General features: G+C 40.8%; 5 protein-coding genes and 2 pseudogenes across 12 annotated transcripts; 1 reads left to right on the top strand and 6 right to left on the bottom strand.

The window, feature by feature from the left end:
- Positions 1-3,561: 3,561 nt before the first annotated feature.
- On the bottom strand, positions 3,562-32,818 carry TMEM248 (transmembrane protein 248). Of its 5 annotated transcripts, none has more exons than XM_068565947.1 (7): positions 32,745-32,818; positions 15,385-15,561; positions 11,457-11,742; positions 9,610-9,760; positions 8,361-8,544; positions 6,843-6,986; positions 3,562-6,289 (listed from the first exon to the last, which is right to left on the bottom strand). In XM_068565947.1, exons 2-7 carry the CDS (start codon positions 15,541-15,543, stop codon positions 6,269-6,271), a joined length of 945 nt encoding a protein of 314 aa, XP_068422048.1. In that variant the 5' UTR covers positions 15,544-15,561; positions 32,745-32,818; the 3' UTR covers positions 3,562-6,268. The 5 variants fall into 5 exon arrangements, with proteins under 5 accessions (XP_068422048.1, XP_068422047.1, XP_068422049.1 ...); XM_068565946.1 differs by having other exon boundaries at positions 32,551-32,767; XM_068565948.1 differs by having other exon boundaries at positions 32,730-32,751.
- Positions 32,819-53,460: 20,642 nt separating this feature from the next.
- Positions 53,461-117,301, bottom strand: RABGEF1 (RAB guanine nucleotide exchange factor 1). Of its 3 annotated transcripts, none has more exons than XM_068565681.1 (9): positions 117,218-117,301; positions 89,840-90,025; positions 87,344-87,510; positions 74,470-74,639; positions 66,035-66,116; positions 65,010-65,142; positions 63,649-63,740; positions 58,657-58,913; positions 53,461-55,776 (listed from the first exon to the last, which is right to left on the bottom strand). In XM_068565681.1, the coding sequence occupies exons 2-9, from the start codon at positions 90,016-90,018 to the stop codon at positions 55,378-55,380; spliced, it is 1,479 nt and encodes a 492-aa protein (XP_068421782.1). In that variant the 5' UTR covers positions 90,019-90,025; positions 117,218-117,301; the 3' UTR covers positions 53,461-55,377. The 3 variants fall into 3 exon arrangements, with proteins under 3 accessions (XP_068421782.1, XP_068421783.1, XP_068421784.1); XM_068565682.1 differs by having other exon boundaries at positions 74,470-74,636; XM_068565683.1 differs by lacking the exon at positions 53,461-55,776 and adding an exon at positions 55,841-56,206.
- LOC137778603 (grpE protein homolog 1, mitochondrial pseudogene) lies at positions 71,420-72,013 on the bottom strand (annotated as a pseudogene).
- A 3,724-nt stretch (positions 117,302-121,025) lies between the features above and the next one.
- LOC137749825 (large ribosomal subunit protein eL31-like) lies at positions 121,026-121,403 on the bottom strand. The gene has a single exon (XM_068524082.1). The coding sequence runs from the start codon at positions 121,401-121,403 to the stop codon at positions 121,026-121,028; it is 378 nt and encodes a 125-aa protein (XP_068380183.1).
- Positions 121,404-131,460: 10,057 nt separating this feature from the next.
- On the bottom strand, positions 131,461-142,626 carry KCTD7 (potassium channel tetramerization domain containing 7). The gene is made up of 4 exons (XM_068565684.1): positions 142,261-142,626; positions 139,648-139,817; positions 136,051-136,229; positions 131,461-135,609 (listed from the first exon to the last, which is right to left on the bottom strand). The coding sequence occupies exons 1-4, from the start codon at positions 142,402-142,404 to the stop codon at positions 135,233-135,235; spliced, it is 870 nt and encodes a 289-aa protein (XP_068421785.1). The 5' UTR covers positions 142,405-142,626; the 3' UTR covers positions 131,461-135,232.
- An 8,884-nt stretch (positions 142,627-151,510) lies between these two features.
- Positions 151,511-273,406, bottom strand: TPST1 (tyrosylprotein sulfotransferase 1). 2 transcript variants are annotated; one of them, XM_068524444.1, is made up of 6 exons: positions 273,175-273,406; positions 235,837-236,782; positions 207,540-207,738; positions 158,104-158,154; positions 154,607-154,653; positions 151,511-152,032 (listed from the first exon to the last, which is right to left on the bottom strand). In XM_068524444.1, exons 2-5 carry the CDS (start codon positions 236,679-236,681, stop codon positions 154,636-154,638), a joined length of 1,113 nt encoding a protein of 370 aa, XP_068380545.1. In that variant the 5' UTR covers positions 236,682-236,782; positions 273,175-273,406; the 3' UTR covers positions 151,511-152,032; positions 154,607-154,635. The 2 variants fall into 2 exon arrangements, with proteins under 2 accessions (XP_068380545.1, XP_068380546.1); XM_068524445.1 differs by lacking the exon at positions 151,511-152,032 and adding an exon at positions 153,591-154,292.
- Positions 165,068-165,182, top strand: LOC137750848 (small nucleolar RNA SNORA70; annotated as a pseudogene).
- Positions 273,407-288,358: the final 14,952 nt, after the last annotated feature.

Below are 288,358 nucleotides of genomic sequence, written 5' to 3'. Positions count from 1 at the left end.
CAAGTGGGACTGCAGCCTCAGGCTAACAAAGTTGTGGGCTTTCCCCGTTCATTTCCTATTGAGTTTGCTATTTTTACAGACAATGCCACTGCACACGGGTCTTTCACCTTTCCCTCCAGATCAAGCCCAACAATGAAGCTGCTAGTTTTTAGAGACACCTTCACCCCGGTAGCACTACAAGCTGGGGATGAGGGGGGAAATGGAAGCAGCTCCAGGCAAAATACTCAGTGTTCTTTCCTGAAGTTCAGCAGTTTTTCCATAAATAGATGCTTCTCAATTTTTTTTATTTACTTGCCTTTGGTCAACTTCCAGCGCCCTGAAATGGCTGGTTTAGACAATTTTGTCCTGTTTTATAGTTGCCCGACACTTTGCCAGAAATATCCAGGCATGACTGAACCTTTCAGCCTTGGACACAGCTTGGGATCCAGCTGGGATCCAGACTCTACCCTACCAGCTACAGCCCCAGTGGGTGAATCAGCCTTCTGTAAGTGAAGCTCTCCATTCAAAGCAGACCTCGCTCTGCTGGGGAGGGAAGGCTCAGTGTCATGCAGCTTTGGGGCTGAGCTTGCAGGACCAGAACTCAGTACGTAACCAGCAGACTGATCCCTGCATCCTCCGACATCACTCCCCTGCCTCATCCCAAGGTACCCACTTTATCAATTGGGTGCTCACGACTGCAGATGGGCTATGTCCTAGTCTCTACATCTTCCATCAGACAGGTCATGAGAAATGTCATCTTTCACATAGTTCAATCTGTACAATGGATCAGATCACTGGTGGAATTGCACCATTAACCTTTAACTTTTCCAGGGACCAAAGTAGGGAGGGTGTGAATAGAACAGCAGACTGGGCTTGTGGGCTCAGCTCTGGTCCTGTTTCTGCCAACTGACCCCCAAGTGCTGGCCCCTACACCCCCACCAGATCCCCTGCATGGAGGGGATCTAGGTAAACAGGCTGACTCTGGGCCTCCACAACTACAACCAGCATTTATCCTCTATAGGCTCCACACATTTTGATTCACTGAATCCTCACAAGAACCCTAGGAAGTAAACGCTATTATTAATCCTTATTTTTACGCAAGAAAAAAAATGGTGGCAGAGGTATAAATGAAACTTGCCCAAGGATCCCCAAGAGAAAAGTTGGCAGTGACAGAATTTGAACCCAGACAATCTGGTTCCTAATCCTAAACCCAAGCTCCTAAACACTGTATTCTCTTGCCTCCCCATATGCTACCATCTGTCGATGACCTGGTCACTATTATTGCTGGCACTAGGACAGTGCTTTTGAAATTGCAGGCTGCCTGCCTTTAAGTTGGCCATGCAATCAATTCCATGGTTAAGCCCGGTTTTTCAATTAAATAGAAGAAACTAAAAATTTTAAATATCAATGTGTGTTATGTGTGGCGAGGGTGGTTTTTAATTCATGAAATCTGTTTCAGTTATAAACGCATCCTTTTCAGGCAACAGTTCTCAAATACTTCAGCAAATGACAGGAACCCATTGCAAAGGCAACACCGCTGTTGATGGAAGACTAGAGCTTAGAGGAGATCTCTTTGCTTTGTTAGTTCTCATCTACCGAAGGTAACCAGAGGTGACCCACTAGCCTCGCTCCTGGACACCCTCCACAACACACTGTTAAAATAAATGTTTCCAGAGCGCCAGGCACTGTTCGAAGCGCTTTGTTAACCTGCTCCTGGGAATTCCCTGGCGGTCCAGTGGTTAGGACTCCGTGCTTTCACTGTCGAGGGCCCGGGTTCAATCTCCAGTCAGGGAACTAAGATCCCACAAGCCACACGGTGTGGCCAAAAAATGACCCAAACAAAACAAAAAAACCTGCTCAATCCTCACTGCATTCAAGTGGGTACTGTTGTTATCCTTATTTTACAGACGAGCAAACAGGCTCAGAGAGGTTAAGCCACTCAGCCAAAGTTACGTGGCCCGTCGGAGTTGGAGCCGGGGTTTGGACCTGCCACGCCTGTGTGGCCCCCCCGTCAGCAGCCTGGAGGAATCTGGTCCTCAGGTGGGAAGACAAAGCCCTGTAGGACTCCCATCCTCCACCCCGCAATAAGACAGGGCCCCAGGAGTACAGTCTCTGCCCTCTGCATGGAAGGCTCCAGACCAGAATTCCCCCCTTTGTGTGTGCCTTCAAAGCACACCTCTTTCAAGATGGCTGCTGTGACCACCGCAGCTGAGGTGTCACAGCCATCCTCCTCATCCAGGTAACCCTCTTTATCTCATCACTGGCTGCCATGAGATTGTAAACATTGTGTATATGGACTGTCTCCCCCACCAGAAGGAAGTACCCAGAGGGCAGGCATTTTGTCCATGTGCTGCTGTGCCTCTAGCTCCTAGGTGGATGACGGCACATACGAAGAACCCCAGAAAATTTCGTTATTGAGTGAGCAAGAGTTTGGAGTAAAGAGGGTGAATAACCTTAAAAGCAGAAGTTAACCCCCTTCACCCCCGGACAAAGCACTATCAATCAATCAATCAACCTGCCATCTGTTCCTGCAATGGTCAAACCACTCTAGTTCATCCATCATCAACAACTAGCACGCTATAAGGAGTTTGGGGTCTTCAGAGACAAAAAAAAAGATGGGCTCTCACAGACGGCCAGAGAGAGAGTTTGTTCAAGACGGCAATATGAGTTCACAATGAGCTGGACTGGACTCCACAGCGCACCTCGGGTCTGTGCATTCACTCCGCTTCTCTTGAAATCTGAAAGGACAGTGGGCGTGTCCGAGGACCTTCAGGCACGGGGCGCCCACCAGGACCAAGAGGTGCTTACAAAGCACCATCTCCAGTTGGACTTGTGGGCTGGGTCCATGTCAGATTTTACACACGGTAGGGAAGGAAGATGCCAGCTCTTATTCTCCAAGGGCTTCTGCATCGTGACGGAAACACCACACACAAACCTCCGAGTCTGAGGAGGGAGCAGCGTTCCACGCACTAGAGAAGGCAGGACGAGGCGAAGGAGGTAGAAGCAAAAGCCCGTTGAGGTGTCCCGTCCTCTGCACTGTCCTGTCCCACAGAGCACCCAGAGGCTGGCCCCCACCGCCCGGCCCCTGCTGGAGAGCGTGGGAGGGAAGAGCCACAGAGCCCCTGCCCACTGGGAGAGGGAAGAATTCACATTAGTGAACATGACTGACTGCCCTTTACAAATGCGGAGGATGCATTTCCTGGGGGCAAAAGGGGCCTGGCCCATGCAGGAGCTCTGTAGCGGGAAGTCAGAGCCGGCTTCTGGAGACTCGGGCTGAGTGCACACGGAGGGCGTGTGTATAAGCAAGAAGGGTGTCTTTAAACTCCCGTCCCCATGCAAATGCTCCTCCCGCTCCGCATTACGTCCTCCTTCCGGGCAAGAGTTGAGTCAGCTCTGCGAGCTTGTACTCTCAGGGAGAAGACCCGTGTGCCTGGTGAGACCTAGAAGGACACCACTGCCTGCCCCTCATCCTGACGACGCGTGACACTTGGAAAGAACAGCTTACAAAACACCCCCAATTACTTACCACACGTGCTCTTCCCTTAGAAAACACCCATCAGCCAGAAGGAAATGGAGACACAGCAAATTCAGATTTTTTATTCTGGAAAGCACATATGCACATATTTCAAACACAGAAAATTAATCTGGGAGTGAATGCCGTAACAGATCAGCTACTGACCATCATGCAGCAAGGTAAGTGAAATGGATCCGCTGGCCCTCGAAACCCCACAGTGCCTGCAGGAGGGTTGAAAAACTAGGATGCTGAATCCCTACCTACTGCCAAAGAAAACGCAACCGAAGTGGCAGGTTCCTAATGACGAGAAAAACTTACAGATAGAATCAAAACTGATTCAAGTCATACAGTGAAAGGACAAAAGGAAAAAGGAAAGAGATCAATATGATCTGAAACAACCATTTTAATAGTAAGTTGCTGACCTTTCATTGGACTCTGGTCCAAGATGCCTGAGGATGAGCCAGTGTCCCTGCACGGGGTCACCCTGAACGGCAGGCAGGCCCTGTCTGTGACACTGAGGCCCCCCAGCAAGAGACAGCAAAGGACGAGGCCTTGTCTGCTAGTGCCCAGATAGCAACAGGTCCTCTGGACTTGCTGAGGGTCAGTGGACCCAGGCCCCACGGGCTCCCCTCCTCCCTTTGTACACCTGGCTGACGCTGGGTTTCCGGAAGATCTCTGAGAATCACCTGCGAGGGAGAATGCTGGATTTTTAAAGTGAGTGACCTGGCCTCATGACAAGTCATACCATCCAGGCGTTTTTGGCACTTCCTTTCCTCATGCCTAACAGTGTCCCTGCTCCCCTGGCTACAGATGCCAGCCAGTCCCTGTGACTAAAACAAGGGCCATTAATGTTAGCAACAAGCTGGACTGAACAAACCAGTGAAACTGACTTTTTTCACCTGTCTTCCTTTTATATTACTCTGCCAGTTCTAAATCTCTTCCTGTAACTCTACTTCATTGGGATTTTATTAATTCAGTAGCAGCTTCCTCTAAAATCTGTTGGTCTTAGTGATACCGATGTTTCTAAAGGCCAAGCCAAATGGCTCGCTCTCAATCTTGTCTCAAAGTTTCTAAAGAGAAAACTAAATTAACCGGTTAGCCATGCATCATGTAAGCAACTCATATCATAAAAAAACTGGATAGACAAGTATGATTATTGCGCTTGAAACATACTAAAAGGAAAAAAAGGAATATTAACATATCAAGTTACTATGATGATTATTTTAATAACAACCTTCAGGAAAAGCCCACAAATGTTTTCCATTTAAGAATGCCTGGATATTAAAAAAAAAAAAAAAAAGCCTGGGATAAAATGTTCTAGGCCAATATATTACAGACTGCAGGGCTGGTTCTAATTTAGAACAGAATACAGACCTGGAGTTAAGAGAAAGAAGTGCTGACAGTCGTCCCCAAGGTTTTAACTGCCCTTCTGCTATAACATGGCTTGGGAGAACACAGAAATCATTAATGACTATGAGTTATTAAGGCAAAAAGCTATTAAGAAAAAGAAAAATGGTTAAGAATACAAGTAACAAGAAAGGGCTGGAAATGATGCACAACTGTTTTAAAATGAAGATGGTTTGGAAGGAAAACAGGGATAAAGGAATTAGATCATCAAAATGTTATAGGAAAGAAAAATGCTTTTGGTTTTCCCAATAAATGGGAAATCAGAATTGCTTTCCTTCCAATTTCACAGGCATCGTTTTCTTAATGTTACTGATCTACTACTAGTTGCCATTTCCTTCTGAGAATGTTAACTGCATATAAATAAATGCAAAAAAACCAAAAAACACCCAGGAAAGAAAACCCACTCCCTCTTCAAAGAAAACAAGAAACCCCACCATAACTATCAGACCGACTCACCACCCTCTCCTTCCATGCCGTCAGCTGCATTCCGGAAGAGAACAGCTTGTTTTCACTCTAGAGCCACGTGCACCTCATTTTTAAGCCCTTCTGAGCGAGGAAGCTGTTTTAACTTTTACAATGGAGGGAAGGGACCACAGAGAGGAAAAAGACAGCGGAACATTCTGTGCCAACTCAACTTGAACAAGACCAAATTCCTCGCTGTCCACGTGGAAAATGAAACTTAGATCTCTACCATGTAGGTGACTTTTAAATATTTAACTTTTTACTCAAGATAAAAGCACAAATCTGTCCTAATCAGAGTAGTATTGAAATGTGACTATTTTTTCTTCAAAGGAAAAAAAAAAAAACTTAGAAAGATAGGTATGTGTCCTTGCAAGCAAAACGGAGAAAAAGGTATTATTGTTGTTACTATAATTATTAAGCCACAGACACATAAAATCCACAAAATGGATTGGGGTGGCTTTGGAAACGCAATATCATATCAAAGGTGCAGACCATTTCGAACATTCTGTACAGATCGGGCTGAAACAAGAACCAAAGCAAACCTCAACCCCACCAGCAGTGAAGCGCCTCTGGGACCCTGGGAAAGACGGCATGGCCTGCTCCGACGGCGAGGTCACGAAGCCTCGAAGCCTCTCCGGCGCTACTCAGGATCATCCCGCCAAGCCCGCAGGTGAGGCTGAAGGGTTCTGGCCGCGCCCAGTGCGAAGCACGTGCATCATTGGACCAATTTCTGAACAGATTTTTTATAAATATATACAAATCAGTTACAGGCACTTGAAATGTCTTTGGCTGGAATAACCCAACATTGCAAGATAATGTATTCACAGAGTGTCCAGGCCCAGGCTGGGTTCAGCAGGCAATGATTACGGTTCTCTCAGTCTCTCTCAGAGAACGGCAGCTGTGGGATTAGGCATCAGCCAAAGCCACCTAGGAGAGAGCAAGACGGCAACCCAGTCACGCAGCAAAGCCTGGATAACTCGGCCCCACCAGCACTCTTACCAGGTTCTGGTCCCTATCCCAAACCCAGGGAGCCACACCGCACACACCTATCGGTCAGGGGAACTATTAAACCCCTAAGAAAACAGACCTCATTTTCTATGGAGGGAATGAACAGAAATCTGAGTCTCCTGCAAGACGCAGCTGATCCTGCAGAACCACTGTGCTGCGACACAGCGTTAAGTGCCTGGAAACCCGGAGGAGCATTCTGGGAGGTGACTTCTCAAGCTCGCGGAACTGGAGGGGAGGCAGCCCTCAGGGTCAGCCGCTCGCCAGTGGGGATTTGAGAACACTTTTTTCCCAGCTGAGGCCTGGGTATATGGTTGAAGATGTAACACCATAATTGAGGCTGAGGGGAGACGACTGCTGATAAAAAGACAGGAACTAATTTCTCCGGAGGAAAGGAATCACCCACAATAAATGGAATAAGGACTAATTGGGACTTTCTGGCGCAATGCTGGGTCAGACCCCACCCACTGCTCACCTTCTCAGGACAAAATTCAGGATTGCTCTGACGCAGTTTGCTGGGTCTGCCTTTGATAACCGCATAGCAAAACATCGTTATCACCATCACGAAGAGGAAGTAACTGGTGTGCATGAGGTGCAAGTTTATTAATGAGCGGTCATCCTAAACAAAGAGAATAAACCAGAAACATCTGCACTGAGTTACTGAGAGATTTTAATGCTGGGTTCCTGGAATCAGGGTGCACAACCTCCAGACTTGCCTCAACTATCAATTCTCACATGGGAATTGAGAGTTAAACTATTAAAGCTGGAGCTTGTTAAGTGAAGACAGGGTGTTCCCGACACCACCCGTACCCTCCCTTCCTAAGGCGGTCCTCTGCCCGAATCCCCCCGCCCCTGACAAGGCCCCAGAGTCTTTAACCCCTGCTCTTCTCTTTACGTCCTCTTGCTCTGACAGCCCTCAGGTTTCATGGCTGACAGCCCAAGCCTGTGTTCCTAACTCCTCCCCTGAGAGGCTGCATCCTTCCTGGGCCTTTCCCCACGTGGACAAGCCCCTGGCTGGAAACGCCGAGGCCGGCCTTGACTCACTCCTCCTTGATGTCCCACAGGCAATCAGCCACCAGGCCCGGCCAGTTGTTGAGATCCCAGCCAGGCCCCCACTCCTGTTCCTTCTCACAGCTCCAGGCCTCAGGCGCCATCCCATTTACACGCATCAGGTGGGCAGACCAGTCTTCCTGACACACTGCTCTACAAATTCCCTGGAGCCCAAACTCAGGCAGTGATGGCCTCGTCCGAGGAGAAAGTCTAAACACCTCAGCGAGGCACAAAGGGCCTTCTGGAGCCTGGCCCCTGCCCACCATACAGCCTGATCCCCACTGCTCGCTCCCGCAGGCCCCTGGCACACCACTGTCCACAACTTGATAAAAACGAGGCATAAGAAAAGAGAAGGACCAGGCAAAAAGAAAGATCCACCTGGCACATACGGACAGAAGAAAAGAGGATTTATAAAAATTCAGTGCAGTCTGTTAAAAGTGGGCTCAAGTCTGAGCAGCAAACTAAACTAGCGAATCACCCACGAGTCCGGAGTACAGTGCCTTCCACCCATTTCCTCCTTGTAAAGTAAAATCCTGCACAGGCATCAATATCTAGCCAGAGTCATCTCCTCCTATTGACTTCTGCCTTTCTGAATTCTGAACTATTTATTGCTCAGACTGACACTAACCAAATACGCTTCAGTGAGTGGCTGCGTGGATGAGTAAGACTGAACCAGCCTCTGCTGTAGCCCCAGGTTAGGCACACAGCAGTGCTCAATAAATAACTGCTGTTGAACAAAGTGGAAAACAAAGAACAGAAGCAATTTTCTTAACCCAATGGGCGGCATGTTCTTCCAAGTCTCCAGCACTCCACCTGGTCTCCCAACCCAGCTGGACAGCTAGAATGGCAGGGGCTAAGCTAACCCAAGGAGGTACACAGGGCCTGCTCTAACAGTTCCTGGACACACACACACACACACACACACACGACTGTTCTCACTTACATCTGGAACAATAACTGTAAGCTTGGGATTTAAAGCATGATAGACTTTTCCAATGGCCCCCTTGTAACACCAGAAAGGATTGTAGTCTTGAGCATATTTTGTGTTGGCGTCTCTGGCAGTTGTGAAGATCTTGTACCAGAGCGTGGCGTTGCTGTAGGTGTCAGGAGCACAGTGCGGCGGCTGTCTGCAGAAGATGGGGCAAGACACATGCTCAGTGGCCTTGAGACATTTACTTGTGTCTCAGCTACCGGCGCTGGCATAGCACCAAGCAGAGCCACACGTGCAGAAGGGAGAAATAAGAAACATATTTTCTTGAGCTAAATACCATTATATTTTTAGTTCAGTGATTTTTTTAAAAAAAATTAATAAACACGTAAAGAATAAGAAATAGGCATCCAGCACTTAGGAGTCTGGGTGTTAGACTTCTGCCTTCAGAATTCAACCCATGTCCTCTCACATATGATGTGGCCAGAGAAGGACTCGCTCCTTTTAAGCCCATTTTCTCAAATTATCTAAACTCTTAGTCACAACTGGAAGTTTTACATACAAAGTTCTCTATCAGATATTACAACCAACAGCAAATAATGCTTAACTTGTCCTACAAACCTCCAAATGTCTAAAATAGATAAATCCCAGGATAATTATTTTAAAAGGATTCACCCTAAGATTCTTTTAAACAGGCTACATCTTGTATATTTCATGTAATTATAGATCATTATCTCCTTTCCAGAGAAAGGAGAGGCAAGAAAAGCCTTAAAGGCAAAGCGGTTACACTGAGAGCTGCTCAAAAAAAATATGAAGCAAAAGTTTCAGAAACAGTAACTATATCACAGAAAATAAGGCTCAATTTATACTATCAATTTAAAAAATAACTCTTCCTGGATAATGGAGATGAACAAAACCTTTATCTTTCAGGAGCCTTAATTGTCATTATGGTCACAGGATCAGCTCTTATTCATCTTTCCTGTGGCTTCTTCTACCAACAGGAAAGGCCACCTAAAACTTACACACAGCAACCAGATGCTTACACAACTTTGTCAAAACACTAACTCTCTGATACTTCTATGCAGAAGTTCTACCTTTAGAAAACCAAATTAAACTGAAACAATCCTACAGACAGGTCCCAGTGATGACCACTGTACAAAGTAACACGATGCAGCTGTCCTGAGAACTTGCTCAGGCATCCCAGTCACGCTTACGGTAAATGGAGCTTCTTATGCACACCCACCGGGGTCAGGAAAGTACTTACACGGTGACGGGGAACACGCCAGGGTGGGCTGTGAGGGTCGTGCAGGCTGTGAACACCACCTGCTCACAGCGGCCGTGAAGGGCACAGTCGTCCGAGTTCCAGGCTGTGGGCAGGGTAAAGGTAATGTTTATCTCCTCGTGGGCTTCTCTGCCTGGAAAGAGAAATTGGTTTTTTGGTAAGTAAAGCGAGAATTCATACACTTATTATTCTCTGGAATCTGAATGAATCCTGACATCAAACCCACCCAGGAATCACCTATCAGCCCACTGAAGTGGGACCCCTGCTTTTGTGGGGTTTCAGGAATAACAGCAGTTCCGAGCCAGACTCTGAGGCCTGCTCACCTGGCAGAACCACAAAATGGCAAACGGAGAAGGGTCACTTTCAGCCAAGGCCTGGAGTTGCCACGCAAGGGCCCAGGCCATGCCTGAGTGGGAAGGCTGGGGCTGGGTGAGTCACCACCACTGTTACAGCTTTCATACAGCACTCCTACCATTTTCAAACTGCTTTTATATGTACTACTTCACTTAAAATGCACCACTATCCTGCGAACATGACCAAAGAAGTGTTACTGTTCCCCTTTTACATACGACTAGACTGAGGATCAGAGGGTTGAACAGACTTAAGAAAGGTCATGAGACGGGTGAGTGATGAAGCGTAAATGAATAAGGTATTCGAACGCCACAGCGGAAGAAAAAGGTCCACTTGCTACGTGGAAAACCCAGGTGTCGCCCTTACCTCCTTACATGGGAACAGGTCTCACCTGGTACAGCCAACAGGAGGCTGGCAGGCACTCCCAAGTTCCTTCAAGGACTTTAAAAGGTTCTTGGTAACCAAACCAAAGATGATTCTTCCAAGGCCCAAGCCTCTGGCACAAAGCCTTTCCTGATTATTCCAGCTTCTACTACTTTCTCAACCTTCTCCTGAATCACCTACAATCACCTACAATCAGTCTGTCATGGGTTTAGTACTAGGTCCAAGGGCAGTGCTCAATGTTCCATAGGTGTTTATTTTTAATATTATTTAACAAGCATTTATATAGCATTTCCTTTGTGCCAGGAACTATTTCAAGTGCTTGATGAATATTAACTCACGTTATGCTCGTCTCTTCCATATCCCAAAATTCCAAAGGGAAGAAGAGACCAGGCTTTTTCTAGTTTTTAGTACTTAGCCCAGTGCATTCACAAAATTTTAAGACTAGTAGCAATATCTGTAGTATGTACTGAAAACTCCAAAATGATGAGCCAGAATAAAAAACTGGTGTTTTTAACAGACTCACAGATATAGAGAACAGACTTGTGGTTGCCGAGGGGTGGGCTGGTGGGGGAGGGATGGATTGGGAATTGGGATTAGCAGAGGCAAACTATTATATACAGGATGGATAAACAACAAGGTCCTGCACGGGGAACCATATTCAATATCCTGTGACAAACCATAATGGAAAAGAATATGAAGAATATATATAACTGAGTCACTTTGCTGTACAGCAGAAATTAACACAACACTGTAAATCAACTATACTTCAATAAAATTTAAAAAAATAAAAACTCAAGAATTTTAAAATGTGTTTTTAAATATTAAGACCAGAAATAGGCCTTATAATTTTTTTCCCAGTCTCCTACTCTTATGGGCTTTTATTGAGAGCCTACTGCATACCAAACACTTTAATAAGTGAAGATGTAGTAGAAATGGTGCCTTCTTGGCTTTGTTTAGTTCAAACTCAACAAAAGGGAAGACATATACAAAAAATAAAAAACAGTCTGATGAGTAAAACCGTACACTCTAATGCTCTGTGTTGTAACAGCTGTTACCTGAGAAAGCCCGGAGGGAAGCGGCTAACACTCACATACCTGAGAGTCCAATCTGATGCCCGAGAACGGTCGAGTACAGATGGGTGACGTTGCGAGAGAACCCGCCAAAGGGTTTGAGTGGGTCCAGGGTTAGGGTGATTGCAACTGAGATGTTCACTGGGCCTGGATCCTCCAGGGACTGCGGAGACTGGGTGGACATCCTGGCCTGGCCGCTGGCCACTGTGCTTTCCAGAGCTGTGGTGTCGTTTGTGAGATGCTTTAGTGTTTCATTCTCTGATACGCACAAGTCCAAATCATTAAACCGCAGCAGAAAAGTATTCCAATCCTTCAGTAAAACAAGAGAGAGGAAAATAAGCCTGAGCCGACTGAAAGTGCTGCCAGCGCAATGACAATCACAACCCCCGGTGTGGCGTCACACAACAGGGGAACCATGCCTCAGAGTCAGTCCTTCAAAATACAACAACACAGCCTTCAGCCTCTTGTGCTGGCGTAATAGTGTGGTTTTCCAACCACTCTCACGTTCAAAATCTAAAATATAAACTCTTCATTGGCATGAGCTATTACACTGTGAGATTAAGCCAACTTACTCAGGAAAATATGTAAAGAAAAAAAGGGTATTAAACTTACAGGAAATGATCTAGCCTCAGAATCAAGCTTGAAAAGCAAGCTTGAACAAAAGTAGTAAAACATTAAAAGTATTAATCCAAACTCATTTAGCAGTTACAATTAGTTATTTTTAAAAAATTAAGGCCGTCTTAAAATATTTTCTCATAAGGTCAATTTTCTACACCTTGCTTTCTGTCTTGGGACCGCAAAACTGCAGTAAATACCAACACTCGTGTGGTACTTTTCCCCCTCGTCATGGACTTTGGATGCCACTTTAGAACAGGAACAATTTCAAAAGGGAGGAGAAAAGATGTTTTCAGGCTTTTTTTTTTTTTTTTTAAAGTTTAATTTTTGTTTATTTATTTTTATTTATGGGTGTGTTGGGTCTTCGTTTCTGTGCGAGGGCTTTCTCTAGTTGTGGCAAGTGGGGGCCACTCTTCATCGCGGTGCACGGGCCTCTCATCATCGCGGCCTCTCTTGTTGCGGAGCACAGGCTCCAGGCGCGCAGGCTCAGTAATTGTGGCTCACGGGCCTAGTTGCTCCGCGGCATGTGGGATCTTCCCAGACCAGGGCTCGAACCCGTGTCCCCTGCATTGGCAGGCAGATTCTCAACCACTGCGCCACCAGGGAAGCCCCAGGCTTCTCTTAATATCTGTACTGATGGTTTAATTTATAAGCAGTTTTAAAACGGGCACCAACAAATTACCCACCAGGGTGTGTTTTTAGTTTTAGCAGACACCCAAAGATGAACTCAGGCTAAAATAGCAACAACAAATCAACCGAGGCTGTTACATACAACTTCTTTCTCCCAAGCAACATTATCTACAAAAAGGTGCCAAAGGTGAAGACAAAGCAAGTTACTTTTTTTTAAAAATAAATTTATTTATTTCATTTATTTTATTTTTGGCTGCGCTGGGTCTTCATTGCTGCATGCGGGCTTTCTCTAGTTGCGGTGAGTGGGGGCTACTCTTTGTTGAAGTGTGCAGGCTTCTCACTGCGGTGGCTTCTCTTGTTGCGGAGCATGGGTTCTAGGCATGTGGGCTTCAGTAGTTGTGGCTCATGGGCTCTAGAGCACAGGCTCAGTAGTTGTGGCGCAATGGGCTTAGCTGCTCCGCGGCATGTGGGATCTTCCCAGACCAGGGCTCGAACCCGTGTCCCCTGCATTGGCAGGCAGATTCTTAACCACTGCGCCACCAGGGAAGCACCAAGTTACATTTTGAATAACTCTAACATTGATTAAAAATGCCATTCGGAGTAATCCCTAACGAGTCAGGTCTACCTTTATAGCCTCAGTTTATCAGTATCTGGCATTTAGTAAGAAGGCAACCAGATATTTCACATTACATTTTCCCTGACACCTACAAACTCAGCAGACCATTAAAGAACATCAGGCTGAAAATGAACATCCTAGTCTCACCCCTTCCCATTCCAGACATGAGGAAACAGAGGCCCAGAGCAAATTAGGGACTCTCCAATGCCAGCTGAATTGAAGACAGACTCAGAATTGTTTTCTGATTCACAGCGCCAAACTTTCCCCATACACCTAGGATCCTCATTTGAAAATAAAATCACTAAATTAATCATGATCAAAGTTCTGCAGCATCTTGCAGCTCTGCTTTCCTGCAGAGTTCGAGTCCATTTTGAACAGCTGGCCAAGGCCAATGTCAGGCCCCATTTCGATTAAGGGTTAATTATCCAGGCTACATCTTAACCATTGGCCTTGGCCATGTGTTCAACATGGACTTGAGCTTTGAGGGAGAGCAATGCCAGGATGCTGAAGAACTTTGGTTGTGACTAGAATGTTCATTTTCAGCCCTAATGTAGGTACAGCCTGTTTGGATAACCTTTAAAGATTCAGGCAGGGTCAGAAAAGGGGGAGAATTAAGCCAGCCAGTAGGTTTCTTGGTAAGAAACTCTTTGGAAGGGTTTCACAGGAGAAATAGCTAAAACTTGTTACTTTGTATTACAGAGTTAATGTGGGAAGGTGGTCCCTCTTGCTAACATCACCTATGATCTAGAATGCCACAGAGCACAAGAGGAAGCATAATCCCCATAACACTGAGCAAAACTCTCCTCTCGGTCACAAGGCACACACGATGCAACAATAATGCAACCCCTATCCCCGCCCCCATGCCCACTCTCACCAGCGAACACACCCAAGAAGAAAAAGTGTAAGAGAAGACACTCACAGAATCTAAGATGGGAACTAATTTGTCCTAAAAGACACTTATCCACCAGTAACTTCACCATATCATTGATTCAGCATAATTTCTAACACATAAATTTATTAATAGGTATATTGTTATTCACCTCTATTAAACAAGATTATCAACTTTGTATTCTTTTCTGATATGCAGAAACACTTTTTAAATTTATTTTATGATATTTTTGATCTTTGGCTGCATTGGGTCCTCGTTGCTGCATGCAGGCTTTCTCTAGTTGTGGTGAGCGGGGGCTACTCTTTGTTGTGGTGTGTGGACTTCTCCCTGCGGTGGCTTCTCTTGTTGCGGAGCACAGGCTCTAAGCATGCGGGCTTCAGTAGTTGTGGCATGCAGGCTCCACAGTTGTGGCTCACGAACTCTAGAGCGCAGGCTCAGTAGTTGTGGCACACGGGCTTAGTTGCTCCGCAGCATGTGGGATCTTCCCGGACCAGGGCTCGAACCTGTGTCCCCTGCACTGGCAGGCAGAGTCTTAACCACTGTGCCACTAGGGAAGTCCCACACACATCTTTTAAAATCTGTATTATGACTGTGCAAAAACTATTATATGCCTAAACTAATGATTAAAGAGCAATGCCCAAATAATTCATTTAAATTGACCAAAAAATAAAATCTAGAAGGCAAGTCTGTAGATTACTGAAGCTTCCCTTGATAAGAAAAAGACAAATATATTTGGAAATAAGGTTCTGCTTTCTAATTTCTTTAGAATTTCTTCTTCTCCAATGAAAAAGCTATCAGTACAGCCGATAAAACTCCATGACAATATATGGCTTTAAAATAACAAATGTTTACAGTTTTTAAAAATTGTAGTTGGCTAATTTAATATGAATAGCAAAGAAGTTAGTTCTTGATCTTCTTGACACAAACATTTTACAAACATACTTTCCAAAATACATGTTTCATTGCTGAAACAGTCTAACTAAAGCTGGTAGCATTACTTAAATCAATAACTATCTGACTAGGTTATTTCCTAACAAAGTGAGTCACAGCAAGATGGAAGACCAAAAATTCTGAATAAATATTACTCTTTCTCACTGGGATAAAAGTCACAACCAAAGAAAGGTATGTGGAGAGCCAAAAGGTGTTTTCCCACTCTATAAAGGTCCAGCCAGTCTGAGAGGAGAACTTAGAATTTACTATACCTCTGCCATTTCTGGTGACTTGATCTCCTTGATTTTGAAGAAATAGCCCAAGGTCAGGAAAGCTATTGCCATGGCGCTTACACTGATCATAAAGACCACCAAGGGGGGCCGGCTGCTGATGTACACCTTCAGGTTCTCCAGGGGGTTGATGTTGAACATTATTCTGATCAGCTCCACCTGAAAGGAATGAATCAGAAGACTCACCCACTGACTCGCCAAAAGAAAACCTGTGACTCTCACTTCTGTTTCCTTTGACGGTTTCGGGGGGTGAGGAGGTCACACATTATTGAACTTGAGAACTATCTGATCATAAATCCATTCAAAAGACTAGAAGGAAATAAAAGACCACTAAATGCTAATTGTCATTATTTCCAAGTGGTAGGATCTTGAAAGATAGGCATTCTTTCGGTTTGAATTTTCTAATTATTCTTTAATGAACATTTGCTACTTCCATATTACTTAAGAAAATGTTTAAGTAAGTCAGTAATACGACACAAATGCATGCCAACATGTACAAAAATAAACTGAGGATGCTCTCATTTCCTACCACTGAAGAGCTGAATCCTATTTATTCAACATTCTGTCCTGTTCACCACCATACCATGCCCATCCCAGCACCTGGCAGAGAGTAGGCACTCAACAAATACTGAATTTTATCACTCCCCTGCTTAAAGCCCTCCTAAGGCTTCCCACTGGACCTGGCATGAGATTCCTGTGAAGGCCCACAAGGTGTCATTATCCAGAAGCCCCGCCAACCTCCATGACTACATCTCCACCAACATTCCCTCCTCATTCACCGGCCGCTGGCCACACTGGCCTTGCTATTTTTCAGGATCAGCTTGTTAATTTCTGCAAAAAGTCAGCTGTGACTGTGACAGGGATTACACTGAACCCACAAGCAGTCTGGGGAGTACCACCACTTCAACAATGTTATCTTCCAGTCCACGAACCTGGGGGATGCCTTTCCACTTATTTCTGCTCTCTTTCATTTATTTCAATATTTGTAGTTATCAAAGCATATGTTTGCACTTCTTTTGCTAAACTTATTCCTAAGTATTTTATTCTTGGAATTGTGAACACGTCCTGTCTGCAGGCTTTTTACCTCTGCCTGGAATGCTTTAGCCCCAAATTTCCGCATGCTTGCTCTTCTTACAGTGCAGGTCCATGCTCAGCAGCCAGCTCCTCAGAGAGGCCTTCCCTGAGCACCCTCAGCCCCCCACCTCCCAGGACCCTGCTTGACTTCCTTCACACTGTTTAGTTAAACTTCTACTTGTTTACAGTCTATCATCCCTCATTTGTGAGCTCCGAGAGCAGACATTTTGCCAGTCTTGCTCACTGCTATGGCCCTGGCTCCTGGTCCCTAAAACAGTAGCTGGCATGCAATGAGCTCTTATATACATGATCAGACTACAACACTAAAACTACTTAAAAAATCTGTGCCAGCTTTTAAATTTTAGAGAGAAAAAGATGCATCAACAGCCCCTAAGAACCAATAGCAACCACGTGCAACAAGCCAGGCTGTGTACCTGTTTGTTTTCACAAGAGTCTTTGACTCAACATTCTGTTTCTGAGAGTTATCTCTATGGATTCAGTCTATTGGGTTTACCTGCTGTATAGGATGCAACTGTATCACAGTTGAGTTATCACAGGCATAGAAGCCCAGCTGGGTTCTTCCCACTGTTTCACTCACAAAGGGCACCACAGCAGGCACAAGAGTGGTTCTAACACAACGAGGTCACCAGTAGGCCCGTCTGCAACTTGACTTTGTATTGTCAGACTCTCCAAGGAAGTCATACCAGTTTACACTTCCCCCAACAAGGAAAAGGCTTGCTCCATTTCCCAACATTCATGCCAACACTTGATATTCTAAGGCAATCTTGTGGATCTGGACCAACGAGATCATGTGAAATTGTATCTCACCATTATTTTAAATTACATCTCCCTGAAACAGAGTATCTTTTTACTTCTTTACCGGCCATTTAGATTCTTCCTAGGTGAACTGCCTGAATCTTTGGCCATTTACCAGTAGGATGTTTGTCTATGTCTTATTAATGTTTAAAATAATTTTTTGATATTTTAGACACTGAGCCTTTTCCAATTTTTTTAAAATGACATATATAACTACTCCAAGCTTTACAACAAATGTGAATCATCACAACAAACCAGCTTTACAACAAATGCTAAAGGAACTTCTCTAAGTGGGAAACACAAGAGAAGAAAAGGACCTACAAAAACAAACTCAAAACAATTAAGAAAATGGTAACAGGAACATACATATCAATAATAACCTTGAATGTAAATGGATTAAGTGCCCCAACCAAAAGACACAGATTGGCTGAATGGCTACAAAAATAAGACCCATATATATGCTGTCTACAACACCTACTTCAGACCTAGGCACACATACAGACTGAAGGTGTGAAGGGATGAGAAAAGATATTCCATGCAAATGCACATCAAAAGAAAGCTGGAGTAGCAATACTCATATCTGATAAAATAGACTTTAAAGTAAAGACTGTTACAAGAGATAAGGAGGGACACTACATAATGATCAAAGGATCAATCCAAGGAAAAGATATAACAATTATAAATGTTTATGCACCCAACATAGGAGCACCTCAATACATAAGGCAAATGCTAACAACCAAGAAAGAAAAAATCGACAGTAACACAGTAATAGTAGGGGACTTCAACACCCCACTTACACCAATGGATAGATCATCCAAACAGAAAATAAATAAGGAAACACAAGCTTTAAGTGACACAACAGACCAGATAGATTTAATTGATATTTATAGAACATTCCACCCAAAAGTGGCAGAATACACTTTCTTCTCAAGTGCACATGGAACATTCTCCAGGACACATCACCTCTTGGGTCACAAATCAAGCCTCGGAAAATTTAAGAAAATTGAAATTGTATCAAGCATCTTTTCTGACCACAATGCTATGAGATTGGAAATCAATTACAGGAAAAAAAGTGTAAAAAACACAAATACATGGAGGCTAAACAGTGCTGTACTAAATAAACAAGAGATCATTGAAGAAATCAAAGAAGAAATAAAAAAATACATAGAAACAAATGACAATGAAAACACTACGACCCAAAACGTATGGGATGCAGCAAAAGCAGTTCTAAGAGGGAAGTTTAAAGCAATTCAATCTCACCTCAAGAAACAAGAAAATTCTCAAATAAACAATATAACCCTACACTTAAAACAACTAGAGACAATAAATGCTGGAGAGGGTGTGGAGAAAAGGGAACACTCTTGCACTGTTGGTGGGAATGTAAATTGATACAGCCACTATGGAGAACAGTATGGAGGTTCCTTAAAAAACTAAAAATAGAACTACCATACGACCCAGCAATCCCACTACTGGGCATATACCCTGAGAAAACCATAATTCAAAGAGTCATGTACCAAAATGTTCACTGCAGCTCTATTTACAATAGCCAGGACATGGAAGCAACCTAAGTGTCCATCATCGGATGAATGGATAAAGAAGATGTGGCACATATATACAATGGAATATTACTCAGCCATAAAAAGAAATGAAATTGAGTTATTTGTTGTGAGGTGGATGGACCTAGAGTCTGTCATACAGAGTGAAATGAGTCAGAAAGAGAAAAACAAATACCGTATGCTAACGCATATATATGGAATCTAAAAAAAAAAAAAAAAAAAGGCACTGATGAACCCAGTTGCAGGGCAGGAATAAAGACGTAGACGTAGAGAATGGACGACATGGGGTGGGAGGGGGAAGCTGGGACAAAGTGAGAGAGTGGCATGGATATATATACACTACCAAATGTAAAACAGTTAGCTAGCGGGAAGCAGCAGCATAGCACAGCGAGATCAGCTCGGTGCTTTGCAATGACCTAGAGGGGTGGGATAGGGAGGATGGGAGGGAGGCTCAAGAGGGAGGGGATATGGGGACATATGTATGCATATGGCTGATTCACTGTGGTGTACAACAGAAACTAACACAGTATTGTGAAGCAATTATACTCCAATAAAGATTAAAAAAAAAAAACCCACTGTAGTATAGCAGAAACTAATGCAACATTGTAAATCAACTGTACACTAATAAAAATTAAAAAAATAAAATATTGCAAGCAATAAGTGTTTCTTTCCAACACTTATTTCATTTTTTTTTCTTTTTCTTTCTACTTTGCCTAGAATCTTCAGTGAAATGATGACTAGAAGTGGCAACAATAGGAATCCTTGCCTCATTCCTGGCTTTAAAGCAAATGCTTCTAATGCTTCACTATTAAATATGGCATATGTTAAAGGTTTCTGAAATTCCTCACCAGGTTAAAGTACCCTCTACTTCAAGTCTGCAAAGATAATTTCATTATAAATAAGTGTTACACTTTAATGAATGCTTTATCTGCAACCTCCGAATAATCAAGCTTTCTCCTTTGTTAATATGAACTATGTTAGCTGATTTTTTTCATGATGACTCACATTTGCATTCTTTGGATAAACTTAATATAATCATGATCTTTTAAAACTATATTGCTGACTTATGTTTGCTAAATTTTATCCTGAATTTCCACACCTATTCGCAAGTGAGATAAAAAAAAATTATAAGCCATTATCATTCTCTCTTTGACTGTATATACTCCTTTACTTGTATGACTAAGTCATTCTAGTATCATAAGATTAATTGAATGTATTCACTCATCTATTTTCTAGAACAATGTGTATAAGATATTTGCTTCTATTTCTGGGAAGCTTGATAGACCTTGACCAAAAAACCATCTGGACTAAAGTTTTTCTCTAGTTTTGTATTTTGGTGGGCTGTCTTAACTCTTTATTCATGTTCTAAAAATAAGTCTATGTTTTCTATTTCTAGTAAGTCAATTTTGTTAAGATGTATTATTCTAGGAAATTGCCCGTTTTATATATTTTTTTAAGATTTCTGGCACAGTATTATCTTGTGATTTGTTTAATTTTTACTTGTAGTCATGTTCTTTTTCATTACAGATGTTTTTGTGTTTGTTTTCTCCTCTCTCCTTGTAATCAGTTTTACCAGAGCTGTATTGTATTTGTGTTTTCAAAGAGCCAGTATTTGGTTTTATAGATTATATATAGATAATTTCTTTTTTTTCTTTTTCAGTAATTTCTACATTTTAAAAAAATTATTTTTCTCCATCTGCCTTCTTTGGGTTAACTCAGTTTGGTTTTTCTAACCTCTTCAGTTGGAATCTTATCTCGGATTTTTCTGTTTTTAATGGAGGCATTTCAAAATACAAACTTCCCTCAACATACTCCTTCTTTAGCTGCATTACTTTCCCTCACGATTAGCATCAATCTAATCCATCAGCAAATCTTGTTGATTTTCTTTCCAAAATGCATCTCAGATCTACCCACTGTGCCCTATCTTCTTGTTAAGATGACAGAGACTATCACTGTATCAGTCCTCTACATGTCTCTACAGCCCTACGACCTCTATATCCAAGTGCCCACTTAACATCCTTATATATTCTACAACATGTTCAAAACTGAACTAATCTGCATTCCTGCCTAATCTGACTCTTCCTCCCGTATTCCCCATCTCAATCTAGAACTTTGGAAAACATCCTAGACTGCTTCTGCCCCATATCCAAGCAACTACTAAGTGCTAAAGATTCTATTTTTTAAAAAAATAAATTTAATTTATATTTTTTATTTTTGTCTGCGTTGGGTCTTCATTGCTGCGCGTGGGTTTTCTCTAGTTGCAGCGAGCAGGGGCTACTCTTTGTCGTGGTGCGTGGGCTTCTCATTGCGGTGGCTTCTCTTGTTGCTGAGCATGGGCTCTAGGCGCGTGGGCTTCAGTAGTTGTGGCTCACAGGCTCTAGAGCACAGGCTCAGTAGTTGTGGCACACGGGCTTAGTTGCTCCGTGGCATGCGGGATCTCCCCAGGGCTTGAACCCGTGTCCCCTGCATTGGCAGGCGGATTCTTAACCACTGTGCCACCAGGGTAGTCCAAGATTCTGTTTCTTTAACATAGCTTACTTCTGACTCTTCCCTTCCACACTCCTCTGCTACTCCCCTTAGTTCAGGCCCTCGTCATCTTCTTTTGCAACTATTTGCTAAGTCTCAATTGGATCTTCCTGCTATCAGTCAAATAATCCATCTTCACATGCTGTCAAGAGTGATTTTTCCAAATGCAAATCTAATCACGTTACTGCTTAATTATCTCAGAGCTCCAAATGACCTAGGGATAAAGTCCCGCTTAATTATCTCAGAGCTCCAAATGACCTAGGGATAAAGTCCAAGCTCCTTGTAATGGCAATCCACCATAAACTAGGTCTTGTCTACTTCTCAATGGTTTGACTGTTTGCAATTCCCAGAACATATTAGACAATATTACAGCTTCAGGCCTTTGAGTCCACTGGTCCTCCTGACCATCACGAACCACATCTTACTACTTCAACTCCCCTCTTTCAAGGCTCAGAGGAAGGGTTACCTACTCTATGAAACTTTTCCCTCCCCCACCAGCCCCTCAGGGAGAAGTGACCACTTTCACTTTTATGCCCCCACTATACTCCAAAAATTTCTCACACAGAATGAAACACCTTACTGCAGTTGCCTGTGTATACATCTATCTTCCCAACCAAGCTGTAAGCCTCTCAAGGGCAGGTACAACATCTTATCGTCTCTATATTATCAATATCTAGACACAAAATAGGTGATTTAAAAATGCAAGTTCATTAAATGAATGAATCAATGAATCCAGACTTAAACTAAAAAATAATCTAGAAAGTGATTTCCGCAAGGATTGCAGGATACAAGGTTACAGACTTAAACTAAAAAATAATCTAGAAAGTGATTTCAGCAAGGATTGCAGGATACAAGGCTAATATACAAAAGCCAATTGCTTTCCTATATACTAGCAAGGAACAAGTTGAGTTTGAAATTAAAAACACTATATCATTTATATTAGCACTCCTCCATAAAATACTTAAGTATAAATCTAACAAATGTGTACAAGATCTACATGAGGAAAACTACAAAACTCTCATGAACAAAATCAAAGAACTAAATAAATGGAGAGATATTTCATGTTCATGGATACAACAACTCAGTATGTCAAGATGTTAGTTCCTCCCAACTTGACCTACAGGTTCAACACAATCCCAATCAAAATCCCAGCACGTTATTTTGTGGATATCAACAAACTTCTTCTTAAGTTTATATGGAGAGAGAAAAGAACCAGAATAGTCAATACTGAAGGAGAAGAACAAAGTGGGAGGACTGACTGTATTTGACTTCAAGACTTACTATAAAGCTACAATAATCAAGACAGTGAGGTTTTGACTGGCAAAAGAACAGACAGATACATCAAAGAAACAGAATAGAGAGCCCAGAAATAGACCAACATAAATATAGTCAGGTGGTCTTTGACAAAGAAGCAAAAGACAAGTCTTTCAACAAATGGTGCTGGAACAACTGGACATCCACATGCAAAAAAATAAATCTAGACACACACCTTACACTCTCAACAAAAAAGAACGCAAAATGGATCACAGACCTGACTGTAATATGCAAAACTATAAAACTCCTAGAAAGTAACATTGGGGAAAACCTTGAGTTTGGTGATGACTTTTTAGATAAGGACACCAAAGGCACCATCCACGAAAGAAGGAAGTGGTAAGCTGGACTTCATTAAAATTAAGAATTTCTGCTCTACAAAAGACACTGTTAAGAGAATGAGAAAATAAGCACAGACTGGGAGCAAATATTTGCAAAAGACATCTGATAAAGGACTGTTCTCCAAAACACACAAAGAACTATTAAAACTCAACAATAAGAAAATAAACAACACATTTTAAAAATTAGCCAAAGAGCTTAACAGACACTTAAACAAAGAAGATTTTCAGATGGCAAATAAGCATACGAAAAGATGCTCCCAAATCACATGTCATCAGGAAATGCACATTAAAACAAGATACCATGACACACTGACAATACCAAATACTGGCAAGGCCAAAACCCAGCACACTGACAATACCAAATACTGGCAAGGATGTTGAGCAACAGGAACTCTCTATTCATTAAATAGGATTCAAATAACAAATGCTGGCAAGGATGGGAACTTCCCTGGTAGTCCAGTGGTTAAGAATCCGCCTTCCAATGCAGGGGATGTGGGTCTGATCCCTAGACAGGGAAGTAAGATCCCACATGTCGCGGGGCAACCAAGCTTGCGCGCTCTAGAGCCGGCACGCCACGACTAGAGAGCCTGCATGCCACAACTACTGAGCCCACGTGCTCTGGAGCCTGTGCGCCACCAACTAGAGAGAAGCCCACGCACCGCAACAAAGGGCCAACACGCCACAGTGAAAGATCCCACGTGCCACAACTAAGACCCGATGTAGCCAAATAAATAAGAATAAAAAAAAATGCTGACAAGGATGTGGAAAAAACGGAACCCTAGTACACTGTTGGTGGGAATGTAAATTGGTGTAGTCACTATGGAAAACAGTATGGAAGTTCCTCAAAAAAACTAAAAATAGAACTACCAATATGATCCAGTAATTCCACTTCTGGTATATATCTGAAGAAAATGAAAACAATAATTCAAAAAGATACATGCACCCCAATGTTCATATTAGCACTATTTACAACAGCCAGGACATGGAAGCAACATGTGTCCTAAGTGTCCATCAACAGATGAACGAATAAAGAAGATATTCCATATATACAATGTAATATTACTCAGCCATAAAAAAGAATGAATCTTGCCATTTGCAACAACATGGATGGACCTGGAGGGTATTATGCTTAGTGAAATAAGTCAGACAGAGAAAGACAAATACTGTATGTTATCACTTATATGTGGAACCTGAAAAATGGAGCAAACAAATATAACAAAACAGAAACAGACTCACAGATATAGCGAACAAACTAGTGGTTACCAGTGGGGAGAGGGAAGGGGGGGTGGGGCAAGATAGCAGTAGGGGGTTAAGAGGTACAAACCACTATGTATAAATAAGCTACAAAGATGTAATGTACAGCACAGGGGATACAGCCAATATTTTATAAGAACTTTAAATGGAGTATAATCTATAAAGTATTGAATCACTGTGTTGTACACCAGAAACTAATACTGTATATCGACTATACTTCAATTAAAAAATAAAATTAAAAAGATTAATAGGCTTCAGAAACAAAAACATCAACAGTAAATTACAGTTCCATTTATTAAGAAAGACAACAAAATCTGAATCATATATAAATAGGAACTATTCTCCACGTGGAACTACAATTATGAAACATTTAGAAAAGCAAAAAAATCTGAATTCCCTTCTAGATAAAACTAACGGTCGTTAAAACCATGTCACACTAGAATTTAAACATATATATATATATATATATATCAACATAAATACCCACAAATTAGCAAGCAATGTCAACATAAGCCAATTTAATTAGAGAAAGTTCTAGAGGAGGCCAATTGTATTCACTTAAAAAGTAAAAGCAGGGCTTCCCTGGTGGCGCAGTGGTTGAGAATCTGCCTGCCAACGCAGGGGACACGGCTTCGAGCCCTGGTCTGGGAAGATCCCACATGCCGCGGAGCAACTAGGCCCGTGAGCCACAATTTACTGAGCCTGCGCGTCTGGAGCCTGTGCTCCGCAACAAGAGAGGTCACGACAGTGAGAGGCCCGCGCACCGCGATGAAGAGTGGCCCCCACTTGCCACAACTAGAGAAAGCCCTTGCACAGAAACGAAGACCCAACACAGCCATAAATAAATAAATAAACCCAAAAGTTAAAAAAACAAAAAACTAGCACAGCACATATTTCTACAAAAAAAAAATTAAAAGCATTTTCGTTTTTTTTAGTAAAACTATTAAAAGTCCAAATATTTCATAAACATAAAATTCCTTTCCACCATTTACAAGTGTTTTCAAATATGAAATTAACAAGAGCTAAACAAATGTATTTTCCCTGCAAAGAATTACAAGAAAATTTCTGTAATCTTCTCAACAGTAAATGTCACTTTTAATTAAAAAATAAGTTAAGCTCTATGGGGAGAAGAAAAGTGGATGGAGAGAAGGCACAATATCCGACCTCCCTCCCCTATATTCATTCATCCCAACTCCAACTGGAGACTTTCACCAGGATAAAGGTAAGAAATGACCAGGGCTGTGAAGCCGCCTCTCTGGAAAGTCTAGGGATTTAAGGTACACAGAACACGGCCGAAAGCCGATTTCACAAGTGTGTGAGAGCACACGACTGAAGTCCATCAACTCAGTACCTAGAGCTCTGAGACTAGTTCAATGACAACATTAAACATCAGGTTGCAATTCAAGTAAGCAAAAGGCAATACTAAGATTATTCGAGAGTTAACTCAAGCAACCCACAAGTTAGGAGATCCTAAAAGGGGGAGGGGAGACTATTACAAACTTTCTAGAGACCAACCTGGCCACACACACCAAGAGCACTAACACTTAGCGCACTCTTACTTCTGTGATTCTGCCTCTAAAAGTTCACCTGAGAAGACACCCACGGCTGAAAACAAAGACTTAACTACTAAGATGGGTATCTCAGGAGTGTATAAAATAGTAAAAACTGGAAAACTAGATATCCAACAATAGTAGGGAAATGGTTCAAGTATAATATATCACCAGTAGGAAAACTATGTAGCTGTTAAAAAAACACAGGATCTAAAATACACAAAATGAGGGTGTTTCAGGTTTTTAATGTGTGAGAGCTACACAAGCACTTACATGGGAAAAAAAGACATAACGTACCCTCAAATGTAAACAGGGATGGTTATCTCTAGCTGGTGAGATTACATATGTCTTTTCTTGTTTTAACGTTTCCATCATGAATATGTATTTCCTCTGCAGTAATTTCTAACAATAAAATTTATAAATAATCTTCCATTGATCCTGCTGGTCTTGTGGTCCAAATAAAACTTCATTAAATCTTAATTCCATTCATTTTCTTCATTAATAAAGGCAATATACAGGGGAAAAAAGAAACAAGTGATTTCTTAAACCCACCTAGAAAAAAAAATAAATAGAAAACAGGACAATCCTTTAATACGTCCTGGTGCTAAAGAAAGGCAAAGCTTAACTTGCAGTGATTGGTACTTGGATCTGTGAGAAACCAAAAATAAAATGAGAAAGAACACTGGCTAGACTCCTCCAGATAATCCAGTGCTGCACGCTCCCGGGGCAGGTGGTGCACACAGCTTCTCCAGACAAGCGTAGGTGCCCCCATTAGGGCAGAGGTTGCGAGGGCATGGGTATGGGGGTAACCACGAGCCAAAAGGGTGCCCAGGACGGGGAGGGGTCCTGCAAGGCAGGGGAGAAGAGTTTCAAGAAGGAAGAGGTATCAGCCAAATATTGCTGGGAAGTGACCAAGCGTGAGGAGTACGAAGAAAGGGTCTCTAGGCCCCTCTGTGCTATAAAAAGTACTCAGGCGAACCTGCGCTTGCCTAATCACAATTCTCCACCTGGCAAGATCACTGGTGACCTCCGAAACCTCACTCTGGCAGGGGGCGGAAGTCAGACAGTAAGGAGATGATAACAGGGAAGGGGAAACAGAGGCAACTGCGGAACATCACTGGTTCAAATGGGAGGCAGGAGGGACAGTGGGGTCACGAGAAGTGAGGAAACAAACATATCTGTAAGCAGAGAAGGAGCCAGTAAAAGAGGAAGGCCTCCCAAGGGACCAGTGAAGGCAGAAATGTATAATTTTGGAACTTGATTATAATATTTTATTAGAAAGGAAGTAAATTAACATTCATTATGCGAGACACGTGAGTCCTTCGTGTGTCTCTCTCCCTCTCTCCAGAGCCCATGAACTTTAAAGTGTACCACATGCTGACTTGTCCAAGTTTAAAACTAGAATCTCTGGACAGGATGGGGATTCCACACTCCCAGATGACATTTCCTAAATAGTTCCTAACTTATTCTAAGATACACTAAACCACTACTTGTGACCCAAATGAAAAAGTTCACTTCACATGAACAACAAAACCACCATTCATCTTATTAAACTGGATTTTCCACCTTAGGCTAAATGAGAAATTCCTTAAAGCTCTCCTATAAAGTCATGCCCTTTTCAAAGTTCTGAAGAGACTAGGAGTCAGGGAAGTGGTGGAAGAACGCCACAGGGGGACCGAGAGGGGAGGATGAGAGAGGCAAGCTTGCTCTAATACCCACTGCAGGAAATACACTGGTCTTGTGCTAAGAGAGAATAGCAGGAACTCGCCTTGATGTGGGAGAGGCCCATTTTGAATGTAAAAATTAAAGTAGCATTTCTCAAATATCCTGTGATGTTTGAGATATTCAAAGGGCTTTAAGGCTGGGGATTGTAAACCCTGAGCCTAATAAAGAACATTAATGGATGCGATGCCGGATTATCCAAGACTCAGCAGAGATGAGGACACGGGATGGTATCAGAGACCCTGGGCGATCTCAACACCCAGCTATCCAGCACTGAGGAGAAACCACCCTCCCTCCCCCACCACACAGCAAGTGTAGATGGAGAAGACCTGCAAAGAGGCAAACGCGGAGTAACAAAATCGAAGGAGAACTTCAAGGTCTCCACTAAGGTCTCAATGCTAAAGCCAAAGTCTGGGTTTCGGTCCTTTCTTACCCCTCTGCGGCACTGCACACCGAGGGCCACACCACCTTCCGGCTTCCGGGACATCACTCTCCCGGCCACCCTTTCACTCGTCTGGCCACCATTCCTTCTCACTCTTCTTCAAAAGTTGGGGCTCCCCGTGGGCTCCAGCTGGGCCTCTGCTCAAGGTGGACACGCTCATTCTCGGCTTCCTATCGATTTCACCTACCCCCTCATTCCAGATGGAAACATCTACCTACCCAACACTCCATGCAGATGACCCACAGGCACCTGAACCACCAAGGCCAAAAGTCATCCAAAATCCCCAAATCAGCTCCTCCTTATAAAGACAGACAGAGCTTTCTACCCAGGGACCCCTGGCACCCATTCTGGACTCTCTCTCCTACAACCGAACGGTTACCCGTCACCAGCCCTGTCGCGCCCATCGCTGCAGTGTCTCTCAATAGCAGCTTTTGCTCCAGCCCCACGGCCTCCTTCAGCCAAACTGAACCCCAAATGTGTCCTGCCCCTGTGCTCTCTCATCTCCGTGACGCCGTTTCTGCACCCTCCTACCTCGGGCAGGGCCTGGCACTGGGAAGGTGCTTACCAGTAATGTCTTACACTACCGCCCACTTTTGTGAACGAGGCACGCTGTTCTAAGAGTTCTGCACATGTTTCATATGGTCCTCACAACATCTGCATTTCACAGATGAGCAAATTCAGGCGTAAGGAAGTTACCTAAGCTACCCAAGGTCCTAAGCGAACCTGGATTCAAACCCAGTCGGCCTCCAGAGCCCGTGCATTAACCACTAAAAAGAGCAGTAACGTGCCTCCCAGTAAACGTTATGAGTCTGAATAGAGTCAACCCCATCAAATGAGATGAACACTGAAAAGTATCCATACAATTTTGTAATTAAGACATCAATAGTGATGTAAGCAGAAACCTCAGAAACCTCTCATTAGGGGCTAAGGAAAGAGTATCATTTTTAACAGCCACCGTTTAAAATGTGCTGTGGGCCAGGCCCCATGCCAAGTGCTTTACATACGTCATATGTTCTAATCTTCACAACACTGCTAAGTAGGTATTACTATCCTCATTTTACCGAAGAGGAAACTGAGTCAAAAGAGGTTAAGTAATTTATACAAGGTTATACTACAAAAAAGTGGCAGTAAGTAATTAAGACTCTGACTTACACCCCAAGCTGTGCCATCAATCACAATACCAGGATTGATAAGTAGGTTTCAAGTCCAATGCCAGATAGGAAAAAAAAAAAAAAAATTCACATGCCATGTATAGTGTATTTTAGTCACCGACTTCAATACAAGCACAATTAAAATGGATTTTTCTGAGGTTACCTTATTTCCCATCTCTTCAGTAAGGCAACTCCCACCTCAGCACCCTCATCAGGGTATAAAGCAAAGACAAGTGGAATCTCCTGCCAATGGTTTCTTGTTTGTTAATCTAATACAACTCACAGTGCAGAGAGACTTTCAAACACTTGTTTCACTCAACAAGTTTAAATGATCAAAAGAGAAATTATAACAGAAAGCATAAAGTTTTAGTCGCTAAACGTGCATTTTAGGCAACATCGGTACTCAAAGACAAAAGGAAAAGGAACAACATGGGCTGATAATAATTTCATGGACTTATTTCCATGAAATTTGGACTTATTTCCAAAATTCAGACTTTGGCTGTATTTCTACTCACTTACAACTAATTAATACATTGCTCCATTTTCAAAATCATGATATAAAATCATGGGAACTTCCAACATGTTCCCTCTCTCCTTTTAACAAATAAGTTCATCTTAGTCCCGAAATTGAAAATAATTTCTTTTTTCTTCGTTTTTTTTAATTGCTGACCTACTTAAAAACCAAATTAAAAGTATCCCCATATTAAGATGTAATGATCTGGGGTTTAATTAACAGATACTTAAGAAAACAAATATGAGTGATGACAAGATTAAACGAACACTAAAAGCTCAATATGAAACTATAACATCCAAACTCAGTGTAAAGACTGGGAGATGTTCTGAAAACAGCATTTTTAAACAAACAGCACAAAAGTCCAAATGACAAATGACAGCGCTTTGCAAACTATCATCACCAAACATTGTTCTATAGTCCCCAGGACTACACTTAGGTATACAATTATACACAGAACGAGCTGTAGATCCCTGGTCAAATTTATTTTCTGTATGGAAAAGATAATTTAAGGATTTCTATGTTTATCAGAACAAATCCTACACGGAAATTCCATTTGCTAAAAACCGTATCTTTCCTCCATTTCCTTTTTTTCATTTTAATTGGAATGTTGTAGTGAAAAAAAAATTTTTTTTAATTCTAAAGCCCTCTTACATGGCAATATTATTTGACAAAAACATCCCATAGGTCTGCCATGCCTATTAGGACCACCCTTTTTTAGACACTTGTCTATAATAAGGAGGAGACAGAGCAGTGGGTAGAGAGGGAAGAAGAGTCAAAAAGAAGCATGAAAAAGTTAACATGGTCCTGAGCACGTTCAGAGAAAAGCTAGAGTTGAAGCCGGTGAGGTCCTAGGACTAATCATAATGTTCCAGGGCAATTACATGGCGTCCCGTTTAAACAGCTTCAAAGGTTCTTCAACAACTGGGTAATAGAAACAAACAGCATCTCTGTGAAGTGAACTAGATGTCATTAAAAACCCTCAGGAGACGGCTAAGAGCCTGCCATTTAACACTTGGCTGCAGCCAGAGTAGCAGAGATGGTACTAGAGCTGTGCTCCTGCACACTAAACACAGGCACTGAAACAACTTGCAGACAGCAAATTTAATTTCCTGATTGTTAACACCAGACAGGAATTACAATCAGCCTCTTTTTCATTGTCTTTAAAGTAAGTTAAGCACTGCTTTGTGTCACTGGCTGTTTAACAGAACAAGACAAACTCACCAAATGAAAACAATTCTCTAGAACCCAGAAATCCACCAGAAGCCAGATTGGGTAGCATGTGTTTTCTGTCTTAGAAAAGCACTTAACCCTTAAGCAGCTGCCTCTGTCAGTACTTCCAGGCATCTACTGCCCAGTTCCTAGACTAGGTGCCCTTCCACCAACTGACCCGAGCTTTTTCACTTCCCAGCTAATTCTGAATGACCCAAATCCTCCCAATCCTTCGAGGTCCACCTCAAAAGTTACTTTCTTTATGAAGCCTTTTCTGATCCTAATCAGAAGAAAATCCTTAATAGCTGGTATCTCCATACGACACTTTAGTCCTGCCACATCTTACAGCCTATTGCATTCTCTAAGTTCCTTGCGGGCAGAAACTGTATTTGCACTTAGGTGTGTCTCGCTTCCCTGCAGTAGCTGCAGCTACGGCCCCAACAAAACAGGTGCGCTCAATCAGCATCTGTGACCTTAGTACCCAGAGGCCAGTGGCAGCCCTGATTCCAGTCCATCTCAATTAGGTCACAGAAATTCTTCCCGGACCTTTACTAGGAAGTCAACCCACTGCCTCCTTACTCCTAGAGAGTAAATAGGCTTGGAGTCATGAAGTATGACTGCACAACAGGTCCATTTCCTTTGAGAATCCTGAAATGAAATGAGGGAGCAGGAAGGTACTCACACCAGCAAGCAATGATGGAGCATTCATCTACAGATGGGATACAAATGCTCAGACGCCAAGCTGACCAAAAAGAGGGCTATAGGGACAAACCAACAGTCATCACCAACCCTGGAGTTCTGCCTCCTGCCACCTCCCAGAGCGGGCTCACCTGAGTCAGGAAACTAGCAATTCAGGAGCTTTCCTGCTTTCAAGCAGACCGCAAAGAAGCTCATCATTCAACACTCAGCCAAGGCTGTCATCTGCTAGTTGAAAACTAAACTACAGACGTCGGATTTTTCAACAAAGGCCCCCTCACCAGCTGTCCACCGGTTATGGTGTTTGCACAATTCAAAACAGCACAACAGGCGTAGATTTATTCCGGGTGGTGCCTATCAAGGGAAGTACAACTACGTGCCGCTAGATTATCTTGACGCCACACAATTTAGTTTATTAAAATATGAGTGAAGATGATAATCCACCCCACCTCTGGAAACTTAGCAAGCTTGACACAAAAATTACCACTATTTCATTTTAAGTGTCTGTACATACGCAAGTCTCTCCCTCCCATCTCCTTTCTGAGATGTGTATCCTTTGCAAACGGAGAGTAACGCAAACCCAACCCAAACTCAAAAATGTCAGACTACCAACACGTTCCCCGTGCCAAACCCAAATTATCCAGGCCTCTGCTCCAGACGTGGGAAGCCCCGCCATCTCGAGGGCGGCCAGGGAACTCCGGCTCCGGGGACGCGAGTGGACAAACCCCGGTGGCGGGGGACCAGGCCGAGGCCACAGCGCAGGCCAGACCCGGGCAACCCCCACCGGTGGCTGGGGCAGGGACTGCAGCCCGAGATGCGAGGGAGAAACCCGGCCAGCTCGTCCCCTCCCGGCCACGGGTCAGCCGCGGCCGAGCCCCGACCCCGGGCCGCCCGCCCCGGCTCACCCCGCCCCGGCGGGCAGCGGCGCGCCCCGGGCCCGGCCGGGCCAGCTGCTCGCCGGACGCCCGCGGCCGCTCGGAGCTCACTCGCGGCGGCGCACGGCGGGCCCGGGGCCGCTCGGCACCATCCTCCCCGCCGCGCCGGCTCCGCGGGGCCGACGCGAGGACCAGAAGCCAGTCAGTCTCGCGCCGCCGCGACACGGATTGGTGTCCGAGTCCGGCAGTCGTAGTTTCCGGGTAGAAAAAAACGCCACCGCCAACACCACCTTAACCCCCGACACCTGGCGTCCGACGGCGGCGCGGCCGGGACAAGACTCCTCAGTCGCGGGTGGCGGAGACCACGCCTCCTGGCTGGGTCACGTGAGGGGGCTTGCGCGTGAGTACGTGGGCTGCGTGCGTGCGGGCGTTGAGAGCGGGGGCGTCGTTTTGTGTGTCTGTGAGTGGGGTGTTGTGAGAGTGATTGTGCAGAGTGTGCGTGCGTGGTGCACGTTTGTGGATCTGTGTGTGTCAGTGTGCATTATGTACAAGGCCGTGGCTGGTGCACATACGTGGATCTCTGTGTGAATCTGTGCGCGTGTTTAGTGTCTGGTGTGAGTGCAAGATGTGTGCGTGTGTGTCTGTGTGTTTCTCTGCTCCTGTATTAATCACTGCTGATGAAAGTATCGCTTGGTACAATCAAAATTATGAAATAATTTTGTAAAATGATTTAAAATAATTTTGTAAAATAAATTTGGCATTGTCCGGTAAACTTGAAGATACACATCATCTCTGGAGAATATGTGTGACCCTGGAGAAACACTTGCGCATCTGCACAAGTAAACCAAATAATGTTTATAGTGTCACTGTTTGTACACACGAAGAACTGAGGGAAAAAAACAAACGCCCATACAGTCAAATGTAAACCTAGACTTAGGTATATTCATAAATAATCAAATACAAAAGAGCTGTGAAAATAATTGGAAACAGCTGACACAACAAGGGGGCTCAACCTCAGGGAGCAAATCACAAAATGATTCATTGCAGCATAATTCCATTATATAAAATTCCAAAACATGCTAATCTCATGGACATATTGTTTAGAGGTGCATACATAATTGGTAGAACTCTGACAAGAACCGAGAGACAACATGCACAAACTTCACGTTAAGTGTTAAAATGATGGAATTGGGGAGGGACACACAGGGCACTTCAAAGGTAATGGAAATGTTCTCTATCTTAAAAAGGCTCATGGGTACACAGCTATTTAATGAATTTAAGTTACTGTTTATATTTTACGTGTAACTTAAAATTTTAATTTTGTATCTACTAGACAGCTAATAAAAACGAAAAACGCGGAGGAGGGATAAATTGGGAGATTGGGATTGACATATACACACTACTATATATAAAATAGATAACTAATAAGGACCTGCTGTATAGCACAGGGAATGCTTCTCAATACTCTGTAATGACGTACATGGGAAAAGAATTTTAAAAAGAGTGGATAAACGTAAATGTATAACTGATTCACTTTGCTGTACAGCAGAAACTAACACAACATTGTAAATCAACTATACTCCAATAAAAATTAATTAAAAATAAAAATAATTAAAAAAAAGAAAAACATTGATTCACCATTGAACTAGAAATTTGTTGAGTGTCCAGAAGATGGCCTGTCACGTGACAAAGGCAGAAGAAGTTGCTAAGTATCCTAAAATAAGTCAAACTGAGGAGATGTCGATGTGAAGTCATTCAAGAGTCTTGAAAGAGAATGACTGTACCCCAAAACATATGTTTTTGACAAAGGTATTAATAGCTTTCAGCTGGCTTTCAAAAGAAGCTGCTTAACTTGCAATAGAAAGTAATTAAACCAAAGATAAAATTTCTATCCTCAAGATTATACCCTCAACCTTAAAGTTGTCGAAGCAAATTATGTGGAGGCTTTGACAAGCATGCCAATACAAGTAGTGAACAACTGCAAGTGGCCAAGGGTCATTTAAATCAGTTGGTGAATATGGATTAAACTTAAACTTGGATTGTGAAGGTGAAGAGCAGTGTGGTGGGTCATTGTGTCAGGATAAATATATGCTGCCATAAATTAAAAATAAGTCTTCTCAATTCTGTGCATCAAAGTCCAAATAGAAATAAAAAGTTTTTGGAATTCCCTGGTGGTCCAGTGGTTAGGCCTTCACCCTTCCACTGCAGGGGGCACAGGTTCGATCCCTGGTCAGGGAACTAAGATCCTACAAGGCATGTGGAGCGGCAAAAAAAAAAAAAAAGCTAGAAAAGAAATAAAAAATTTTAACTCCGCTATTTTCATGCACACTTATGTAATTTTTTTCTGAAAAGCTGTTATTGAATCAATGAATGTCTTACACTCAATGAAATAAATCAATAAATACTTGTTGAATAAGTGAAAGAACAGTAAACATTTCATAAAAGAAGAAATATGGATTCCAACAGATAGAAAAAGATGTCATTGGTAATAGCGATGAGGGACTCACTGACGATAAGCAGATAGCTTGCTGGGAGGGAGGTATTCCGCACCTGAAAGGAGAACAGGAGGCTCTGGTCAGAGGTGGGATTTGGGGTCAGTCCTGGCTTTGCTGCTCACTGTCTGGATGCCCTCGAGCAAGTCACAAACACACTGAACCTCACGCTCTTCATTCCTAAGGTGGAGATGATAATATCAGCTTATTCAGGTTGGTAAAAATCCTCCAAACGCTCTGTACGCTGTAAAGCGCCATCCAAAGATAAGTTACGTGCTGTGAGAGTAGATTGTAGTGGGACCAGAGCTAAGCTGAGCTGTTTTGGAAAGTTCAGGCAGGGTCCCAACCCCTGGTCGTCATACTGATTATAATAGTGTTGCTTTGTAACCCTTGGGTTCAAGGAGCTTCAGAATTGTTTATGTCAGATTTTCAGCATTATTTATTGGTAATAATCAGACTGATGATTTACACCTGGTCTCAGTGAGACCCCCACAAAGGGCTCTGCAATTGAGGAATGTAGCAGGGTTATGCCTATGTGACCAGCAAGATTTTTTTTTAAAGCACTCCACTTTGGGCTCCCTGTTCCAAGGTGTTCCATGCACATGTTGATGGTTCGGGATCTAAGAGAGAAAGTGAGTTCTGCCTTGGCTCTTACAAAAAACGTATAATAGGACCTGGCCTTTCCAGACCTCTTGCTATGAAACAGCCTTTGGCTATGATGCATGTCTTTACTTTAATACTGTTGCTGTGGGTTTTTCCCTGTAATAAATTGTAGCATTGTCATTTAGGGTCCTGTGAGTTTTTTGAGCAACCCAACCCTGTTAAACCCTTCTTAATTGCCACCATTCCTGCAGCTGGTGTCAGAAGTAGGATTTACTGAAAACCCCCTGACTCATTCTTTACTCAAAATATGGCTAAGGCATTATTTAAAAAGAAAAAGGATGACTCTGATAAAGCGGATGAGAATGAACAAGCTACCCTTGGTTTGAAGTAGCACAGACTGAAATGAGATACTTATTAATAATAAAACTTTCTAGTGAAATCTGGAAATGAAAGAATCTGAACTTCAGGGGCTAGAAAGATGGATCAGAAGGGAAATGCAAACCGACGTCAGGGTGGCTAAAAATTCAGTTCCGTGGCTGCTGCTTCGAGCAGTAGCAAAATGTGAGCAAGTTCAGAATCTCCATGGGTTGAGCTATGCCCTCTCTGGCTGGCACTATAATTTTTGATAATAAGCGAAGCTTGTGACACTCATGACAACTAAGAAGATAATTCAAGTGGGGCAAGATGACGACGGAGGGCAGGAAACCATGGAAATAAGGGATTATTCAGGGAAGGAATGGAGTCATTTTGTAGATCATTACAGACATCATCCTGATAAACCTTTGTTGAAACGACTCCTGAGAAATTTAGAACAAGGGGCAGTGTCTCTGCTTTGAACACTGCTGACCAGAGGGGGAATATCTGGGCCACCCCCCATTCTCTGTTGGCTAAAACCTTTGTGAGGATGGTTCATGGGGAAGCCCCATAGATTAGCAGAATAGCATAAGAGAAGGGTCCATCATACATATCCAAAGACGGACAATTTTACTGCCCCTCCTTTTGTCCACACATACTGAAGCTGCAGAAGCACTGCAGGTGCAGGCAGGATTGGGCTATCTATATAATTGTAGACCAAGTCACCCGGGCTAAGACCAAAACCATAATGGAAGGAATCCCACTGGCATTGGCACCATGTATGACTTTGCTACTGAGACCACAAGAGAAGGTAAAAGAGGCAACCTCAAATCCTTTATCCCAATGACCACATAGGGAATTTCAAAATTAAAAAAAAAAAAAAGTTAGATGGTGTAGGCACTTTGGAAAACAGACTGGCAGTTCCTCAAAATGTTAAACATAGAGTTCATATCTGACCCTGCAATTCCACTCCTAGAGACTCAGCAGAACGGAAAACGTGTCGACACAAAAATGTGACACAAAAATGAGTACACAAATGTTCACAACAGCATCATCATAGCCCAAAAGTGGAAACAGCCCAATGTTCACCAGCTGATGAATGGATAAACAAAATGTGCTATCTCCATGTAATGGAACATTATTCACCCATAAAGGGTTAGGAAGTATAGATACATGCCATAATACAGATGAATCTTGAAAACATATTAAGTGAAAGAAGCCAGTAACAAAAGACCACATATTATATGATTCCATTGACATGAAATGTCCAGAACAAGCAAATCTATGGAGACAGAAACTAGATTAAAAGTTACCTAAGGTGGGAGGCGACTGGAGGGTGATAACTAAAGGGGAGTTCCTTTAGGGGCAATGAAAATGTTCAAAAATTAACTGTGGGGCTTCCCTGGTGGTGCAGTGGTTGAGAATCTGCCTGCTAATGCAGGGGACACGGGTTCGAGCCCTGGTCTGGGAGGATCCCACATGTCGCGGAGCGGCTGGCCCCGTGAGCCACAACTACTGAGCCTGCGCGTCTGGAGCCTGTGCTCCGCAACAAGAGAGGCCACGATAGTGAGAGGCCCGCGCACCGCAATGAAGAGTGGCCCCCGCTTGCCGCAACTGGAGGAAGCCCTCGCACAGAAACGAAGACCCAACACAGCCAAAATAAAATAAAATAAAATAAATAATAATTAAAGGTGCTAATAATTAAAAAAAAAAAACCTTTAAAAAAAATAAAAAAAAAAAATAAAAAAAATAAAAAAAAAAAAATTAACTGTGGTAATGGTTGCACAACTCTGTGAATATACTGAAAACCACTGAACTGTACACTTTAATTGGATGATTGTATGGTATATGAACTATATCTCCCTAAAACTGTTTTTAAAAAGATTAGCACTGGACTTCCCTGGTGGTGCAGTGGTTAAGAATCTGCTTGCCAACGCAGGGGATACGGGTTCGAGCCCTGGTCCGGGAAGATCCCACATGCTGCGGAGCAATTAAGCCCATGTGCCACAACTACTGAACCTGCGCTCTAGAGCCCACATGCCACAACTATTGAGCCCACGTGCCACAACTACTGAAGCCCGCGCGCCTAGAGCCCGTGCTCCACAACAAGAGAAGCCACGAAAATGAGAAGCCCATGCACCGCAACGAAGACTAGCCCCTGCTCACCGCAACTAGAGAAAGCCCGCGCGCAGCAACGAAGACCCAACGCAGCCAAAAATAATAAATAAATAAATTAATTAAAAACAAACAAATAAATAAATAATAAAAAGATTAGGACTTTACAAAAGAAAGAAAATCAAAACAAGAAAGGGAGTAACTTTTCAGGCTCTAATCATGTGAAAATCTTTAGACAGTTAATGTTTAAATGAAAATAAAATAGGAGGAGATTGACAGAGTGCCATCGAAACCTGGAGAGAAATTTTATGGGAATCTGAGGTTCCCACAACTGGCTCCTCAAAGCCCCTAGGATGTAAAATCCCAAGGTTTAGAGAAATTTCAGAAAGAAAAAGTTTCCAATGAGCCTACAGCATCGAGTTCCAAAATACCCACTTTTAATATAAAGGCAGTAGTTCTTTGTCCCGTACTTGCAAATTTTCCTTAAGATCAAGATTATTTCAAATTTTAAAATAGTTGACATTTCTTATTTAAAAAAAAAAAAAAATCAAGGCCATGATGGAGGAGGAAGATTGACATAAAGGTTGGGGTCTCTTAACTCCCTGTGGGGTTCCTAAGGCCTTTACCCATGTGTGGGTGAAATGACCAGGGGTGGAAGAATAAGTCTTCTAGTTCTATGGGGCACAGGAGCAGCTCCAGTACTGCCTAGGCCTGCTCATGAGCCCCTTAGGGGCAACAGAATTAATCTAGGGGGCTACGGGGATGCTACTGAGAGGGATCAAAATTGAAGTCTGGGGGCTTCCCTGGTGGCGCAGTGGTTGAGAGTCTGCCTGCCAATGCAGGGGACACGGGTTCGAGCCCTGGTTTGGGAGGATCCCACATGCTGCAGAGCGGCTGGGCCTGTGAGCCACAATTGCTGAGCTTGCGTGTCTGGAGCCTGTGCTCCACAACAAAAGAGGCTGCGATAGTGAGAGGCCCGCGCACCGTGATGAGGAGTGGCCCCCGCTTGCCACAACTGGAGAAAGCCCTCGCACAGAAACGAAGACCCAACACAGCCATAAATAAATAAATAAATAAATAAATAAATAAATAAACAAACAAACAAACAAATAATTAAAAAAAAAAATTGAAGTCTGGTTAAAAGTAGAATATGTGATTTTTTTTTTTAAATGTACACTGTGGCGGTGTCTCTCTTACCCGCTATGCTCTTATAGTGGAAGTGGGGTGGGGGGAGCCATGATAGAGAAATCGTCATAGGAGTCTTCCCTGCTGTACCCAGTTTTCTTTATCAATATTAGACCTGGTAGTCTTTGCACTAGAACTACAGTTAAGGGCTCCAGAGGCTGGAATATTTCCTGACAAGATACCACATCTATTAATTTGGACCTAACTGCAGGAATTCCAAGGGGATTGATGGGACTGATGGTCCGTTCCCCACACCCTGCCACGTTGGAGATGACTGTCGAAAATGTTTTGTTGCCTAGTGGATGGGATAGTTGTATTTCTCTGCACTTATCCAATCAGAACCTCAAGATGACAAGAAGCGGAGGCCCTTCCGTGTCTCGTCCTGTTGCTACCACCCAAACAACTTGCCCAGTGGGAAACCAGAGGGTCCTGCTTCAGGGGGGGAAAAAAAATGGATTGAAATTAATGATATATGGAAGACGATGAGATTGCTGCTGAGGGAGAGGGAGAGAATAAATTGTTGTTAATCTGATGACTTGTGAGAAGCTGAGAGCAAGAGAATAAATATGGTCTCTTAGTTCTCACTCACAAGATCCTTGGGGCAAAGTACCTGTTTACCAAAACCTCTTCCAACAAGCGATCTGACCGCTGTGGAAAACAGTTTGGCCTCAGAAAGTTAAACATAGAATTATCGTATGATCCAGTAATTCTCCTCCTAGGTACACATCCAGAAGAATTAAAAGCAGGAATTAAACAGATACTTGTATATCAATGTTCATCACACCATTATCTGCAAGAGCCAAAATGCAGGAACAACCTAAATGTCTACCAACAGATGAATAAAGAAAATGATATATACATACAATGGAATATAATCTTAAAAAGGAATGAAGCGCTGGTACATGCTACAACACGATGAGCCGTGAAAACATTATGATCAATGAAATAAGCCAGACACGCAAGAATACATATTGTATGATTTCACTTACACGAAGCCACTAGAATAGGCAAATTCGTTAAGACAGAAAGTAGGATAGAGGTCACTGGGGGCTCCCGCGGGGGTGGGGAGTGAGGAGTTACTGTTTGATGGGTACAGAGTTTCTGCTCGAGATGATGAACAAGTTCTAGAAATGGGTAGTGGTGACGGCTGCACACCATTGTGAATGTACTTTAATGCCACTGAATTATACACTTGAAAATGGTCAATTTTATGTTATGTATACATCCCACCAAATTAAAAAAACAAGTGAGCTGACAGCATGGTACCTCGCGAACTTCTGGGGTGGCCTGTGTCCTCACAACGGATGCACAGGTGGGAGGCCTGACTGTGTGACCGTCTGGACCAGGACAAGTGTGGCTATGCCTGTGAGTTCCCATTTCCTCTATATGTATTAGTATACTGGATCTGTGCTGGGAAGCAACCTGTGGGAACATTTCCCTGGTTAAACTCAGAGTATACCAATCAATCATGATCTGAACGAACACTACATGGTCACTCTGTAAACCTAAACCTGTCCTTTAAAAAAAGTTTATTTAAAAAATTGTGTGGGTATTGGGACTTCCCTGGTGGTCCAGTGGCTAAGACTCCGTGCTCCCAATGCAGGGGGCATGGGTTCAATCCCTGGTCAGGGAACTGGATCCCGCATGCCGCAACTAAGAGTTCGCATGCCACAACTAAAGATCCTGCGTGCTGCAACTAAGACCTGGCGCAGCCAAATAAATAGATAAATATTTCAAAATAAAAATAAAAATTTGTGTTGGTATTAATTGTGTTGATGAAGGTTTAAGAAAAGTACCAAAATATAAAGGTAGAAGGTTATCCGCTACAGGACCCATCTGTCATTGTGTGTAAAAATAGCTCTCTCGTTGTGGGTGGAAAAAACATAAGGAGGTGGAGGGGCAATTGGGACATCTGAATCATTGACAAAAGGAAAAGAATTACGTATAATTTGGTGGGCCTACCTTCCTGAGAATGAAAAGCCAGAAATGCACACGGATGGTTATGAGGAACACTGCGCCATATGCAAACCAAAGTGTATTTAGGAATATAGTCAATAACTATGTAATATCTTTGTATGGTGACAGAGGACAGCTAGACTTACCATGGTGATCATTTTGAAATGTATAGAAACATCGAATCACTATGTTGTGTACCAGGCACTAACATAGTGTCGTAGGTCAATTATACTTCAAAAACAAACTCATAGAAAAAAGGATCAGATTTGTGGCTACCAGAGGCGAGGGTTGGGGGAGGGGCATTAAGATGAAGGTGGTCAAAATGTACAAACTTCCAGGTATAAGATAAATAAGTACTAGGGATATAATGCACAATATGATAAATATAATTAACACAGCTGGATGTTATATATGAATATTGAGAGTAAATCCTAAGAGTTCTCATCACAAGGAAAAGAAATCACTTTTTTCTATTTCTTTAATGTTGTATCTATACCAGATGATGGCTGTTTGCTAAACTTATTGTGGTATCATTTCATGATGTGTGTACGTCAAATCAGTATGCTGTACACCTTGAACTTATACAGCACCATATGTCAATTATAATTCAATAAAACTGGAAGAAGAAAACAAAGTCTGTTTAGGAGGGACTACTCCGTTGATCTTACCCTGGGGGGACTCCACATTTTCGAGTTTCATGTTTATTTCCTAAATGTACTAAAGCGATTAGTGCTCAATGGCTACCACATGTCTGAGGGTTGAAAGAGCACTGGCCCGAGTATAAGCAGCTGGGCCAGGCGTAGCTGGCCAGGTGGAAATCGCTTTGAATGAGGATTCAAACACACGGATGAAAAAGGCCTCGGAGCACACGTTGCCTCCAAGGCATCCTATTCCAGGAGGAAGGACAGGGGTGTGCGAGCTTCCCACAGTGGGAACAGCTGGCACATCAACACAGCTGGGTCGGTGTCAGGGCAACCCAGGCACAATGGCCAGGAATTCTTGTAGCAGCAGCCCAGGCTCTGCACTTACAGGAGAGGCATCTCAGCGGATGGAATTTTTACTGGCAAATGCAACCTATCAGAGTGCCACGACTTTGGTCCCACAGCTGAGCGCTAACCATTTTTTCCCTAAAATCCAAGTCACAGGTATTGGATAGATTTTAACCAGACCAGAGTGCTCCCCACTGCAAACACCTGGGCCCTGTCGAGGGATTCCTCCTACTGGGAACCAATATCTGTCAAAGCACATGACCCAAGGAAAGGAGTTTGGTTACATCCTCAAAATGCTTGGAACCTGAAATAACAGAGGCAAAGCCTCTAACCTATACTCCCATGAGAAATAATATACGGTACATGAGAAAAGGTAGATTTTGTTGGGAGGGGCAAAAAAAACCAATGATAGATCGTCACGGATCAGGGAGGAAAAGAACAGTCAAGTATAAAAAAGTTTGTGCTGGTATTACTGGATGGAGCAGCTGTCTAAGTGAATACCAACCCCTCAAATGATTGCAAACATTGGGAATCTGTGTGCACATTTGGACTCTCTACATGAACAGGGTCCCTGTTCCCAGGTGTTCTGTGCTCATAGGGTGACAGCCTTTGGCTGTGATACCTTTCCTTACATTAATAGCTGTTGCTATCTTGTACCCTTTTCCTGAGATAAACTCTAGATTTGTAAGCATTGCCATTTTGGGTCTTTAGCAATTCAAACCTGTTTAACTACCACCGTTGGGGCAGTTTTTCTGCACTAAAAATCACAGCCTCCTGATGGGTGCGTATCCCCTCTCTGGTATTCCCAAATGCTAAAACCCGAATCTAGTCACCAGGAAATGATCAAACAAATCCAGGATGAGGGACGTTCTGTAAAACATTGAGCCCACACTCTTCAAATATATCAATGTCATGAAAAACAAAAAACAATCCTTTCACAATGTTTATGTACGTCGAATCATCCTGATGTACACGTTAAACATCTTACAATTTTATGTGTCAGTTACACCTCAATAAAGCTGGAAAAACAAACCCAAACAAATAAGGCTGCGCAATTGTTTAAAGGAGACTAGAGACATGACTGCTAAATGAGTGATTAATCCTGCACAGGAAACTGGATTTAAAAAAAAAAACTATTAAAGACATTATTTGGAGAATTTGGAGTTGGTCTGTTTATTGCCTCAAGGTTAAATTTCTGTTGTTATGTAAAAGACTGTCCTTATTCTTAGGAGATATGTATCTAACGTATTTAGGGATATTAAATTATTATACCTGCACCTAACTCTCAAATACTGTAGCCAGAGAGTGATTACATGTGCATGGTGGGGGGATGGGCATCAGGGGAGAAAGAGAAAGAGGAAAAGAGAGAGGGAGATGGGGAGAGAGGGAGGGAGGGAGGGAGAGAGAGAGGAGCGCGCGCAAATGCGGCAAAATGTTAAGGACTGAATCAAGGAGGGCACGTAGGTTGTTTATTATAGTATTCTTGCAATATTTCTGTAGATTTGACACTTTTCAAAATAAAAAATTTAGGAGGAAAAATAACAATTACTGTACTACATTAGGCCAGAGGTCAACAAACTTTTTAGCAAAAAATATTTTAGGCTTTACGGGCCATGGGGTCTCTCTTGTAACTCTTCATCTCTGCCATGCAGCATGAAAGCAACAGAATGAATGGGAGCAGCTGTGTTCTAATAAAACTTTATTTACAAAAGCAGGTGGTGGGCCAGATTTGGCTGCCGGCCATATTTTCTGACCCCTGCTTTAGGCTGTGAGAAACTCAAGGCTGCATCCCATGGTCGACTGGAAATTCACGGCTGAAAGTGACAAATTCTCTTAAAACATGAATCAAATATTACAGCTTGAAATGCTGTAATCCTAATTGCCTAATAACTAAGAACCTCTCAGCCATGTCTCACTTAAAAAATTCTCTCCTCTTCTTCAACTCTTCTCTAACAAAAACTCTTCAAATCTCATTATCTTCCTGAAGTCCAAGGTCTAAAGCACCAATGCCTACCATCCTCTCCCTTCTCAGTTCTCTGGGGAGAGTTGGTATAAAACGGTGCTTTGAAGTGGGAACTCTGTGCGGGTGTAAAACGGGGTGGCTGCTATGAAAAACAGTACGGTGGTTGCAAAGAATTAAAAAGAGACCCACCATATGATCCAGCCCTTCTGGGTATACATATTAAAAAAATAGAATCAGGATATTGAAGAGATATCTGCACTGCCGTGCTCACTGCAGCACTATTCACAATCGCTGAGACGTGGAAACAACCTAAATGTCCACCGACGAATGAATAAAGAAAATGTGTATACAAATGATGGAATGCTACTCAGCCTTAAAAAAATAAGGAAATTCTGTGCAAGCTATTATATATAAAACAGATAAACTGCAAGGTCCTACTATATAGCCCGGGCAACTATATTCAATATCCTGTGATAAACCATAATGGAAAAGAATATGAAAAAGAATGTATATATATGTATAACTGAATCGCTTTGCTGTATAGTAGAAATTAACACAACATTGTAAATCAACTATACTTCAATAAAATAAATTAAAAATAAAAAAGATTTTTTTAAAAAAAGGGAAGTTCTGCAATATGGGACACGGATGGACCTTAAGGACATTATGCTAAATGAAATAAGCCAGACACAGAAAGATATGTACTGCCTGATTCTACCTCCATGTGGTACCTAAAAGAGCCAAATTCATAAAATCAAAGATGGGAAGCGGAGGTTACCAGGGGCTGGGGAAATGGGAGATAGGGAGTTATTCATCAATAGGCGTAAAGTTTCAGTTAAGCAAGATGAAGAATAAGCTCCAGAGATCTGCTGTGCAACACTACCTAGAGTCAACAATCACGTACAAAATTTAACAAAAAATTGTTCGGAGGATAAATCTCACGTTAAAAGGATAGATCTCACGTTAAGTGTTGTTAAAGTTAAAAAAAAAAAAAAAAACTAAAAAGAGTGGGGCTCTGGAGCTAGAGGCCTGGATTTGAATGCTGGCTTCCCACTTCAGCTCTGTGATCTCGGGCAAGACACTCACATCTCTGTGCGTCAGCTTCCTTTCCGTGCCTCAGGGTAATAGTAATACTTCCCCGAAGGGTACCTGAGAAGATTAAATGTATTGCTCTAGGTGAAGCACTTAGCACAGTGCCTAGCACGTATTAAGCACTAATTAAGGCTACCTATTATTATTCCCGCTAGACTAGGTTTATTAGACACATTCAAGAAGTAATACATTTTACAGCCTTGCTTAAGGGTACCTTGTACATAACAGCTGAATACATGGGAGATGCTATAATTACTCCACTGGGCAGTTAAATCCACATTTGGTGCTTTTGTCACTTCCGTTGTATCTTACACTCATTTAAGTCTTGAGCTATTTGACTTTTCATATTTTTCCAGCTTCCTATTTCTACTGGATTGTAAATAGGCTGAAGGCACTGTCCAGGACATGTGCCTTTTTACAGTCCCACCAGCACTGCTCTATATATGTAGCCTGGACTCCACCTATATTTAGGGCAGAGAATTCATATGGTTTAAAGGAAGACCCTTCCACAGACCACCTCGTCCAGCCCCCTGCTGACTGGTTCACTTAAACACACAGAAAGGGCTCATTTCGGAATGAGTCACTCTTATTTACAAAGTACTAAGAGAAAGTTTCCACTTGAAATGGTGACCGTGTGCATCACCCCCTCACTTTCCAAATCAGGAGAAAATGACCAGACTCCTCCCGCACCCCGCCTGTCCACCACCCAGAGCAGATGCCACCAGAATTTCAGGTTATTTCTGACGACAGACTCTTCTTAGTGCTTAGAGGAGATTCCTCTATATTTAAGAATGCTTACCAGTCTTCTGGCTGCCACTCCAAATCCAAGAAACTAGGTTTCTTTCAGCTTCAGTGACTTTTTATTAAGGGAACAAGCAATTTTCTTCTGGCAGGGAAACCATGGAGCAGGTGTGTACTTCTGTAGAAGAAATTTAAACCAGATACCTATCCCTGCAGACAACTCATTATTCTTTTAAAGAGGGGCAGGCCTCAAAACCTTCCAAGAGGGTGATGCCATCCCTAGAGGTGGCATTCTGTATTGGCAACCACCGAGAGGTTGCCTGGGAAACCCTGTTCAGAGACAGTTGTGTCACTTTTAAAACAAACTTCTCCCTTTAAGAGCTAATGTGTATTATTACAGTTCTGTGTCATGCAGTGGTTTGGAGCTTTTGTTTTTATACTCTGAGAATAATTTTTTCCTGTTTTCTGATGACTAAACAACGATGGTATTGTATAAAGTTAGGAAAACTTAGAAAACATTAAAAAGGAAAATTAAAACCATCTGTAATCCCCTAACCCAATGGTAACTACTGATGAGATTTTGCTGTATTTCTTTTTTTTCCTCTAGCATTGCTTGGGATTTTAAAACAAATTTGGAACTATGCTTAATATTATGCAAGGATAGCTATCTTCATAATTACTCTTTAATTAAAACATTCCCCTCTACACACTTTAAACACTGAATTTTTTAACTTCTGTACTTAATATTTTTATATAAATTTTTGTTTTTTTATTATTTTCTTAGCATAGCTTTATAGAAATAGGATTATTGCGCCAAAAGAGTAAAAAGATTTTTAAGGCTCTTGACATGCAGCCCTGATCTGCTCTCGGCAAATGTTATAATTTGTGCTTTCATCAATGAGGTACATTTCTCTGGACATTCATAGTCATAAAATGCTGTATTTGCCATAAGATGTTCACCTTTGCCGATTTGACAAGAAAAACATTAATTTTGTTATTGAATTATTTTCTATTTCTTTGATTATTAATGAGGTTGAATATTTTTCATCTGTTGTCCGTTTTTAAGTCTAAATGGTGAATTTTTCATGTCCTTTGTTGTATTTTTAAATGTTTGAATTTTCTTACATTTTCTTATTTGAAAAGGTACTAAATTTTTTTTTCATATTTGTATTGGTAATTTGTCTTTCTTTTTCTCCCCCAGCTTCATGGTGATATAATTGACATATCATATTGTGTAAGTTTAAGGTGTACAACATGATGATTTGATACAATATGAATATTGTGAAGTGATTACCACAATACAGTTAGTTAACACATCCATCACTTCACATAATGACCCTGTTTTTTTTGGTGAGAATATTTAAGATCTACTCTCTCGGCAACTTTCAAGTATACAATACAGCATTGTTAACTATAATCACTAAGCTGTACGTTAGATCCTCAGAACTTATTCATCTTATAACTGGGAGTTTGTACCCTTTGACTGACATCTCCCCATTTCCCCCAGCTCTCAGCCTCTGGCAGCCACTGACTCTTTCTATGAATTCAGCTGTTTTAGATTCAAATATAAGTGAGATCATACAGTATCTGTCTTTCTGTCTGACTTATTTCACTTAGTATAATACTCTCAAGTTTCGTCCATGTTGTTGCAAATGACAGGATTTCCTTTTTTTAAAAAAAAAAAATTTATTTATGTGGCTGTGCCGGTCTTAGTTGCGGCCCGCAGGATCTAGTTCCCTGACCAGGGATCGAACCTGGGCCCCTTGCACTGGGAACGCGAGTCTAAACCACTGCACGGCCAGGGAAGTCCCAGGATTTCCTTTTTATGGCCAAATAATATTCCATTGTGTATATGTGCCACATTTTCTTTATCCATTGATCCTTTGTTGGCCACTTACCTTGTTTACATGTATTGGCTATTGTGAATAATGCTGCAATGAACACAGGAGTACAGGTATCTCTTCAAGATGCTAATTTCATTTCCTTCACATCTATACCCAGAAGTGGAATTGCTGGATCATAAAGTAGTTGTATTTTTAATTCTTTGAGGAACCCCATACTATTTTCCATGGTGACTGAACCAATTTACATTCCCTCCAGCAGTGCACAGGGTTCCCTTTTCTGCACATACTTGCCAACACTTATTTGTCTTTTTAATAACAGTCATTCTAACAGGTATGAGGTGAAAGCTCACTGTGGTTTTGACTTGCATTTCCCCAATGATTAATGATGTTGAGTACCTTTATGTATCTTTTGGCCATTTGTATGTCCGCTTTTGAAAAATGTCTATTCAGGTTCTCTGCCCATTTTTGTTGTTGTTGTTGAATTGTTTGGTTCTTCTTCTTTTTTTTTTTTTTTTTTTTTGCAATTGAGCTGTATGAACTTTTTATGTATTTTGGATATTAACTCTTTATCAAATATATGATTTACAAATATTTTCTCCTATTCCATAGGTTGCTTTTAATTTTCTTGATGGTTTCCTTTGCTGTGTACACGCTTCTTCATTTGAGGTAGTCCCTCTTGTTCATTTTTGCTTTAGTTGCCTTTGCTTTTGGTGCCAAATTCAAAAAATCATCACCAAGACCAATGTCAAAAAGCTTACCCCTATGTTTTCTTCTGGGAGTTTTATGGTTTCAGCGCTATGTTCTTTCCCCATTGAATGGCCTTGTATATATCTTCTTTGGTTAAGTTTCTTTTCAAGACTTTTGCCCATTTTCTAACTGAATTCTTTTTAAAACTGTTGAGTTCAGAGTGTTCTTTATATATTTACCATGGATATTAGTTATTTGTTGAATATGTAATTTGCAAATATTTTTCTTTCAGTCTCTAGCTAGTCCTTTAATTCTATTAACAGGGTCTTTCATACAGCCAAAGTTTTAAATTTTGATTAAGTTTTATCGATTTTTTTTCTTTTATGGATTATGATTCTCTTGGCCTCGCCCTAAGGTTCCAAAGGTTTTCTTCTAAAAGTATTATAGAAATTATAACGTATATTCAGGTGGAAGTTCTTTTTTTTTTTGCCGATGGATGTCCAATTGCTACAGCACCATTTGTTGAAAGTCTATCCTTCTTCCATTTAATTGCTCTTACACCTCTGTCAAATATCAGTTGGAAAAAATCAACTGGTCATACTTGTATGTGTCCATTTTGTGTTCTTTATTCTTTTCCATTGATCTATGTGTCTATCCACTAATATTGTACTGTCTAGATTACTATAAATATATAGCAAATCTTAAAATTGGATAGAGTGATTCCTCCCACTTTATTCTTCTTTTTCAAATTTCTTTTAGCTGTTCCAGTTCATTTGCCATTTCATTTGAATTTTAGAATAAGCTCATCTATATCTATAAAAAATTTTTGCTAGAATTTGATAGGAATTACATTAAACCTATAGAAGTTTGGGGAGAATTGCTATCTTTACTATGTTGAGTATTCCAATCTATGAACACAGTATGTCTCTCCATTTATTTAGCTCTTTTTTGATTTCTTCATCAGCATTTTGCAGTTTTTGGCATTGATGTCCAGAACATGTATTATTATATTTATACCTTAATAAATTGTTTTTTGAACATTTATAAATAGTAGTGTATTTTATACTTGATTCTACCTGTTCACTGCTGGCATATATACATATATTTTTTGTATCTGCATAACTTAATTTTTATTTAAGCAAAAGAAATCAACTTTTAGCATCCACTTTCACTGCAAAGCGCCTATTTACCTTCTATTTATGTTTGTATTCTTTGCTAACATATTTCTTTTTTCAGCAAATATTTATTCCTATAAATATCTTAGCAAAATCACCAGGGGAACTTTAAGAAAACAAAAGGAAAGCTGCTAAAATTATGCTCAGTGTATTTTCCTTAAAGCACATCAACTTTTAGTATCCCGAAGTCAAGACAGAAATCTTAAAGTAAACGCCACAATTCAGCCTGGAGGATTTGTCAGAAAAAAATTTTAGATGCTAACAATGAGCTCCACAGCTGCCATTCTGATATTTTAAAGCTTTGAGAAAACACAACTCACCATAAAATTCATCCTTTTAAAGTGTACAATTCAATATTTTGAGTATATTCACAAAGTTGTGGGAAACCCTTATCACTATCTAATTCCAGATCATTTTCATCACCCCCAAAAGAAACCTTGTACCTCTTAGCAGTCAGTCCCATTCTCCCCTCCACCCAGCCCCCGACAACCTAATCTCTTTTCTGTCTCTATGAATTTGCCTATTCTGGACATTTCATATAAATGGAATCATACAATATGTGGTATTTTATGTCTGGCTTCTTTCCCTCACCATAATGTTTTCAAAGTTTATCAATGCTGTAGAATGTATCAGTATTTCATTCCTTTTTTATGGCCGAATAGTATTCCATTGAATGGATATACCATTTTTGTTTGTCCATGCATCACCTGATGGGCATTTAGCTTTTTTCTACGTGATTTTAGATTTTAAAAATTAAACTTTTTATTTTGAGATCATCATTGATTCACATGTAGGAGTAAGAAATAATAGATCCCTCCAATGGTAACGTCTTGCATAACTATGGTACAATACCACAACCAGGAAATTTACACTGCAACAATACACTGGTTTTTTACAGATTTCACCAGTTTTGCCTAACATTGTGGTTTAGCTCTAGGCAATTTTATCACATGTGTACATTTGTGTAATCACCCCCGCAGACACGGCACGGATCGATTCCACACCAAAGAATCCATTGTGCTGCTCTCTTATGACATTCAGCTCCCTTCTCACCCTATTCTGAATCCCTGTAAACCACTAATCTGTTCCCCATCTCTATAACTGTCATTTTAAGTTATATATTTTAAAAATTATGTGTATAAATGGACTCATACAATATGTAACCCTCTGAGATTGTTTTTTTTCCACTCAGTATATATCCTTTGAGATCCATCCAAGCAGTTTTATCGGTAGTTCATTCTTTTTATTACTGAATACTGTTCCATTGTATGAATGTACCACACTTTGTTTAATCATTCATCTGTTGAAGGATATTTGGATTGTTTCCAGTTTGGAGTTAACATGAATAAAGGCGCGATGAGCATTTGTGTATATGCCTTCGTGTGAATGTAAGTTTTCACTTCTCTGGGATAAAAGTCCAACAATGCAGTTGGTGGGTTGTATGATAATTACATGTTTGGTTTACAAGAAGTTAACTATTTTCCAGAGTGGTTTTACCATATTAGATTTCCATCACGACTGTATGAGTGATTCACTTTCTCCACATCATTGTCAGCATTTTCTTCTAGGCACCATGGTTTCTGATGAGAAATCCAATGTCATGCAAGTCATTGCTCCATTATAGGTAATGTGTCCTTGCTAACTACTTTTAAGTTTTGCCTTTAATTTGGAGAAGTTTGTGATGTGTCTTTGCATGGATTTCTTTGGGTTATCTTGTTTGCGGTTCACTCAGCTTCTTGAATCTATAGGTTTATGCCTTTGGCCAAATTTGGTAAACTTTCAGACACTATTTATTTTAACATTTTTTTAGCCATAGACTTTTTCTTCTCTCCTTCTGGGACTCCGATGACAAGAATGCTAGATTTCTCATTATTGTCCCAGAGGCCCCCGAGGCTATCACTTTTTAATTTCAGTCTATTTTGTGTTTAGCAGATTGGGTAATTTCTATTGATCTATCTTCAGTTCGCAAATTCATTTCACTGTCATCTCCCCTCTGATATGTAGCCCATCAGTGAGGTTTTTTTTTTTTTTTTTTAAATTTCAGTTGTTGTAGTTTTCAGTTCTAACATTTCCATTTGTTTTTTTTTTTTCAAGATTTTATTTATTTATTTATTTATTTGCGCCGGGTCTTAGTTGAGGCAGGTAGGCTCCTTAGTTGCAGCTCCAGGGCTCTTAGTTGTGGCTTGCTGGCTCTTTAGTTGCGGCACGTGGGCTCCTTAGTTGTGGCATGTGAACTTTTAGTTGCGGCATGCATGTGGGATCTAGCTCCCTGACCAGGGATCGAACCCAGGCCCCCTGTATTGGCAGCGCGGAGTCTTATCCACTGTGCCACCAGGGAAGTCCCCTTGTTTCTTCCTTGTATCTTTGTTTTGCTGGGACTTTCTCATTTGTTTCTTTCCTTCCCCAGTCCTGGATTCAGGCTTTTCTCCAAGGAGCATGCTGAATCAGGGTGGCCGAGAGGTTTGTCCTCACCACCAACCCCCTCCCAAATGGCCAGCTAGCTAACAGCCAGATGCACCTTCATGCCCTGGCCCAAGACACCACAGGCATGCACACCCAGCCCCAACCTTTCCTGAGTGCCCAGGCCTTGGCTAGAGTGTCCACAGGGTGGGAGCAGGGAGACCGAGAGCCTAGCCTGGGGTTTGAGGAGGGGGAGACAGGACTGTGCATGAGTTGGACTCCAAGCCCCCGTCAGGCTCCACTGTCCCATCAGGCTTCACTTGAAAACACAAATCCAAAGATAAAATTAAGAATTCCAAAATGGCAAAGATAGAGCATTAAAGTCCAAGTGCAGGGAACTTCTGGGCACAAGCCCTGTGTATGTTTATTCTTTTGTTTCTCACTCAATTTTGTAATTTTGTTTCATATAAATGCTAAAAGCTCTTGTTACTTACAGGTGATTTATATTTGTTTCTATTGTGAATAAAATTCCCATTATAATTTGCTAACTGGCCAGTAATGAGAATATAGAAAAGTCATTTTTTAGTTATTTTTGATGGCTATTTTAGTATTTCTTATCTCACCATTTTAGTAAAATTTAATAAAAGTTTTAGTATCAGTTCTTAGGTCTTCTACATATAAAAGTCATGTACAAGTAACAGCTATCACTTGAGCACTTAGCATTGCTAGGTACTGTTCTAAGTCATTTAATCCTCACAACCCTTTGAAGCAGGTACCATTATTACCCCCATTTCACAGATGAGGAATGCGAAACATGAGAGGCTTGCCCACGGCCAAAGAGCTAATAAGTAAGTGGCAGAGTCTAAATTCAAAACCAAATCCAAGCTTTTTAGTTGGAGTCCATGTCCTCAAACACCATGCTACAATAACTGTATATTGATTAGATTAACCCCCTTTATTTCTGTCTGAAGACTGAGTGCCTTGGGTAAAACTGTCAGAAAAAGGCTAATTGAAGTGACAGCTTCTCTTGTTCTTAATTTTAATTAATTTAATGTCTGTTTCATTTTTAAGTATGATAATGATGGCTGTGGCTTAAAAGGGAAACCTTTATAACATGAGAATATTAATAATGTATATTTTCCTAAGATGAAGAACCAAGAATTAACCTATTTGGAAGAGGAATGGATCAGGAAACTTTATTGATAAGGACTTCTGTTCCAAAAGTTTATTCTAATCACATTTATAGTACATAAAATATCAATACTTTCTTGTTGAGAAAACAGAAACTCTGGCCATAGTACTGATGCTAACTTAAGAGAAATATAAGAGTCCAAATATGAAGAACTCAACCAATATGAGATATATACAAAAAAACCAATTCAACAATTTACTTTAAACATAGGCAAGAAGTCAAAAGAAGACAGCTTTTTGGGGAGGCTGATATGCATTTTATTTAACAAACATAATGTACAACGACTAAAAGAACGGTATATTCCCAGGAGAATTAAAAGTGTGTATACCTGGATTAGCACCTAGAAAGTACATAGAAAAGAAAAAAGAGGAAAGCTTTCTATGACGACCATCTGGGCCCAGGTTTCTATGAGCAGATTCTCCCCTTATTTGATGGTAACTCATTACATTCCAAGTCAGCTTGGCAATCAGCTGACTCAGTTAACTGCTTCATGTCTTCAGTGCTTTAGGACAATAGATGTGTCAACGTGATGGATTTTATACGTTAATTTAAGTAAAGGGTAAAAAGTTTTATACCCACCCCCAGTTTTATTCCAAAAACTACTGCACTACAGATTTGTGGTACACCATTAGAAAGATATTGGAAAAGCAAAGGAAGCTTTCTTAACTGCTTGTGTGATGTGATCTTGTTCAAAAATGGTGCCCTGGGAATTACAATTTCACAGGTACACTGACAATCTGTAGAAATCACTGAATGCAAGGAGGATCATAATGGTGTATTTAGGTTATGAAAGGTTCCATTAGGATTAGAAAAGGTTCCACGCTGCCAGGGGCTGTAGAGCCTCACTGAATGAGCTATCAGTTCACGTTATACTGTGCATTTGGTGCAATATTCTTTGGTTACATCATATTACCCACCAGGAGGAAAACTCCTTTACTTACAAAGTAGATCAGTAGTTCCTAACTGAGTGCAATTCTGTCCCCCAGGAGACATTTGGCAATGTCTGGAGACGATTTTTCACAACTGGGGGGGTTGCTACTAGCATCTAATGGGTGTAGAGGCCAGGGACACCGCTAAACACAATGCATGGGGCGGCACTCAAACAAAAAAGTCCTCAGGCTCCAAATAGTACTGAGGTTGAGAAATCCTGAAAGAGGCTTATATGAAGTGTGTCTGGGTTGTCCATAAAATCAAAATTACACCATGGAGGCAGAAAGGCCCCCCTGCACTGTAAAGCTCAGAGGGATTCCCCATCAGCTCGCATCTGCAGAGACCTATTCAGTCCTGTCTTCTGACCCAGACCCGGGGCCACCTCCCTTACCAAGAGCTCAGTAAATATTTGCTGAATGAAAGGAGGAAAGAGGTGCCGAAAGCACGGTTCAACCTTCAATTGACAAGTTACTTCAGTAACTTTATATGACCTAAAAAGTGTCCTCAACCTCAACAGTGTCACATTCTCTGTACAGGACCTCAAAGTTAGGGCTAACGCATTGCAACGATGGAGTTAACATTTTAGGGGAGTATGTCTAAATACTTCTAGATTCATTTTAGTGGGGCAAATCAAATAAAATGGTGTTAAAGGCAAACATTCAATATACTTCATTTTAAACTAAAAAAAAAAAAAAATTAACACATGACATGCCATGCACAGCAGACACCATTCCTTTTTTTTTTACATATTTACAATTTTACATATTTACTTAGCAATATATCTTCTATCTTTACAATTATAAAATTATTTCAAACTGTAGAACAGTGGTACCGTTGTATTTTCTTAAACATACATTTTTGTAGCATTCATTTGTTTTATCCTTTAAAAGGCAATTATTTAACCAAATCCAAAACACACTGAATGCCACAGAGAAAGCACGTAGGAAAATCATGGAGAAAAAACAGATTTACAGACAAAACTTTCAAACAAGTCTTAAATGAATCTATTCAGTGACTCAAATAAATAGTACTTTTTTACTAAGTCTCCCCAGACAGGAAAAACAAAACAAAATGAACAAAACAATCCCTACAAACTGTACCTTTAAAAATGCTCTGATATTTATAAGCAATTAAGTTATACTCTAGACCCCAATCAGTGGACTGTAGTAAGGGCTGGCTATAATTTAGGCTCAAATAAATACTATCCATGTAAATTTTCATCATCCTGCATAAACCTGAGGTTGCAACGGTGGAGGAAGTTTATCATTTTCAACATTTTCAGAGTCAATAGATGCTAAAGACTGATTTGGGGGCCTAATTTCAAGCGGGTATTTCTCAACAATGTCTTGAACCTCTTTTGCGATTCCATCCGTCCAATCTATTAGGTCTTTCTCAAGCTTCTTGGCTTCATTCATAATCCTTTCCTGCCGTTCATTCAATTGAGACAGGAGATCCAAATTCTTATACATCTGCTTAACACCTAAACAAGCATCAGGAGACCAATTCTCAGATTCCTGCTTCCTGGGAGAAGTCTGGCCAGACATGTATCGATCAAAATCTTCCTGACTTAAATTCAAAGATTGAGCGTCTAATTTCTCAATGAAAGCCACGGCACAACACTATAAATATAAAGAAGAGAATGTTATTTATTATGGTTGTATGAGGAAAGCTACAAATATTCAAATAGAATGTTAAAAATCCTTTTATTATGGAGAATTTAAAACAGAATCAAAAGTCGACAAAATAATCTCATGAGCCTCCATGGACTTGAGCTTCAAAAATTACCAACTCATAGCCACTCATGTTGTTTCCTTTATACTCCCATCTGCAATAATACATTTCTTCCTTAAAAAAAAAAATTAAATCTAATTGTCATCTTCATCGAGTCTGTCAGAAACTCCATCCTCTCCTTGGGTTGTTCGCAGGTCCTGGGGTCTTGTACAGAGTGAAATATTTGAAGAGGCACCTTCAGTATTTGTTCTGCAATGGTTATCACGGAGTTTCCTGTGTGGTTCCTTGAGGTCAGAGGCTCTCTGTTTCCTTGCCGTGCTGCAGGGCAGAGGAATCCCTGTTGTGGCCAGGAGCTCCAGGGCCAAGGATCTGGGGGCCATGCCCCGTAAGGCCCTTCGCTGGCCGTGCCAGCTCCACAAGGCCCACCCAGTGCACGGCCAGCCACTGAGCATGCCCTCAGGTACTGGCGTGGCACACAGATCTCTGGTCCTCAGAGATATTTTAACAACAAACGGTTAAAAGAATAAGCTCAGAAATCAGACAGCCTGAGTGAATTGCCACCTCTGTCACTTTGACAGCCCAGAGTTGTGTGACCCTAGAAAAGTTACCTTAGCTCTCTGTGGTTTCTGCATCTGTAAAATGGGGGAAATACCACCCAGATTTATTGTGAGAATTAAACAACATAACACATGTAACATGCTTAGCTCATAGGTCTGTAGTAAGCAATGAATAAATGGTAGCTATTGTTAGTACAACAAATGCAAATGTTGAGTGACACAGACATGGTAGTTATACTTTCTTTTCTTTTTTTTTTTTTTTTAAATTTTTATTTATTTATTTATTTATTTTTGGGTGTGTTGGGTCTTCGTTTCTGTGCGAGGGCTTTCTCTAGTTGCGGCAAGTGGGGGCCACTCTTCATCACAGTGCGCGGGCCTCTCACCGTCGCGGCCTCTCTTGTTGCAGAGCACGGGCTCCAGACGCGCAGGCTCAGTAGTTGTGGCTCACGGGCCCAGTTGCTCCGCGGCATGTGGGATCTTCCCAGACCAGGGCTCGAACCCGTGTCCCCTGCGTTGGCAGGCGGATTCTCAACCACTGTGCCACCAGGGAAGCCCCTATACTTTCTTATATTAATTAAATTTTTCTACAAGGAGCACATACCATTTACACACTTCTTTAAAAAAAGCTATTTTCATAAGAAAAACATGCACTATAAACAGGAGAAAATAGGCAGCTCTCAGAACTTCTTCTGAGAAACTCATTCATGGGATCTTACCTTATTATTCATAAAAAAGCGAATCACCTCCTTAAAGAATACTTAGCAAATCTATTTCAACAGACCCATCTGATGAGAATGTGCCCGTGTGACCCTGCCCCATGGGCTCACACTATGTGTGTGGAATCGCTGCAGCCCGTTATCTGGAAAGAGGAGGCATCGAAGACGGTTCTAACATTCCTGGCTTAGGGGAGTAGATGTGCGGCACTGCCACTAATGGAGATAGTGTATATTGGAAAAGAAAGAAACATTTGATGGGAAAGCAGTTTCAGTTTTGAACAAATTAAATCTGAGGCACGATAAACAGCTGGGAGTGGAGCTCAGTGTGAGGTCAAAACAGGTGACCTGCGGGTCCTCACTGTACAGGTGACCGGCAGAATTACGACCAGAGGAGACAGTCTAGGGAGAGAGATGCACAGAGGACAGAACCCCAGGGAATAACACATTCAAGGGGAAGTGGAGGACACGAGGCCTAAGAAGAGCCCAGGAAAATGGAGCGGAATTGTGGAAGCCAAGGCACATGAGAAGTTCCAGAAGGAAGGAATCATAAAGAGTGTTAAAGAAGTGAAGTGAAACTGAGAGTTCCCATGGGATTTGGCAACTGGCAGATTTTTTTACTTTTGCCACAGCAGTTTCACTGGGGCAGTGGGAGTAGAAGCCAGACTCTGAGTCAGGCAAGAAAAGGATGAAGAAAGAAGATGCAAACACAGTTAAGGCTGTAGGTCAGGGGGCTGGGAAGCTGCAGAGTGTAGGTGATTCAAGTACCCATCTTTTTTAGACAATTCACCAGAAATGCTTCCTTATGTAACCTGGCCTCCCCTGCCTACCTATCACCCTGTACAACTTCCAGCACAGGAAACAGAGAACATAGGGTGTCTCGAGGCTCAAATTCACTGGCTTGACAATAAATCTAGTCTAAAGCAAACAGGCAGTAATCCAGCGGTCAGTAAAAGGAAGTATTCTGCCTTATGACTTAGATGTGCATACTTTACTACTGTTCTGCCTAGAGTTAATTAGCACTGTAAAAAAACAATAGCTGAAAATCATTTCACATCCTCTAACCTGATGCTTTCTTAAAATATCTCAGTATTCAGTTTTAAGATGTCACTTGTAAAAATAAAACAAAAAATAAATATTAAGTCTTTTAATAAAGGAATCAGTCCAAGATCTGACTTATTCACGGCTGAAACAACCAACTAAGTGAATGGCTCTGACACCCAGGAGCCCAGAGAGCAAATGCCCAGCAGCAGCAGAGACTCCTCAGTGTGGCCGTCATGTGTCCTGTAGGGGAACCACAATGGCCAAGTCCCCGGAGGTGGCATGTGTGCATGGCCTGGTCACATGTGCTCTGTGACACCAAGCAAGCATCCTCAGCTATGCTGACCCCTCAACTCAGGAGCACTAATGTGTCACAGGCCTGTGAGTGACCTGTCACATCCTTAAAATAAATACCTTCTTGGTTCTTCTCTGCAACACCAAGAAACCAAATACTCACCAGGTTGGTGAAATAGTAGCCATCCTCTCCGGTCATCAATCGGCTTGGGTTGCAGAAGCGGGTGATATACTGGATATTGGACTGAAGGCGTGGGGGGTTGCCCTTCAAAACAATGTAGATGAGAGTGGGTAAGAAGTCATCAGCTGAAGCTGGCTCGTTCTTGGTGATCTTGATGGCATTGAAGATGTGCTTGCTGCACCTGGTGATGCAGGCCAACTTATCCCGGGGCACACGCTTCGAATCCATTTCAATGATATCTGTAGAGGAGAAAAGATGCTGCTTCCAGTGAGAAAGTCATTACATCAAAGAGGCATCAGGATAATCATATTTTATCTATTAAGTTACAGAGGTACCCTCGCTAACCCCTTCTCCACCAGTTAACTTAGTGTATGAAACACTTAGACTGTAACAACAGTAGACACTAGCTCACACTTAGGGAATACATGACGATGAGCCAGGCCCTACTCACTGTGCTCTGCAAGCATATTTCTCTCCATCCCCAGATTATGCATGTGCACTATTATTATTAAGGGAACTGAGGTTCAGAAAGGTTCAGTGATTTGCCCAAGATCATACAATGAAAAGGGACATAGGGGGGATTTGAAGCCAAGTCTATCTGACTCTAAAGCCCATTCTTTTAATCATGATGGTAAAGTGTTTATGAGCTCCACAGAGAAATAAGCAGAGTCTCTTTACTGTTTTTTTTCCTCTTAATACATTGTAAAACTCAGTTTAGAAGGCCTCATTTGCATAATGCTTTTTAGAAATGTGGCTATTATATTGATACAAGGCATCTCTGTACTGGATATCAAAGTGCAAGTGGCTGAACTCCATCACGTGGAGGTCCATGGTGGCCAGTCCTCGCGGCATGTAAATCTCCACTAGCAACAAATATCTACAACACCTTTATGACACTTATAACCTGCTGGTTAGCAGAGAGGATGAGCATGGGTATACATTTAACCTCATAAACAATATTTTATTTCTCTCAGAAAAAAATTATTTCACTGCCCTTAACTACCACTAAGTCCAACTGGTGGGCTCTTATAAGTCCACTCTTTGTCACAAAGACTAGGAGGCCATGAGGAATGATCAAGTACAACCTCAGCACCGTCAGCACAACACAAGAGGAGGGCAGGCGCATGCCTCTGAGACGGACATGTCTGTCGCAGTCCAGAACATCATGAAAGAAAAGAGCTGAGGCAGCTTAATTTGACACCAATTGCTTGCCATTAGCAGGAATATAAGTCGCAGATTTACGTGGGATGGTGGTGCACGCCAGAGTTCTTTCTGCTCTTAGCTCTCATCCCCGAGGTCAGCTACCTGGTGAAACCCTCACAGGACCACCAGCCATGGAAGACTAATGTGTGTGGGACAGTGCAGAGGCCTTATTGTAACTTATTAATATTTTTATTCCCCCACTTACCTGTCTATTGTATGAATGATATAATTTTTGTTTGTTTTATTGTTTAGTTCCTTTAATCTTTTAATTCTGGGTCGTAATTATTGTTACTATGTCTCAGTCTATTTCTTTTTCTTTTTCTATTTAAATAGGACTTATTACCAAAAAGATCTGGGGAAATGTATATTTTTTATACCATCTTCACCCTATTTAGCCTTCTGCCTTTTACTGTTGGTTTTCATTCTCTATTTCAAACATTTCACCATTTTCTCATTAATCTTTATTCTTTAAGTTTTAAAATGAATGAAATGTGAATTACAGGCATACATCATGTTACTGTGCTTCACAGATATTGTGTTTTTTTACAGATTGAAGGTTTGTGGCAACCTGCGTCAAGCAAGTCTCTCAGCACCATTTTTCCAACAGCATTTGCTCATTTCATGTCTCTGTGTCACATTTTGGTAATTCTTGCATATTTCGAACCTTTTCATTACTATTATATTTGCTATCATGATCTATGATCTTTGATGTTATCACAGTAACTGCTTTGGCATTTTTAGCAATAAAGTATTTTTTAATTAAGGTATGTATATTGTTTTTTAAGACATAATGCTACCGCACACTGAACAGACTACAGTATAGTGTAAACCTAACTTTTATTTTATGCACTGGGAAACCAAAAAATTCGTGTGACTCACTTTATTGCGATATTTGCTTTATTGCAGTGGTCGGGAACCGAACCCGCAGTATCTCCAAGGCCTATCTGTACTTTTTATCTGGATGCATGTATAGCTGCCACTGCCAAGGAGCAGGGCCAGTAGTGTAAAAAGGAAGAGAACAGAAGGAAAAGGAAGGAGAATAAAGGGGAAAACCCAAGGGATTTCTCCCACACTCTTCATCTTGTAGTGAACACCACCCTTCCTAAGTATCCTTTAGTCTGAGAGAAGTTTCTTTTTGTTTTTGGATTGCCCACCCCAATGAGCAGTTCCATGATTTGCACTGCGCTGAAGTCTAAACTAGGAGACATGGAAAGAAAAGTAAACAAAACAGGAAACTCACCACTGTATTAGTTGTTCCTCTAGTAATGACCTTCCCTTCCCAATCTACCTGCTATTATTTACTTTTCAGAGTCCTCAGATACTGCTTTGCACCTTCTGTTCAGGGCTTTTAATTAGTAGGAAAGACAGGGTTGAGTGTGGGTACTCTATCTTAGCAGATGTCCAGGCTTATCTTTAATGGGGCTTTGAAAACGAAGTAGGCTGTACTTCTAGGTCAGTCAGCCTGGGCACTACTGACATCTGGGCTGGATAATTCTGTCGTAGTGGACTGTCCTGTGCACTGCAGGATATTTAGTAGCATCTGGGGGTTCTACCCACTAGAAGACAGAGGTCAACAGAAATGGCAAAGGCCTCAGCTCAGTGTATTTATAAACAAAACTGACAGTCCTGATTAGTAGCACACAGGACAATTTGGAGAAATTTCACTGATTATCTCCATATTTACGACCGTTGTTACAGACTGTCCTTTCTAAGGCTGACAAGTTTAGAGTAGGAGGAAAGTGATCATATAAACTTTGGTCCTCAGAGACAGAATGTGTCTGCACTTGGACTGGCAAGAAGAGGGGGCTAAGATGAGAGAGTAAGAAGGCTTTTAAAATTTTGTGGCTGTATTTTTACTATCAAAAGATCTCTTGAAACACCATCTTAGATGCCTCAAGAGAAAAGTTCCACCTCTCAAATTCTTTTTTTTAACATCTTTATTGGAGTATAGTTGCTTTACAATGGTGTGCTAGTTTCTGCTGTACAACAAAGTGAATCAGCTATATGTGTACATATATCCCCATATCTCCTTCCTCTTGCATCTCCCACCCCCCCTCCCTATCTCCCTCCCACCCTCCATGCTTTGTGACCACCTAGAGGGGTCACAAAGCACGGAGCTGATCTCCCTGTGCTATGCAGCTGCTTCCCACTAACTATCTATTTTACATTTGGTAGTGTATACATGTCAGTGCTACTCTCTCACTTCATCCCAGCTTACCCTTCCCCCTCCCCATGTCCTCAAGTCCATTCTTTACGTCTGTGTCTTTATTCCTGTCCTGCCCCTAGGTTCTTCAGAACCATTTTTGGGGGAAAACTTAAGTACAAGTTTCAGGCTTCATCTCTGATCTCTTATGGATGTTCCCTGAGCAAAAGGTGGGGTTGGAGGTGGGTCTTGACCCAAAGTAGTCATTCATGGGACCCATGAGTAGCCTAGAAGAAAAGCTCTGAACAACAAAGTGGACAGTATTTAGTGAGGCCAATTAAACCCTACACAGGGAAATACAGAAAATAATTCATTTCTTAATGAGAGCTGAAATGCAAAGACGTACAAAGAGAAGCAGAACCTGAGAAAGTGGAAGAATCATGTTAACCAGAGATAATTCAGTCCCTAAAGGGGCCTTGAAGCTAAGTTTCTGTGACAGCCTCACCTCCCTTCCAACCCTGAGAGTATGTTAAGCAAACCCCCATTTCTTCCCGTAACTTGAGTCTGGTTCTGAAAACCAGCGGAGCCTACTTAATGGCGCGCCTCCAGCACGGCTAACATCAGCTGGCCCGCTCTCCTTCCCAGCAGGATTTCATTAACAGTCTCTAAAGCAGCAAGTCTTTCCAACTCTTCTCCTTAATTAAGAAGTTGGGCAAGTTGGATGTCTTCTCCATTAGGAGGTTTTTTTTTTGTTTTTTTGTTTTCTTTTTTTTAAACTTTTGTATTGCACTTCTGCTGGATTATTCTTATGAATAAGAAACAGAAGACTTATTAGATGCCTGGACCTGTCCAGAATGTCAGAGCCACGTCGATTTAGGGCACTTCATTTACTTCTTGAACAAACCAGAAAAGTAATTCAAAGCACATCTCTGATGAACCAATTAGAGGCATCATTTTTTTTTTAAACTTTATGATCTTGTCATAGACAAAGATTTCTTAGATTTCTTTAAAATATATATATATATATATATATTTTATCTTATTTTATTTATTTAGTTGTGCCGGGTCTTAGTTGCGGCACATGGGCTCCTTAGTGGCGGCTTGAGGGCTCCTTAGTTGTGGCATGCGAACTCTTAGCTGCAGCATGCATGTGGCATCTAGTTCCCCGACCAGGGATCGAACCTGGGCCCCCTGCATTGGGAGGGCAGAGTCTTAGCCACTGCGCCACCAGGGAAGTCCCTAGAGGCATCATTTTAATATATAGTTCTAGCTTGGGGATGACCCTACCTCACCAATTCCACCTCTCAAAATTATTTTGAATATATAAATGCAACTGAGTTTTAAGAAATTTACCCTAGCTGTATTTGACTTTAGTTCAATGCTCAAGAAATAAGTCATGGAAAATGAAGGGGGAAAGTGGTTTACCTGCCAATCTGCATGTTTCAAATTCATAAAACTAACACTCTTAAATCACTTTTACCACATTCCAACATAGCTTTGGCAGTTTGTATTTTAAAAGTACTTTAGGAACACTGTCTTTTTACTCACTGAAATAAGTATAGATTTATAAAGCCAAATGCTAACTTCAAGGGAAAAGCATCCAAATATAAAAGCTCTGTTTCACTGACCTGTAATTGCTTTCACCACCATATCAGACACTTCTGGAATTTCTTCATTAACAGGGACACAAAGCATCTGAGGTGTAACCCAGTGCAGGGCTCTACCAAGAGAGAGAGAGAGAGGGAGACAGTGAAAACAAGTTCCAAGGACGGACTGTAAGCAATTATCTTGCCATTTCCTCAGTTAAGGGAATGGGGATGGGGCACCGCTGACTAACCAGGCAATCCTAGGCGCACGCACATACTAGGAGCTCAGCTGATGGGCCGAAGTAACTGGAATCCTAAAACGAGGCTTCTCTTCTGCACTTATCACAAGGAAGCAGAAGACAATTTTACCAGTTGAAATGAGATTACCCTATGACTGCAAAGCACCTGATACTGGAGAATGAGGGTCTAAGAAGACTCTGCTGCTCCCTGTCCTAACTGCTGCCTTTTCGGCTCTGCCCTCGACTTCTGAGGCACACCAGAGCCTGAGCAAGAGGTCAACAAGCATGTGTCACTTCTGCCTGAATCACTGAGGTTCCTGGCCACATGGTACCTTTGCTCCAGAGATTCTGCTGCTGACCCTCACCACTTGCTTGACTAACACTCTCACCCTGCACCTCAGTCCAAAGCCCACCTAGTTACTTCTGGCTCTGCCTTCCATCTTCCCAAGATCAACTCCTCACTTCTGGTGAGACACCATCAAGTCCAAAGCTACCAACTACCAGCCCCGCTGTCTGGGAACCCCATTTGCGATTGCTAGGCCCCTCTCCTCCAGAAGCACCGCATCATGCTCAGGCTTGGCCCTGTTCCCACATGTAGACGGCCTCTTTCCTCAGTGTTTTGCTGCCATTGGAATGCAGAGCACTGGGGCTCACTCTTCTGGCCATGGAAGAGTGGGTGCTTTGCAAAGTGTTAGCAACCCAGTCGTAGAGGAAAGATGCGACTGGAGGAATGGCTGAATCAAATCACGAGCACCCGTGGTAGGAATGAGGAAAAACGACACACACTGCCTTGATACGGGTACTCACAGCTTCCTTGCCTGACAAGGTAGTTAGTGCAGTGAAATGAGAAAACAATGAAATTTCCTCCTGTTCCTTGGAGATTTTGGAGATTTAAACAGTCTCACATATCAAACATGATTCTTATCTAAAGCTGCCTGGATTCAAATGAATAAGCAAGATGGTGACTTGAGCCTTTTCATCCTGTCAATTTACCACATTCCTTTTCTTTCTGACGCCACAAAGGAGTTTATATGCTAAGGATGGCAGGTACCTAAGCTGTTACTTGCTCTGAAGGTTTGAAACTCAAGTGTCCTGTTTTCCTGCAATGTGTTCTTCCAACAGGAGGTAGTAAATATAACAAGAAAAAGCAGAAAAATCAGCTACCTGATCCTTTTTTGAATAGCGAGATCTTTCTTCTCATCATCAGTAGTTTCTGGACAGAACACATATTTATAGAGACGAGTCATGATGTACTTTTCAATCTGATCCATTATCTTCTCAACTCTTTCCGGAGGCACTGAAATACCCAAATGGATATTCGAATGAAGGATGAACATTTAAAATTTAGAGTGTGTTTTCACAGTACTTTCAATGTAGCAGAAAACTAATTTACCAGAAGTACATTAAATATACTCAGAAACAAAAGTATAAGATGTTACATTAAAAAGTACCCTTTAAAAAATTACCTCAACTTTTGGGGCTGCCTTTTATAGAATCCCTACTTCTAACTTAAGCTGTTTGGCAGGACCTAACAGCTGTACACCCTGCCAAGTGGGAAGACCTCAGCATGGGTCATTCCCTACTGCTACATCAGAAAAGCACATGAAATTCCCAAGACTGATGAATGCTGGCAAGACTCACCCTTTCATTTTTCTGAGGTTTCCTATGAAACCTTAGGGGTTGCTCTGAGGTATACATACAGGGCAGATTTCTCAGATATACATGTACGCTAAGTACACCCTAAAATCTACATCAATGCAAGTCAAATTCAAGAAGAATCCCTAAAAACCTAAAGCACGGCCAGTGGTTCTCAATTTCTTTCCTGCCCCAACTCACATGAGGAATACATGGTCATGAATAATGACTCACCAAGATGGCAATTCCAAGATGGGGGTTTCATTTAGAAGCCTCCCAAGGGGTTTTAATCTGTCCCTACCCCTAATGAAATTATTAAACATTGCTCAAGAAATTATCCAATTGCTTAATTATCTTGGAATGATATACATGGTGGTATTCAAAGACACTGCTAAGTATAACACCAGCTACCTGAATGTCAGTGGAGTAATTTACAGAACAGAGCAGGCAAACCAACCAAGCCTTCTGAGCAAGAGGGAAACTGCTAAGAGACTCAGCAGCAGGCCCTATGCGACTACCAGCAATCCCTCAAAGGCAGGCCAACAAGGTATCACCTTTCCCACGAGTCTGCATTCTCTCAGCCACATTCTGGTAAAAATCCTGAGTACACTCTGACTGCTCCTCAATGCTGAAATCCTGAAACAAAGGCACAAAGAGTCTGCTTAGTAGCTGAAGAAAGATCACGAGGAAAGCTCTAAATTTTACAAAACCCACTCCTTGAACTAATCTCAAAAGTACTTACAAATTAAATTAATGCTGCAGGGAAGAAAAGCCTGTCCATTATTATTATTTACAACATTCCATGACCTCTCACTTCTTTTTGCTGTATATACACATTCTTATATGGGTACAATGCATATTTTGATAATTTGCATGTTTATGTACATTTTTTTTTTTACAATTATTTATTTATTTATTTATTTTTGGCTGTGTTGGGTCTTCGTTTCTGTGCCAGGGCTTTCTCCAGTTGCGGCAAGTGGGGGCCACTCTTCATCGCGGTGCGTGGGCCTCTCACCATCGCGGCCTCTCTTGTTGCGGAGCACAGGCTCCAGACGCGCAGGCTCAGTAATTGTGGCTCACGGGCCTAGTCGCTCCGCGGCATGTGGGATCCTCCCAGACCAGGGCTCGAACCCGTGTCCCCTGTATTGGCAGGCAGATTCTCAACCACTGCGCCACCAGGGAAGCCCCTGTACATTTTGATTTATCTAATCTACTTAACTATCTGATGGCTTTATAATATTCCATTATATTAACCGATTTATTTAACCACTTCTACCACTGTGTATTTGGGTTCTTTCCCTTTTTTCACTAATTACATATTGCAGCTATAAACAACTATGCAAAGACTGTTTCTTTTAGGTTATTTCTTTGTGATTCATTTTCAAAAGCGGCATTAACAGCTTAATAAGTCTGAACAACTTTACAGCTCTAAATATCCATTGCTAGATATATAACCCTCAGAAACTCCAAGTACAGTCATTAGCTACATAGGTGTGCTTGTTTCTCCACAGCCCCTCTAACACTGGGCTTTATCATTTTTATTTGGTTTTACTGATTTTATAGGTGTAACACAAATATATATATTCACATATACTTTCTTCCAAAGAATATCTGAAGTCTATATAAAAGATAAACACAGTTCAGCGCAATAACCTAGAAAATGATAAACAAAACAAAACACGGAGAGAAACAGAAACAGAAAGTAGAGCCAGGAAAGATAACACAAAAATGTATTCCTTGAAGATACAGAAGTTAGCAAAAAGTCAGCCCATAAATTTGTCTCTAACTAACTTTCTAGCAATCATCACTAAGATGAGAAGAGTCACATAACTGAGTGTCCAAAATGTAAAAGCAAACTAATTCTTCAGGTGAAATTCTGACACCAAAATCAGGAATTTCTCCAAGGGTTCTCATAAAGATTTCATCACAGATGGGCATGAATACGGCCCAAGACAAATTCCACAGGACTGCTCCTCACAGACCACCTCTGCACAGGCCAATGGCACGGGCCAATAAAGCCCTGATGAAGCACGCAGACCCTGATGCTTTGGCTACCTTAGAAAAGATGCCTTGGAGTGAGGGACAGTGACCAAACCTTGCCTATCTGCCTTCACAGTGTCTCTCCCGTCGATCCTTCCCTGGTTTGGGTCCTCATTACCTCTCACCTGGAGTTCAGCTGCTCTCCCCACGTTTGATCTTTCTCTTCTCAACTGATCGTCTTATCATATGATCTGGTCCCCACTTACCCTGCCAGGTTACCTATTGTTGAGAATCTGCATTTAGTTTTCCCGCCTCTCTAACACTGTGAAATTATTCTCTGTCCAGATGACTTTTACTCCTCTCCAATCCTCCAACAGCTGCCCAAGGAAGTTCCACAGTATCTCCTTGAAGGCTCAGTCCACATCTTGCCTCCTCTAAGAAGGTGTCCTCCATTTCCTCGGTCAAAATAACTTTGCAGGCCTCACGGCACTCAGAGCGCTGTGACCACCTTGACTGCACACTTGTTACTGCCTGAATGTTTTTTTAATACCGTTAAACCTTTATCTGGTCATTAAGAACAATTCTTCAACAGCTGAATTTAGCTCCTCTCTGTAGGTGAAACAAATCTGCTTTCTTCTAAGTTTTTTCCTGCTTAGCTCTTTTATTTGGCTGGCATGTAAGGTTCATAGTATGAAAAACAGACCTTAAATAATCTGCATACAAACTTCCCTTTTTCAGCGGCAATTAGTAAAAAGCAATCCTGTTCCCCTTTGTTTTCCAATTCTCATAAAATTTGCTCCTGAGAAACTGAATTTATTTCTGGAATCCCTAGTTTATTTCACTGCTCTCTTTCTCTTCTCTCTCTACATATTGAATATATATATATATATATATATATATATATATATATATATATATATATATATATATATATGAAAATCATATCTAGTTGTGGTAACTTTCATTTTAGTATATTTTGAAGTCTGCTACATTTAGAAACCTTCCCTCACAAACCCCTGCTTCCTTCTTTTTCTAGAATAAACAGAGCAACATTGTAATTTAATATTTTAAGTGTTCATATTGACCTGCAAAGTATTTGTAAATGTATCTTTTTGTTTTCCTCAGCTAGATCCAGGATATTATACTTCCTCAGCTAAATCCAAGATAAAATCCAGAAACAGTCTTTTAATTCTTTGAATGAGCCTCTTTCTATATTAGATTAAGTTATTATTTAATATTTAATCTTTTTATTGCTATTGTCTTTAAAAATTGCTATTTTTTAAAAAATGTGCTAGGCTCTTTAGCTTTTTATCTTTGGCATCTTGTACTATAACTAAATTTTGTGGATTTATCTCACCCATGTTGCTAAATTTATACCTCTATTAGTATTCTGTTTTCCCTCGGATTTTCTGGTAAGATTATTTTTCCCCAATTTCCGGAAAATGATATTTCTATCATTCTAAAAACATTTACTACATGGTTAATAGACTTGCCAGCCACTGTACAAGACAATAATATAAAAAATATTAAAATTCTCAGAGGGCATTCAGGTTAAACAGGAAGACTGAATGCACATAATTCAGTACTTTCTGCAATGGATTATCTACTTAGGTAGCTTACACATGGCTACCTTTCATTTGCACCAAATCGTAACACTAAGAACACACTTCATTCTTGTGATTATTACTAGTACTTACTTCTAACCTGAAACCGTGACCTCCTTTTAAAGGCCTAAATGGCCTGTTTTACAGGTGGCAATGGATCACCTATTCCTACACCAGTTCCACACAATCACTAATTTTGTTACAATTCAGAAAACTCCTTTTTATATTTCTATTTCTCTTGCACAGATTTACACTTCAGTACAGTGTTTAATTCGTAATGTGAACTAACTCCCTTGCCACTCTGTCCTCTTTTCCTGCTTTAGATTATTTGGAGGACTTACCACTGTTATATATCATAAATTAGTTTATTGTCTATCTCCTCCACCAAAATGCCAGCTCCACGAGGGCACTGTTCACTACCGCATCCTTGGGGCCTACAACAGAGCCAGGCACAGTGCTCAACACTAGCTGAATGAAAGACAGAATGAAAGTGGCCATGTACTATTGTTCCACCCTTTATAATATTGTAAAGATGTGGGGAGACAATTCTTCATAGACCTCTCCTATTTCTACACATCTTGTGAGGAGAGACACTGACTGCCTTTGTTCTGCACCCTTTTCAAGGATAGCTGTATAGCAGACAGGCCTGGAAGACAGACGTAGAGCCTCCCTTAAGTGAAAAGGGTAGATTGTTTACTGTCTGGTATAATAATGTTTCCCTCTGGGGCAAAGGTCAGGCAAGCTCATGGCCCTATAAAAGATCCTCTTCTCTATCATAACTTACTGCATGTGCAGGCATTACCTGGTCTTCTTTGCACTGCCCTGTGGGAAATGATACGTAGGGAATTGGTACAAACGCTGATATACTCTGGTTACTGCTAGTGCTGTAATAAGCTGGCCTCTTTTTTTTCTGACCCAGGAGGCTTGTGTCTTCTGCCAATATCCATGAAGCTATGGCAGGCTAACTTTTAACTTGCAAGGAAAGTACCTCTCAGATCCTTCAAAGTTCTTGCCAAAGGAGCTAAGTGATATGATTGCAGGTTTGTGCTGGTAAATTCTTTTAAAGGTTTTTTCATACTTTTCTAAGAAAAAACGCAGTCTAGCAGCGTAAATGAACCCTTTTAAGTATTCTCTAGCCAATGCCTGGGATCATCTTTTCTATAATGTCTGTGTAAAGCCATTTTATTTTTTTTCCTAAAAAACTTTTTCTTTGTAGTGTAAAAGTTTGACAAGTGGGTATATTCCTTTCAATATTCCGAGAGGTTCTCTGTATTCTTTCTTAACTGTCTGGCTGAAATCTTTTTTCTTTTTTTCCACCCCCATTTTGAAAATCTTTGACTATTTCCTTAATTATGTTTTCTGTGTATTTCATCTTTAAAAACTGGATCTCCATGATCTGTTTTCTGGATTAATTTTCTTTTGTACTACAGTTAGCTGTTTGATTTATTTAGGTTTTAACTTTAATGTTCATTTTTTTTTTTTGTATTGCTACTTTCTGCTGCCTTCAATAATTCTTTTTAGGAAACTAAACATATTAGGGCTTTACTCCTCCTAAGTAAAACTTAAAATTAAACATTAACATTTAAAGTAGGACAAGCATGCAGTCCTCAGATTTTAAGATAGTCCACCTTATCAGGGAATATACCTTGAGGTCATGTAGCTAGCTGAATACAGATTGAAACATTTCTACCTTTAGATGAACAAAACAGAGCAAAAGTAATTGATTTTTGTCAAATTCAATTACTGGCAAAATGAAGGTGGTAAGAAGTGTTAAGGTATATATGTTCATTTCATATCTCTAAGGAAAAGCCACTAGTCGATCACTTTCAGGAGCTAGATAGTTACAAATTACAAACGAACTCAAATATGCTCTGTACAAACATCATCATATCATCTTTCAGCAAAAGAAATGTTTAAACTTGTCCCTTTCCTTCAATGAATGAAATGTGTAGGGGGCGAAGTGTTCCAGTAACTCTCATTTTACAGTGAGATGCAGAAGAATCAGTGCAGTTGGTGCAGTCAGGTAGCCAAACCGCAGAATTCCCAAAGACGCTGCATTCATTTAAAACACTCTGATGTCACCAGAGTTTGAGCAGATACAGCGTTATTCATGACACTCTAGAGGCCCAGTAGTGTCCTGTTGGCCTCTTCTGCAAGTACGTGACATTACTAAACATGTAGTCCTAAAAATCAATGAACAGACTCCTGAATTAGAGTTCCTTAATGCAATTGTGTGTTTAGCCATTGGTTACTTGAGTTTTCCAACAAGGTTCAGGAAAAGATCAAAAGTACTCATAGATGAGTAAAGTGAACCAGGCTTCCAAGGAGTATAGCAGCTAGTTTTAAAAAATCTCTTCAAGAGGCTGCTACATTTCTTTCACCACCCACAGCAGGGTGGGCCTTTGGGTGTGCCCGTGCAGTTGTACCCCACACTAGCACCACTGTGCCCGGTTCCTTCCCCTCAACCAGCACGTGGAACAAGGTCTCACGCCTGTAAGAGTCAAAACTTGGCTAGATCTGAACCATAACTGGTTCAAGTTAAGTAAGCCATGCTTCATGAACACCTTCTGAATGTGGACTTTAGTCCTTATGAGGCCCTCATAGAGGCTCTTCAGGTGAGGGTTATCGTCTTTTACTTCTTCATTGTGTTGCCTTCTCCAAAATGTCTGCAGCCTCTCACAAGCCCTTGCAGAAGCTCTGAAAACCATTTCCCATGGTCTCTTCCAGCTGCTCTTCTAGCTTGACCTTCCTATCCATGAGGATCTTCTCTGCAGAAGGACTATCTCTCTTCTGGTCCACTTTGACCCACATCCTCTTCCATCCTGGCCACTGTTCTTTTGTTTTGCAGCTGTGCACAATAGGAAAGGGCCTGAGAAACAATGTCAAAGCTGAGAGACTATATCGCACCAGCCTCACCCACTGAGCCATCAAGGCTGCCTTGTATGACATGTTCTTGATTATTTTTCTTCATTCATTACTTTTAACATAGTTATCAACTCAATCTTTTACCTAGTTTTCTTTCTTATGATGTACACATTCCATCACCTCAGATGTTTTCCCATTGTCCCGTTGCCTCACTTCTCATCCTTAATGTCTCTAATTTTAAAATTAACCCAGAACCATTAGGTCCTGGGTTACTTCCCCCAACCCCCTGATTTTCTTACCACAATTAAAGCCTACTTTGTTGATTAAAGTTTCTTTGTTTTGAATACATGCTTCTGCTCTCCTAACAGTAATTACATAGCAGGGCAAACTACTCCTTGCACACACATATGGTTTAGAATTGTAAAGCTATTTTAAAATATAGGAGAACACCTATCTTTTTACTTATTTTGGGGAAGAGAAGATATAGCCATATTTTAAATTATTGTATTTTCTTTCTCCTCATTCAGGTTTAGAAAACAGTTTTTCAGGAGAATTAATATCAGAAAAACTTTAAGTATATAATATAATCAATACCAGACTTTTACAGAATGAATGGCTGGGAAAAGAACACTGAAATCAGCAAAAGGTCTTAATATTGTGCTTGACCGCTTCCTTTGCAAGGAAAAAGAGCATATTTGAACTACTACTAATAAAGAAATCGTGTTTTAAAAACAGCATTGAAAAACCCAGAAAGTTCATTTATTAAAAAGCTTTAATGCAATATCCAATAAATTAAAGGGTCTAAATTTTGAGGTAGCAGAGGGTTACAAAGGTTATACTTTTAAAAATGGGGCAAGCTACACTTTCAGAACAGGGGAAAATGTATGTGAGGGATTTATCAACAATTAGCAAGGGCAGGATTTAAACAGTTTGGGCAGCAAAAGAGTTTCTCTAGGAGTCTTATTTACTTTAACTGTGGTCTGTGTGTTTTGAAAATATTTTCGTATGAATAAATTTGTGGAAAAAAATTTTTTACCAAGTCAGGGAGCTCATTAAGTTAGAAAATATGGTTTTCAAGTTATGATGGGAAAGGTGAACATCTAGCTGGGTCTATATAATGCTTTAAAATTACCCTGGGCACATACAGTTTTTCATCCAAATGACAAAGAAATCTAGACATTCTTCATTTCACTGGTGACCATATACATCCCTGAGTCCATGGCCACTCTTAAACCTATTTGAAGCTTGGTTCTCACAGTGAGATTCTTAAATTCTAGTTATGTAAACTAAATATGTAACAATAATAAGTTTAAAAAACTAAACCTTGTAAATCTTCTTTAGCTTCTTCTTAGCACCCCACTCCCTCCCCTACCTTCCCATTTTCTCAATAAAATTTAAATTCTTGCTGTGGTGACTTCGAAGAAGAAAAAAGTAGCTGATGACAACTGTATGTTCAACATAAATGAATTCTGTGTTAATGATGTCACTGCCTGTCTCGTGTGTAATAGAAATATCTCTTAAAGAATGTGAAAAGGGACTATTAAGTAGCTAATGAGATTAATCAAGACGAAAAAAGGGTAAAAACATAAACCCTTCAGCTTCCGAAGAGTCTCAGCAAACAACATTTGTTGAAAAGTCAAGCGTTACATTGCAATACTGCAATGTGTGTGGATTATGTAGGTGCTGAATGAAATTTCAGCCAAAAGAGATACCTTCTGGGAATGAGGAAATTAAAAAAAAAAAAAAACTCAGTAGAGATATTAAATGCTTCCTGATAAAGATAAAATGGCTGAAAAAAATTTAATGTAATTCTGAAAATACTTAATTTTCTAGACTTGACCCATATGTGGTAAAAAGGTTGCTCACCACTGGGCATACACTAGGACTGGAGAAAATAGGAATGAAGAGGAAAAAGATGTGGGCAAGAGTGGTTCATTGTTGAAATTATGGGTTAGAAAGTACAGGTCAAAGACACATGTGTGGAAGACACAAGGTGTTATCCAAGTGACCTTGGACAAGTCACTTATCCTCTCTGGCTCTCAACTTCCCCACCTGTAAAATAAAGGGACGGTAACTATATGGTTGCTAAGGTCCCTTTCAATGTTTAAATTTTAGCTTTCCCTTCTCTACCTGAGCAAGGAGAGGAAAATTAAAAATCAATACAAAACTAAAAAAACCTAAAATGATTACTATTGGTCTAATGATTGTTACTTAGAGTTCAAGGTCTACTATGGCTCTCTTGGCAGTTTACACTATTTACAAGGTGACAAGTTAGGAAGGCTTATTACTAAAGTACACAACACAAGTAGCTCTGATGCCAGATGTTCCATGCGAAGATGATCCAAACACCATTACGTTGCAGAGGAAAAGTATTAGCCTGGGAGGCGTGTTTAACTTGGCTCAGTGACATTTCTCAGGTAAGTCACTTAACATTTCTGGGTCTTTATTTTCTCATTGTAAAATGACAAAGTTGCACTACATTATCTCTGAGACCTTTCCTAAAACCAAAACTCTATGTTTCTAAGTGGTTCTCAACCTACCCTTTTGTAATGCATTGCTTCCAAAAACAGCTTGGTCTGCTTATAGATTTCTTGGCCTGTCTTGTGGAAGGTCTTGAGAAATTCTATGAACTCTTTAGACACTCTATCCGTTTCAATGCTGGTTTGCCGGTTTATAGAAGGACTGGGAGCTTTTGGTTCCTGAATTTCTGCTGGGAAAATTAAACATAGTAAGTTTCATTACACAGAAGAGCCATGCATGGAATTACTTTCAGTATCTAATTTAAGATTATTTAAATTATGCTAAATCAAAGTTAAACTTGAATTTAAATTATTTTATGTTTAAATATTTGGATTTTCCTTAAAGTAAGCTAAATCTATTTTATGAGTAGGAAGTACAATTAGATAAAACTACATATCTACAAGATACTCTTATTCAAATAAAGGTGCTCTATCAGTATCTTCTTAGCCAAAATATATCATGCTTTGATCTATATATTTAATTGTTAACACTGAAATGGCACTGCTATCTTGAACAACTCTCTCAAAGGCTGCATGAATTTACAAAACCAGTCAGCATGTAAAATAACAATCAACAGAAGCACAAAAATTATAGATGACTTATGCTAGACAACCTTCCCAAATCCACTTGATTTGCCAAAAAGGCAAAGGCTAATTTATTTATGTGGAGATGAACAATTATTTACCCACCATTCAAACTTCAAGTCATACTGCTCAAAGTGAAAGTATGCATCCAAAGTAGCACAGTGACCATGACAGAGCAGAGGCAAGAGAAGCAAAAAAAAAAAAACACTGTCCAATCAGTTGGCCACACAACTCTTTGCCCTCTTCAAATAAATACACTGAAAGGAAAATAAGACCTTTACACACAGAGATAAGGGTGTTGTAATAGGGTAAGTGCTCTCAGAAAACATGAAATATCTCTTGGTCTCTGATCACCTTCTAAGCCTCCTGATTTTGAATTGTGCTCTCTAATGCAATACCTGAAAGGAATTAAAGTATCTCATATACCCATGATCCTTTTCTATACACACACAAAAAAAGATAATTAGGAAGAAAAAGTACCTTTTGTAGGTATTAAAATCAACCTATTACATGCTTTCTCAGAGCAATTTCTTTTTTTTTAACTGAAGTATAGTTGATTTACAATGCTGTGTTAGTTTCTTGTGTACAGCAAAGTGATTCAGTTATATATACATATAAATATATTCTTTTTCATATTCTTTTCCATTATGGTTTATTACAGGATATTGAATATAGTTCCCTGTGCTATACAGTAGGACCTTGTTGTTTATTTTATATACAATAGTTTGTATCTGCTAATCCCAAACTCCTAATTTATTCCTCCCTTACCCCCCTTCTCCTTGGGTAACCGTAAGTTTGTTTCTATGTCTGTGAATCTGTTTCAGAGTAATTTCTTACAATCGTATTTTTTGAACTTTAGTATCTGAAATATATTTTAATGATGTAGCGGCAAGAAAGTTTTAAGATAATAAAAGCATTACCCCTATTAGAGTGACTGGTTTATTCAAGTGAGACAAACACACACAGATCATGTAAAAATATACCTTAACTACATAGGTCAAACTAAAGACTCCACCTCTCACTTCAAAAAAAACCCTTTTCCAACGTACACGAATCAATGTGATACACCACATCAACAAAAGAATAGACAAAACCACATGATCATCTCAACAGATGCAGAAAAAGCATTTGATAAAATTCAACATCTATTCACAATAAAAACTCTTACCAAAATGGCTATAGAGGCAACATATCTCAACATAATAAAGCTATTTATGACAAACCCACAACCAACATAATACTCAACGGTGAAATGCTGAAAGCCTTCCTGCTAAAATCTGAAACAAGACAAGGATGCCCATTCTTACCACTTCTGTTCAACATAGTATTGGAGGTCCTAGCCACAGAAATCAGACAAGAAAAAGAAATAAAAGGTACCCAAACTGGAAGAGGTAAAATTGTCATTATATGCAGACGACATGATACTATACACAGAAAACCCTGAAGACTCCACACAAAAACTACTAGAACTGATAAACAAATTCAGCATCGTAGCAGGATACAGGATTAACATAAAGGAACCTGTTGCATTTCTTTACACTAACAATGAAATATCAGAAAAGTAAAAACAAACAAAAACCTTTAAAATCACATTAAAAAAAAAAAAAAAAAAAAAACTTAGGCATAAACCTGACCAAGGAAGTAAAAGACTTACATGCTGAGAACTATAAAACACTGACAAAGAAAACTGAAGATAATTCAAATAAATGGAAAGACATCCCATGCTCTTGGATTGGAAGAATTAATATTGTTAAAATGGCCATACTACCCAAAGCAATCTACAGAGTTAATGTGATCCCTATCAAATTATCCAAGACATTTTTCACAGAACTAGAACAAAAATCCTAAAATTTATATGGAACTATAAAAGACCCAGAATTGCCAAAGCAATCCTAAGTAAAAAGAACAAAGCTGAGGGCATAACCCTCTGAGACTTCAGACAATACTACAAAGCTACAGTAATCGAAACAGTGTGGTACTGGCACAAAAACAGGCATATGGATCAATGGCACAGAATAGAGAGCCCAGAAATAAACCCACACACCTACAGTCAATTAATCTTTGACAAAGGAGGCAAGAGGGACTTCCCTGGCGGTTCAGTGGTTAAGACTTCACGCTTCCACTGCAGGGGGTGAGGGTTCAATCCCTGGTTAGGGAACTAAGATCCCACATGCCAAGCAGTGCAGCCACAAAACAAACAAAACAAAACAAACACACACACACACACACACACACACACACAAAACAAAACAAAGACAAAGGAGGCAAGAATATACAATGGAGAAAAGAAAGTCTCTTCAGCAAGTGGTGTTGGGAAAGCTGGACAGCTTACATGCAAATCAACGAAGTTAGAACACATTCTCACACCATACACAAAAATAAACTCAAAATGGCTTTAAGACTTAAGTGTAAGACATGACACCATAAAACTCCTAGAAGAGAACATAGGGAAAACATTCTCTGACATAAATCGCACCGATGTTTTCCTGGGTCAGTCTCCCAAGGCAATAGAAATAAAAGCAAAAATAAACAAATGGAACCTAATCAAACCCATAATATTTTGCACAGCAAAGGAAACCAAAAGGCACAAAATGACAACTTACGGACTGGGAGAAAATATTTGCAAACAAAGCAACTGACAAAGAGCTTAATTTCCAAAATATACAAACAGCTCATACAACTCAGTAACAAAAAAAAACAAACAACCCAATCAAAAAATGGGGAAAAGACCTAAACAGACATTTCTCCAAAGAAGACAAACAGATGGCCAAAAGGCACATGAAAAGATGCTCACCATTGCTAATTATTAGAGAAATGCAAATCAAAACTACAATGAGGTACCACCTCACACTGGTCAGAATGGCCATCATTAAAAAGTCTACAGGAATTCCCTGGCAGTCCTGTGGTTAGGATTCCATGCTTCCACTGCAGGGAGCACAGATTCAATCCCTGGTCAGGAAACTAAGATCCTGCATGTAGCACTGTGCAGCCAAAAAAAAAAAAAAAAATCAATTAAAAAGTCTACAAATAACAAATGCTGGAGAGGGTGTGGAGAAAAGGGAACCCTCCTACACTGTTGGTGGAAATGTAAATTCGTGCAGCCACTATCGAAAACAGTATGGAGGTTCCTCCAGAAACTAAAAATAGAGCTGCCATATGATCTAGCAATCCCACTCCTGGGCATATATCCAGACAAAATTGTAATTCAAAAAGATACATGCACCACAATGTTCACAGGAGCACTATGTACAATAGCCAAGACATGGAAGCAACCTAAATGTCCATCAACAGATGAGTGGATAAAGAAGTGGTGTATATACACAATGGAATACTATTCAGCCATAAAAAAGAAAGAAAGAATGCCATTTGCAGCAACATGGATGGACCTAGAGATTATTATACTAAGTGAAGTAAGTCAGAAAGAGTAAGACAAATACCATATGATATCACTTATATGTGGAACGTAAAATATGACACAAGTAAGCTTATTTACCAAACAGAAACAGACTCACAGGCATGGAAAACAAACTTATGGTTACCAAAGGGGGGAGAGGGTGAGGGAGGGATGACGTGGGAGTTTGGAATTAGCAGATACAAACTACCATATATAAAAATAAACAACAAGGATATAATGTATAGCACAGGGAACGAAATTCAATATCCTGTAATAAACCGTAATGGACAAGAATATGAAAAAATAAACAAACAAAAAAACCCCTTTTCCCCTCTAAACTGCATATTGATATTAAGTAGTTAGCAGATCAAAATTGCACTTTATAGTTATCTTTCCAAATCACGTATTTGCCTATCTTCTAAAGTATCAGGTGCTTCCTAACTATGATTCAAAATGGAGAAGCCCTGGGACTTCCCTGGTGGTCCAGTGGTTAAAACTCCACGCTCCCAATGCAGGGGGCTCAGGTTCGATCCCTGATCAGGGAACTAGATCCCACATGCCGCAATTAAGAGCCCGCATGCCACAAATGAAGATTCTGCATGCTGCAACTAAAAGATCCCGAGTGCCGCAACTAAAAGATCCCGAGTGCCACAACTAAGACCTGGTGCAGCCGAATGAATGAATAAATTAATTAATTAAATAAAATTAAAGAAAAAAATTTTTTTAAGTTATGAAAAAAAATGTAGACGCCCTACAAGAATTCAGTCATATTAAAAGAAAACATAAAGAAGAGAAGAAGGGCACATAAAAACACACTACATGTATGGCTAAAAATACTGTCAAAAGTCAGACAACAAACTGGAAAAAATGTCTGTAAGCTACACCACAAAGGGCTGTTCTCCCTAATATACAAAGACTCCTATAAATATAGAGAAAGAAAAATCCAACGGTTCAATAGAAAAATGCGTGAAGAATACTAACACTGCACAGAAGGGAAACATAGATGGATCTTAAGCATAGGATATACTCAATCTCACACACGATAACAAATGTGCAAATTAAACCTACTAGTATTGTTGTACAGCAGAAACTAACACATTGTAATTATACTCCAATAAGATAAAAAAAAAAGGACAAAGAAAAAAAACTATTATTAGATGCCATTTTAAAAATTAACAAGTCGACAAAAATCTGAAGTTTGATGTTGATGAGGATATAGGGGAAAAGGCACTTATACTATGGAGGTGGGAATGTAAAATGACATACCTGCAATGGAATGCAATTTGGCAATAATCATCAAAATTAAAAATACATTTATCCTATGACCCAACAATTCCATTTCTGAGAAATTTTCCTCTGACATAATTGCACATGTACAAAATGAAATATGTACAAGGCTACTCATTTTAGTACTTGTAAAAGCAGAGGTCTGAAGATGGCATAAATGGCCACTACTAAGGGACTAAATAAACTTTGGCTTAATCCATAAAGTGGAATATTATGTAGCTTAAAATTTTAAAAGTATCCCTTTTATGTACGGATAAGGAAAGAGTTCTTAAATATATTGCTAAGCTAAAAAAGCAGGGTATGCGTAGTGTGCTTTTATGTAAAATAGGAGGATTGGGATAAGAACAAATGTGTTTATAAATGAAAACAAAAGCAAAGAATGATACACAAACTAGCAACAAAAGTTGTCTGAATATGGGGGAAGGATGGTGGTAGTGGCTGGGAACTAGATGGGTGAGGGACCATATATACCTTTTATTTTTGAGCCATTTGGATGTACTACCTTTTTTTTTTTAAGCAAATAAGGCACAATTTAACTCAAAACAAAAACTGGCACATCTTTTCTGAAACATTTTTTTACCAATACGGAAAATCTAAAATTATATTTGACACCCTGTACAATTAGAAAAAATTCTTTAATACTTGGAATTTAATCTTTCACTCAATCTGATATATTCCACTCCTAGTCGTGATGGAACAACAGGGATTAGGTTTACCCTACTGCCTTAACAACTAGAAAAATCAGACAAAACATATGAAAAAATGGTTTTCAGACACTGGCCAACAGGCAACGGGAAGAGTAACCCCTGAGAGAAGGGGACAAACATGGTAAATCCTACAAGTGCCCCAGCTCACTGCAGGTAGAGTTTTTAGGCCTTGGCACAGGGAGAGGCAACTCAAACAGAGCCTAGCAGACTTGCTGAATTGGGGAAACAATATTTAGAGCTCAAGAAGGCCAAAGTTGCTAGAATTTGCGTGGCAAAACACACAGAGGATGGGCTGTAAAGAAAAAACTCCAGATAACTGCAGAGGGGTTCCCTTGAATCTCTGAGTACTGCACATGCACGTGAGAAAACAACCCACAACTGGGTAAAGGAGTGGGCAGAACAATCTCCTGAGCACACATGACAGGAAATAATTCATTTTTCCTACTAGCCAGGAACAAAGAGTATCAGCAATGGCAAATATGTGGGCAACTGTAAAAGACATTTTCTCATTCAAAAATTTACTTAAGGGCTTCCCTGGTGGCGCAGTGGTTACGAATCTGCCTGCCAATGCAGGGGACACGGGTTCAAGCCCTGGTCCGGGAAGATCCCACATGCCGCGGAACAACTAAGACCATGCACCACAACTACTGAGCCTGTGCCCTAGAGCCTGTGAGCCACAACTACTGAGCCCGCGCGCCTAGAGCCTGTGCTCCACAACAAAAGAAGCCACCGCAATGAGAAGCCCGCACACCGCAACGAAGAGTAGCCCCTGCTCTCCGCAACTACAGAAAGCCTGCACGCAGCAACGAAGACCCAACACAGCCAAAAATAAATAAATAAATTTATAAAAAAAAAACAAAACACAAAACGAAGGCAAGAAAAGAGGAGAGAAAGAATTATATCCAGATGGGATAAATAGAAAACAGAGCAAAATGGTAGGTTTAAGCTCCATCTTATCAAAAATTTCATTAAATATAAGTAGTCTAAATAGCCCTGTGTTTTTAATATAGAAGCAAAGCTTGTATTTCAAGTATAGCCAGTCTGTTATGATTATCAAGCTTTCCATTTCCCAATCCAAACACTCAGTTTTAAAAAGTCTTGCCAGCAGAACAAAATGTGCTCTTGAATTATAATGATAATGTTTAAGCTATCATTCAATGACAATTTTCTACATGGCAGACACTGTGCTTTACTCCACATTCTCATCAACCCTTAACAATTTTGTTATATTCCTGGAACCATATGAAATAATAAATGTACACATCAATAAAAATGTTTTGTTAGGTAGGTGGAATTATCATTTTACACATGAATATAATGAGGTTAGAGGTTAAGTCATTTACGTGAGACATGTTACACAGGTTAAGAAGAAAAGCGGGGATTTAAATCCAGATCTGTTTGACTCCCAAGCCCAAGTTCTTCACAGTCACACCATAATTCCCTCCTATCATTACAGCATATTTATTCCTGTTTAAATTAAGCAACGAGTATCAACTGAGCACCTACTACGTAAGGCTGTCTGCGAGCCAGATGACATATTAAATCGAATTAAATCTTCAATAAAGTAAACCTATAAAAGCAAAATCTTCAAGGGGCTTCCCTGGTGGCGCAGTGGTTAAGAATCCGCCTGCCAATGCAGGGGACAGGGGTTCGAGCCCTGGTCCGGGAAGATCCCACATGCCGCAGAGCAACTAAGCCTGTGCACCACAACTACTGAGCCTGCGCTCTAGAGCCCGCGAGCCATAACTACTGAGTCCGCATGCCACAACCACTGAAGCCCACGCGCCTAGAGAAGCCACTGCAATGAGAAGCCCGTGCACCGCTCAGGGTTGTGCAAAGAGTAGCCCCCTCTCGCCGCAACTAGAGAAAGCCCGCGTGCAGCAACAAAGACCCAACACAGCCAAAAATAAATAAATAAATTTATAAAAGCAAAATCTTCAACAAAAAGGCTATTTGAAGGATAGCTGTGAAAGAGTAAACACAACCCAAAAATGTCAATATCAAAATAGAGCGTGATCCTGTAGTAAAGATGACTAACACCATTTTAGTACTAAAAACATATTTTGTATCTCAATGTTAAAAAAATTTACTGAAAATCCCCCGTTTCTCAGATTATCCAAATAGAATGAGGACAGCTCAGTAGAATATTATAGTTCTTCTGACTTTTCCAGCTGTTTTGATGTATAATATGGACTAAAAGGCAGATAGTCTGTAGTATAATAAAAAAATATATATTTGGTTTTTGGCCCAGGGATGGATATTTTTGATCACCAATGGCCAATGATTTGATCAGCCATGCCTACAAAATGAAACCTCCATAAAAACCCTTATATGACAAGGTTTGGGGAGCTTCCACATTGATGAACGCATCGAGGTGCTGGGAGCAAATGCCCAGAGGGCATAGAAGCTTGGTGCCCCCCTCCCCTACCTTGCCCTATGCATCTCTCTTCCATTTGGCTGTTCCTGAGTTGTATTCTTTAATAAACCCATAAGCATAAACAAACTGTCTTCCTGAGTTCTGTGAGTCGTTCTAACAAATTATCAAACCTAAGGAGAAGGTTGTGGGAACCCCCGATTTACAGCTGGTTGGTCAGAAGTACGGGTGTCCCCACTCCTGGGGATTGCAACTGGCATCTGAGGTGGGGGCAGTCTTGTGGGGTCCACCCCTTAACCTATGGAGTCTGTGCTGACTCTGCGTAGTTAGGGTCAGAACAGGACTGACTTGCTGGATATCCAGTTGGTATTGTAAAATAAAAGAAACCACATACTTGGTTCAGGGAAAAAATTTCTCATTGTCCTTATCAATGAAAGTCAGAAGCTGATCATGTTCCAAATACATTGTATTCAAAACATTATAAAAGATGATTTTACAAGATAAAAAAATTTTTGGAGTAGACAAGAAAAGGCCATCGAGCTGAGTGTACCTGAGAAATGACTGTAAAAGCAGGCACAATTATAAAACCGGTTCCAAATTCAACCTGGGGAATCGTTACTTCAGTTTCATCTAAGTACCAAAGAGGCCCACATGATTAAAGTAGCAATTCATTAGTAATTCTTCAAATGATGTAATTAACACTATGCTTCAACTTAATTAACATCTGAAATTCGGGTCTTGGGATAGCACTGAATGTAAGAGGATTATAGTTTTGTTTTTTAAATCTTATTTTGAAATAACTTCAAATTTACAGAAAATCTGCAAGATTGTTACAAAGAATTCCTTTATACCCTTTCTCCAGATTTACAAAATTTTAACATTTTGTTCCATGTCTGTGTGTATCATTTTTCTAAATTTTTTCAGAGTAGATTGTATGTTTCATGCGCTTTACCCCTTAGTATGAGTATTTCTCAGCAACAAGGATATTCTGTTGCTAACTGTAGTTATTGAAAAAAAGTATTTGTTTTCTACACAGGATCAAATTGAGGGTCACAGGTTCATTTAGTGGTCATGTATACTTAGTCTCCTCTCATTTGGAAATGTTCCCCAGACTTCCTTTGTTTTTTTATGACACTGACAATTTTGAAGAATACAGGCTAGTTTATTTTATTCAATGCACTTCAATTTGGGCTTCTCTACCATTTCCTCATGACTGGATTTCAGGTTATAAATTTTCAGCTTAAATATTACACAATTCATGTTGTGTTCTTCTCAAAGTATCATATCTAGAGGCACAGGATGTCCATTTCCCCCCATCGTTATGTAGCTGCCATTTCTCTACTTGGAATTAATAAATAAGTTGTGGGAGTTAATTTGAAATCATGTTCATAACTTGTTCCTCGGGAAACTCCCTCCTCTCATCCCAGACTTAGCATCCACACTGATGAAACTTGTCTGAACCAATTCTTATTAGGATGACTACAAAATGGTGATTTTCTATCCCCATCACTCCTATATTTATTAGTCAAGATTCTATGGTAAGGTTCTCCTCTTCTTTATTTAATTATTTATCTGTTTTATTAGTTGGACGGACTAATGGATTATTGTTTTATTCATTTACACTCCATTTATTGTCTTTATTTATTTTAATACCCAAATTTGGCCAGTGGGAACCCATTCAAGCTGACTTCTGGGCCTTTGACCTGTCCCCAACATTTCTGAGGGGCCCTTCTTTCCCAGCTCAAGTTCCAGAATCAGTCATTTCTCCAAGGAACCTTAATTCACTTCAGTGAAGAATAGTATTTAGACTCTAAGGTCTGAGTAGAAAGATTGGTATTTTAATTCTAAAAAAAAGAAAAGATATTCCTCCTTAGAGCACTGCTTTTAGATTAGTTTGTAAAAGATGTACAAAAGAGTCTACTCTGGGTGACAACATCTATTTGAGCTCCAAAAGAAAAGGGCATTTTGGAACACATGAGCAAGTATTTTGACCTGGCTGACCCCCTATTATTTACTCTGAACTATAGCTCACTCAACCTTACTTTGGAGAGTAAAGAACTAAAAGTAAATTCTCTGAGTCTTTACAGTCAAGCTGTTCCATTTACCTCCTCTGGAGGGACAGCCAATTCTAACAGGAAGTTAAAATAGTTTTCAAATCCCTTAGAAGGTTATTTGTCTTCTATATACTACCAACCTGCCCTGGCTTAAGAGCTTTCTTTCATGCTATCAATAGAAGCAAGTAAAATATTAAGAGCAAGGACATCTTGGATTAACAAAGTGAAATAAAGAATACAGAATACAAAAGGTTTATTGTAGTCTAGAGTCAATAAATTAAGACTGCATTTAGTATAGGCTAACTTTATCCACATGCAAAGACCAAACAAATAATCAGCCTGAAATGCAAAGTTCGCCTGGCAGAGTTACATAAGCAATCTGTGAAACAAAGATCCAACAGCATCCTCTTTTCTAATGCACACACATCAATTTTTTCCCTAACACTTTGAGGTCTTTCTCACCATATGCTTTCTATAGACAAAAAAAAACAGCTAAAGATCAAAAAAATATAAAGTAAAAACCTATCATTCTAAAGAGAAGAAAAAAGGTAAGAACTATTCCACATAAAAGCTTTTAAGATAAAAATCACTTGAAATTTTTCTTTTAAAGTACAAATCTTCTCTCCGTAATATAATGCATACTGTACAGAAGGTCTTAGGACATGATCTTTTTAAATTGCCAAGTACAGTCAATGAATGTATGTGACTATTAAGCACTTCAGTAATAGAAACTTCATTATCTATCTATCTATGTAGATACAGACACAGATACAGTTATAGATAAACACACATATTTCAAGGTCAAGGGATATAATGGAAAAAAGCTTAACCAGGAGTTAGGAGACCTGAGGTCTAACACATCAACTCATTATATGACCCTGGGTAAATTAGTTAACCTTTATGGGCTTTCATACTGTCATCTGTAAAATGTGGCAGTTAGACTGATGGTTTTACAATTTCTTTACTATTTCATCTGTTGTCATAAACCATTTCACCATACATCTATAAATTCATAAGGTTAATGAGACTTTCTCAAAGCAGGAAACAGAATTTAAGCTAAATAGGAATCAACGGCTTTGATCAATACCTTTGAGCCCCTTACCAGCAGAGATTATTTTGTCAGAAAAACAACAGGTATTTTAAAATAGCTAACACTTACTGGAGATTAACTATGTGTGCCAGGTACTACTGCACTGAACTCTGTACACACATTGGCTCATTTAATCCTCAAGACATGCCTATGATAGGTATTACTGTCCCTCAGAATAGACAGGGCTTAAAGAGATTAGCTTGTTTAAGGTCACACAGCCAGCAAACTGCAAAGCTGAGACTCAAACCAGGGTGACTCCAAAGCTTACAGTTTTAATCACCCTACTACATTATCTTCTAATGAATAAATCATGAGCCAAATACATTCTTATCAAATACAGTTAATCTCTAGCAGGTACTGATTATTTCCCTTCTTACTACTGTAGAGAAAACTGCTGAGTGACAGCCAACCAAGAACAACTCCAAATTAATCACGTGAACAAAAAGATTGTTTAAAGGTTTGTCTCTATTAAAGAGAAGTGCTGTGTTTTTAGATAAGCAATTGTTCCTTTTAATAAAACAAAAAACAATAGTCATTAAATCTGAAAGACCAGAAAAGATCTTAAGGTGTGATATTATTATTATTAATTTTTTTTAAGGTGTGATATTATGCCCCTTCCTTTAAGCAGACCAAAAATCTCATGACAATTACCCCAGGTTGGGGGGCAGGGGGTGAGGGGGTGCAAGGGAGTGTCTAAGAGAACAGCTCCACTGACAGCATCAGTGTTGGTTCCCAGTATCCCTCACCATTTCAAATTTACTGCATAGCTCTGATTACCAACATAAAGGTTCAGAGACTAAGCCCTAACAACAGACATTCTTTCTTGCTTCCTGCTAGGCTACTTCAACTAGCCTATCTGCTCACTAGTGAGAATCTTCCTGCTTGTTTAATATGGAATCTTAAGAAGTAGGATGAGTAAGGTCAAGTACATACAAAAGTGAGCCTTTTCCTACATGTTCTCTACATAGTATTTCCTCAACACACAGGTGGTCTCTCTAATAAGCTCTCAGAAAACTTTTTTAGACAACTTTAAGCCTAGAAACAGTCATTTCTGATAAGGTATGGATAGTGAGGATATTAAACAAAGGAGAATAAACCAATATCCAAAAATTAAAGGCACAAAAAATAAGACATCCAAACAGATGGGATGGGAATGAATTTTATAAACAAAACTACATATTTTAATTATCTTTATTCCTCCTATAGAGTAAATAAGTTCTCTAAAACACAATGTCCTCCAACCAAAGAGATTTCATACGTCATCTGCACCTCAAACCCAACATCTCAAGTCTGCGTTGATATTCTCTGAACGCTTACAGAAGTTAAAAAGCTGAGCCCACGTACACCGTGGATCTACTCTATATCTCTTTGGGCACAAAAGAAAAAAGAGAATCAGAAAATTACCCTTCTTTGATCCAACCCTGGATGAAGCACTGAAGAATTTCTTCACTGTGGTAACCTTGCGGGTCTTCTCATTGGTTTTCTTTTCTTCAAACTTGGAAAATGTGAGGGATTGGGCCCCTTGGCTGCTCTGACTGCTGGCAAAGGCCTCTTCTTCCTCCCGCTGTAGTCTGTAATTCAAGAAGAGGTTAAGTTTAACCCTGATATTCTCCAAGTTCTCCTTGTATCTAAAGGTAATAACGCAATGAATTGGGGATCTAAAATTTGTAGAACTAGAGGCTAAATACACCAAACAGGTCTGAGGTCTCTGATAGGAAGCTCTCCTATGTGCTACTACAAACTTCAAAAGGGACCTTCTCCGTGGATCATGTTCATTCAGCAATTGTACCAGTGTTACATAAAGCAAATAAAGTCTAGTCCTTTTCCCTGACAACCTCAAGGTTGGAAGAGAGAAAAAGACAAGTAAATAATTACCACGCAATGTAACAGTGCCTATAGTAGAGAGCAAAACCCAAGTGCTATGAGAACATAGGAAAAAATAAACTAAATCTGGTTGTATAACGGTGGTTTTATAAAGGTTTTATAATGGTGACATTTAGGCCAGTCTTAGAAGGATCAAGAGGATTCCACCAAATAAAAGGGCATTCCAGGAAGAAGGTACTACAAATGTGAAGGACGTGGCTTTTGTTGTGGACCAAGTTCGTTCAGCGTAGTCAGATCACTGGCGGTGGGATGGACTATGATGCTGGATGTACAGTTAGGCACCAGGTGGTAAGAAACCTTGACTGCCAAGCCTGCTATAATCCTGGATTTCATCACGTGGTGGGGAACCAAGAAAGACTACAATCCAGTAAGTTACCATTATCTGATGTGTGTTTTAAAGGTAATGCAGGTCGCTGTGTGACAACTTGAGGGACAGAGAGACTAGGGACAGAGACAATAATTAAGAATATATTACAAAGATTTAAGTGAGAGAAATAAGAACCTGGAAAATAGGAGAGGATGAAATTCAAAACACTTCTCTTAGCTAGAATAAGCAGAACTTGCTTAATTAGTTGTAAACAGTGTGGGAGGTGAAGGAGAAATTAAGAATGACTAATGTTTTTTAGCCAACTGAATAAATAGTGATGTCGTTAATTGATACAGGAGGAGGTTCAGGAGGAACTGCTGGGAGTGGGGATTAGAGTAAATAAAAGCAAGAAATCTGGCCTTGGACCAGCTGAATTTGAGGTATTTATAGTAAATCTCAAAGGCTATCTATAGAACTATGGTTCTCAAAGTGGATTCCCCAGACAGCAGCATCAACATCGCCTGGGAACTTGTTAAAAATGCAAATTCTCAGGCCTCACTCCCAACCTATGAGAGTCAGAGATTCTGAGGGTGAGGTTCAGTGACCATCGTTTTTACAAGCTTTCCAGGTGATTCTCATGCCTGTTCAAATATGAGAAAGTGCTGTAGGAAATCTCAAGCAAGGTCGCAATTGGAAGCAGTAAGAAACAGCAACAAAATCACAGGTAGAGGTGTTGGTATGAGAATGGAATAGGGACACATCTTTCTCTGAGACAAAACAGAAGTTAATATAAAGACACTAGTACAGTTTGATAACAGGGGAGAAAGCTAAGGGAATTCATGCCTAGTGGCCTCTACTTTCTTTCTAAAATAGGATCAGCTACAGAGAATATCAGGAATGCAATGGGAAACCCGAGGAAATAGTTAATGTTCTATGTCTATATTTTCTCTCTTTGACTGACTATGGAGTCACTGAAAGCAGCAAGTGTACTTTATAATACTGAGTTCATCACAGATGGTAGCAAAGTAATCACTCAACAAATATACCTGATTAAATATAAAAAAAACTAGCAAAAGCTGTCAGAGATCAGTCTTTCTTTTACTGAGAAGCTTCACAGTTTCTAGGATGCTTTGGTAAAGGATTAACATTATTCATGGTATTTTATTAGTTCCTATGCTCACCAGACATTCTATGTTTTAATTTTTATCATAATCATATTTCTGCATAATACTAACAAATGCCATTTTTTTAAAGAAAAGTTAAATTTCCATAATGTAAGGATTATATATACAAATCAACAGGTTTCTGTTATTACGTGCTTATCACTGTGCCAGATGCCATGCTGGATATATTAAAAGAACGAGGAAAATAATGCTTGATGAAAATCATGTGCAATAACCTCATTTAATCTTCACCACGAAATATGTTTATCTCCATTCTTCCACTCCAAGGAGCTTACTGTCTTTATTAGAGAACTAAGACTAATGCATCCCAAACACAGAACAATTAAAAGTTAAGACAAAGACAAAATAAAGAAATCACTGAAAGCTACTCATTAAACGCTGAATGAGGGGAAAAAATTCATTTCTCTTAATATTAAACTGACTTGCTGACAGATCAAAACAGAAGAAAAAATTGTATTCTGACAATGACAGAGCTATGTATCCAGTTATATCACTGTTAAACCACCCCTAGTTAAGTCCTTTTACCGCTCTGCTAGTTCCCAATCCTCCTGAATCTGCTTCTGCCTGGCTTTGTGGTACTCCTCCCTCCAGCACTTGGAGCAGAAACCCTGCCAAGCAGGGTTGCCGTAATAACCACATCCTTTCTTGCATAGGAGCTCTGATTGATCCACATGAATTCCTCGGCGTTCAGACTTAAGGCTCATCTTCTTCCTGTTAATCAAAGAGCAAACAAGAAAGTTTTGTTGAAAATGAATTCACTATCATTCTACTCACAGCAAAGCAATTAAGAAAAAAAAATGAATGAGTCTATCATCTTCAAGCTATAATGGAACAAAGGAGAGAGGGAGGGAAGGAGGGAAAAAGAAAGTTTAAATATTGCAAATTACTGTCATACTAAAGAACAAACTTCTTATTCCTGCCCAATAATATAAAGAACACTTTAAGAAGGACTAATATTGGATTAAAGACCTAAACAGAAGACATGAAACTATAAAACTCCTAGAAGAAAACATAGGGAAAAACTTTACAACATTAGATTTGGAGACAATTTCTTGGATGTGACACCAAAAGTACAAGCATCAAGAGCAAAAATAGACAAATGGGACTACATCAAACTTAAAAACTCCTACACAGGAAAGGAATCAACATAGTGAAAAGGCAACCTATAGAATGGGATAAAATATCTGCAAACCATATATCTGATGAGAGGTTAATATCCAGAATATGTAAAGAACTCCTAAGACTCAACAACAACAAAAATCCAATTAAAAATTAGCAAAGGCCATGAATAGACAATTCTCCAAAGATGTACAAATAGCCAACATGTGAAAAGATGCTTAATGTCACTAATCATCAGGTAAATGCAAATCAAAACCACATGGAGATATCACCACACACCTGATAGAATGACTATCATCAAAAAGAACACAAATAACAAGTGTTGGCAAGGATGTGGAAAAATTGGAACACTTGTGTACAGTTGGTGGGAATGTAAAATGGCACAGCCACTGGGGAAAACAGTATGGTGGTTCCTCAAAAAATTAGAAATAGAATTATCATATGATCCAGCAATCTCACTTCTGGGTATACACCCAAAAGAACTGAAAACAGGATCTTGAAGAGATACCTGCACACTCATGTTCACTGAGCATTATTCACAACAGCCAAGAGTTGTTATTCACAACATTCAAGCATTATTCACAACATTCACAGCATTATTCACAACAGCCAAGCAATCTAAATATCCATGAAAGGATGAATGTATAAATACAGGATGAATGGATGAAGAAAACATGGTATATACAATGGAATATTATATAGCCTTTGAAAAGAAGGAAATTCTATCACATGCTACAACATGGACGCACCTTGAGAACATTATGTCAAGTAGCCAATCACGAAAAGGCAAATCAAAGACATTATTCCACCTACATGAGGTATCTAAATTAGTCAAACTCTCAGAACCAGAAAGTAGAATGATGGTTGCCAGGGGCTGGGGGAAGGGAGGCAAAGAGGAGTTGCTGTTCAATGGGTATAGGGTTTCAGTTTTGCCAGACAAAAAAGTTCTAGAGACCTGTTGTACAAGGTGCACATAGTTAACACTACTGTACACTTTATTTTTTATTTTTTAATTTATTTATTTATTTATTTATTTATGGCTGCATTGGGTCTTCATTGCTGCGCGCAGGCTTTCTCTAGTTGTGGCGAGCGGGGGCTACTCTTCGTTGCGGTGCGCGGGCTTCTCACTGCGGTGGCTTCTCTTGTTGTGGAGCACGGGCTCTAGGGCGCACAGGCTTCAGTAGTTGTGGCACGTGGGCTCAGTAGCTGTGGCTCGTGAGCTCTCGAGTGCAGGCTCAGTAGTTGTGGCACACGGGCTTAGTTGTTCCGTGTCATGTGGGATCTTCCCGGACCAAGGCTCGAACCTGTGTCCCCTGCATTGGCAGGCAGATTCTCAACCACTGCGCCACCAGGGAAGCCCCTGTACACTTTAAAAATGGTTAAGATGGTAAATTTTATGTTATGCGTTTTCTACCACAATAAAAAAAAGATTTTAATATTAAAAAAAGGGGGACTAATAGATCCTTCTTATTTGCTACCATTTTAAACCTGAGGGACAAAGTACAATCTTCTTGAAATACTCTGTGTTCTTACTACATTATGTCATTTGGCTCAAAAAGACAACTTCATTTCAACGATATAAAAGTGAATACTTTGTCCCAAATGAGATAATTTAACATTCACCAAGAAAACAAGTGTAATTAAAGCATCAGAATAGAATCTGAACTCCTTGAGATGGCATTCAAGGCCCTACTGTTTGCCACCACTCACTACATGCCTAATACTGTGACAGGTACTCAGTATAATTATTTCTCACAAAAGCCAAGGTAGATATTATCTCCATTTTATTAGACGTGACAATTCATAAACAAAAACACAGGCAACATGAACAATGAAGAAAAAGAGAAAAGTGCTATGAAACCGAGGGGTGGCGGGAGAAGGTGAGGTCATTCTGACTTAGGGAGCATGGAGAGACCACCTGGGCCAGGGAGTGAAGGGTGGGGGATGTAGACCTTCAAGAGCCTTGAGTTGAGGCTTAGAGGGTCTTCGAGCGATGACACAAAAGAGGGAAGACATTCCGGACAGGAAGAACATCTTTGGCAAAACACTCAGAGACAGGACAGCAAACGCAGAACATGAATGATGTGGTATAAGTAGGAGGTAAACAGAAGCAATTACGTGTGAAGTTCAATTATGATGGCTTTTTAAAACTTCAGGCAAGAGCTGGGTTACAGCACTGTTGTTTCAGTGAAAAGGGGAAATCAGGATAGGTGTCTATTTTAAGACATAAAACTTGAGAGGTAGAGTTCTGTCTTCCAGTATGATGAAGTGAAGAGGACAATAAATCCTCTCCACCAAAATCAACTACAAAGACAGACAAAACTTCCTCTCTGCTGATGGATCAAAGTGTGAACCAAGGAATGCATTCAAACTTCAAGCCACCGACCGGCTCTCTCGCATCTCCTGTGTGTATGCACAGTCTTTGTTGGCCAGACAATGGAAGCCTTGCTGGCTAGAGATGTTTGTGCACAAATTCAGTCTTTGAACAAACAACGATCTTTGGCTGAACATTAAGGTATGCAGGCAGACGGGTGACCCGAGAAGGAAATCAAGGATAAAAATAAATATAAGAAAAAAAAATGAAGACAGACATGAGCAGCCGCAGGGTGTGGGGAAGAGAGACTTCACAGGTGTAGTCCAGCTATAAAGCCTAGATGGCATGAGCTAAGCACTATTTTTGAGGGTTCTCAAAGGCGAAAGGGAGGAGAAGAATTAAGGAAGAAGACCAGAATTCAGTGTATCACCGAACCCTCGGTGAGTTTACCCTTTTTTCCCCTCCAGTATCACCAAGCCAACCCAGAAATGGACACCAGGGTCAGAGAGAGCTCCTCTAGCTCTGGCTCAAAGAATGAGAAAGGGAACTCCTAACACTGAGAGGAAATATGAAAATCCCTCCATTTTCTTGTCTTTTTTTCCCCTCCTTCTCTTGAGCCATGAGCAATTACATGGTGTCCACAGAAGCGGCTGGAATGAGAGACTGCAGGAGCTAAACTCGGAGGAAGGGGAACTATCCATTCTTCCCACTCTCTTGTCTCCTAGACAGTGATGGGAGTACAAGACAGAGTGGGGTAACTAATTCCACAGCTTTCCACGCAGAGGAGAGAAGATGAGCCCCGAGAGAACTTTAAAAATACAGGAGGAATCAATGAGGAGAACTCAAGAAAGCAAGCTGAAAATGTGTGCATGGGTCTCATGCTATACAGGATCAGAGACTAAAATTCACACTAATAGAGACCACTGCACAGGTTTCAGACTGACACACGCAGGAAACAGATCAAAATAGCACTGCGAAGCCTCTGAAAAATGAACCAACGGGGGAACCACAGCTCACAGAAGTAGGGTTGGAACCTGCGGCCCAAACTTGGCAGCAAAACTAAAAACTTTTGCTTCTCCAATGACACTGCACGGAAAATGAAAAGACAAACTACAGACTGGGAGAAAATACTCGCAAATCATATATCTGACAAAGGACTTGCATCCAGAACATATAAAGAATTCTGAAAACTCAACAGAAAGAAAAACCACCCAATTAAAAAAATGGGCAAAAGACTTGAACAGACTTATCCAAAGAAGATATACACATTGGGAGACAATTCTCCACGGGTGTCTCACATTTCTGTACAAGAGGCCTTCGTAACAGAGTACATCTTCAAGGATGTTTGCATATCTAACATTCTCAGGAGGAACAGATCACTGTCTCCCTCCAGAGAAAGGGCAAGTTTGTTTACTGTCAAGTAAAATAGATATAATGTTTCCCTCCAGGTCAAAAGTCAGGTGGGTTTGTTAGCTGCCCATTATAAAGGATTTGGGTTCCTTAAGCTTAGGTTCCTCAGCTGTGACACCAGCCCCATGGGACTTGGGGACAAGGGTAGCCCACGTGAGATGAAGCTTGTTTTACTGATGTCCTATGAATAATAAAGTCCTTTGTCTCCGACTCCAGAGTCTCATGACTTCTTCCAGCATCCATGAAACTGGCAGGCTAACTTGTTACGTTTAAGAGGGTAAAAACCCGTGTCAGTCACAGTTCTTGACAACATGGCAAATAAGCACATGAAAAGTTGTTCAACATCATCATCCATTAGAGAAATGTAAATTAAATCACCATGAGATTTCACTACACACCTATTAGAATAATTAAATTAAGAACAATACCAAGTGGTAGCAAGGAGGCAGAGCAACTAGAACCCTCCTAGTGGGATGCAAATGGTACAACCACCATGGAAAACAATTTGGTAGTTTCATAAAAAGTTAAATACACTTACCATACAACCCAGCAATCCTATTCCCAGTTATTTCCTCCAGAGAAATAAAACTGATGTTCACTCAAAAATCTATACAAGGGCTTCCCTGGTGGTGCAGTGGTTGAGGATCTGCCTGCCAATGCAGGGGACACGGGTTCGAGCCCTGGTCTGGGAGGATCGCACATGCCGCGGAGCAATTAGGCCCGTGAGCCACAACTACTGAGCCTGTGCGTCTGGAGCTTGTGCTCCGCAACAAGAGAGGCCGCGACAGTGAGAGGCCCGCGCACCGCGATGAAGAGTGGCCCCCGCTCGCCGCAACTAGAGAAAGCCCTGGCACAGAAACGAAGACCCAACACAGCCAAAATAAATAAATAAATAAATAGCGTTCCCTTTAAAAAAAAAAAAATCTATACAAAAATGTTTCTAGTAACATTATTTATGATCATCAAAAAATGGAAACAACCAAAATATCCTTCAATAGATGAATGAATAAACAAACTGTGTGGTACATCCATGCAATGGAATGCTACTCAGCAAAAACAACAACAAAAAAACATACCCAACAACTTGGATGAAATCTCAAAGGCTTTATGATGAGTGAATGAAGCCAGTTTTAACAGTTTACATACTGTAGGGACTTCCCTGGTGGTCCAGTGGGTAATACTCCACACTCCCAACGCAGGGGGCTCGGGTTCAATCCCTGGTTGGGGAACTAGATCCCGCGTGCATGCTGCAACTAAGAAGCCCGCGTGCTGCAACTTAAGATCCCGCACGCTGCAACGAAGATCCCACATACTGCAACTAAGACCCAGCGCAGCCAAAATAAATAAATAAATAAATAAAGTAAATAAAATAAATATTTTTGAAAAAAGTTTACATACTGTATAATCAGGGTTTGTTAGGAATTAGGGTTGGAGAGAGGATGTCTATAAAGGAATAGCACAAGAACTTTTTTAGAGGTGATAGAACTGTTCTGTATTCTGATTATGGAGGTGTTTACATAAATCTATACATGTTTTTATATTCATAGAACTGTATACTCCCCCAAAATTCAACTTTACTGTATGTTTTTTTTTTTTTTTTTTAATTTGAGAGGCAATTTCTAGTTTGGATTGGGGAAAAGTGCAGAACAGGAGACAGGGATAATGATCAAGAGACAAATACAGTAAGAGGTTATAATAATAGAGGTAATACAGTGGGAATGGAAAGGGGAGGGATGGCAACACACTCTGGCAGTAGGGTCTGTAAGAGTTAACTAATGAGACATGGCAGGGACACCTGCACGTTTACAAATACTCTTCATTGCCTCTATGAGATTAAAGCCCTCCAAGGACAGGATTTAGATCTATCGCACTTATCATTTAGTAAATGAGGCTGAGGTAGAAAGGAAGAATAACAAAATATAGCCAGAGTCTAGAATGATAAGTTAAGAAACTTTAAGACCGTCTACTTTCTCCTATTATAATACAGATAAAGACACTGAGACTGAGAAATTATGATTTGTTCAATCAAAAAGGTAGTAAGTGGCAGGGACATCACAAGAGCCTACACTTGTACTAAGTCCTGAGTGCCATCAAACTATTTTGAGAGTCTGAGCTAATCTCACCATCAACATCCTGTGGTCCCTTTCTTCAATTCCAAGAGGAGTAGGCAAAAAGAAATATCTGTTTTTTCCTTATACCAATTCAGTAAATTTAAAGTTTTTTACACTACAAAGACTATAGCACAGGTCTGTTACTAAAATGAACACATTTTAGGGAGTCTACGTAACAAATGTGTCAGCAACTTCCCTTTCCTCAGGGAACTGTTCCCCAAGTCTACAAAGGTCAGCTGCCCTGTTTGTATATGGTGCAGTCCCCCCTCCCCCACCACTGCAGGGCCACAGCTGATTGGTCCAGAGGTGGACACTTGACCCAAAATGAAGTTTTGGAAATGGGACTAAGTCTGGGCTGTTCTCTTGAATGATAGAGAAGCTGTGGCATGACCACCTTCCAACAAGTGGTCTGAGTAACCAGTCTGCAGATACAACAGACTGGTATACAACAAGATATACAACAAGAAGCAGAGAAAAGTGGCAGAAGAAAAATACTCTCTAGGTCCTGAGGGGTTTCCATTTCTCAGTTCCAATCCTTTGCTAAGGTTTAGCCGCTTGCCTACCCTCAGATTCTGAAACACACCCCTTGATCCCTGACTGTTTTTTTCTTATGCCAGCTCCAGTAGAGCCTATTACCTGCACTCAGAGACTTGCCCAGGTACTATGTGAGAGCTAGAAAAACATAGTAGAATTGCTGTGAGGACTTAGCATATACTAAGAACTCAACAGGTTGAGATGAAAACTTAAAAATAATAGCTATGCATCTATGAAGACCAATTTGATGTGCACATGAGAACATGGAGATCGGTCAAATCTGCATTCAAATCCCAGCTCTGAAATGTAACTTCGGACAAATTAATATTTCTGAAACTTCCATTCATACCCCTCTATCCAACTTCTGCTCCTACCTTTTCACAAATCTAAGCCTCATAGGCTTTGTGCCCCCATGACCTTCACTCTGTTTTACACCTGTGATTATCTCACATGGCCAAAAAAAGACTTTCCAGACAAGATTACTAATCAGTTGACCTTAAAATAGAGAGATTATCCTGATTTTCCAGGTGGGACCAATATAAGCACATGAACCCTAAATGCAGAAGAGGACAGGAACCCAGAATAGTCAAAACAATCTTGAAAAAGAATGTAGGAGCACTTACAGTTACCAATTTCAAAACTTACTACGAACCTATGATAATCAAAACAGTGTGGAACTGGCACAAGGACAGACATGTGGAGCAATGGAATAGAACTATGAGTCCAGAAATAAACCCACACATCTATGGTCACAACTATCAAGTGGAAGAGTCTTTTCAACAAATCGTGCTGGGACAATGGGATCACTACATGCAGAAGAATAAGGTCAGACCCTTGTCTCACACCACGTATAAAAGTTAACTAAAAATGGATTAAAGACCTAAATGTAAAAGCTAAAACTATAAAAACTCTTGGCCAAAAACACAGGTAAAACGTCATGATCTTGGATTTCGTAAAGGATTCTTAGATATGACACCAAAAGCATAAACAACAAAAGAAAAGATAGATAAATTGTACTTCATCAGAATTAAAAACTTTTGTGCTTCCAAGGATCCCATCAAGAAAGTGAAAAGACAACCCACAGAATGGGAGAAAATATTTGCAAATCATGTATCTAATAAAGAACTCGTATACAGAATGTGTAATGAACTGTTATAACTCAATATTTTTAAAGATAAACGACCCAATTTCTAAAATGGGTAAAAGATCTGAATAGACACTTCTCCAGGGAAGATATGCCAATGGTCAATAAGCACGTTAAATGACTTTTGACATCATTAGTCATTAGGGAAATAAAAATCAAAACCACAATGAGATACCACTTCACATTCAGTTGGATGGCTAGTATTAAAAAGTCAGATAGGACTTCCCTGGTGGCGCAGTGGTTAAGAATCCGCCTGCCAATGCAGGGGACACAGGTTCGAGCCCTGGTCCGGGAAGATCCCACATGCCACGGAGCAACTAAGCCTGTGTGCCACAACTACTGAGCTTGCGCTCTAGAGCCCGCGAGCCACAACTACTGAGCCCACACGCCGCAACTACTGAAGCCCACGCACCTAGAGCCCGTACTCTGCAACAAGACAAGCCACCACAGTGAGAAGCCCGTGCGCTGCAACAAAGTGTAGCTCCCGCTCGCCACTAGAGAAAGCCCACGTGCAGCAACGAAGACCCAACACAGCCAAAAAAAAAAAAAAGTCAGATAATAACAAGTGTTGACAAAGATGTAGAGAAACTGAAACACTCATACATTGCTGATGGGAATGTAAAATGGTGCAGATGCTTTTGGAAACCATCTGACGGTTCCTCAAATGATTTTTTTTTTTAATATTTTTGGCTGTGTTGGGTCTTCGTTGCTGTGCATGGACTTTCTCTAGTTGCAGCGAGCGGGGGCTACTCTTCAATGCAGTGCGCAGGCTTCTCATTGCGGTGGCTTCTCTTGTTGCGGAGCACAGGCTCTAGGCACGCGGGCTTCAGTAGTTGTGGCACGTGGGCTCAGTAGTTGCGGCTCGCAGGCTCTAGAGCGCAGGCTCAGTAGTTGTGGCTCACGGGCTCTAGAGTGCAGGCTCAGTAGTTGCGGCGCACGGGCTTAGTTGCTCTGCGGCATGTGAGATCTTCCAGGACCAGGGCTCAAACCCGTGTCCCCTGCACTGGCAGGTGGATTCTTAACCACTGCGCCACCAGGGAAGTCCTGAATTGTGCCCTTTAAATAGGTGAATTCTGTGGTATGTGAATTATACCTCAATAAAATTGTTTTTAAAATATAAAGCAGAAGAGGAGGGCAGAATGGGAAGTCAAAGAGATTCAAAGAATCATTGCTGGCTTTGAAGGTGGAGAAATGTAAGTGGCTTCTAGAAGCTGAGAATGACCCCTGGCTGACAGCCAGCAAAGAAATGAAGACCTCAGTTGCATAACTTCATTAAACTCAATTCCGCCAACATTTAAGTATGTCTGGAAGCAGATTCTCCCCATAGCCTCCAGATAAGAGCCCAGATTGGATGACATCTTAATTTGGACCTCTTGAGAGCCTTAACAGAGTACCTGGCTGAGCTGGCCAGGAGTGCTGACTTAAAATACTTACAATACTCTGGGTGTTGTTTTAAGCTGATAGGTTTGTGGTAACTTGCTACGGCAACAACAGAAAACTAACATAGGCCTCCTTTCAATTTCTCTCTTTTGGGAGACTTTGCACAAGTGTTCTAATGCCTAAATGCTGTGACCCTTGCTGTTTATATGCTGATTTCCCTCTCATTTAGGTCTCAGCTTTCATGTCATACTTTCAGAAAGGCCTTCCCTGGCCACTCTATCTAAAGTAGTACCTACCCCAACCTGCCCAATCCTCACCTCCACTGTGGGCCCAGAATTGTTTCTCCATATCCAGGAAGAGTTAACCAAGCAGGCCTGAGTTGCTCAAATCGTGCACATTCTCGACTTCAGAAGGGCCTGCTTCTGTGGCTGACTCCTGGCCAGCTCCTGGGAACTGAGGTCTTAAGAGTATCTTTATGTACTAACTGATAAGGGTGTTTTGTATGCTTGGAGTCTTGATCCACACTGTACCATCTTGTCTAGACAGTTTGTGCAGACTGTGTGATGTATGGTGAATACTGCTTTCCTTCTTCGGGGGGGGGGGGGGTCAATCATGAGGGTGCTTGTGCCTATGTGACCAGCCTCCAATAAAAACCCTGGAATCTTAGGCTTAAGTGAACTTCCCCAACAGAAAACACTTCACACATGTTGCTAGAGTTTGTTGCTGAGGGATTAAATGCACCCTGTCAACTCCACTGGGAGAAGACTCTTGGAAACTCATGCTTGGTATCCTCCAAATTCTGCTCAATGCACTGTTTTCCTTCACTGATCCTGTTTAATATCCTTTCACTGTAATAAAACACAGCCAGGAGTACATGAGTTCTGCAAGTCCCTCTAGTGAATTACCAGACCTGGGGGCAGTCTTGGGGTCTGCCCACAGGACGTGATTATAAAGGGGTGGTATAAGGGAGATCTTAGTGGCAATAGTTCTGTATCTTGACTATGTTGGTGGTTACAGGAATCTACATATGTGATAAAATGGCACAGAACTATAATACACATCGTAGAGATGTCAACTTATTGGTTTTAACATTATACTATAGTTAACATAAGACATAGCCATTGGGCAAACTAGGTGAAGAGTACACAGGACCTTTCTGTATTATCTTTGCAACTTCCTGTTAATCTGTAATTTCAAATTAAAAGTGTTTTTAAAAAATTCCACTTAAAATTTATTAAATAACAACACCTATGACTGAATTAACGTGTATCAGACAGTTGTACATACCACTCAGATAATTTCTGTTCCTAAGTATGGAAAACAAAGTGACCAAGTGAGCAACCAAAAAAAAAGTACACGCCCTGATCTGAAAGGCTATGCAGTGGCGATGAAGCTGTTTTGGTGAGGCAAAGCAGGTACAGTCAGCACATCCAGATTAGACATCAGAGTATATAGACACCATACCCTCCTCAGTTAAGGAGAAACATGGGGGAATCAATTCTGAGACTCAATTCTGTCTTTCCGGGCAGAAAGACCTATCCCTAGCCACAATCTAGAGGCAACTACCATCACTATTGCACCCAGGGTGGACATCAGAAGGGCCACACCCAGCTCCTATTTGAGCTCTGCACTCCAGTAAGTAGGCTTTTACTGAGCAACCTGGGCACAAAGATTGCATAATTCAATTGGCCCACTCACATTAGGGAGGACAGAGTAAAAATGATCTCTATTGCTGAGATAGCTGAGATTCCTGTGAATTCTGCCTCAGGGCTAGGTACCCTAAAAAGGGCCAGAGGAGCACAAAGCCCACAGAGTTGTGTATGTTCTTCCTTAAAGCTCTGCATGCAAACCACGTTCATTTCATAAAACAAAAAACAAAAAATACTTTTTAGATTTGAGTAGCTTCCCACTATCTTCCTTGTAAGAGTCCTGCTTCCTATTCTTAGGTTTGATGTCACGTCCTCATAGATCATTCCTCTGGGCAACGCACCTGGGATTTATAGAAAACATCCAATCAACTCTACTAAAATGATAAACTATCCTTGAACCTCAGTTAAGAAACAGAATTTAAAGTTAAGCTTTTTCCCTTACATTTGTTTTTTTTCCAGTTATAGAAGTAAAAGATGGTTACTCTAAAAAACCTGAGACATAAGTAGAAGATAAAGAAAACATCACCCAGAGGCAGTCATTATATTCTCATAGTGCTTTCTCTACTCATCATGATCTCATTCATTTATTCAACAAATATTTATATACTGATTTACACTACATGACAGGCACTTAGGATACAAATTTAAGTAATAATAAAGTTTCAGTCCTCATAGAGCTTACTGTCAAGTATGGAAGATGTGACTATATATCTAGAAGGCCTGAAAGAAGAAATTAAAGCACTATGAACACTGAGGAATTAATTTTAAAATTACTGAATTTCATAAAAGAATTTATGTTTATATGAAACAAGCTAAATATGTGTACATGAAATCTATGAAACTCTTATAATAGCCTGACAATAAGAAGTTAGGAAATATAAATAGAGATCTCATTCCCAATAGTATCGAAATGTAAAAACATCTAGGTACTATTTCAATAAGAAAATTATGTCATCTACATAAAAATACTGAGATATAAAGACGGCTTAAATAGTTGGCAACACATACCAGGACACAGTATGAGAAAGTTAAATATTTTATAAATGGCAAATGTTTCAAAATTTTTAAGTTTACTATAAATGACAAAAAAATTCCAAAAGACTTTTTTGGAACTTGACAAAATTATTCCATATTTTATCAGCAATAATAAACGGGCAAGAATTTTAAAAAATACTCTAAATTAATTTATTGAACTTTAATTTTCTGCAAACTAGTTAAAACAGTGTGAACTTAGCAAAAGAAGTGGCAAATCACTTCAGAATGGATTAACCCCAAAATGAATTGCTAATACATAAAATAATTTATTATTAGAGGAAGGAGGAGAAGGGAAGAATTTTCAATAAACAATGCAGGGATAACTGGTCAGCAATCTGGTACCCCCAAATTAATTACAGGAATCTTAAACAGGAATCTTAAAGAGTTAAAGTTTTTAAAAGACTAATGAAAAAATAGAAAGGACTAAAAATTAAGTATTTATGAAACTTCTAAAGAGGTGAGGGCTATCTAAGCTCACAGGCTGCAGGAGAAATCAGAAAGGAAACCGATTTGAATAAGTACATTGAAACTTCTACCTAGTTTTTAAAAGGCCTCACTTAGAACCAAAATAGAAAGGCAAATAAGAGACTAGGCAGAATATTTTAAGTAAACAGGACGAGAGTGTTTTACCATATTTAGAAATTACACTAATAAGATTTGTAAAACTCTGGTATGCAGTACAAGGATATGAGCAGACCATTCGCAAAATGGAAATAGCTTCCTAGGAACAGACATAGAATGTCAGAGGGTTTGTGCCTTGTGAACTCTGATTTATATCACCAAATTGGCCTCACAAAAAGGTTATACCTATTTACATTCCCACCTACAGTGATCTACTTTCCCACAAACTCGTAAAAACTGCATTGTTAGTCTTTAATCTTTGCCAATCTGCAAGGCAAAAAAAGAAGCATTTCTTGTTTTAATACCCATGTCCTTAAATTAACCATCTTTATAGATATTTATTGGCCATTAGCATATTTTCTTTGAAGAATTAAACTGTTCCTGTTCTTTGCTCACTTTTCTATGACGTCTTTTTTCTTTTTATAGGTGCTCTTTTTATGTTATCTTTTAGCCTTTGGCTGTGTATGTTAAGATACTATAGTTTTAATCAAAGACTGTATCCAGGTTTCACTGACTTTCATAGCGTTAAATACATTGCCTCCAAAATGAATGTGAATGTCACACAGATAATCAGTGGCAGAGTTCCAATGTTAAATATAACAATACAAAGTATCCAAACACTAGCCTGCCCAAATAATTCCAAATGATAATCAAACCCATGGAATATAATGTAGAGTTTATGCTGCTGGAATGAGCAGAGCCAGCAGAGCAGCATTCTTAAGGAATGAATTCTAGACAACAATCTTCTATTGTATTATGTCACACCCTCTTCAGCAAAGTGAAATTATGGCTCCAATCGGAGCATGCCATTCCCCAGGCAAATAACTCAAAATTACATGCAAAACAACCTGGCTGCTCGAGTCTACTTCTACCATGCTCTATCCTCTCTCTTCCACAGAAGCAGCCAATTCCTCAACTGGTCTATTTATTCAATAAGTAACTGACCAGAAATTATGTCTCTTAACTTAGAGTAACAGCAAACTGCAATATATAAGGTGATTTCAATGATCAAAGGTTTTTGGTTTTGTTTCTGCAAACTTACAGCTTAGTTTTAGCTTTGCTGCAGCCATTTCAACCTTAGCCAGTTGCTGTGGCTGGGCTAGACATGCACATATCTATGAGATAAGAGAAATACAAAAAGCAATTGCCTGGATAGAAATGTATTTATTCTGACTTGTTAGAGGGCTCAATCAAATAAATATTTGTATTATATTCTAAGTTTTTGAGAAGTGCCTTGTATATAACAAAAAAATTAAATTAAACTGCAGAAACTTTCAAAAGCTACTAAAAACATCCCATCTGCAGAAACTTTCAAAAGCTACTAAAACCATCCCATCTGTTGTAGGTTGAATTGTGTCCCCCCAAAAGATAGGTTGGACCCCAATATTGTAAATGTGACCTGATGTGGAAATAAGGTCTTTGCAGATGTAATTAGTTAAAATGAAGTCATACTGGATTAGGGTGGGCCCTAAATTGAATGACTGGTGTCCTCATAAGAAGGCCCTGAGAGACCCAGAGACACACATAGAGGTCGTGTGGCCACAGAAGCAGAGATTGGAAGGATGAAGCTACAAGCCAAGAACTCCAAGGACTGCCAGCAATCATCTTCCCTACAGCCTTCAGAGAGCATGGCCCTGCTGACACCTTGATTTCAGACTTCTAGCCTCCAGAACTCCAAAAAAATTAATTTCTGTTGTTTTAAGAACCTAGTTTGTGGTAATTTGTTACAGGAGCCCTAGGAAACTAGTAAACCATCCAATAAGAATTGTTGTAAATTCTAGAAATAATTTAAAGAAATGAGTTTTCCACCAGTTGACAGAACTGTGGATTCACAGCATTACTTGCTCTTTACAAATAGGATGATCATATATCTCAGTTAATGAGAACAGTCCTGGCTTATGCCTGTTGTCCTGGTATAAAAGCATCCCTTTGGTTCTCAAAAGTGACCTGTTTTCGATAATAAATTACATGGTCATCTTATGTATGAACAAGCCTAGAATACACTTCTGCTTGTCTGCCTTCAAACCCCACCTATTCAAATAACGTCAAATGCCCCTTCCCCACCCTCAGAATAATTCCATCTCTCTGGTTTCTATAGTATTTTATAAATACAGCTATTATAATACTCATGTTTTATTACAATTACTTGCTTACTTGTCTACTCCATGTTCGTAGACAACACAGTGCCAGGAACAGAATGCGTACTCAATAGGTATCTTCTAAATGTATTAAATGATTTATTCAGAAGACTAACAAAGTACCTGCAGAGACAGTTTTCTTTCACTTTTGTCCCTTGTGAAAACTAAAAAAAGAAAATCTCAACTAGAACTGGTGACGGGAAGGCCTGTAAAGGGAGCTCTCACGCCCTTCCACTACACTCATCATCCTCAGCGTCAGTTACCCCAAACAGGAAGCCATCAATTACCCCAAGAGAAAAAGGTCAGTTACTGACTCCAATGGGAAAACATGTACCTTGCACTCCCAAACAGGAAGTACACTACTTTACTACGTCAGCAAGAGAAAGACTTCCTTCTTTCCCAGCAACCAGCCTAGCCAACAGAAAATGCCATAGTTCAGCCAATGCGAAGCTGGCGTCACCTGAACTTTTACTTGCTTCCAATGAACTTTCATTTTTTCCTTGCTGATGACTTGCTTTCCTGTCCCCTCTCCTCCCTATAAAAGCCTTCCATGTTGTGTAACCCCTCAGAGTATCTCTGTTTGCCAGATGAGATGCTGCCTGATTCATGAATCACTTGATAAAGCCAATTAGCTCTTCAAATTTACCCAGCTAAATTTTGGTTTTAACACCTTTATACACTCTCTGGGGCGTAGGAGGTAGGAAGAGAAACTTAAACAGCAAAATGACTAGCTTATAAAGCCGTGGTTCTCAAATTTTAGCATGCATAAGTGTCACTTGGAAGACTTGTTAAAACACACAGTATGGGGCCCCAACCCAGACTTGCTGATTCAGGAGGTCTGGGGTAGGTAAGGCCTGAGAATTTGCATTTCTAACAGGTTTCCAGGTGATGCGGCTAGGCGCTACTCTTTGAGAACCACTGCTATAACATAAGCACCACAATTACTAAAAGATTAATTTCTTCTTATAACTTCATTCCTAGCGGGAAACTCTCTTTTCTGAATACGACAGAGTAGCTTGAGGCAGACCAACACTCCTGCTGAGAATTAGGAAAGCCAGATACATTTTAAAAACCAATGTTTAAAGGCATGAGAAAGCAGCTGAAGCAACCAAGACTAGAAGGGTCTAGGTTCTGGAAAAAGAGAGGAACTGTAGAGAAACAAAATGACATTCTGCAGCCACTTTTCCCCCAAGTGCATTTGCTGATTCTGGGGCAAAAAGCCGAGAATCCAGACTTTCCTTCAGCAGAGGAACCATGAGAGCTTTTGGAAGAGGTGAAAAGCAAGACTCAAGGAGTCAAGATCCCAGTGAAAGAGGAGAGTTGAAGAACTGGGCCTAACAAAAGGCTGGCTTTCCGCTGAAGACATTTACCAAATTCTGCAGTTGCACAAAGAGGGCTTCAAAACAAAACTAAAAAATCAAGAGTAGAATTTTCAACAATCTCATTGTTCTCAGGAGACAAAGATTACAGTATAGAAGATACAAGGAGGAGGGACCCCTGTGAATTCACAAAACTATCGGTTGGAAGCCCTGGATGCCTGGCTACTTGCTAGCACTAAAGGCAAACTAGAGGGAAACACTGCCTTACCAAACCGGCAACACAACCTCAACCAACAACTCAGTCCCTAATAGGATTAGGTGATGAGCCCCTACTCTACCTGGCTAGCAAAAGGGAGGGGGGATTTCCTCTGAAAAAGAACAGCATCATCTGGAGCTTCATTTTATTCATAACACTCAGCATTCATATAACTGAAAACCAAAAGGAAAAAATAGAAACAGATGCTCAGATAATCCAGACATTGAAGTTAACAGAAAGACTTTTAAATAATGATGGCTATTTAAATTTCCTATTTTAAAAAACAGGGGAAGTAAGAGGAAACACCATATAAAAAGAAAAACTGCAACTGAGAATTGGAATCTATAAGAATCAAACTGAAATTCTAGATCTGAAAAGTATATTAACTAAAAGAATTCAAAGGGTAGACTTAAGAGCAGGTCAGACACAGTAGAAGAGAGGATTAGTAACTAGAACCCAAGTCAATAAAATATATCCATACTGAAGCAGAGATAAAAACTAACAGAGGGCTTCCCTGGTGGCGCAGTGGTTAAGAATCCGCCTGCCAATGCAAGGGACGCGGGTTCTGGCCCTGGTCCGGGAAGATCCCACATGCCGCGGAGCGGCTAAGCCCGTGCGCCACAACTACTGAGCCTGCGCTCTAGAGACTGTGAGCCACAACTACTGAGCCCGAGTGCCACAACTACTGAAGCCTGCATGCCTAGAGCCCGTGCTCTACAACAAGAGAAGCCACCGGAATGAGAAGCCCACGCACTGCAATGAAGTCCCAACGCAGCCAAAAATAAATAAATAAATAAATAAATAAAAATTAAAAAAAAAAAAAAACTAACAGAAAATACAAGGGCAGGTGGGAATGTAAAAGGGAATGAGGAACACTGTGAAAAAGTCTACCAGGTGTGTAACTGGAGTCCCAAAAGGAGAGAAGAGAGTAATTAGGTCAGAAGTAATATTAAGAGAAAAGAATGAAATTTTCCAAATTGATGAAGACAACCCATAAATTTAAGAAACTCTGTGAACCCCAAGCAGAACAAAGACAAAGAAAGCCACACAAAAACATAGCATAATTAAACTGATCATCAAAAACAAAGAAACTCTTAAAAGTGACCAGTGGAAAAAAGACACATTACTTTCTCAAGAGCAACAATAAAACTAACAGCTAAATTCTCAAAAGAAATAATAAAAGACAAAAGACAATGGAGAGACTTCCCTGGTGGCACAGTGGTTAAGAATCCACTTGCCAATGCAGGGGACACGGGTTCAAGCCCTGGTCCGGGAAGATCCCACATGCCGCGGAGCAACTAAGCCTGTGCACCACAACTACTGAGCCTGCGCGCTCTAGAGCCTGTGAGCCACAACTACTGAGCCCATGTGCCACAACTACTGAAGCCCGTGCGCCTAGAGCCTGTGCTCCACAACAAAAGAAGCCACAGGAGTGAGAAACCTGTGCACTGCAACGAAGAGTAACCCCCGCTCGCCACAACTAGAGAAAGCTCACACGCGGCAACAAAGACCCAACGCAACCAAGATAAATAAATAAATTAATTAATTAAAAAAAAAAAAGACAATGGAATGACACCTTAAAAGTGCTGAAAGAAAATAAATTCCCACCTAGAATGCGGTGCTCAGTGATTATTTCCTTTAAAAATGAAGGCAAAATAAAGATATTTTTCAGACAAACAAAAAATGAAAGAATTCATTATTGGCAGGCTTGCATTAGAAGAAATACCAGAGGAAACTCTTCAGATGGAAAGGAAAATTATCCTATCCCAAACAGAAACAAAAATACAGGAAGGGATAAAGAGCAATGGAAAGAGTAAATATGTAAGGAAATATACATGAATATTGATTATTAAAAAACAATAATTTCTTATGGGTCTTCAAATATATGTCGAATTAAAATGGATAAAACAGAGTAACACAAAAAGACAGGAAAAAGACAAATGGAGTTAGTATCTAAAGTTCTAGGGCAGTGGTTAAGACTCTGCGCTTCCAATGCAGGGGGCCTGGGTTCAATCACTGGTGGGGGAACTAAGATCCCACATGCCTCCTGGCGTGGCCAAAAGATAAAATTAAAAAAATAAATAAAGTTCTAGCATTATTGGAGAAGTGATAAAAGTTATAATTTGGGGCTTCCCTGGTGGTGCAGTGGTTAAGAATCCGCCTGCCAATCAATGCAGGGGACACGGGTTCGAGCCCTGGCCTGGGAAGATCCCACATGCAGCAGAGCAACTGAGCCGGTGTGCCACAGCTACTGAACCTGCACTCTAGAGCCCGTGAGCCACAACTACTGAGCCCGCGTGCTGCAACTACTGAAGCCCACATGCCTAGAGCCTGTGCTCCACAACAAAGAGAAGACACTGCAATGAGAAGCCTGCGCACCGCAGGGAAGAGCAGCCCCTGCTCACTGCAACTAGATAAAGCCCCTGCACCAGCAACGAAGACCCAGTGCAGCCAAAAAAAAAAAAAAAAAAGTTATAATTTGTATTAGACTATAATAAGTCAAGGGTGTATGCTATAATCTCTAGTGTAACCACAAAAGAATAATAAAAGAATGTATAACTAAGAAGTTACTAGAGAGGAAAAATTAAATAATAATTGAATAATAAATAATCCAAAAAGAGATTAAAAAAAGGAAAAAGGAACAAAACAAGTGAGTCGAAAAGATGGTAGATATAATACCAAATATAGTGACAATTACATTAAATGGACTAATGATTCTAATTTAAAGACTAAAATTGTCAGACTAAAGAAAAAAAAACTAAATCTAACTTCATGGTGCTTTCAAGGACAAAGAAAAGTTGGAAAGTATAAGGATGGAAAAAGATATATATAGCATGCAACATTTATCAAGAGGAAGCAAGTAGAGCTATACTGGTATCACACAAAGTAGACTTTAAGGCAAAAAGCACTACTAATGATTTAAGGATAACAGTGTTAATCCACCAAGAAAATTCTAATGTGAGCCAACTGGTTAGAAATTAGTCATCACTGGGAGCTAAGAAGAATACACTGGCTGAAACCAATTCTGATTAGGAAATCTATGGCAGCTCAAAGAAGGGTAGAACTACACAGTAACATAGAGCTTAAACACCGGACTTCTTTGCAATACAATAAAACTCACATATGTACCTTGTGGTGAGTTCTGAAATGCTTACACAAAATATTAGAACTTTAAAATCAAGAAATAACAGGTAGACAGATTTAGACAACAAAAACATACACATTAATAAAGATCAGAAGATATTCTGGGGTGATGTAGTGTTTACTAGACTGGGTAGTTTGGTAAAGCCACTAAAATTCATAACTATAAAAACTAGACTTCCTGAAATTAAACCCTCAGAAAAAGAAAAAAAATTTTAAAGTATTTTTCAGTACTCAGATTGTTCTCCTCCAAACACAGCTGAAGCGTTCACTGAAGACTGAAATTGAAATCTTTGTATTGCTTTTACCTAAATGGCAGACTGACCATTATAACCATTATTGGTGGTGTTTGGAGCTGGAATTGATTGGACTAAAATCTAACCTCCTGGTCAGTTTTTCTGTCAGAATCTAAGAACTTTAAACTTCAAAACAACCTCAACTTATTTCTCAAGCATTATTTTGTAAGAAATAAGCTGAGATTATATATATATATTTATATGGGGGGGCAGTTATTAGACCAACATACTGAAAAGGCAAAAATTCTTCTTTAGGGAAATAGGCTACAACCTCTTATGGGTAACAACAACAAGAAAATCTGCCTGCAATTTGTTCTCAAATATGTGCAAGAATAAAAGTAGGCTCTTGAAAAGAACTTATTTACAAAACAGAAACAGTCACAGATGTAGAAAACAAACTTATGGTTACCGGGGGAGGGATAAATTGGGGGATTGGGACTGACATATACACACTACTATATATAAAATAGATAACTAATAAGGACCTACTGTATAGCACAGGGAACTCTACTCAATACTCTGTCATGGGCTCTATGGGAAAAGAATCTGAAAAAGAGTGGATATATGTATATGTATAACTGATTCACTTTGCTGTACACCTGAAACTAACATAACATTGTAAATCAACAATACGTCAATAAAAAATAAAATAAAATAAAATGAAAGTAGGCTCTTGGGAGAAAGCAGTGTCTACTTCATACAGTTGATATTCAAAGGACTTAATTTCAATTTTGTCTCTCATCAGCCACTCTATTTCCTGGGGCAGGTAACATCACATGATGCTTTGTAAAGGTATCAGCAGCTAGCATGTCATATGAAAATACTTTGCCATCTGATTATTCCTTGTAAATGATATTTAAGATGTGTCCATTCATAACTATACAACATTTGAGACCACAAATGAAATCTACACACTTATCACACTACAACCCCAACTGCAAAGGCTAATTAATCTACACAAATACATAATCCAATTTGCTAAGTAAAAGCCAAGCATACTACTTCCTGAGACACTAATTATAATGGATTTTAGACATTCTGTTTCATCGGCCTATTTTTTGTTTGTTTGTTTTCACATTTTTTAATTTGTATCCTTCTTATAATATCCTATTCAAAACTCAGGTCACTAGCCTAACTAATTTTTCAGGAACCTATTTAACAATGACAAAAGCTCTGTGGAAATGCAATTAAGGAAACACTATGTTACATAACTATATTTAGGCAAGGACAGTTCCACCCACTGTTTACTAATTAAGGATGAATAAGGATGTTTTCTACTCTTTAGTTTTGTAGGCTAGGTCACAATTTACAATATACTGTAGGAACTATATTACAATACTTCAAAATAAAATAATCTGGAATAACCTGGAATAGTCTCATATGAAAACTCACAATAAATAATGGTTTATTTATCTGTACAACTCTAATGCAGTACAATTCCTAATAAAACATGGAATAAGATTTAAGAACATATACACCTAGCGATGTCACTACAGAAGTATAACCTAAATTCATCCCAAATCAGAGCAGTGAGATCACCAGCTAAAGTTTTACTCGAAAATATAAATATAGACCTCTCTTTCCAGAATGGCACACTATCTTTATAACTATATCATTGTGGTCTTCCTGATCTGATGAGACAAATTTGTAACAAATAGAAAGAAAAAATATATGCATTTCAGATGCAAACAAACACATAAAATAATACTCCCTCTTTTCTAACCCTGATAGATGCCTAGAAGATGTATGGTTCCCCAGCTTTATAAACTATGGCCAAATGCCCTGAACTTGTAGCTCTCAGCTCATCTTCTGGATGGAAGATTCAGAACTGTTCAAGGCCCTTCTGCAGTGGTGGGTTCTAATACTGGCCAGTGGGCTTACCTCTATTAATTGTATGGTCTAGCCCCATCTGTGGGCCCAGTCTAGTCCACCTCAAGCAGTATAAAGTCATATGTGCAGACCACTGAGTCTGTCAGACTACCTGAGTTCAAATCTCCAGCACCTCTTGTATGACCTGGAACAAGTTACTGCTGTGAACCATATTTCCTTATATTTTTCTTTTAAGAAAGGGAATAAACAAAGATGACAACATTGAGATAATGCATGTAAAGAGCTTCTTATTAGCACATGCCTGGCCCATGCTAGCACTTGATAAGTTCTACCTAATTACTTAAAAGGTCAACTTCTTATTTAGCTTGAGCAAAATACAGATACATTAATTTACTGGACACTACACCTAAGATGAGTGGATCTGTTCCCTTCTTAAAAATAAATTACAGGGCTTCCCTGGTGGCGCAGTGGTTAAGAATCTGCCTGCCAATGCAAGGGACACAGGTTTGAGCCCTGGCCAGGGAAGATCTCACATGCCGCAGAGCAACTAAGCCCGTGCGCCACAACTACTGAGCCTGAGCTCTAAAGCCCACAAGCCACAACTACTGAGCCCATGTGCCACAACAACTGAAGCCTGTGTGCCTAGAGCCCGTGCTCCGCAACAAGAGAAGCCACCGCAATGAAGAGCAGCCCCCACTCACCGCAACTAGAGAAAGCCCGCGCACAGCAACAAAGACCCAACACAGCCAAAAAGAAATAAATAAAATAATTAATATTAATTAATTAATTAATTAATTAATTACATGCCTGGACTTTTGAAGCCAATGCTCTCTGTGCTCGAGCTAACACCCCAAACCTACTTCCAGAAATGAATCTTGGTATTCACTGATATTCCTTCAGCCCATCTGAGTGTGGAGGTGAAGTGACTTTTACTTAAATATTTGTCAGTCTCCTCCATTTTCATACCCCCCACGATAAAGCATGCCTGCTAAAAATACGGCTCTGTGATTAACCAACAACACAAAAAATGTATGTACTTAAGGAACTTGCTGGGAAGCACAAACACAAACACCACTGCTGATAAATTAATAACAAAAGCTCCACTGAGAAACAAAACATTTATGAAAGGTAACTTGAAAAATGTGTAATCCCCATCTACTTATCTAGATAATGTAAAACAGATCCTTAAATTAAATCAGTCTACAGAGCTAAGTGCTTAGTCCACATTATTTTGCCAACACCAGAACTGTTTTTATTGAATTATGTTTTGATCTTATGTCATCACCCTACACAATGAGGCAATGAGGAATTTTACTAAAAAACAAAGTAAAACACAACACAGCCCTCTGAAATGCATGCTGTATTTATACTTAAGGATGTAGTTGAGGAGTTTCTCAATACAAGGCATCTTTGGGAATCCAAAGGAGAAACTGGTCTTTTATCTTATGGTCACTGAACCATGTAACTGATTACATTTCTTTCTGAACTGGCTACTAAAAAGCAGAGTCAAATTTGTGGCCCTCTAACAAATACTTAAGACTTCAGTCCAGTTACTTTGTGTACAGATCTCATTTCTGTTTCCATCTTAATTTTTCTCTCACAGTCCTAAATCCATCACCCCTTTATTTCTGTCTGTTACCAAAAGCATGTTGTTTGTATCTTTGTAAGTCCTTATGTATCCTTTCTGGAGCAAGAGGTGATATAAGTAAATGGTATGCTCCACTTAAAAAACAGTATAGCAGGGCTTCCCTGGTGGCGCAGTGGTTGAGAATCTGCCTGCCAATGCAGGGGACACGGGTTCGAGCCCTGGTCTGGGAAGATCCCACATGCCGCGGAGCAACTGGGCCCGTGAGCCACAACTACTGAGCCTGCGCGTCTGGAGCCTGTGCTCCGCAACGGGAGAGGCCGCGACAGTGAGAGGCCCGCGCACCGCGATGAAGAGTAGCCCCCGCTCTCCGCAACTGGAGAAAGCCCTCGCACAGAAACGAAGACCCAACACAGCCAAAAATAAATAAATTAATTAATTAATTTAAAAAAAAAAAAAACAGTATAGCACAATAAGAAGACATTTTCTTCCATTAATAAACATGTTATGAGTTCAATTTCTAGAGGCATTATCTTTCTTTTGCTCCAAAAGAAAAAAAGAAAGTGTTGTAGCAAACATTATATTTAAAATTAGGAAATTCTAACAACAGAGGAACTACCAAAATAAAACACTTTCATTATGTATTTTTAACTGTGGAGCACACAGAACCTTGTAAATATATCCCATATAAAAATCCCCCAAAAGTCATTTTTATTTTTAAAATACAGACGAAATCACCACAAATGCAGTTGCATTTGAGTATTTATTCTGAATGAGAACTGAATAGGCTAGCTTCAAAAACGATTTATAAAATTTGTGTACAGCTCCTCCTGAGTTGCCCTGTGCCTAGCACACGGGATGCTGCCAACCATCCCTGACTGGGAGACAGCACAGAATTTAAAGCCCCAAATGCTCTTGCTACATATTCCTGCTTCAGGGATTTCAGTAATCTTATTGCTGTCGTCTGAGCAAAACAAAAGGCTTAATATTCTCTTAGTGGGTAAAATTTTACCCTATCATGAACTCATACTTAGCATTCTGATCATAACTTCTAACTTTTAACTACAAATTAATCTAATTAATTGATTATAATTATAGTCCTTCACCCTCCTAGTGGCCACAAACAAGTGAGCTATGCTACCAGAGACTTGAAAAACTGTTTTACTACACAATAAAAATTACACTGCCTACCCCACCAACAGTAACTTCATCAGCAACAGGAATCTCCCAGGGTAACTTGAAAGCAGCACCATAAAGTATAGCCTTTTCTTAAAGCATTTTAGGAGCTTTATCCAAATAACAAACAGATAAAATAAGAGCCACATAATATTATGTGGGATAAAGATGAGTCAATTGTTGTTTCTCCTAAGTGTTTATTCAACAAACAATAGTCTAGATTATTTCAAGGCCTTTCAGTCACGTGAAACAACATACATTATGTTCCTACAATGCTTTATGACAGAAATGAACATTTAATATGACTTTCAAAATGTTTGGCCTCTATTGTGAAACTTTTTTTTTAGGGTGACAACTTTATTGCTGGGTTAAGAAGCCACTTAATAGCATTTCCATTCTAAGTCACAGAATAGACAGGTATGTTATGTTAAACAGGTATCGCCTATATTTTAGGGATGGGTCATCTCTGCTAGAGATGTTTACTTTGCAACCAATATAAACACATGTGCCAAAAATTAAACTCACATTGCCAAGATAGAAATTCTCTGTCTCTAGCCAAAGATTGAGAAGAGTAAATGAAACAAGACCTTAGTTCTTCTATACATAGATATTAAAAGAAGTACCGGTCAAGTCTTTTTTCTCACTGAAAACCAACATCAGAAATCAATGATTTCGGGGCTTCCCTGGTGGCGCAGTGGTTGAGGGTCTGCCTGCCAATGCAGGGGACACAGGTTCGAGCCCTGGTCTGGGAGGATCCCACATGCCACGGAGCAACTAGGCCCGTGAGCCACAACTACTGAGCCTGCGCGTCTGGAGCCTGTGCTCCGCAACAAGAGAGGCCGCGACAGTGAGAGGCCCGCACACCGCGATGAAGAGTGGCCCCCGCTTGCCGCAACTGGAGAAAGCCCTCGCACAGAAACGAAGACCCAACACAGCCAAAAATAAAAATAAATAAATAAAAGAGTTCCTCTAAAAAAAAAAAAAAAAAAAAAGAAATCAATGATTTCTCATCAAGTCCTCATGAACACTCATGAATGCCTGACTTGGATTGAGATGCAAAGAGATAAAAGCAGAATTCCTGTTTATAGAAGTTTACAAATAAGCAGGGTCACACACTCATACAAACAATTAGTAAATGAATATAAAATTCAATTCAAACATTTAACAAGCAGAAACGATTAAAATACAAGCTAGCACATAATCAAGCACTATACGGGGCACAATCCTCATCAGCCACATAGCAGAGCAGCCCGTGTGTAAAGCAAGCAAATAACATAAAATTCCATGTTAACCAGGCAAATAACCCTCCTTAAAACCCTTCCCTGGTTCTGTCACCATCAGAGAAAAGCCCAAGAATCTCCTGCATCTCTGCCCCTATCTGCCACCCGCCTCTGCCTGCATTTTTTCACTTTTCAAAAACCACCTCCTGGGAGTTAGTGGCCTCTTCTCCTTTACTTGCCCCACGCCCACATTTCCACTACCTCTAAAATTCTCACCCCACCTTGTTAGGCTGAATGTTACTCATTATTCAAGACACTTCCATAAATATTTCCTGGTAACTTCCTCCACCCTCCACGCCCTGCAGTCCCTCAAGACACCTGGGGTGTCCCCACTCTGTGCTCTGCTGCTCACCACACATGGCGAGTATCCTCGCTGTCCCTCTCTCGTAAAGTGGCTAACTTCTAGAGAGAAGAAAATGATTGCTTGGAAGGTCAATAAAAATTCAAATCCTTGAACACCTTAATCTTCCACCTAAGAACCAGTAACTCTTAAATTAACGTTATTTATCATTAAAGGGCTTAAGTAAAATCAAATCTCCTTGCAACTCCGGCAAGCTTTCTTGGTACAAATATTTTAATTAGTAACCTTGATAGATTTTGAGGGGTTTGTTTTGCAGTTTTAGATTTACTGAAAAAAAAGGTACAACTATTTTTTAAACTCAAACAAAACTCTTCAGATCCAAAAAAAAACAAAAACAAACTACTCCCCAGGTGATGCTGTGAACTCATCCTGACAAATTTTCACATCTAATCTCTTGGCAAGGCGAGTCCCGGCGCCCAATGACACATTTCCCAACCACAGGGCTTGGTCACCAGCGCTGAGACACCACCAGCAGGCTCTGACCTATTCTCTGAAGCGCCTGAGTCCTTCCACCCTGTCGACTAAACTTCCGTGATGGGTATCACCTCTGCTCTCCTCCGAGACGGTTCGGAAGCCGGGACTTCTGCTCCTAAGCCCAGGCCCACAACTTCGCCCTCAACCACGGGGCGAAAGTTAGGACCAGTCTTCCAGTCCCCGCGCTGCGAAAGACAGCATCCTCCCAGCTCCAGGACCTTTCCCTCCCCGAGACCGACGCGGGTCCCTGAGGTCCCGGCGCCCCTGCCCAGGCCGGGCTGCGGCAGGTCCCCGAGGGGCCCGGGGCACGACCCGCCCGGTCACCACCACAGGTGTCCCTCGGCACTCCGCCGACTGGACAGTCAGGAGGGAGCCGGCTGGAGCGCAGCCATCCCGCGAGAGGTGGACGGGTGGCAGGCGGCGGCCAGGAAACGATACGCGCCTGCCCGTCGGAGCTGGGCCGGGCCTCGGAGAACTTGGCGACGAGCGCCCGAAACGGGCAGGCCGAGCACGCAGAGGATGAGGGGGGCCGGCGACGGCCTGGGACCGGCCAGGGCCGCGCCGCCGGGCCCCGGGCTCAGCCGGAGGGCGGCAGGAGGCACCGGTGCGAGACGGCCCCAGCCGGGTGTACAGCCCGGACCAATGACCCAGTAACCCCCACCGGCACGGCGCCGCCGCCCCACTGCCCTGACGCCGCCCTGGGCCCCCGTCCGTCCGCCCCGTACCTTACCTGCTGCTCCACCGACGTCCGAACTGCCGCTCCCCCCACGTCGCTCCAGTAGGTCCGGGTGCCAGTCACAACCCGCCCTCACGCCGGCCCTCCCTCTCGCAGCCCCGCCCCCGGCGCCGCGCGCGCACGCCACGCACGCATGGACGTCACTTCCGGGGCCTCTGCGCGCCGCCGGGAGGATGCGGGTGCTAGTCGGAGTCCGCCCTGGGTGGTGCGGGGGGCGAGGCTGGCGTGGATGACGGCACCGACAAAGCCGTAGTGCGAAGGGAAGGAGGCGGCCTCGACGCTGGTCCCGGGGCGCTGACCTGGAGCGTTCGGGAGCCGGCGGAGAAGCGGGTGTTTCCTTGTCTTTTCCTCAACCCCTGCTACCGGGATCCCACTAGGAGTAGCCTGAGGGTGACACTGCCCATTCTTAGCTTGGAATGGGAGGCGGTGGCAAAGGCTGCGGCAGAGCGGTGTTTGGGCCAGTGGACGGTTCCAGCCCGTAGGGAATGAGGCTGCCTGCGAAACTAATGAATTCCATCGCTTCACGCGGATTTTAGAAGTTCTTGAGTTAGAGGACTTAAAGAGATTTGTTGATCTATTAGCCGGTTTTACAGCTGAGCATAACTGAGTTCCAGAAGTTAAATACGTTAGCCAGTGTCACACAGTATTAATGGTCTAGTTATAAATGGAATCCAATTCTCCGTGATTCCCATTTCAGGAATGTTGGAGACAGCAGCTGCTTCTGTATTCTGGATGCCATCTATGGCACAAAGCGCAGCCACGACTGGAAAATAAATAAAAAAGAGACAGAAAAGAAAATACTATAGTACAGCGTCTGGGAGGGAGCCCTGGGTTGGAATCCCAGGTTTGCTAAATGCTGCCTCTGTGATCTTGGACAGCTTGCCTAATATCTCAGTCTTTGCTCGTTATTTGCAAAATGGAGATTGATTTGTTCCTCAAATTATTCCTAAACGCTGGAAGGTAGCAGAATATGCCACCCCAAAATATGCCTCTTTGACATAAGGCTTATTCTGAGAAAGTAAACACAGAGAAGCCCTGAAAATAAACTAGAAGTTAACCTTTTGTAAGGGAAACGTACATTTATGAAGGAAATCGCTATTTGTAAAAAGTGTCTCCCCCTCTGTACCTGGAAGAAAAGGACAACTCTAATAAATCACTAGAGACTCATCAGTGGAGAAGACACTGACTTAAATCTGTATAACAAACTTCTTGTTTATTTTTCTTTCCCTGGTCACCTCCATAACTGGTCTCCACCCTCCCCCCACCCCACCCCCCCCAACAGACACCGTTCCTTGTTTGTCTTTACCGGAAAATGGTATTTAAGTTGGCATTCTAAGCCTTTTCCCTGGGTATCTCCTATGTATATGTGAGGTATACATGTTAACAAATCTCTATTTGTTTTCCTCTTTGTTATTCTTTTATTATAAGGGTTTCAGCCAAGAACTCAGAAGAGCAGAGGGAAAATTATTTTCCCTCCCCTACAGTATCTAATGTACGCTAGGCTGAGGATACCAGACTATTAAAAAAAAAAAAAAAAAAGTACCTAAGCTGAGAAGCTTACATTCTAGGGAAGAGGTGGAGGAGCCACTAAACAATAAATTATGTACAATAGTACATAGGATAGTGACCATTGCTATGGAAAAGAATAATGCAAGGGAGAGGGATAGCCAGTGCAGCCAAGAAGTTTGATGTTTTAGGGTGGACAGGAAAGCCCTGGCTGAGAAGACGACCAGAGCAAAGGGTTAGGGAGCTAGCTATACTACAATACTATGCAAGTATTTGGGCAAGAGTGTTCTAGGCACAGGGAACAGCCAGTGCAAAGGCCCTCCTGATGCCAACTTGTGTAGCTGTAGCAGTGAATTGAGGGGAGAAAGGAGAAGAGATCAAAAGGTAATGGGCAAAGCAACTAAGGGGCAAACCCCAAAGTCAAAGTGGGAGGGGACCAGCAAAAGTGAGGACAAAGTCTGACTCATTGGGGCCATTAATGCAACAAACTACCACAAAACTACCACACTTCCCTCTGGGAGAAGGGGTGGCAGTGGAGGCTATTGGAAAGGGGCACCAAAGGTACAGTCAACTGAGGAGGCAATGTTTTAGTTCTTGAGCTGGGTGATAGGTATATGGCTACTCACTGTATTATCCTTTATTTCAATTTATGTGTTGTTTTGCATATTAACTTATAAAAATCAGTCCCATTGGAAAAAGTGAAGATAAAAGAGGGCTAAGAGTAAATCCTGGAGTGGGTCAAAAGAAAAAGAGCCATCAAAGAGAGAGAAAAAAAAGAGGAAAACTAAAAAAGAGGACTAATGTGGAGGCTAAGGAGAGAGAGAAAGCCAAGGTATTGATGAGATGAGTCAAATTCTGCAGAAAAGTTAGGTAAGATGAATCTACCAGAGAGAAATGAAAACATACTAATAGAAGTGCTTAAACTACACATCCTTGTCTTGTTCCCAATCTTACTGAAAAAAACTTTCAGTCTTTCACCATGATATGATGTTACCAGTGGGTTTTTCATACATGGCCTTTATCATGTTGAGGAAGTTCCCTGCTATTCCTGGTTTACTGGGTGTTTTTATCATCAAAGGGTATTAATTTTTTAACTTTATTTTTAATTGTAAAATATACATAATATAAAATTTACATGCAAAGGAGTGAAATTGGACCCTTACCGAACACCGTGTAAAAAAATTAACTCAAAATGGATGAAAGACCTAAATGTAAGAGATAAAATTTAGAAGGAAGCACAGGAGAGAAAAGCTTCATAACACTGGATTTGGCAATAATTTCTTAGATATGACACCAAAGGCACAGGTAATAAAAGAAAAAAATAGACATATTGGACTTACCAAGATTAAAAACTTTTGTGCATCCAAGGCAACAATCAACAGAGTATAAAGGCAACTCACAGAATAGGAAAAAATATTTGCAGATCACCTATCTGTGATAAGGGACTGTTATCCAGAATATATAGAGAACTCCTAAAATTCAACAACAAACCAATTTACATGAGATGTCTTTCCATTTATTTACATCTTCTTTCATTTTTTTCAGCAATGGTTTTGCTGTTTTCAGTGTACAAGTCTTTCACCTCCTTAATTAATTCCTAAGTATTTTATTCCTTTTGATGTTATTGTAGGTGGAACTCTTTTCCTAATTTCCTCTTTGGATTGTTCATTATTAGAAATGCAACTGATTTCTGTGTTGATTCTGTACTACTACATTGCTCAATTCGTCTATTGGTTCTAACAGGTTTGTGTGTGTGTGTGTGTAATCCTTAGGGTTTTCTACATATAAGATCATATCAGCTTCAAACAGATAATTTTACTCCTTCCTTTCCAGTTTGGATGGCTTTTCCTTTTCTCGCCTAGTTGCTCTAACTAGAACTTCCAATACTATATTGAATAGAATTGGCAAAAACAGTCATCCTTGTCTTGTTTCTTATTTCAGCAGATAAGCTTTTAATCTTTCACTGCTGAGTACAGTGTTAGCTATGGGTTTTTTATATGTGGCTTTCTGATATCTATATTCCTAGTTTTTTGGAGTGTTTTTATCATGAAAGTGTATTAAATTGTATCACAAGCTTTTTCTGTATCAATTGAGAAGATCGGGTAGTTTTTTCAATATAGTGAATAACATTTGATCAATTTTCATATGTTGAACCATCCTTGTATATTCCGGGAATATATCCCACTTGGTCACAGCATGTAACCTTTTTAATATGCTGCTGAATTCTTCGTTAGTACTTTGTTGAGGAATTTTTTTTTTTTTTTGGCAGTTCTGTAACTTTATTGAACAAGCACAGTTAGTTCTCATCCACATTAACTGTCTGTAGATTTTTGAAAGTGGTGACAGATACATAGGTAACAAACGTATAGAGCTTGTTTGGTGAATCTTCATCCTCATTACGTTTTCTGGACAACCGCACACAGATATGGTATGGGACATTCCTTATTCCTTTGGCCCAGACAGCTTTGTTGATCCTGGTGTCAAGGCATACATCTGGAGTTCCCATCTCCTTCATGGCAAATTTCCGGATTTCTTTGAGTGCCCGAGGGGCACGCTTCTTGAAACCCACTCCATGGATGCGCTTGTGAATGCTGTTGGTGTATTCTCTGGTCACCACCTCGTTGATGGCGGACCGGCCCTCCTTCTTCTCACTGCCCTTCTTTGCTGGAGCCATCCTGCCCGTCCCGGGTTGGAAAGGGAGGATTTTTATATTAATGTTCTTAAGGAGTATTGATCTGTAGTTTCCTTGTAGTGTCTTTATCTGGCTCAGTATTAGGGCAATGCTGGCCTCACTGAATAAGTTAGACAGCATTCTCTCCACTTTCAATTTCTTTCTGAAGAATTTGAGAAGGATTGTTATTAGTTCTTTAAACATTTGGTAGAATTCACCAGCAAAGCCATAAAGTCCAGGGCTTTTACTTGTTGGGAAACTTCTGACTACAGATTCAATCTCCTTGCTAGTTATAAGTATATTCAGATTTTCTATTCCTTTGTGATTCAGACTTGGTAGGATTTATGTTTCTAGGAATTAGTTCATTACATTTAGTTATTCAATTTGTTGGTGCGCATATATTCATAGAATTCTCATAATCCTTTTCATTTATGTAAAGTCAGTAGTAATGTCCCCTCTTTTATTTCTGATTTTAGCAATTTGTTTTCTCTTTTTCTTAGTCAATCTAGCTAAAGACTTGTCAATTTTGATGATCTTTAAAAAAACCAAGTTTTGGTTTTGTTGATTTTCTATATTCTCTTGTTTTCCTATTCTCCATTCCATTTATCTCTACTCTATCTTTACTTTCCACCTTCTGCTAGCTTTGGTTCAATTTGCTCCTCATTTTTCTAGTTCCTTTAAGGTGTACAGTTACGTTATTGATTTGAGATCTTTCTTCTTTTTTAATGTAGATGTTTACAGCTACAAATTTCCTTCTGAGCACTGCTTTCATGTCATTCCATAGGTTTTGTAAGTTGTGTTTTCATTTTCATTTGTCTCAAAGTATTTTTTAATTTCCCTTGTAATTTCTTCTTTGACCATTGGTTAAGAGCATGTTTTTTAATTTCTACATTTTTGTGAGTTTCCCTCTGTTACTGATTCTAGTTTCATTCCATTGTGATTAGAAAAGATACTTTGTATGATTTCAACCTTTCAAAATTTACTAAGGCTTTTCTTTTTGGCCAACATATGTTCTATTCTGGACAATGTTCTATGTGTATCCACTATTGGGTGAAGTAGTCTATATATGTCTGTTAGGTCTCATTGGATTATAGTGTCATTCAAGTACTCTCTTTCCTTACTGATCTCGTCTCTGGTTGTCCTATCCATTATTGAAAGCGGGATAGTGAAGTCTCCAACTCTTATTGTAAAACTGTTGATTTCTCGGGCTTCCCTGGTGGCGCAGTGGTTGAGAATCTGCCTGCCAATGCAGGGGACACGGGTTCGAGTCCTGGTCTGGGAAGACCCCACATGCCACGGAGCAACTGGGCCCGTGAGCCACAATTACTGAGCCTGCGCATCTGGAGCCTGTGCTCCGCAACAAGAGAGGCCGCGATAGTGAGAGGCCCGCGCACCGCGATGAAGAGTGGCCCCCGCTCGCCGCAACTAGAGAAAGCCCTCACACAGAAACGAAGACCCAACACAGCCATAAATAAATAAATAAATAAATAAATAAATAAATAAAATTAAAAAAAAAAACCTGTTGATTTCTCCCTTAAATCTGCCTTTTTTTTTGTTTGTTTGTTTCATATATATTTGGTGCTTGGTTATTAGGTGTATATATGCATATAATTGTTACATCATCTTGTTGGATTAAATCTTTTTCAGTCTATAATGTCTTTCTTGTCTCTTACAAACTTTTTTAAAAAAATTTACTTATTAATTTTTAAATTTTTGGCTGCATTGGGTCTTCATTGCTGCTCATGGGCTTTCTCTAGTTGCCGTGAGGGGGGGCTACTCTTCGTTGCGGTGTGCGTGCTTCTCATTGTGGTGGCTTCCCTTGTTGCGGAGCACGGGCTGTAGGGGCGCGGGCTTAGTTGCTCCGTGGCATGTGGGATCTTCCCAGACCAGGGCTCGAACACATGTCCCCTGCATTGGCAGGCGGATTCTTAACCACTGCACCACCTGGGAAGTCCAACTTTTTTTTAATGTAAAATCTATTCTGTCTAACAATATAGCCACCCCAACTCTCCTTTGCTTACTGTTTCCATGGAATATATTTTTCCATCCTTTTACTTCCAGCCTCTTTGTGTTTTTGTATCTAAGGTGAATTTCTTATAGAGAGCAGATAGATGGAACTTTTTGGGAAATACATTCTGCCAATCTTTGACTTTAAATTGGAGAGTGTAACCTATTTACATTTAAAGTAATTGCTAGGATTGACTATATTTAAAAGCAAACAAACAAAAGAAATAAAGTAATTGCTGCTAAATAATGACTTACTTCTGCCATTTTGCTTCTTGTTTTCTATATAGCTTATATATTTTTTCTCAATTCTTCCATTACCTCATATTTTGGTATTTAATTGTTTTTCTGTAGCCTACCATTTTCATTTTCTGTACATTTTTTTCATTATTTTCTTAGTGGTTACCTTTGGGATTACAATTGACATTTTGAACTCATAACAACTTAGTTTGAATAATACCAACTTATTTAAAATAGTATATACTCTGCTTCCAATACAACTATGTCCCTCTCATTTTATCCTGTTATTGTCACAGATTTCATCTTTATAAACTGTGTGCCTATCAGCACAGGTTTATAATTAATGTTTTATGCATATATGTCTTTTAAATCATATAGAGGAAAAGAGAGGAGTTATAAACCTTTAGTACAATAATGCTTTTACGTTTACCTAGGTATTTATCTTTACTGGTGTTCTTATTTCTCCATGTGGCTTCTTCCGGTGTCCTTTTTTCTTCAGCCTGAAGAAGTCCTTTTAGCATTTCTCACAGAGCAGGTCTACTAGTAATGATGTCTTAATTTCTCCTTCATTCTTTTTTTTTTTTTGATTGATTGATTGATTGATTGATTGCTATGTTGGGTCTTCGTTTCTGTGCTAGGGCTTTCTCTAGTTGTGGCAAGCGGGGGCCACTCTTCATCATGGTGCGCGGGCCTCTCACTATGGTGGCCTCTCTTGTTGTGGAGCACAGGCTCCAGACGTGCAGGCTCAGTAGCTGTGGCTCACAGGCCTAGTTGCTCCGTGGCATGTGGGATCTTCCCAGACCAGGGCTCAAACATGTGTCCCCTGCATTAGCAGGCAGATTCTCAACCACTGCGCCACCAGGGAAGCCCTCTCCTTCATTCTTGAATAGTTTTGCCAGATACAGAATTCTTGGTTGACAGGTTTTTATTTCAACACTTTAAATATGACATCTGACTCCCTTCTGGCTTCCATAGTATGTGACGAATTGGTTCTCTCTTGCTGCTTTCAAGATTCTTTTTCTTTGGCTTTCTACAGTTTGATTACAATGTGTTTTGCTGTGGGTCTCTATGAATTTATCTTACGTGGAGTTTTTTGAGCGTCTTGAATTTGTAGATTTGCCCCATTTTCTTTATCATTTGCACCCTCTCTCTCTCTCTCACTTTTTTCCTAAAGAATTTAAGACTAACTTGCAAACATCATGCTTCTTGATGCCTACATATTTCAGTGTGTATTTCCTAAGAATAAAGATATTCTCTGAGAAAAACCAAAGCAAAATTATCAAAATCAGGAAAATTAACATTGATAAAATCCTATTATTTAATCTATAGCCTTTATTCAATTCTCATCAATTGTCCCCAAAATGCCCCTTATAGCTATTGTTTTTCCTGATCCCAAATCTAACCCAGGATCACTTAATTGCCATGTCTCTTTAGCCTTCTTTAATCTGGAATAGTTCTTCCATTTCAATTTGTCTTTCATAATCTTGACATTTTTGTAAAGTATAAGAAGGTCATTCTAAAAGATGTCCTTCACTTTGGGTTTCTCCGACTTTTTCTCATGATTAGATTCAGGTTATTCATTTTTTGGCAGAAAAATCACTGGCATAATGTTGTATTCTCCTCAAGGTGTTAAGATAGGTGATGTGCATGATGTCTGTTTGTCCCATTTTGGCTAACAACTTTGATTAATGATTAAGGTGGAGTCTTTCAGGTGTCTCCACGGTGAAGTTACTATTTTTACCTTTTAATTAATTAGTAATTTATAGGAAAATACTTTGATGATTGATGATGATTCAGTTATAATTATGATGGTTGCTAAATGGAGGTTTTCTAACCCCATCATTCTTTATCTACACTTATTAGCTGACATTTTACTCTAGAACTCTCCTTTCTACCTCTTTTATGTAATTATTCATTTGTGTCAACATGAATTCATGGATTCTTATTTTATTCAATGGGTTATAACCCATTGCTATACTTATTTATTTTCATGTTCAAATTGTCCTATCATTTCAAATTTTAATAATGTGCACCTAAGACAGGAATTTTGACTGTATATAACATTGAGCCATTATTTCTTGCAGCAATTATATAGTTCCCTGTGCTATACAGTAGGACCTTGTTGTTTATCCATTCTAAATGTTTGCATCTACAAACACCAAATTCTCAGTCCTTCCTTTTCCCTCCCCCTGCCCCTTGGCAACCACAAGTCTGATCTTTACGTCTGTGACTCTGTTTCTGTTTTGTAGGTAAGTTCATTTGTACCATATTTTAGATTCCACATATAAGTGATATCATATAGTATTTGTCTTTCTCTGACTTACTTCACTTAGTATGATACCCTCTAGTTGCATCCATGTTGCTGTAAATGGCATTTTTTGGGGTTTTTTTTATGGCTGAGTAGTATTCCATTGTATATATGTACCACATCTTCTTTATCCATTCATCTGTCAATGGACATTTAGGTTGTTTCCATGTTTTGGCTATTGTGAATAGCGCTGCTATGAACATAGGGGTGCATGTATCTTTCTGAATTATAGTTTTGTCCAGGTATATGCCCAAGAGTGGAATTGCTGGAACATATGGTAATTCTATTTTTAGTTTTCTGAGGAACCTACATACTATTCTCCATAGTAGCCACACCAACTTACATTCCCACCAACAGTGTAGGAGGGTTCCTTTTTCTCCACACCCTCTCCAGCATTTGTTATTTGTAGACTTTTTAATGATGGCCATTCTGACTGGTGTGAGGTGGTATCTCATTGTAGTTTTGATTTGCATTTCTCTAATAATTAGTGATGTTGAGCGTCTTTTCATGTACCTACTGGCCATCTGTATGTCTTCTTTGGAGAAATGTCTATTAAAGTCTTCTGCCCATTTTTGATTGGGTTGTTTGATTTTTTGTTGTTGAGTTGTATGAGCTGTTTGTATATTTTGGAGATTAAGCCCTTGTCAGTTGCAACATTTTCTTGCAGCAATTGTATAAAAGAAACAATCTTTCTTAATGAGACTTGCCTGGTTTGCAATAGTAAAATCACATCACTATCATAGAGAAGGAGAATTAAATTTTCTACTTGCTATATGACAGGACACATATCAGTTCATCAAAAACTAATATCAAACCATTTAATATATACATTAAAGAGAAAAGGAGTTAAAACTTGACCCTCTCCCCCTTTTTTTCTACTTCACCCCACAGAGGAAATTTTTTTTTTTGTTGGTTTTTGCAGAATGCAAGACTTTAAGAAACCATTAACAGCTAGAGATCTGTGCTAAACTCATACGATGTGGCTATGACTAATGTCTGCCAGTGAAAACAGAGGTCCCTATCAGAAGAGAGAAAGAGTATACACTTTTGTAAAACTAGTAGAGGATGTGTGGTTTTTGTCTACCTAGCTTTTTTGGGGGGAACCGCACCTCCCTACATTATTAGTCTACAGAGTTCAGCCATTGATGACCCTATCCCTTGGCTCCAAGAATAGGCATGTGAGCTCTGCCATTCCCCTGGCCTCAACAAATGCGTGAGGATTGCCCATAATTCCTTTCTAGGACTTTTCTAGCTTTCAGGAAAGTGACTCTCTCTCTTCTCTGGTTTTCTGGCAAAGGCGATCTCTGCAGCAGTAGATAAAGGCTGCCTAAGAATGAAGCGACCCAGAGGAAAGCCTCAGGGATAGACTCTGGGAGATAATCAGATTAGTGACAGCGGAAGGGCTCATCAAATTGCCAAGTTCCCAAGTGAGAAGCAATCCAGGAACCACGTAACTTAAGCCATTTTCCATAGGATCCAAAATCAAGGAAAACAGACCATTCACATACGCAAAGGAGTACATTCTCTCTTGCTGAACCATATCGTGGTCAACCATGACTCAAATCTATAAGCATTATAGAATCAATCAGCTAAAAAACCCAAGACCTCCATCTTACTTTTTCTTTTTTTTTTTTTTAACGTTTCTAAGTAGTCTTTATCATATCAAGAACAAGAGAGCTGAGGGCTGTATTTGCTGAAATGTGGGAAAGGCTTATTAATCTGTTGCTAAATAGTTAGAGGCATGTGTATCTCAAAAGGCAGCAGAAACTATTTTTAAATAGTTTTGTGGAACCTACTTTTAATGGAATACTATCAAATTTTTAAAGGGGGGAGGGGCAGTGCTACATGAACTGAAATGAACAGATCTCCGAAAGATAATGTTAAATGAGAATAGTAAGGTGGCAAAACATGTGGTATGCTACCTTTGCACTTCATTATAGATATATATTCTCCTAGGATGTATATAAATCTCTTTCTAGAAGATAGATAGATAGATAGATAGATAGATAGATAGATAGATAGATAGATATACATATCCTGGGATAGATAGACAGATAGATAGAAACAGTATATATAGGAAGAGAATTATTTTAAGGGATTGGGTCATGTGATTGTGGAGGCTTGGTGGGTCCAAAATCTGATGGGGGAGGCTGGCAGGCTGGAGGCTCAGGAAAGAATTGCAGTTCAAGTTCAAAGGCAGTCTGCTGATGAACCAGGAAGAGCCGGTGTTGCAGTGAAGTCTGAAGACAGACTGCTGTCAGAATTCCCTCGTGCTTGAGGGAGCCTTTTGTTCTATTCAAGCCTTCAACTGATTGGATGAGGTCCACCCACATTATGGAGGGTAATCTGCTTTACTCCAAGTCCACTGATTTGAATGTAAATCCCATCCAAAAACACCCTTACAGAAACATTCAGAATAATGTTTGACCAAATATTTGGGCACTGTGGCCCAACCAAGTTGACACATACAATTAGCTGTCATAACTCCACCCCCTGTCAACTTGGCACCCATATGCATCTCCTTATATCAAACTTAATCTCCATACTCAACCTCTTTACGTGGTGAGGTGACCCAAACTTTCACTCATGAAAGGTCTGAGCCATTAGTAATCCTGCCTGGATTGGGTTGTTGCAGTTTTCCATTGACTTTAATCACAGGGCATGGTAATACTAAGATGCTCCAAGTGGTCTCCTGTCCATATACTGGACAGACTGTTTAACAGATCTTGACTGTGAGCACCTCTTTTCCAGGCACTGACTGTTCCAAGCATTGGGATATAGGTGTGAACAACAGAGGCAAAATCTATGCCCTCGAGGGGCTTATTTGAAAGAAAATAGAGACATAACAAACAAGACAACTACTATTGGTAATAAATGCTATAAAGAAATAGGGTGACGTGATAGATGGTAATGGGAGGGAGTGTGCTTTAGATGGCATGGTCAGAGAAGGTCTCACTGAGTATGTAACATTTGAGCTGGAACATAAAATATGAAAAGGAGCCAGCCATAAATGAGAAGAGATGGGGGAAGGGCATCCCAGGCAGAGGAAATGTCAATCACAAAAAGCTGAGGCAGGAACTGAAAGAAGGCCAGGGTGGAGGATGGGAAACAAGGAGTAGGGTGGTGTGTTGGGGCTGGACGGGTTGGCAGGAACCAGATCAAACATGGTAAGCCTTTCCAATTTCATTTTAAAAGCAAAGGGTTTGAACTTATTTACAAAACAGAAATAGAGTCACAGATGTAGAAAACAAACTTATGGTTACCATGGGAGAAGGGATAAATTGGGAGATTGGGACTGACATATACACACTACTATATATAAAATAGATAACTAATAAGGACCTAATGTATAGCACAGGGAACTCTACTCAATACTCTGTAATGACCTATATGGGAAAAGAATTTTTAAAAGAGTGGATATATATATATGTACGACTGATTCACTTTGCTGTACACCCGAAACTAACACAACACTGTAAATCAACTATACTCCAATAAAAATTAATTAAAAAAAGAAAAAAGCAAAGGGTTTTAAGTCAGCATAGTGCAGGATCTAATCAACCGTTTCAAAAGACTGTTCTGGAGAATAGGTTAGACGGGGTAATTGAGAGCCAAATTAAGCCAGGAGGTCTTTGTAGTAACTCAGGATGAAAGATGATGGTGAGTCAAACAAGCAAATCTGTGAAAACTCGATACGTCTTGAAGATGTATTCAAGTACTTTGTGATGGATTGCAAGGAGAAGGGGAAGGTGAAGGAGGGGAGTGAAAGGTGATGCCGGTTTTTGTTGACTGGATGCATGGTGGTGCCATTTCCTGAGAGGGAGGAGGTGGAATGAGGATGTTTGGGGTGGGAGAGGAGATCAAGAATTCCATCTGGATGTATTAAGTTTGAGATGGCTAACAGATATTGAAGTAGCAATATTTGGCAGGTTATTGGGTGTATAATTCGAGGCTGAAGCAAGAAGCCTGGACAGTATACATCTGGGGAGTCATCAGCATATGTAGATGATGTGCCAGGTATTGACTGCCTTTTAGCCCCATATTCTGGGGTGGTTTTGTCGTGGAGGGCCTCTGGCAAGACACCTCCCAAGGAATGGATTTTTCCAGCATCCCAGAGGGTGGGTTTCCAGCAAGTTCCCCCATGACTTCTCTACCGTTCGGTGAGCCATGGTCATGCCTTCTCCAAAAAAGGTCTGGGTATCAGCTCTGGGGGGAGAGGGGTACGCGTCCTTGGATGCTCTATCTCTGCCCTAGTGGCTGCTTCTTACATCTGCTATTCCTATATTCTTTATAGTTATCTCTACTCTTTATTAGCCAATCCCTCATTACTCCAATCTTCTTATAATTAATAGCTATTTATATTAAAGATATAAATTATTCAAATTACCGTGTGGTTTTTCTCCTCCTGACTAATACAAATGACTCCAAGTGCAAGTCAGGCACAGAGACACACGTAAGGTCCCAAGGAGTCTCTGTGTTACTTTCCATTTTGAACGGGTGGGATGTAAAGGCACATGGTTGGCAAAAGGGTGAGCAGGAGTTCAGTTTCCTCTTCTGGCACGTCAGTCAGCCGCTGTAAGAGAATACTGTCCCTTTCTGTGTCCGCTCTGGGAAGCTCTGGGTTTTGGCTGGCCTCCGCTGCACATGGGCACCTACCTGCAGCTTGCAGCGGCTTCTCTGTCAGCTACAACCAGAGCTGCCATTCCTCTGCTGGCCTCTTGGGATCTTGCACATGTAATGCAGCATCTTCTGAAGCCAAAGTGTTTGAAAAACCTGACCTGCCCTCATTGCGTGGACCAAGTTGCCAGTTTCACCTTGACCGCTCCAGGCCGCTGCACGGACAGACACTCACATGGTGCCTCTGGACCTTGAATCTGTTTATTACTGGGTTGGCCAAAAAGTTCGTTTGGGTTTTGTAACATCTTATGGAAAAAGATGTTATTCCAACTCTCATACCTATAAGGATTGCTGGCCTCAGCCAATCCCAGCATCATGGAGATGTAGGAACAAGGAGCAGAGGCTGCCCATGCTGGCGCCTCCCTGGGACCCCTACCGAGGTACTGGAGTGTGTCTTGGAGGTGTAGGGCCAGGACAGGAGAAAAGGTGTACAGGGCTTTCAGCTACTGGAACCCTGGGTCTTCAGTAAGGGATCAGGTGAACCCACTTCCTAAAAGACAGAATGGTCAAGTGAGGAAGTTGAGGGTCATGAACAAATGGCCAGTACTGCCTATAAACCCCAGAAATCTGGGGGCACAGGTGAGTATGCCTACCGGGACAGAGACCAGGTGAGGGTAACTGCAGAGGAACCTCCAGGGGGCCCGTCTCCCTTTAACTTCAAGTCAGGGCGGAAGTTCAGCCACATGTCTCAGGGAAGAGCCTGTCTGATTTAGTATGGCATCCAAAAACATACCACGTTTTAAGCAGAGATCAACACATATTCGCTGGCAGCGTGGAGGGCGGAGGAGGGAGGAGAGTAAGTCTCTAAACAAGAAAGGCACGGCACCCAGGTTCTAATTCTTGACTTTAATGCCAGGTGAGGGTACTGAGGCTCCACGCACCAAAGCGCTCACAGACAGGAAATGAACGAACACAGGCAGCGTTATATTGTGTACACAAACCCCACACTGTACGGAAGGAAGACGACCGACCCCGTGACCTCCCACTCCCAGAGGCAACTGCCTATCCCTCCTCCCCGTCTCTGTTCCCACCTCCTCCAACCCTCTGCCAGCCCACCCTTCCTCCAATTAACATATGTATACATGTATGTTTCTTCCAGAATTCCAAAAAATGCCTCTCCCACCCCAGTTCCCAACACTCTGGCTTCTGATGAATAAAGCCTCCCTCTTTTAAGGATCACGAGGCAGGCGCCACCTTCATGAAAGAGCCCCAGCAAAATGGTACCCGAGAAAGCTTAATCACTTGTAGCACAATCAAATACAGACAGAAGGTATGCAGAAGGATGATATCTGAAATTCTAACTGGGATCAAAATGATTAGTGTGAGTGGTTTTTGTTTTGTTCTTGTTATTTGTCTTAACCATTTCAGGATCCAGCTTAGACCAAGATCACACAGTGAGGCTCACCCCACTCTGTGGCTTGCAGATGTCAATTTCCTAGTCCTCCAATGAGCAACCCAGAACAGGAAGATTACATCACCTGAGCAGCCTAAGGCACAAGGCTCAGACAGCTCCCAGAATACCCCAAGCCCCAGAGAGAAAGAACAGAAACTTTCAGAGCACAGTCGACTGCTTTCCATGTGATAAGCACTAGACAGCCTGGTGAATTCACCAGAGGTAGAATAAGGATGGTGACGATTCCTCTATGTCTTCTATTTAGAGCGTTATCCAAAGAATTCCCCCACCTGGGATGGTGTGCTGGGTTTCACTGTGGTTTTGTTTCAATCTTTTCAAACTTAGTTGCCGTTAAGTTTTTTATTCTTACTGAATTGCAGCTAGCATTGCACCATGCAGTCCTATTTCCTAAAACTTTCACCTTCCCAACCAGTGAATGGAGCACCTGGGAGAAAAGGTACCCGAAGTCAAACATAAGGGAAGCTCCAAAGGCAGGCCCCTTGGTTTGACCCAAGGACGTTACGCACAAGAATTCCATGAAGACAGACTTCCTTTCAATCTGGGAGAAACAGCCGTCCTCTGGAGCCCTCCTTCCTTACCCAACCCTTCTTATGCTCTGGGCTTGGCCGCTGACAGCTGAAAAGGGACCCAACTAGGAGAAGTCACTTCCTCAGAGATGACCTTTATTTGGAGGCGATCACCACAAACCCTCCACATCCAAGAGCGCTTCGCAGCCTGGCCTTGGCTTCTCATCAGACGATGGCCAAACAGGGCCACCGAATTCTATATTTATTTATTTATTTACTTATGGCTGTGTTGGGTCTTCGTTTCTGTGCCAGGGCTTTCTCTAGTTGCGGCAAGTGGGGACCACTCTTCATCGCGGTGCACGGGCCTCTCACTATCGCAGCCTCTCTTGTTGTGGAGCACAGGCTCCAGACGCGCAGGCTCAGTAATTGTGGCTCACGGGCCCAGTTGCTCCGCGGCATGTGGGATCTTCCCAGACCAGGGCTCGAACCCGTGTCCCCTGCATTGGCAGGCAGATTCTCAACCAGTGCACCACCAGGGAAGCCCAACCACCGAATTCTTTTACTCCATTTAGAAGGAGCTCTAAGCTGGCCGCCGGTGTCCCTGCTCTGCCTGGGCTACTGGCCACAGCCCTGTCTCCCCATGACGGCACAGAGCACCTCCGCGAGGACAACACGGGGGCAGAGGAACGGGGGGGCTCCAGCAAGAGGCGCAGGGACGGCGTTCCTATCCAGCGTCCCTGAAGCCCCAAGCAAGTCTTCAGGGCCTGATTTTGAACTGACTTGAGTTTGCGTGAACCAGTCCCTCCCTGTCTTACGTGTATGGACTCTCAATAACCGAGGGCTGTGATGCTCTGGGCCGGGGAGGGCAAGAGAAGGGGCCGAGGTCGGCTCACTGCGGGCACTGGGCTTACCCATCTGCTCTCTCCTCACACTGGCTCCCTCCTGAATAGCCTGCCTCAGTGTCTGTCAAAAAACGAACCTGTATTAGCGTTCAATCTATTTGCCGATCTGGGCAACTTAAATGAAAGACCCTTCTCTGAGGACAAGGCAAGAGCCATGCTGTCGGGGTAAGGTCCAAGCAGGGACATCAGCTCCGGAAAAGCGACAAGCCGTTTGCGGATGAGAATAAGGAGAGCACATGTTATCTCGGAACCTGGACCACTGACTGGACCGTCCCCTTAGATGTCAGCCTGGACGCCTGCTCCACGCACGTAAGAATACAATGTAAGAGCGGGGGACCATGCCCTGGAATCTTCCCATACGGGGGCCAAGGGGTCACTGCCCCATGAAGGAATTCAGCCAAGGTCCCAGGGCTTGGCCTTCTCTTCCTCAGCTCCCCCACTACCTTCCTCACCAATCTGGTCTTGTAAGACTGAGACCGATGAGGCTAACAGAAAAAAAATCTCCCTACAACAACACCCAGGAGCAGTCAAGTTCAATCACGATTATAGGGAGAAGCCCTGCACGCAGAAAGGGAACGTCCCGTTCCAGCGACTGGTGCTGCAGAGTATTTCCTCTAGGGGGCGCAGGCCCACACCCCGACTGGCTGCCCCAGCCTGCAGACAGCGCGAGAAGGAGATGCAGTGGAGCAAGAAGCTGGTGGATCTTTTTCTCTCTGAATTTTGCAGAGTCAAACATATCGGAGGCCTGCTGCTGTCTTCCCACAGCTCCTGGGACAGCTGCGCCTCTCCTCCGGCCCTCTCTTTCCTTCCCCAAGATAGACAATCTCCGAGAAGGAGAACGTTGGCAGGAAAAAGCAACAGGGGTTCCCATCCAAGGAGGTTCACCATAAATTGGATCCTACCATGGAATAGCAGCCAAGGATGTACTCTGAGCCTCTAGAAAGGATGTTACATCTCAAAGATAACACAAGATCTAGGCATCTTGCCTGCTTGACTTAGGGAATCTTCAAAAGGAGTCCCTGAAATGTGCATTCCAGCCCCGTGAGAAGATAACCCTTCAAGCAAGGAAGGTTAGTGGAAGGTAGGAGAAGCCAAGGCCCTGAGGCAGGGCTGTAAACATTGTGCTTTTCTAAGGCCAACCTGGTGCATGGCTTTGGCAACTATGGTTACATCTCCAAAAGGTGGTGAAGAATATGTTTTGGGAGGAAAAGAGTCTTTCCACATCCTAAAACAAAGCGTGGGGCTACCGTTGAGGGAAGAGGGAGAGAAAATGTTCCTTCTTCAGCCAGGGGCTCTGGGGGGCTCCTTGGGTAAATCCCCCATCGTGTTCCACGTTCATTCCGATACACTGAGCACAAGGAAGGGACTCTTGAACAGGGTGGAGGAGTGGTTATGCCTACGTGAGTTTGGTAACGTGGCTCTAAAAAGGGCAGAAACTCTCTTGCAAGGTCAAGAAAGTGACAAAACCTCTCTGGACTTCCCGGTCAAGCCCTCGCTAGCCGGACCCCATCAGCCTCAGGCAGAGACTGCCGTGCCTCGAGGAAAGGCCAGGTGAGCGCAGGCACCAAGTCCCCGTGGGCCACCAGCCCTGAACCTGGCCCCGAGGTACAGCCAAGGAGACTGGGGCTGCACCTCCGTCCGCCTGGAGTTGTGCCTCAGGACCCGTCCTGACCTCAGCAGGTTCTGGGGCAGCCAGCAGCCCTTCCAGGGACCTCGCTCCCAGAGCCGCCAAGGGGAACGGACACCCTCCCTGACAGGACTCTGCTCCCTGCCAGGGCTACTCACCACCACGTGATCTTGAACTCATAGATGGGGCGCTTGCAGTAGTAGTGGTTGATGAGGTGCTTGTCACACACCCCGATGCACTGGTGGTCCACGGTGAGGCCCTGGGCCGAGAGGTCCGTGACCAGGCAGTGCAGCAGGTCATAAACATCAGCCACGGCCTCCCAGGGCCCAAAGGACACATCCACTTCGCAGTGGTGCTCGAAGAGCTGCCCGTCACTCTCGCTCCGCTCGAAGCGCAGGGAGCTGAGAAGCGGACACTCGTAGGGGGTGATGGGCATCTCCTCCTTGAAGACACAGACCTTGAGCTTGGCAAAGCGGGCCTTCCGCTGGACAGCGCGCAGTCGGGCAATCTCCACAATCCGCTCCAAATGGTCTGCGGGGGTGAACACGTCACCCATCAGTGGGACGGGGGTGGGGAGGGGGGTGCGGGGCACAGAGAGAGCCCCAGTGATGGCGGACCCAAGAGGGAAGAGACAGATCCCTGGGGAAGGGACTCTGGGCCCATGAAGGGCACAAACTTAAACAGGAATCGTGGTTCTGCAGGGCAAAAGGAAACAAAGGGGATGGGATGAGTACCACCCTCCTGAAATGCGATTTGATGACGTTGCAGGCAAGGTGGTCCCTATTTCATCTGCATCTTCCTGCGGGACTGGGAGGGCGGCAGGAAGGGAAGCGGGATCCTCTCCCAGCTTGAGTAGGACAGGTGTCTTGGCGAGCCATGACCCACTTGTTCTGGTGGAGACCTCAGCACCGACAGATGCCTCGCTACCCTCCCTCCTCACATCCCGACTGCCCTGCACAGTGAACCCCTCACCTTTGTAATAGGGCATGAGTCCCAGAAACGCCTGGCGCACTTTCTCCCCCTTCAGTGGCTGCATGTTCTCCAGCTGCTCCAGGAGGGGCCCGATGGCATAGTACTGGGCCTCTTTGTACACGGCCCGCACGCGCTCCCGGGGCGGCAGGTCCCCCGAGCGCAGGAAATTCAGCACATCTCTGAGCAGGAAGGAAAGAGAGTTGGTGAGAAGGAGTTAACGGATCCACCCAGTGGTTAGAGCTTGGCAAATGTGCCACCCAGTGGTTAGAGCACAGGATCTGGACCCAGATGGCCAGCTGTGTAACCTTGGGTAAGTGAACTTAACCTCTCTGTGCCCTTTCTCCTCTGTAAAATGGGGGGAAATAAGAAAACTACCCCATAATGTTATGAGGTGATTAAATAAGTTAATACATAAAAAGTGCTTATACACTACCAAACGTAAAACAGATAGCTAGTGGGAAGCAGCCGCATAGCACAGGGAGATCAGCTCGGTGCTTTGTGACCACCTAGAGAGGTGGGATAGGGAGGGAGGGAGGGAGGGAGGGAGACGCAAGAGGGAAGAGATATGGGAACATATGTATATGTATAACTGATTCACTTTGTTATAAAGCAGAAACTAACACACCATTGTAAAACAATTATACTCCAATAAAGATGTTAAAAAAAAAAAAAAGTGCTTAGAAAATACCTGGCACAGAGCAAGCCCTCACTAAGTGTTAGTAGTTGTTACTGTATCATTATTATTATAATTATTAAGTATATATAGGAAAAAATGGAAAGATATATCTAGCCCCTTAATTGTATTTTGAATTGAGGTACAGATAATAGCCAATAAAGGTACACATGTTAATTGTACAGGTCAATTACTTTTTCACGTATGAATATACCCACACAACCACCACGTACAACAAGATATAGAACATGTCCATCTAATTAAAGGTTCCCTGTGCCTCTTCCCAGTCAATCACTACAGAGGCAACCTCTCTAACTTCTAATTCTATCAACAAAGATTAGTTTTGCCTCTTCTTGAAATGCATGTAAGTGGAATCACACAGTATGTTCTCTTTTGTGCCTGGCTTCTTCCCCTCAACCTAGCGTGTTTGAGATTGATTCCCTACGTCATCGTGTGTAGCAGAAGTTTCCATCCTTTTATTGCTAAGTAGCATACCGTTGTATGGATACACTCTAAACTATTCACCCATTCTCCGGTTGATGGACATTTGAGTTGTTTCCAGTTTGGGTCTCATAAGAGTAAAGCTGTGATAAACATTCCCTGTAAACTTCTTGTGGACTCAGGCACCGATTCCTCTTGGGTAAACATCAGGAGGAGAATTGTTCGGTCGTAAGTGTCTGTTTGACAAAGTGGTTGTAGCATTTTATTCCCACCAGCCACGTGGAAGAGTTCTGCACTCCCCACAAATCCTTGCCGTCAGTATCATTCTGTAGCTATACGGAGAAGAGGAATGCCTAACCCTGACACCTGAACAAACTGGCTTCAGGAGTGAACAAAACATCACAGACTGCACCTTCTTAAAATAACAATTCAGTTCTTTTAATTCTCTCTTCAGATTCTTTAGGGCTAAAAGTAATCAGACCCATCACTGGTAGGTGTGGGACGGGCTTTTCTGTGAGGATGTATCAGTAAACCCCACGACCAAGCTGTTACCTCAGTAGTGAGTCTATGACCATGAAGCAACATCAGCCAACACTCACCAAGTGTTAATCTGTGTCAGTCACTATTCAGGATTTATCCCATTTAATCCTTCCAACGACATGGGGTAAGTGCTTTCTTACGTCCATTTTATAAATGAGGAAAAAGTGGGGCTCAGAGAGCTTAAGGAACACCCTTGCTAAAGGAGCCACAGCTAGCCAAAGGCCAGATGCAGACATGGGTGACTCCAAATCCACACCCACAGTGGTCCAGACTTCAGTCCAAGGCGCTGTGCACTGACCACAACGGGAAAGTGTCCCAGGCGGAGGCCCAGGCAGCCTACACGGTGGCTGCTGGGGCTACGTGAGCTCACCCGCAGAGAAGTGCCCTAAACCCCTATTTTATTTTATCCGAATCTTTCAACAGCTTCATAGGCTGCTGACGAATCTTAGGCCACTGGAGTCCAGTAGCCTGCGGATAAACACCACAATATCCTGCTTGCTGCCACGCCCTTGCCTGGCCCTGCCACTCTCCAGCTGTGGCCACCTGGGTATGGGCGCATCAGCCTAGGGCCAAACCGGGTGCCCCCTCCCCATCACCCCTCCCAAAATCAGTCCTCTAGGATTGTAAGCAAATCTTGGTGAGTCCTGAAAAACATAACCCCGGGCACGGCCCAGAGAAGAGTGCTGTGGGAGCTGCCAGCCGGGGCCGAGCACTTTCCTCTCCCAAACAGCCTGCAAACAAAAATCTTTTTATAGCTCTGCAGAGCGATGTGACACTTTGTTTTCTCAGCACAGGAGGCAGCTGACCGCCCAATGGGGAAACCCAGATGCTTCAGAGCAAATTATTTGACGAGGCTCCTTTCTGAGGATGAAAATGACGCTTCTCCCAGTGTGGGCAATCCTACTTGGAGGCCGGCACAGAGACGTTGTGATTGGAGGGTCTCCTTTTGTTCAAGGTCAAGGACCATGTTAGTTCTCCAGTCATCTCCAAAGTTAGACGGATGGGGCAAAGAGTTTCAGCCATATACTCTGAAAGGACCTGGCCAGGGGTCACACCAAGACTCTTTATTTAATCCACATGACAGGCCTGCAAGGCAGCTATAATTACTTCTCATGTCACAAACAAGGAAACCGAAACATAAAGTCTTTAAATTGTTTATCTGTAAGGTTGTCAGAAGTTCTCTCTTGGGAAGGGCTATCTTTTTTTTCAGATTGTGTTGTTCCATGTTTTACTGTTAAAATGACAGTAACAATTGAAAGTGGGGTTTTTTGTGTTTTTGTTGTTGTTGTTTTGTTTTTTGGGGGTTTTTTTTGGCTGCACGGTGCGGCACGCAAGATCTTAGTTCCCCCACCAGGAATTGAACCTGTGCCCTCTGCAGTGGAAGCATGGAGTATTAACCACTGGACCACCAGGGAAGTTCCTGAAGGTGTTTTTTTTTTTTTAAAGACTTGGCAAAATTACAGGATGGCAACCCTATGTTGGCCCTTCCCTCACCTTTTTTTGTCCTATTGATTTGTTTTAAACTATTGAAAGAAGTTTGGGAACCACTGCCACACCCCATGTTTCTCCCTAACAGCGATGCTGAGCCCCAGAATCTGGATCTGAGGGTCTTCTCCCAGAAGCTGTGTTGGAACTCCCCTGCCTCTCAGTGCAGTCACACCTATTCCACAGGGATGACAACTTCCCAGTCTTAATTTGCATAGCAGAGAATCAGTTTCATCACATCCAGCCAATGTGTGTTACCTGGGATTTCTCCGGCTGTCCTTGCCTCCTCTGGGAAAGAAACTAAGAATTCTGATCCAATTCAATATGCACATTTATTAAATTCCACCAGCAGGTTATCTCCTCTTCTAGGTGTTATGGAAGACATCAAAGTCCCATGCCCAAGCCCGGGCTGCTCGCTTGCTAGGACCCTGCAGTTGATGGCAGAGGGAGGAACGTACCCGAAGTGCGCACCGTCCCGATCAATGAAGTAGCGGCCCTCGGCATCCGTGGGGATGTAGTGCCGCCCGCTGAACATGGCCGCCAGCATGGTGTCCTCGTAGCGCCGCAAGGTGGACAGGCGTGTGGTGAAGTGAGCCCCTCCGATGTTAAGGGGGACAACCTCAGGGAACTGGGGAGGAATCACCGGCACTTTCAGTCCCACAGTGGGGAGGCAAGCCGGGGCTGCCCCCTCTGCCGCCTTCCTGGGTCTGATGAGCGCCACCCGAGGCCAAAACCCAGGCATCTTTCTGACCGCTTCTCTCTCCTCCCTTTCCCTGCAATCATCAATTACCAAGTCCTCCCCATCCTCCCACAGCTCTTAAATCAGATCTCTCCACCGCAGTCCTACAATCTCTGCTCTAGAGTTCAGAGCTTTCACTGTCCTCCTTCCACTTCCTGAACTTCCCACCTTTGTGCCCTTGCTCATGCTGTCTTCTCTGTCCCCAATGCTCCTGCCACTCTCCCTCTGTCCATCCAGCGAATGCAATGGCCCCACCTGGCAGTGTGCGCTGTTCACTGCACACGGGCACCCGCGTGAGCGGGGTCTGCCAGCCCAGCTGTACACCCTTTCGCTAATTCACACCGAGGCGCCATATCGGTTAGCAGCATGCACTCATTCTAAGAGCTTCTATTCAAGGTCCCCTACTCCGTGAGCATTTCTGCTCTGTTGTCCTTTGCCTGCCCCAAGATAGGGTTAACTGAACACTCCCGCCATTGTGCCTTCACTGTATCCACATTCTCCTCTATAACAGAGCTTTGCACAACGGGCGCTTTGTGCTATTGGTGGTTATTATTGCCCAAGTTTCCCGAGGGCAGGAACAGCATCTTGTTCACCTATCCCGAGGCCACCCAGAGCAGGGCCCACAGACGTCTGTTGAATAATGCCAGGCATCCACTCCTCATCCTCTGTACCTTTCCACTTCTCTCCTTAATCTGTGCAGGGAGATTAGTGCCCAGTCCAGCTACGGTTCTGGAGGCAAGGGCAGGGAATGATGGTACCTACATTTGCCCTGAGAAGCTGCAGGGTCTCCCTAAAATGCTCAGGACCTTTATTCATTTATTTTAATCTCTTTCACTGTTTGTGGTTTTGAAAGAAATGAGGCCAGTTCTCCCTAATTTTCCCACAAACCTCCTCCAGATTAACTAAAATTTTATCCCAGTGCATACTTTTCAATATTACGACATCTCTCTGGCTCTGTGAAAGTCTATGTGTATTTATCTAGACAGTCCTTTTTCCCAACTTTCAAATCCTTTGTGAAATAAAGTAGGATACAAATACATTACATCAAAGTTGCCCAGCGTCTTGTGCAGTGCCTGGCTCATAGTAAAGCCCCAAATATGCATTGAATGAATGGATGAATGAAACCGACAGGCATTTACAGTTCTGTGAATGTAGGTACTGTTACTCTTCTGCACCCAGAGGACGGGAAATGCCTTCTGCTTATTCTATAGCTAGCTCCTCTAAAACTATTTTATGTGCATACCAAGTACCCCAATATTATTTGGAGATAATAATACTTTACATTACTCACATGGAGCCATGTAATTTGTGGAAGAGCTGGCACTGGAGTGCTGGCCTATAGTCTCTGGGTCCTGTGCTTTTTTTCCTCAAGCCACACCATCTCCCCAGTGACAGTGCACAAAAAATGGCACCCTGGGTCTCCAACGGTTCCTTTTTTTTTTTTTTTTTTTTTTTTTTCCAATTACAAAGAGTCCTTCTGGAGTTTTGCCCATTTTCACAACTGCCCCACGATGTTTGGAGTACTGGCTCGTAACCCCAAGAGGACACTACAGTTTCCCGAGAGCCTCACCCAGCCCCACCCTGCCCCTCTGGGTCTCAGTCCCTTCATCTAGGACTCCACAGGTCACCTGCTCCCACGTCTGCCACTACCTTAGCCCCTACCTCCTAGCCTCTGTCTTCACTGCCCAGCAGGGCCCCACCTTCCCTCTTTTCCCTCCTCTTGAGGGTCATTTCAGGTGTTTGTATGATAGTGTCACATGCGTTAAGTAAGACCAGTGGAAGCCACCATGCATCACAGCACAGCAGCTAGGAGGGAAAGCCATGGAGTTGTCAGGTGAGTGAGGCCACATCTATTAACTGGCCTGCTTCTTATCTGCACACAGCCCCTACCCCCACTCTCTGGGCAGCTGGAGACTGGGTTTGGGCAACCACGGAGGCCTCCTCTTGGATTCTCTAGGAGACACTATCATCTCTTGGGGCTCCAAGGGCCTCTTCCCACGGCCTACCCTCCCTGCTCCAGAAGGTAAGGTGGGACATAGGGATGGGAGTACCAACCCTGCAGGCACTGAATCCTGGAAGAAGGGGGATGGGAGGGCCAGGTGCCGCCTGGGGCAGGGAAGACACACCTGGTGCATTTCGGGGCAGGGGTCGGGGGAGGTGGTGGGAGCTGGGTGGGCAGGGGAGCACGGCTCCTCTGGCGCCGCCCTCGGCCCGACCCCCACCCCTGCCTCAGCGCTGCAGCGCTGCTCACATCCCAAGGTCAGCTCTGCCTGCCACCGGCTCCTGCCCCCGCGCCCCTTCCCGCGCCCCCGCACGCCCTCGGTCCAGGTACCTCCTGCGGCAGGAGAGGCAGTGCGTGCCCCGCCTGCGTGGCTGTCGGGGTGGCCGGCTCCAGGAAGTCGTCTTCGGCGTCGGAGCTGGACATGGCACCGTCCGGGCGACGGCTGTCTGGCTCCCGCCCCGTGACTACCACCATCCCTCTGGCTCTGGGCAGTGGGCGCGGCTTCAGGCGGGCGGGAGGGCGGCGGCCCGGGCACTAGCACCCAGCAGCGCCCGGCATGACGCGGCGCGCCCGACGGGCGGGGCCGGAGGGGCGGAAAGCGCAGCGCGCGCGGGCCGGAGGGCCGTCGCTCCCTCAGTGCCGACGGGCTCGCCGACCACCCTGAGGACCGCAGGGCCACCGGCCTGACCCCGTCGCCTCCAGCTATTGGCCGAACCCCCGCTGGCTTCCTTCCCTGATTGGCAGGAAGCTCGCCCAATCGCAGAGCAGGCAGCGCTTTCAGCCAGCGTCTAAGTGGCCACCGGGAGCCGGACCGGCTGGCCTGCCCTGCTCTGATTGGCCCTCTGGCCAGCAGGCGTGTCCGCTCCACCCGCTAACACTGGCTCGGCGCGCGGGGCGCGCGCGAGGTCACCGCGTCTAAGCCAGGCCTTCTTACAGGCTTGGGGAGTGGCTCCCGCGTCCAGGTTAACACCCAGAAACCTGAGACGAGAGAGGGCTCGTGACTTAATTGTTCGTACGTTTCCAGGGCAACGGGTCCTGTGCATCCCTGGGCGTCGAAGGCCAGGGAAATCTGGGAGGACCAGGTCACCTCAATGGAGCGCCTGAGCATCCTTTCCTGGAGGATTGTGAGGGAGGACGACAGAGATCACTGGGGCTGTAGGAGAGGAAGGGCAGCACTGCGACAGGGGCTGGCTCTCCTCTAACCACAAGGGTAAAACCTGGGTCTCCAGTCTTTCCTGATTGACTCAAGCAGCAGTCCGAAAAAGAAAACTCAAAATAGGGGCAGTTGAGTTCAATTAAGAATGACAGTGACTCTCCACCCTCTATGTGTCAGTTCTTCTGCTGGGCACCTGGAGACACAGATGGAAACAGGCCCTGTCCAAAGAAGCTCACAGGCTGCTGAGGCAGAGTCCAGCCTGGTCCAACACATCTGTCTGCAGCCTTGGATGCTGTGTCCCCTGGTACGGCAGGGTCAGCTCAGAGACTCTCCTAGGGGGTCAAGGTTTTACCTCTTCAAACCATTTTTACACCCAGTACCTCATTTGAATCTCACATTGTTGTGACAGAAAAGGAAACTGAGGCCTAGAAGATTAGAACAGCTTCAGGGAGGTCAGCCGTGAGCAAGAGGCACAGCACTTCCTCTGTTGGACCAATCACACTCCCAGCTGTAGGAGTCTCCTAGGTCAGTGTTTTCTCCAAATATACTTGCATCAAAAGCACTGGAGGGAGAACTTGTTAAAATACAGATTCCCAGCCCTACCTCCAGAGAATCTGATTTAGTCCATCTGGGATGAAGCCCTTGAATTTGCATTCCTAACAAACTCCCAGATAATTCTTTGTTTTTAATATTTATTTATTTGGTTGCACCAGGTCTTAGTTGCAGCACCTGGGCCCCTTAGTTGCAGCGGGCGGGCGCCTTAGTTGTAGCATGCAAACTCTGAGTTGCGGCATGCGTGTGGGATCTAGTTCCCTGACCGGGGATCCAACCTGGGCTCCCTGCATTGGGAGCACGGAGTCTTATCCACTGCACCACCAGGGAAGTCCCACTCCAGGTAATTCTGATGCTGCAAGTCCTTGAATCACATTTTGAATAGCACTGCCCTAAAGAAGGCCCCCTGAGGCCATCTCTTAGCTATCACTACCTGCTCCAGCCTTTCTCAACAATATCTATAACAAAATTTCCTCTTTCCATCCTTCGGATGTTTCAGCTGTAATAGAAACTGCAATCAAAGGTGGCTTAAATAATAGGAGAATTTTATTATCTTACATAACAAAAAGTCTGAGTAGATTCTGGGTTGGTTCATTAAGTAACACAACAAGGAGTTACCTGGACCAGCTTCCTTCCATTTACCCACTCTGCCAGATGGCCGCTCCTCCTCTAGGAATCCATATGAGGAAACCAGAGAGCTAAGGGCTATCAGAGTGACAGTTATTCCTACACCTTAAAGCAAGGCTGTATAAAGAGAATGAGACAGGAGCCCCAGAGTCTCAGGAGGTAGGAAAATCCATGTGCGATCACGGTTACGTTACTGAATGTGTTGGAGTTTTCATCTTCCACTTCGGCTGAGGATTTCCTTCAGGAATATAGTTTCCCAGTTGGTTCTGTTTACGCGGTGGGGAGAAGTCCAAGGGCAGCCGCCTGGAATGAGGACTTGCTGACTGAGTAGGCAGGGGTTGGAACAGGCGTTCTGGGAAAGCAGGGCAGTTTGCTGGCAGTGGCCATCCCCGCCCTGCAGTGAAATGACTTCCAGGCCAGTTCGCTTGAGGGCTGCAGGGAAGGGTCAGTGAGACTCGGTGGGGGGTTGATGGGTAGCACATGGCCGCGCAGAGGTGTGGGCTGCTCTCAGAACACGAGCACTTATAGCCCTGGGATTACTTTTCCTCCAGGAGTCAACCAAAAAAACAGTCCTACAGGCATGGAGTCCTGAGATTAGTCAATTGGATTCTGTTCTCCATGCCTCACCAAAGAAAAGACCTTTTGAATGGCAACAGATTAATAATGCGCTGATTCAGCTACTGAATTTTCTCTCCGATTCTAATTTATTGACTAATTTAACAACAGTAAAGGAAATGAAAACGGTAACAAAAGCATCCATCTTCTTTGGAGGAGGTTGTTTGCCAGCAGCTTCCCAAGGCACGGAAGCTTGGCTAAGGGCCCACTTGCTCTCAGCCCAGCTCGGCTCTCCCCCAGCCTCTGACACACCCCCATTCGTTAACCACTGCTGTTCTGTCGCCTGGACTTCTGTTCGCACAGTGCACGGGGTAAATGTGGCCGATGTTCAGATTGCCTCTCACATCTCTTTTCTGAACCCCTGTCCCCACCACCACCCCAGTGTGCCTCACTGAATGCTAGAAACTTGAAATCTAAAAGCTGCTTGTCCCATGGTACCTTGTATCCTGGGTTCCACAGGTGACCTAACTTCACCAAGCAGATCCCTGCACTTGAGATTTGGAGGGGGAAAGTGAACACTGAGTTGGAGGCCAGGCTTCTTGCTCTTTCGGTGGACAAGTTTGGATATGGAAGTGTTAAAAACGTTTCCTTTTTGCTGTGGCTGTAGCAGAGGTCCCATGTTGGTCTTTGCCTTCCTGGGTGTCAGAAAGCAGGGTGGGGCATCCATTTTACTGTCTCATTACTCTCTGTAATCAACCTCCAAGGTCCAGCACAATGCCTGGCATATAGTAGCAACTCAATAGATGAATACATGAAAGAAATTTGTGCTGTGATCACATTCAAAGAGTTACCTCTCTATGTAGATTTTTTTCTCATGTATTTTATTGGTATTATTAGTATATAAGGGCATGGATTGTTACCGGTATCATAGAGGTAGGGAATTCCAGGATGCCATCATGCTGGGCCGGTGGGAAGGGGCTCCCCTCAAGTTGTGAGAGGTCCTAGGGGTGTTATTCAGAGCAGAACATTTGGGGGGGCGCTGTTTGGTTTGGAGTACACACTGGTAACCATGGATGTTTTCACTGTGCAAGACGATATGGGCCCCAAAGTGCTCTCATCCCAAGCTCTTTATAGGTAAGCTTTTGATGAATGTTGTTTTGCATTTTCATTTATTACTTAATTATAATAAAAACAAATAACATAAAATATAGATGCAAAAATAACTCACATCCAACAGCACAAACTAACACAACACTGTAAATCAACTATACTCCAATAAAAATTAATTAAAAAAAATAACTCACATCCAGAATTCGATGAAAATAGTGTTTTATTTATGTGGTTTCAGCATCCACAGTTGTCCTACCAACTGCTGCCTATTACTCTCTCATCCCTTGTGTCTCTAAGGGAGCTCTTGTTCCAGTCACCTCTGGAAGCATTATGGTCAAACCCCACTGGTGACTGGGTGAGTATCTTGGAGCCATATTCCCAATTTTCCCTCCCATCCCCATGGCCCATTTGTGTGGCATTTCCACTGGTCTATCAGTTCAGGTTTAAGCACTTCACAGTTTAAATATCTATTATTCAATATGATTCCATCAAGTGGAAAAAGAATTTAGCTGCAAATATAATCCCCTGTACCCTGACAAGAAGTACCCTATCTCTTAGTGTCCTCATCTCCTGGGGCCTCTCCACCATTCCACAGCCTTTCTTCCCCCAGGTACCCACACCCACTTAGAAACTGCCTTGGATTTGAGGCTGAGAGTGGCCTGCTTCTCTGAGGCAGTAAAAGAGTATCTGAGAAAAACAACTTGCCATTTGGGGGCTTCCTAGCTGCTAATATTTGTTCTGACATTTGTTTGGAACTGCCAGCTAAGAGTCCTTTGGTGAAACATTAAAATATCCTGAGGCAATAAAGAATTAAAATAATCTATAAGAGTAGGGGTCTGAAAACTTTTTTCTTTTCTTTTTTTAAGGCCGTGCTGCGTGGCATGTGGGATCTTAGTTCCCCGACCGGGGATTGAACCCATGACCCCTCCAGTGGAAGGGCAGAGTCTTAACCACTGAACTGCCAGGGAAGTCCCTGAAAACTTTTTTTGTAAAGGGCCAGAGAGTAAATATTTTTAGCTTAGCAGGCCACAGACTTTGTCTCTACTCAACTCTGCTGCTGTTGAGGAAAAGCTGCCATAGACAAGACATAAGTGATGTCATAGGTTATGTCATAAATTATGTCATAAGACATAAATGGTGTGGTCAGATTTGACCCAATGGCTGTAGTTTACCAACCCCTGTACAAGAGAAATAGATCAATTCTAAGTGCATTGTGATTTTTTCAAACGTGCCCCATCTAAATGTCCTAATAGCTAATACTCAGCTTCATTTCTCCTTTTTTTTTTTTTTTAATTTTTCTTCTTCTTTTTTTTTTAAACAAACCTTTGTGTTGAGGGTTGACTTTCAATAGATCTCAGCGAGGGAGCTGCTTTGCTACGTACATAACCCCGCAGCTTCATTCCTAATTCAAGTCTCATTTACTCATTTGTGAAGAACCAATAACCAAGTCTTCAGATTATTAACATTACTAATTTTTCATCAAAAGAAGTAGCTAAATGAGACTTACCAGAAAATAAATGAACTGCAAGTCCACGTTAAGTCTCACTAGATGGGTAGCCTTGGGTAAGTCACAGCACTACTCTAGACCCCCCGATTTTATCTCTAAGATTAGGCCGGTTCAATCTCGATGTCTCTCTTTTAAAAAACTCTCATTGTTTTTCACTTTTTTACTTAAAGTAATTCATGCTGATCGTAGCACATCTAGAAAACAGAGTTAAGCACAAAGAAAATAAGAATCCCCAAAACTCCACCACGAAGAGATAACAAGGGACACTGGCACATGTCCTTTCTGTTTTCCATCAGTTTAGTGACTCTAGTTTTCTGTCTACCCTTTCAATCATAAAAGTGGGAGCACACTAAACAGCTTTGTGATTTCAAATTTCTACTTAATGTAACATGAACATTTTTCCTGTTTGGAAATATTTTTCTACAATATTGTATTAGCTAAAGAGTATTCTGTTACATGGATGTACCATAATTCATTTAACTAAGCCCCCCCTTTCGTTAGTTTTTTTTCCAGTTTTTTGTTTCTATAAACTTCATTGCAACGGACGTCTTTGTAGAGAAAGCTTTGCACACCTTTGTGATATATTTCCCTAATTCTTGCAACTTTTTTTAACACTTTTTCATACGTTCAGCAGTTATTCCATGTTTGACCAACAGAGGGCATTTAAGGCTTTCCTTCTCAGGGCAAGGCCATAGCCATTTCTTCAGTATATAACAACAAAAATAGTGGTTTTATTGTGAAAAATGATTCAATTTTGGATGTTCAGTAATAATCAGCAAACTCCAAAGGGAGAATCAAAGTCATTTATTTTTCTGTCTAGCCAGAATCACCGCCCCCCACCCCCCAAAAAAACCCTCAAATGATGAGCTTTGTTAGGACTTAAACCCAAAATGAATAAAAATGATCTTTTGCTCAGAATAACAAAGTGACTGCTCTGCTTTATGCAAAGGCCTAAATTCCCTGCAGAAGACTGTTGGATAGTGACAAACAATCAGGAAAGGGAACTCAATGCTGAAAATACTGACCTTGCCAGAGAAAAGCTCAGACAGCCCCCAGGATCTGTAGCTCCCTAGAAAAACAAATTTGGGCGCAACACTGAATGGAGTCCTGCCTAGACTATTACTTACCCATCACCTACTAGCCAGGTTGTCATAGGTAATACTATAGGTTTTGTTAGGTAAGCTTGAAATAATTGTTTTATGTACATTTTTCTTGATTTTCACCAAGACCATAAATTCCCAAGGGCAACAATCTGCCTATACTTCTTAGCACAATAATTATACCTAGCAAATTACTAAGTACAAGGGAGGTATTTAAATAGTGGTCACTCAATGCTAATGACAAGTTTCTATTCTAGTATAAAGATGATTACTGAGAGGTAGAGTGGTGGTTAAGGGTGTAGGCTCCGGAGCCAGGTTGCCTGTACTTGTATTCTGATCCCGTCACCTACTAGCTGGTCTAGAAAGCTGGTACTGCCTCCCAAGCCAATGTCTATAAAATGCAGGTAGTGACAGTACCTACCTCAGACGGTGATTGTGAGAATTAAATGAGTTTAAACATGTAAACTCAGCCACAGGATCTAGACCACGAGAAGCTGTTGATAAATGTTTCTAGAATGATTACGTGGATAAGTGATTACTAAGATGTTTTTCTCTCATTTAAAAATTCTATGATTCTTCATGGATGGTGCTCTCTCCAGCCTCCTCCTGCAGCCACTGAGGACGCCGGCCTCTCCCTGGCTCCACAGGCCCACCCGCTGGCTGCAGCCATGGCTGTGCTGGCCCTGGGCAGCTCTCTGATCTTCACAGGCAACACATCTACCCTGGTCCCTTACCCAGTCATCAATTTTAATTTATTTATTTGTTTATTTTTTAATATATATTTATTTATTTATATTTATTTTTGGCTGCGTTGGATCTTCGTTTCTGTGCGAGGGCTTTCTCCAGTTGCGCCGAGCGGGGGCCACTCTTCATCGCGGTGCGCGGGCCTCTCACTATCGCGGCCTCTCTTGTTGCGGAGCACAGGCTCCAGACGCGCAGGCTCAGTAGTTGTGGCGCACGGGCCCAGCTGCTCCGCGGCATGTGGGATCCTCCCAGACCAGGACCGGAACCCGTGTCCCCTGCACTGGTAGGCAGATTCTCAACCACTGCACCACCAGGGAAGCCCTATTTAATTTTAAAAAAATATTTATTTATTTAACTTTTGGCTGCGTCGGGTCTTAATTGCGGCACTTGGGATCTGCGGTGCGTGGGCCCTTCCTTGTGGCATGTGGGCTCCAGACTGTGCGGGCTCAGTAGTTGCAGCACACGGGCTCAGTAGTTGCGGCACACGGGCTCAGTAGTTGTGGTGCGCGGGCTTAGTTGCCCCATGGCATGTGGGATCTTAGCTCCCCAACCAGGTATCGAACCCGCGTCCCCTGCATTGGAAGGCGGATTCTTAACCACTGGACCACCAGGGAAGTCCCCCAGTTACCAATTTTTAAATTTTACTCCAGGTATCTTTCATTTGTTTGACAGGAATTCCATTTGATTCCATCAAATCACAACATCTCACAAATATAGTCATCTTCCTACAGATGTTCTAAGATGTCACATGGAACAGAAATGCTTTGCTTTGCAGGGCTCAAGAGAAATGTGCTCAGACCAGAAAGAAGGCTTTGTGAAGGAGGGAATGTCAACAGGGAGGGAGATATCACAGCATCTGCTTTTCCAGGCCAGTTGTGCAGTGGTTTCTTTCCTGAGTCAGCCGTTTTTGTGCGGTGGTTCTCTGCCCTCTTCCTATTCCAGTACATTCCCACTCATGACAGTGGAGTCTCCAGGGGTGGGCAGACGTAGGGAATAAAAATCCTTATGTTCACCTAGGGGTGAGTATTGGAGTCAGGCTGGGTTATAGTTTAGAAATGTCCTCGCCTCCCATTCTGATAGGCTTTAGAGGGCTATGTGACCTCCTCCCTACAATGCTGGTAACATAAGACTAACACAGGAAATAAGCAAAAAACCAAAACCAAAACCAAATTATGTTATGCTGAAGCTGATTTTATTGCTATCTGGAGGCTGGAGCAGTAACTAGAGCAGTAACAAGAAATGGGACCTAAGACAGCTGAGCCCTTAACAGGGCTGGGATTTCCCAGGGAGAGGGGAGAGGGATTAGGTTTCTGGGCATCTGGAAGAAGCAGAAAGCAGAGTGAAAGGAGACAGGGAAGAGGTGTACTGTTCACAAGGGGGTGGTAAGGCCACACTGCAGAGACAGAACAGTTTAGATGTAATGTGTGAGGCATCAGAGAATCAAAGAAGGTTTTTGAACAAAAGAGTGACTTAAGACACAGTGCTGAACAAAGCATTGATGTGGCAGCAGTATTCATTTTCAGTTGAAGGGGACATGGCTAGGGGCGTGGAGCGGAAAGAAGGATACTAGAGTCAGGCTTAGATACCAGGTCACCACTGTGGCACTAGCTGAGGGGCCTTGTGTACGTGACTTGACCTGGCTGAGCCTCTATTTCTTCATCTGAAAATGATATGTTAGAAGTTTCCGTCTGGGAGGATTAATCATTTACTAAATATTTTACTAGGTTCTTACAATGTGCCAGACACTCTGCTAGGTGTCAGGGGTACAAAAAAGGACAAGAAAAGACATAGTCTCTGTCTTCCAGGAACTTACCATCTAGTATAAGAGATAGACAATTTAAGAAGTCAAGAAACATTAAAAACTGCTAAGTGTGATAAGGTGATATTGTGAATAAGGTAGGCAGGAAGGGGATCAGGGAAAGTCTTTCTGAGGAATTAGAAATTATGGAGACCAGAGAATTGAGAAGGAAATAGAAGAACAGGATTCTGAGACAAAAGGATGGTAGCAGGTCTCTCTGAAATAAATTATAGCAAAAACCTCACTAAGAAATTATGATGTATAGAGGGGAATATCTAAAATACAGCAACTGAAGAAACTGTGGTTTATCACATCATTATCTGATAGGTCTTATTGCTTCTCAGAAATCACAGTAATGAAAACATGTAAACTACCAGTGCTTCACATTTAAAGCTTTTATTTTGAAAAATAAAATACAAAAGTCATCAAGTTGTAAATGTATGTGGTAATTCCTCAACTTCTCAGAAACAATACAATGAATTATTTAAATAATTAAGATATTTAATATTATCCACATCAATACATTTAAACAGGTACAAGTGTTCTACAAAACATTAGAACATGTACAGACAACCTATTCCAAGATGAAACTGCCCAATTTTGCTTACAGAATCCCATCTTTAAACCCTCCCCTTGAAAACAAAGTTTGGAATCTGGTAAGAAAAGATGAGGACCAGAGCAGTTTTAAGAGAAAGCACACATCCTCTCTGGGCTCCTTCTCCACAGGGCCGTGCCCGTAATCAGGATCAAGAGCACTGTACTCGGGAGGAAGCAGGTCACTCAGGAGGGTCCGAATGTGTGCTGACATCCCACCCTCTCAGTGGGAGGAGACTGGCAAATGAGGAGATTCGGGCCATGGTACATATACTCCACTGATCTCAGCAGGGGACAGCCAGTCCTAGAAACAGCCAGTCCTAGAAACTTCTCTGCTGCTGAAAAGGCAGCAGTCTTCCCTAGGGCAAACAAACAGAATGTGTTACAGGTATGCAGTCAGTTTGTTCTCCCCTGCACGACACCGCCTCCTTTCTAGCTGTGGGCCTGGCACAAGCCAGGTAGACAGGTAGGGGGATGGACCATTATGAGAACAGCTGCCTCAGAAGGACTACCAGAGAGGCACACTCTCCCTCAGTCTGGGATGCTTTTAGATGCCTGCCAGTAGCTTCGATGTGCAACACAAAAGGATGGCAGCCAAAGCAAGGGCTGTTCCTGCCCTTTCTTTTCTTTTCTTTTTTTTTTTTTATATTATTTATTTATTTATTTATTTATGGCTGTGCTGGGTCTTCGTTTCTGTGCGAGGGCTTTCTCTAGTTGCGGCAAGCGGGGGCCACTCTTCATCACGGTGCGCGGGCCTCTCACTATCGCGGCCTCTCTTGTTGCGGAGCACAGGCTCCAGACGCGCAGGCTCAGTACTTGTGGCTCACAGGCCTAGTTGCTCCGCGGCACGTGGGATCTTCCCAGACCAGGGCTCAAACCCGTGCCCCCTGCATTGGCAGGCAGACTCTCAACCACTGCGCCACCAGGGAAGCCTGCCCATTTCTAAATGACTGCAACTGTCATCTGCAATTGAAGCTACTGCAGGGGCACTGACAGGGACATCAAATGTCCAGGGGTCGAACATGCTGACTCAGTATGAAAAAGTGGATACTGAGATTCTTTAAAGGAAGCTTTAGGAAACACAGTGACTGTCGTTCATATGCCAAAGGGATCCAAAAGACAAGAGAAAGACTACGATTTGTCTTGAGATGCTTTGATGTCTTCCTAGCTTCTCCCGAGTCCTTCTCTCATTGCATGTGGGCACCTTCAAGCATCGACAAGCAAACAAGGATGAAATGCTGCTGTGGAGGCCACTCAAGGCTGGAGTCAACTGACACTGCATTCTGTCTTGTAAAACAGCTGGTCAGTAATGAATCCCTGTATGCATGTTTCCAGGAGGGAATTTATCTATACTTTTGAAAGTATTTTTGAATAAACAAAATTATCCAAGGCCTGATAACGGCTGTTATACCTGTGTGCCCATCGAGTTGAAGTCTACATTTAGCATTTGCTTCTTAGCAAAAAAGGCAATCATAATTCCTAAAACCTGTGAATATTATTAACTTACTGCCATCCATGATTTTGACATGGCATAGCAGCGTTCATGTGCTTTTTCTATCTATAATCTATTAGCACACAGCAAGTCATAAAAACCTCTTATTCAAATCATATTATTCAATCTCAATTTTCTCAACAGCAGAAGAGGAATATTATATCACCTACTTGCCAGAGTGGTTTGAAACTTGAATGAAATCATTCATATATGTATATATATGAATAATATATATATTTATTATAGATATCATATAATATATCCTATATCATTTATATACTATATATATATATGATGCTTGGTATTTTACAACTGGTATGGAGTACACACTCAATACATGGTTAATATATAAAAAAAATAAAACAGCAAACAAAACTATAAGAAAAAAACAGATTTTATTTTTTACTTTTTTATAATAGGTTTTCTTTTTACATTTTATTTTAGTATTTTATTTTATTTTACTTTATTTTTTTTCCCACACTGCACGGCTGCAGAACCTTACTTCCCCGACCAGGGATCGAACCCTGCCCCCTGTAGTGGAAGCACGGAGCCCTAACCCCTTGGCTGCTAGGGAATTCCCAGGAAAAATCATATTTTGAAGAAAGCTTTTCAAGTTCCAAATGATCTAAGGCATAACCAAAATATTCAGAGCAAAACAGAATCTTAAGAAAGTGTGGGATAGGGGTGTGAGGTCTGAGCAGCCATGTCAGGAGGTCTAGGTTCAGAAACCAGCTTTGTCACTAATTGGCTGGTATCCCTGGACATGCACCTGATGATTACTCAGATAGAAAGGGCCAATAAGTCCTGCTCCACACTGTAGCCTTTAACTACAACGAGACAACATAGGTTACAAACATTAAGACATCATAATGCATTAACATCAGCAAGGTTGAAAAACCAACCAGGCAACTCCCAAAAATATTAGCGCAAAAACATCTGCACATCCAGCATACAGAGGAAGCAGTACAGGGTGGTGAAAGAATCCCTGGCTGGATGTCAGGAGACGGTGCTCTTTAGCCTTGGGTTTTTCCGACCTATGATGTGACCTTGACAAATCCTCTCTCTAGGATCAGTTTCCTTATCAGTAAACAGGTGGTTGAGGTTGATGGTCTTCAGGTTTCTTTCAGCTAAAATATTTCATCATTTTAAACCCCTCCTCATACTGAAAATAATAACTAACACTGTCTGAGTGCTTACTATGTGCCAGGCTTCTGGCAGACATTATCATGGTTAATTCTACCACTCTCTTATTAACATCGTCCTCATTTTACAGATGCAGAAACTAAGACACAGAGAAGTTAAGTAACTTGCTCAATGCCACACAGAGCCGAGATTCCAAAGCAGGTGAACTGACCCCAGGGCTGTGCCCTCCACCTGCCACGCTGCCTCCCGAGAGCCTAAGCAGTGAAACCCAAAGACCCAGCAATGTCCCCAACCTCACCTCAAGTATGCAAGAGGTTCCTGGCTCTGCTATTCCACTTGCTCAGTCTGTGGAAGGAAGCAAAAGATGTTTTAACGTTGGTTAGTATGAGAAGTGACTGCTCTCATCAAAATATCAGGTGTAGCTTGCAGGCTGTGATCAGAGACTTTCTAATGAATTCTGTCTGCTACTGTTGTATAATAAAGAAGATGACTGGCCTTTGGCTCTCGTTCCTGGTAGGGAGACTCTAAATCCTTGGAATTTTCCAGGTAACAGGAGTGTCTTTATTATTCATGAGCCCCTTAGATCATACCTGAGTTTCTGCTAAGAGATGAGATGACTCAGGATGGGGGCTGGTCACCAGGAAGACCAACCTGTGATTTGAGGGTTGGGGCTCTGAGCCAGCCCAGCTTCTGGGAAGGGGACGATGACTGGGGATTGAGTCCAATTCCATGCCAATGAGTCAATCAATCATGCCTATGTACTTAGACTTCAGTAAAAACTCTGGATGCCGAAGTTCAGTGGAGCGCCCTGGTTGGTGAACACGCTGATGTGTTCTGAGAAGGACACTGATTCCACAGGGAATGGGCACTGAAACTCTGAGTCTGAGACTCTCCCAGACCTTGTCCTATGTGTCTCTTCATTTGGCTGGTCTTGAATTGTTTCCTTTATAGTAAAACTATCTTTTATTTTTTTGGCCACACCGTGTGGCTTGCGGGATCTTAGTCTCCCCACCAGGGATCGAATCCGGGCCCCCGGCAGTGGAAGTGCAGAGTCCTAACCGCTGGACGCCAGGGAATTCCCAAGACTATAATCTTAAGTATAGCACTTTCCTGAGTTCTGTCAGAATTCTAGCTAAACGTAATCCTGAGAGTTCTGTGGGCTTCAGTTTTCTCATGTATTAGACATTAAATCAAAGCCTTTTTATAGGCTTTTTTCTAGTATGTGTGTGATACATTAAATGAAACTAACCAGAACGGGGCTTGAAGTGCCTATATTAAGTCTTTTGCCCAATTTTTTGTTACCTTTTCCTTATTTATTTGTAGGAATTCTCTATACTGATGAATCTTTTGTTTCAAAAATTTCCCCCCCTTAAGGTATCCTTTTTTACTGTCTTTATGATGCTTTCTAATAAGTAAACGTTCTCAATTTTAATGTAGTCCAAATTCTCCATTTTAAAATTAATGATCCATAAAAAGAAACAAAATTGAGTTATTTGTAGTGAGGTGGATGGACCTAGAGTCTGTCATACAGAGTGAAGTAAGTCAGAAAGAGAAAAACAAATACCATATGCTAACACATATATATGGAATCTAAAAAAAAAAATGGTTATGAAGAACCTAGGGGCAGGACAGGAATAATGATGCAGATGTAGAGAATGGACTTGAGGACACAGGGAGGGGGAAGGGTAAGCTGGGACAAAGTGAGAGAGTGGTATGGACTAATACATACACTACCAAATGTAAAATAGGTAGCTAGTGGGAAGCAGCCGCATAACACAGGGAGATTAGCTCGGTGCTTTGTGACCACCTAGAGGGTTGGGATAGGGAGGGTGGAGACGCAAGAGGGAGGAGATATGGGGATATATGTATATGTACAGCTGATTCACTTTGTTATAAAGCAGAAACTAACACACCATTGTAAAGCAATTATACTCCAATAAAGATGTTTAAATAAATAAATTAATTAAATTAAGTTAATGATCAGTATTTTTTATAACTCACTTAAGAAATCCCTCCCTCTTAAGGTCATGAAGATATTCTCCTTTATTGCCTACTAGAAACTTTATTATTTTGCCTTTCACATTTAGGCCTATAATCAACCTGGAAATGATTTTTATGTATGCTGTGAAGCAGGGGTGTCCCTTTAGTTTTAGTCTCAAATTCCCTTTCTTGACTCCTTCAGACTTACTATGCAAAACGGCCTTTGGATTTGACATTTCTTCAAGACTCTGCCTCTTGGATTATTCTCTGGCTCCAGTTACCATAGCCTGTAAGTGAGTGACAACTTGTTCACGAATCCATCCAGGTTTCTGGCACATCTTGCCCAGCCAAGGCTCAGGGCCCCTGTGCCCCTCTGTCTGCAAAAGTTGATCAGAGTCTTTTGGATAGATAAGGAGTTCCTTTGAGAAGATCTTTTTTTTTTCTCTGACTCTTGAGGCCTTATTTCAATTTCTCACACATAAAAGTAATTCAGTAGACATTTGTTGAATAAATGAATGAATGGATGGATTAAAGTCAAATATATGTTAATAAGCATATACCATGAAAGTAGTTTAAAATACTCAAGTAATATGTATCAGTTATTGATGGTTGTTATGAGACAAGGATCTGAGAAGACAGAGCCTTCAATCCTGGTGTGAGACACAGCTGCTCTTACAGAGAAGCCCATGTATTCTCGGCTTGCTTTAGGCAACACGACTTCACACAATCTGCGAGGTTCGCCTCAACAACCCAGATCTGGAACATTTTTAGAAACTGAGTTCCGTGCTGGGTCTTCATTTCCTATTAACAAGCGAATCACTGATAGCAGCAGCCTGGAGGCAACATGTATTATCACCATGCTGGACGGGGAAGTCTTCTGCTGGACTCAGGCTGTAGTCATTGATTTCTTCCCACTATTACATAGGAATGGCAGGTGATGCGCTCACGCACGACACTCTGGGCTACTCTAGGCCTGTCGGCCGTGACATCACCTATTTCTCTTCAACTCGAGAAACAATATTGGAATCCAAGCAAGTGACAGTGTGACATTACGAGGAGAACTCTGGATCTGTTTTAATTAATTTTTCAAAAAGTAAAAGTTATGAACTTCAAACTCGTACCATCCATTACCAACTTGGGGGACTTAGCAGTTGAGGGCCAATGGCTGTGTGTATAATGTATTCGCAAGTCTTCTAGGCTCCAAATGAGAAAAATGAAAAGGCCATGGATGTACATGTGATAAGAACAAAGGGCAGCTGTACGGTTTTATTTCACGTTCGGTATCAGAAGCCTGGAGCACATTCGCCACGGCAGGCTCCTTATATGTGGAATACTGTGTGGCTTGTGAGCGACCTCAAGCAATCAGATTTTAGTTATCAATAAAGTATTTCCCTGCTTTTGGAAGACACTGAGCCCGCTGAAATTCAGACTGTGTTAAATTGTTAAATGTAACGGATCTGTTTAACACAGATTGTTAAAACCAACAATTGCCAGAAGCCAGTCTTTCTGTCTTTGTTTTTGTTTTTTAACATCTTTTTTGGAGTATAATTGCTTTACAATGGTGTGTTAGTTTCTGCTTTATGAGGAAGTGAATCAGCTATACATATACATATATCCCCACGTCTCCTCCCTCTGGCCTCTCCCTCCCACCCTCCCTATCCCACCCCTCTAGGTGGTCACAAAGCACTGAGCTGATCTCCCTGCAGAAGCCAGTCTTTCTACCACCAGCACATAGCATTATCTCTTTGAAAAGATTACTTCAATGCAAGAGCCAATCTATTATTGTATATCAAGAGGAGGAAGCAGACACAGTACCTGAGGTTTTCCTTTAAGAAATTCAGGTAGCTGAAATTCTCCTTTATAGACCTGGAAAAACAAAGCCAAGTATGAGTTTAAGGAAACAGGTACTGTCGTCATCACTTTGGGATGCTTGCAAGGACTGATAGTGGATGGGTTCACTGCTTCATTCTTGGCAACTTGTTTGTTTTTTTTTTTTTAAATTATAGGGACAGGAGATGGATCACCAGGGCTGAGAGGAGGGTGTTTAAATTTATTTATTTATTTATTTTTGGCTGCGTTGGGTCTTCGTTGCGGTGCGCGAGCTTTCTCTAGTTGTGGCAAGCGGGGGCCACTCTTCATCGCGGTGCGTGGGCCTCCCACTATCGCGGCCTCTCTTGTTGCGGAGCACAGGCTCCAGACGCGCAGGCTCAGTAACTGTGGCTCACGGGCCCAGGTGCTCCGCGGCATGTGGGATCTTCCCAGACCAGGGCTCGAACCCGTCTGCCCTGCATTGGCAGGCGGATTCTTAACCACTGCGCCACCAGGGAAGCCCCTTGTCAAGTTTTAAAACGGGAGGGAAGCCCATCAGTTCAGAAGCAGCCTGAGTTGAGGACTGAGTGAAATCCCTGTTCACTCTGACCCCACCTGCTCTACTGTTGCCTGGGTGCTCCCAAATTGTGGGCTGGCTGGGAGAGGGCGTAGAGTCTCTGAAGAAGAAAGAAAAGCATCCTAACATTCCAAGTTCCAATCATTTTAGCTGAGAGAGAAAGCAAGCCCTAGGCCTTCTCTCTTCAGCAACCAACACAGAATTCACATAATTTAGGAATAGGCTCCTCCTGATTTCCTTCTGACATCTCCAACCTTACAACTCTGGATTAATCCAGCTTTACTTTTCTTAATGTACCCAATATTCCCATAATAATTTGAATATTAGGTGGTTCTTAAAATGATACATACTTTTAACCTTGTAAAATCTTATAATCAAAAACTTACTCTTTTCAACGTATAAAATTATGTTTCTAATAGCAGCAATAATTAGGAAATAGTTTTTTTAAAAGATGTGTAAGATCTTTACATAGAAAACTATAAAATATTATTGAGAGAAATTAAAAACCAAATAAATAGACATACCACTTTCAGGGATTGTAACATTCAACATAGTAAAGCTGTCCATTCTCCTCAAAGGATTTCCAATAAAAATTCTAGCATGCTTTTTGGGGTAGGGGTAGGGGTAATTTCAAGCTGATTGTAAAAGTTTTATGGAAATGCATAGGGCCAAGAATAATCCAGATAATCTTAAAAAGAACAGAGTGGAAGGACTTATTGTATCATAATAGAATATTATACAGCTATACATACAAAAAACGCAGCTATAATCAAGACGGTAAGGTTTTGGCACGAGGATAGACAAATATATTAATGAAACAAAATGAAGAGTCCAGAAACAGACCCCCATTTAGAGAGAACTCATTTATGACAAAGGTGGCACTGCAGAGCAGTACAGTTAGAACAAATAAATAAATGTGTTTATGTATATAATGATATACCATACTGCAATTTAAAAAATGAACTACTACTAAACCAACAATGTAGATGAATCCCAACACATAATGATGAGGAGACACAAGCCAGATCTCAAAAAATAATATACGATTGACACATGTCTCCATTTAAAACTTTTAAAGCTCAAAAATAGGCAAAGCAACTCTGATGTTAGAAATCGGGATACTGTTTACTCTGGGGAGGAGCAGGGTGGTAGTGATTGGGAGGGGGATGAGGGAGGCTTCAGGGTGCTGGTAATTTTCTGTCTTGATATGGGTAGCAATTATAAAGATGTGTTCATTTTGTGATCACTTATTGAGCTATGACTTGGATACTTTTCTCTATGTATGTTATACTTCAATAACAAAACTGAACAAATTAAGCCAGTAGCTTAGGAATTTACTACACTCGCTCTGTCTTGCTCTCTCTTTCACACACACATACACACACACTTTAAGTGCAAAGATATTTGTTTCAACACTGTCAACAACAGAAAAAAACTGGGAACTATTCATGTCAATCAAGAGTGAAGAAGGTCTCCATCAACTGCTGGACTCGAGAAACTACAGGAAGAAACTATGGATTGTCATTGGGGAGAGAGACACTGGGTAGCCCCTCAGAGCACAAAGAAATCTTCTAAATGGTGAATACTAAAGCCTACAAACCTAAAGGATTTTTACGTGGTTATAAGATGACTGATCCACTTCTAAAAGTAGCAGTATTCCTTCTGAGATTGAGAGAATGAATGCACTGTTTTCCTGTCTCTTTCTCTGCAATTTCTGAAACCTGGTCTATTCTTTAGGGTCTCTGCTACAGTTCTAGGAAGGCTAAATTAAAGCAGAGAGAAGAGGCTTATGCATAAGATATTTCTTTAGACATGCATCACACTGGAAGCTGAGGTGAGTGCAGGATAACAATAATGCAGCTGCTAGGAGCGTCTCGAAACCTTCATACCCTCAAAGAGTCCCAGGTCACTGGAGGGCTGGCCTAACTGCTCCCTGAAGAATCTGCATGTCAGAATCCTGTTTGCTTTACCCCAGCACCACAGTCCAGAGATTGTTCCAGCTTTCTTCATTTCCCCCCAGTTTTACTGAGATATAATTGACATATAACACTGTATTACTGTTTCAGCTTTCTGATGTAGGAAGTGTGTGTGACATCATGTTAACACTGACTTCCACTGTGCCTGTCTCCACTATCTGTGGGACAAGCAGACACTATATCCAAAGCAGGGGCTCAAGCCATTAGAATAGGTTTTTTATTTTTGCTTTTTACCAGATTCTCAAGTGTCTTTCCTTCTCCCTCTATTCAGGGAACTGAGTCCCAACCCCCATCCTCCAAGCCTCTAAGCATAAGCTGCCCAGGCCTAGGGTCCTGTGCCTTGGCTCCTTTACCGAACCAGAACAAGTCTGTTTGCCCCAGTGCCTCTTCCAGTGTTAGTGGGTTTGGTCCCTAAGAAACTTTTCTTATATTCCTCACATCCTCTCAGAAACCAACTCTCCTCTCTCTTAGCTAGCCTCTTCTGCTAGAATTCAAGCAGAAGGTTCAACGCAAGCCCACGGGGTCATACAGCTAGTTAGCGGCAGAGTAAGGCTCAGAAGGCCCTGGCTCAGCCCATTATATTAGCCCAATGAGCATGGCCCATTATACCACGCTCTTTGCATTTTACTACTATTAGCAAATCTGACTGTTACATTTTCCCTTCTCTTTTTGGTTTGTTGTAAGGCATGACAGAAAATACGCGTGGGAACATTAAATATTATAAGTGTCTTCCAGAAATCAACAGTTCCAGGGCTTCCCTGGTGGCGCAGTGGTTGAGAATCTGCCTGCCAATGCAGGGGACACGGGTTCGAGCCCTGGTCTGGGAAGATCCCACATGCCGCGGAGCAACTAGGCCTGTGAGCCACAATTACTGAGCCTGCGCGTCTGGAGCATGTGCTCCGCAACAAGAGAGGCCACGATAGTGAGAGGCCTGCGCACCGCGATGAAGAGTGGCCCCCACTTGCCGCAACTAGAGAAAGCCCTCGCACAGAAATGAAGACCCAACACAGCCATAAAATAAAAATAAATAAATAAATAAGCAAATATGGTTAAGAAAAAAACAAAACAGAAATCAACAGTTCCAGAGAGGTAAGGCTTATATGAAGGGGGGGAAAAAACCAAAACCTTAAATATGTGATGTTACAAATGTAGTTAAAAAAAAGGGGGGGGGGGGTTCAGGATAAGACATCAGACAAAAGGCTCAATCAAAAAATAAGTGGGAAGCTGTCTCCTCTCATTATCCTTTAGGGAAAAAATGCTTCAAAAGTTAGGAACTACAGTACTGACAAAAAGAACACTTTCTACTGACAAAGCAGTTCCTATTTAGTGCAGGAAACCAAGTATGGCATCACTTAATAAAAACAGCAAAGTTGGGAGTGGAATTTCCTCTGGCTAAAGGAACAGTGTTTCTGGACATATTAATCTCTGGTACTAATGAACTGAGGATTTTGCTAGACAGAAATGAGCTAGGCAGTCAGAATCCAAATGCTCCTACAGAGTCCTCCCACCTCAAGCACTGAAGAACAACAAGGAAACAAAAGTAGGCTTCTGATTTAGAGGGTGCATTGGCAATAAAAATAATACAAACAGCAGCTAAACGTTATTATTTTCTCTGCATCAGGTTAGTGTTGAGCATGCGTTTCACATGTATCACCCTATCGAATCCCACAGTCTCCTGAGGGAGGTATTTTTCTCTTTTTACAGATGAAGCAACTGAGGCACAGAGAAATTAAGTTAATTTGTCCAGTGTAGTGAAATGGGAGGCTACTGTACCATGATGGGGCTTAGATTTTAAAAGGGCCATCCTAATTGCTCTGTTTAGACTGTAAAGGGCCAAGGGCAGCAGTGCGGAAGCAACAGCAGTAATCCAGACAAGACAGGATGACAAGGAGGCAGCGGTGGAGGTGGTGAGAAGTGGTACGTTTGTGGATTTTTTTTTCCTAATCATGTCTAGATTTCCTAACAGACTGGATGTGGAATGTGAGAGAGCAGAGGGGAGTCAAGGATGACTCCAAGGTTTTTGGCCTAAGCAACTACCAACTGGAAATATGAAGTTGCCATCAACTCAGTTGGGAAAGGTTCTGGATATAGCAGATTTTCAGGGGTTCAATTTCAGCAATGTTAAGCTTCAGATGTCTATTAGACAATAAATGAAAATGTCAAGTAGCCAGTTAGATATACAAATCTAGGGTTCATGGAAGAGGTCTGGGCTGGGATCTATAAATTTGAGAATCATCAACTTATAGATGGTATTTAAAACTTGATACCTGATGAGATAAGACAGGTGCTCAGGGTAGAGAGAGAAGACCAGAGGACTTAAGACTGAGATATGGGGGAATCCTAACATTAAGAGGTCAGGGAGAAAAGGAAGAATCAGCAAAGAGGACTGAGAAGAGGCCACCAATGACACAGAAGGAAAAATTTTAAAAGTGGTGTCTAGAAGCCAGGTGAAGGAAACATATCAAGGAGGGAGTAATCAATTGTATCAAAAGAGTCTGGGAGACAAGATGATAACTGACCATTGGCTAAGCAATGTGAAGGTCACTGTGACCTTGACAAGAGCAAATTAAGTAGAATGGTAGTTGTGAAATTCTGAATGGAGTGAATGTAAGAAAAAATAGAGGGAGTGGAACCTGGAGACAGGAGTACAGAAAACGAGCTTTTAAGTAAAGGGAAGCAAAGAAATGGAATGGCAGTGGCAGGGCACCTGGCATAAGTGTAGGGGTGTGTGTGTGCCCGCGCGCGCGTGTGTGTGTGTGTGTGTGTTAAGATAGAAGAATTAAAGGCATATTTGTTTGTTGATGGGAAAGATTCTGCTGGAATGCAAAATGTGATGATGCAGGAAACAGGGAGATGGGCTTGGGTACACAGGGGAGGAAACGCCTTTGGATAGGAACACGTTCAGATGTTGACTTCCGTTACACAGACTTTCTATTATGACAGATGAGGATATTAGGTCGTAATACTTCTCTTCCTCTAGTCTCTCAAAACTTACACAATAATTTTTGTTTAAAGCCACATTCTGTAAGTTTTCATTATTATGACAATATAAATATCACAGTTACATTTTCTTACACAATTTGTGCTGTTTTAGCTAGAGTTAATAATTGCCTCATATACTTTTTAAATTAATAGACTTTATTTGTAGAGCAGTTTTAGGTTTACAGAAAAAATTGAGTTGAAAGCAGAGTCCCCATATACTTCCTCTCCCTCTCCTACAGTTTTCCCCAATTATTAACATCCTGCGTTACTGTGGTACATTTGTTACAATTAACAAACCAGTATAGATATACTGTTATTAACTGAAGTTTTAGTTTGCACTAGGGTTCACTCTCCGTGTTGTACTTTCTATGGGTTTTGACACATGTATCCGCCATTACAGTAGCACATAGAATAGTTCTACTAGCATAAAAATCTCCTGTGCTCCATCTATTTAGCCCTCCCTACCTTCCCCCAATCTTTTTATTATCTCCAGAGTTGGAATCATACAGTATGCAGCCTTTTGATTGGCTTCTTTCACTTAGTAATATGCACTTAAGGTTCCTCCATGTATTTTTGCAACTTGATAACTCACTTCTTTTAATCATTGAATAATGTTCCATTGTCTGGATATTTATTTACCCATTCACCTACTGAAGGACATCTTGGTGGCTTACAAATTGCAAGTTCTAGCAATTATGAACAAAGCTGCTGTAAACATCTGTGTACAGGTTTTGTGTGAACATAAGTTTTCAACTCATGTGGGTAAATACCAAGGAATGTGACTGCTGGATTACAAGGTAAGTGTATGTTTAATTTTATAAGAAACTGCCAAGCTGTCTTCCAAGTGGCTGTACCATTTTGCATTCCCACCAGCAGTGTATGAGGTTTCTGTTACTCCACATCCTCACAGTGATATGGTGGCGTCAGTGGTTTGAATTTTGGCCATTCTACTAGGTGTGTAGCGGTATCTCGTTGTTTTAATTTGCATTTTCCTAATGACATACAATGTGGAGCACCTTTTCATATGCTTAGTTGCCACTGGTATATTTTCCTTCGGCAAGGTGTGTCTATTCAGATCTTTTGCCCATTTTCCCCGTTTTCCCTTTCTTTCTTTCTTTTAAAAATTGAGGGGGGCTTCCCTGGTGGCGCAGTGGTTGAGAAGTCTGCCTGCCGCTGCAGGGGACGCGGGTTCGAGCCCTGGTCTGGGAGGATCCCACATGCCGCGGAGCAGCTAGGCCCGTGAGCCACGACTACTGAGCCTGCGCGTCTGGAGCTTGTGCTCCGCAACGGGAGAGGCTGCGACAGTGAGAGGCCCGCGCACCGCGATGAAGAGTGGCCCCCGCTTGCCACAACTAGAGAAAGCCCTCGCACAGAAACGAAGACCCAACACAGCCATAAATAAATAAATAAAAATAAATAAATTAAAAAAAAAAAATTGAGGTATGTCCCCGCGGGGGCCCGGCGCACAGTGGCTGCAAACAGCAGCCTCCTCAGTAGTGTGTGCAGCCTGTTGCCTGTATGTGTTGCCCTAAGGGACCTGGGAGACAGCCCTTTCCAGTGGACATTAACGACTGGCATGCTGTCCCCACTCTAGGCTCCAGACAGGTATGCACGGTGCCTTTGGAAAGCCCCAGGGCACAGTGGCCAGGGTCCACACAGGCTAAGTCATAATGTCCATCTGCACCAAGCTGCAGAACAAGGAGCATGTGCTTGAGGCCCTCTGCAGGGCCAAGTTCAAGTTCCCTGGCTGCCAGAAGATCCACATCTCCAAGTGGGGATTCACTAAGTTTAACGCAGATGAATTTGAAAACATGGTGCCAGAAAAGCGGCTCATCCCAGAAGGCTGTGGGGTCAAATACATCCCTAATCGTGGCCCCTGGACGAATGGTGGGCCCTGCCCGCATGACAGCCTTGGCGCTGTCCCCTCCTTACTCATGCCCACCAATAAATCCTACTTTCCTGTCAAAAAAAAAAAATTGAGGTATAGTTGATTTACAATATTACGTAAGTTTCAGGTGTACAACATAGTGCTTCATAATTTTTAAAGATTATACTCCGTTTATAGTTATTATAAAATGTTGGCTATATTCTCTGTGGTGTACAATGTATCTTTGTAACTTATTTATTTTACAATAGTAGTTTGTACCTTCTAATCCCTTACCTCTATCTTGCCCTGCCCCCCTTCCCTCTCCCCACTGGTAAGCACTAGTTTGTTTTCCATATCTGTGAGTCTGTTTCTTTTTGTTATATTCTCTAGCTTGCTTTATTTTTTTTTGGTTCCACATATAAGTGATAATATACAGTATTTGTCTTTTTGCATGTCTGAAAATGTCTTTATCTTATCCTAACACCTGGCTGAAAGTTCATCTGGTTATATAATTCTAGGATATAGTAATTTTCTCTCTGAAATTATGGCATTGCTCCATTGTCTTCTATTTTCCCATGTTTCTGTTGACAAGGCTGATATTCTAATTCCTGGTCCTTTGTATGTGACCTTTGTTTTCACTCTGCAAGATTTAAGAATTTTCTCTTTATCCCTGGTGGTTCTATAATTTTATGATAAGGTGCCTTGATGAGGCTCATTTTCTTCACTCATTGGTACTGGAGATGCATGTCCTTCTGTTCTTAGGAATATCCTTAAATTATTACTTTGATAATTTCCCACTCATCGTTTTCTCTATTTTTCTTGGACTCCAATTAGTCAAATGTTAGACCACTTGAATTAAGCCTCTAATTTTTTTTTCCTCTCCAAGTCATCTCTTGGTCTTTTTGTTCTACTTTTTTTTTAAATAAATAAATAAATAAATAACTAAATTTATTTATTTATTTATTTATTTATTTATTTATTTATGGCTGCATTGGGTCTTCGTTGCTGTGTGCGGGTTTTCTCTGGTTGTGTCGAGCGGGGGCTACTCTTTGTTGCGGTGCATGGGCTTTTCATTGCAGTGGCTTCTCTTGTTGCGGAGCAGGGCTCTAGGCGCGGGCTTCAGTAGTTGCAGCAGGCAGGCTCAGTAGTTGTGGCTCACGGGCTTAGCTGCTCCGCGGCATCTGGGATCTTCCTGGAATAGGGCTCGAACCCGTGTTCCCTGCATTGGCAGGCGGATTCTTAACCACTGCGCCACCAGGGAAGTCCCTGTTCTACTTTTTAAGAACGTTAATTATAGTTCATTTACGTTTCTTTTGCTCTTTACACTTTGTTTCCTCTGAGGTTCTTTTTTATCTTTCTTTTAGTCTCTTTCATGTTAGAGATGTTCTACAAACGTCCAGTGAGTCTTGGCTATGAAGTAGAGTTCTGTTTATGAGGGTTGAGTCTAATTTCAGGTATACTTCCTCAGCCAGCTTTTTTTTGGTCAGGGTTCTCCATGTATCATGTTTGTAGGCTTTTTTGGGGGGGTAGTTAAGAACGTAGAGAAAGCACCACAATCTCTTATCTTGGTACCAGCATTCTTCAGCTGGGTAGAGGTAGAGGATTGAGGTGTCATCTAATGATAATTTATTTTTTCAGAAAGCAGACTTTCAGTTAATGTTCTGGTTTTCAATTTGGAGCCCTAACTCTATTCCTAATGTCCCTATTTTCCCTCTAAGAGAATGTACTTCTTCTGCAAGGGGAGGGGAAGGGTGGTGATCTGGAAGTCTAACTGCTCTATACAGACTTTTGATCTCTCTCTTTTTAGTATCAGACCTCATCCTCCTCCCCTAATACCTGATGTTTCCAAATCCCTGAGCTTTTGTAGGGCTCAGGGTGAGCTGGCTTGTTTCTTGTTCCTCTGCTTGCTTGCATCCCGCTTTTTTCAGGCATATAAATTCAGCTATCTTCCACTCTGCTAAGTCATTTACTATTCCTACAACAGCTTTCCATCTTCATATATTATGTTTTAGTGGTGACAAACGGGTTTGGGGTCTCTAGTTTGGTGATCTCTGCAAAGCTGGAGATAGAAAAGGAGAAGAAGAGGTGCTAAAATTAAAGGACCCAATAGTACTTAGTTTTAAAGAAACATGTGGTGAGGGTGTACTCATAGTATGTATGTTCTCTGAGGTCCATGTGAGTAACGTGTGGCTGGAAGCTTTGCAGAAGCTGGAAACCATTATTTATAAGACTGCTAAGTAAAGGAACACATTACTACTGGAAAAGGAATTCTATGTTATGCAGAGAAAAAAGACAAGAAGGAGAGATGTGTACTTCCCATAACCTTTAGCTGTATTGTTAACTATTCGCAAGACACTGGAGCTGAGGGAAAAGGACTAAGGGTTTTTTTTTTAACCACTCCCTTCCAAGCTCTAACATTTTGCGATTCTCAAAGTTTCTCAAAGCCTGAATACCACAAGGAATACTTTCTCAGTTCCACCCTTGCCCCCTCTAGCAGGCCTCCTGGTCTGTGTCTAACAATTTATAAAGATTACCACACTGCTCTTCATCTTCTCACAGAGCAAAACACTAAACAAGGTCTAAAAGAAATGCATATAAAAATGTGAGCTCCGCATATTTAACCCTGCCTTATAGCTTTTACTTGTGATAGTGATAGCACGCTTCCATTTGAGAGGTTTTGGCTGGTGACGTATACCATTTCAAAAGAAATAAGTCAAATAGAAAAGTAAATTGTATTTGCTATTTTGGGTTTATAGACTAAAGTCAGATTCAAATTTCTGGAGTGAGGTATAATTAACTCTGTTATAAGCGAAGCCTTCAATTGTGGAATTACCTAGACTACAGAGCTAGAGAAGGGAGGAGAATTTATCTAAGCTGCCTGTGAAGTTTCAAAAACCCAAGAAAGAAGGGGTTCTGAATACTGGCTGAAGCAAGCAATGCATCATTCTTGTTACTTGTCCTCAGGCCACTTTCAGCTTTCTTACAAGATTAATCAGCAACTGACCAACTATGCCCAGTACCACTTCACCTGTTACCACAGCCTCACCTGTAGTAATAGTTTACAATTAAGGTGTAAGCAAAAGTCTCCAAGCAGCTAAAATGGGTGTCGTTAACACACTTGCAGACTGCAGATCCAGTCCTCCATTAGGTCCCTTTTCCTTTACACAGTTTTAACCATCATAAGTTATCTGGTCTCAACATGTAGCAATCAGATACAGCAAACAGGAAGGCAATGGGCAAGTACTGATAACTGAGAAGTGACAAATGAAACAAAGGAAGACACAGAAATTATAAAAGGCAGACAGGAAGCCTTGAGTTCTTTAAGAAAGGGACCAACAGTTCTATATCCTATATAAAGAGAAGATGGGCATTTTTCTCTTTATAACACATACAGTAATTTCCTTTGGATGAAATGAAAATTTAAATTATGATAAATTATTTATTTAAGAAGGTAAAGAAATATGTCATCAAAATGCAGAGGAATTCTACACCAAAATATTAAGGTTTGGTCTTAAATGGGACAAATCTGTCCAGAAACCTGACTTTCTAGAATGATGGGTTCCCCAAGGGTTTCGGACAGTCAAGCTTCTACAATTTACAGGAGAAAGTGTCAGACATGTTATGAGGCCTAACTCTGAATCTGGCTTGATCTTACGGAGAATATTAAACTTTTTCTAAATTATTTTCATGCTAAAAGTGTTTGTGGCCACATTCCCTTAGATTGAGCCCCCATGATCCCTGCTTCTGGTATTCATGACATGTGTAATCCCCTTCCTTTAAGTGTGAGCTGGATCTAGTGACTTGCTTCTAACAACTAGAATATGGCAAAAGTGATGGGATGTTATTTCTGAGATTAGGTCACAAAAGTGTTTCTTCTGTCTTGGGTACTCTTTCTTGCTTATTTGATTGGAAGGAAGCCAGCTGCATGTTGTGAACTGCCTTATAGAGAGGCCCAAGTGGCAAAAGAACTGATATCTCCAGCCAACGGCCAGCAAGGACCTGAGGCCTGCCCACACTCACAGGAGGGAGTTTGGAAAGGGATCCTCTCCCAACTGAACCTTCAGATGACTGCAGTCCTGGCTCACGGTTTGACCACACCCTCATGAAAGACCTTGACCCAAGGTATCTAGATAAACTGCACCTGGATTCCTAATCTACAGAAACTGGGAGATAATACATTTGTTGTTTTAAGCTAATTACCCTAAATTTTAGGGTAATTTGCTATGGCTAAGTAAATAACTAATACAGATTTTGGTGTCATAAGTGGGGTGATAACGTAACAAACACCTAAAATGTGGCAGAAGTTTTGGAACTGGGCAGGAGGAGGTAGCTAGAGGGACTTTAAGGAGAGCAGCAGTAAAAGCCTAAATTGACATGAATTGCAGTAGATTTTAGACGTTGAGGAGGCTACCTGTGCAGGTTTTAAGGAATGCAGGGACACCTGATTAGACACTAGAGGCAAGGGGATCTTATAACACAGTAACAGAAAGTTTAGCAACCCTGTCACCTGCAGTTATACAGAAAGTAGAAAATGAGCCAAACGAACTGGATGGTCCAGCTAAGGAAACTTCCAAGCAAAGTATTGAAGGTATCACTAGGTTTCTTCTTGATAATTATAGTAAAATATGCAAGAGAAGAGAGATATTGAGGGAAACATTGTTTAAAAAAAAAAAAAAAGGAGCCATGAGTTGCTGGTTTTGAAATGGGTTTGAAAATTCTTAGCCTTGCCATCTTCAACGCTAGAAGCGTAGCGCTGTCACATTTCTTTCACTGATTTTGCTTCCAATGTCATATCACCTTCTCTGCCTTTTAACTCTCCTGCCTCCCTCTTATAAGGACCCTTGTGATTACACTGGGCCCACCCAGGTAATACAGGATAATCTCTTCATTTAAGATTCCTTAGTTACATCTACAAAGTCCCTTTTGACATATAAGGTAATGAACGTGTTTACAGATTCCAGGGATTAGGACATGGAAATCTTTAGGGGACCATTATTCAGGTTATAATCAATAGATAAATAATTACTATACTTGGAATTCCCATTTATAAATAGGATCACAAGGTTGAATAAAATGCTATAGAAATGAAATAGTTCTTACACATAAACAAAAAGCCCGTACATGTATATTTAAATTTTAAAACAATGACTTATGTAGGAAATGCTCTTATTCTTAGAGATGTGTGCTGAAGGAGCATAATATCTGCAACTTTCAAATAATTCAACAGCAAACAAAACAAAACAAAACCAAGAAATCATGTGTGTATACATGTACATAGAGAGATGAAGCAAATATGGCAAAATTTTAACTAATGAATCTGTTACAGGTATACAGATGTTTTCCAAATTTTTCTATAAGTATGAAAAAGTTGGGAAAAAATCAGAGAGATCAAAACAATTTTCAACAGAACAAATATATTAGCCTTAGAAAGCTCATTAGATTATAAGAAATATATAATTTGTGAAGGGGCTGAAATTGAGGATTAAACTCAGGGGTTGCCATCCTACTCTGTAAAAGGCCAGAGAGTAAATATTTTATGCTTTGTGGGCTACAGTCACTTTCCCAACTATTCAACTCTGCTTGTGTAGTGTGAAAGCAGACATAGACAACATGTAAATAAATGAGTGTAGTGTGTTCTACTAAAACTTTATTTATAAAACAAATGGCAGGCCAGATTTGGCCTGCAGGCTGTGAAGTACCAATTGCTGATTTAACTCAAAACATTCTTTCAAAATAAGAGAATTTTAAACAATCTCCAGAAACACATACTAATGACCATACTATGCGCACTGCAGACTTTAAGGTGTTGCTTTTGCTCATTGTTTTCTTCGAAGTGTATGTGTGTACATATAAATTGTTTTGCTCAAAGTGTAGGTACATATACACATATGTGTACACACACACACACACACACACACACACACACTCTTTCTCTCTCTCTCTCTCTCTCTCCAAGGGTTAAAAGATTAGTCTCATAACCCCTGGTTGTGAATTCAGATTTCACTGTAAGCTCAGACGTAATTTATTCCTCCTTTCTGTAAACTCACTGTAAACTCTATAATATAGTTAATCCTTCCTCTCTCCCTCCCTCCTTCTCTTCCCTCCCTCCCTCTCTCCCTTCCTTCCCTCCCTTCCCTCTTCCTTCTTGCCATCCTCTTTCCAAGTGTGCTCAAGTGCACAGAATTGGATTATTCATAATCCTCAGTTCATGACAAACTTTCATCACTGGTCCATGCTTGGCCTGCTGTTATTTGTTATGCAATTCATTATTTTTATTAATAGACAAAGCATTCCCCCTTGAGAAACAATGACTTGATAGTTTCACATGCAGAGAAAACACAACTCCAGCCAGATATGATAATGTAGGAAGGAATCTAGATTTTGAAATTTACATCTTTAATCCCACTGGGCTCTTGTGGCCCACTAGAGACTTATTATCTCTAAAACACAAATATGAAACAGCTGATAACATGTATGTTTACATACTCTCATTTGTCTTAAAATACTTTGGCAGCTCTGCAAGCCTCAGACTAGGCCCCTGAAGCATTCAATAATCTTGTGCTAGAAACAACGGACAAATGTTATTAATACTATACTCTCTATATCAAGAAGAAAAAATATTAATCAGCTCAGAAGCATGATCTGCTCCTCCAATAATGTTTTTTTAAAAAAGTGTATTGACTTTTGGGTGAAGTTGGACACGATGGATTGGAATGTAAATTGAATTGTGAACATGTAGTAACTATAGGAACCTCTACAGAAAGCAGTATAAATATAGCAATTATAGCATTAGGACTTGGATTTCCTGGGGAGAAAAGTTTAGCACGCAGAATGATTAAGAAATCGCATCATTTTACTATGGGACACTTATCAGGCAAGAATGCTAAGTCATTTCTATTCAAAGGTAAATGTAATGAACATAGTTTTCAGAAACAATGAAGGATAGTTCATACATACAAGTACAGTCAATAATAATTTCATCAATTTCCTTCACTGGGGTGCTTTTTCCTTCTTTTCTCAAACTAGGGAACTTTTACTTATCCTTGAAACATGAGAATCCAGTAGTGCCATTTCTGTGTCCACATGGCATCCCAAATACCCTACTTCTATGGCAGTTATCACATTGAATTATAGTTAATTTCAGATCTATTTTCAGCATACTTCTTAAGGAGAAGGATAAACCTTTAATCATCTGTATATCCTGGATCCAGGGATGAACAGACAGTTGGATAAAAAGAAGAAATAAATGAAGAGATCCTTTCATAGTGGTCTCCATTTTTACAGATGATGGACTGAGAACAGTTTCTGAGGCCAACTTACAGTATACACTGAGCAGAGAAGCAGAAGAAGCAACTCCATCTGGCCCTCCCTGATTTGAACCTGCTGACCCTTCAGGGCTACATATGACATTACCTTATAGAATACTGTTATTCATTCTATTCAGTTCTACTGTTGGAAATAAAATAATTCAAGAATTTTAAATTATTTTTTGATAAGAAATTACACAGCTTTTTGAAAAAGTGTTCCCTTTTGCTTAATTGCACTTTGAAATGTTCATGAAGGAACCAATTGGTGCCAAGTAGCCAAAAAAAAAAAGGTAGAAAATCTAAGAAATTCTCCCTGGCCCCAACATTAGTATGGCTTACAATGTGTGTGTGTGTGTGTACATATGAATGAAAAAATATAGCACATTTTCAAAGACCTCTAATCATGATCTCTTTTTCTTGCCTCGAAGACCATTCTAGAAAAAGCATGTTGCAGATACAAGTGCTTTGCCTTATTTTCCTTTTTAAAAATGGGGGGCTTCCCTGGTAGCGCAGTGGTTAAGAATCCGCCTGCCAATGCAGGGGACATGGGTTCGAGCCCTCGTCCGGGAAGATCCATGCCGCAGAGCAACTAAGCCCGTGTGCCACAACTATTGAGCCCGCATGCCACAACTACTGAAGCCCGTGCACCTAGAGCCCATGCTCTGAAACAAGAGAAGCCACCGCAATGAGAAGCCCGCGCACTGCAATGAAGACTCAACACAGCCATAAATAAATAAATAAATAAATAAATAAATAAAATGAACACGATGAGAAAAGGAAAGCAAGGCTAGGACAATCATATTCTGTGTAGAGAAGCAGACCTGTAAAGAAAAGGGGAGGCTAAGAACAAGGAAGTATGTCACACCTTCACTCCGTTAAGATATTTAGTTAAACTAGATTGAAGAGCTCAAAATCAGTACTGCGGCAGAAAGACAGAAAGCAAAATCTGATTTACTTAACAGAGATTGGTAAGTGTTGAAATCAGTGAAAAGGAGACCAAACCCTGTGTGTGCATGTATTTCTCCCGCTGTACATCTCCACATAGCAGTAGTTTTACTCTTTGTGGCTGCCCAGGATTTGAATCCCCTTCCTACATTTAGGAAATGCCTCACCTCATAAGTCTCGGTAGGAGACAAATCTTGTCTCCTGTATCAAAGCTGCAAACAACACATACATGCCCTGTTTCATATCTCCTTCTATATAATTAATAATGATTATAATAATTTTTCAAGGTGATTTTTTTCATTATTTTTTTTAAATTCAGGGCTATATACTTGGTCAAATTTTCATCTGGTGCTGATCCTTTTTGCCTTATTATTCATTTTTGAAAGAGAAGAGTTGTTCGTATGTCAAATATTTATAAGAGGTTCACACTGGGGAAGGACCAGGGCTACATTCCAGGTTAGTAGGAATTCTCTTTATGATACAGATTGTGTGTGAGAATTGGGTTTTTTACCTTTACTTCTCTACAACTAACAAAGATCCACACTGCAAAGCTGCTTTCATTGCTAAAAGTCTCCTTCAACCTACTTCACAACAGCATTATACAAATATGGCTTAAATGGTCTGTGTTTAGTCCCCATCTTCCCTGTTTTGTGATATTTCATGCCAAACCCTGTCTAGGGAAGCTATTGGAACTTGGCTGTGTACTGTTCTTGTTACAGACTGTTGGTTTTACCCACAGATGCTGTCACTTCTGTCCCTGACTTTTTAGGTTAAATAAATTGGTTTCCAGCACCAGTTGAAAAAAAAAGACTGTTGGTTTTGCCCTCAGTGCTTGCCAATTCTGTAGAATCCTCTGTTCTTGCCTAAAAGCATCCACATTGGGTGTCCCCCTCACCTTTCCTTGACCTTCACTGCATTTGTTGATCATTCCTTAATGTTTTCTCTCAACAAGTCCCTCTCATTTTTGTTTTCTCTTCACTGCATTTGTCTACTCTTCCTCAGTGTCTTGCGGTTTGGGGCTGTGGATTTCTCCAAGTGTCAAACATAGAATTTATGTCTCTATTTCTTGTTACGGTTATTGTGTTTAGATGATTTCCAAGATAAGAAAATGGCTATCTTTTACTCTGGCATTTAAAAACTGAAATTCAGATATCTCTTCCCCTCCCGATTTTAAGTACAACTTAATTAAAGTATAACATATAAAGGAAAATGTGCAAATTGTGGCTGAACTGCTCAATGAAATTTTACAGAATGAACATAGATTGAGAAATAGAACATGACCCAGCAGCCTCTCTTGTGCCTCCTTCTAGTCAAAAAGTATTTCTCTCCTCCAATAAGAGTAACTGTGAGCTTTATAGAAATAAAATCATGGCCCAGCCCCTGATAATCTGATTTTTTTCTATGAATTTGCCTATTCTGTGCATCTCACATAAGTAGAGTATTATACACTATTTATCCTTTTGTGTCTGGCTTATTTCACTTAGTGTAATGTTTTCAATTTTCATCCAAGTTGAAGCATGTATCAGAATTTCATTCTTCTTTAAGGCTGAACAATATTTCATTGTGTGTATATCACCTGTTTATCCATTCATCCATCAATGGACATTTGGGTTTTTTCCACCATTTGGCTATTGTGAATAATGCTGCCATGAACACAGGTGTACAAAAATCTGTTTGAGTCCTTGCTTTCAATCCTTTTGGGTATATACCTAGAAGCAGAATGCTGGGTCATGTGGTAATACTATGTTTAACTTTTTGAGGAGCTGTCAGAAAGTGGCTGCATCAGTTTACATTCCCAGCAGCAATGCATGGGGGTTCCAATTTCTCCACATCCTCACGAACACCTGTAATTTCCTTTCCTTGCTTTTTAAAATAGTAGCTATCCCAGTGGGTGTGAAGAGGTATCTCACTGTGATTTTGCTTTGCATTTCCCTAATGACTAGTGATATTGAGCACTGTATTGTATACTATGATGTTTTGCCATCATTAAAAAGCAAAACAAAACAAAACCTTTCTGGTTAGAGGTTGCCCCTCCAGGACTAGCCAATTCTTAGAGACAGCAAAGGGCCTCACCTGAAGGATGTTTTTGTTATACAAATTAACCAATAATCCAGGGCCAAGCCTCCTCTATCTGGCCCCTATACCACAGTAGACAATATTCCTTTGCCTTAATCATCCCAAGTCAAGTACCAGGTAAGTAGGGACCATCCCTATAGCCCACATCCCACCAAAATCACTAAAAATAGCCAGTCTTAAACTGTTCACCCTGCCCTGTCTTGCCGTTCCCTTGGAAATCTTAATTAAGTTTCTGACTTAAACCTTCCCCTTGTTCCTGTCTTCTGCCTACTGACCACCCTGGCGGCATTCTCATGTAGCCCTGCATGGGCTCCTCTCTCTAGGACCTGTGAGTACCAGAAACTTTGTATTCCTGAGTCTCTCCTCTGATTCTTGTAGCCACACCTGACTGACCATCTAATAAAAGAATATAAGACCAGCATCTTTTCATATGCTTATTGGCCATCTGTATATCTATTCAAGGCCTTTGTCCATTTGATATTTAACTTTTTGAGAAACTACCAGACTGTTTTCCAAAGTGATTGCACCATTTTACGTTCCCACCAGCATTGTATTAGGGTTCTAATTTCTCCACATCCTTGGAAACATATTATTATATTTTTTCTTTTGTTTTTATTGTGGTAAAATATACTTAACATAAAATACATGTCACTTGATGTTAAGTACATTTTAACCATATTCAAGTGTACAGTTCAGTGGCATTAAGTGCATTCACACTGTTGTGCAACCACCACCATTATCCATTTCCAGAACTTGTTTTTCACCCCTTACTGAAAGTCTGCATTCATTAAATAATAACTTCTAATTCCCTCCTTCCACCAGCTCCTGATAACCACTGTTCTACTTTCTGTCTTTATAGATTTGACTATTCCAGGCAACTAAAATGAGTAGTATCATATAACATTTGTCTTTTTGTATCTGGCTATCAAAAGACATTATCAAGAGAATGAAAAGAAAACCTACAGAATGGGAAAAATATTTGCAATCATACATCTGATAAGGGTTTGGTATCCAGAACATATAAAGAACTCAACAACAACAACAAAAATGCAACCCAATTAAAAAATGGGCAGTGGATTTAAACAAACATTTGAATAGATACAAATGGACAACAAGCACACGAAAGGATGTTCAAATTCATTGGTCAGTAAGGAAATGCAAATCAAAACCACAATAAAATACCATTTCACATGCTTTAGGATGGCTGGAATTTAAAAAACTTGAAATAACAAGTGTTGGTGGGCTTCCCTGGTGGTGCAGTGGTTGAGAATCTGCCTGCCAATGCAGGGGACACGGGTTCAAGCCCTGGTCTGGGAAGATCCCACATGCCGCGGAGCAACTGGGCCCGTGAGCCACAGCTACTGAGCCTGCGTATCTGGAGCCTGTGCTCCGCAACAAGAGAGGCCGCGACAGTGAGAGGCCTGCGCCCCGCGATGAAGAGTGGTCCCCGCTCGCCGCAACTAGAGAAAGCCCTCGCACAGAAACGAAGATCCAACACAGCCAAAAATAAATAAATAATAAAATTAATTAAAAAAAAAACAAAAAAACAAGTGTTGGTGAGGAGTGGAGAAACAGAAATCTTGTGCATTGCTGATGGGAATGTAAAACGGCACAACCACTGTGGAAAACAGTTTGGCAGTTTCTCAAGAAGATAAACATAAAATTACCATATGACCCAGCAATTCCACTCCTAGGTATATATCCAAGAGAAATGAAACCATATATCCACACAGAAGCTTATACATGAATTTTCATAGCAGCATTGTTCATAATAGCCAAAAGGTGGAGATAACCCAACTGTCCCTCAATGGACAAATGGATAAGCAAAATGTGGTATATGTATACAATGGAATACTATGCAGCCTTAAAGAGGATACATGGACCACAAAAACATTCCAAGTGAAATAAGCCAGACATAAAGGGACACATATTGTACAGCTCCTTTTATGTGAAATATTCATAATAGGTAAGTCCATGGAGACAGAAAGCAGATTTGTGGTTCCCACAGAGTAAGGGGAAGGAGAATAGGGAATGATTACTGAAAGGTTATTCTTCTGAGATGATATAAAAGTACTGAAACTAGAAAGAGTTGGTGATTGTTTAACATTGTGAATGAACTGAATGTTACTGAACTGTACACTTCAAAAACATTAATTGTCATGTGAATTTCACCCAATATTTTAAAAGGTTAGGGGATACTATAATTGTTTTGCCAGTGAGTTTGAAATATCAGGAGAAATGGACAAGCTCTTGAAAAACACAACAAACTGATATAAGAAGAAACATAGATATTATTTATCTATTACAGAAAAATCATCCATGATTTGAAACCATCCCTGTGGTAGACTGCAAAAGTGGCCCTGGTTTTCCACTCCCTATATCCAGGCCACTTGCAACGTGACTAGGCAAATCAAAAAAGGTTTGAGAAGTCTTAGTGCCTCTAGCTGGTCTGATAGTGAAGATCTTCCCCATGCATGAAGCCAGTACATAAAGAATGGGAGAGGTGACTATTTTGTCAAACACCCAAATCTCAAAAAAAGACCACAAGGCATACAAAGAAAGAGGGAGATATGCACGTTCCCCCACCAAAAAACCACTCCAGAAACCAACTCTAAAGAAATGCAAATACGTGCAAATCGTATATCTGATAAGGAGTTAATATGCAGGATACATAATGAACTTCTAGAACCCAATAATAAAAAAGCAACTAACTTGATTAAAAAATAGGCAAACGACTTGAACAGACATTTCTCCAAAGATGATATACAAACGGCCAACAAACGTATGGAAAGATGCTCAACATCACTAATCATCAGAGAAATACATATCAAAACCACAATGAGATACCACTCACACCCATTAGTGATCCCATTAGGATTACTATTAAAAAAAAAAAACAGAAAATAACAAGTGTTGACAAGGATGTATAAAATTAGAATCCTTGTGCACTGTTGGTACAACTGTAAAATGGTACATCTGCTATGGAAAACAGCATGTCAGTTCCTCAAAAAATTAAAAATAAGATTACCATATAATCCAGCAATCCCACCTCTGGGTATATATCCAAAATAATTGAAAGCAGGGTCTCAAAGAGATACTTGCACACCCATGTTCATAGCAACACTATTCACAAGGTAGAAGCAACCCAGATGTCCATCAATGGATGAATGAATTAACAAAATATGGTATATAAATATAAATGAGTATCATTCAGTTTTAAAAAGGAAGGAAATCCTGTCATATGCTACAACATGGATGAGCCTTGAGGACACTATGCTAAATGAAATAAACCAGTCATAGAAAGACAAATACTGTATGATTCCACTTTTATTAGGTATCTAGAGTACAGTCAAATTCGAGATAGAAAGTGGCATGGTGGCCGTCAGGGGCTGAGGGGACGGGAGGAATGGGGAGTTGTTTAATGGGTAGAAAGTTTATTTTGCAGGATTAAAAAGTCCTGGATATCTGTTTCACAACAATGTCAATATACTTAATATTACTGAACTGTACAGTTAAAAATACTTAAGATTATAAATTTTATGCTATGCATTTTTTACCACAATAAAAAAAATCAATTCCAGGTAGGCTACAGATCTAAATGAGAAAAGGAAAGCAATAAAGGTTTTATAGATAACATAGGAGAATATCTTCATGGCCTTGGATTATGAAAAAGATTTATTAAATGGTATAACAAAACCACTAAACGTAAAGAAAAGGATACTAAACTAGGCATTAGAATTAGGAACTTCTTTAAAATTAGAAACAGATGTTTTTATTTTTCAAAAAAATCACATTAGTTTCTGATTAGCAGCTGAACATTTTTCAGAGGCAATATCAGTTTTAGCACCAGGAGGAATTTGGGTAATTGGTATTATATTAGTTAAAATACACAGATAGTAAATAGTAGAGACCCAAATCAAAATAGCTCAAGGAAATAAAAAAGGATATGTTTCCCTCACGTTATCAAGTGTCCTCAAATTTATCATCACAATGACTTCATCCTCAGACAGGCTCTCTCCAAATGGTGGGAAAGATGCCTCCATTAGCTCTAGGTTTACATCATCTTTTGGCTTCCAATCCCAGTAAGAAGAAAGAGAACCCCTTTCCCTCAGCATCTATATCAATCTATGAAAATACTCTGGCCCCCTTGGTTCATATGATCTCCCAGACAATTCACTAAGCCCAGGGATATTGAGTAATCTGATTGGCCAGCCCAAGTCCAGCCAGTCCCTCCTCCCCTCATTCCCCTCATCCCCATGACAGGAAAGGCAGGGCTACATGACTGACAGCCCATTTCCAAAGCTTAAAGATGCTGAGCAGACCAAAAAAAGTAATAAATCTTCATCTCATTCTTTCCAGAGACATCTCAGTACAAGGGATCTATACTCAGACATACCTGCAACCATTCATTAGCTTGAGCATAGGAACTTCTATTCTTTTTTTGTTTGTTTGTTTGTTTGTTTTTGGCGGTGCCATGCAGCATGCGGACCTTAGTTCCCTGACCGGGGATCGAACCCGTGCCCCCTGCATTGGGAGTCTTAACCACTGGACCGCCAGGGAAGTCCCAGGACCTTCTATTCTTGAAAAGACAGCCTTAATGGAGAGAAAGGCAAGGCAGATAAGTGGGAGAAGGATATGTGAAATACATATAAACTCCACACATCAAAATATGTAGAGAATTTCTAAAAATCATTAAGGAAAAAGCAAATGATTCAGTAGAAAACTGGGTAAGAGACTTGAAATGGCATTTCATAACATAGTTTAGTGGCAAATAACATAAAGTGTTCACTCTAATTAGTAATTAAGGAATACAAATTTTAACCATAATAAAACATCACTACGCTCCTACAAGAAAGACTAAAATTTTAAAAGATTGACCAACAAATATTGACAATGTAGAGTAACTGAAATTCTCATACACCTGCTAGTGACAGAGTATAATCACTCTGGGAAACTCTTTAGCACTATCTTCTAAATTTGCACATACAAATGCCCTCCATACATTCATTCTGTAAAGGAAAAGATTAACTCGGCAGGCCTAGCTTGCTCAAATGTTGCACATTCCCAAGAAAGGCCTATTTTCAGGACTGGCTCTTGGCTGGCTCCTGGGATCTGAGCTTGGAATGTTCTGTCTATAAGAATGTTTTTGCATGTCTGAGGCCTTGGGCCAGCCTGTACCAGTTTGAGCAGATAGTTTATGTTAGTAATTTATTTACGGTGAACATCTGTTTTTTCTCTGGAGGGGTCTACATGCCTACGTGACCAACCCCCAATAAAAACTCTGGATTCAAAAGCTCTGGTGAGCTCCCTGGTTGGCAACAATTCACATGTGTTGTCACACATGTTGCTGGGTGAATGAAGCAAATCCTGTGTGACTCCACTGTGAGGGACATTTGAAAGACAGTACCTGGTTTCCGCCAGAGTTTCCCCCATATGCCTTTTCGCTTTGTAGATTTTACTTTATATCCTTTTGCTATAATCAACTGCAACTGAATTTTGGATTACTGTGAGTGGTCTTGGGAACTCCTAATGTAAATCTCAGGCATAGTCTCAACAAAAATGCATACTCATTTTCATCAAAAGACATGTACAAGGATATTGTATATCAACATTAAAACATCCCTAAAACTATAAACAACTCAAATGTCCAAATAGTTGTGTAACTATAGTATCATATTAAATAACAAAAATGAACTACTGTGAAATGCAATAACATGAAACTCACGAATGTTAAAGGAAAGAAACCAGACACAAAAGAATACTGTCAATACCCTCCAGCTAAAGACTACTAGGAATATAGCCGTAGCTGAACATGGTGAATTCATTACTCATTTAATCAAGGGAAGACACACAACATGGGAAATGGGGGATGTCTCAGTAAAAGAGTATTAGAAAGGACTTTCATGATTCAGGTTTTGGCTAGGTGATTTTGGGAAGAGTCCAAGGAAACAGGGGTTTGCTCTGGACTGTGTGCTGTCAGCAAGCAGGGATGATACTATAACTGGGTATCTTAATAAATCTTATCTAAAAGGAAGGAAGACTAGAAGTGAGACTAAAGCTATTTGTAAGAAGCAGCAATCAACTCATATTAAACAAGAGGTGGGTATTGGGTATTTTGTGGTTTGCAAAGTGACCTTGATATTTTCTGTGCTCAAACAAAATTATAAAGTGGCCTTGTCTTTTCTCAGTTCATCATGGTTAAAGAGTAATCTTGTCTTGTGTTGGTGTTCTGTGAGATCATTTATACCCAATATGAGACCAACATGTCCTAGTGGTCAGCACCAAGCCAGTTTCTTTTTCTTTCTTTTTTTTTTTTTACTATTTGCTTTTTTACTGAAGATCCAATTGGCTTCATTTAACAATTTATAAATCAGGCAGCACTCCATCTAGCAAGCAGAGAGGAGCTCCAAGGAGCTGTACAAAATGGAAGGCTTTTAAGGGCAGAGACGGGGTGGACAAGGAAGTCCAACTATCTGACCAAGCCAGTTTCTAATAAACCATGGCCTAGAAGTTGTGTCAGATCAGTTCTTAGATGTCAGACATTGCTTTTTTCCTTTCCTGAAAATATACTGTGTGATTCCATTTATATGAAATTTTAAAACAAGCAAAATTAAATCCATGATGGCAGAATTCAGGAGAGAAGTTATCTGTGGAAAGAAGGAAAGAGGAGGAGGAAATAATTTGGAGGGACAGGCAGAAGGCTTCTGGGGTATTGTTACTATCTCCTTGGAAGGAAAAAGAAGCATCTCTGGGTTGAAAAATGGTAGAAAAACAGAAAGGAACTGGCAATAGTCTGCACAATCTTCCTTCAATTATAAAACATGATCAATAGGTTTTCGCTACAAGATGAGGTCTTTGTATGTTCTCTTGCCTGTCAAATCACTATCTAGGAGAATGTGTCACTTGCTGAAATGCAAAATACATTAAGTGAAAAATATATGAAGAATTCACATGAAGCCCATTGATGCTTATTCAAGATTTCAAGTCCCAAAAATGAATACTTGAAAAAAGCAATGTTGAACTTCTATCAATGTCAGCTATGCAGATTCAACAACAACAGTAAATAACATAGGCATACCTTGGAGATATTGTGGGTTTGGTTCTAGACAACCACAATAAAGCAAGTATTGCGATAAAGCGAGTTACACACATTTTTAGGCTTCCCAGTGCATACAAAACTAATGTTTACACTACATTGTAGTCCATTAAATGTGCAACAGCATTATGTCTAAAAATAATTTACATACCTTAATTTAAAAATGCCTTATTGCTAAAAAATGCTAACCATCATCTGAGCCTTCAGTGAGTCGTAATCTTTTTGCTGGTGGAGGGTCTTGCCTTGATGTTGAGGGCTGCTGACCGGTCAGGGTGGTGTAACAAAGCCTTCAGTAACGAAGGCTGGGGTGGCTGTGGCAGTTTTTAAGAATAAGACAACAATGAAGTCTGCTGCACTGACTGACTCTTCCTTTCATGAATGATTTCTCTGTAGCTGTGCAATACTGTTTGATAGCATTTTACCCACAGTAGCACTTCTTTCAAAATTGGAGACAATCAAACCCTACTGCTGCTTTATCAACTAAGTTTATGTGATATTCTAAATCCTTTGCTGTCATTTCAACAATCTTCATGGCATCTTTACCAGGAGTAGATTCCATCTTAAGAAACCACTTTTTTTGCTCATCCAGAAGAAGCAATTCCTCATGAATTAAAGTTTTATCATGAGATTGCAGCAATTCAGTCACATCTTCAGGCTCCACCTCTAATTCTAGTACTGTTGCTATTTCCACCACATATACAGTTACTTCTTCCACTGAAGTCTTGAACCCCTCAAAGTCATCCATGAGGGTTGGAATCAACTTCTTCCAAACTCCTGTTAATGTTGAGATTTTGATCTTGTCCCATGAATCAATGAATGCTCTTAATGGCGTCTAGAATGGTGAATCCTTTCCAGAAGGTTTTCAATTTCCTTTGCCCAGATCCATCAGAGGAATCATTTTCTGTCTAAGATAGAGCATTATGAAATGTATTACTTAACCAATAATACTTGAAAGTCAAAATTACTCCTTGACTCATGGGCTGCAGAATGAATGTTGTGTTAGCAGGCATGAAAATGACATTAATCTCATTGTCCATTTCCATCAGAGCTCTTGGGTGACCAAGTGCATTGTCAATGAGCAGTAATATTTGGAAAAGAATCTTTTTTTCTGAGCAGTAGGTCTCAAAAGTGGGCTAAAATATTCAGTATTTGTAAATAAATGTGCTTTCATCCAGGCTTTGTTGCTCCACTTATAAAGCCTAGGCAGAATAGATTTAGCATAATTCTCAAGGGCCTTAGGATTTTCAGAATGGTAAATGAGCACTGGCTTCAACTTCAGGTCAACAGCTGCATTAGCCCCTTACAAGACAATGAGTCTATCCTTTGAAGCTTTGAAGCCAGGCACTGACTTCTCCTCTTTAGCTATGAGGGTCCTAGATGACATCTTCTTCCAGTATAAGGCAGCTCTGTCTACATTGAAAATCTGTTGCTTAGTGTAGCCACCTTCATTAATTATCTTTGCTAGATCTTCTGGATAACTTGCTGTAGTTTCTGCATCAGCACTTGCTGCTTCACCTTGCACTTTTATATTATGGAGATGGCTTCTTTCCTTAAACCTCATGAACCAACCTCAGCTAGCTTCAAACTTTTCTTCTGCAGCTTCCTCACCTCTCTCAGCCTTCACAAAATTGAAGAGTTTGAGTCTTGCTCTGGATTAGGTTTTAGCTTAAGGGAATGTTGTGGCTGGTTTGATCTTCTAACCAGACCAGTAAAACTTTCTCCATATCAGCAATAAAGCTGCTTTGCTTTCTTATCATTTGTGTGTTCACTGGAGTAGCACATTTAATTTCCTTCAACAACTTTTCCTTTGCATTCACAACGTGGCTAACTGTTGATACAGGAAGCCTAGCTTTCGGCCTGTCTCAGCTTTCTACCTGCTCTCTTCACCAAGCTTAATCATTTCTAGCTTCTGATGTAAGGTAAGAGATGCGCAACTTTTCCTTTCACTTGAATGCTTAGAGGCCATTGTAGGGTTATAAATTAGCCTAATTTCAATATTGCTATGTCTCAGGGAACAGGGAAGCCCGAGAAGAGGGAGAGAGATGGGGGAATTGCCACTCGAACACACAAAACATTTATCAATTACGTTCACTGTCTTACATGGGCACGCTTTGAGGTGTCCAAAACAATTATAATAGTAACATCAACTATCACTGATCACAGATCACAACAAATATAATAGTGAAAATGTTCGAAATATTATAAGAGTTCACATTTTCAAATGAAACGAAGAATGGTAATGGAAATTATTTTCAAAAATATGATGAAAGATATGAATTCTGGGAGGAGGAACCAAGATGGCGGAGTAGAAAGACGTGCTCTCACTGTCTCTTGTGAGAACACCAGAATCATAGCTAGCTCCAGGACAATCATTGACAGGAAGACACTGGAACTCACCAAAAAAGATACCCCACATCCAAAGACAAATGAGAAGCCACAATGAGATGGTAGGAGGGGCACAATCACAGTAAAATCAAATCCCATAACTGCTGAGTGTGTGACTGGAGAACACTTATACCACAGAAGTCCACCCGCTGGAGTGAAGGTTCCGAGCCCCACATCAGGCTTCCCAACCTGGGGGTCCAGCAGCAGGAGAAGGAATTCCTAGAGAATCAGACTTTGAAACCTAGTGGGATTTGATTGCAGGACTTTGACAGGACTGGGGGAAACAGAGACTCCACTCTTGGAGGGCACACACAAAGTAGTGTGCGCATCGGGACCCAGGGGAAGGAGCAGTGACCCCGGGGGAGACTGAACCAGACCTAGCTGCTACAGTTGGAGGGTCTCCTGCAGAGGCAGGGGGTGGCTGTGGCTCACCGTGGGGACAAGGACACTGGCAGCAGAAGTTCTGGGAAGTACTCCTTGGCGTGAGCCCTCCCAGAGTCTGTCATTAGCCCCACCAAAGAGGTCAGGTAGGCTCCAGTGTTGGGTTGCCTCAGGCCAAACAACCAACAGGGAGGGAACCCAGCCCCACCCATCAGCAGACAAGCGGATTAAAGTTTTACTGAGCTCTGCCCACCAGAGCAACAGTCAGCTCTACTCACCACCAGTCCCTCCCATCAGGAAATTTACACAAGCCTCTTTGACAGCCTCATCCACCAGAGGGCAGAGAGCAGAAGCAAGAAGAATTACAATCCTGCAGCCTGTGGAACAAAAACCACATTCACAGAAAGACACACAAGATGAAAAGGCAGAGGGCTATGTACCAGATGAAGGAACAAGATAAAACCCCAGAAAAACAACTAAATGAAGTGGAGATAGGCACCTTCCAGAAAAAGAATTCAGAATAATGATATCAAAAGCTTTACAGGGCTTCCCTGGTGGCGCAGTGGTTGAGAATCTGCCTGCCAATGCAGGGGACACGGGTTCGAGCCCTGGTCTGGGAAGATCCCACATGCCACGGAGCAACTAGGCCCGTGAGCCACAACTACTGAGCCTGCGCGTCTGGAGCCCGTGCTCCGCAACAAGAGAGGCCACGATAGTGAGAGGCCCGCGCACCGCGATGAAGAGTGGCCCCCACTTGCCACAACCGGAGAAAGCCCTCGCACAGAAACGAAGACCCAACATAACAATCAATCAATCAATCAATAAATAAATCTTTAAAAAAAAAAAAATTCCTTTCATAAAAAAAAAAAAAAAAAAGCTTTACAGATAAGCAAAAGCTAAGAGAATTCAGCACCACCAAACCAGCTCTACAACAAATGCTAAAGGAACTTCTCTAAGTGGGAAACACAAGAGAAGAAAAGGACCTACAAAAACAAACCCAAAACAATTAAGAAAATGGCCATAGGAACATACATATCGATAATTACCTTAAACGTGAATAGATTAAATGCTCCAACCAAAAGACACAAGCTTGCTGAATGGATACAAAAACAAGACCCATATATATGCTGTCTACAAGACACCCACTTCAGACCTAGGCACACATACAGACTGAAAGTGAGGGGATGGAAAAAGATATTCCATGAAAATGGAAATCAAAAGAAAGCTGGAGTAGCAATACTCATATCAGATAAAATAGACGTTAAAATAAAGAATGTTACAAGAGACAAGGAAGGACACTACATAATCGACAAGGGATCAATCCAAGAAGAAGATATAACAATTATAAATATATATGCACCCAACATAGGAGCACCTCAATACATAAGGCAACTGCTAACAGCTATAAAAGAGGAAATCGACAGTAACACAATAATAGTGGGGGACTTTAACACCTCACTTACACCAAGGGACAGATCATCCAAAATGAAAATAAATAAGGAAACAGAAGCTTTAAATGACACAATAGACCACATAGATTTAATTGATATTTGTAGGACATTCCATCCAAAAACAGCAGATTACAGTTTCTTCTCAAGTGTGCACGGAACATTCTCCAGGATAGATCATATCTTGGGTCACAAATCAGGCTCAGTAAATTTAAGAAAATTGAAATCATATCAAGCATCTTTTCTGACCACAATGCTATGAGATTAGAAATGAATTACAGGGAAAAAAACATAAAAAACACAAACACATGGAGGGTAAACACTACGTTACTAAATAACCAAGAGATCAATGAAGAAATCAAAGAGGAAATAAAAAATACCTAGAGACAAATGACAATGAAAACACAACAATCCAAAACCAGTGGGATGCAGCAAAAGCAGTTCTCAGAGGGAAGGTTATAGCTATACAAGCCTACCTCAAGAAACAAGAAAAATCTCAGATAAACAATCTAACCTTACACCTAAAGGAACTAGAGAAAGAAGAACAAACAAAACGCAATGTGAGCAGAAGGAAAGAAATATAAAGATCAGAGCAGAAATAAATGAAATAGAAACAAAGAAAACAATGGCAAAGATCAATAAAACTAAAATCTGGTTCTTTGAGAAGATAAACAAAATTGATAAACCATTAGCCAGACTCATCAAGAAAAAGAGGGAGAGGACTCAAATCAATAAAATTAGAAATGAAAAAGAAGTTAAAACAGACACCACAGAAATACAAAGCATCCTAAGAGACTACTACAAGCAACTCTATGCCAATAAAACGGACAACCTGGAAGAAATGGACAAATTCTTAGAAAGGTATAACCTTCCAAGACTGAACCAGGAAGAAAGAGAAAATATGAACAGACCAATCACAAGTAATGAAATTGAAACTGTGATTAAAAATCTTTCAACAATCACAGCAAGATTCTTTTTGACCCAGCTCCCAGAGAAATGGAAATAAGAACACAAATAAACAAATGGGACCTAATGAAACTTAAAAGCTTTTGCACAGCAAAGGAAACCATAAACAAGACCGAAAGACAACCATCAGAATGGGAGAAAATATTTGCAAATGAAGCAACTGACAAAGGATTAATCTCCAAGATTTACAAGCAGCTCAGGCAGCTCAATAACAAAAAAACCAACAACCCAATCCAAAAATGGGCAGAAGACCTAAATAGACATTTCTCCAAAGAAGATATACAGATGGCCTACAGACACATGAAAGAATGCTCAACATCATTAATCATTAGAGAAATGCAAATCAAAACTACAATGAGATATCATCTCACACCGGTCAGAATGGCCATCATCAAAAAATCTAGAAACAATAAATGCTGGAGAGGGTGTGGAGGAAAGGTAACACTCTTGCACTGTTGGTGGGAATGTAAATTGATACAGCCACTATGGAGAACAGTATGGAGGTTCCTGAAAAAACTACAAATAGAACTACCATACGACCCAGCAATCCCAATACTGGGCATATACCCTGAGAAAACCATAGGTCAAAAAGAGTCGTGTACCAAAATGTTCATTGCAGCTCTATTTACAATAGCCAGGACATGGAAGCAACCTAAATGTCCATCGACAGATGAATGGATAAAGATGTGGCACATATATACAATGGAATATTACTCAGCCATAAAAAGAAATGAAATGGAGGTATTTGTAATGAGGTGGATGGAGTTAGAGTCTGTCATACAGAGTGAAGTAAGTCAGAAAGAGAAAAACAAATACAGTATGCTAACACATATATACGGAATCTAAGGAAAAAAAAAAAAGGCCATGAAGAACCTAGTGGCAAGACGGGAATAAAGACACAGACCTACTAGAGAATGGACTTGAGGATATGGGGAGGGGGTGGGGTGAGATGTGACAGGGTAAGAGAGTGTCATGGACATATATACACTACCAAATGTAAAATAGATAACTAGTGGGAAGCAGCCGCATAGCACAGGGAGATCAGCTCGGTGCTTTGTGACCACCTAGAGGGGTGGGATGGGGAGGGTGGGAGGGAGGGAGATGCAAGAGGGAAGAGAAATGGGAACATATTGTATATGTATAACTGATTCACTTTGTTATAAAGCAGAAGCTAACACACCATTGTAAGGCAATTATACTTCAATAAAGATGTTAAAAAAAAAAAAATCTTTCAACAAACAAAAGTCCAGGACCAGATGGCTTCACAGATGAATTCTATCAAACATTTAGAGAAGAGCTAACATCCATCCTTCTCAAACTCTTCCAAAAAATTGTGGAGGAAGGAACACTCCCAAACTCATTCTATGAGGCCACCATCACCCTGATACCAAAACCAGACAAAGATACTACAAAAAAAGAAAATTACAGACCAATATCACTGATGAATATAGACGCAAAAATCCTCAACAAAATACTAGCCAACAGAATCCAACAACACATTAAAAGGATCATACACCATGATCAAGTGGGATTTATCCCAGGGATGCAAGGATTCTTCAATATACGCAAATCAATCAATAAGATACACCATATTAACAAACTGAAGAATAAAAACCATATGATCATCTCAATAGACGCAGAAAATGCTTTTGACAAAATTCAACACCCATTTATGATAAAAACCCTCCAGAAAGTGGGCATAGACGGAACCTACCTCAACATAATAAAGGCCATATACAACAAACCCACAGCACACATCATTCTCAATGGTGAAAACCTGAAAGCATTTCCTCTAAGATCAGGAACAAGACAAGGATGTCCACTCTCACCACTATTATTCAACATAGTTTTGGAAGTCCTAGCCACGGCAATCAGAGAAGAAAAAGGAATAAAAGGAATACAAATTGGAAAAGAAAAAGTAAAACTGCCACTGTTTGCAGATGACATGATACTATACATAGAGAATCCTAAAACTGCCACCAGAAAACTACTAGAGCTAATCAATGAATTTGGTAAAGTTGCAGGATACAGAATTAATACACAGAAATCTCTTGCATTCCTATACACTAATGATGAAAAATCTGAAAGAGAAATTAAGGAAACACTCCCATTTACCATTGCAACAAAAAGAATAAAATATCTAGGAATAAACCTACCTAGGGAGACAGAAGACCTGTATGAAGAAAACTATAAGACACTGATGAAAGAAATTAAAGATGATACCAACAGATGGAGAGATATACCATGTTCTTGGATTGGAAGAATCAACATTGTGAAAATGACTATACTACCCAAAGCAATCTACAGATTCAATGCAATCCCTATCAAATTACCAATGGCATTTTTTACAGAACTAGAACAAAAAAAATCTTAAAATTTGTATGGAGACACAAAAGACCCCGAATAGCCAAAGCAGTCTTGAGGGAAAAAACGGAGCTGGAGGAATCAGACTCCCGGACTTCAGACTATACTACAAAGCTACAGTAATCAAGACAATATGGTACTGGCACAAAAACAGAAACATAGATCAACGGAACAAGATAGAAAGCCCAGAGATAAACCCACGCACCTATGGTCAGCTAATCTATGACAAACGAGGCAAGGATATACAATGGAGAAAAGACAGTCTCTTCAATAAGTGGTGCTGGGAAAACTGGACAGCTACATGTAAAAGAATGAAATTAGAACACTCCCTAACACCATACACAAAAATAAACTCAAAATGGATTAGAGACCTAAATGTAAGACCGGACACTATAACACCCTTAGAGGAAAACATAGGAAGAACACTCTTTGACATAAATCACAGAAAAATCTTTTTTGATCCACCTCCTAGAGTAATGGAAATAAAAACAAAAATAAACAAATGGGACCTAATGAAACTTAAAAGCTTTTGCACAGCAAAGGAAACCACAAACAAGACGAAAAGACAACCCTCAGAATGGGAGAAAATATTTGCAAATGAATCAGTGGACAAAGGATTAATCTCCAAAATATATAAACAGCTCATGCAGCTCAATATTAAGGAAACAAAGAACCCAATCCAAAAATGGGCAGAAGACCTAAATAGACATTTCTCCAAAGAAGACATAGAGATGGCCAAGAAGCACATGAAAAGCTGCTCAACGTCACTAATTATTAGAGAAATGTAAATCAAAACTACAATGAGGTATCACTTCACACCAGTTAGAATGGGCATCATCAGAAAATCTCCAAACAAATGCTGGACAGGGTGTGGAGAAAAAGGAACCCTCTTGCACTGTTGGTGGGAATGTAAATTGATACAGCCACTATAGAGAACAGTATGGAGGTTCCTTAAAAAACTAAAAATAGAATTACCATATGACCCAGCAATCCCACTACTGTGCATATACCCAGAGAAAACCGTAATTCAAAAAGACACATGCACCCCAATGTTCATTGCAGCACTATTTACAATAGCCAGGTCATGGAAGCAACCTAAATGCCCACCGACAGACGAATGGATAAAGAAAATGTGGTACATATATACAATGGAATATTACTGAGCCATAAAAAGGAACGAAATTGAGTCATTTGTTGAGACGTGATGGATCTAGAGACTGTCATACAGAGTGAAGTAAGTCAGAAAGAGAAAAACAAATATCGTATATTAATGCATGGATGTGGAACGTAGAAAAATGGCACAGATGAACCGGTGTGCAGGGCAGAAGCTGAGACATAGATGTAAAGAACAAATGTATGGACACCAAGGGGGAAATCCACGGGGGGGTGGGGATGGTGGTGTGCTGAATTGGGCGATTGGGATTGACATGTATACACTGATGTGTATAAAATTGATGACTAATAAGAACCTGCTGTATAAAAAAATAAATAAAATTAAATTTAAAAAAAATTTTTTTAAAGATATGAATTCTATTTCCAGGAATAGCAACTTGTAACAACACACCTAAGTTTGCATATTATTTCAGGGGATTCAAAGACACCAAAAAGTACATGCAGGTTAAGAACTACCACTCCATCATTTTCTATTTAGTACCACAAAAGAGAATTCTGAAGCCAGCATAATTTTTGTTCCTTTGTAGGTAACCTATTTTTTTATGCCTCGATATATACAGGGTTTTTTTTTCCCCAGGATCCCTGAAATTTGTAAATACCACCAAAACATGTCTCGGTTCAGACATTTTTTTCATGATGTTCTTTAGAATATGGTGAACCCTTTTATTCTTCAGGTCATTTCCAACCCTGGAAACTTTTCTACGATAACAAATTTGATTAATGCTTCTGTTCCATTTCTTCTGGTTTCTCCTTTGGAGATTTCTATTATTCACTGGTTAAATCTCAATTTTCTTTCTTTAATATGTATAATTTTCTCTTACCTATCATTTCCATCTCTGTCCTTTCACTGTGAATTCTGGATGGTCATCCCAAGTATGCTTTCTATGTCATTAATTTGATTTTTTTGGTCAAATTCTGCCCCTTACCATATGCTCCTTCTTCCCCAGATATGTTTACTTGGAGCTCCGGCTTACGAGTGGATATAGAAGATAGAGTGGATAAAAAATGAGGGGAGATGACAGGGTTGGGATTTTTAGCAGACCAGCTAACAGCTCTGACTTCCTGATTTTCTAGTCAGGGAGCCCCTCCAATATGGAGTTAGGGATGAACAGTAAAGGTGAGTCAAAGCCTTGTTCTGCCTTCTTTGTTGCCATCAGTAATCTTGGGTTTAAGGAAGTACTATGAATGTGGTCTTCAATACAGTCAATGATAAACTTACTAGAAAATTTCCCCATTCTTTAACATAGAGTTTTTTCATATCTTTATTTTACAGTGATGTTCCTTTTTATTAGGGATCTTTATGGAATTTTTAAAAAGGTAATCGGAAGAAGCTCTTTCAGACACTAGTAATCTGATACCAAGTTAACCTAGAACTGTGTCTTCTCCCATGTTTTCCCTGAATAAGATCACAGGGTAAAAAATTACTTCTAATTATTCTGGTTTATTATATTCTCATTTACAGACACTGGGTTTTCTAGGCGTTGGGTATTATTGTTTAGTACAATCATTTATGAACATTCAGAATATTTATTGACATAAAGAGAAGTGATTTCTCTCTTTAATATTCCAAAGGAAACTGTGTCAACAGCTACCCAACCAAATCTCTTAGCTGTGTTCTCTCACTTTCAAAAGGTAATCTAACTAAAGAAGACAGAAAGAGAAAAATGAGAGCAACCCTGCAACCTGCTTCATTTGTTTAAGAGACTGGATTCCCCATAAGCCTTCAGATGGGATCACAGCTGCTAAAGAAGACAATTAAAATGTATGACACAGCAAGGAATAAGTGCTTGTACACATAACAAAGGGGCTCCTTTGACATCTGATCTAGGTAAGCAGAAGACAAAGAAAACCTGCTTTATACAGCATATATGAGTGCATGAAACTCATTACCTCCAAGAGGACTTCTGGCAGAAAACACAAATTATTGGGATACATTTATGACTGACAGTGCCAAAATGGTGACAGAGAAGATGAGAAAGATTTGACTCTGAAAAATGATTCAAAGGGCACAAACTTGCTGTGGCTATTCCCTCAGGGTAGTCTCAGACTTTTAGACTGACCCTGTGGACAAATTCCTGCATTTCTAAAACCAGTTTTTATCCTTTAAAACACAGTGGAAAATTTTCTGTCGTCTTATCATTACCTCATTTTTTTCTATGTCATCTTTTCTTTCCAACTACCTATATATTCCCTCTGGATAAAAACCAGGTCTTTGCTTCTCTTGAAGCAACTAGAAGGTATTATGCCTAGAGCAATTATTTAGTAATTACTTGTTTAATAATCAAAGACTTAAAATGATATACTCAAACACAGACTGAGTTATTCTAAGAGACAGTAAAATGTACTACTTAGAACCTTCTTATATATTCTTTTTTTAAAAATAATTTTATTTATTTATTTATCTTTGGCTGTGTTGGGTCTTCACTGCTGCGCGTGGGCTTTCTCTAGCTGTGGCGAGCGGGGGCTACTCTTCGTTGCGGTGCGCGGGCTTCTCATTGCAGTGGCTTCTCTTGTTGCAGGCTTCAGCAGTTGTGGCACGCTGGCTCAGTAGTGTTGGCTCACGGGTTCTAGAGCACAGGCTCAGGAGTTGTGGCGCACGGGGTTAGTTGCTCTGCGGCATGTGGGATCTTCCCGGACCAGGGCTCGAACCCGTGTCCCCAGCATTGGCAGGCGGATTCTTAAGCACTGCGCCACCAGGGAAGTCCCTATATTCTTTATAGAATGCCTAAAGGAAACAATTCTGCCTGCTTTCAAAACCAAAGCAAAATACTTGAAAAAAAATGCCAAGTTAAGGAACTGAGTTAAATTCTACAGTTGTTACTTCGAAGGTCTATGAAAATCTTAGGAGAATGGGATAAGTATTCCTTTAACTACAACAGGTAATATTTGAGTACAAGAAATAAAGGAAATGAGCAATAGCTAAAGATTCATCACACTTCAAATTCACCCAGGATAGTGTTAGTTGGAATACTCCTACTATAGCCCAGAAGCTCAATTACAGTAATGTAGTCAAAAGAGGGAATTTTTCCTGGAAGTTAACTAGGATGTCTCCCACAGCTGTGGCAAGGGCAGAGTTGGAGATGATTTTCATAGACAACTAGAACAGGACTTCAAATAATGGATGCCCTGAATGCCCTTATCACTTACAGCCACTGAATCAATATTTCTGAAAACCAAGTCCAAAGTGTGAGCCTGCATATGGTTGAATAACAATGCTATTGAATTCACAGCCATGTAAGGTATCATATTAATGTTAAGGCATTGATTGAAAGAATGAGATCCTGAGTATTAGGATGAAGCTGTTTGGGAAGATTCTGATAAAGCTGAGCATCTTAAATGTTCAAATTCTGCTGAGCCTTATATATCAGTCAGGATTTAGACAGGGCAGTAAAACCACTATGATTATTAAGAGAGCTTGTGGATAAGTCCACAGGGAGCTATTGCCTTTGGGTAGCACACCACCTCTGTGGGTCAGCTGCCAACGGAATGGTGGTGGACCTGGAGCCACTGCCGGTCAGGAGGGCCAGCACTCAGGTGGAAGAGCTGGATGTGGAATGGAAAAGAGCAAGGACAAGCACGACAACACCAGGCTCCTCTGTGTCTATCACTGTATCTGCCTGCAAAACCTCCAGGAAGAAATGGCCATCGCTTTACTTCCACCTCTCAATCTCACACAATTTCTTCCATGGACAAGCTCTCGCCTAGAACCATACAAAGAAGAGAATTCTGGGAAGGGCAGTTCCCAGAGTTAACCAAGTTGACAACAGAACAATACAACATATCTACTAGTCGACCAACCTTCCCAGTTTGCCCAAGACTATCCCAGTTTTAGCACTGCAAGTCCTGTACCCCAGGAAACCCCTCAGTCCTGGGCAAACCAAGATAGTTGGTCATCCTACCTTCCTTGCCAAAAGAGGCAGTCTTTGCTCTCTGTCTGAAAAAGTTGGCATCCTCTTGCCGAAGAACCTTTCATGATCTCTCTTGAGGTAGTCACCTAGCAGGAGAACAATGACCCACCCACCACCTCTTATTGCTTCTAAACTTAGAACTAGACTTAAATCCCAGCAGGCCCCAGAGACACGAACACTAAGTCAGACCCAAGAAGAGGTTCTGTACACACCACAAGAATTTCAAGATTTTGCCTTTTTGTATCTGCAAAACCTAGGTAAAGTGTAGTAGAAATCCTAAGACCAGAGCAGAAGAAAAGTAATGTTGGATTAATCCAAATTTATTGATATGGATACAGAGATTTTGGATGCAATGTGTTAAGCTTGAGTACCTGGGAATAACTAACAATTTCTTGTCTTGTTCCTGATCTTAGTGGAAATGGTTTCAGTTTTTCACCATTGAGGACGATGTTGGCTGTGGGTTGGTCATATACGTCCTTTATTATGTTGAGGAAAGTTCCCTCTATGCCTACTTTCTGGAGGGTTTTTATCATAAATCGGTGTTGAATTTTGTCAAAAGCTTTCTCTGCATCTATTGAGATGATCATATGGTTTTTCTCCTTCAATTTGTTAATATGGTGTATCACATGGTTTGATCTCCGTATATTGAAGAATCCTTGCATTCCTGGGATAAACCCCACTTGATCATGGTGTATGATCCTTTTAATGTGCTGTTGGATCCTGTTTGCTAGTATTTTGTTGAGGATTTGTGCATCTATATTCTTCAGTGATACTGGCCTGTAGTTTTCTTTCTTTGTGACATCTTTGTCTGGTTTTGGTATCAGGGTGTTGGTGGCCTCGTAGAATGAGTTTGGGCGTGTTCCTCCCTCTGCTATATTTTGGAAGAGTTTGAGAAGGATAGGTGTTAGCTCTTCTCTAAATGTTTGATAGAATTTGCCTGTGAAGCCACCTGGTCCTGGGCTTTTGTTTGTTGGAAGAGTTTTAATCACAGTTTCAATTTCAGTGCTTGTGATTGGTCTGTTCATATTTTCTATTTCTTCCTGGTTCAGTCTCGGAAGGTTGTGCATTTCTAAGGATTTGTCCATTTCTTCCAGGTTGTCCATTTTATTGGCATATAGTTGCCTGTAGTAATCTCTCATGATCCTTTGTATTTCTGCAGTGTCAGTTGTTACTTCTCCTTTTTCATTTCTAAGTCTATTGAGTCTTTTCCCTTTTTTTCTTGATGAGTCTGGCTAATGGTTTATCAATTTTGTTTATCTTCTCAAAGAACCAGGTTTTAGCTTTATTGATCTTTGCTATCGTTTCCTTCATTTCTTTTTCATTTATTTCTGATCTGATCTTTATGATTTCTTTCCTTCTGCTAACTTTGGGGGTTTTTTGTTCTTCTTTCTCTAATTGCTTTAGGTGTAAGGTTAGGTTGTTTGTTTGAGATGTTTCTTGTTTCTTAAGGTAGGATTGTATTGCTATAAACTTCCCTCTTAGAACTGCTTCTGCTGCATCCCACAGGTTTGGGGTCGTCGTGTTTTCACTGTCATTTGCTTCTAGGTATTTTTTTATTTCCTCTTTGATTTCTTCAGTGATCTCTTGGTTACTAAGTAGTGTATTGTTTAGCCTCCATGTGTTTGTATCTTTTACAGATTTTTTCCTGTAATTGATATCTAGTCTCATAGCGTTGTGGTCGGAAAAGATACCTGATACGATGTCAATTTTCTTAAATTTACCAAGGCTTGATTTGTGACCCAAGATATGATCCTGGAGAATGTTCCATGAGCACTTGAGAAGAATGTGTATTCTGTTGTTTTTGGATGGAATGTCCTATAAATATTAATTAAGTCCATCTTGTTTAATATATCATTTAAAGCTTGTGTTTCCTTATTTATTTTCATTTTGGATGATCTGTCCATTGGTGAAAGTGGGGTGTTAAAGTCCCCTACTATGATTGTGTTACTGTTGATTTCCCCTTTTATGGCTGTTAGTATTTGCCTTATGTATTGAGGTGCTCCTATGTTGGGTGCATAAATATTTACAATTGTTATATCTTCTTCTTGGATTGATCCCTTGATCATTATGTAGTGTCTTTCTTTGTCTCTTGTAATAGTCTTTGTTTTAAAGTCTATTTTGTCTAATATGAGAATTGCTACTCCAGCTTTCTTTTGATTTCCATTTGCATGGAATATCTTTTTCCAGCCCCTCAGTTTCAGTCTGTATGTGTCCCAAGGTCTGAAGTGGGTCTCTTGTAGACAGCATATAAATGGGTCTTGTTTTTGTATCCATTCAGCAAGCTTGTGTCTTTTGGTTGGAGCATTTAATCCATTCACGTTTAAGGTAATTATCGATATGTATGTTCCTATTACCATTTTCTTAATTGTTTTGGGTTTGTTATTGTAGGTCTTTTCCTTCTCTTGTGTTTCCTGCCTAGAGAAGTTCCTTTAGCGTTTGTTGTAAAGCTGGTTTGGTGGTGCTGAATTCTCTTAGCTTTTGCTTGTCTGTAAAGGTTTTAATTTCTCCATCAAATCTGAATGAGATTCTTGCTGGGTAGAGTAATCTTGGTTGATCTCTGAAAGTATAGTCTTAGGAAACAGGATTTAAAATACATAATGGAGGGGGGATTCCCTGGTGGCGCAGTGGTTGAGAATCCGCCTGCCAATGCAGGGGACACGGGTTCAAGCCCTGGTCTGGGAAGATCCCACATCCTGCGGAGCAACTAAGCCCGTGCACCACAACTACTGAGCCAGCGTGCCACAACTATTGAAGCCCGTGCGCCTAGAGCCCGTGCTCCGCAACAAGAGAAGCCACCGCAGTGAGAGGCCTGCACACTGCAGCAAGGAGTGGCCCCCGCTCACCGCAGCTAGAGAGGGCCTACGTGCAGTGGCAAAGATCCAAGGCAGCCAAAAATAAAATCAATTAAAATAAATAAATAAATAAATAAAAGACACAATGGAGGAAGGAAAGACATTTCCTAGAACCCAGAAGATCCTCTATTACACTTGTTTACAATGGAAAGTTAATGGAAAATTACAGCAAAACAATATAGGCATGACCATTATTGGCACACATCCTTTTAGAATGAAGGTTTGGGTCACCATCCAACCAACATGGTTAGTGAGGGCAAATGGAATATGAAATAGCTAGAGAAAGAAAGAAATTACAAATACCATCCATGATCACGTGGCAGGTGCAGAAATGAGGACTACAATAGTGTTAGAGATATTCTTCCTGCTTTGTTATGAATATACCTGAATAGATTAACTATTTCTTTTTTTTCCCCTCCCTTTCCCATTCCCATACGCTCTAATATAAGGTGTGTTACTTAGGGCTGACTCTATATCTCAGTACTTAGGTTTCAGGATATCAAAGACGGAATGTGACTCAGCTAGGGGAGTAAATAAATATCACCCAGAAATGAATAAAGTGCAATGTGAAACACAGTGTCTCCTCTTTTGGGGAGATGGTTAGTATGCTTTTAGTTTTGTAAGGGATCATTGCATCATGTAAGGTAGAAGCACAATGTCATTATCTTTATTTGGAAGTTAAATGGGGTTAAAATGGCAATGTATGTACGTCAGGCTGGCAAAGAGATGAACAGTGCTGGACTGTCCGTGGTCAACTGGTACCACCAACTACTTTTGTCTAAGGCAGAAAATTAAGTCTCCCATAATTCCCTTCCCTGTGTGGTTCTGAGTAAAAGGCTGCCAATGAGAGAAAATATGATTTTCTCTTTTATAAAAGAGATTTATAAAATGGAAATGAAGCAGAAGCCATTATTCTCAAGACACGCAGTGCTTCCACAGACCTCTCCTAAAGCTCCCACTTCATCCCCATGGCATGCCTCACAGGTCCTTCCTTAGGCTCCCTTACTGAGGTCCCACTTTGACAGCTAGATGCAGTTTTGAGGGCTTCTCTGCAAACTCTGGCTTTCCACCCACTTCAGGCTTAAATCATTAATGCCTATTTTCCTGATCTTTCTATGACAGATTTATCAGTTCATTCTCTATTCTTCTTTTATATAAAATGTCCAGTATATGATAAAAATTTTCCAGACCCTCAGTTCTCCAGTTCTCCCACATTTGTGTAAGCCATAATTAACATATTAAACCCCTCACTCCTGTAATACTTACAGTAGCTCTCTTTCCCCAACTGAATGCAGACTGATACAGTAATAAAGTACTGCCGTAGCCACTGGAGCTCACTTCTGGGTGATGGAGCATTTCTCACATAAGGTAGAATCCCTATGAACTGGGCCATAACTTCAAATATTGTCTACAAGAGCTTCATATCAGGATACAGTATTTTTGGTTGAAGAAATATTCTTATTCCTATGTCTAAGATTTATTTTGCTAATAAAAATCATTTTATTAAACGCCTACTAATTCTCAAGTATTAAGTTTGGTGCTCAGCATACAAAATGCATATGTGGTCCTTGCCTTTGAAAAGTCCTTAGTGTAAAAGAAGCAGCATGTAATACAAACAATCATAATATAGTGTGATAACTGCAAGAGCAAAGGCAGGCACAAAGTATAGTAGAAGGATCTGTGGCACAGAAGAGGTGTCATTTGAGCTGAGTCTTAAAGGACAAAGTTGTAAAATGAAGAAGAGAAGCAAGATAATCAAGGCAGGAAGAAGAGTAAGTGCAAAGGTACAGAGGTATACAAATGTGCCAAAAGAATGAAAGGCAGGTAGTGGGGTGTGATTAGAAGGATAAAAAGAGATAAGGTTGAAAAGGAAGGTTGAAAGCAGAAGACAAAGAATCTTAATGCTATTCTGAGTTCCATTATGGTTACGAAGCAGGAGGTCTCAAAAGACCCAAAAGACCACTGCTCTCATCAAAACAATGAGAAAATACCAGACAAACTAAACTTCATACTATTCTTTAGAGCCATCAAAAAGCAGTGGATGCAAAGAAGTCTAAATGAACCCAATTCCAGAGAAGGATGAGTTCTTCAAAGGTGAGCAAAGAGCCCCTTTCTACCTTGAATCAACTGCCTACTGTGCATATAGGTAGGCAGAAAAGCAGGCCTACCAGAGGTGAAAGATTTTGCTGATGAGACAAAAAGGAGCTGAACTTTTAGTGGCAGTGTGGACTGGTATGATGGATCCAAATCTAGAAGAGCCCCAGGTGTAAAAATAAATCTCTTGGTCTAACAATTGCACCCCAAGGGCCTTTTGTTGAGTAAGTAACAGTGGGAGCAGAGCTAGAAAGGAGAGAGAGATAGCCCAATCTTTTATTTTAATACAGTTATTTATTTATTTATTTTTGGCCATGTTGGGTCGTCATTGCTGTGCACGGGCTTTCTCTAGTTGTGGCGAGTGGGGGCTACTCTTCGTTGCGGTGCACGGGCTTCTCATTGCGGTGGCTTCTCTTGTTGTGGAGCATGGGCTCTAGGGCACGCGGGCTTCAGTAGTGGTGGCGCACGGGCTTAGTTGCTCCACGGCATGTGGGATCTTCCCAGACCAGGGCTTGAACCCGTGTCCCCTGCATTGGCAGGCGGATTCTTAACCACTGCGCCACCAGGGAAGTCCGAGATCGCCCAGTCTTGTGTGGTCCTTAGCTTCCAGGGCCCTGCTGCAGTTGCAATCCAGAGGTGAAATAAATTAATTTAAGCTTCAACCCATCTCCCTGCCAGCTGTTATTTTTAAAAAGTCAAAGAAATCAACCTTTTATCTACAGCACACAGGAAACTGTGGGTTGGGCTAAAGGTCAAATCTCCATAATCTCGTTTAAATCCAGAAGTAAACTAATTAAAACTGTTGCTCAGCCACAGCTCCACCTGACACACTGAAATTTGAATGATCAGCCAATTACCCTAGCTGCCTGACAGAAAAAAGAATATGCCCTCTCTGGGAAAAATAAAGCAAAAATATTATCTAGGTTACTCTCTACTCTTCTTTTATACAAAAGGTCCAGTATGAAATCAAAACTTCTAAGACATGTGAAGAAGCAAATAAGTATAACTCATAATTAAGAAAAAAGGCCAAAAGAGAGACCCATGTATAAGAACTTTAAAATAATTATTATAAATATGTTAAAAGAATTTAGGGACTGCCCTGGTGGCACAGTGGTTAAGAATCCACCTGCCAATGCAGGGGACACAGGTTCGATCCCTGGTCCGGGAAGATTCCACATGCCACAGAGCAAGTAAACCCATGTGCCACAACTACTGAGCCTGTGCTCTAGGGCCCACGAGCCACAACAAGAGAAGCCACCGCAATGAGAAGCCTGCGCACCACAACGAAGAGTAGCCCCCGCTTGCCAAAACTAGAGAAAGCCCACGCACAGCAATGAAGACCCAACACAGCCAAAAATAAATAAATGAGTAAATAAATAAGAATTTAGAGGAAAAGATGAACAGAATGGGTGGAGAGATGGAGGATTCCAGCAGAGAAATGGAAATTCTAGAACTGAAAAATAAACTATCTGAAATGAAGTCACTGGATGGGATTAATGGCAGACCAGACACAGAAGAAGAAAGGATCAATGAATTCAAAGATAGGTTAATTAAAAACAAATCAAACCTGAGGCCCAGACTAGAGATGGCAAAAGAGATGATCAGTGAATTTGGCACATTTTAGTCAAACTTCCAAAAACTGGAGATAAGAGAAAAGTCTTATTAGCAGCCCCCCTCCCAAAAAAACCCAAAAAACTATTACATTCATAAGAATTTTAGTTGACTTCCCATAAAAACAATGAAAGCCAATAAAATAACATATTCTAAGTGCTGAAAGTAAAACAAACAAACGAAACCCAAAAACCTGTCAACCTAGAACTCTATACTCAGCAAAATACTCTCATATAACGGAGAAATAATGACATTTTCAGATAAACAAAAGCTGAGAGAATTAGTAGCCAGCATACCCTTACTATAAGAAATACTAAAAGAATTTCATCAGGGTAAAAAGAAATGATTCCAGATGAAAATCTGAGTCTTCAGAAAAGATGAAAAAGACCATTTGTGGCTCACAGAAAAGTTTGCAGCTCCTGTCAGAGAGCAACTACCATAAACAAACAAATAAAAAAAGAGGTATAGCTAACAAGGCGAGCTAAGAGCCAATAGTGGAGATAAAATGAAATACTTAAACAAACTAGACTGATGCAAAAGAAGGCAGGAAAAAAGAAAGAAAGGGACAAAGACAGACGTCCAAATAGAAAACAAACAGCAAGGTGGTAGATTTAAACCCAAACAGGTGAGTAATAACCGTTACATGTAAGTAGATTAACTAGTCCATTTAAAGTCAGAGATTATGAGATAAACAAACAAGACCAGCTATATCCACTTATAAGCAACATACTTTAAATATAAAGGCACAGATTAAGAGTAACAGGACGGAAAAAAATATACCATGTACACTGTATGCATAAAAACAACGAAGTGGCTACGTTTACATCAGACAAACTAGACTTCCAGAGAGAAACATCAGAGATGATGAGAGACACTTCATAATGATGAGTTAATTCCTCAAGAATATATAAAAGGGTTTGCTCCTAATAATACTGATTCAAAACACATGAAGCAAAATTGACAGAAATAAAAAATAATCTTTTTCCAAAACTGATAAAATTAGACACCCCCTATCAATAAGAATTAGAAGATTTGAGCAACACTGTGAAACAACATGACTTAATTGATATTTATAGAATTCTGCAACAGCTGCAGAATACACATCCTCTCAAGTGACATGTGAGAACATATGCTGGCCATAAGGCAATTTTCAATATATTTCAAAGGACTGAAACCACACTGAGTCGTTCTCTAACCGTAAAGGAATTAACCTAGAAACAAACAATAAAAAGATCACCAGAAAATCTCCAAAGACCTGAAAAGTACATGCCATTCTAAGAATTCTGGGCTCTATCCTATAGTACTAGTGGAGCTATTCAAGGTTTACGCAAGGGAATGATACATTCAGATATAATACATTCAGATTTGAACTTTTAAAAAATAACTTTCATTGAATATTTTAAAAATGTAGCAGAAGAATGACTGAACACACTCACATACACAAAGGGGAATAAACCATAATTCATGTAAAAAATGAGGAGAAACTGAACTAAGGTACCTGAAATAGGATTGAATCAAGGTATGTTCAAATGCAGACTCAAGGGGACTTGGTGACCAATTAATTACATGTGATCTTCAAAGCCAGTTAATCCTAACTAACTTTGATGACTAGACAAATAGGAATGCTACGTATGGAGACAGGAAAAACAGGGAGAAGCAGTTTCTGATGGGTACAGGAACTAGAAAACACAGGTGTGCATTACAGGCTCTCCCTTTAATGCAAGAACATCAATTCTAACTGCTGCAGCTTCTTACTGTTTGGTTCAGGGATATAACCCAACTCCCCCTCCCAGCTCACTTAATTAATATTCAAGTTCCTTCTTGTTTGCTCTGTGGGTTCTGCACACTGATACGTGCTTTTCCATTTGACTATGTGCTCTTCTTTAGTACTGTCTAGTCTGGTTTTCAACTGGATATTGCATTCACACTTGGATCTGCTTTTCAGCTTACTCTCCGGGTTTAGTAACCAGGTCTTTGAACGGTTTTCTGGCTTGACCCACGTGTCCTGAGGACTCTGCTCCGCACAGCTGCTCACTGGCTCACAGACAACGCAAATACAGATAAACACAGCCTCATCCCACCCCTATTCTAGATTCTTGCTCAGTTTAGTGAACAATCCATCTAGCTTCTGCCTATCAAGGAACAACTTTGGACAATAAGTTCATTTGGACATTGAGTTTGAGGTCCTTGTGAATATCCAAGTGGAGAGATACAGAAAGCAGGTGGAAAAAAATGAGCCTAGGGCTCAGGAAAGAGACCCAGTAGGAGATAAAGATTTATGATCGTCAGCAAATAGGTTGTAATCAAAATCACATGAGTGGATGAGCTTAAGGAGACTATAAAACAGAAGTCCTTAATCTGATAGGCTTTAGGGGCATCTATGAATCCACTGAAATTGTGGGTAAAATTCTGTGTATGTATGTGTCTGCATTTCTCAGATAGGGATCCATAAATTTCATCAGATTCTCAAAGGTCGATAACTCTAAAAAGATTAAAAACCTATGGGGGAGGGAGATGGCTAGAATGTAACCTAGAGGGCACTCCTTACTAAAATGTGCTACAATTGTGGGATTAGAGACCATGGTGGGAAAGGGTATGGAATCTGTGAGCATTTCATTTCCAATTTACCATCTGAGTCGCAGCAACCATGAAGCACATGATTTTCTATTCAAAATTGGGCAACATCTCCCCAAAATACACTGACTCAGACACCAGTACTTCTAGATTACCCAAAATTGTATGAAAACTTGAATTTTTAGGCCTAGAGCTTTGGATTCTATATTCCCAGTCAAAACGTGAATTTCTTCCCCACTCCCATCTCATAAATAAAGGGCACAATCTCCACAGCCACCTTCTTTCTCTGGAGTCCATCTCAGGTCACAGCTGACAATCGAAGATCACTTTTTAACCATTACTTTACGAAACTTCATGATCATCAATGCTGGATATATTAGCACCTGAGTTTTTACAGGCAAAAAGCTCTGAAAATATATAGTCCAACCCCATAAAACAAGGATGTCAGCTTGAATGCATTATCACAAAGTGCTCAAAAATGCAATTATAGTTCACACTTCATCTTTTTTTCCTCAAAATTATTTGTCACTTTAGAGGTAGACAAAGATGGTGGGGAGGTTTATTCCAGTGTGCATTTTGAAACTCTTTCAAAAGCCACAAATGTGTATGAAACAAATTCTCTAGTCACAAGGATTCAAACCACAGCATTCTTCCCTACTTAACCACTCAAGCAAGCCAAGAATAATCTAGCTGGTCAACTCACATGTAGGAAAACTATAATGTCTACCACTTGGGGAACGTCTAAATATCACTTACACATGTACCTTGGTTTATAAAAACCATTTCAGTATTGTACAAAGGAGAAAGCTATGAATTACCAATTACCAAGAGATTAAAAAGGACTATGATAATGCACTGTATACTTTGCCTTTAGCAGAATGTAATTCACAAAACCTTAACACATATAAAACTTTTTTCAAACTTAAGAAATGTTTCATAGAAGAATATATACATATAGGTAATAACTGGAAAATGGTCAATTATATTAATCAATGAAACCTATTAAAATTAGCAAAAATCTAAAATAAAATTACCTATATTATGCTGGTAGTTCAAAAGAACAAAAAAAAATTTATCAACATATATCATGCACCTTAAAAAAATTTCAGATATTTTGACGTGGTTTAATTCCACTTTCATTAGTCTAGCCCTAAAAAAACCCCCACTAAAATGTAGTATGTGCAAAGATGTTCACAGTAGCACTATTTGTCAAACAGAAAATTGTAAACAGCAAAAGAAAAATGGTAAAATAAATTATAGAACATATACTAGGGATACATTTTATTTGTTTGTTCATTCATTCATTCACTTACTACTGTGTTTCATAAAGGATTTAAGGTGGCTCATAAAATGATTTATTTATACAACCATGAAAAATTATGTTTAAAAAGCATGTGCACAATGAGAAAATGCTCATGAATATTAAGTGGAAAGGGCTGAATACAAGATTGTGCGTGTGCAAAAGTGAGATGTAAGACAAGTACTCTTACCTTTGTTTAACAACATGCAAAGAAGAAAGAGAAATCCATCAAAATACTAAAAATGGTATTTGTCTGGGTGGTAACATTATAGGTAAATTTTATTCTCTTATCTTTTTAATTTTATAAGTTTTATAAACTAAGTTTATATTTTTATAATAATGCTTGTATGTATGAAAAATATAAAAAGGATAAAGATTATTTTAAAAATAAAAAGAATCTGCCTCCATATATGATGGTTTATAAGAAAATAGCTCTTCATATATAGCCACTAATGACTTGAAAAAAGAAAACAAAAGTAATATCTAAGAGTAAAAAATCCACATGGAAATCAGCCTCATGAAATATAAGTTTGTTTGTCGATTAAAGGTATCAACAGAAGAACAGACTAAAGAGATGATATATTATAAGGCTGTGGGGAGGAGAGGACACTGACATAAAAAAAAAAAATACCAGAGAAACGCAAGGAATTTTAATCTTGAAATCCAACAGCCTATCAGTGAACTTACGCTAACACGGTTGTCTTATTTAAACTGTAGTTTCAAAAAATACCACATCTATAGACAGAAAGTAGAATTGTGGTTGCCAGGGGCTGGAGGAAGGGGGAATGGGTAATGATTATGTAGTTTCAGTTTGGAAACATGAAAAAAGTCCTGGAGATGGATGGTGGTGACAGTTCTACAACAATACGAATGTACTGGACTGTACACTTATAAATTGTTAAAATGGTAAATTTTGTTATTTAAATTTTACCACAATAAAAAAAAATACATTAAGGTATGATTTGAAATAGATTATACAGGTAAGGTATATATTCAGATTTTTTGAGTTTTCAGCTTTTCTCAAATAAGATTATAAAGATATGAGCATAACTTATAAAAGAAGTAGTTGTAACTACACTTTAATAGTAACTTTCTCTCAGAGGGTTGTTTATTGTACCTATGTAATAATTCTTCTCATGTAGCCAATGTTTAGTTTTCAAGTATCAAGAAATCATGCCTCATCTAAACAAAGGTTGAAAAGTAAAGTAGCCATTAGATTCAAAGTAAAAAGAAACTAGAAGTGAGGTCACTAATAATTCTGGTGTTTATGCAAATTTATGATAATCAGTTATGAGAATAAATCTTCCCAACAGTAAGCACCATTCTTAGAAATTGGGAAAAACAGATTAAAGAATTGTCCCCATAGTCCCTGGAAAGAGCCACAGTTATCCTTAAAATGCAGTGGAAGATTTCTGATGATAAAGCATTTTACAAATAGGATTTTTCTAATTTAAAATAATTTTCTGATCATAAAAAAGCAAGGAACAAAATCAGAAAAAACTTTTTAGGACCCCAATTCCATAACCAGTTTTCTCAATTCACTTTAAAAATCTCACTTACCCTTCTAGTGTTTTCAAGGATTTTGGGATCAGGTTTTCCATAGTTAGGTGGATTGGCATACGGGTCATATCCAAGTTTGGCAAGCATGGGTGCAATCACTGCCATGTCTTGTAAAACATCTGGAGGTATCTTCCCAACCCATTTTGATAGAGCTCCCACATTGACTGGCTTGATGACTTGGTCTGTAGATCTCTCCACTCTGAAAACAATATAATGTGAATAAACATGTATTTAGAATACTGAAAACAGTACTGGAAATTATTTTTGATGACTTTAAAAATTACAAGTCTCCAGATTATAAAAGCTATTGAGAAAGAGTGCATTTTTCAGGCTTGACATTACTTACTAGACTTTTTTTTTAATGTTCTCAATCTGACAGCAATTATTGGCAACCTCAGATTCCTAGAAATAGGAAAAATGGTCAGCTGAAAACATCTGCACAGAATGTATTGACACTTTAATTACAACATTCAGAAAAACATAACAAAGATAAGACTGCTTAGAAAAACAGCTGGTCAACTTACTTGAAATACATTAAAAAAAAAAACCACAAATAAATAAGATGGCTTGATGAACGATGACTAGAGGAACAGAAAGATGGACAGATTATGTGATAAAGCAAATATAGCAAAATGTTAATTGTAGCTAGTGGGTATAATTCTTTCAGTTCTTTGTATGTTTGAAATTTTTCATAATAAAATATTGGGGGGAAAATAGTCAACTATAATCCACTTAGACTGCAAAATATTCATTTGTCCCATTTTTCTGTTGATTTCCTAAAGAACCCTATTTTCTAAGGAAGAAAAAGGAGTGCTGTTTATGACTTTCGATATTACAAAATAAATGTGTTCTACCTCTTGACCTAGAAATTTACTTTAAGCTTATAGTGACACTATATTTGACTAAATAACTCATAATCTTAGGGTAAAATATGATCTAAAATGACATCTAGATTGAAATTGGATCTGAACTAGCAGATTTTGGCCAAATGACTATCAAACAAAAGTGCCTAAGAGAGTTTTATATCATAATACATTAGAAGTCATTCAAACACAGTATTCTAATAAAAGGTTAAAAAGACCTTTTTCTTTAAGTTTTCGATCTCTCACTGCAGATAACCATTATCTGATGAAGAATCCCTCAAAGGGTCTCCACTCCTTAAAAAATACACAAGAGAGGACTTCCCTGGTGGTGCAGTGGTTAAGAATCTGCCTGCCAATGCAGGGAACACGGGCTCGATCCCTGGTCTGGGAAGATCCCACATGCTGCGGAGCAACTAAGCCCGTGTGCCACAACTACTGAGCCTGCACTCTAGAGCCCGTGAGCCACAACTACTGAGCCTGCCGTGCCACAACTACTGAAGCCCACACGCCTAGAGCCTGTGCTCTGCAACAAGAAAAGCCACCACAATGAGAAGCACGCACACCACAACAAAGAGTAGACCCCACTCTTTCTTGACTAAAGAACATCCTGGTTTGTCCAGGACAGGTCCCGTTTATACCAATTGCCCCCAGCTTAATTATGAACAGCACATCCCACTCACACCCACAAATGTTCAAGTTTGTATGATGAATTATATGGTTACCCTATCCATATACCCTGCACACACCCAAAAACTAAGATGGTCCAAAACTGGACCCATCAACTTCTGCTCAAAATCTACTCCTCTTCATATACATTTTATCTTGGTAAATGGCACCACCACCTATCTATAAGGCAAACCAGAGATCTCAGATGGAACAGGGAGAAAGTAAGATCACTCCCAAGTTATCCAGTTCTAGAGACTCTATCTTTGAGTAGGAAAATCTCTCCTCCAGTCTTACTGCCACTAACCTTAGTTCATGTCACCATCATTTCTCACCCAGATTACTACAAAAGCCTCCTAATTTCCCTGCATTTAAGTAGTTGGCTTCCTTGCCCAACTATCTATCCTTCCACCAGACTGTAAGGAAGGTCTATGTTTTATTAATTTCACGTTCACCAGTATCTAGCATATTAACATATAATAGATGCCCAATAAATATTTATTAAACTAATGAGTAAAAGCTTTTCATGGGGAAAAAAAAACCCTACAAATTTAGTTTATACAAACATGCTCAAGAGGTCAAGGATCATATATTAATAAGGAGATCAACTGCTACAAGATGAAATAACTAGGGACTTCCCTAGTGGTCCAGTGGTTCAGAATCCACCTTCCAATGCAGGGGACATGGGTTCGATCCCTAGTCAGGGAACTAAGATCCCACATGCTGTGGGGCAACTAAGCCCACGCACCGCAACTACTGAGCCCGCGTGCTCTGGAGCCCGTGCGCCACCACTAGAGAGGAGCCCGCACACCGCAATGAAAGATCCCACATGCCACAACTAAGACCCGACACAGCCAAATAAATAAATAAAAAGAAAATAAAAATATCTAGTATATAACCAAACATACTTTATAAAAAAAAAAAAGATGAAATAACTAGAGAACATCCAAGTGCTGAACTGCGTGATATTTACTGTGGGTGCACTAGGAGTGTTAGAGAATGGGAGTCACATCTGCAGAGATAAACATCTCAAGAAAAAAATGCTTTATAGTAAACAAAAAATAATAATTTCTGTTCATTCTATGTCAGGTACTTTGCATATGATATCTACTTTAATCCTTGAAACATCCTTAAGAGAAATATTATCAGTCCCTATTTTTCAACTGTGTTAACTGAGACCCATAAGTGATTTAGCCAAAGTCACACAGTCTGAAAATAATGGAGGTAGAATTTGAACCTACGTCTGTCTGACTCCAAAGCACCTGCTTTACCCAGTTTCTCTTACTGCCGTCCTATTGACGTCAAATCACATCTTGATTTTTACATTCTATGCTTCCCTGAAAACCTTGGCCTCTTTTTCTATACTGCATAGACTAAGTGGTTTTGCCACAGTGATAACATACTACACATGTAATAGGTATATACAGGGCTGTGCCGGTAACACTTAACAACCTGATCTCTGAGAAGGGAAAGGTCGTAATTTGTAGCATTTACTGACGACCAATGGTGTAAATACTCCCACCATGGCTGATTTCAAGCTACCAACATGATGTCATTGACCACAGAGTTGAGAAGAGATGCACAAAAATGGGTTCACTGTAGCTGGCTCAATCCAGCTCCAGCAGACCACTGGATATCTATAGGGTCACAATCTCTTGTCCCAAATTCTGAAATCCAAAAACTAAACATTTTCCTGTAACTCATGTGGCAGCAAAACATAACCTGAACTGATAGGAATCTATTTATAGTCTTTATTCTTCTTGGCATAAACAATCATACTCTTTAATGCAGAAATACTGATGTCCTTGATTACAGAGTGCTGACCCAGAACAAACAGAGGATGTTATATAATATGTGTTATGTACATCATATGACCTTTCTAGAATCCAAAAATTTTGAATTCTGAAACATATCTGTGTTAAGCACTGAAGTCACACATAGGGTCTCGTATGTCGTGTTTGGGAAGTTGGGAATGATAGAAGGGTTTTAATCACAGGACTGACAAGACTAGATTGTTCTTATCTGCATTCAATGTTGATAACTATGGGAAGAATAGATTGAAGGATGGGGTAACCAGGGTCAGAAAAACCAGTAAAGACGTTCAATTATATATTGAAAGAATTGAGAAATGATTAAAGCTTCAACTACAGCAAATGACATAGAGATGGAAAGAAAAAACCTCCATCGATTTTTTTTTTAATAAATTTATTTATTTATTTATTTATTTTTGGCTACATTGGGTCTTCATTGCTGCGCGTGGGCTTTCTCTAGTAGTTGTGGCGAGCGGGGGCTACTCTTCATTGCAGTACGTGGGCTTCTCATTGCAGTGGCTTCTCTTGTTGTGGAGCACAGGCTCTAGGCACGTGGGCTCAGTAGTTGTGGCACACAGGCTTAGTTGCTCCGCGGCATGTGGGATCTTCCTGGACCAGGGCTTGAACCCGTGTCCCCTGCATTGGCAGGTGGATTCTTAACCACTGTGCCACCAGGGAAGACCCCGTAGATTTGTTTTTAATTGATCAGACTTAGTGGCCAATTAGATATGGGGAGGAGAGAAAGGAGTCTAGATGAATTCATATTTGACTTGAAGGACTGAATGGACCGTGTTTTCATTCATTACAATAGCATGGAGAAAATGCATAAGTATTGTTGCTTAGTTTTGTTTCAGATGTAGGGAACAAAGGAAAAGAGGTAAATTGATAGTAGTAAGGAACTTACCAAAAGTCTAAAGGAAAATTAGAGTTGACTAAGAGATTGAAATGTAGTATGTGCTCAGTAAACAATAGCCAGTATTATTTTTGCATCCAGAATATAGCACCAGTTCAGAAGAAAAATTAAAGCCATTATTTATCATGATGATTGATTTAAAGATAAAGTCCAACCATCTCTTCTCTGAAAGAGATAGAATTCTAAAATGAAAAGGCTTTTTGTTATGTAACCACTGAGTCACAAGATTCACTAGTAGCAAATGCAGTTGCCATGGACTCCTTAGGGGGAAGAACTTGGGAAGGCGTACTGCCTATCAATCAGGTGTTTCTCTTTAAGGCAGCAGTAATGGCATTTTATATTGATTGAGCATAAAATTCATATTAAATACTTTTTGAATACCCACTATGGGTCAGGTCAAGTGTTAGATACTAAGTATGCAAAGATGAACATGACTAGGTCATGGCCTTCCTCTCAAGAAGCTCAGAGTCCAGTAAGAGAGGTAAGCATACACATGATTAATATGCAGCATGATAAATGTGATGACAGAGGTTAGAAACCATATTATGGCAATGCAGATGACAGAACTAGGTCATTCCTCTCCTAGGGTGACATGAGTCAGCGTAAGTTACCAAGTAGCTAAGGTAAAGGTTAGTAATCTATGAGTCACAGGGCAAATCCAGTCCTACTGCCTGTTTTTGTCTGGCCTTCAAGCTAAGAATGGCTTTACATTTTTAAATGTTTTTTAAAAAAATCAAAAGAATAATATTTTAAACACATGAAAATCATATGGAATTCAATTTCTATGTCACAAAGTGGTTTTTGTTTTTTTTTTTTTTTTTCGGCCATGCCATGCAGCATGCAGGACCTTAGTTCTCCAACCAGGGATTGAACCCGTGCCCCCTGAACTGGGAGCACAGAGCCTCAACCACTGGACCCCCAGGGAAGTCCCAAAAAGGGTCTTTTCTTTCTGGCTGCACGGCATGTGGGATCTTAGTTCCTGGACCGGGGTTGAACCCGCGCCCCCTACAGTGGAAGCGGGGATTCTTAAAGTTAAAACACAGAACACAAAAGATGAACTTTAAATGGCATATAGAAAAGGGACTGACAATTAGACTGACAGCAGATTTTTCAACAGCAACAACTACAACTAGTGGACAGTGGAATAATACCTTCAAAGTACTAAGAGAAAATCACTGCCAACCCAGACTGAATAGAACAAAAATAATCTTCCAAAAATTAAAGATTTTTCAAATAAATCTTAGAATAAAATAAAAATCCTAAGTCCATACTATGCACAAATGTAAGCAGCAAAAACTGAACAAAACCCCATCTTTTAGGCAAAAAATAATTGGGAAAAGGGACCACTGGAGTCTAAAGAGTATTATAAGAAACATCCTCATTATTTTTGACAGATTTCTCTCACCTCTTTGCCCTAATGGTGGCACCCAGCAAGCAGAAATGCACAGTGATGGTGCAGGCAGCTAAAACGCTGAGTGAAAGCCCTACTTCTGGCCAGAATAACGAGAAATGTAGCCTCTGGGAGCCAGGGAGCGTTAGGGAGAAATCAAGGGAAAGAGAGAGCCAGACAAGACGGGAATAAAGACACAGGCCTACTAGAGAATGGACCTGAGGATATGGAGAGGGGGAAGGGTAAGCTGTGACAAAGTGAGAGAGTGGCATGGACACATATACACTACCAAACGTGAAACAGATAGCTAGTGGGAAGCAGCCGCATAGCACAGGGAGATCAGCTCGGTGCTTTGTGACCACCTAGAGGGGTGGGATAGGGAGGGTGGGAGGGAGGGAGACGCAAGAGGGAAGAGATATGGGAACATATGTATATGTATAACTGATTCACTTTGTTATAAAGCAGAAACTAACACACCATTATAAAGCAATTATACTCCAATAAAGATGTTAAAAAAAAAAAGTGAACTTTGTTAAAATGATATTATATAAAATGAAAAAAATAAACTGAAGAAAAAAAAAAAGAGAGAGCCAGAGAACATGTTCCATAATTTTGCATATGAATCAGCACAACTTCCAACTCACACCTGGGAAAGACTGAAGGAAGCACAGCAAAGGCTTTGAGAATTAAACTATGAAATAAACTGCCACCAACGCTCCAAACTCATAAATGATTTGTGAATGAGAAAAACCCAAAGCAGCATAGCAAAGTCTGAAAACTAAACTGAGACTGGAAACACTGTTCACAGAAGGAGACACAAACTTGTGGTTTAGAAACTAACCAGCTTGATTACCCACCACAACAGAAAAATCTTCATTCACCAGAGGATTCTAGCAGGACTCAGAGACTCAAAACATAACTCCAAAAATACTCAGATACAGAGAACCAAGAAAATGTGATCCAATATTGAGGGAAAAGACAATCAAAAGATGCACGGGAGGGAACACTCTCTAAGTAATTTATAAGGCCAGCATAACTATGTAACAAAACTGAAACCGCATACCTCACATTGGGACTTGAACCCACGGGCCGGGACTCGAACCCAGCCAAAACCCAGATTGCGACTTGAAGCCACGGTCTTGTAATTAGAATCACTAACCTGGTGTCAGGACTTACTGAGGCTCAGGTTCTTTATGTCTCAGCGCAGAAGGAATTCAGCAAGAGGCAAAGTGATAGACAAGGAGTAGCTTTATTAATATAGGACGCTTGCGAGGGATACAAGCAGGCAGGCAAGGGGGCTCTGCCCCAAGAATTAAGCGGGCTACATTTTTATAGTCAAAGGAAAGTGGGGAGGGGGAAGGACCACCTTCTTCCTCATTCCTTGAGTAGACGTTAGGCTTACTTACATCATTAGCTCCTCCTTCTCATCAGGCAAGAGAGTGTTTGACTCTATAAGGTCAAACTAGGACTATCATGGTGCTTATTCAAATCAGCAGAAGGGTGGTAACATATACTAAAATACATTAAATCATCACAGATTTCAGTATAATGAGGGTCTTCTCCTTTGGAATGTTACCTTTCCCTTACATTCTTGTCCTTGATCCTAAGGATATTATCTTGCTGGACTCAACCATTAACTTACAATGGTCTCAAAAATAAAACAAGACAAAAACTTACAGTGGTCTCCCAAAGTTCCCTAAGGTTCCCTCTCTATCTATAATCCCCTAGTGGGATTTCTAAAACTACCTGTGTAACTATCCTACTCTATCCCTATCAAAACCAGACATAGAGTATAGGAATAATAAAAATTACAGGTATCACTCATGAAATATATATAAAAATCCTAAACCAAAAGTTAGCATATCAAATCCAGCACTAATTATCAGATGATAATTAGTGCTCCACTAAGTTGGAGTTTTTCCAGAAATTCAAGGTTAAATCAACATTACAAAATCTATTAATGTAACTTACATTAGTAGCTTAAAAGGAGGAAAAAAAGTCATATAACTACTTCAATTAGATAAATTAACCTCTGTGGTAGGCTGCTCCTAAATGGCTCTTAATAATTCAGTCACACAGAGTCCTTTAAACAAATTAAGGGTGTGCCTCACAGATCCTCTCAATTTAACAATAAGTCCTCTAGGAAGCTTAAGCACATTGTCCCTTAGCCATCTCAGCAGGAGCCCAAAGCAAAGAACGGTTTATCTCAAAGAGATTTGTGGGTAAAATTATTATCCAAATGGAATGAACCCCAGTGAGATTTACAGAGCACCCACAACGTTTTTGAGAAGTTTATCAGCAGCCACATTGCCAACTTGGACTGAAAGGGACAGAAACAGTACAAAATGGAAAGACACATTGGATTCCCAAAATTCTTCTGGCAGGAAGTAGACAGATAAAACCACATAGCTACAAAATATGTGCTATCTTTCATGAAAAAGGAAGGATCACTCAAGAGCCCAAAGGGCAGAGCTGAGAGACATGGAAAATAATTCCTAAATTACTTACATTTGACTGAGACCTGATCAAAGAATGTCTAATATTTTCCCAGATGGATTTCAGAATTGATATGAATCAATGACACCTTTTTTTCCCCCCTATTTGCCTTCATTTTAAATGTCTATTGTCCTATGCCTGTTCCATCACTGTATAGTGGCATTGGGGGTGGAGTGGGGACATAACTTGTACCTTTAGTGCTACAGATCTTTTCTATTCAAGGACCTATATTTAAGGAACTACATCCAGAAGCTCCATCCACAACCAGACCTGATTTAGATGGCAAGATGAAGGACTTTGAGCCTGTAATAGGATGAGAATTTTGGGACATGGGGAGGGGGGAAATGTATTTTGCATATGAGTCATTGGCAGCCTAAGAGCAGACTGATTGGCTGCTTCTAAAATGGTACCCAAGAGGGACTTCCCTGGTGGCAGAGTGGTTAAGACTCCACGCTCCCAGTGCAGGGGGCCCAGGTTCAATCCCTGGTCAGGGAACTAGATCCCACATGCATGCCACAACTAAGAGTTCACATGCCACAACTAAGGAGCTGGCGAGCTGCAACTAAGGAGCCCACTGGCCACAACTAAGGAGCTGGAAAAACACAACTAAGACCTAGCACAACCAAATAAATAAGTAAATAAATAAAATATTAAAAATAATAATAAATAAATAAAATAAATTTAAAAATAAAATGGTACCCAAGATTCCCAACTCCTGTATTCCTTCACGTAATCTCCTCCCCTTGATTGTAGCTAGACCTAGGGACTTGCTTCTAATGAATATGGCAGAAGTGATAGGATGTCACCTGAAGATTAGGTTAAGAAGATGTGAATTCCGTCTTGCTCACTTTCCCTGGCTCTTCTCATTTGCTTGCTCTGATTAAGTCAGCTGCTGTGTTGTGACTAGCCATACAGAGAAAGCTTCAGGGCAGGGAAGTGAGGTCCTCCATCCAACTCCCATGAGGAACTGAATCCTGCCCAAAACCACATGAGCTGGGAAACAGTCCCCTATCAGTTAAGCCTTGATTGCAGCCTGTAAGAGATTCTGAGCTAGGAGACTCAGCTAAGACAAGCCCATATTCCCAACCCACCGAAACTATGATAAAATACATGTTTGATATTTTAAGCAAACACTAAAGTCACTACATTTTGAGGAGCTTCCAGGTTGGTGAACATATCCACATGTCAGGAGGATGGAGCACCCTTGTTTCATGGGGCCAGAAGCTTCTGTCTTGGGACCCTTCCAGACCTCGCCCTACATACTTCTTCATCTGTATCCTTTCTAAGAATGGCTCCAGATTTTCTTTCTTAAATGCAGCCTTTTAAATGAGAAATAAGCCAAGACTCAAAGTGACAGAGTGACTTCTGTAGGCTCATACTGCTTATAAGAGGCAGAGCTGGGATTCAAACCCAGGACTATCTCAGTAAGAAACCAAAATCTTAACTATCTTACTCACTGAATATGTCTTCGCAGGAGCTAATTTTAATGTAGATTACAATCAGAATTTTTTTTCTAAATGTCTGATTTAAAACTGTTAATGTCTACTTTTAATGAAATAAATGATTCATTAATTATTTTTTTAAAAGATGGAATGGGGAATTCCCTGGCGGTCCAGTGGTTAGGACTCTGTGGTCTCACTGCCAATGGCCCAGGTTCAATCCCTGGTTGAGGAACTAAGATCCCGCAAGCCGTGCGGCAAGGCCAAAAATAAAAAAAATAAAAGATGGAATGATATAATGTCCTGGATTTGCTTTAAAATAATTCAAGAGTAGGGGAAGGGAGAAAGTTAAATGAAACACTGTTGCCCTATATTGATCATTGTTGGCGGTCATACATATACCATTCTTTTGAATATTTTTGTACTTGAAAATTTTCACAATAAAGAAAAAACTTATCTTAAGGTTTCTCAGCCTTGGCACTATTTACATCTTAAGTTGGATAAATTCTTTGTTGTGGGGCTTGTCCTGTGCATTGTAGGAGGTTTAGCAACATCCCTGGTCTCTACCTATTAAATGCCAGCAGTGCAACCACCCCACCATTGTGACAATCAAAAATATTTCCAGACATTGCGAAATGTCCCCCAGGAGAGCAAATTGGCCCCAGTTGAGAACCACTGCTTTAAAACAAGGTTGCTTGTTATTATAAGTCCTAGCCTAGACAAAACCACAAAACATTAGGAAAGCTGCAGGACATAAATATATACAAAAGTCAATTGTATTTTGATACAAGAGCAACTAACAGAAACTTTAAAAACAACAAATTATATAGGGGAATTCCCTGGCAGTCCAGTGGTTAGGACTCGGAGCTTTCACTGCGGGGGGCCGGGTTCAATCCCTGGTCGGGGAACTAAGATCCCGTAAGCTGTGAGGTACAGCCAAAAACAAACAAAAAATTATTTGAAAAAAAAACACATTATTCACATTAACAGCAAAAAGGTACTCAAAAATTAATCAAAAGAAGTACAAGACTTTTATGAAGAACATAATAAAATATCATCAAAAGATGTTGAAGACCTAAATAAATGGAGAAGCATACTGTGTTATGGATAGGAAGGCTTAATATTGATATAATGATAGCTATCCTTCTCAAAATTACCTACAAATTCAATGTAAATTTAATCATTAATAAATCATGCTTAAATAGAAAACTGAGGAATAAAGGGCTAAAAATAGCCAAGACATTCCAAGAGAAGAACTAAGCAGGAGGCTTGCCCTACTGGATATTAAGACATTTTGTAAAACTATAGTAATTAAAATAGAGTATAACTATGTTATATTTCACTAACAGAAAAATGCATATATGGAAACTTAATATTTAACCTAGCAGGTACTGCAGGTGGCTAGGGAAAAAGAGACTATTCCATAAAGAGCTCTGGGGAACCAGACATCCATATGGAAAAAAAATTAAAGATGGATCTGTACCCTCACACACAAAAAATAAATTTCATATTGATCAATAAGTTCCAGACTGATTAACATGAAAGGAAAATTCTTCAAGTTTTAGGAAAAAATGTGGGAGACTATTTTTGACCTTAGGGTAAGGAAAGATTTCTTTACAAAACACAAAGTTCAAACCATAAGGGAGAGGCTGAACCAAGATGGCGGAGTAGAAGGACGTGCTCTCACTCCCTCTTATGAGAACACCACAATCACAACTAGCTGCTGGACAATCATCGACAGGAAGACACTGAAACTCACCAAAAAAGATACCCCACATCCAAAGACAAATGAGAAGCCACAATGAGATGGTAGGAGGGGCACAATCACAGTAAACTCAAATCCCATAACTGCTGGGTGGGTGACTCACAGACTAGAGAACACTTATACCACAGAAGTCCACCCGCTGGAGTGAAGGTTCCGAGCCCCACATCAGGCTTCCCAACCTAGGGTTCCGGCAATGGGAGGAGGAATTCCTAGAGAATCAGACTTTGAAGGCTAGTGGGATTTGACTGCAGGACTTCGACAGGACTTGGGGAAACAGAGACTCCACTCTTGGAGGGCACACACAAAGTAGTGTGTGCATTGGGACCCAGGGAAAGGAGCAGTGACCCCAGGGGAGAATGAACCAGACTTACCTGCTAGTGTTGGAGCATCTCCTGCAGAGGCCGGGGGTGGCTGTGGCTCACCGTGGGGACAAGGACACTGGCAGCAGAAGTTCTGGGAAGTACTCCTTGGCGAGGGCCCTCCCAGAGTCTGTCATTAGCCCCACCAGAGAGCCCAGGTAGGCTCCAGTGTTGGGTTGCCTCAGGCCAAACAACCAACAGGGAAGGAACCCAGCCCCACCCATCAGCAGTCAAGTGGATTAAAGTTTTACTGAGCTCTGCCCACCAGAGCAACAGTCAGCTCTACCCACCACCAGTCCCTCCCATCAGGAAACTTACACAAGCCTCTTACATAGCCTCACCCACCAAAGGGCAGACAGCAGAAGCAAGAAGAACTACAATCCTGCAGCCTGTGGAACAAAAAATACATTCACAGAAAGATAGACAAGATGAAAAGGCAGAAGGCTATGTACCAGATGAAGGAACAAGAAAAAACCCAAGAAAAACAACTAAATGAAGTGGAGATAGGCAACTTTCCAGAAACAGAATTCAGAATAATGATAGTGAAGATGATCCAGGACCTCGGAAAAAGAATGGAGGTAAAGATCGAGAAGATGCAAGAAATGTTTAACAAAGACCTAGAAGAATTAAAGAACAAACAAACAGAGATGACCAATACAATAACTGAAATGAAAACTACACTAGAAGGAATCAATAGCAGAATAACTGAGGCAGAAGAACGGATAAGTGACCTGGAAGACAGAATGGTAGAATTCACTGCTGCGGAACAGAATAAAGAAAAAAGAATGAAAAGAAATGAAGACAGTCTAAGAGACCTCTGGGACAACATTAAATGCAACAACATTCGCATTATAGGGGTCCCAGAAGGAGAGAACAGAGAGAAAGGACCCGAGGAAATATGTGAAGAGATTATAGTCGAAAACTTACCTAACATGGGAAAGGAGATAGCCACCCAAGTCCAGGAAGCACAGAGAGGCCCATACAGGATAAACCCAAGGAGAAACACGCCGAGACACATAGTAATCAAAGTGGCAAAAATTAAAGACAAAGAAAACTTATTGAAAGCAGCAAGGGAAAAATGACAAATTACATACAAGGGAACTCCCATAAGGTTAACAGCTGATTTCTCAGCAGAAACTCTACAAGCCAGAAAGGAGTGGCATGATATACTTAAAGTGATGAAAGGGAAGAACCTACAACCAAGATTACTCTACCCGGCAAGGATCTCATTCAGATTCCATGGAGAAATCAAAAGCTTTACAGACAAGCAAAAGCTAAGAGAATTCAGCACCACCAAACCAGCTCTACAACAAATGCTAAAGGAACTCCTCTAAGTGGGAAACACAAAAGAAGAAAAGGCCCTACAAAAACAAACCCAAAACAATTAAGAAAATGGTCATAGGAACATACATATCGATAATTACCTTAAACGTGAAGGATTAAATGCTACAACCAAAAGACACAGGCTTGCTGAATGGATACAACAACAAGACCCATATATATGCTGTCTACAAGAGACCCACTTCAGATCTAGGGACACATACAGACTGAAAGTGAGGGGATGGAAAAAGATATTCCATGCAAATGGAAATCAAAAGAAAGCTGGAGTAGCAATACTCATATCATATAAAATAGACTTTAAAATAAAGAATGTTACAAGAGACAAGGAAGGACACTACATAATCATCAAGGGATCAATCCAAAAAGAAGATATAACAATTATAAATATATATGCACCCAACATAGGAGCACCTCAATACCTAAGGCAACTGCTAACAGCTGTAAAAGAGGAAATCGACAGTAACACAATAATAGTGGGAGACTTTAACACCTCACTTACACCAATGGACAGATCATCCAAAATGAAAATAAATAAGGAAACAGAAGCTTTAACTGACACAATAGACCAGATAGATTTAATTGATATTTATAGGACATTCCATCCAAAAACAGCAGATTACACTTTCTTCTTAAGTGCGCATGGAACATTCTCCAGGATAGATCACATCTTGGGTCACAAATCAAGCCTCAGTAAATTTAAGAAAACTGAAATCATATCAAGCATCTTTTCTGACCACAACCATATGAGATTAGAAATGAATTACAGGGAAAAAAATGTAAACAACACAAACACATGGAGGCTACACACTACATTACTAAATAACCAAGAGATCACTGAAGAAACCAAAGAGGAAATCAAAAATTACCTAGAGAAAAATGACAATGAAAACATGATGATCCAAAACCTATGGGATGCAGCAAAAGCAGTTCTAACAGGGAAGTTTATAGCTATACAAGCCTACCTCAAGAAACAAGAAACATCTCAAATAAACTATCTAACCTTACACCTACCTAAAGGAACTACAGAAAGAAGAACAAACAAAACCCAAAGTGAGCAGAAGGAAAGAAATCATAAAGATCAGAGCAGAAATAAATGAAATAGAAACAAAGAAAACAATAGCAAAGATCAATAAAACTAAAAGCTGGTTCTTTGAGAAGATAAACAAAATTGATAAACCATTAGCCAGATTCATCAAGAAAAAGAGGGAGAGGACTCAAATCAATAAAATTAGAAATGAAAAAGGAGAAGTTACAACAGACACCACAGAAATACAAAGCATCCTAAGAGACTACTACAAGCAACTCTATGCCAGCAAAATGGACAACCTGGAAGAAATGGACATATTCTTAGAAAGGTATAACCTTCCAAGACTGAACCAGGAAGAAAGAGAAAATATGAACAGACCAATCACAAGTAATGAAATTGAAACTGTGATTTAAAGTCTTCCAACAAACAAAAGTCCAGGACCAGATGGCTTCACAGGTGAATTCTATCAAACACTTAGAGAAGAGCTAACACCCATCTTTCTCAAACTCTTCCCAAAAATTGCAGAGGAAGGAACACTCCCAAACTCATTCTATGAGGCCACCATCACCCTGATACCAAAACCAGACAAAGATACTACAAAAAAAGAAAATTACAGACCAATATCACTGATGAATATAGATGCAAAAATCCTCAACAAAATACTAGCCGACAGAATCCAACAACACATTAAAAGGATCATACACCATGATCAAGTGGGATTTATCCCAAGGATGCAAGGATTCTTCAATATATGCAAATCAATCAATATGATACACCATATTAACAAATTGAATAAAAACCATATGATCAACTCAATAGATGCAAAAAAAGCCTTTGACAAAATTCAACACCCATTTATCACAAAAACTCTCCAGAAAGTGGGCATAGATGGAACCTACCTCAACATAATAAAGGCCATATAAGACAAACCCACAGCAAACATCATTCTCAATGGTGAAAAACTGAAAGCATTTCCTCTAAGATCAGGAACGAGACAAGGATGTCCACTCTCACCACTATTATTCAACATAGTTTTGGAAGTCCTAGCCATGGCAATCAGAGAAGAAAAAGAAATAAAAGGAATACAAATTGGAGAAGAAGAAGTAAGACTGTCACTGTTTGCAGATGACATGATACTATACATAGAGGATCCTAAAAATGCCACCAGAACACTACTACTAGAGTTAATCAATGAATTTGGTAAAGTTGTAGGACACAAAATTAATGTACAGAAATCTCTTGCATTCCTATACACTAATGATGAAAAATCTGAAAGAGAAATTAAGGAAACACTCCCATTTACCACTGCAACAAAAAGAATAAAATACCTAGGAATAAACCTACCTAGGGAGACAGAAGACCTGTATGAAGAAAACTGTAAGACACTGATGAAAGAAATTAAAGATGATACCAACAGATGGAGAGATATACCATGTTCTTGGATTGGAAGAATCAACACTGTGAAAATGACTATACTACCCAAAGCAATCTGCAGATTCAATGCAATCCCTATCAAATTACCCATGGCATTTTTTACGGAACTAGAACAAAAAATCTTAAAATTTGTATGGAGACACAAAAGACCCCGAATAGCCAAAGCAGTCTTAAGGGGAAAAAACGGAGCCGGAGGAATCAGACTCCCTGACTTCAGACCATACTACAAAGCTACAGTAATCAAGACAATATGGTACTGGCACAGAAACAGAAACAAAGATCAATGGAACAAGATAGAAAGCCCAGAGATAAACCCACACACCTATGGTCAACTAATCTATGACAAACGAGGCAAGGATATACAATGGAGAAAAGACAGTCTCTTCAATAAGTGGTGCTGGGAAAACTGAACAGCTACATGTAAAAGAATGAAATTAGAACACTCCCTAACACCATACACAAAAATAAACTCAAAATGGATTAGAGACCTAAATGTAAGACCAGACACTATAAAACTCTTAGAGGAAAACATAGGAAGAACACTCTTTGACATAAATCACAGCAATATCTCTTTTGATCCACCTCCTAGAGTAATGGAAATAAAAACAAAAATAAACAAATGGGACCTAATGAAACTTCAAAGCTTTTGCACAGCAAAGGAAACCATAAACAAGACGAAAAGACAACCCTCAGAATGGGAGAAAATATCTGCAAACGAATCAACAGACAAAGGATTAATCTCCAAATTATATAAACAGCTCATGCAGCTCAATATTAAAAAAACAAACAACCCAATCCAAAAATGGGCAGAAGACCTAAACAGACATTTCTCCAAAGAAGACATACAGATGGCCAAGAAGCACATGAAAAGCTGCTTAACATCACTAATTATTAGAGAAATGCAAATCAAAACTACAATGAGGTATCACCTCACACCAGTTAGAATGGGCATCATCAGAAAATCTACAAACAACAAATGCTGGACAGGGTGTGGAGAAAAGGGAACCCTCTTGCACTGCTGGTGGGAATGTAAACTGATACAGCCACTATGGAGAACAGTATGGAGGTTCCTTAAAAAACTAAAAATAGAACTACCATATGATCCAGCAACCCCACTACTGGGCATATACCCAGAGAAAACCATAATTCAAAAAGACACATGCACCCCAATGTTCATTGCAGCACTATTTACAATAGCCAGGTCATGGAAGCAACCTAAATGCCCACCGACAGACGAATGGATAAAGAAAATGTGGTACATATATACAATGGAATATTACTCAGCCATATAAAGCAACGAAATTGGGTCATTTTTTGAGACGTGGATGGATCTAGAGACTGTCATACAGAGTGAAGTAAGTCAGAAAGAGAAAAACAAATATCGTATATTAACGCATGTATGTGGAACCTAGAAAAATGGTACAGATGAGCCGGTTTGCAGGGCAGAAGTTGAGACACAGATGTAGAGAACAGACATATGGACACCAAGGGGGGAAAACTGCGGTGGGGTGGGGATGGTGGTGTGCTGAATTGGGCGATTGGGATTGACATGTATACACTGATGTGTATAAAACTGATGACTAATAAGAACCTGCTGTATAAAAAAATAAATATAATAAAATTCAGAAATTAAAAAAAAAAAAGAATATCTAGGTCATGAAAAATACCGAAAGTCTGAGAAACTGTCATAGCCAGGAGAAACCTAAGGAGATATGATGACTAAATGTAATATGGAATCCTGGAGGGATCCTGGAACAGAAAAAGAATATTAGGCAACATTGCTAATTTTACTATTTAACAATTTCCAGGACTTCCTTGGTGGCGCAGTGGTTAAGAATCCGCCTGCCATTGCAGGGGACACAGGTTCGAGCCCTGGTCCAGGAAGATTCCACATGCTGCAGAGCAACGAAGCCCGTGTGCCACAACTACTAAGCCTGCACTCTAGGGCCCGCAAGCCACAACTACTGAAGCCCGCTTGCCACAACTACTGGAGCCCGCATGCCTAGAGCCTGTGCTCTGCAACAAGAGAAGCCAGTGCAATGAGAAGCCCGCACACTGCAACGAAGAGTAGCCCCCGCTCGCCGCAACTAGAGAAAAGCCCACGTGCAACAACGAAGACCCAGTGCAGCCAAAAATAAATTAATTTAAAAAGTAATATTGTTAAAAAATTTTCCATATTTGCATATATTAATTTGGGTTTCTGATTTGTTACATGAATTTTATGAACGATTATATTTCAAGACCACTTGTATTTCACAGTTTATCATGTTCAAAAATCAATGTCATATAAAGATTAAGATAAAACAAACAAAACAAAAAAAAGCCATAAGGGAAAAGACTGATAAGTGCAACAACTTGAAAATCTACTTCATCAAAAGAGATTATAAAGAAAGTTAAAAGACAAGCTACTGAGAGAAGCAATTTGTAATATATCTATCAGATAAAGGATATCAAAAAGAAAAAGACAAACCTTACCCATCAGAAATATGGGCAAAAGTCATCAACAGGCCTTTCACAAAAGAGAACTATATATAGCCAATGAAAATATACGGTGCTCAAATTCATTAACAGAGAATTACAAATTGAAATTACAATGAGGTACCTACCATTTACTCTTACCCAGTTAGAAAAATTAACAAGCCAGGCTGTACTATACAGTTAAACTAAATAAGAAGGTTTAAAAAAAAAAGCCAGGCTGGTGAGGTTATGGATTCCTGGGGATTTTTATATTGATAGTAGCAGTGTAAGCTACTGCAAACTCTTTGGAAAACAACTTGGCATTACCTAGTGAAGGTGAATATGCATATCCTCCATGACCCAGCAATCCTATGCTTAAGTGTGTATCTTAGAGAAACTCTTGAAGAGGACACCTTAAAAAATGTACATAGCTCGAAACCAAAAATGACCCAAATGTTCATCAACAGTATAAATGTATAAATCATTATATTTATTATTATTATATCTATTATATCATAGTATTGTGGCAATAAAAACAAATTGAAAATAGTTATACACCTCAAAAAGATAAATCTCAAGATAATGTTAAGTAAAAAAAAAAAAAATGGACAGAAGAAAACACAGACTATGATCTCATTTATGTAAAGTTCACAAATAGGCAAACTAAACAAACAAAAATGGGAAAAACACGACAAAAATAATGACAGACCAGGGATCATCATCAGGTAGTTTCAAATATTACTACTGTAAGGCTGAAATTCCCAAACTTCCATGTCAGTTTCCCTAGTAGAGCTGTTAAAATCAGGTGCCCATTTTGCTTCATCAGTTAAACAGACATTCATGAGTTAAGACTATCTCTACCGTAAACAAGCTTATGGAGAATGTGTGATAACAAAAGCCTATGGCACACTTGGTACCGTGCTAGGTACCTTTGTCTGACTCTTATCTGTCTGCCTGTGTTTAGCCACTTTCACACTCATTATTTTATTTAATATTCATAAGCCCTATAAAGTAAATATAACATAGAGGTTAAGAGCACAGGTTCTAAAGATGGAAAGACATGAGCCCATATCCTCACTCTACTATGTTCCAACTGTGGAACCGAGGACAAGCTCCTCAACCTCTCTGAGAGGGATAGGCCCTTCATCTATAAAATGGAGGGGTTTTTAAAAATAAATTTATTTATTTATTTTTGGCTGCGTTGGGTCTTCGTTGCTGCGCGCGTGCTTTTCTCTAGCTGCAGCAAGGGGTCTACTCTTTGTTGTGGTGCACGGGCTTCTTATTGTGGTGTCTTCTCTTGTTGTGGAGCACGGGCTCTAGGTACGCAGGCTTCAGTAGTTGTGGCACTCGGGCTCAGTAATTGTGGTTCGTGGGCTCTAGACCACAAGCTCAGTAGCTGTGGCGCACAGAATTAGTTGCTCCGTGGCATATGGGATCTTCCCGGACCAGGGATCGAACCAGTGTCCCCTGTATTGGCAGGCAGATTCTTAACCACTGCACCACCAAGGAAGTCCCAAAATGGAGGTTTTTAAAGTATCTATGTGTAAGTGTGAAAGGGTAAATATGAAAACTGAGATAAGGCATGCAAAGAACTTATAACACAGTGCCTGGCACACAACAAATATTCAATAAATATTAGATGATAACATCATGGTCATCATCACCATCTTCTCCATTTTCTTGATTAAAAAAATGGAGACACAGAGAGGGACAGTAGTTTATCCAATGTTACAAAACCAGTTGGTGTCAGTAAAGGAATTTTAAACATAGGTCTAATCAGCTTCAAAGTCTGAACTCTTTTCCACTTGCCAAGACACCTCATGAAGGCAAAGGAAGCACATCCTAGACAAAGGGAGATCTCAAGGAGCTCTTCCTTAGGGAAGGGAGACCTAAGCTGAATGCTGAAATACAACTTGACTTGGTCAGATGAAGTGAGAGAAAGGTACTGCAGACAGAGGGAGCAATACATCCAAAGCAGCTGATACAATGAACAGTGTAGAATATTTGAGTAGATACAATTATTTCAGTGTGGCTGGAGCCCAGAGAGTAAGAGGCAAAAAAGTTAGAGTCTACATACGAAGCAAACATAAGATGCAGCATGATTCTGAGCAGGGGTTCTTAAAGTGAAATCTCCAGACAAGGAGCACCACCACCTAGGAACCTGCTACGAATGCAAATTATTGGGGCTACACCAGGTCTGAATCAGAAACTCTGGGTCTTTTAAAAGGTCCTTTAGGTGACCCTAATGTATGGCTGATGTCTGAGAAGATGATTTTGATCAATGATGGAATGTAATGGTGTTTTTCAAAAATAATGAAATCATCCTTTATTAGGTAATTCAGAAGAGGGAGGGGACCATAATGCTCTGAATTCAGAAGAGGGAGAGGACCATAGTATCTGGATAGAAACTAGCTATAATACCTATGATGTGCTTGGTTTTTCTTGATAGCAGTTAATCAATTTTACAGGTTATTCTACTTACAGATCAAATTTGCCCTATGTTTCACCTTAGAAAAACACTCCCAAACAGGCTAACATTTTAAATCTTAAAAAAAATATTTTTTCTTTGTTTCATGCCTTCTAAGTTTCATACCCTGAAAGGTCAAACTTAGGTCTATTAAAACTAAGTGTTTAGGGCTTCCCTGGTGGCGCAGTGGTTGAATCCACCTGTCAATGCAGGGAACACGGGTTCGAGCCCTGGTCCGGGAAGATCCCACATGCCGCGGAGCAAGTAAGCCCGAGTGCCACAACTACTGAGTCTGTGCTCTAGAGCTGGTGAGCCACAACTACTGAAGCCCATGCCTAGAGCCCGTGCTCCGCAACAAAAGAAGCCACCACAATGAGAAGCCCACACACCACGACGAAGAGTAGCCCCCACTCGCCGCAACTAGAGAAAGCCCACGTGCAGCAACAAAGACCCAACTCAGCCATACATACATACATACATAAATACATAAATAAATAAAACAAAAAAACTAAGTGTTTGTAGGGACTTCCCTGGTGGCTCAGTAGATAAGACTCTGTGTTCCCAACGCAGGGGGCCCAGGTTTGATCCCTGGTCAGGGAACTAGATCCCACATGCTGTAACTAAGAGCCGGCATGCTGCTACTAAGAGCCTGCATGCTGCAACTAAAAGATCCCGCATGCCACAACTGAAGATCCCACAAGCCGCAACTAAAGATCCCGTATGCTGCAAAGATCCCGCGTGCTGCAACGAAGATCTTGCGTGCAACTAAGAACTGGTGTAGCCAAATAAGTAAGTAAGTAAATAAATAAATATTTAAAACAAAAACAAAAATAAACAAAAAAACCCTAAGTGTTTGTAGAAACCATTATAATCCCAACCTCTTAAAAACTTACAATTTCTATAAATGTAAGAGGATGTTATAATCAACTTTTTCTTTTGAAAACAAAATAGAAGTGTTGCAATTCCATGAGTTTTACTTCAGTTTTGCTAAATCCAGCAAAATTAAATGTTGCCACAAACCAGAGCCACATCACCTCTAAGTACTTTAGATACCAAGGTTCCTTATGAGATTTCATTTGAAAAGAGTGTCCCACGGATAAGACAAGTTTGAAACAACTGTTCTACAGGATAGAATTTAAGATCTTTAGCATAAAATATAAGGCCCTCCAAAGCCTGGTCCCTCTCAGCTCTCTCAAGCCTATTCCCACTACTTCGTGCCTGGGAATGAACTCTCTAGCAACACCAAACTGCCTATAATTCCTCATAAATACCACAGTGTTTCTCATCTTTGTGAATTTGTCCATGTTGTAGCTTCCAAATGATTACTGCCTGGGTTTATTTTACTTTATGTTTAAAAAATTATATTAGGCTATGGGAAACAAATGCGACATTCTGGGCCCAGGTGGGACTGAGCTTGGATGACTTCCTTCCACTATAGAGTGGGAGGGCAGGGCCTACAGTTCAGGCATAACAGGTCCCAGCTGTTCCCTAGGTCCTTCTGTGCCCCTAGGTTGGGCCATGAGTCACGCCACAAGAAGCTCTCTATTCCACCTCTTCTCTTTGGACACTGTAGGACTAGAGTTAGACACAGACCGATCCTAGGAGTAATATCTCCTGATGGTTCAATTGGCTAAGGAAGGAAGAGATGTTCTAAGCAGTCAAGGAAGAACTACCACACTCTAACCATGGGTCACCCAAGGAGCACAATATCCTGTAAGTCAAAATGGTCTTCCCTTCATCTGGGAGCTTGCCCCCCAGGGGGCATCTGGCAATGTCTGGAAACATTCTGGGTTGCCACAACTTGGCAGGGGTGGGGAGGGTTGCTACTGGTATCTACTGAGTAGGAGCCAGGGATGCTGCTAATTAAACATCCCACAACATACAGGATGGTCCCCCACAACAAAGAATTATCTGGCCCAAAATGTCAATACTGCCAAGGTTGAGAAACACTGCTTTATTTCTCAATTTGACACCACATCATCCAGGAAGGCCTTCCTGAACAGCCCAGACTGGGTTAGGTACCTCTTGTTGGTTTCCCATAGTACTTCGCACTGTATCATTCAGCAATCTGTGTCTTCTGTTAGACCATGGGTACCTTTAGGGCAGACTTTTGCACTCTGCCTGGCACATAGTAAGTACTCAGTGAAGTAGCAGAGACTGCTATCTGCCTACCCCAAAAAACAACCTATTCTTCTCAGTAAAAGAAACATCAACTCTCAGTTGGGCACATGGTCACTACATTCCTCAGCCTTTTATTTACGGCCATAAGACTAAGTTATGGCCAGTGCAACACACGGAGAAGGGCTACCTGGAAGCTTCTAGAAAATATTCTTAAAAAATACTTAAGGCCCCTTCTTATATGCCCACCCTACCCCTACCCTGCTGCCTAGGACACAGATAATATGACTGGAGCTCCAACTTGGACCTTGGGGGCGATGAGCTTCCAAACCGGTCTTGGTCTGCCTTCTTTTACATAACAGCCAGTATTTTATTTAAAACCATTGTTATCTTGGATCTCTATCTTTTGCAAAGACACCTAATCTAAATGATCTAATACCCAACTTCTATTTTTTTGCCATCAATTGCCATGTTCTTCAAGAAAAGTGCGAGTTGTGCTTTATATTAATTTATGTTCTTGTTCTTCTTCTCATTCTTCGCTGACGTATTTTGAAATACAATTTTCCTCTACTGTTTTCCTTTTACAACCTGTTTTGCTGTCAATTGTATTCCTTGTTTATTCAATTACCCTTTTCCAGCTAAGGGTTCTCAGCTACTTAGCTCTTCAATTTGACTTGTAAAAGCAGCACAGCCATTTCCACAATCCCAAAGCATTCCTCTTAGATGGTATTTGATTAACAACTAAATTTATAAAGATAGGTTTACTGCCTTCACAAAGGATCAGTAATCCAAAGTAAACAGCCTTGCTCTATGATAATTTTATGGGGAAAAAATGTAATACTTATAAAACTCCTCTGGGATATTTTAATCTGAGTTCACAGAGCTCAGCTAATCCTAATTTGCATGCTATTAATCTTACAAACTATAGAAGTGATCCTAATTTGCATGAATATAGCCTTTCTCTTAACTTGCTCATAATATTCTTGTTATCCTTACATTTCAGAAATTTTTCAAGTAGACATTTTGTTATCTTTCTCTGGTAATCCTGTAAAATATAAAAATTTTTAATTTCCAAACTAAATTCCATTTTGGAAACTAAAAAAATATTAATATTCTAAATTTACTAAATAACTATTCTACTTCCTCAAAAGTATCTCCATTTCCAAAAACTTTTCTGCATTATTTTCACCTATTTATTTAATGTGTTTTTTGCTCTGGATCTGATTTCTAAGTTTTTTCTCTGCTTTACACTTATTAGAAGCTTCAGAGTGTCATTTATTGTATTCCAATTTGTTCTCTTATATTTACCACTATTATTACATTTTTCATTCTAACCTATTTGTGCATAATAGTTTTACACCCTTTTTCTGCTCTAGGAGTAGATAACTCTTCTCTGAATTGTAGTTTTGATTCTTGTACTTATTCCTTTTAAGGGTTACCATTATATTATTTTGTTTTTCTGGCTTTGCTCTTTTGACTACTAAACTTATTTACTGATCGTAAGTTACCTTTTTATTTCACTCACTCTTGAGTATACATATGGTTGGTGGCTTTTTTTTTTGTTACTGTTTTTGATGATTTTTATTTGTTCCAGGTAATTCTATAGTATCTTAATGAGTTTAATAGCAAAAACAACTCTGTGCACTCTAGTAACTTCCTGAATGCTTCCATATGGAGATGACTAAAATTCCACAAAAATTCCACAATCTGCAGGAAGAGGTCTACATAAATAGTCTCAAACTTTACCTCTATTTCCTACTCAAATTACGAACTTCTATTTCCTACTCCAAACGCAGAATACAAATGTCAAAAGGAGCAGGCCTCAGCAGGAGATACCATTCCCTGATCAGCGAAACCCTCCTCCAATTCAATCACTTGGAGAATTCTGCCGGAATACACCTATTTGCATAAAATATTTTCCTTAGAATGTGCCCCCCCCCACCTTTCTATACAAACATTTCTTGAAAGATAAAGGCAAAAAGACGTGTAGAAATACCTCAATTTTTTTCTACTCTCTATTAGTTTAGAAGAAATAGAGAGATCAGCGAGTTCTATACATATTGTTTTTTGGAGCTATCATATTCAAGATTATGATTCAGTTTAATATGAAGTTGAGTAGTGTGGATGAATAATTTATTAAAACAGAACATAGCATTCAAACATAAAAGTTATAATGCCAGTCACTGGAGAAACTAGAACTACTACTGGAGTTGAACGACTACCTTAAAATATCAAGGATGACTAGTATATCTAAAATCCTAGGGACTTCCCTGGCGGTCCAGGGGTTAAGACCCTGCGCTTCCAATGCAAGGGGTGTGGGTTCGATTCCTGGTCGGGGAACTAAGATCCCGTATGCTGTGCAGCGTAACCAAAAAAAAATTAATAAGTAAAAAAATAAAACAGAATAAAATCCTACAGTTTTACCTAAATGCAGAACTAAAGCTAAATTATCAGCCAGTCAAAGCAATCTGTTTTCATCCCTTCTCCACTCATTAAATATTTTGCTTTTATTTTCAATTTTGAAAAGTTTAGCTTATATACACTAATCTCTAATGAAGACTCCCTGGACCACGCCAGAATGAAAGCATGCTTTCTTCTATCAAACTCTTTCATAGATGACCCTTATACATGCTAGCAGGTGACTACCCTGCACCTCCTACTCTTCTGTAACTGGAACTGACCAGGGAAGCAAGAGATGAAGTGAAAATAACTGAAAATTCCTAAGCAAAGCAAAAGAAAGCTTAACCTTCATAGTTAACAAGATAAGGCAGGTAGAACCATGAAGGCCCTTCTTATTGCTGTCGTCAACAATTTCTGCATCCTGAGCCATCTGGTGATATCTTCAAGCCTTCAAGGCTGCCTAAATATTTTCAGTATTTTTTTACTAAATAATACTAAAATAAGTATTAAAATACTTACTTTAAACAATTTTCCCAGAATAAAAATATTTATAGGAAGGCAAAAGCACACAGGATGATTGACTCTGGGCTATGAATTCCTTATGGTCATGACTCTCAACTAACATGTAATATTTACAACCTGGTACTTACTAATGGAATAAGTCTGTATATTTCTACCTTATCCCCCAATTAGCTCTTTTTAAGAGCAGGGACTCAGTCTTAAAAGAGGCAGTACAGTTTAGATTACACCTGCTTCAACCACAGTAGCTCTGCTCTTATCTATTTTATACTGTAATGCTGGGTAAGACTTTGTTTCAAAAAGGAGTTTAAATGTTATTATTTTGCTTTTAAGTTTAAAAACTACTTGCATCCCACTAAAATTAAAAGGACTGACAATACCAAGTGTTGGCAAAGATGTGAAGCAACTAGAACACATTCATGTAGAGTATAGTCACACATGAATGGTACAGCCATACATGAATGATACAGACACTCTGGAAAACTGGAAGTATTTGTTAAAGATATATAGATACATAGAGATATCTTACGAGCCATCAATTCTACTCATTGTTATATACCCAAGAGAAAGGAAAGCTTATGTCAACCAAAGGTTAGGTACAAGAATATGCTTAGCAACTTTACCCATAATTCCCCAAAACTGGAAACATCAAATGTCCATCAATGGAACAATGGATCAATTGTGTTATATTTACATATTGGAATATCACGTAGTAATGAAAAAGAATGAACTACTGCTATGTATAATATTCTGGGTGAATCTAAATGTTAAATGAAAAAATCCAGGAACAAGATAATAAATAGACATGACTGCATTTATATGAAGTTCAAAAACAAGCAAGACTGTTTTTGAACTTTATATGCAACCTCATATCACTTCTGGTGAAAGAGATTGGAACAGTGGTTACTTTGGGGTTGAGGAGGATACTGACTCGGAAGGAGCACAAAGGAGTCTCCTGAGTGCTGGTAATTTTTTTATATCTTTATATGGATGGTGAGAACACACGTGTGTAGAGATGTGAACATTCATCAAATTGTACACTGAATATTTGTGATTTACTATATATGTTATACCCTAATTTTTAAAAACTCATATAGTGGCAAGAGTCTTGGAATAGGCATTGGAAGTTCTAGTCATGGTTCTGCCATGTGTGATTCTTGACAAAGCATAAAATCTCACTGGGTCTGCATTCCATATACTACATGCTAAGTAAGGTCTCTTCCCCCTCTAAAACTCACTGATTCAAAATTCCTATGAATTTCCTTGGTCTGCATGTTTGCAAAATTATCTTTTTTTTGGCCACACTGCACAGCACGCAGGTTCTTAGTTCCCCAACCAGGGATCAAACCTGCACTCTCTGCAGTGGAAGCGCAGAGTCTTAACCACTGGACCACCAGGGAAGTCCCTGCAAAATTATCTTTTCCTGATTTCCACAGAAATTTAACTTGAGCATATCTCTTTAATCCCTACTTGGAGAGATGGGGGGGGTGTTAATAGGCTTATTTTATATTAATAAATGGAACTAGCATCAGAATTTCTGGGCCAACATACAAGCATACAAAGTAAAATGCTACCTAGGAATACAGGTGATTAGAAACTAGTGATGCTTTATTATTTGGAAAGAACAGTAAACTGTGATGACATTAGCTAAAGCTGTAATTCTCTTTGAATCAATAAAAATAACCTGGAGCCACTGGAGTGATGATACCTAATAATTTATAATCAATAACTGAAAGCTTGTTGCAGAAAGGTAGCTGTTCCTTTCCAATTACCTATATGAAGAATCAATATTTACTGTACAAGTTCTATACTTTGAAAAAAAATCAAGAAGACATTCCTTGATAGGAGCAAGCAGGACACACAAGGGAAGTTCACTGCTTTTTCTTTTTTTTTTTTTACAGGGGATATTACTTTTATAAATGGAAAGATAAAAAATAAAATTTAGTCATAGCCAACTTTTCTTCATGAGGAGATGCTACCTGAATTTAACAGTAGTTTTTATATCCTTATTCTAGGTATAAGTCATCAAGTCAGGTTATCAGATCAAGTCAGGCCACCCTAGTCATCACTTCATGAGAAAGGAAGAAAAATACAATGGTTTTAGAAATATTTGAATCCAAGGAACTTCTTGTATGAATTATGGATTAAGCTTCCAAATTTCAGAGATCCTCTAAAATTTTGTAAAAATCAAGGGAAGATGTATCCATCAGATGACAAAAGAAGCACTACATGTAATAAAATGACATGGGAAAAAGCACTAGCCCATTAAGACCAAAGCATAGATTCTAATTCTGGCCCTGCCATTTAAATTTGAGTAAATCATTTTGATCTTTCTAACTGAGATTTCCTACCTGTAAAATGAAGGGAATGAGTTAGATAATTTTAACCTTTATTTTTCTCTCACTAAAATTTCCTATATGCTGGAATTCACTACATACCAACATGGTAGATGCTTTTCCTCATACTGACCTTAATCTACACAAAAGTTAACTATCCTTATTAACAAAAATATCTAGAAGTTAAATATCAGAAGCCACTAAAATTGAATGATGGACATTAAAGTCTGATGTCCTTTCACTGCTATAAATTGGGTTTGCCTCCATCAAGTACATAAAGGATAATTCATAAATTTAAAAATGAATTAAGTAAATGAAAGGGTCTATAATGAACCGGCTAGAGAATTTTTTAAAAACTCACTGATGAAGCTCTATTCCAGAAAAGGTCTATAGTTTCCATATACATATATATATTCCATATAGACACACACACACACACACACACACACACACTTCATTAGCTGAATATGGTCAAATAAAAAACATAACATCTACTCACTTTGACAGAGATACTCCCCCAGCTTTCCCAATCATCTCTTCATGGTGTAATACTGAGTGGTTCCAAGGAATTTGGAGGAACTTTAGGAGTGTTCTCATCCACCGTTCAGGATGTAAGACAAGTTGCTCATAGTGAACTAACATGCATTTTTTATAGCCAACCTCCATACACTGGTTATACATGGTCTCTATGGCACGATTCCACTTGGTCAAACAGTCCCTATAGCTGTTCAGGTCAAATCCAGCAATTGTAACTTTTCGAGAAATCATTGAATGTACTGATGCCCGGCCATCTCGGACCATCAGGAGAAATTTGGCATTGGGGAATAACCTAGCAAGGTAAGTTAAGGATTTCAGGGCAAAAGGATCTTTATTACATAAATAAGGGGCTGGCTCCCCATGCTTAACAATGATTTCTAGTAAGAAGGCCTGCATGGCAGAATCCAGCACTTCATCGGTGACACCAGCCTCATCCAAGCGTATTTTCTCTTTACTCGACCGTGACCATATCTGCTTCAGAGCCAGGATTCGAGGAATGACCCTGGTTTCCTCTCCACAGCGAATATCAGGGTGTGCATCTAGCATGGCCCTCATGAGTGTGGTTCCACTCCGAGGCACACCTCCAATAAATATTAAAGGCATATCTTTGTGATAGGCAAAGGTTTTATTGGCTTTGATGTCCAGGCCAGTTCGCACAGTGGTCTTTGTGTTCTCCAATTTGAGGGGCTGGCTACGTTCTTCTATTCGGTGATGGCATTCCATGGCGTGTTGGCCCAAGTAAAATACAGTCACAGAACTAATCACCAGACATGCCAATAGTAAGTTCTGCTTCAGTTTTCCAACCATCTTGATGTGGTTATCTTGCTATTAAACAGATATTTTGCTACAAATGTTTTTCAGAAAACATTCAGGCCATGGAGATTCTACTTCAGAAAGATGATCAATATCTAATAGGAAAAGGAAAAAGTTATTTTACCATCACATTAAGATTGTTTACAAATTAATCATCAGTTATCACCATTACATTTTAGCTAGAAAGAAGCTGAAGCAGTCGTAAATACACTGATACTCTTAGAATACAAGTATATATAAATACAAGCAAAAATAAATCAATACTTCTAATCAGAAACAGCTTTTCTTAATGTAACAATTCTGAAGCTACAGACCTTGCACAGAATGGAAAAATAAAATTATTTCTATAGTGAGTCAAGCAAATATTTAATATTCCCAAGTATGTTTGGAGTCTAACCCAAGGTTCATCTCTGATATTCAGAGTTGCTTCATCCCCAAGAAGCTTCATCCACATTCTACTATAAAGAGAAATTACAGAAGAAATATACAACTTCCAAATTTTTAACACAGATTCAGTTTATTCATATCTTACAAATTATTTATTTAGGTACTACAGTCCAGATACTTGGGCTTGGCTGAGGACAAACTTTGAAAAGGACAGCAGTGCAGTGACCCCTGCTCTCAGGAAACAAAGTCTCATGGGCAGACGGATATACAATGACAATAAAGTGTGATCAGTGTCTTAGTAGAAATAAGCAAAGGAGACAATGGTAGTATAATGAAAAGGCACACAGAGTCTACCTCAGGAAGCTATAAAAGCCGTATATAAAACAAGAGGAAGGAGTACGCAAAGCAATAGAAACTTGTGTGCAAAAGCACAATGGCATGACAGAACACAGCATAATTAGGTGACAAGTAGTTCAGGAAAGCTGGTGTATAGGGTGCAAAGAAAACTGTGTGTGTCTGTGATCTAGCCTTATCTAGAATAGATAAGATTTGAGTACACAGAGCATTCTAAACTGAAGATACGCTATGACCAAAGACACAGACATGTAAAAGCAGGGGCATGTATGTAAAACATACATACTATGTACATGTAAACTTACCCTGAACTTCAGAGGGCAAGTGTGATGTTTAGTTTTATCTGTCAACTTGGCTAGGCTATGGTGCCCAGTGTTTGGTCAAACACCAGTCTAAATGTTTCTGTGAAGGTATATTTTTTAGAAGTGACTAACAATTAAATCAACAGACTTTGAGTAAAGTAGATTACCCTCCAAAATACAGGTGGACCTCATCCAACAATTGAAGTCCTTAAGAGAAAAGACAAGTTTCCTGAAGAAAAAGGGATTCTCCACAAGACTGCAACACAGAAACCCTGCCTGAGTTTCCAGCCTGCTGCCCTGAGGAATTCAGACTCTAGGCTAACATCAACTCTTACCTGCCGGACTGCTGTATGGATTTTAGAAATACCAGTGCCATAATCACATGAGCCAAGTCCTTAAAAACTCTCAGTCATATATATATATATATATGAATATCCTGACTGACAGTGAGTACACCTGGGGAAATGACTAACTACACCAGAAAAAGAATACATTCTGAGAGGCAGGATGTCTAGCTATGAACTAACAGGAAGGTAGGTGATTCTTCTCCCCAAAAACCAAACTATAAAGAGGAATGAAACTGACAAAACCACCCTTTCAGTCCTCTGGAAATTGACCAAAGGAATACAACAACCCAAGAAGCATTTATGTTTGAAAAACTGCTCAACGTTCAGTAAGAACAGTGAGAGCTGTGGTATTTGTGCCCAAGACTACTCCCACCCCCACCATCCACCCACTCAGCAGGTAGAGAGGTTCTGCAGGGCAGGGCAAACTACAAGGCCTGGAGGCTTTGCTGCTGGAATCAATGGGAGATCACTCAATTTGAACTGGAGCGTAGCACACATGCCCAACTGTGCTGCCAGTGTAAGTGATGCTCTAGGCGGCAGGTGAGCAAGGAGGGTGAAGAGCTCTAGTAGGCTGAGGCTGTAGTCGTGATCAGCAAGCTCGTGGCCAACGCTGAGCTGCATACAGGCAAAGAGGAGACATGAAAGGATCAAGTGGAAACCAAGGGCAGATCTGAGAACAGCCTGAACTTTGAATGTGTTCCTCTGCCCCACACGCAGATCCACTGGCAGAGGACAAGTCTTACTGCCTCAATATGTTTGAGCACAACCGCTGTCCACTAAGCTATGCAGACAGGGGGGTAAACCACAAGAAAGCCATGCTTAAAAATGAAAACAATTGTGTATGTGTGTGTATGTATCTGAGCAGCTACATCAGCATACATTTATATGAAATGTTCACATCTGGCAAATTTACAGAGACAGAAAGCATGGGGTGGAAGTAGGAACTTATGGCAAACAGGCATGAGGGGACTTTTTCCAGTGACGAAAATCACTGGAACCTTTTTCCAGTTCTAAAACTGGACTGTTGGGGCGTCCCTGGTGGCGCAGTGGTTGAGAATCTGCCTGCCAGTGCAGGGGACACGGGTTTGAGCCCTGGTCTGGGAAGATCCCACATGCCGCGGAGCAACTAGGCCCGTGAGCCACAACTACTGAGCCTGCGCGTCTGGAGCCTGTGCTCCGCAACAAAAGAGGCCGCGATAGTGAGAGGCCCGCGCACCGCGATGAAGAGTGGCCCCCGCTTGCCGCAACTAGAGAAAGCCCTCGCACAGAAACGAAGATCCAACACAGCCAAAAATATAAATAAATTAATTAATTAAAACTGGACTGTTGTGATAGTTGCACAACTCTATAAAATCTACTAAAAATCACTGAATTGTACCCTTACAATGAGTAAGTTTTATGGTATATGTTACACCTCAGTACAGCTGGTTTTTCTTTTTTTGAAGAATACACTCAAAGAAATATTTTTTGAGAGTCTCAGTAGGATACAACAATCAAGATCTGGTTTTTGTTTACTCATGTATTCATTCCTTTAGCCACATATTTGAAGACATATTATTGTGCCAGGCACTGTACTTTATTATAAAGCTGCAACAAAGAACCACAAAGTGAGAAGAGGTTGAGATTAGAATATCAGCTTGATAAGAAAAGACTGCAAAGAAAAAAACATTAATTAAGATAATTGGTAGCAATATAGCATTGAAATATCTATGCAGAAAACTGTATCCACGATGTAGAAGGCACACTTAAGATGTTACACCAGTATTTAATTTAAAAGGGAGGAAGTGGAAGGAAAGAGAACGATGCAGAGAAAAGAGAGTAATAGAGAAAACGGAGAATTAAGATTCAACCCTAGAAAAATAACATTTTGGTTAAAGAAACTAAAACTGTATTACAAGCACAAAGGGAAAAAAACCTTTCGGAAATGGAAAAAAAGATATTAGTCTATTCAAGTGAGGGCCTACCTTTCAAGCAAAACAAATGACAATAAACCCAATCTGGAAACATCCTGGCAATTTCAAATATGGCAATTTCAAATTTCAAATATAGTTCAATTTCAAATGTGAAAGAAATAGTTCTTCAGGCTTCCAAACAGAAAAAGAAAATAAGGACCATAGGACCCCAAAACAAGCTGGCATTAGATGTCTCTACAACATTAAATGCTTATCCTCTGGTTTCCTTGTAAGATACCTTTCCTTATTTTTCAAATTTGCTATGATGAACATGTGTTACCTTTCTAAGTGAGAAAAGAAAAACCAATATTTAAAAAATAATAGGGGGGTCTTCCCTGGTGGCACAGTGGTTGAGAATCTGCCTGCCAATGCAGGGGACACGGGTTCGAGCCCTGGTCTGGGAAGATCCCACATGCCGCAGAGCAACTAGGCCCGTGAGCCACAACTACTGAGCCTGCGCTCCGCAACAAGAGAGGCTGCGTTAGCGAGAGGCCTGCGCACCGCGATGAAGAGGGGCCTCCGCTTGCCGCAACTAGAGAAAGCCCTCGCACAGAAACAAAGACCCAACACAGCCAAAAATATAAATAAATAAATAAATTAATTAATTATAATAATAATAATAATAGGGGGCTTCCCTGGTGGCGCAGTGGTTAAGAATCCGCCTGCCAATGCAGGGGACACGGGTTCGAGCTCTGGTCTGGGAAGATCCCACATGCCACAGAGCAACTAAGCCCGTGCGCCACAACTACTGAGCCTGCACTCTAGAGCCTGCAAGCCATGAATACTGAGCCCACGTGCCACGACTACTCAGCCCACATGCCACAACTACTGAAGCCCGCGAGCCTAGAGCCCATGCTCTGCAACAAGAGAAGCCACTGCAATGAGAAGCCCATGCACCGCAACGAAGAGTAGCCCCCGCTCACAGCAACTAGAGGAAGCCCACGCACAGCAACGAAAACCCAATGCAGCCAAAACTAAATAAATTTATTAAAAAATAATAATAATAGGAATAGTCTTTCTTAAAAATTGACAGGTAAAGATCTGAAGAATGAGTAGGAACTAGGTAAAGAGTGAAGAGAAGAGCATTCTAAGCAAAAGTAAATGGATACACAAAAGCCCTGCAATAGAAAGGCATTTAAAAGCTTTCAGGGACTTCCCTGGCAGTCCAGTGGTTAAGACTCTGTGCTTCCAATGCAGGGGGCACGGGTTCGATCCCTAGTCGGGAACTAAGATCCCACATGCCACACGGTGCAGCCAAGAAAAAAAAAAAAGTTTTCAAAGAGCAGCCTAAGGCAGTAAGCAAGAGAGAAAGTGAGTGAGAGATGAAACTGGAAAAATGGGCAGGGGTCAGTTCATAAATCTTGTGGGTCAGGTTAAGGATATAAAATTTTATCATAGATGCAATCAGATGTGACTGATTTAAAGATTCTAAGCAGTGAGTTACTTAATCCTATTTAGGTTTATACAATCTCACTCTGGCCAAAACTATCTTGAAAAACAACAATGTTGGAAGATTCACAATTCCCAATTTCAAAACTTACTACAAAGTGATAGTAATGAAGACAATGCAATACTGGCAGAAAAACAGGCATACAGATGAATGGAAGTCCAGAAATAAACTGTTACATTTATGGTCAACTGACTTTTTTTTTTTAAACATCTTTATTGGAGTATAATTGCTTTACATGGTCAACTGACTTTTGACAAGGGTGCCAAGATAACTGAGTGAGGAAAGAGCACTCTTTTCAACAAATGATGCTGGGACAACTGGACATCCACATGCAAAAGAATGAAGTTGAATACCTATTCACAAAAATTAACTCAAAATGAGCTAAATACCTAAATGTAAGAGCTAAAACTATAAAATTCTTAGAAGAAAACAGAAGTGTAAATCTTTGTGGCTGTGCGTTAGGCCACAGTTTCTTAGATACAACACCAAAAGTACAAGAGACAAAGAAAAAACAGATAAATTGGACTTCATCAATATTTAAAATATTTGTGCTTCAAAGGACAATATCCTAAAAGTGAAAGACAAACCAAAAAATGGGAGAACATATATGTAAATCATATATCCAATAAGGGACTTGTAACCAGAATACATAAAGAACTTACAATTTAACAAGAAGAACAAATAACCCAATAAAATATGGACAAAAGCTCTAAATAGACACTCCTCCAAAGAAGACATACAATAGTTAATTAGCACATGAAAAGATGTTCAACAATGTTTGTCTTTAGGAAAATGCAAATCAAAACCAAAATGAGATACCACTTCAAACCCACTAGATGGCAACAAAAACAACACAGACAATAAAAAGTGTCGGTGAAGATGTGGAGAAACTGAAACCCTCATATACTGCCAGTGGGTGGGACTGTAAACTGGCGGGGGCACAGTCACTTTAGAAAACAGTTTGGCAGTTCTTCAAAAGGTTAAGAGTTACCATATGATCCAGCAATTCCACCCAAGAGAATTGAATACATGTGTCTACACAAAAACTTGTACACAATGTCCATGGCATCATTATTCATAGCCAAAAATAAGCAACAACCCAAATGCCCACTAACTGATAAATGAGTAAACAATATATGGTATATCCATGCAATAAAGTATTATTCAGCCATAAAAAGGAGTACTGATACATGTTACAATTTGGATGAACCTTAAAAACATTATGCTAATTGACTGAAATAACTCATAAAAGATCACATATTGTATGATCCCATTTATATGAAATGTCCAGAAAAGGCAAATCTGTAGAGACAGAAAAATTAGTAGTTGCCTGGGGCTGAGGGGAGAAGGAAGATGGAAACAACTACCATGTTTTTTTTGTGTTTTTTTACATAAATTTATTTATTTTTATTTAGTTAGTTTTGGCTGTGTTGGGTCTTCGTTGCTGTGCACGGGCTTTCTCTAGTTGCAGCAAGTGGGGGCTACTCTTCATTGCGGTGCACGGGCTTCTCACTGCAGTGGCTTCTCTTGTTGCAGAGCATGGCCTCTAGAGCGTGTGGGTTTCAGCAGATGCAGCGCATGGGCTCAGTAGTTGTGGCTTGTGGGCTCTAGAGCGCAGGCTCAGTAGTTGCGGTGCACGGGCTTAGTTGCTCTGCGGCATGTGAGATCTTCCCGGACCAGGGATCGAACCCGTGTCCCCTGCAATGGCAGGCGGATCTCTTAACCACTGCACCACCAGCGAAGCCCATACCATGTTTTTTGTTTGTTTTTTAAATTTATTTATTTATTTATTTATTTATTTATTTATGGCTGTGTTGGGTCTTCGTTGCTGTGCGCAGGCTTTCTCTAGTTGCAGTGAGCAGGGGCTATTCTTCCTTGCAGTGCGCGGGCTCATTGTAGTGGCTTCTCTCATGGCGGAGCATGGGCCCCAGGTGCGCAGGCTTCAGTAGTTGTGGCATGTGGGCTCAGTAGTTGTGGCTTGCGGTCTCTAGAGCTCAGGCTCAGTAGTTGTGGCGCATGGGCCCAGTTGCTCCGCGGCACGTGGGATCCTCCTGGGCCAGGGCTCAAATCTGTGTCCCCTGCATTGGCAGGCAGATTCCTAACCACTGCGCCACCAGGGAAGCCCATGTGGTCTTTTTTTTGGGTGATGAAAATGTTCTAAATCCAGGTTGTGGGAAAATTTATGGTGTGTGGATTACGTGTCAATAATACTGTTTTTTTAAAAAAACGACTACACACTTATTAGGATGGCTCAAATAAAAAATGCTGACAGACAATATCAAGTGCTGACAAAGATGAGGAGCAACCGGCTTTCACACACTGCTGGGAATGCACAATGGTACATCCAGAGTCTGGTAGATTCTAATGACCGATAGGAGAAAAGAATCTAAAAAAGAGTGGATATATGTATATGTATAACTGATTCACTTTGCTGTACAGCAGAAGCTAACACAACATTGTAAATCAACTATACTCCAATAAAAATTTTTAAAAAACAGTCTGATAGAGTCTAATAAATGTAAACATACACTTACCATACAACCCAACAAGTGTACTCCTGAGCATTTGTCCTAGAGAAATGAAACCTACATTCACATAAAACCTGCACGTGAATATAGCAGCTCTATTCATAATCACCAAAAACTGAAAACAAACCAAATGTCCCTCAATGGGTAAATTTGGATAAACTGTGGTACATCCACTTCTGGAATACTATCCAGCAGTAAAAAGGAACAAATTCTTGATACATGCAACAATTTGAATGAACCTCAAAGGCATTATGCTGAGTGAAAGCAGCCAGTCTCAAAATGATTCTACTTATAAAATATTCTTGAAAAGTCAAAACTACATCACTGGATGCCAGAGGACTAAGTATAAAGGGATATAACACAGCAGTGTTCTGGGATGATGGAACTGTTCTGTATGCTGATTGTGGTAGTTGTTACATGAATCAATATATGTATGAAAATTCACAGAACTATGCACCAGAAAAAAAGTCAATTTTACTGTATAACAATTTTTAAAACAAAAAAAATTTGTTGAATCAAGAGAAATTTGAGGGGAAACATGGGGGGAGGAGAAGACAGATGACAGGAGAAGACCAAGAAGAGGAGAGCTTGTGATTCTAAATCTCCCAATTAATGTTTCTGATTAACATTACTTAGTGGTGATAGATTCAGTGGTGATAGGAAGACATTAAGTAAATAACGGGTTTTACTGAGAAAAGTAGAGAAATGATCCTAGAAAAATGATCCCCGTATTTTCCATTTTATGAACATTTGAATGAAATATAAATTAATTTAAATACAAACAAAGCAAACAAAACTCATTTAATGAAGCAAAGAGGAGTGCTCTTAGGGACACAATTAACTCCAGTCAATTTCATTTTATAGTTATACAGGAATGATTCCTCTAGTACATTTGTTTGTTTGGGGGGGTTGCATAATGTATATTGCATGAGAGAAAGGCAGTGATCACCAAGAAATCACCCTGAAATTGCAAAGCTTTTTGATAAAATTTAGTACTATACATACTTTACATTTAACTTACCAACACCTGACATATGTCAGAATCCAATAGGTGACAAATGACTCAACTTTGTTCAAAAATTACATGAACAATTTAGAATTCAATTGTACAAAAACAATATAACTACTTCTCTGAAAACTTCCCCAGACACATATTAGATACAAAATAGAATTCACCAATCAAAAGTTAACATGATAGACCTTTAAGTTACTATAGCAGCAACCAACAGTATCTGATAACTTCCCATTAAAATACCCAAAAATTCCCAGTAAAATACATAAAAAGACAAAAATTGGAAATATATTATGAATGTATTTCCTTGTCCAGAAACATACTTGTAAATCATTTTCATGACTGCATAATACTTTACTGAAAAGGCTTTACCAATGTTTATTTGGCCAATTCTATATTATTACTTACTTGTTTCTAAATTTTTGTGATAAATATTCTTGCATGTACAAACATCTTTGCACACATGATTACTTTCTACTCTGAATTTTTAAAAGGGGAATTGCTAGGTCAAAGGGTGTGAGATGTGCTTGATTTTAAAGCATTTAATACATATTTGATTTACCTCTTTCTCATACCCTACATCTAAATCTGACAAAAATTCTACCGGCTCTTTCTTCAAAATGTAGTCAGAATCCCACCACTTCTCAACACTTCCACTAGGACTGCCAGATTCTCTCACCAGGATTTCTGAAAGGTATCTTTACTTCTTCTCCTGCCCCCTAGAGTCTATTCTCACCTCAACAGCCAAAGAGATTTTTTCAAACCTTAAGTCAGAACATGTCATTCCTCTGCTCAAAGCCTGGTATGATTTTTCAAAATGGTCTTGAAAAGGCTTATTTTAAGACATCCAACACTAAATTTCTCTGTCTCCTTCTACTGATTCTGTCAATAGGCATCAAAAGTAGCACTGATTGAAGTCAGGCTAATATATCATTATCCCAAAACAGTAGTTTGTTGTTCAAAGTGAAATAATTGAGAAGGTACCTCTTCATATTAGAGGTTTAATAAGGACTCAAATGAAGGCAACTTCCTCTTTACTAAGGAACAATTTAGGGAAAAAGAAAACCCTGCCATGCATCCCATCATACTTGAGAGCTGTGTCAATTAACATAATTTGGGGTAATTTTTTTCAAGCCTTCATTCCTGTTGCATTTTAAATTAAACACTGTGAGACTTCCCTGATGGCGCAGGGTTACGAATCCGGCTGCCAATGCAGGGGACGCAGGTTTGAGCTCTGGTCTGGGAAGATCCCACATGCCGCAGAGCAACTGAGCCCGTGCGCCACAACTACTGAGCCTGCGCTCTAGAGCCCGCGAGTCACAGCTACTGAGCCCACGTGCCACAACTACTGAAGCCCGCGCACCTAGAGCCCGTGCTCCGCAACGAGAAGCCACCACAAGGAGAAGCCCACGCACCGCAAGGAAGAGTAGCCCCCACTCGCCGCAACTAGAGAAAACCCGCGCGCAGCAACAAAGACCCAACGCAGCCAAAAGTAAACAAATAAATAAATTTATTTTCAAAAATAAATTAATTAAACATTGTCTCCCCCAACACACTTAAGGGAAAAAAGTATGTTCTACCTTCCCTGCAAGATGTTTGAAAGCAAGTAAGACAGTGGTCAAAGACCTTGTAAGGGATACTAAAAAGGAAAAGAAGAGGATTCTTGGCTTCCCCAGAAACATTCTCATTACTTTTCATTCATTCATCGTTCAGGCTGCGCCAGGTCTTAGTTGCAGCACATGGGATCTTCACTGCGGCATGCGGAATCTTCATTACAGCATGCGAGGTTCTTAGTTGCAGCATGCAGACTCTTAGTTGTGGCATGCGAACTCTTTAGTCCTGCAGCACGCATGCGGAATCTAGTTCACTGACCAGGGACTGAACCCGGCCCCTTGCATTGGGAGCACAGAGTCTTCCCCACTGGACCACCAGGGAAGTCCCTCATTACTTTTTCACTAAGTATATGAAGCCTAATTTTCTGTCTTTAGATGTTTCTTAACTTGAAGAATCATAGAGCATGACTGCTAAAAGGGGCCTTTACGTCATTTGGTCCAACCCTCTCATTTTATAGACATAGAAACTGAGGCCCAAGTAGCACATTCTCCTCACCACCTCTCTAAATCTTACCTCCTCTTCAAAGGTCACTCTTCATTTTATTGTGTATATTTTACTTACTACCAAAGATTTTAAACTCCTGAAGCTCAGAGACCGTGTCTATGTTCCGTCCCCTACCACAGCATGCTTAACAGAGCACCAGGTTACAGTGTACACTGAGTCTTCAAAATGTAAAAGTAAACTAATCAAACTGGGAAGAAAATGTCTATGGAAGAGAGATGCTGCAGAGATTGAAGTCTCTACTCAGGCCTTAATACTGATTCTTGTCAAATTCTTGAAAAAAGTAGTCCTATAATTTAAGAAGAAAGTACAGTAAAAGCTTGTCTGACCATTACCCTTATATATTTGACCACTGTCCACATGTGCACGCATGAACACACACACACACACACCAGCTTCTTTCCATTATCTTAAAGTCCGTGTCACTGTATTTTCAGACAAGTAGTATCAATATTTTCTCAACTGGGACGTTTACAAAGCTGAGGCTGTGCTAGAAGGAAACACTAGAAAGTTCAGTCTCATATTTTTACCTCCAGTAGAAAGAAAAAGCACTGAAACACAGCAACAAACATATCTGAAAAATTAGTATTAATAAGACTATTCCTTCCCAGCAAGCCAAATGAAAGACTCCCAGAAATAATGCTCTAGAGAAGAAGAGAATGATGACATTATACTTCCATACTTAGATCTTTGTAAATTTTATAAAGATTTCTAATCAAGAGGAGGATTAACCAAGATAGCGGAGTAGAAGGACGTGCTCTCACTCCCTCTTGCGAGAGCACCAGAATCACAACTGGCTGCTGGACAATCATTGACAGGAAGACCCTGGACTTCACCAAGGAGGATACCCCACGTCCAAGGACAGAGGAGAAGCCACAGTGAGATGGTAGGAGGGGGCGCAATCAGAGTAAAATCAAATCCCATAACTGCCGGGTGGGTGACTCACAGACTGGCGAACACTTATACCACAGAAGTCCACCCACTGGAGTGAAGGTTCTGAGCCCCACGTCAGGCTTCCCAACCTGGGGGTCCGGCAACGGGAGGAGGAATTCCTAGAGAATCAGACTTTGAAGCCTAGTGGGAATTGATTGCAGGACTTCGACAGGACTGGGGGAAACAGAGACCCCACTCTTGGAGGGCACACACAAAGTAATGTGTGCATCGGGACCCAGGGGAAGGAGCAGTGACCCTGGGGGAGACTGAACCAGACCTACCTGCTGGTGTTGGGGGGTCTCCTGCAGAGGCGGGTGGTGGCTCTGTTTCACCGTGGGGACAAGGACACTGGCAGCGGAGGTTCTGGGAAGTGCTCCTTGGCGTGAGCCCTCCCATAGTCTGCCATTAACCCCACCAAAGAGCCCAGGTAGGCTCCAGTGTTGGGTTGCCTCAGGCCAAACAACCAACAGGGAGGGAACCCAGCCCCACCCATCAACAGTCAAGTGGATTAAAGTTTTACTGAGCTCTGACCGCCACAGCAACAGTCAGCTCTACCCACCACCAGAGCCTCCCATCAAGCCTCTTAGATAGCCTCAACCACCAGAGGGCAGACAGCAGAAGCAAGAAAAACTACAATCCTGCAGCCTGTGGACCAAAAACCACAGTTACAGAAAGATAGACAAGATGAAAAGGCAGAGGGCTATGTACCAGATGAAGGAACAAGAAAAAACCCCAGAAAAACAACTAAATGAAGTGGAGATAGGCAACCTTCCAGAAACAGAATTCAGAATAATGATAGTGAAGATGATCCAGGACCTCGGAATAAGAATGGAGGCAACGATTGAGAAGATGCAAGAAATGATTAACAAAGACCTAGAAGAATTAAAGAACAAACAAACAGAGATGACCAATACAATAACTGAAATGAAAACTACACTAGAAGGAATCAATAGCAGAATAACTGAGGCAGAAGAACGGATAAGTGACCTGGAAGACTGAATGGTGGAATTCACTGCTGCGGAACAGACTAAAGAAAAAAGAATGAAAAGAAATGAAGACAGCCTAAGAGACCTCTGGGACAACATTAAACGCAACAACATTCGCATTATAGGGGTCCCAGAAGGAGAAGAGAGAGAGAAAGGACCAGAGAAAATATTTGAAGAGATTATAGTCGAAAACTTCCCTAACATGGGAAAGGAAATAGCCACCCAAGTCCAGGAAGCGCAGAGAGTCCCATACAGGATAAACCCAAGGAGAAACACGCTGAGACACATAGTAATCAAAGTGGCAAAAATTAAAGACAAAGAAAAATTACTGAAAGCAGCAAGGGAAAAACGACAAATAACATACAAGGGAACTCCCATAAGGTTAACAGCTGATTTCTCAGCAGAAACTCTGCAAGCCAGAAGGGAGTGGCATGATATACTTAAAGTGATGAAAGGGAAGAACCTACAACCAAGATTACTCTACCTGGCATGGATCTCATTTAGATTTGATGGAGAAATCAAAAGCTTTACAGACAAGCAAAAGCTAAGAGAATTCAGCACCACCAAACCAGCTCTACAACAAATGCTAAAGGAACTTCTCTAAGTGGGAAACACAAGAGAAGAAAAGGACCTACAAAAACAAACCCAAAACAATTAAGAAAATGGTCATAGGAACATACATATCGATAATTACCTTAAACGTGAATGGATTAAATGCCCCAACCAAAAGACATAGACTGGCTGAATGGATACAAAAACAAGACCCATATATATGCTGTCTACAAGGGACCCACTTTAGACCTAGGGACACATACAGACTGAAAGTGAGGGGATGGAAAAAGATATTCCATGCAAATGGAAATCAAAAGAAAGCTGGAGTAGCTATACTCATATCAGATAAAATAGACTTTAAAATAAAGAATGTTACAAGAGACAAGGAAGGACACTACATAATGATCAAGGGATCAATCCAAGAAGAAGATATAACAATTATAAATATATATGCACCCAACATAGGAGCACCTCAATACATAAGGCAACTGCTAACAGCTATAAAAGAGGAAATCGACAGTAACACAATAATAGTGGGGGACTTTAACACCTCACTTACACCAATGGACAGATCATCCAAAATGAAAATAAATAAGGAAACAGAAGCTTTAAATGACACAATAGACCAGATAGATTTAATTGATATATATAGGACATTCCATCCAAAAACAGCAGATTACACGTTCTTCTCAAGTGCGCACGGAACATTCTCCAGGATAGATCACATCTTGGGTCACAAATCAAGCCTCAGTAAATTTAAGAAAATTGAAATCATATCAAGCATCTTTTCTGACCACAACGCTAAGAGATTAGAAATGAATTACAGGGAAAAAAACGTAAAAAAGACAAACACATGGAGGTTAAACAATACGTTACTAAATAACCAAGAGATCACTGAAGAAATCAAAGAGGAAATCAAAAAATACCTAGAGACAAATGACAATGAAAACACGACAACCCAAAACCTATGGGATGCAGCAAAAGCAGTTCTAAGAGGGAAGTTTATAGCTATACAAGCCTACCTCAAGAAACAAGAAACATCTCAAGTAAACAATCTAACCTTACACCTAAAGGAACTAGAGAAAGAAGAACAAACAAAACCCAAAGTTAGCAGAAGGAAAGAAATCATAAAGATCAGAGCAGAAATAAATGAAATAGAAACAAAGAAAACAATAGCAAAGATCAATAAAACTAAAAGTTGGTTCTTTGAGAAGATAAACAAAATTGATAAGCCATTAGCAGACTCATCAAGAAAAAGAGGGAGAGGACTCAAATCAATAAAATCAGAAATGAAAAAGCAGAAGTTACAACAGACACCGCAGAAATACAAAGCATCCTAAGAGACTACTACAAGCAACTTTATGCCAATAAAATGGACAACCTGGAAGAAATGGACAAATTTTTAGAAAGGTATAACCTTCCAAGACTGAACCAGGAAGAAAGAGAAAATATGAACAGACCAATCACAAGTAATGAAATTGAAACTGTGATTAAAAATCTTCCAACAAACAAAAGTCCAGGACCAGATGGCTTCACAGGTGAATTCTATCAAACATTTAGAGAAGAGCTAACACCCATCTTTCTCAAACTCTTCCCAAAAATTGCAGAGGAAGGAACACTCCCAAACTCATTCTATGAGGCCACCATCACCCTGATACCAAAACCAGACAAAGACACTACAAAAAAAGAAAATTACAGACCAATATCACTGATGAATATAGATGCAAAAATCCTCAACAAAATACTAGCAAACAGAATCCAACAACACATTAAAAGGCTCATACACCACGATCAAGTGGGATTTATACCAGGGATGCAAGGATTCTTCAATATACGCAAATCAATCAATGTGATACACCATATTAACAAATTGAAGAATAAAAACCATATGATCATCTCAATAGATGCAGAAAAAGCTTTTGACAAAATTCAACACCATTTATGATAAAAACTCTCCAGAAAGTGGGCATAGAGGGAACCTACCTCAACATAATAAAGGCCATATATGACAAACCCACAGCAAACATCATTCTCAATGGTGAAAAACTGAAAGCATTTCCTCTAAGATCAGGAACGAGACAAGGATGTCCACTCTCACCACTATTATTCAACATAGTTCTGGAAGTCCTAGCCACGGCAATCAGAGAAGAAAAAGAAATAAAAGGAATACAAATTGGAAAAGAAGAAGTAAAACTGTCACTGTTTGTGGATGACATACCATACATAGAGAATCCTAAAACTGCCACCAGAAAACTGCTAGAGCTAATTAATGAATATGGTAAAGTTGCAGGATACAAAATTAATGCACAGAAATCTCTTGCATTCCTATACACTAATGATGATAAATCTGAAAAAGAAATTATGGAAACACTCCCATTTACCACTGCAACAAAAAGAATAAAATACCTAGGAATAAACCTACCTAGGGAGACAAAAGACCTGTATGCAGAAAACTATAAGACACTGATGAAAGAAATTAAAGATGATACCAACAGATGGAGAGATATATACCATGTTCTTGGACTGGAAGAATCAACATTGTGAAAATGACTATACTACCCAAAGCAATCTACAGATTCAATGCAATCCCTATCAAATTACCCATGGCATTTTTTACGGAGCTAGAACAAATCATCTTAAAATTTGTATGGAGACACAAAAGACCCCGAATAGCCAAAGCAGTCTTGAGGGAAAAAAACTGGAGGAATCAGACTCCCTGACTTCAGACTATACTACAAAGCTACAGTAATCAACACAATATGGTACTGGCACAAAAACAGAAACAAAGATCAATGGAACAGGATAGAAAGCCCAGAGATAAACCCACACACCTATGGTCAACTAATCTATGACAAAGGAGGCAAAGATATACAATGGAGAAAAGACAGTCTCTTCAATAAGTGGTGCTGGGAAAACTGGACAGCTACATGTAAAAGAATGAAATTAGAATACTCCCTAACACCATACACAAAAATAAACTCAAAATGGATTAGAGACCTAAATATAAGACTGGACACTATAAAGCTCTTAGAGGAAAACATAGGAAGAACACTCTTTGACATAAATCACAGCAAGATCTTTTTTGATCCACCTCCTAGAGTAATGAAAATAAAAACAAAAATAAACAAATGGGACCTAATGAAACTTCAAAGCTTTTGCACAGCAAAGGAAACCATAAACAAGACGAAAAGACAACCCTCAGAATGGGAGAAAATATCTGCAAACGAATCAACAGACAAAGGATTAATCTCCAAATTATATAAACAGCTCATGCAGCTCAATATTAAAAAAACAAACAACCCAATCCAAAAATGGGCAGAAGACCTAAATAGACATTTCTCCAATGAAGACATACAGACGGCCACGAAGCACATGAAAAGATGCTCAACATCACTAATTATTAGAGAAATGCAAATCAAAACTACAATGAGGTATCACCTCACCCCTGTTAGAATGGGCATCATCAGAAAATCTACAAACAACAAATGCTGGAGAGGGTGTGGAGAAAAGGGAACCCTCTTGCACTGTTGGTGGGAATGTAAATTGATACAGCCACTATGGAGAACAATATGGAGGTTCCTTAAAAAACTAAAAATAGAATTACCATATGACCCAGCAATCCCACTACTGTGCATATACCCAGAGAAAACCGTAATTCAAAAAGACACATGCACCCGAATGTTCATTGCTGCACTATTTACAATAGCCAGGTCATGGAAGCAACCTAAATGCCCATCAACAGACGAATGGATAAAGAAGTTGTGGTACATATATACAATGGAATATTACTCAGCCATAAAAAGGAACGAAATTGAGTCATTTGTTGAGAAGTGGATGGATCTAGAGACTGTCATACAGAGTGAAGTAAGTCAGAAAGAGAAAAACAAATATCGTATATTAACGCATGTATGTGGAACCTAGAAAAATGGTACAGATGAGCCAGTTTGCAGGGCAGAAGTTGAGACACAGATGTAGAGAATGGACATATGGACACCAAGGGGGGAAAACTGCGGTGGGGTGGGGATGGTGGTGTGCTGAATTGGGCGATTGGGATTGACATATATACACTGATGTGTATAAAATTGATGCCTAATAAGAACCTGCAGTATAAAAAAACAAACAAACAAAACAAAACAAAAAAAAGATTTCTAATCAAAAACAGTGTCAGTCAACAAACATAGGTGTGTAAGAGGTTGGTAGTCAGCAGACCATTTTCAACACTCAGCGCATATACACAGGCCCAGGCACATGCACTCATGACCACATTCCTTACACCCTGCTTTTATAGTCAGGAAAGTAGCCATGTGCTATGTACAAAGAGATGCTGGGTAAATTTCCCAGCAAAAGATAAATTACAGGAATGTAACAATCCCCTAAATGTTTTCTTTCCTTTATTAATCATTAGCTCCTTGCTTCCCATGCTTATTCATGCCAACCAACGTGGCAAATGGCAACACCCAGTGACACTTTGCCTTCTGTCTAAAGTCCAATTTATAGCTGGTTTCTCTATTTGCTTCCAGCTTTTTTAGCAAAAGGAAAAATAACTGTATCATGTGCTTGAACTTGCCAATTAATAAGTGTCCAGGGTTTAATTTGAATGTCAGCTTTGCATTCAGCAGAAACTCCAAATAAACCCACTGTTGTAAAACCAATCCTTATGTCAGCTCATGGTCAGAGTACCAACATGGGAACATCTTTTCCTAGCCACACCCTGGGGGCTGGCACTAAAACCACTGACAACAAATGTAAGAAAAATACAGTACACACAGCTGACGATCTTTGGGAGTCTGCTGGGACCCATCTTCATAAAGGAGCAGTGTACTGGAATTTTGTTTCCAATAAACCCCATGGTCAGGAGGGAAAAGAGCTGGTCAAATACTAAGAACTGGACCTAATGCCTAGGACACAAATAGAGACAAGAGCACAAGTTAAACTCAAGCACAACATTTTTAAAAGTTCAAATTAAATGAAATGATGTCTGGGAATTACTTCAAAAACATCTGAAGGCAGATGTGGCGGGGGGAGGAAGGGTTTATATGAAATTAGATGACTACGAGTTAGTAACTGTTGAAGCTGAGCGATGAGTACTTGAGGGCTCAGTGTAATTTTATGTTTTTGCATATGTTTGAAATTTTTCATAATACAGAGTTAAATGAAATAAAACAAAATAAAAAGTTTAAGTTACTAAGTTCTAACCTTCTCAGACCTATAAATCAGAGGGCCATTGTAGGCTAACCATTCCTATTCTAGATTCTTCACTCATGTTTATTGTCTGTTTAAATCATCCATGAGAGGGAACACAAAGAAAAGAAAAAACAAATTTGCTCAAATCATATACTCTCATTCAGTTATTCAATTATGCAATTTTTCCACCAACCTCCCAAGTTTTAGAATTAAAAGTAACTAGAATAGGTAAAGGAGAAAAGAAGATGGCATTGAAATAATGTAAAGGCAGCCTAGTATATTAGTCAGAAGACGTGGGCTCTGGTCTCAAATCCATTTTTTCTTAGCCATATGGAACTAGATAAATCACTGAGCATCAAGTCTCTCATTCATAAAACAGGAATAATGATAATCAAGCTCTTTTCCACATGTAATCAGAGTAGAAATTACAAGAAATAAGACTGGAGAGAAAATGCAAAGATAAAAGAATGCCTGCAAGTTCTCTTTTCTTTCACAGTGCTGCTGTGGCCATCAGGTGGATAACATGTGAAAGAACTTTTAAAGAACACGGGCCTGTGGCACCCTTCATACTCTGGCTCCTGCTCTTCCACCAACTTCACCCCTTGGCACTCCTCCCATGAAGCCTGCCCCCTTCAGGACCACCCCTCATTCAAACCAGGCACCTCCACACACACCTGGCCTCTGCTCATGCTGCTGCCTCCTGTATCAAGCCCCTTTCTCTCTTTTATACACGCCTCCTCGGGGCTCTTTACTCATCCCCCTCACCCTCCAAATCAATTTTTCCCTCTTCTGTAACCTCAAGCACTTGGTAAAAACACATTGGTTTGCATGCTCATGCACTGTATTGTGGTTATTTTACCCCACTAAACTATAAGCTCCTTTAAAGCACAAATTTAAAAAAATAAAAAATAAAAAAAGCACAAATTAAAACCCATTCATCATTCATGCAGTGGGTGCGCTATTATCAAATAAAATATAAAGCAAGGAATTTATAGATGAATCAGCACCTAGTGAAATCTCTCTTAAATCTCCTTAACATGCCTACAGAGTCATCTGAAACAAATAATATCAGAAATGAAAAAGGAACTACAAATAAAACCAAAGTAATCTGGAGGCCATGACAAAATTTTGCAATCCCAGTCATTATTCCAACAGGATTTTTAAATTGAATCTACAAAATTCATAGCAGATGGGAAAAATAGCTTTCCTAAGACTTTGGAAAGAGCCAAACAGATACTAAGGTATTAACAAAAATATTTTAACTGTTATGATACTAACAGTAATCGGTGGCACAAAATAGAAAGCCCAGGAAAAAAAACAGCCTCATCTATGTACACAAATTTAATATGTATCAGAAGCAAACATCACAAAACAGTCACAAAGCATTAATTTATGGTATTGGGTTCCCTCATCCACACTCCTACACTCATCCTGCTTCATCTATGGCTACCCCCTATTTATCTTCTGATGCCTCACAAATCTACCTGCAGCCAAAACTTCTATGCTAAATCCCGAGACCTGACCATTCAAAGGCCAAGGGACAAATTCTATCTGAATGTTCCACTGGGCCTGTCAAATTCAAAGAACACCAAATGGAATATATCTTCCCTAGTAAATCAATCCTCCTCTTCATTTTCCTCTACTGGTAAATGAACCACTTCCTCCCAAATGCTTAAGCTAAAAATCTGGGAGCATTTATGTAGTTTCTCCCTTAACCTCTCCATACACAACAGGTATAAGTCCTGTCAATTCTTCCTCCTTCATAGCTCTTGAATCAATTCTCCTCCCTTTTCTTCCTCAGCTGGTATGGCTTTAATTCTCATCCTCATCTTATTCTCAAGGATAACTCCACAGCCTACTGACTGGTACTTTCTGACTTCCTTTAATCAGTTCATTCACTATCCTGTTTCAGGAGTGATCTTTCTTTTTTTTTTTTTTTATTTACTTTATTTATTTTTGACTGCGTTGGGTCTTTGTTGCTGCGCGTGGGCTTTCTCTAGTTGTGGCGAGCGGGGGATACTCTTTGTTGCGGTGCGCAGGCTCCTCAGTGCAGTGGCTTTTCTTGTTGTGGAGCATGGGCTCTAGGCGCGCAGGCTTCATTAGTTGTGGCATGCAGCCTCAGTAGTTGTGGCTCTCAGGCTCTAGAGCTCAGGCTCAGTAGTTGTGGAGCACCGGCTCAGCTGCTCTGCGGCCTCTGGGATCTTCCCGGACCAGGGATCGAACCCGTGTCCCCTGCCTTGGCAGGCGGCTTCTGAACCACTACACCACCAGGGAAGCCCCCAAGAGTGATCCATCTAAAATGGAAATATACTTATGACACTCCCCTACTTAAAACCCTTCAGTGACTTTCTACTTCTTTCAAAAAAATCCTTACCATAACATAAGGCCTTTCATGATGCAGCCCTTGCCTGCCCCTCAGCCTCTTATTACTCCTCATCACCAACGCCCCTCCACACACACACACACACACACACACTCACTCAAAGCTGCCTTCATCTTCAACAACATGCAGCATCTCTTACTCACAACTCCCATTCATCCTTCAATATTAGGTTTCAATACTATCTCTTCTAGGAAGCTTTCCTGACAGCTCTCTGCCTCATACGACGCAGTTGTCCTTCCTAGTGCTCTTGTACTTACCCGTATCTTATTTCTTCTAATTTGTCTGTTTTTTCAGTAGATTGTGAACTCCTTGAAAGTAAGGACTTTTGAATGAGTTAATGGATTCTTGATTGCCAATAAGTTAATGTAACTAGATTCTATGAGTGTAATTAGTTGTGAGTTCTTGGAAAGTACTGACTCTATCTTATCCTTTTCAGTTTTCCCCATAGCATATAACATAAAATGCTACATGCATATTGAGCACTCAGTAAATATGCAATGAGTGACCCCACTAAAACTTTCTTTCTCACTAAAATCCCAGACAGGTAACTCTTTCCTATAATTAGAATACTGGTCTTTCCTCCTGATTCCAGTGTTAAAATATGGATTGACTATATTCAGAAAGACTAAAGTACAAAGTTCACCTCTTGTTTTTCCCCCCTCTGGCCCTTGCTCTTCTAATCCACTTTCTTTATTGATCAGTCTATTTCATCTGCCTCTATCATTTCACACTCTCATTAACGAATAAATCAGAATCTTATTTTTTTTGTACTCCCTTACACTCACTGCAACAAACCAGAAGTTAAAGTTACATTTCTGTCCTAGAATCATTTTACACATAAGGAAAGTGAAGCTCAGAAAGAATAAGTAACTTACTTAAGGTATCAATACTTGGCAAATTGTTGACCAAGTTGCAACCCAGGTCTGACTCTAAAAGTATGATGACTATTCCATGGTTGCTTCCCAGACATTAGGCTTGGTATGAACAAAAAGCGGTGTAGGCAACATATGGTGCAAATGAAGTGAATTTAAGACTCTGATAGTGTTATAAGGCTTTCATTAGCATATGGTTTAAAAACTGTACCTAGCTTTTGTTTTTGTTGCGGCGAGCGGGAGCTACTCTTCGTTACGGTGCACAGGCTTCTCATTGCAGTGGTTTCTCTTTGTTGTGGAGCATAGGCTCTAGGTGCGCGGGCTTCAGTAGTTGTGGCATGTGAGCTCAGTAGTTGTGGCTCACAGGCTCTACAGCACAGGCTCAGTAGTTGCGGTACACGGGCTTAGTTGCTCTGTGGCATGTGGGATCTTTCCGGACCAGGGCTCAAACCCGGGTCTGCTGCATTGGCAGCCAGATTCTTAACCACTGCATCACCAGGGAAGTCCCTGTGGACTTTTGAATTATCCTATTTCGATCATCTCGGATCTAATTGGAATGATAGACGAAAACTCTAAATCCATGTATGCATTCTGCTTTATTTGCATAAATGAACAGCATGCATTTTTGCACAATTTCTGCAAGTCCCTGATGATTTTATCTAGATAGCATTAAGAATGAAGAGCTAGATCTGGTCCTAAGAGATAATAGACATACACGGAAGCTAAAATCTAGCATGTCAAGTAGCTCTACACTTCCTGTGTTTTTTAGCAGTTTAGTTTTGCTTCAGCACAGTCACTCTCACATGTAAATAAGTTCCCACTTCTGTCATGAGAAATTATGCCTCTGACACAAAGTTACTCAGAGCTGGAATTCTGTGATCTTCTCTATAAAAATCTGGGTAACAAATCTTTGATCAGAAACCACTATTATAACAATCTCTATGGGAAAAATTGAATTTTGCCTTTATAGTCTCATCTTCCTGCACCTTACCAAGGATTATATAGTATAGTGTGTGCACAACCCTGTATTGTTATATTTTTCCAGAGTAGACATTTTCCTTCAGTTCAAAAATAAATGAATAAAATGCAATTCCCAGTAAAATACCTAAAATGTGGAGCATTCTTGCTATGAAACCTTACACTTACACTTGAATTAAACAAACATTTACTGAGCACATAAATAAGTACGATTCATCATTTGGCTTCAAAGAATTAGCAACTCAGCAGGGGGAAAAGACAATAAACTATGTATGCCTACTATATATATATATATATATATATATATATATATATATATATACACATACACACACACACACATATATATACACACATGATGAAAGTATAAGATCATACAAAAGGTATGAAAAAAATAATACAAGTTTTCCAATAAAGGATCACATCCATGGGCTCATAAAAAGCTAAATGAAGAAAATGACATCAGAATGAATCTTAGAAGATAAGCAGGATTCCCACTGTGGGACTGAGGGAAGAAAGAGTATTTTGAGCAGAGAAAATAAGAAAATAAGAAGCCTCAAAGTGGAAGAATATAGCATGTATTCAGAAAATATTAAGTAATCAGTTTAACCAGAGTGTATGGGAACAAAAGCAAAGAAAACTGGAAAAACAAAAATGTATTATCTCAAAGTTGTCAATAACCTAAAAAAATGTGCTAAAATCTAATGCATGAAACTCTTCTACTACATAAATGTAAGAAAAGGCTGAAGGAAACACATCCAGCATGGCAGAGTAGGACCTCTAAAAGTCTGATCTTCCATAAAATTAATGAGAACACTGGCACAAATGGTCAAAATCAACTTTTTCGGAAATCTGAAAACCAAAGGCTTGCAACAATCTAAGAAACATTTAGTCATGAAAAGCAGCTGAATTTCAGCAAGCAGAGCAAGCTTTATGGCATTTCAATTTGCCCTATTTCCCTCCTCCCAGCTCCATGGAAGCCTGGGAAACCAACAACCTGCAAACATGGTAGGTGTGAATAACAGCAGTCCAGCAGCCACTCAAGGGAGCAGAAGAGGTTAGGAGCGCCCTCTGAAACCACAACTCCAAAGAATTGTATTACTTAACCAGTCTAGCAGCTCACTGGAAAAACTCCATTCTCAGGGCTTACCTTTATTGGACCTGAATCTGAGCACCCTCAATGTAAACAATTCTATCCCCAGGGCTTTTGTTAAAATAACCAGAGACAATTTTTTAATGCCACAGCTGTCTGCAGTGGCAATAAAAATTGGGGCAAACAATATATTGATCCAAAAAATTAAAAGGAAAAACTGAGGAATGAGATGTACATAGAGGGTTTAGAAAAGCTCCAACATATTTTTAGTAATCTAGAAGGCATGCACATGCCCAGGAAAGACCTAGGAAGGCCCTATTCTCTCACCTCTGGCTGACCCTGATGTTCTACACAAGCCGGAGGTAAAGGCTAAGGCACAATGTAAACTTCTGGTGCATTAAGGGAGCCACAACACACACACACACACACACACACACACACACACACACACAGTCCCTCAACAAGGTTGGGAGACTTATGAGTTCAAGACATTTAAGGAAATCTGCCCAATCATTAGCTAACCACTAAGCAAACCAAGCAGAGACTTCAGTGGTTACACAGGACAAAGAGTACAGGGTTTACAGAATTAGCCCAAAAAAGTAACAAAACAAATAGCAACAACAATAAACCCTGGGAGAGAGGGTGATTTTCAGAGTAGCTACATTATATTATTTAAAATGTCCATTTTCAGCAAAAACTATGAGACACACAAAGAAACAAGAGAGTATGACCCAAACACAGGGGAAAAAAGGCAGTCAATAGAAACTATCCCTAAGGAAGCCCAGATGTTGGACTTACTAGACAAGGACTTTAAATCAGCTTTTGTAACTATGTTCAAAGAACTAAAGGAGATCATGTCTGAAGAATTTAAAGGAATTATGAGAATTTCTCACCAAATAGGGAGTATCAACAGAGATAAAAATTATTCTTTAAATAATTCTGGAGTTAAAGTATAATAATTAAAATGAAAAATTCACTAGAGGGGCTCAACAGCAGATTTAAGCTAGCTGAAGAATCTGCAGACTTAAAGAGGGATCGATTTTCTAGTCTGAAAAACAGAAAGAAGAATGAACAAAAATGAATTCAGCCTCAGATCTGTGGGATATCATCAAGCACACCAAAATATGCAGAAGTCCCAGAGGAGACAAAAAGAGGAAAAAATCAGAGTTACATAAATAAATGGCTGAAAACACCCTAAATTCAGTGAAAAACATTAATCTTAACAACTGAGGAACTAGATAAACACCAAGTAGGATAAATCAAAGAGATATACAGCTAGACACATTATAATCAAACTGTCAGAAGCCAAAAACAGAGGTTTTTGAAGGTACCAAGAAAAAAGTGACTCATCACATTCAAAATCCTCAATAAGATGAAAGGCTGACTTCTCATCAAAACCACAGAGGCCAGAGACAGTGGGATAACATATTCACAGTGCTAAAAGAAAAGGAAAAAGACTATCAATCAAGAATTCTAAATCCAGCAAAACTATCCTTCAAAAATGAAAGAGAGGGACTTCCCTGGTGGCGCAGTGGATAGGAATCCACCTGCCAATGCAGGGGACATGGGTTCGATCCCTGGTCCAGGAAGATCCTACATGTCATGGAGCAAATAAGCCTGTGTGCCACAACTACTTAGCCTGCACTCTAGAGCCCGCATGCCACAACTACTGAAGCCCGTGCACCTAGAGCCCACACTCCGCAGCCAGAGAAGCCACCACAAGGAGAAGCCCGTGCACGGCAACGAAGAGTAGCCCCCACTTGTCACATCTAGAGAAAGCCCGCGTACAGCAACAAAGATCCAACACAGCCAAAAAATAAATAGATAAAATTAAATTTTAAAAAAATCTAAAAAATAAATAAATAAATAAAAAATAAAAAAAAACTAACCATCTCTTATTAAAAAAAAGAAGAAAGAGAAATTAAGATATCCCCAGTAAACAAAACTGAAAGAATTCATCGCTGGAAGGGCTGCTGTACAAGAAATAAAGGGAGTCCTTAATGACGAAATAAAAAGACACTAGATAGTAACCCAAATCCACATGAAGAAATAAGCACTAATAAAGATAACTACCCAGATAAATACAAAAGGCAGTATAAACATACTTTTGTTCGTAACTCTTTTCCTACATGAATTAAAAGATGACTGCATAAAGCAATAATTAAATAACTGTTGATGGGATTTTATTATAAAATATGCAGTTTGAATGACAATAAGAACACAAAGAAGGAGGAAATGAACAGAACTCTATTAAAACAAAGTTTTTGCATACTATTGAAATTAAGCTGGTATTAATCCAAAATAGATTGCTCTAAGATACTAACTGTAATCACCAGGAAAATAAAGAAAATTATAATAAAAGAAATAACAAGCTAATTAAAACATATACTAGAAAATATTTACTACAAAAAAGGCAGTAATGGAGGAATAGAGAAACTAAAAAGACATAAAACATATAGAAAACAAATAGCAAAATGGAAAACATAAATCCTAATATACCAGTAATTACATTAAACGTAAATTGATTACACACTCAAGAGGTGAGGATTGGCAGAATGGACCAAAACAAAAACAAAAAACAATTTTAAAAAATCCTAATATATGATTTCTACAAGACATACTTTAGACTCAAAGACTAAGTGGGCTGAAAGCAAAAGGAGAGAAAAATACACACACGTAAACAGTAGCCAAAAGACTCTGGAGTAGCTATACTAGCATCAAATACAATGCACTGTAAGATAAAAATTGTTACTAAAGACAAGGAACATTTTATAATTACAAGAGGACAAATCCATCAAGAAGATATAACAATTATAAACATATATGCACCTAATAACAGAACCCCCAAATATACGAAGCAACAACTGACAGAATTGAAAGAAGAAATAGACAATTCAACAATAACAGTTGGAGACTTCAATACTCTACTTTCAATATGGATAACACAACTACACAAAAGATCAGCAAGGAACCAGAAGACTCAAACACTACAAACCAACAAAATCTAGCAAACATCTATAAAACAGTCCAAGCAACAATAGCAGAATATACATTGTTTTCAAGTGCACAGGTAACATTCTCTAAAACAGGCCATAAAAGAAGTCTCCGTAAATTTAAAGGATTGAAATCATACAAAGTATATTCTCCAACAACAATGGAATGAAATTAGAAAACAATAACAGGAAAATAATTTAGGAAATTCACAAAGATTTGAAAATAAACACCACTCCCCTAAATAACCAATGAGCCAAAAAATCATACAGGAAGTTAGAAGGTATTTGGGGGGACCTCCCTGGTGGTCCAGTGGTAAAGAATCGCCTTCCAACGCAGGGGAAAACAGCTTCAATCCCTGGTCGGGGAACTAAGATCCCACATGCCATGGGGCAACTAAGCCCACGTGCCACAACTACTGAGCTCGTGCACCTTAACGAGAGAGCCTGCATGCCACAAAGCTACAGAGCCCACACGCCCTGGAGCCCGCATGCCACAACTAGAGAGAAGCCTGCTAGAGAAGACTGCGCACCACAACTAGAGAGAAGCCAACGTGCCACAACGAAAGACCCCAAATGCCTCAATGAAGATCCTGCATGCTGCAACTAAGACCCGACACAGCCAAAAAAAAGAAAAAGAAAATACTTTGCGATAAAAACCAAAACTTACGGGACGTGACAAAAGCAGCAAGAGCCATGCTATGAGAAAATTTATCGCTGTAAACACCTGTATTTAAAAAAAAGATCTAAAAAAAAGATCTCAAGTCAACATGTTACACACCTTAAACTTACACAATGTTATATGTCAATTATATCTGAATTTAAATTTTTTTTTAATTTTAAAAATTAAAAAGATCTCAAATCAACAACCAAACTGTACGCTTTAAGAAACTAGAAAAAGAAGAACAAACTAAACCCAAAGCCAGCAGACAGAAGGAAATAATTAGTGAAATAAATACAATAGAGAATAAAAGAATAGAGAAAATCAACAAAACAAAAAGTCAGTTCTTTGAAAAGATGAACCGAATTGACAATCATTTAGTTAGACTGAACAAGAACAAAAGAGAGAAGACCTAAATTACTAAAGACCAAATTACTGAATTTGGTAGTAATCAGAAATTACTACCAACTTTACATAAATAAGAATGATTATAAAGGATGGTATGGAATACTATAAAAATTGTAATGTAACAAATTACAAAACCTAGATGAAATGGACAAATCCCCAGAAGACACAAACTGCTAAAATCAACTCACAAAGAAGTAATTTGAATAAAGCTATAACAAGTAAAGAAACTGAATAAATAATCAAAAACTTCCCACAAAGAAAAGCCCAGGATCAGATGGCTTCACAGGTGAATTCTATGAAACATTAAGAATGAACACCAACCCTTAACAAATTCTTCCAAAATACAGAAGAGATGGGAACACTTCCCAACTCATTCTATGAAGCCAATTTTCCTGATTCCAAAACCAGACGAAGACAATACAAGAAAACTATAAATAAACATTTATTATATAAATGCAAAAATCCTCAACAAAATAGCAGCAAACCAAATCCAACAACATATATAGAGAATCACACATCATGACCAAATGTGGTGTATTCCATGCATGCAAAGTTGTTTCAACATATGAAAATCAATTAATGTCATACACAAGAGCAAAAGAGCAAAAACCACATGATCTCAAATAGGCACTGAAAAAAGCATTGGACAAAATCCAACACTCTTTCATGATAAACACAATGAATAAACTAGAAATAGAGAACATCATCAACTCGAAAAAGGACATCTAAGAAAACCCACAGCTAACTTCACATTTAACGATTCCCCCTGATATCAGGAACAAGACAGGATGTACACTCTCACCATTTCTATTTGGTATTATACAGGAGATTCTGGCCAGGGCAGTTAGACAAGAAAAAGAAAAGAAAAACAATCCAGATTGGAAGGAAGAAGACTACCTCTCTTCAGAGATTATATACCATGTATATATAAAATCCTAATAAATCACTAAAAAACTATCAGAACTATTAAATTAATTATCAGAACTATTAAATTAATTTGGTATGGTTTTAAGATACATGACTAATATAAAGAATTCAATTATATTTCTATATACTATCAATAACAATCCAAAAACAAAATTAAGAAAAGATTTCCACTTACAATAGCACCAAAAGAATAAAATATTAAGAAATACATTTAACCAAAAAATGCAAAACTTGTACGCTGAAAACTAGAAAACACTATTGAAGTAAATTAAAGAATATCTAAGTAGGTGAAAAGTCATTACATGCTCATGGACTGGAAGAATAATACAGTTAAGATGGCAATATTCCCCAAACTGATCTACAAGTTCAATGCAATCTCTATCAAAATTCCAACCAGACAAGAGTGCCAAGACAATTCAAAGGGAGAAAGAATAGTTTTTTCAACATGTGGTGCTGGGCTTCCCTGGTGGCGCAGTGGTTGAGAGTCTGCCTGCCAATGCAGGGGACACGGGTTCGAGCCCTGGTCTGGGAAGATCCCACATGCCGCGGAGCAACTGGGCACGTGAGCCACAATTGCTGAGCCTGCACGTCTGGAGCCTGTGCTCCGCAACAAGAGAGGCCGTGATAGTGAGAGGCCCGTGCACCGCGATGAAGGGTGGCCCCCGCTTGCCACAACTAGAGAAAGCCCTCGCACAGAAATGAAGACCCAACACAGCCAAAATAAAAATAAAAATTTAAAAAAAAAATGTGGTGCTAAGACAACTGAATATCTATAGCAAAAAATGAGGTTGGACCCCTATCTTATACCACATACAAAATTCACAAAAGTGGATTAAAGATCTAAATGTAAGAGCTGAAACTATAAAACTCTTGGAAGAAAACATAGGAGTAAGCTTTCATGACCTTGAATCAGGCAATGGTTTCTTAAATATGAAACATAAAGCACAAGCAGCAAAAGAAAAAAATAGACAAATTGGATTTAATCAAAATTAAAAACCTTTGTGCCATCAAGAAAGTGAAAAGAGGGCTTCCCTGGTGGCACAGTGGTTAAGAATCGCCTGCCAATGCAGGGGACACGGGTTCAAGCCCTGGTCTGGGAAGATCCCACATGCCACAGAGCAACTAAGCCCATGCGCCACAACTACTGAGCCTGCGCTCTACAGCCCATGAGCCACAACTACTGAGCCCGCCATGCCACAACTACTGAAGCCTGAGTGCCTAGAGCCCATGCTCTGCAACAAGAGAAGCCACTGCAATGAGAAGCCCAAGCACTGCAACGAAGAGCAGCCCCCACTCGCCGCAACTAGAGAAAGCCCACACGCAGCAACGAAGACCCAACACAGCCAAAAATAAATGAATTAAGTAAATAAATTTTAAAAAAGAAAGTGAAAAGACACCTACAAAACAGGAGATTTGTATCTGTAAATCATACCTGATAAGGGTCTAGTATCCAGAATATATAAAGAAATCTTACAACTCAACAATAGAAGGACAAATAAGTCAATTTAAAAATGGACAAAGGAACAGAGATTTCTCCAAAGATATACAAATAGCCAAAAAGCACATGAAAAGATGCTCAACATCATTAGCCATCAAGGAAATGCAATCAAAACCACAATGAGATATTACTTCACACCCATTAGGATAGCTAAAATATGAAGGTCAGATAATAACAAGTCTTGGCAACGAGGTGGAAAAATTGGAACCCTCATTTCTTGCTAATAGAAATGTAAAATAGAGTAGCCATTTTGGAAAACAGCCTGGTAGTTCCTCAAGATATTAGACCTAGAGTTCTAGAGTTACCACATGACCCAGCAATTCCACCCATAGGTATATATCCAAGAGAAATGAAACATGTCCACGCAAAAACTTGTACACAGATGTTCACAGCAGCATTAGTCATAACAGCCAAAATGTACAAACAGCCCAAACACCCATCAACTGATTAATATATAAATGTGGTCTATGCATAAAATAGAATATTATTCAGCAAGAAAAAGAAATAAAATATTGATACATTCTACAACATGGAAGAACCTTGAAAACATGCAAAGTGAAAGAAACCAGTAACAAAGGACTACATATTGTATAATTACACTTATATGAAATGTCCTGAATAAGCAAATCTATATAGAGAGAAAACAGAGTACCAGTTGCCTAGGGATGGAGGGGATGACAAGTGGGAGAGTTGGAGGTGACAGGTAAGGAGTGTGCAGTTTCTTGAAAATGTCCTAAAATTGACTGTAGTAAGGGTTGCACAACCCTGTAAATATACTAAAACAAATTTACACCTTAAATGGGTGAATGTATGGTATGTGAATTATAGCTCAATAAAGCTGCTACCAAAAAAAGAAAGTTGGCTGGGCCCTATGCATTAAACTTTTTAGGGCGACTGCCTACTAAAATAGAAGGCTTTTTTTTATTGAAGTGTAACTGACTTACAATTTATATTAATTTCAGGTGTACAACATAGTGAGTCAATATTTTTATACATTACAAAATGATCACTACCATAAGTCTAGTTGCCATCTGTCACCATACAAAGTTATTACAATATTATTGACTATATTCCTTATGCTGTATATTACACCCCCAAGATTTATTTATTTTATAACTGAAAGTTTGTAACTTTTAATCTCTCTCACCTATAAAATAAAAGATTTAAATAGGATCCAGAGTCTCCTAACAAAATATCAAAACTGTCCAGGACACAATCAAAAGTCACTCATCATACCGAGAACCAGGAAAATCACAACTTGAATGAATAAAGACATTAACATAGGCTAACACCAAGATGAATCAGATGTTGGAATTATCTGACAAGAATTTTATAGCAGTCATCATGCTTTAATGAGCAATGAGACATATTCTTGAAACAAATGACAAAATAGAAAATATTATCAAAGAAAGAGAAGATAAACAGAAAAAAATCAAATGGAAGGTATAGAACTGAAAAATACAATAACAAAACAAAACCTCACTGGATGGGCTCAACAGCAGAATGAATATGACAGAAGAAAGAAGGAGCAAACTTGAAACTAGAAGTAGAACATTAAGAATTACCCAATCTGAGCAACAAAGAAAAAGAAAAAGAAAAAGAATGCCTCATGCCCTGTAGGACAGTAACAAAAGACCTAACATTTGTATCATCAGAGTCACAGAAAGAAAAGAGAGTGGGGCTGAAAAGTTATTCTAAGAAATGGCTGAAAATATCCCAAATTTGGCAAATGACATTAACCCACAGTTCAAAAAGCTAACAGAATTCCAAATAGGATAAACCCAAAGAAATCCATGCTAAGACGTACCATAATTAAACTTCTGAAAACTGAAGACAAAGAAAAAGTCTTTAAAGCAGCCAGGAAGAGAGGATACATTAGCTATAGAGAAACACAAATCCCAATGACAGAAGATTTCTCATCTGAAATCATGGATATCTGAAGGAAGTGACACATTTTTCAAATGCTGAACGTAAAGACCTGTCAACCACAAATTCTATAAAGAGACATAGCTGACAAAATCTTAAGAAAACTAAAAAACAGGGAATCCCTTGGTTTCCAGTGGTCCAGTGGTTAGGACTCGGCACTCCCACTGCCAGGGGCCAGGCTTTGACACCTGGTCGGGGAACTAAGACCCCACAAGCTGCTCGGCATGGCCAAAAAAAAAAAACAACTAAAAACTAAAAAACAAAAAAAGGAAAACAACTCTACAGTTTACATCTTAGCTCTGAGGAATTATAAAATATGCTGATATCAATATATGAGCAATTACAAGTTTTTCCTATAACAGTAATTAAATATTTGAGAATTACAGATTTTCCCCCTCGCCATCACCAATGCTATTCACATAGGTAGATGGCTTTAATCCTACTTCCTTAATTCTCTTAGTTAAAAAGAAAGTTCTGCCACTGTTCAAGATCTTTATCAATTGGACAGTTTTTGTTCTAAAGATTCCAAAGCTTATAAGCCTAAAATCAGAGTTATTTGTTTAAAAAAGATACATCTGCTTCAACCATATGAAATAAAATCTATTTTAAATAGTATCTGCTAAAGAGGAAGCCTGAATGAACCTCTATAATACTGTCATAGTTTAACCATCTTAAAAGCCAAAGCATAAGAGCAAATAATATTTCTCTTAATGCACTCTAATTTATAGAGTGTGTGTGTTTTTAAAACAAGAATGACTGTGCAAGTATGACTAGTGACCTGTTAAGCAGCCAAAAAAGAAACAGCTGGTCAGCTTGCAAAACCGTGAATTCAGTGATCTGTTATACATTATTTACCAACTGATTCATTCAGCCAATTTTTATCATTTCTAAAATATACCAAGTATTGTGCAAGGCAGTGATGAAAAGATAAATAAGGCATTGTGATATTGTGATATTATAAGAATTATTGTAGAATAGAACAGTTTATCAGTCTTCATCCCTGGTTCCTAGCATAGAGCTCCTAAAACCCTTAAATTTCTTGATAGGGGTGAGAGGAACACCCTTTGTTATTCATAATAGGGCCCTTTCAACCACATCTGGGAAAATGGGAGCTGGTTGCCAGAGGAATCAACCCCTGACCTCCAGAAGGGGAAAGAAGCTAATAACCAGCGGCCAATGATTTAATCAAGTATGCCTATGTAATGAAGCCTCCATGAAAATCCTAAATAAAGGGGTTGGGAGAGCTTCCAGGCTGGTGAATACACTGAGGTACTGGGAGGATGGCGAGCCCAGAAGAGGCATGGAAGCTCATGGAAGCTCCATGCCCCTTCCCACATACCTTGCCCTATGCATCTCTTCCATCTGGCTGTTCCTGAGTTACAGCCTTTATAATACAGTAAATGGGTAAAGGTAAGTAAAGAGCTTTCCTGAGTTCTGTGAGCCATTACAGCAAATTACTGACCTGCGGAGGGAGCTGTGGGAAGCCCCAGTTTATACCCAATTGGTCAGAAGTACAGGTCACAATCCAGGTCTTGTGATTGGTCTGAAGTTGGGAGGAGTCATGCAGGACTGAGTCCTTAATCTGTGGGGTCTGCACTAAATCCAGGTAGTTAGTAATAATTAAGTTAAGTTGTAGAATACCCAGTTGTTGCCTGGAGAGTTGGAGAAGTATTTAATGTGAGGGGAAGACCTACATATTTGGTATCAGAAGTGCTCCGAGTAGTATAAGAAACAGTAGTCTACCTTTAGGCATAATCCCAGACCTCAAGGAACTCCTAGTCATGACAAAAATGGGCCCATGAGAAATAATTTAAATAAAATGTGATAAGTAGTTTAATAGGTACATGTACAAAATATCAGGAAAGTAGGCAACTAACCATGCCAACAAAAGTGACATTTATGCTGATTTATAAAGGATGAGTTAAATGCTATATATAGTTCCTCAGGGTTCTCACTCCCTCTTAGAGCTCTCAAGCCAGTTCTCAGCCCTAGCTGCCTATTACTGCCACATGAGAAACTTTTTTTTTTTTCACACACACACTGTATTTTATTTTTACAAGAGGAGAAACATTTTTTAAATGAAAAGGTTTGGCCCCACACCAGACCAAGAATCAGAATCTCCTGGATGCCTTGATCCCCTCATCCTTAACCTTTAAAAGCTCCCCAGGTGGTTTTAAAGTAGAGCCTGGGTTGAAAACGGCCTACTCTGTTCAGGAAAAACATAACCCAGACCTCAACCAATCTTCTGGCAATGAGGAGAGAAAGAAAAGGATTTCAGGTAGGAACAACAGGATCTATGGTAGACTTAATGATAGGAAAGAAGAGGCTTCTAAGGTTTCTAGGGTGAAGACCCTAAAATAGGAAGCTTGTGGATGTGCTTGACACAGCTATGAGCAAGATGAGGGAACAGAAAGGAAAAAATAACCAAGTTTGAAGAACCAAGTATCCAAGTATAGTTACCCAATAGACAGACGAAAATACTAAACACCTTAAGTTCAAGAAAAATGGGGACTGGACATACATCTTTGAAAACCAAAAATATACAGGTGCTACTTAAAGCCATGAAGGGAAGTGTAATCACACAAGGAAATCAGAGGACAGAGAAAAGAACAGAAAATAAAACCCTAAGGAATACCACATTAATCTGAGGGAAAGCATATCAAGGCAATGTTTTTGTTTGTTTTGATTGGTGAAAACCTGAGCATGTGTGCAGGCTGAGAAAAAGAGAGAGAATATAGAATAGGAAAGATGTTAGTTAGCCTTAGAAAGTAACACCTTCTTCCTCTGGTAAAAGGAAAGGAGATCAGGTATCAGAGAGGTATAAGCACACAGAAAAATGACACACCCTTAAGAGTTCAGGGCTGATGCCCACCTATTTCTTCAGTGAAGTAGGAGACAAGATAAGCAATGTAGAGAAGTCAAGAGTAGGACAAGGAGAGGAGAACGGTAAAAACCTATAGACAGCAATTAGGTGTGGGTACATAAAAGGAAGCTGAGGAGTAAGTCAAAGCATCTCCAGGCAGTGCAAGTAAAGTTGGGATCCAGAAGTCTACAACAGCACCAGCGGCTCAGTTACACACTTTCCTCCAGCCTGCTCTGGAGACCCTAGGAGCAGAAAAAGCCAACTGATTGATTCATCCAGGCTTGGAAACCATCAGAGCAAATGTGGCAAGAATGGCTTGAGGCCAATGACACTGCTTTTATAATTTTAAAAAGTCAGACTTATTTTACTCTTTTTAAAAATCGACTATAGTCATTTCCTCTGAGAGCCAGAAAGGGGGGCGGGGGTGGCTAATTCCTCTTTCACTCTTAGAGAACCCGTCAGAACTTCCACTCCTAAGCATTTTTGGTCCCTTCAACAGCTGATTCCAAGAAATCTGAACCTGATTCCTCCCGGCAGGCTCTTAAAGGATGAAAATTCACTGCAGACTGGACTATCCAGCTGGGAGATAAACACGTGAAATACTTCTTACACACAATGCTATTTCAACTAGGAGTTAGGGGCTCTTTCTTCCCTAAAAAATAAAGGTTCAGCAAACACCAGATGGGGAGGCGGGGCGGGGGTTAAGGGGGCAATTACATTGCAAACGTTGTTAATAATACTTTACAAAGCCAATTATTATAAAACAACACATGGCACAAAGAGAGCAGAATTCAGTTCTTCGGGATGACTGCAGTGAGTAAATAACTGACAATGTAATCTCTATCACACTTGGAGTTCACTAATTCATCCCGCCACCTCCTATACCACTCTTCAGGTAGCGCATCAATTCCCTTTGGATACTGGACCTCTTGCTACCACCATCTGGAGAGTACAAAGGCCTGGAAGGAGGAAGATGGTAACACGTGTGAGCACCTGCCATGTACCAGGCCTACTGTGTGCCAGACTCTGGGCAACACACTTGAGACGTTATGGGTGCAGCTCACTGAAAGACGAACTACGGTGTTGAAACTATAGACCGGGCATTCAGGAGAGTCGCGGTGTCTGAAGGTTCCAGTGTAAAGGAAAAGAAGTGCTAGCGACGGTGGTTGATGGAAGCGAAGGGAGAAGGGGCGAGTTGGGAAAGGAAGGCAACTGGGAGTAAAAGGGCAAAACCCAGGGACACATGGCGTGGGGGTGGGAGGGCGCGAGTGAAATGTCCAGAGGACACCGTATAGGAGGCAAGGATGGGGTGAGACTGAGGAAGGGAAGCCCGGGTAGAGATGAGGGCAAAAGTCCAATCCGGGGGGGTCGGGGCGTCTCATCCCCGGCAAGCGCCCCGAAGGACCGCGGGGGCTGGGAAACGGTGCCAGCCCCGCGACAGAGAGGGAAAGGCGGGGAGGGGGCGGGAGAGGGCGGGAGAGGGCGGGAGGCCGACCACGGCGGGGGCGAGCCGGGCCAAAAGGAAGCCCGAGACAGGGAAACGCCGGCGCTGGGGGAAGGGGTGGGCGCCGGAGCCGGGCCGGGCCGCCGGGCTCTGCGCTGAGGGGGCGGGGCTGGACAACCGCCCGAGGGCAGAGGGGAGATGCGGCGGCCGGCGGTGACTGGGGCCGAGGGATGCCAGGACAGAGGCGGCCGGGACTCGGAGCTAGGTGGGCGGCGGCGGGAGCACAGCGGGGCCGGGGCAGCGCTCCGACCCGAGCCGCAGCGAGCGCGGCGTCCCCCTTACCTGGGATGAGTGAGGAGCCGCCGCGCCGCCTCCCCAGCATCCTCGGCTCAGCCGCTTCTCCCACCGCCCTAGGTGAGGGCCATTCCACCCACCCCGGGAGCCCGCCCTCACCGCCAGGCGCCAGCTGCTGCCAGCCCGGCTCGGCCGCGCGGAGCTACGCCGACGCGACCCGGGCCCGCAGCCGCCTCAGCAGCGACTCCCCCAGTCGCCGCCTTAGCGCCTGCAGCCGCCCTCCCGGACGGGCGTGGGATCACACACGTGCGGCGATTGGTTGCCCGGCGCCCGGCCGGGGGATGTGTCGGACTCCCTGATTCGTGAGTTCCGCTGGCTGCCCCCGCCCCCCTCGGGGGGCGGGGCTCGGCCTCCCGCTTGGTCTGACAGGCGCTGAGGGGCGGGGTGGGTCTGACGTCGGAGCCGCCCGGGCGTCCCTGCGTCCCTGCGTGTGCGCGCTCCCCTCGGGGTTCTGGGGCCGCCACCTGTGTGAGCGGGTTGTTGCCGAGCAACGGTGCGCGCGACCTAGCTGGAGGGGAGCCGGAGGCAGGTGGCTGTTCACCGTAGCCCCAACCTCCAACGTGGGTGTCCTTCATCCTTGAAACCCTGGGACAGAACAGGAGAATGAGCTTTTCCAAGAAATCCTCTCTCTGCTTGTCCTTGCTTCAGATACCGCCTCTGTGCTTGCTGCTGGCAGAGGAGCTTTCATCTCATTGGGGTGACTCAAAAATATAAATATCAGATTCACACATTTCATTACACACCAAAGTGAGTGATAGATTCTGTCCCCACCACAGGGGCGGGGAACTGATACTTGAAAGAAAGAAGTGAAAACTAGGAAAGGAGAAAAGGGCAAAGAGAAGGGGGACGTTGGGAAGAGGGCTGAAATTTCACAACCGAAAAATACCCGTTCGTGTTCACAATACCTACAGGTATATACACACGAGGTTCTGTCAAAGCAATTATTTCAACTCTATGAACGTACATTGGAAAAAGCATAGGCTCAGGAATCTAACAGCTGTATTCACAATTCCTGTCTACCGTCTTGGAATGAGTTTTGTTATCTATAGAATGAGGTCTCTAGAATATGTACCTCAGAGAGTTGCTGTAAAGATCAAGTGAAGTCCACACAAAAATTTGTACATGAATGTTCATAGCACCGTTACTCATAGTAGCCAATAAAGTGGAAATAACCCAGATGTCTATCAACTGATTAATGGATAAGTAAAATATGGCATATCCACACAATGGACTATTATTTGGCCATAAAAAGAAGTGAAGTTCCGATACATGCTACACAGGGATGAATCTTGAAAATATCGTGCTAGGTGAAAGAAGCCAGTCACAAAAGACCACATATTACATGAGTCCCTTTATATGAAATGTCCAGAATAGGCAAATCCATAGAAAAATCAAGTACATTAGTGGATGCCTTGGACTGAGGAGGTTGGGGGGAAACAGAAAGTGATTGCTAATGGCTATGGGGCTTCTGCGGGGGGCGTGATTGATGAAAATCTTCTAAAATTGATTGTGGTGATGATTGCTCAATTCTGTGAATATCCAAAAAAATTGAATTGTGTACTTAAAGTAGGTGAATTGTATGGTATGTGAATTATATCTCAATAAGCTGTTATTTTTTAAAAAGAGCAAATAAGGTAACAAACCTCTGAAAGCCCCAGGCTGTGGTGCCGCTCTAAGAACCAGGGCTCAGTATATCTAACTGTTTTCTCTTTATTCAATTGGCAAAACCTTGTAAGCAATTTGACCTGAGGAAATTTAAAGAAATACCCACCACAATATTTTTCTATGGAACATTTAAATCAAATGAAGAAGATGATCTGATTTGACCCAAGCTGCTTTGGTGCATCAGATATGATCCACTAGGATTACAAAGCTCATCAAAAGAAAATGAACAACGTCGGCAGGCAGAAAGCAAGAGGAAAGGGAAAGGACACAGCATTCTACAAGGTGATTCTAGATACATCTGCACCCAAAGTCGTTTGTTTAACAAGTCTTTTAACTTTAAGTAAGAGCTGTGTCCCATTCCACCTCCTGCATTCCAGACCCCTTCAGGGAAGCAGCTCACCCTGACCTGAGTAATCTTGAAGCCACGGCCAGCACCATGGAGCGTTAATCCCTTAAACACAGCCCCTGCCATCGTCTCTCCACAAGCCAGAAATGCAGCTCTGAGATGACCTCCACAATACCCAGAAAATACTTCACCTACCTACAAGACCTGAAAACAAAAATTTGAGTAGCCAGGTGGGGGCTTGCTGCTGGTATCTCACATATAAACTCTGAGAACAAATTCCAGATGTGAGGAATTCAGTAAGAACGGGGGACATGAATCCCAGTGAACTCTGGCAGGGAGGTTGACTCCCTGCCCGTCCTGTGGCAGGATGTCTCCCTGAGCAAGACAGCTTCAGGTGGCCCAGGGACCACACTGTCTGTAAAAAAAAAACAGCCCCAAACAAGGAGCTGCTTGATCTGAAGCAAAGCTCAGGGTCATATGGGAACAAGTTTTTCTGCTTTCCAAATCTACCCCCAACCCATATATGTTAAGAAAAAAGTCTCCAAAATATACTCTTAAGTGAAAAGAATAATGTTAAAAACAGTATATATAATATGTCCATTTGTATTTTTTTCAAGTACACACACACACACACACACACACACACACTTGTGATTTTCAGAGACAATCTCCAAAAGGATGCACAGTAAACTGGCAATAGTGGTTGTTTCTGGGAGGGAAACTGAAGAACTTGGGTACAGGAGAGGGAAAGACATTTAGTTTTCACTATATATACTCTTTGGCACTCTTTTAAATGTTGTGCCCTGTGCTTGGATTACCTATTTAAAATGAATAAATACATAAATTTTTTTTTAAGAAAAGAACTCTTTTCTGGGGCTTCCCTGGTGGCGCAGTGGTTGAGAGTCTGCCTGCCAATGCAGGGACACGGGTTCGAGCCCTGGTCTGGGAAGATCCCACATGCCACGGAGCAACTAGGCCCATGAGCCACAATTACTGAGCCTGCGCGTCTGCAGCCCGTTCTCCGCGACGAGAGGCCGCGATAACGAGAGGCCCGCGCACCGCGATGAAGAGTGGCCCCACTTGCCGCAACTAGAGAAAGCCCTCACACAGAAACGAAGACCCAGCACAGCCAAAAATAAATAAATAAATAAAATTAAAAAAAAAAAAAAAAAAAGAACTCTTTTCTGGAAAACTCACTGATCAAGCCTATATGAATATCTGGTTTATGTGACATACGTATTGCTCTGTGTCATTTAGTAAGTCTCATACTGAGTACACATACTCTGAACACTCTGGATCTGTTTTTTCTTTCCCCAGCTTTACCTCTTCCAGGTGATCAGCTCAGACTCAGAGAACCTCACCTGAGGGCCTAGACAGCTTCGTCCCCTGGCTGATAGGCAGTTCAAAGGCTCAGAGATTGTTTCTTCCAAACAGGCTGGTAGGCCCAAGGAAAGAGAGGAAGTAGACAAGTGCTCACTGACACCCCAGTGAGTACCCGGAAGCCACTGCCCTCTTCTAGTTCAACCTCTGCCTGGCTTCTACTTCAGGGAGTCATCTCTCAGCAAGAAGGCCTGGCTGAGAGTAAGTGAGGACACCTTCCTACAGTCATCTCATCTCCTGGAAGGAGAGTCTCCGTGCAATACACCGAAGAATGTTCAGGCTTTGAGGAGAACTGAAGAGGGAGCCCAGCCCTCCAGCACTTTTATTTTGGGGGGTTGTTGGCTTTGCTTTGGTTTCTTTTTTTTTTTTTTGGTCGCGCTGAATGGCTTGCAGGATCTTAGTTCCCCGACCAGGGATCAAACCTGGGGCCCCAGCAGTGAGAGCGTAGAGTCCTAATCACTGGACTGCCAGGGAATTCCCTGGAAGGACAAAAGTACAGCAGCTCCCCACTCATGGCACTTCCATTCCAGGATCTGGCGTGGAGAGAGGATAGTGGTGGAGGTGGGAGGTGGAAGGGACGGGGAGGACCTCAGAAATGGAAAATTGGGGAAGAGAATCATGCCAGGTTCTACTTTTTTATTCTCTGTCTCAGCCCAAGGGAGCTGGAAATGAGGGTCGGGTGCAAGGGGTTTGGACACAGATAATGGAGAGGGCAGGCTACCTTTGCCATGCAAGGGAAGAACAGAGGTCCTTCAGAGAGCACGGACATGGCCTTGGGAGGAAGTGGAGAAGCGGGGACAAAGAGTTGTCAAGGGTAAGGGCAGAAATGGTGATGACAGAAGATGGTTTGTCAGCCTGACCCTCCATGCTGTCCCCAGCACAGGGCCTGGCACTGGTTGAATGAATGGATGGGTGAGTGAATGGATGATTAGCAAAAACTGCAGAGCTAAATAGATATTTCTCCAAAGAAGACATATAGATGGCCAACAGACACATGAAAAGATGCTCAACATCACTAATTATTAAAGAAATGCAAATCAAGACTACAATAAGGTACCACCTCACACCGGTCAGAATGGCCATCATTAAAAAGTCTACAAATAACAAATGCTGGAGAGGGTATAGAGAAAAGGGAAAACTCCTACACTGTTGGTGGGAATGTAAGTTGGTGCAGCCATTATGGAAAACAATGTGGAGGTTCATCAGAAAACTAAAAATAGAGCTGCCTTATGATCCAGCAATCCCACTTCTGGGCATATATCCAGGCAAAATTACAATTCAAAAAGAAACATGCATCCCTGTGTTCATAGCAGCACTAGTCACAATAGCCAAGACATGGAAACAACCAAAATGTCCATCAACAGATGAATGGATAAAGAAGATGTGGTACATATATACAATGGAATACTACTCAGCCATAAAAAAGAATGAAATAATGCCATTTGCAGCAACATGGATGGACCTATCATACGAAGTGAAGTAAGTCAGAAAGAGAAAGACAAATACCATATGATATCACTTATATGTGGAATCTAAACTATGACACAAATGAACTTACCTACGAAACAGAAAGAGATGCACAGACATAGAGAACAGACTTGTTGCCAAGGGGAAGGGGGGAGGGGGAGGGATGGAATGGAGTGGGAGCTGGGGGTTAGCAGATGCAAACTATTATATAGAGAATGGATAAACAACAAGGTCCTACTGTATAGCACAGGGAACTATAGTCAATATCCTGTGATAAACCAGAATGGAAAAGAATATAAAAAAGAATGTATATATATGTGTAACTGAATCACTTTGCTGTACACCAGAAATTAGCTCAACATTGTAAACTAACTATACTTAATTTAAAAAAACAAAAGCTGCTGCTCTCGATAAAGATGAAGGCAGCAGGGCAAAGCAGAGAGAGACACAGGGAAGAGAGTAGGAGGGCACTCAGGGTCCTGCCTGGAAGGGCAGGGAGACTCCAGGTGAGGGCTCCAGAGCCAAAGATCCTTGATGGGGAACTGAGGGTTAAACTTTCATTCGACTTGAAGTGACCCCAGAGCCCTGGCTGACTTGAGACAAGATGAAACACTTACCTGCAAGCAGCATCAAACAGACCATGAACTGCAGAAGACACCTCACAATTCTCTTGAAGCTTGTGGGTTAGAGGGATTTGAGACAAAAAGAAAATGGTGATACAATTTAAAGAAAAAGGGAAAAAAATGAGCATGCCTCTTTACTTTCCCCACCCCTAGATCCAGGAAAACTGGCCAGGTCAGGCCCCTCAGCCACATCAGCATTTTAAAATGAGAATCCAGCCCAGCCTATGAGCAGGCATTTTCCAAATGGTTACAGAATTCCTGCACCTTCCAAAAATACCTCTTAGTGCAACTCCCGCCGGGGAGGGAGGGCCACATGCCCAGGCTGGAACCAACCAATTGGGCTTCCTGAGTCCAGAAGTTGCCCCCCACCGTGCTCTGCAGACCCCAGATGCAGGAAATGCCCACTGCTTCACGGGTAAACCCAGCTAGACAGCTACTGGTGCAGCGCCGAAGACCGGGAGCAAAGCTGCCTCTGGTTCCACTTACGACAAAGATTATATGACTTCCAGGAGTAGTTGCCAAACTTAGCTATGCAAGTAAACCACCTGTGCATCTTTGTAAAATAGACGCTGGGCATCAGGTCAGTTTTATGAAGCAGAAACTCTGGGAGAAGGATCCCCCCGACTCCCAAGGGAAAGAGATGGGGGTAGCGACTAGGAGGTGGCACTTGGGGAACTTCAGAGAGGCTAGTTGATGATATCCTGTTTCCTGACTTGGGAACTACCTGGTTTGGTCACTTTGTGAAAATTCATCACACTATACACACATGTGCACTATTCTGTATGTTCGTTACACTACATTTTAAAAAAAAAAGAAAAAAAGCTCCCAGGTAAATTCTGCTCCCCTACCAGGTGTCAGAACCACTAAGTTGGAAGTTCAGGATGAGGGGTTTAGGTTACACAAAAGAGAGATGCTGGGTGTTTTTGCGTATTGGCTGGAGTAGCTACAGGGTCTGCCTCCATCTGAGGCAAGTCTCTGACCCTCAGTGGAGAAAAGCTCCAGGGAGGGGAGGGGCCCGGATGGGAGATGCTCCAGGGAGCAGCCAAACCTTCTCTGCCCATGGATGCCGACCCATGACACCAGTGTAGACTTTTCCTGGGCCCTGCCTCTTGGACAGAGCTTGCTCAGGCCTCCTGTGGTCTAATTCAAGAGGGCCATTTTCTCCTGTGGCTTTGGTTTTCCCTCCCTGGTTAAAGAGGCTGCAGAGGCTACCAGTTTCTTGCCACCCTCCCAGGTCCCTTTCCTAGGGCAAGCAGCTTCTTCGAAGAGCGTGCTACTCCCAGCAGGATCTGGGGGACTCCAGCACGGGGGATTTACCAATGTCCTGCACCAGGCACTGTTCTAGGTGCTGAGGACACAGCAGTGAACAAGTCAGTCCCAGCTGCCTTTATTCGGCTTATATTTGTTCATCTAAAACAATAAAAGAGCCAGTTATTTTTATCAGCAAAATGAGTTTATCAAGGAGCAGCAAAGAACTGCAATTTGGGACATGCAACTGTTGCAGGAGAATGGGGATGAGAGAATGGTCATATCCCAGGTCTCGGATGAGTCCCTGGGACCGCCAAGGGAGGGTCCTTGGCTTTGCACAGGAAAGAATTTAAGAGCGAGCCATAGTTAAGTGAGAGTAAGTTTATTTAGAGAGATATATATTCCATAGACAGAACGTGAAGCGTCTCAAAATGCACAATTTTTAAGAATAAGACAACGATGAAGTCTGCTGCGTTGACTGACTCTTCCTTTCATGAATGATTTCTCTGTAGCCGTGCAATACTGTTTGATAGCATGCTACACACAGTAGAACTTCTTTCAGAATTGAAGTCAATCCTCTCAAACCCTTCCACTGCTTTATCAACTAAGTTTATATAATATTCTAAATCATTTGTTGTCGTTTCAACAGTCTTCACAGAATCTTCATCAGGAGTAGATTACATCTCAAGAAACTATTTTTTTTGCTCATACAGAAGAAGCACTTCTCCAAGCATTAAAGTTTTATCATGAGATTGTAGCAATTCAGTCACATCTTCGAGCTCTATTTCTAATTCTAGTTCTCTCGCCATTTCCACCACATCTGCTGTTACTTCCTCCACTGAAGTTTTCAACCCCTCACAGTTATCCATGAGGGTTGGAATCAACTTCTTCTAAACTCCTGTTAAGGTTGATATTTTGACCTTTTGCCATGAATCACAAATATTCTTAATGTTCTTAATGGCATCTAGAATGGTGAATCCTTTCCAGAAGGTTTTCAATTTCCTTTGCCTAGATCCATCAGAGGAATCACTGTCTATGGCAGCTATGGCTGTATTTCATAAATCATAAGACTTGAAAGTCAAAATTATTCCTTGATCCGTGGGCTGCAGAATGAAGGTTGTGTTAGCAGGCATGAAAACAACATCAATCTCATTGTCCATTTCCACCAGAGCTCTTGGGTGACCAGGTGCATTGTCAATAAGCAGTAATATTTAGAAAGGAATTCTTTTTTTCTGAGCAGTAGGTCTCGACAGTGGGCTTAAAGTAGTCAGTATTTGTAAGCAAATGTGCTGTCATTCCAGGCTTTGTTGTTCCATTTATAGAGCATAGGCAGTGTCGATTTAGCATAATTCTCAAGGGCCCTAGGATTTTCAGAATGGTAAATGAGCATTGGCTTCAACTTCAAGTCACCATCTGCATTAGCCCCTTACAAGAGAATCAGCCTATCCTTTGAAGTTTGAAGCCAGGCGTTGACTTCTCCTCTCTAGCTATGAAAGTCTCAGATGGCATCTTCTTCCAATAGAAGGCTGTTTTGTCTACATTGAAAAATCTGTTGTTTAGTGTAGCCACCTTCGTTTATGATCTTTGCTAGATCTTCTCGATAACTTGCTGCAGCTTCTACATCAGCACTTGCTCTTTACCTTGCACTTTTATATTATGGAGTAGGCTTCTTTCCTTAAACCTCATGAACCAACCTCTGCTAGCTTTAACTTTTTCTTCTGCAGCTTCCTTACCTCTCTCAGCCTTGACAGAACTGAAGAGAGTTAGGGCCTTGCTCTGCATTAGGCTTTGGCTTAAGGGAATGTTGTGGCTGATTTGATTTTCTAACCAAACCAGTAAAACTTCTTCCATAAAGCAGCCGCGTAGCACAGGGAGATCAGCTTGGTGCTCTGTGTCCACCTAGAGGGGTGGGATAGGGAGGGTGGGAGGGAGACGCAAGAGGGAGGGGATATGGGATACACGTATACGTATAGCTGTTTCACTTTGTTATACAACTTTGTTATACAGCTGTTTCACTTTGTTAGTTATATACAGAAACTAACACACCATTGTAAAGCAATTACACTCCGATAAAGATGTTTAAAAAAAGAACTTCCACATCAGCAAAAAGGCTGTTTTGCTTTCTCATCATTTGTGTGTTCACTGGAATAGCAATTTTAATTTCTTTCAAGAACTTTTCCTTTGCATTCACAACTTGGCTAACTGTTTGGCTCAAGAGGTTTTTATCTTGTGGCCTGTCTTGGCCTTCAACATGCCTTCCTCAGTAAGCTTAACCACTTCTGGCTTTTGATGTAAAGTGAGAGACATGCAACTCTCCCTTTCCCTTGAACACTAAGAGGCCATGGTAGGGTTATAAATTGGCCTAATTTCTATATTGCTGTGTCTCAGGGAATAGGGAGTCTTGAGAAGAGGGAGAGAGATGGGGGAATTGCTGGTTGGTGAAACAGTCAGAACACACACATTTATTGATTAAGTTTGCCATCATACGTGGGCGCAGTTCATGACTCCCAAAACAATTATAATAGTAACATCAGGACTTCCCTGGTAGCACAGTGGTTAAGAATCCGCCTGCCAATGCAGGGGACACAGGTTCGAACCCTGGGCTGGGAAGATCCCACATGCCGTGGAGCAACTAAGCCTGAGCACCACAACTACTGAGCCTGCACTCTAGAGCCCGCGAGCCACAACTACTAAGCCCGCGTGCCGCAACTACTGGAGCCCCCGCGCTTAGAGCCTGTACTCCACAACAAGAGAAGCCACTGCAATGAGAAGCCCGCGCATGGCAACAAAGAGTAGCCCCCGCTCGCCGCAACTAGAGAAAAGCCCGCACGCAGCAACGACACCCAACGCAGCCAAATTAAAAAAAAGCAACCAGTAACATCAAAGATTGCAGATCACCATAACAAATATAATAATGAAAAAGTTTGAAATATTACAAGAATTAGCAAAATGTGACACAGAGACATGAAGTGAGCAAATGCTGTTGGAAAAATGGTGCCAATAAACTTGCTCCTTGCAGGGTTGCCACAAACCTTCAATTCGTAAGAAAAAACACAGTAACTGTGAAGCACAACAGAGCGAAGCATGAAAAAACAGGGTATGCCTGTAATGTGTTGTTTGTCAGTTTAATTCTCAGGCTACAGCCACTGAACCTAAGAAGAGCAGAAGACAAGCACTGCCTTTCCTACACCTACTTAACAAAGGTACTCAAGGCAACAAAGACTTGCTCACCACTCAGCGTGCCCCTGTCTCCACTCTGGTCCTGTGCTCATGCATAGCCTTCTACTTGTGTTGTACTCCTCAACCCAGCCAGTGAAAACTCAGTGCAACTCTACCAGTGCAAATTCAGCCAACCTTACATTACACTGAAATGCCAACTCCACTTGGAAGGGTCTCATCTCTGTGACTCTTGTGACCTGTGTCCCAATTTACACCTTTCTTAAGGCCTTTCTCCCATTCTACTTTGTACTCTTGTTCTTCGTGTTATTTGTCTGGTTCTCCCCCCTCACCCCCATCAGATAGGGAGCTGCTTAGATGGGGGATGGAATTTTCCCTGCAACACCCAACACTGTTTATGGGCCCATAAGAGGCCTTGGAATGTTTGCTGAGATGGATTAAATTGAATGATGGGACAGCATCTCCCTGAAAAATCAACAGTTCACTTCGTTCTACATCTCCATAGTTCACAAAGTTGTTTTTTTTTTTTTTACTTTATTTTGAAATTTTTTAAACTAGAAAAAAATTGGTGAGAATAGTACAATTAACTCCAATATATGTACCCTTACCAAGTGACTGTTGATTCATCAATTGCTAACATTTGCTACAATTGCTTTAATATCTCTCTCTATCCATCTAGCTAGCTAGCTATAATTATCATTATTTTTAGTTATTGAACCATTTGAGAATAAATTACAGACATTGTGTCTTGTGTCGCTTTACCCCTAAATACTTCATTGGCACCTCCTAAATATAAGGACATTTTCTTGTACTATGATCCAATGAAGGAAATTTAACATTGATATGATACTACTTACTATCTACATATACAGTCCCTAGTCAAATTTCCCCAGTTGTCCCAATTATGTCCTTCACAACCATTTTTTTCATTCTCATTGTCTACGGAAAAAAAATGTACAACCTAAAATTATGAGAATTATGTTTTATTTGGAGGACTTTCTTTTTCTTTTTAATATTTATTTATTTATTTGGCTGTGCTGGGTCTTCGTTGCAGCATGCGGGATCTTTTAGTTGCAGCCTGTGGGATCTAGTTCCCTGACCAGGGATTGAACCCGGGCCCCCTGCATTGGGAGTGCGGAGTCTTAGCCACTGGACTGCCAGGAAAGTCCCTCGGAGGACTTTCTGAGCACGCAAGCCCAGGAGTAGCCTCACTGACGGCTCTGAGGGACGGCTCCAAAGAGGTCAGGGAGGATCCAGGGTACACAGGCGTTTAGCAACAAAGACCTGGTAGCTGGCACATCAAAAGATTACTGTTGGGGCTTCCCTGGTGGCGCAGTGGTTGGGAATCCGCCTGCTAATGCAGGGGACACGGGTTCGTGCCCCGGTCCGGGAGGATCCCACATGCCGCAGAGCAGCTGGGCCCGTGAGCCACAACTACTGAGCCTGCGCATCTGGAGCCTGTGCGTCTGGAGCCTGTGCTCCGCAGCGGGAGAGGCCGCGGCAGTGAGAGGCCCGCGCACCGCGATGAAGAGTGGCCCCTGCTCGCCGCAACTGGAGAGGGCCCTTGCACAGAGACGAAGACCCAACACAGGCAAAAATTAATTAATTAATTAATTTTAAAAAAAGATTACTGTTGGCAGACCCTGGTCTTGCCAGCTGTTCCCTTGCAGTGTACTTAATAAATCTCGCTTTCTACACTCAAAAAAAAAAAAAAAAAATACTGTTAATTAAAGAAAACAACCAGACATCTCAAGGTAATGAATTTAGTGCTTTTCTATATATGGGAAGATGTAAGAGTCTGGGGTCACTGAAATCATTCCTTTGATAGGCACCTTAGCTATCCAGGGCCAGTATCCAGTTCTTTCCCATCCTGAGTTCCCACAGGGCTCACCCTCGGGGGTGCCTGTAATGTGATGGCTTGACGGCTGCAGCATCCTTTGTTTACTCATAGGGCAGGTGACATTTTTGATTCACATCATCTGTGTGTTGCATTTAGTTGTATCACTTTAGTCTCTTACAATATCGAACAGTTTCTCCCTCTTTCATTCTTAAGGCATACTAGTTATTTGTAAAATAGCCTTTGACTTGACTTTGCTGTCTCAGGTTATGCATTTAGGGGGGCAGGAAGGCCCCGAGAGTGAGGTTGTGCCTTTCACAGCACATGGCAGCAGGAGGCACACACGAGGTCAGTTTGTCCCATTATTGGTGACGTTAACTTTGATGATCTGGTTAAGGTGGTATCTGCCGGGTTTCTCCACTGAGAAGTTACAGTTTTTCCTTTTGTAATTATAAGCAATCTGTTGAAATGACTTAGTATTTCAGAGACGGTGAAAATATCCTGTTCCCCGTCTGACGATGATTCTTGCCTGGCCCTGATGTGCCTGCCAGTCATTTAAGGAAAGTGGAGTTGGCCAGTGGCCCGGAGCTGAGGCTCTGGAGATCACAGAACCGGGATGGGCAGAGAAGGAAAAGCACTGGGGACAGGAAACTGTGCGGACAGCAGGGCAGGCAGTCTGAGTGCTATGCTGGGAGCTGAGCAGCAGCTCACTGAGGTATGGGTGGCAGTCACACCACACCAGGCACCTCAGGGCAGCCTCAAGGGTACCGGTCCCTTCACCAGAATCATGACCTGGAGAGGGACCAGTTTGCAGGAAGCAGGAAGACCATCCTTCCCTCCTTATTCCCTGGTGGCCCCTACTGCTCAGTGCCGGGAGGGCGGGGGATGCCTTACAGGCATTATTTCCAGAATATTTCCAGGGGCCCCCAGCGAATCTGAAGGGTTCCAGACCTCTGGGCCTGGCCTGGCCTTCCCAGCCAGGCTCCCTCACAGCCCCCTGCCTGTTTGCTCCACTCCTTACAAATATCTGCTCTGCTGTTGTAAACAACCATGGGCTGGCAGTCACGGTGGAAAGTAGGGGGTGCACACCCACAGGACACACACAGCCTGGGACAAACTGGCCACGAGTTCTTGTGTGCTGGACAGAGGGTGTATTCATTTTCTGTGGCTGCCATAACAAATGACCACAAATGGGGGACTTAACACAAAAGGAATTTATTCTCTTATGGTTCTGAAGGTCAGAAGTCTGAAATCGAGGCGTCAGCAGGGCCGGGCTCTTTCTGCAGGCTCCAGGGGAGAATCTTTCCTCGCCTCTTCCAGCTTCTAGTGGCTGCTGGCAATCCTTGGCTTCCTTGGCCATATCCTCCAGTTTCTGCCACTGTGGTCACATGGCCTCCTCTTCCTCTCTCTTATAAGGAAACTTGTCATTGGATTTGGGGCAGGATCCTAGGGACATCCAGATAATCCCAGATGATCTCATAGTGAGGTCCTTAACTTATTTACATCAGCAAAGAGCCTTTTTCCACATAAGGTCACACTCACAGTTTCTGGGAGTTAGTACATATCTTTTGGGGGCCACCAGTCAACTTGCCATGGAAGGAATTCATGTATGCTCTCATGTATATGTTAGTTTTCCACATATTTCTCTAACAAATTCTATATTGATGATTAGGAGTAATTAAAATAGTCCCTGGGGCTTCCCTGGTGGCGCAGTGGTTGGGAGTCTGCCTGCCAATGCAGGGGACACGGGTTCGAGCCCTGGTCTGGGAAGATCCCACATGCCGCGGAGCAGCTGGGCCCGTGAGCCACAATTACTGAGCCTGCGCATCTGGAGCCTGTGCTCCACAACAAGAGAGGCCGCGATAGTGAGAGGCCCGCGCACCGTGATGAAGAGTGGCCCCCGCTTGCCGCAACTAGAGAAAGCCCTCACACAGAAACGAAGACCCAACACAGCCATAAATAAATAAATAAAATAAAATAAAATAAAATAAAATAAAATAAAATAAAATAAATACAAACAACTCCTTTAAAAAAAATAAAAATAAAAAAATAATAAAATAGTCCCTGATGGCTGTTTTGGGCCTACCCAAATATTTCTGTCCTCCCCCTGCCACACATATACACACACACACACGCACATGCACAAAATAACATATCTACACAGAGATGTTTACACATTGTACCCAGGTCCTTGTACAGAAATGTGCATGTATGCTGTATTCATTCATTTGACACATGTTTATTGAGTGCCCACCACGTGCCATGCCCTGTGCAGGCACTGGAAACACAGCAGTGAACAAGGCAGCAGGCCCACACCTTGTTTACATTCTGGTAAAATATTTACAGACACACACACACAACGAGCATAATATGGATGCAGAATCTGCAGGGCTTTTCCATGCCCAGGGCTCCCAGAAGGGCTGAAGTCAGCAATTCTAGGCCACAGGCAGCAGGGGAATGTGAAGGCCCTTAATGCAAATAAAGTCACCAGCAAAGTCATTTTTAAAACAACAAATCCTTGATTAAGTGAAACATTTGTGGGCGGAGGTGAACCCCATTCTCAAAAGAGCAAATCTCTGCACTGCTGTGGAGGGGCTCGGAGTTCTGGGGTGTAAGATGGAGGAGTCTGAGCAAAGGGGCCAGCTGGGCCTTGAACAGCCGGAGAGGCCTGCACACACGCACATGCTGGATTTGAGGTTGGCTCAAAGGACAAGGTGGGCAGGGCCGCTTGGAGGGGAAAGAGCCTGACCACAAGAGACACAGCCAGAAGGTGGGGGTCAGCCGTTGGCAATGATGTGCAGGATAAGGTGAGACTGATGACTATATCCTGGCATTATGTATCAAAACCGGCACTCACACTAGTGCAGGGGACGTGTGAAGTGGCAAGCTGGCTAGGCTGATCTATAGACTCCAAAATTCCCTTTCCAGTATGTTCCAGTTAGGGTGGGCTACCAGCGATACTCTCTCATGAGAGTCAGAGGATGGAAGGAAGGCAGCACCTACTGTATAGGACACAGTTTCTCCCCGTTATTCACTTAATTGTTCTTCTTTTCCCCCTGGATCTTCCTTCCTGTGTGCCTGTGAACAAGCTTCTGGCTGTGCCTATGGAGCTCTAGCCTGCTTTTGATCTTCCCTTCCTTTATTGAGTGAAAACTGTGGGTAGTATGCTGCTAGTTTTTCTTTCTTTCTAACATTTTTTTTAAAAGTCACATCTTGAGTAAGTAAGAAGTGGATCATTTCTAGACCAGAGCTTCAGAACAGACCACTATCTTGGCTCTTCTTGGCCCTCTGTATTTTCGTATAAATTTAGAATTAGCTTGTCAAGTTCTATTAAAAAACATGTTGAGGGCTTCCCTGGTGGCGCAGTGGTTGAGAATCTGCCTGCCAATGCAGGGGACACGGGTTCGAGCCCTGGTCTGGGAAGATCCG

The sequence above is a fragment of the Eschrichtius robustus genome, chromosome 16, assembly GCF_028021215.1.
Source record: "Eschrichtius robustus isolate mEscRob2 chromosome 16, mEscRob2.pri, whole genome shotgun sequence".
Lineage (NCBI taxonomy): Eukaryota > Metazoa > Chordata > Mammalia > Artiodactyla > Eschrichtiidae > Eschrichtius > Eschrichtius robustus.
The sequence above is the reverse complement of the archived record's forward strand: the minus strand, read 5'-3'. Positions and strand labels throughout refer to the sequence as shown.

Excerpts from the sequence above, each read along its gene's own strand:
- KCTD7 (XM_068565684.1), bottom strand. The coding sequence starts at position 142,404 with ATGGTGGTAGTCACGGGGCGGGAGCCAGACAGCCGTCGCCCGGACGGT. Across the intron at positions 139,818-142,260 it reads TGCCTCTCCTGCCGCAGGAG|TTCCCTGAGGTTGTCCCCCT; the intron begins GTACCTGGACCG and ends ATTCCTCCCCAG. Across the intron at positions 135,610-136,050 it reads ACTCATGCCCTATTACAAAG|ACCATTTGGAGCGGATTGTG; the intron begins GTGAGGGGTTCA and ends TCACCCCCGCAG.
- RABGEF1 (XM_068565681.1), bottom strand. The coding sequence starts at position 90,018 with ATGAGCCTTAAGTCTGAACGCCGAGGAATTCATGTGGATCAATCAGAG. Across the intron at positions 87,511-89,839 it reads GATTGGGAACTAGCAGAGCG|ACTACAGCGGGAGGAAGAAG; the intron begins GTAAAAGGACTT and ends CTTGAATTACAG. Across the intron at positions 74,640-87,343 it reads CAGGGTTGGATCAAAGAAGG|CAGAAATTCAGGAACCAAAA; the intron begins GTAATTTTCTGA and ends TAATTTTCCCAG.
- TMEM248 (XM_068565944.1), bottom strand. The coding sequence starts at position 26,202 with ATGGAAACGTTAAAACAAGAAAAGACATATGTAATCTCACCAGCTAGA. Across the intron at positions 11,743-15,384 it reads AGTCACCAGAAATGGCAGAG|GATTGGAATACTTTTCTGCT; the intron begins GTATAGTAAATT and ends GTTTTACTGAAG. Across the intron at positions 8,545-9,609 it reads GGCGTGTTCCCCGTCACCGT|ACAGCCGCCGCACTGTGCTC; the intron begins GTAAGTACTTTC and ends CATCTTCTGCAG.
- LOC137749825 (XM_068524082.1), bottom strand. The coding sequence starts at position 121,403 with ATGGCTCCAGCAAAGAAGGGCAGTGAGAAGAAGGAGGGCCGGTCCGCC.
- TPST1 (XM_068524444.1), bottom strand. The coding sequence starts at position 236,681 with ATGGTTGGAAAACTGAAGCAGAACTTACTATTGGCATGTCTGGTGATT. Across the intron at positions 207,739-235,836 it reads GGGGGAGTATCTCTGTCAAA|AGTGGAGAGATCTACAGACC; the intron begins GTGAGTAGATGT and ends TATTGTTTTCAG. Across the intron at positions 158,155-207,539 it reads TCCTTGAAAACACTAGAAGG|GTCTATAAAGGAGAATTTCA; the intron begins GTAAGTGAGATT and ends TTGTTTTTCCAG.